The 288,358-nt window shown below is 40.3% G+C and overlaps 1 protein-coding gene across 1 annotated transcript; it reads right to left on the reverse strand.

Annotated features, from left to right (window-relative positions):
- Nucleotides 1–3,135: 3,135 nt before the first annotated feature.
- MYO3A (myosin IIIA) lies at nucleotides 3,136–214,277 on the reverse strand. The gene is made up of 33 exons (XM_008148896.3): nucleotides 214,110–214,277; nucleotides 210,743–210,877; nucleotides 186,943–187,047; nucleotides 186,056–186,155; nucleotides 167,085–167,161; nucleotides 162,244–162,389; nucleotides 159,635–159,700; nucleotides 155,952–156,107; nucleotides 122,885–122,984; nucleotides 120,344–120,460; nucleotides 118,688–118,792; nucleotides 118,500–118,583; nucleotides 114,134–114,336; nucleotides 111,730–111,828; nucleotides 111,528–111,642; nucleotides 102,904–103,030; nucleotides 92,608–92,818; nucleotides 89,038–89,185; nucleotides 76,785–76,938; nucleotides 74,981–75,069; nucleotides 72,706–72,835; nucleotides 60,412–60,491; nucleotides 59,849–59,926; nucleotides 56,575–56,780; nucleotides 52,802–52,913; nucleotides 50,179–50,341; nucleotides 48,485–48,608; nucleotides 45,559–46,444; nucleotides 43,683–43,827; nucleotides 17,318–17,424; nucleotides 12,422–12,462; nucleotides 10,985–11,128; nucleotides 3,136–3,776 (listed from the first exon to the last, which is right to left on the reverse strand). The coding sequence occupies exons 1-33, from the start codon at nucleotides 214,275–214,277 to the stop codon at nucleotides 3,647–3,649; spliced, it is 4,851 nt and encodes a 1,616-aa protein (XP_008147118.2). The 3' UTR covers nucleotides 3,136–3,646.
- Nucleotides 214,278–288,358: the final 74,081 nt, after the last annotated feature.

The following is a 288,358-nucleotide window of genomic DNA, read 5'->3' on the forward strand; positions in this document are numbered from 1 at the left end:
GGTGTCATGATGTGGTGGTTCCGCCTTCTGGGGCGAAGGGCGGCTTCGCGGTTCTCGCTTCAGCCGCTTCAGCCGCGCAGATCCGCGCCCGAGGCCCCGGTTCTTTGTTTAAATCCACACCAAACCCTGCAAATGTTTCCCTTCAAGCCAGCAGGCTGGGGTGGCAGAACTTTTCTACTATGGATGATTGGTCGAAAACAGAAAGTTCTTTAAAACGAGCATTTAACACACACACACACACACACACACACACACACACACACACACACACACACACACAAATCCCCGAAGGACGAAGAGGATTAAAACACGAGGAAGGTAGAAATCACACCTGGATTTCACGGATTTTTAGAACACGGTGGCTTGAAATTCTACTCCATTAAGTCCCGCAGCTCCGGAGTACTTTGAAGCCAAGGGTAGTATTTGCATGTTTAATGTAACACCCTACTTCAGAGGCACTCGGGATCTGATTTGTCCTTCCTTCACGCCGTCCCGCCTAGACGGCAATTTGCTTTCTACAGACGCATTTCACAAAACAGCCCACCCTCCACCCCCCTTGCTGGGCTGGGGGTTGGAGATAACAAAAGAGCTCTGGGAGGTAATAATTACAGTCATTAGTTCACAAAAGAGGCGGCCTCCAACTGGGACGGGGAGGCAGCCAGCTCCGATGGGGAGGGGGGGGGGGGGGGGGGAGGGCGGGGGGAAGCTTCCCAAGGGGAGAGAGAGACCCACACTCCCGCGCGGCTTGCAGGCCGGCTCCCTCGGCTGACCTATTTTTTTGTCCGTGGATTATCCAGAGATCGCGTCGCAGGCCCGTCAAGGAAGAGTGTGTGGGACAGGTTTTCCCTTTTGTCCTCCCTGTGCTTACTTGTCGAAGGGCAGAGAAAGAAGGGGGATGGAAAAAGATTCAAAACAAATAAATACAAAATAAAAAATAAAAACAAAAACATTGTATTTCACCATCAGTTCGCCATTCTCGTGGGGGTGGGGGGGTATGTTAGGCATATTCTCTACCTTTCCCCTGCGCTCAGTACTTTTCCATTACCCACTGCTTGGGGGTTTCGCGATGTTCCTATTATCATTTCAGATTTTGCAAGACGTGACGAATGGCTTCCAGTTCCCAGTAAACCGCCTCTCCCAGTTCGCAGTGGACTGCCTACACCCGGCCTCCTGCCCCTGCTCTGACCGGTTACTCTGACCTGCACGGGAAATAGAAATTCCCCGCTCTCCCTGCACTTGCTCGCTGACAGGACACACTGGTCTCAGCCGCTGTGAGAGAATGTAATACAAATTTTAAAACTCGCACAACGTCTTCTGGCCTGGATCCTGTCTGCACGGACCTAACAGAGGGGATTTAAGGGAAGGGTCATTGCCTCCCTTTCCAGCAACGGAAGCGCCAGGCTGCCGGGGCTCTGGTCTGCAGAGACCACTCGGGAAGCCTGGGTTGACGAAGGGGCCTGGCAGGAAGCTCGGCCTTTACCCCCAGACCCCTCTCGGCGGCCTGAGCGCTGGGTAGGGGCGGAGGGCCGGGCCACCTTCGGTTGTGGAGATCGCTTCCTCCCGAGACCCGCCAGTGAGCCGTGTCCTGCGGCGCAGGTTTCGTGGGTGTCTGGGCCCGGCCCGGCCGCGCCGCCCGCCGCAGCTGGGACGTGATCCGCACAGCCCGGGGGTTCCTCCTCTGGGTCACAACCCCGGCGGCGCGAACCCAGGGAAAGACAGGCCTAGACAGAGTGCACTTGGCCTTGGGTCTCAGCCCTGTCTCAGTATGAGGTTGCCCCTCGGGCGCGTCTCATTTGTAAAATTAAGAGTTTGCACGAGTCATCTCTGGGGGCCTGTGGGCGCCCATTCTTTGGGATGGAGAAAACCTTACATCCAGGTGACCAAGCGGTACAACAAACATAATCAGCCAGCGTAGGGCCCTCACCTTCTCCTCGAATATTTCCCCAAAGTCTCCTGTCTCTGGGCCTTGGGTGTAGGAGCCGGGACAAGGCAGAAGGGATAAGCCCCATCCTAGCCAGAACCCTCCCTCCAATCAGTCCTCGATGAAACCACGGCGCCACCCTTCCTACGCCCTCTCCAGGCCTCAAAGACACGGAGGATATCAGTTTCGTAGAAGAGCTCAACCGGACTTCAAAATAAAATGCATCGGCCAAGGAAGGCAAACCTCTGCCCACCCACTGCCCTCCCCTCCATCTTAAAAACGAAAAAAAAATATATATATAGCATAATGTGCTAATTAAACTGGAGGTCCTTCTGGACAGAGCCAAAGGGGGGAGGGGCGCCGCAGCAGAGGCCTCTGGTCCCGGGGAGTCGGTGGGCAGGGGGCGGGGCCAAGGTCCTTGCAAGAATTTCGGATTTCTAATATGTCTATTATTGACTTCAGAGAGGAAGGGAGAGGGCGAGATAGAAACATTAATGACGAGAAAGAATCATTGATTGGCTGCCTCCTGCACATCCCCTACTGGGGATCGAGCCTGCCACCCGGACCCTTCAATCCGCAGGCCAATGCTCTATCCACTAAGCCCCCTCCATCTTAAATTCACCAAAATTCAGAGCTGGGAGGTTGCTTCAAATCTGCAGACGGGGAGAACCTAAAACAGGCGTCCTCAAACTACGGCCGCGGGCCACATGCGGGTGTTTTTTGCCGTTTTGTTTTTTTTTACTTCAAAATAAGATATGTGCAGTGTGCATAGGAATTTGTTCATAGTTTTTTTTAAACTATAGTCCGGCCCTCCAGCGGTCTGAGGGACAGTGAACTGGCCCCCTGTTTAAAAAGTTTGAGGACCCCTGACCTAAAACATCTGACAGTTCATTCAGTAGTGAGCCAAAAATTTTATAGGTGGGGCCAAAGGAAGCCAGTGTTTGGGCAGGTTGTGTGTGTGTGTGTGTGTGTGTGTGTGTGTGTGTTGCGGGATTTGGAGATTTGGAGGCCACGTTTGTGTCACAAGTACAGGTTGTAATTTCGTATGAGCCTTTGGGGTGATGGTGGTGGGTTGTTCGCTAGTGGAGACAGAAGGCGAGGCGCCTCGCCCCCCTCCCTGGTCGTCCCAGCCTGCACAGCAGGACCACAGGAGCTAGACCTCCAAGGGGAAGACGCCCACCGGACCAGAAAGCCACGGACTCTCCAAGGCACTTCCTTTATTTAGTAACTTAATGACCATGGGAAGGGAAAGCACGAGTTTAAGTTCATCTTCAAAACTTCCCCACATCCTAGCGCTTCTCCTCCCACCCAGGCTTTATTCTGTTTTAAGAGACTCAACCCGCCCACGAGTGTTCCGCGGGCCTGGGAGAAGCGTTTCCACGAAATAGGAACTCTTTGAAGTCATCCTAAATGAGAGAGGAGGGGGGTCAACGAGAGCTCAGGCGCCTTCCAGTCATCAGCAGAAGTGAGTGGCAGCCAAGTGAACAAAGAGCTGCATTGGGGGCCAGCGACAGGGGCTGATGGGCTGATGGGCTGGTGGGAGTGGAGGGTGAGGGTGCGCAGCCAGTTGTCGTCCGAAGAGCTCCCAGGTCTCCGCCTCCCGAGCACCAAAGCTGGCCGGGGCCCTCCATGGAGAGCGCAGTGGGTAGCCCCTGCCAAGATCGGGGTCCAGACTTCAGCGCTTTGGATCCTGCAACCAGCGGTCTTGGGCACATTACGGCGGGGCTACACCTGCTGGACCAGGCGCCGGCGCTGGGAGGTTTTGCGCAGGAGCCTCCTGTAGTCGTAGGGATTGCTCGAGGGTCCATTCTCCGCCTCCTCCTCCTCCTTCTCGGGATCCTCCACCGCCCAGCACCTGCCAGCGAGATCCAGAGCCCAGCGTCAGTGGCGCCATCACGTGCAGCGCATCCCCGCCCACCCGGAGTTAGCGAGTCTTCTCCACACGTTCCACCATCTTCAGGCACTTGAAAAACGTACATGTAAGTAATCAGGGTAGTGGTCAAGCAGATCTGCGGTAATTTTTCTCAGCAGGTTTTCAAAGCTCCTCTAAGCTGAGGAGCAGAAGAGCTGGTGGAATCTGGTGACTTGGTGTTTGAATGACAGCTAAGGCTAAGTAAAGCACCAGGGAATGTGTAGTTCAGAAAGACTAGCTTCTTTGGGCTTGAAATAGCTCACAACCAATAAACAAGTACTTACTTTAGTTGCCCAATAGACAACCATTATTTTGCATTTTTACACTGCTCAAATGTTTCTTAAAAACTCTCCTGCCAAATCTAACACACCACTGGGTTAGCCACACAGTTGGTGTTAGCCCTGTAGGCATTTTCAATAGGGCTGTTGGGCCAAATTTCCCACTGCTGGGACACCCTGCCATTGATTACCTTTGGATTCGACAGCTTTCCCTGGGATGACCATGTACACCTAAAGGGCAGTCACGGAGATCCATCCATTTTACGGAGCACCCACTCAGTGTCAGCCACCAGTGCACATGATGAATGAGCAGAAGTCCCTGCTCTCATGGAGTTTATAGTCTAGTATGGGAAAGGACCATAGATAGCTTCTAACACCAGATGGTGAGCGGAGCTAGACAGACCAATTATGTAGCTCATGGGAAAGAGTGATGTGTGTGTGTGTGTGTGTGTGTGTGTGTGTGTGTACAAGCCATTTCCTAGTGATCAGGAAAGGTCTTTCTAATAAGTTGGCAAGTGAGGAGAAATCTGAAGGAAGGGGAGGAGTGGGCCAGACAGATTTCTGAGGGAATGACAGTCATTCCAGGATGACAGTCAAACAATGAAAGGGTTCCAAGACTAGTGTATATATTGTGCTCAAGGGATAGCAAGGAGGCCACTGAGGCTTAAATGGAGCAAGCCAGAGGAAGAATAGCAAGGGATAGAGAGAAGGATGAATGAGGGGATAGTATGGCAGATAATTTAGCGCTTTGAGACCATGGCAAGGACCTGAATATTATTTAGAGTGAGAGAAACATTGGAGAGTAATGAGCAGAGGAATGAATCCTAAAAGGACCTGACTGTCAGAGAGGAAGTAGGGAGGTCTGTTAAGGCTTATAGAGGAGGAGGGAAATTGATCAGATTCTGGTCATATTTGGTAGGTAGAACTGAAAGAGTTTGCTGATGGATTGGATATAGGATGTAAAGAAAAGGAATCGAGAATGTTCCTAAGGTTTCTGGCTTAATTAACTGGAAGAATGGGGCTGCCATTTGAGATGGGGAAGGCTGCAGAATAGTATTTTTTGGGGGGTGGGGTAAAGATTTTGATTTTGGTTATACTAAGTTTATTTATTAGATATCCAAGAGGGGGTATTGAATAGGCAGTTGGCTACATAAGTCCTGATTTAGGCTAGATATTTCAGTTCAGGAATTTTAAGTAAATAGATGATACTTAAGGTCTTGAGTGTATATGTTGACAAAGCAAAGGACTGGGACACTCGAATGGTTGAGAGATCAGTGAAATGGGGAAGACTCAGCAAAGGAGAATAATAAGGAGGAGTCAGAGAGGTAGGGGGCAAAGCAAGAGAAGTCCTATCCTGGGGGAAAATGGAAAGAAATGTTTAAAGAAAAAAAATGAGTAATTGTCAAAGAAAACATGTTAAATGTTGATAGGGTGAGATAAAGTTTGAGAATAGATAATGGCATATGGCAAAATAGAGGTCACTGGTGGCCTTGGCAGTGGAGTTGTTCAAGAGTGAAGTGGCTCAAGAGAGACTGGGAAGAGAGGACATGGAGGAGGTTGAGTCATTTTCATGTATTACCCTTGCTATCATGAAGAGCAGGAACATGGGTGGTTTGGCAGGGGATTAAGTCAAGGGTATTTTTTTATGATGCATCCAATTGCATCCTGTTCATAGGTTGTCAGAAATGATGTTGTAAAAAGAAAAAATGTTCAAGTTGTAGAGGAAAAAAAGGGACAATTGTGGGACAGTGTTCTTGAGTAGAGGGAGACACTGGATTCTGTGCTCAAAAGGAAGGTTTGGTCTTACCTGGAGGACAGTCATCCACGCTAAACTGAGGCAGGTATATGAATAAGTGATAGATATGGCAGTGGAAGCATGTGCCGTTCTCTACTATTGTTTTCTTAGGAAAAGAGGTTGTCTGACGAGAGTGAGGAGATTTTGAGGGTTTGAAGAGAGAAGAGGAAGTCTGAAAGAATGAACCGGGAAAGTTGCATAATGGATTTTTAGGGAAATGTAGTATTGCAAAATGACTCTTAAGTGCCCACCTAATGTGTGGTTGTAAGTTTTAAATGATAATAGACTGTTTTTTAAAGCTATATTCAGCTACATGGGTGCATGTATAGATTGGGTAGGAAGCTGGGTTTACCCAGCACTGAGATTTACCAGTTGAATATAACTGAAGGAGAAAGGGGAAAGGTCATTGAAGGCATATGCAAATGAGTGAAAGTACTGACAGGCTAGAAAGGAAAGACTAGAATTTCTGCAGATGGAATAGGCAGGCCTTTATTCTAGCCCACTCCGAATAGAGAATTTTAAAAAAGAAATCCTTTGGGTTTTTGCATAGCAAAGGAAATCATCAATAAAACAAAAAGACAACAGCTGAATGGGAAAACATATTCACCAATGATACACCTGATAATAGTTTCATAGCCAAAATTTATAAAGAACTCAAACAATTCAACATCAAAATCCCCAAACAATCCAATTAAAAGTAAATAGAGAACCTGAAAACACACTTCTCCAAAGAGGACATACAGATGGCCAATAGACATATGAAAAGATGCTCAATGTCACTAATCATTAGAGAAATACAAATGAAAACCAAAATGAGATATTACTTCACACCTGTCAGAATGGCTACCATCAATAAATCAATGAACAGCAAGTGTTAGTGAGGATGTGGAGAAAAGGGAATCCTTGTGCATTGTTGATGGGAATGCAGATTGGTGTAGCCACTATGGAAAACCGTATGGAGGGTCCTCAAAAAAATCACAAATAGACCTGCCTTATGACTCAGTGATTCCATTCTAGGACTATATCCCAAGAAACCAAAACACTGATTTGAAAGAATATATGCATCCCTATGTTCATGCAGCGTTATTTCCAATAGCAAAGATTTGGAAGCAGCCCAAGTGCCCATCAGTAGATGAGTAGAGATAAAAGCTGTGGTACATTTACACAATGGAATACTACTAAGCCATAAAAAAGAATAAAATCTTATCATTTGTGATAACATGCATGGACCAAGAGGGTATTAAGCTAAGTGAAACAAGCTAGTCAGAGAAAGACTAATATAATATGATCTCACTTAATGTGGAATATAATGAACAAAATAAACTGACAAATAGAATAGAAACAGACATCATAGATACAGAAAATAGACTGATGGTTGCCAGATGGAAGGGGGCTTGGGGCACTGGGTGAAAAAGGTGAAGGGATTAAAAAGTACAAATTGTCAGTTACAAAATAGTCACGGGGATGTATTGTAGAGCATAGGGGATATAGTCAATAATACTGTTATAACTATGTATGGTGTCAGGTGGGCACTAGAAACATCGGGGGGACCACTTGTAAAGTTTTATGATTATCTAAGCCTCATGCTGTATACCTGAAACTAATCTTCTATATAATAAAATCCTAAGCGGCCATTACAGTGGAACGACCAGAACGACCAGTCGCTACGATGGGCACTGACCACCAGGGGGCAGATGCTCAATGCAGGACCTGCCCCTGGTGGTCAGTGCGCTCCCACAGGGGGAGCGCTGCTCAGCCAGAAGTCAGGCTCATGGCTGGCGAGCGCAGCGGCGGTGGCGGGAGCTTCTCCTGCCTCCATGGTAGCACTAAGGAGAAGTGAGCCGAGCGGTAAGGAGCAAGCAGACGCGTGGTAAGGAGTGAGGGATCCTGGATTGTGAGAGGGTGCAGGCCAGGCTGAGGGTCCTCCCCTCCCCCAGTGCATGAGTTTTGTGCACTGGGCCTCTAGTATAAAACAACACTGAATATAAACTGTACTTGAAAATTGAAGAAGAAAAAAGAAATCTTTGGGAAGATCTTTTAGGGCATCATGAGCTCAGTGGATACTTGAGAGGGAGACTTTGGGTGGTACCTATGGGGATGATCTTGGGTAACTGACTTGAAATATCATGCCTGTTCATCTCATTTCTGGTCAAAGAATATTGAGGATCAACTATCTGCCAGGTACATGACATACATTATCTTTAATTCTAAAGACTGCATGACAAAGCCTTAGTTTTCTTGTCTTCAATCTATACATGAGAAAATTCTAGTTGATATGACTAGTGAGGAATGGAGTGGGGTTTCAAATTCAGGTCTAGAGCACTTAGATCTCATACATTCCCAATTGTATCCCTTTGCCTCTTTTCTGCTGACCCTTCTTTTATGATTCTCCTAACCCTAAAATGAGGAACTCTTGTTCCATTTTATGTACCCATCCTTTCCCTCCTATTCTCCCTATATCTTCTTATCCAAATTAAAACCCAGCTATGACTTAAATACCCTACATCACTCTCTATTGCTAACAGAGACCCCACTGCTTCCTGTCTTAGTATTAGATAAGGAGACATCAGTTCTCCTGTTGCCCTCTAATGCTGTATTCTAATCACTGACTACCTGCCACCATTTTTATTCATTATGAGACTCTTAACTTATCATTGCTGTTCCTGATTCCCAGACCTACTGACACCTTCCTGGGTTATATCAGTACTTGGTGTGTGTGTGTGTGCGCGCGCGCATGCACATAATACATATAACACTGTCAGAATAATATATAATACTTATTACAGATGATATAAATGTTATATTTATGTGCTATAAATATATAATATAAACTATATATATTCTATAATAATTTAATATATAATATGATATATATTCTTTCTGTAGTACTAACACCATCTGACTTTAGACTCAAGTTTCTCTAACTGTCCTAAGTGTCCTTTAGAGCTGTTTTTCTGCATTGTTTTTTATTTTAAATTCAGGATCCTATCAAGACTTACCTAATGTCTTTGGGTATTTTTTAAAATCCTCATCCAAGGATATGTTTTTCATTAATTTTAGAGATAGAAGAAGGAAGAGCGAGAGAGAAACATGGATTGGTTGCCTCCCATAGGTCCCTCAACCAGGGGTCAAACTTGAAATTGAGTATGTGCCCTGACCTGGAATCAAACCTCGGACCCTTGGGTGCATGGGATGATGCACCAAGGGACTGAGTCCCACTGGCCAGGGCCATTTGAATGTTTTGTCTTTTTAAGCTTCTTTAATTTAGAAAATCCCATCTCAGAGCCACCTTGGTCAGCTTTATTAGATCAATATACTTTCTCTCTAGAATCAAGTTCCTTCAATATAAGGGTCACATTTCATGCACCAATGTACTACAACCCCTTCCTCAAACACCCGGGGGGGTGGGGTGGGGTGGGGTGTTGCTTAGGGAGGCGATACAGAGCAGTGGTTAAGGTCCTTGACTCTAAACTCAAGAAGGCCCATGTTCAAATTCTGGCTCCATCAATTATTGTTTAGGTGAGTATTTACAGTCACTAAACTTGTAGACAGCCTTCTCATCTATAAAATGGGGCAATATTAGTAACTGCCTCAGAAGGTTGCTGTGAGGATCAAGTGAGATATTAGCATAGTGCTTAACACAAGGTAAGCACTCAACCAATACTAGCTTCTAGCATTCTTATTGTAATGAGCATTAACTACACATCTGTAGACTCTACTAGAATACCAGGCAGTACTTCAGGGATGTAATGTTTTTAGAGCATGTGTGTGTCTGCCAATGGAGGAGGGGGAAAATACACTGGAGAGGAGGCAGACTGGATTGTTAAAATGGGAAGCAGGTAAGTAGGTGAAAAGCAATTTGAGCAGGGAGTAGAAAACACTTGGATTTTGGATCACTAACTCAATGTGTGACTTTGGGCAAATCACTAAATCTTTCTGGCACTTGGTATTCCCCTTTATAGAACTCTGTGGTTAGATTGAAATATCTCTAAGCTCCAACATGTTACAGTTCTTGATCCCAAGATGAAAGAATGCATCCTCTTTGGGTACAAAGAGAAGAAATCATAGTTCAGGTAGATTCTGGAAAAGCAAATAGAGATGGTAACAGTCTTTAAGGACTGCCTCTCCTATGCCACATCTAATGTTAAGCACTTCATATACTTCATTTCATTAATTTTTATGACAACATGGTGAGGCAGTTATTAGTAAATCCCTTTGCAGATATGGAAATGGGAGCTTAAAGAGGTCCAGGAACATAAGCAATGTCACTCAACTACTAAGTAGCAGAGTCAGGATCCAAGTCTGAGATGGTCTGACTCTAAAACCTCTTCTCTCACACACCATCTCACACCATAGAAGAGACTGGTGTGGGGCGCTGAGTGGCCCAGGTTGCTAGGATGTTTGTTTAGGATTTTAGAAAAATAGCTTTTCATGGTTTGTCATTGCTCCCATTTCTCATACACCACGTTTCCATCTTATTATGTGCCCTCAATTTTACAACTTCATGAAGAATGTCTGGGGAAAGAAAAAAAAATTACCAAGGTAGTTAGTTAGTAAACTACAAATGGTTTGTTACTTGAAATGAAAGCCAGTGGCAAAGTGAGAGAATAAATCCAAAACACCAGGTACATATTTCCAAATGAATCTTTCTCCCAAATATTGGTTTGGTCTGGCATCACTGATTCTGAGAAATTACACAGCATAGCTGAGAAACTAGTGATTAAAATTACATTGGTTAGAGGTTAACTACATTTTGAATATGGTTTATTGCTTATGGTTTATATGACCATAAATTTATCATCCAAACTGAGAAACTTTTAAAGGCAGGGGGGTTGTAATTAATGATTACACCAAAAAAATAGGTATAAACTAGGATTGTGCTAGAAAAACTGGGATGTCTGATTACCCTACCATAATATTTACAGTTTTACTTTTAAACAACATATTAATCATAAGATTCAATATTCAGTAAATGCTTTGTCATTAAGTGATTTGTCATACATAAAATGAAAGTGCTTTAGAAATGGGATTGTGAGTATAAAATTGAAAATGCTATGCTTTGATGTGAAGTTTATTACCTTTCATCAGCCTTAAAACATTGATTCTGGAGTTCTCTCTGTTGTCTTCGTTCTTGTAAACTAGGGTTATATTCCTTTGGTCCAGAATGATTGGGCAAAAATTCCTTATAATAGAAATCTTCCAAATCTAATAGTTTTCCCTGACTGTAAATGAACACATAAACACACCAGAGTATCAAATGAATTTTCTATTAACTTACAGGACACTTGCTTTCTTTTTAAAAGTATTTACTGTAATTTAAGAGTAACACATACAAGTCAATAGAAATAGTAGTAATTTTGAAATGTGCAAAAATAGCATATACTGTAAATTAAAGAGAAAAACAAAACCTTTACCTCTTACCTTTAAGAGAACATTGGCTGCTGGAGGGAATTGTCCTGGTTCTGTCGCCTTCAACTTGACGCAGCATTAGTAGTTACTAATAGCCAGTGAGTACAATGTTCCAGCTTGGCTAGACTAAGTCAGGGTCCACCTTGAGCCACTTTATGTACTAACACATAGCATTTTCCAATTTTATCAATGATCAATACACTGATGTACACAAGGTGTCATGTTCTTACCTTATTCCTTTACAGCTAACCTTCTATCCGCCCCCTACCCATTGGTCTTTTGGGAATCATTTTTTGTGTGTGCTAGATTTTAGTTCCTGCCCAGGGGGTGAGCCCTCAACCATTTTAATTCTTGGATCTACTCTGACTGCAGTTCCGGTGCTTGTGGTGCTCAGCTTCTGTAGGACTCAAATGAGGTCACCAGGGACAGGTCTGGACAACTACCAGGTGCTACAGTGCTTCTGGGGACAAGTGCTTTTCAAGTTTCAGATGCCAAAGTATAAATTAACTTTCATAAATTAAGAACTTTGCGTCCACTGACACCTAATAAAAGAACCGGCAATTGTAATTAACACTGTCTGGACATTAGTTGATTGAAATAATGGCAAAATAGTAAAATAGTAAAGTTGTGGTCGGCTGAAATACTACAGGTAAAGGGGACCAGTGTGAATTTAAGTGTGCCACACCTGCAGGTGACACAAACCTTATCTTCCTAACAAGTCCGTAAAAGTGAGATTTAGCACGTCTTGTCTTCAAGAACAAAAAGCAAAAAGGAGTTTGGGGAAAGAAAGTTCATGGGCAGGGGCATGTTCAAACTGTCCAACCAAAACCATATCAATGGACCACGAAAAGCAAATTCTGTATTGTGACAGTACAATTCATTAAAAACTATTTGAGTTCTTAATGTATGCTTTGCACTGTGCTAGCTCAGTGTATTTCCAGTAGACAAGATCTTAGACCACATATAGGCATTTATAATATAAATGCATTGAGAGCACACTACTTTCCAAATCTATCCACATAAAACTGGTGATTATTAATTTAATTTGAACATACAGATTTATATTTTGGTTTGATAACTTATTGAAATCTAGAAAAAATAATTACCTATCTTTCCTTGGTCTTCGTTTTTCTTCTTGGATTGACTTCTAAAAGGAATAAAATAATTTGAAAAATCTCTATATATTAATGTCTTAATATAATATAATTTGTATATTACTATAATCTTAATAAATAAATACATTTGTTCCTATAAAGCTAACTTAGCAATAAATAAGTGGATACAATATTTTTAAGATCTGAAGAAATATAATTTACTCATATTTTACTAATTGTGAATTTGTAATTATTTTTACCAGCACTGGACTGAAATTAATCTTTGCATTCCATACAAAAAAAGAGTTCACCATAGTGACCACTATACACAAGACTACATAAGGTCTATCTACCTAACAATGGGGGGTGGGGGTCAGAATTTCCTGAAAATCTATCTCTTCACAAATGCAGTTGTGACTTAGGCAGATAGGCAGGCAGTGAGGGTAGCTGCAACAGTTCACAGGCCAATGAAACTGACTTCTCTAACCTATAGGAGTCTATTTATGGCATAAAAGTAGCAGCACAGCTGATACATATGTTCATTTGCAAAATGTTTTCAAGTTGAGAACTTTATGTATCGAGGCAAAAATGAGAATATTTAAATTATAGGTATGATCAGATATTTTTAAATCAATACTTTGATTTAAACTCTAGCAAAATGGTACTTTACCTTACTTACAAAGCAATATCCTCTTTGGTACTGTAACTGGGTTGCACTGTGTGCTAGCTCAATATATTTGAACATATATTTACATGCTGCAATAGCATATACATCTCTTAGGCTAAGGAAACAATACTAGAGTCACCTTGATCAAGCCAAAGATGTTATAATTGTGGAAACCCTAATGCAGACATCAACTTGGCTGGTAACATAAAAGTGCGAAATAATAAAAATGGCAATTAATAATGGTTTGTAAGGACTGAGGGTTTTCCCAGTATTTACAGACACACAATCATTTTTTTCTCATGATTTATCATTTGCAATAAACTAAAATGTTGCATGAGTCAAACAGTTCATAGTTTCATTCATTTTCATTGGTTGTAATTTTAGTGGGTGGATGAGGCAGAAGTAATGCTTAAATGCATCAAGTCTGGGAGTGGACCTTTCAGGAAATAACATTGTAAGGGGCAGGACACCAATTACATTCCTGTCCTCCTTCCCATTTCCTATTACTTCATATTCTTGACCCAATGCCCTAGGCTAGGAGGTGCTTAGAAATAATTGTATTACCAGCATAGGTACAATGGCCCCTAGTGGTCCAGTTAATGATCCCTGGGACCAGGGTGGTGTTTTCTGTGGTTGCTGTTGTTGTTTTAATATGACAGAGGTCCTGTCTCCTTGATCCATTGTCTGAAAAAATATCTGTTTTACTCTTAGTAACAATTTTCTATAATCCAAAATTATGCTGAAATGATAGCATGATGTTGTGTGGCAGAGATCCCTTTTATACAACCAAGAATGAATTCCCAAGCTGGCCAGAACCCCTTCTCCCCCTTTTTTAAACCTCACCTAAGGATATGTTTTTATTGATTTTTTTAGAGACAGAGGAAGGGAGATAGAGAGAAAGAGAAATTTTGATCAGTTGCCTCCTGTATGTGCCCCAACCGGGGATTGAACCTGAAACCTTTTGGTGTACTGGACATGTTCCAACCAACTGAGCCTCCAGTCCAGGGCAACCTCTCTTAATTCTGTGTCGCCTTTTCCCCTGGGAGGTAGTATGTGTGAGCTGGCTCTCAGTTACAGGAATTCTTAGAAGAGGAAGCACTGTCCAGGCTTTACTTCACTCTTGCCTGTGTTAGAATATTCTAACGAAATGTAATTCCATAATAAAAATTTCCAAAAATGATTTACGATGGTTTATAATAGGAGCAATTATACAACCAAGGTAATCAAACGTAAGTTGTAAATAAGAAAGGAGGATCAAAATGAAATGTGTTAAGATGGAGCCTTAGTGTTTGTCTCTTAGATTCCTAGAGGCTAAGTCCAAAAGGGAAGCATGAAACTACATTCTTTATCATAAAGAAGGAAAGCACATTGTCCCTCATGGGAGAGGATTTAATATAAATTTTAACCCATGGGACTTTATATTAGGGGCATTTATTGCTAAGACAAATAATGTTTTCAATTATAGGTTTGAAATTACAAATTACCAACTTGAAATCTTAAATGAAAATATAGAAGCAAATGTCCTATGGCAGTTTCTTATGGAACCACAGTAAAGAAGAGAGAAAGACAAGGAGATAACAAGGACTCAAGCAGATTTTCCCGTGAGGGTGTTTCTTAAAGGGCCTTTTGAAAGAGCAGAGGTCTTAGCTCAGAGGACTTGGAAGACTCAGCTGCATCACACTCCTTCCCTCTAACCTGAGGTAAAGAAATACGTTTTATAACGAAACTTTAAATTTCACGTCCATTATATCATGGTGGACACAGTTTTACATTCCTTCTTGAAATACACTATATATTTAGAAGTCTTCACAAAGATAAAGAAAGTAGACAAATCATAGGGGGAAAAAGATCTTGGAATGGCCAAATACCTACTGCTATAGTCAGGGAAGGTACTGGAGAAAATAATGAAACTGGAAGGCCTTTGGAATTATGTGGTCAGTTACTCTTCTTGAGGAAATTGTTGGCCCTGAGTCGTTTTTGCTGGCTGCCCAGCTTCTGCGCGTTACAGCAGCCCCACACGCCGTTACAGTGGGGTGTGCAATCCCAGCTAAGTTTCTCCCCTCCACAGACATGCTCCTCAGGCTCAGCCTACTCTTATTTTGGACACAACGCTAGCAACATTTCCCAGATGTAAGGGATGAGGAGCATCAAATCATAGAAGAGAGCTGGTATTGATGTTAGGGCAGTCAGAATGACCATAGTAAGAACTGACATTCAAGGAGAAACACAAGCTATAAAAATAGGTGAAACAACTGAAAGCACAGCTATCTATGATAAGCAGGTTTAGGGAAATAATTTTCACAGCTCAGCAGCTCCATAAATATTTATAAATGCTCTGAGAAAATGAAGCAGGGCCACGGGACACAGAGTGATGGGGTGCTGCCTTAGACATGGTGGATAGGGAGCCTCACTGATAAACATGGATCCGAATAAAGTACTAATATTGCTGCTTATTGCAGTGACCTTGGATCATCAAGAAAAGGTTAAAATGTGCATTATAATATCTTTTAGAAAGATTTTAATCAAAACCACTTAAAATTACAGTGTTTCGATGGGTAAAGGGAGTTTTTTTTTTTTTTAATGTTTTCATTGATTTTTAGAGAGAGAGGAAGGAAGAGGAAGAGAGAGAGAAACATCAATGTGAGAGAAACATAGGTAGGCTGCCTCCCAAACACAACCCAGGCATGTGCCCAGAGCCGGTGACCTCTTGTTGCATGAGACGATGCTCAACCAACTGAGCCACACCAGCTAGGGCAAGGGAATGTTTTGACAAGTAAAGGAAGTGGGGCCCCATCATTTCTGTCAATTTCACCTATATGTAGCACCCGAACTCAAGTAAGGGCCAATTGAATATGAATACATGGTGTGTTTTCACTTATAATAATAAAAAACTAGTTTTCTGTGTTTTATTTTTCACTGAAGCCACAGATTTAAAGACTCGGGGTTATATTAAGTATTCCAGTCACTATGGTAATAACTCAAGATGTATTAAAACACTGTACATTCATTAAAAAAAATCATTGTTCAATGACAATGTAAGCTTTTTGGGGGCAGGGACTCATTTGTGGAGGCTCAGAATCTGTTCCACTCTGGTTGGGAATTAGTCATAAACATTCCTCCTTATTTCAAAGTCTCTTATAATTTCTCATCTCGAGAATAGTATCTGTTGTTGAAGTCACTGTAGCCAATTGCCATTTCAGTGGCAATTAATAAATATTATTGAGCATCATGTTTGGTACTTTCTAATTTTGTGCTCTGCTATTCATCTTTGGAAGGAGTCTGGCCTTTTCATGCTGAGGGAGCTGCTGAGCTATAAAGGGACTATCAAGGGAGGAACACAACCAAATGGACCGCTTAGAGAAATTTGCTAATATGGGCTACAGAGGCTGAGATTAGAAGCCCTTAGGTGGGGCCTGAAGCACTGCAGGTGAGGAATGATGATGGTCTGAAATAGGGCTGTTGCTGTGAGAGTAGAGAAGGGGGATGAATGGGAGCGAGGCTTTGCTGGCAGAAGCCACACTTCAGATTGAAAGGTTAGATGTCATGTATGAGAGAGAGGGCCAGGTCCAGGATGACACCAGGTTCATGGCTTAGGTAACCAAGTAGATGATTGTGTCATTCACAGAGAACAGGAACATGAGAGGAAGAGGAGGCTGGCAGAGGGGATGCCAATGAGCTCACATGGTGCCCACGTTGAGTGAGAGGACTTCAGTACAATGAATGACCTTGACAGCTAAGAAGTGCCCTATCTGTGTCTCAGAGTCCTGATCTGTGAGATGGGAATGCCCCTGTAAAGGCTGTTTCTAGGATTAGATATCCCAATGCAAGTGAACATACCTCATTCCAGTCCTGGAATTTAAAGGGTGCCCAGTAAATGCCTCTTTTTCCTTCCTTTCTTCCATTTTCACCTAAACTCACCCATTCACATTCAGGTCCCTCTCAGGAGAGCTCCTGCTACGACACAGTTCTCTTTCTGGTTTAATGTTTGCGTATCAGCTCAGATAAAAGGACCAGCAGAGAACTGCTGGGAGGCCATGGGGTTACAGGACTGGGGGAGAGGCCTGGGTGGTGAGGATGGCCGGAGGATAGCCACGTGCCCAGGTCCTCAGCTAGGGATGGGGCAGGAAAGCAGAAACTGATGGGAGTCTCCCTTTTAGAGTCCTCCCTTTGGACAGGCCTAGTGTGGACACGGTTTTGTGGATGCTATGGCTCCCATCTGATAATAAGAGTGAGCCACTTACATGTAGCAGATAATAGTATGTGCAGTCTTCAGGGTTATTTAATGTTTTGGGTTTCCGGGGCCGTCTTGGGGGTCTCAATATTTTTGGCTCCTCTCCTTTAGAAATACCTACGAGAAAGGTGATCATGAACAAGTATTCAATTACAAAGACTATCATCAAGCAATGCCTTCCTTTTGGGATAAATAAAAAATAATATATGCACTATTGGGGCAAAGCTGGGAGAAAGAGGAAATACCTTTTGTTCCCCAACCACCGTCATCAGATTCCTCACCATGTGCTTCCTTCCAGTTGTCTGGTGGTCTATGACTTTGAGTGTTAAGGGGGAGAAGGGAAGGGGAAGAAAAGAAATGCATAGTCTGGTGATGTGGAATAATGTACTGCAGTTCAAAAGGTAGATGGGGAGAGGAGACAAAGCTGCTAAAAATCTTTTAAAATGGGGATTATGTTCATAGAATTTTGCTCCTCCCCTCTCCCCCGCTGCCAGATTCACATATCCACCTGTCCGTCTAAGACCTGCCTGATTTTCACTTTAAGGTACCGCCTCATGTTATGGCCCAAACAAGGACTCTTTCTATAAGACTAATCAACCCTTTTGCCAAAATTTAGAATTTTCAGACCTAACTTTAAAAACCATGACCAAGAAAGAATAAAGGTTGTCATTCTTTACTGCTCCTTCTGTCAATACTAGAGGCCCGGTGCACAAAATTTGTGCACGGGGGGGGGGGGGTTGTGTCCCTCATGCACCATCTCCAATCTGGGACCCCTCAAGGGATGCCCGACTGCCCGTTTAGGCCCGATCCAATAGGATCGGGCCTAAACTGGCTGTCGGAAATCCCTCTCACAATCTAGGACTGCTGGCTCCCAACTGCCTGCCTGCCTGCCTGCCTGGTCACCCCTAACTGCTTCTGCCTGCCAGCCTGGTCCCCCCAACAGCCCTCCCCTGCAGGTCTGATCCCCTCAACTGTCCTACCCTGGAGGCCTTGTCACCCCCAACTGCCCTCCCTTGCAGGCCTGGTCCCTCCCTACTGCCCTCCCCTACAGGCCTGGTCCCCCCCAACTGCCCTACCCTGCTGGTCTGGTCACCCCTAGCTGCCCTCCTCTGCATGCCTGGTCCCCCCCAACTGCCCTCCCCTGCTGGCTTGGTCACCCCCAACTGCCCTCCCCTGCAGGTCTGATCCCCCCAACTGTCCTCCCCTGGAGGCCTTGTCACCCCCAACTGCCCTCCCTTGCAGGCCTGGTCCCTCCCTACTGCCCTCCCCTACAGGCCTGGTCCCCCCCAACTGCCCTACCCTGCTGGTCTGGTCACCCCTAGCTGCCCTCTTCTGCATGCCTGGTCCCCCAAAACTGCCCTCCCCTGCTGGCTTGGTCATCCCCAACTGCCCTCCCCTGCAGGTCTGATCCCCCCAACTGTCCTCCCCTGGAGGCCTTGTCACCCCCAACTGCCCTCCCTTGAAGGCCTGGTCCCTCCCTACTGCCCTCCCTTACAGGCCTGGTCCCTCCCAGCTACCCTCCCCTGCTGGCCTGATCGCCCACAATTGCCCTCCCCTGCCGGCCATCTTGTGTCCACATGGGGGTGGCCACCTTTGACCACATGGGGGCAGCCATCATGTGTGTTGGAGTGACAGTCAATTTGCATATTACCCTTTTATTAGATAGAATAGCCACATTCTCAAATGGCTGCAACATCATCAGAGCATGCTTGGTTGTTAGTGATCATAGGTGGCTCTATATTTACAGAGATAATAGGCTTCTCATAAAGTATTCCTATTTTTCATGATTCTTGACACTCCATCCACTGACTGCAATTGTGCACGAATGTCTGCTTGATAGAATATAAGGATCGGGTGGAAAAGGGTCATGGGTGCTTATTAGAAAATACTACTTTAAATGGATACTTGAGCATACATTTCTTAGCTGAAATGTAAGGGTATTAAAAGATCATTTTTGTGTACAGGATGGGGACAGGAACTATCTCTAATTCTTATATAAGAATACACAGAGAAACTGAATTGCTCCAAACCAAAAGTAATCAAAGCAAGTCAAACAGAAACAAGTCAATGAATATTTAATAGTTACTATGTGTAAACAACTGTGGCTGGCAGTGTAAATCAGGTTCAACCAGATGTAGAAGCCACAGGGATGTCTGACTTTCTAGTCCCTTGTTCGACCCACTAGGTGAACATACTGATCACAGCAGCATTCACAGTCTAATGTCATCCAGCTCATTCATTTTAAAACGTATGGGAAATTGCTGGATGACAAAGATACATCAATAGTTGAGAGTACTTCCTAGAGATTTAACGCATAGAACAAGGCTAATCAGAGAAAACCATGACAACCTTACTGTACCATTTTTTAAATAAGACAAAGGAAAACGAGGTCTTTATTAATGAGACCACGTTAAATAGAGATTAGTAATAGACTAAGGAGTGACATACTTTTCCAACCAATCCCTGGAAGTTCATCTCCCATTCTCTCTCTCTCCCTTCTTCTCCACAGGAATAGACAGTGGAGAGAACTGAGATATCGAAGCCCTGCAGCATCCTGTCTTGCACTGTCACAGGCACAAGGAGAGATGGTAAAACCTGAATTCTTGCCACCACCATACACAGTATTTTTTTTAAATTTCCTTCTCTTTGCTTATCATCTGTCCCAGTGCTGATCAATAAACAGCTTCCATTGACTCTTACAAAGTGTTATTTAGAAATGTATTGGTCATATTCACTTATATTACTCATTTGAATCTGAACGGAAGGAAACATAAAAAGACAGTATGACATTATTATGGTTTCAGAAACATAAAAGTGACCTGTGACTAAATTTAAAAATTTTTGAATTTATTTTAGAGAGAGGAAGGGAAAGAGAGAGAAGGAGAGAGAGCGAGATATCAATGTGAGAGAGAAACACCATTGCATCATGATGGGTTGCCTCCCACACATATCCCAACTGGGGAGAATCAAACCCCCACAACCTCCATATATGCCCTGAGGGCGTCGAATACACCACCTTTCAGTGTATGGTGAATGGGATGATGCTCCAACCAACTGAGCCACAGTGGCCAGGGCGACCTGCGACTAAATTTTAACTTGACTGTTAATTTTATTTGAAGTCTGAATGAAAGTATCAGAACATTATTATTGAAATGAAAATTAATTAATTTGAAAATGACAAGTAATTTGAATAAATGCCAGAAGAGTGAAAAACAATCAAATTCTGGGAACAAAAGAAGTCTTGCTCTTGCCTCCATTTTCTCATCAAATTTTCCCCATTCAATCTGATTTCTATTATCAAGACTCTATTGAAGCTGCCCTCCAGACACCCAAGGGTGAACACTTTATTGACAAATCAAATGCCCTTTATCTGTCCTTATTATCTCTCAGTGTATCATTTTACTGGTACATTATTGACCACTCTTTGCCTTCATGACTGAGAATGAAGTTTCTGAGGGCAGACACTTTATCTTATTTGTATTCCTGGCACTTAAGGGAAAGCTGGACACATAGTAAATGCTTAATAAAAGTTTGCACGCCATACTGACCACTTCCTAATGAATACCTCAGGTTTGACCCTCTCAGCTCTCTAGACTTCCTGCCCTAATTTCTTTTTCTTTTTTTTTCTTTTTTATATTTTATTGATTTTTTACAGAGAGGAAGAGAGAGGGATAGAGAGTTAGAAACATCAATGATAGAGAAACATCTATCAGCTGCCTCTTGCACACCCCCTACTGGGGATGTGCCCGCAACCAAGGTACATGCCCTTGACCGGAATCGAACCCAGGACCTTTCAGTCCACAGGCCGACGCTCTATCCACTGAGCCAAACCGGTTTCGGCATGCCCTAATTTCTTATTGAGTACTTCCATCTCAAACTCTCAGACTATAAAGGCCAAGTGGCTGCCTTTCTCCTCCATCTAAAGTTCTGTATACCACAGCCTCAATGGTACTATTATTTCTGTCCTTCACTAGGTTCAAAATACTGATGTCATCTTGTCTTATCCCTCTTCTTCATTTCCTATAAACAGGTAATCATCAACTTCTGTCAATGCTGAAGTGATATTTCAGGAAGGAAAATCTGGTTTTCATTTGTGAGAAATTTCATTAAAAACATTTATGAAGCTTCTTTTTCTTACTTCCTTAAGCCTACACTTCTAAATACAGATTATTTCAATCAGCAGTTTGTACTTGATCTTCCACTTCCCCCCAAAATTATCTCCCCTGGTCAACCTAGTTACCTCATAGGAACCCTGACATGCCATGTTTATAGCTATGACTTCATTTATGCTCATCTTCTCACAGCAAGACTGAAATCTCCAGCCTCTTTAAGTGTCTACCTCCAGACCTCTTTCTTCCAGGATGCTCTCACTAACTGTCCAGTGACCTCCCTCTCATGTGAACACTATTGGTACTTACAGGCTGAACAAATCATTTGAAACATGTTACGAGCTGAATTATGTTTCCTCAAAATTCATATGTTGAATTTCTAAGCTCTAGTACCTCAGAATATGTCCATATTTAGAGAAAGGGTCTTTAAAGTGAGGTCATATGGGTGGGCACTAATCTAATAGGACTAGAGCCTTATAAAAGGAGATGAGAACACAGACACACGCAGAAGGATGATGATGGAAAGACACAAGGAGAAGATGCCGCCTGCAAGCCAAGGAGAGAGGCCTCAGAAGAAACAAACTTTGCCAGAGCCTTGAGTTTGAACTTCTAGCCTCCAGAACTATGAGGAAATAAACTTCTGTTGTTTAAGCCACCCAGTCTGTGGAACATAGTGATGGTAGACCTAGCAAAATGTATAAAACCTTACTATTTTTAACCTGTGATTTGTTTTTCTAAATAATGCGTCCCTATGTTTTGGGATGATGGGGATCATGACTGAGGTTTTCATGCCCTCCTGTCTTGCCGGTGGTGGTCTGCAGGTGCCAGGTGTTGGATGGATTCCGTCTTAGCCTAGAGACACAGTGCTAAGTGAAGAGTAGACACTCAATGTACTTTTGTTAACTGGATCTCTATTGTCACTATATATAAAATTAAATTTCTGATGCTTTAAAGAAAAATGTAAATTAAAAAACCAACAAAATTCTTGAAAGAGAACCCAGAGGCTTCATGAACAATCTAGGGGTACACATGTCTTAACCAAAACTCAGAAGTCATAAAATGGTAGATATATCTGCCTATTAAAAATATATATGATGTGGGATTACTGGGTCAAATGGGAGTTCCATTTTTAGTTTTTTGAGGAAACTCCATACTGTTCTCCACAGTGGCTGCACCGGTCTGCATTCCCACCAGCAGTACACGAGGGTTCCTTTTTCTCCACATCCTGGCCAGCACTTGTCGTTTGTTGATTTGTTGATGATTGCCATTCTGACAGGTTTGAGATGGTACCGCATTGTCATTTTGATTTGCATCTCTCGGATAATTAGTGACTTTGAGCATGTTTTCATATGTCTCTTGGCCTTCCTTCTGTCTTCTTTTGAAAAGTATCTATTTAGGTCCGTTGCCCTTTTTTTTTTTTTTTGGATCATTAATCCCACTTCTAGGAATATATTCCAAGAAACTAGAAACACCAATCAGAAAGGATATATGCACCCCTATGTTCATAGCAGCACAATTCACCATAGCTAAGAGTTGGAAACAGCCTAAATGCCCATCAGCAGATGAGTGGATTAGAAAACTATGGTACATCTACACAATGGAATACTACGCTGCTATAAAAAAGAAGGAATTCTTACCATTTGCAGCAGCATGGATGGAACTGGAGAGCATTATGCTAAGTGAAATAAGCCAGGCAATGAAAGAAAAATACTACATGATCTCACTCATTTATGGAAAATAAAGAACACTATAACCTGATGAACAAAAAGATAGATACAGAGGCAGTAAAGCATCGACCAGATGGTCAAATTACAGCGGGAAGGCTGGGGAGTGTTGGGGATGGGGGGAAAGAGATCAACCAAAGGACTTGTATGCATGCATATAAACACAACCAATGGATACAAGACACTGGGCGGGGTGGGATGAGGGCATGCGACGGTGGGTAGGGGAGGCTGGGGGAAAGTCAATGGGGGGAAAAAGGAGATATATGTACTACTATGTGTAATACTTTAAACAATAAAAATATATATATATATATGAAAGCCTTAACATGTCAATGAAATAAAAGGAGACAAGATAGATTTTGAAAACCACATGTATAGCACAAATGCCAAATAAAGGGGTGATATTTCTAATATAGAAGAGGAAAAGCAAATGATTACAAAATTAAAGACCAACAGAAAAATGGGTAAAAGATATAAACAGGAAAGTCAAGATGAGCAAATCCAAAAGGCCAATAAGGACGGAAGATACCTGAGCTTACTAGCAGATAAAAAATATATATAAATTAAAATAGCAATGAATTATCATTTTACTTCAGACGCATTAGCAAAGATTAAAAAGAAGGATAACACAGTTGGACAGGATGTCAGAAAAAGTGTATTCTCAGAAGTTGTTGAAGGAAATATCAATTTTAAGGGCCTTTTAATGAAGCAATCTATCAAAACCAAAATTACCTTTCAACTCAATAATTTCTGAGGACTTTTCTCAGAAAATTAAAATCCTAGGATACAAGGACATTTGCAAAGATGTTTACTGCAACATTTTTCATAGTGCCAAAAAATTTAAAAAGTGAATATCTGACAAAAGAAGAAAGGTTATACAAAGTATTGTGAACCACACATGGAATATTATACAACCAGAAAAAAGAATAAATTATAACAATTCCAGTTGATATTATGGGATTCCTGCTAAAGTACTGAGGGAGCAAAGCAAGATACTTTAGTGTTTATATTATGATTCTATTTATATAAAAGAATGACAAAAAACTCTGTCTATATGTATGTATAAGTACATGTATGCATATCTACAAAAATATTAATGCATATTTTATAATAAAGGTTCCATTAGGGGAGAATAATGTGGGTTGGGGAGGGAGAACAGAGGGGTAGGGGAGAAGAAAATAGGGGAAAAAAAGAGAAAATAAAACATACTGCATAAAAAGAATCCTGAAATGTATGGCATGGTCACATTTATTTATTTAAAGTTATAAATTTATATGCTAGTATGTAGATATTATAGAGATTTTAAAAATGTCAAAATGCATTGAATTTTCAGAATTTCTGTTTAATTCTTGTATTTTGCAGGATCTGCTTTAGTGTTAATTGACTTTTTTCCTTCAGCAGGACAATCTCGAGGATGCATATTCTTTTTTAAAAAAATACATTTTATTGATTTTTATAGAGAGGAAGGGAGAGGGACAGAGAGTTAGAAACATCGATGAGAGAGAAACATTGATCAGCTACCTCCTACATGCCCTTGACTGGAATCGAACCTGAGACCCTTCAGTCTGCAAGCCGATGCTCTATCCACTGAGCCAAACCAGTTAGGGCGAGGATGCAGAGTCTTAAAGGGTGTCTCATTTAAGATCCTGCCATGCAAAGTGGGCAGTCAGCAAGGGAAAATTATTGATGAATATAATAAACAGGGTCTGATTGTTCAGATTAAATTTACCCAGACTATTTTTTATTTTTGAAGAGCAAACTTCTCATGGGCTTATCAGCATACAAATGTTTCAGAAAAGTTCAAGTTTATTTTTGCTTTCTAAATTTTTGTTCCTTTGGGGGAGTACAAACACTGCCTGCTAACATCACTCTAACCCCTTAATTACAAAAGTGACATAAACATTTATAATCACAAATGATCAGTAGCATATCAATGTTGGCAGTAGTGAAATTAGGTTTGTGACTATTTTGTGTGATGTGCATGATAAATATTAGATGGTAAAGGTTATTGCTATATTAAATAGTCAGAGGGTAAAAGATTGATTTATATTACAGTTCTGGTAATTATCTTATTAAGTGTCTTAGTTTACTAGGAATGAGCATTTTAAAAACAGTGAATGGACAAACATCTCAACACTTTGCATCCTCCCCCCCAAAAAAGATAGATTTAAAACTGGTCAATATTTGCTTTAGGAAATTAAATTTCATTATTACTCTCATTTTAATAATTACACTATTTTATTTAAGAATACATGCAGAGTATAATTTGCATAAGTATCACATGCCTAAATTAGATGAGGACAGAAGTGCATTTATGTTATTGTAATTTCTTAAATCAATTTTTGTAAATTTCCATTTACTCCCGACAGTCTGTGCACGTTAAGCAACAACATAGTGACCTACAGGAAACCTTCGAAGGGAGGTATATTCGTTGCTGCATGTCCAGGGCAGGAGTCACCCTCGTCAAGGTTGCAGCCTGCCTTTGGGAAGCTGCTGATTCTGCCTTTCCCCTCCTCTGCCCTTCAGCCGGGCTAACCACTCTTGAAGAGAAATGGATACAGGTTCTGAGCTTGTGTGGGCCGTTCAGGTCTGCATGGCTCCTGTCTGCTTTCTGCTGAGCTCTTGGAGATCTTTTCATTGCTCATGCTGGGCCTAGATTTGACCACTAGCTTTACTCTACTACGTGGTCTTTGTTCTTTTGAGTCTATCTGAGGTGCAGAGTTATAAGGGTGGGATCTTCTCCTGCTTTGTGTGTCCTTAACACTTCTGTTTGCCTCACTGTTCTGTGGGTCTGACTTACCCCTTTCCTCTGACCTTCTCATTAGGCAGCTACCAGCCCCGCCCCATTCAGAGCTGCTCAAGCGATTCCTTCTGTCTTCTTTTCTACCACCTGAACACTGATGCCCTATAGCCAGTTTACACCTTTCCTCACCCTATAGGTCATGGGCTCTAAGCTTTTTGTCACTCTCTGATTTAGGTATGTTGCACTGATATCCAGAACCTTACTTAACACAGAACATTTCACTTTTTAATTACACTCTCAGATTTAGGTAAGTTGCTTCCCCCAGCCTGCCCTTTATGTCTCTTCTAGTTACATCACAGGAGAAACAGGGGAGAATCAAACAGCTCTGTTTGTGGCATGAGGCCTTTGGACTATCATTTGTCTCTTGGACATGATCACTATATACCTTCTGTCATCTTCGTTGGGCTGGGTCATGGATTAGAGTCTTCAAAGGCTAGTTAGTTTTTTCCTAGTCCTTGGGGTTAGGTTACACCCTTACTTCCAGCTATCTGCTATTCATGTGCAGTTATCAAAGGAGGGTGCCCTAGCAGAGGCGTATGAGAATGCACACAGTGATGCTGATGCTGTCTTGACAGTGCCATCTTTGATGGGGACAGTGAGCTGTCACACTGACCCATGAGCATGTATCCTGTGTGTACCCATCCACAGGACAGGATACAGTCACACAACAGAGCACAGACTTACTTGCCTGAAGAATGAGGAAACTCAGGAGTAGCATTTAAGGCTCCCTGATAACCTCATGGTTATAAATAGTTGGGTATATAGCCTGAGGTGAAAACCTGTTCATTTCTTTCCCAAAAGAGCCAAATTTTAGAAAAGTATTTATTCACTATTGCATAGTGATTTTCTCAGATTGGCCTTTTTAAAACACATTACCTGATTTTAAACAAGCAACATTTAGGTTTTTTCTTACCCTCTGCTCATGCTTGATAACACAAGGATAGATGGTTCCTCTCAAGGTAAGGTAAGACATACCAATACTTTAAAAAAGCCATATTCCATATTAGAGCATGTCTAGTCACAAGAATGGCCAGAGGAGATGCCAAGCAAGGTTTTAGTGGCTCAAGCCAGTCTGGCAGCAAAGATGACATACCTGGAGATGACACCCTAGTCTTATTACACATGGCTGTGCAAGCTCTGTGCCAGGCTGCAGTAACATGATTCAGATGATTAATTTTATACAGACATGGACTCTGAGGGCCCAAGTCAGCAAGGGATGGAAAGTGTCTGCTCTGTTGGTGAGTGAGCACCTAGTTCTTATTCAACCAGTCACCGGGCTTTTTTAAAGCTCTCTACACAGATGCTCTTGTTAATGAACCATCTCACATGAGGGAATATTAAGCTGATTTATTTACATTATCCAATTTCAATTCTGCAATATTTTATCCTGTAGCTAGCAGTTTGCCAAGGTTATTCTTTGAAAAATGAATTTAAGGGCTGTTAATATTCCATATATGAATGTGTCATTCCTTATTAATCATTTCTTTATTGTCTAATTTTTTATTTTGCCATGTACATAAATTTTTATTTTTCAGCTCTGATTATTCCTTTAGGCTATGTTTTCATAAGTGGGTTTACTGGGTCAATGATATAAATTATTTCAATGTTTGTTTCTTTTTTTTACATATTGTCAAGTCACTTTTTGAAATGTTGACTCTTTACAGTCTCACCATTACTATTTGAGAATAATAAAATTCATACATTATTCTCACAGTTAAATATTTTTTCCTTCTTGCCAGTTTGGTAAGTAAAAATAGCAACTTGTTTTAATTGTATTTTTAGGGTGATCATATATATATGTTTATTTGCCATTTGCATTTATTTTTCTATAAATAAATCCATTCTTGTGCCCATTTTTCCACTTGGGTATTGTTTTTCTTAATGATTTGTGAGAGCTCTTTCTACATTACATATGACAACCCTTTTTACATTTGTTTTAAATATTTTTTGTCCTTAACACTTTAACTTTTAATCTTGGCTTTCTAATCTCTAGAAGGTTTGTTTACGCAGTTCAAATTTATCACAATTTTTCTTTGTAATTCTTTTATTACTTCTGATGCTTTGTCCTGTCCAAAGTAGAGATTTTGCAGTACTCAGTTAATACCATCTGGTTTCTTTTGCTTTATTTCTTACTGTTGAATCATTAGTATAGCTGGGTAGTCAGCATAAGGTAGGATTCTTATTTCTTCTCCCCAAATAAGAAATATTTCAAGCATTATCTATCCATTTCTTATTGCTTTGCTGTGTATATTTTAGTGACAAGTTTTCAGAAATACTAAGGTCAATTTGGGGGCTATCTATTCTGTTCAAGTAATCTGTGGTTGATTATTATAATAGAGGCATATGGTTTTAATAGTTATAGCTTTAGATTATTTATTTTATTATTTAATAAGAAAAGTCCTTATTTATAATATTTTTTTCTGAAATTTACAAATAATCTTTAGGGTCATTTTCTTAAGTTCTAAAAAAATCTCAGAGATTGAATGCAACATTTTTGTAAATCTAGAAATTAATCTTAGAATAGTCATGTTTATAGTATTTTATCTTCCAATTCAGACACACTATGTAATGTCATTCCATTGTGCACCTCTTTTTTGGTCTCTTTTTGGTTTTCTTATTAGCTTTATTTCAATGTCTTTAATTTTGTTTGCTGTTATTTCCAGTGAGCTCTTTCTCCATTATACATTTTTATAAGAAAGAATATCTGTATACCTATATATCATTACTGAATTTTATTGCTAGTATCAATCATTATTTTTGGCTCATTCTTTGCATTTTTAAGGTCAAAATTCATGTTATATACAAATACTCTTACAATCCTGTCTTTTCCTTTTCAATAGTTATAAGTTTTAGAAATTTCTATTTGCTGTCTTATTGTGTCAGTTAGAAATTCTCCCAAAATATAAAAAAGTATTTTTGCTAGCAAGCTTATCGTAATGCTGCCTTCTAAATGGAACTGCTTTCAGTGTTTCATAGTTAATTATGATGTTGACAACATGTTTAAAAATACATTCTGCATATTGCTAAAAAGTCTCTTCTTCCTAATTTGGTGAGAATTTGGCTTCTCATCAGGACCACTAGTTGGATTTTATGAAGACTGTTTCAGCATTTATCATGATGACTGTATTCTTTTGACCTTCTGATATTGTTACATTAATGTGTTATTTGGAGAGTCTTTTAATGTAATATTGCATGCAATTGTCTAGTACTGTATTAGGAGTCATACCTCTAAATTTCTGAGATTGATCCCTAGCTTTCTTTCCTTGCTTCCTTCCTTCCCACCCCCCCTTCTCTTTCTTTCTTAAATGTTATTTGTCAGACTTGGGTTTGAGGATACATGACTGTCATAAAATATGTAACCTCCAGTTTTCTTTTTTCCCCCTCAGATTACATAGTATGGGAATTACCTGTTTCATGAACTTGGATTGCAACTGCCTATAACACTAAGTTCTTGGAACCTTTTTGTGAAAGTAATTCTTTTACAGACATAACGTCACATTGACTAATTTATTCTTGAAAATTTATGTCAGACCCAAATTGTCTTTGTAATATTGATTACACTTATTGAATGTGAGATTTTAATATTATTGTAATTGTTATAATCTTGTTCTATTTTCTATTCTTTTTTAAAGTAAGTAGCTATATATTTATTTTTATTTTCAAAAACATTATCTTAACTTCATTTAGATCTTTGATGTATTTCTTTTTAAATTTTTATTTAATTTATTGGGGTGACATTGGTCAATAAAATTATATAGGTTTGAAGTGTACAATTCAATAATACATCATCATATCTTGTATTGTATGTTCACTACCCCAAGTCTCCTTCCATCACCATTTATCCTCCCTTTACATTATTCCACTAGCCTTCAACCCCCTTTCCCTCCGGTAATCACCATGTTGTTATCTGTGTCTATGAGGTTTTTTTGTTTATTTTTTGCTTAATTCCTTCACCCATTTCACCTAGGTCCCAGCACCACTACCCTCTAACAGCTGTCACTCTGTTCTCTGTAACTATGACTTTCTTTTTCTTTTGTCTACTAATACTTTGTTCATTAGATTCCACATACAAGTGAAATCATATGGTATTTGTCTTTCTGTGACTCACTTATTTCATTTAGCATAATACTCTCCAGGTCCATCCATGCTGTCCCAAAAGGTAAGATTTCCTTTTTTTTATGGCTGAGTAATATTCCATTGTGTAAATGTACCAGAGGTTTTTATCCACTCATATACTGATGGGCACTTGGGCTGTTTCCAAATATTTACTATTGTAAATAGTGCCTCAATAAACTAGGGATGCATATATTATTTTCAATCAATGTTTTGGATTTCTTTGGATATATTCACAGAAATGGAATCACTGGGTCATAAGGCAGTTCCACTTTTAATTTTTTGAGGAAACTCCACACTGCTTTTCACAGTGGCTGCACCAATCCTCATTCTCACCAACAGTGCCTGAGCGTTCCCTTTTCTCCACATCCTCACCAACACTTGTGTTTGCTCATGTATTGATGGTAGCCATTCTGACAGGTGTAAGGTAATATCTCATTATGGTTTTAGTTTGCATTTCTCTGATGATTACTGATGTTGAGTATCTTTTCATACGTCTATTGGCCATCTGTATGTTCTCTTTGAAGAAGTGTCTATTTAGATCCTTTGTCCATTTTTAAATTGGATTGTTTATTTTTAAGGTGTTGAGTTGTAAAAATTCTTTATAAATTTTGGATATTAACCATTATTAACCAGTAGCGATTATGTTCTCCCATTCAGTTGGTTGTATTCTCATTTTGTTGATGGTTTCCCTTGCTGTGAAAAAACTTTTTAGTTTGATGTAGTTCCATTTGTTTATTTTTTCCTTTGTTTCCCTTGTCTAAGAAAATGTAGCAGAAAAAATATTGCTACAAGAAATGTCTGAGATTTTACTGCTGATGTTTTCATCTAAAATTTTTATGTTTTTAGTCTTACATTTAAGTCTTTAATCTATTTTGAATTTGTTCTTATATATGGTGTGAGAATGTGGTCTAGTTTCATATTTTTCATGTGTCTGTCCAAGAATTCCATCACTATGTACCAAATACTCCTTGTATGTTCTTGCCTCTTTGGCAAATATTAATTGACCATAAAGGCATGGGTTTATTTCTGGGTTCTCTATATTCTGTTTCATTAATATATCTCTCTGCTTTTATGACACTACCATGCTGTTTTGATTACTATAGCCTTGTAGTATAGTTTGATATCAGGTAGCATGATTCCTCCAACTTTGTTATTCATTCTCAAGATTCTGTGGCTATTCAGGGTAATTTCGTGGTTCCATATAATTTTTGAAACATTGACTGTATTTCTGTAAAAAACACTTTTGATAGGAATGCATTGATCTATGGATTGCTTCGGGTAGAATGCACATTTACAGATGTTAATTCTATCTATAAACATAGTATATACTTCCATTTATTTTTACCTTCTTCAATATCTTTCTTCAGTGTCTTACAATTTTCTGAGCACTGGCCTTTTCCTCCTGGGTTAAATCTATTCCTATATATTTAGTATTTTTTGATACACTTGTTAAGTGGGATTCTTTTCTTAGTTTCCCTTTCTGATAGTTCATTATTGGTGTATAAAATGCAACTGATTTCTGGGTGTTTATTATGTATCCTAATACCTTACTGAATTCATTTATCAGTTCTAATAGTTTTTTGGCGGAATATTCAGGATTCTCTATATTCAGTATCATGTCATTGGCAAATAATGACAGTTTTACTTCTTCCTTTCCAATTTGGATGCCACTTATTTCTTCTTGTTTGATTGCTGTGGCTACAATTTCCAGAACTATGTTGAATAATAGTGGTGAAGGTGGACAATCCTCTTTTGTTCCTAATCTTAAGAAAAAAGCTTTTAGTTTCTGCCCATAGAGTATGATGTTGGCCATGGGTTTGTGACCTTTTTTATGTTCTGTCCTCACTTAGCTGATTGTTTTTATAATAAATGGGTGCTAGATTTTATCAAATGCATTTTCTGCCTCTATTCATATGATCATATGATTTTCATCCTTCATTTTGTTTATGCAGTATATCACATTTATTGATGTATGAATATTGTACAAACCTTGAATCTCAGAATAATTTCACCTAATAGTGGTATATGATCTTTTTAATGTATTACTGGATCTGGTTTGCTAATATTTTGTTGAGAATTTTAGCATCTACATTCATCAGGGATTATTGGCCTATAATTTTTTTTTTCTTTGTAGTGTCTTTATTTGGTTTTAGAATTAGGATAAAGTTGGCCTCATAAAATGAGCTTGGGAGTCTTCCTTCCTCTTGCGTATTTTGGAATAGTTTGAGAAGGATGTTAGTTCTTTAAATGTTTGATAAAATTCACCTATGAAGTCATCTGGTCCATGACTTTTGTTTGTTGGGAGTTTTTGTTGTTGTTGTTGTTGCTGGTTTTTTTTTTTTTTTCTTAAATTACTGCTTCAATTTCACTAGTTGTAATCTGTCTATTAAGATCCTCTGATTCTTCCTGATTCAGTTTTGGATGATTATACATTTCTAGGAATTTAACCATTTCTTCCAGATTGTCCAATTTGTTGGCATATAGTTGTTCATAATATTTTCTTACAATCCTTTGTATTTCTTTGGTGTTGTTTCCTCTGGTTAAATGTTTATCAATCATGTTTATCTTTTCAAAGAAACAGCTCTCTCTTAGTTTCATTGATCTTTTTAATATATTGTATACGTATGTGTATTTATGTCTATCTATATATCTATATATCTATATCTATATATATACATGCATATATACATATGTATGTATACATACATACATATATATATATATGTATATATATATATATATATGTATGCATATATTGATTTTAGAGAGAGAGAAAGAGATACAAACATCAATGATGAGAGAGAACCATTGATTGGCTGCCTCCTGCACACCTCCAAATGGGACCGAGCTCGCAACTTAGGCATGTGCCCTGACCAGAAATAAAACCGTGAACTCCTGGTTCATAGATCAACGCTCAACCACTGAGCCATGTCAGCCCGGCTCATTGATCTTTTATATAGTTTTTATAGACTCTATTTTTTTTTATTTGTGCTTTGGTCTTTATTATTTCTTTCCTTCTTCACACTTTGGACTTTGTTTGTTGTTCTTCCAGTTGCTTTAAGTGTAAAATTAGATTGGTTGAGATTTTTCTTATTTCATGAGACAAGCATCTAGTGCTATGAATTTTCCACTAGGACTGCTTTCACTGTGTCCCATACATTTTCAGTTGTTGTATTCTCATTTTCATTTATTTCAAGGTATCTTTGATTTCTTCCTTGAACTCATTGTTAACCCATTCATTGTTATTTAGTCTCCACATCATTGTGTGTTTTTCAGTTTTTTTCTTGTATTTGATTTCTAGTTTAATACCATTTTGATAAAAGCAGACCCCTGCCCCAAGGCTACACAACTCAGTCAGTGATACTCTCTGAGTCTTCCCAGATCTCTACAACCCTGCCAAGGCATCTGACTCCGCAACAAGGTGTAAGATCATCATGGTGGGGCAAGAGTGAGTCCAGAGGGTAGGGCTATTGCATTTCCCCAGGCTGATGCTGCACAGAGAGGAATGCTTCACCCAAGAAAGGTAGCATGTATGATGTTGGAGAAGAACTCAGCTCAGGAATCCTGGTAGCTGTCGTTCAGCTTTCTCCCCAGAGTCACAAACCCAGACTCTACTCACATGACTTTAGCTTGGTCTGCCTTCTCTCTGCCAGAGCCCAGTGGTGCAAAGGAAATTTTGTGTGTTGGCCCTTTAAGAGGGTACTGGTGTCTCTCGTGGACTCCTGTCTCTCCTGATGTAAAGAATCTCTGCTGATTTACACAGCCAGATGTTATGTTGGCACCTTTTATTGGCTCTGTTGCTATGGGCTGTGGACCCAGCTTGGGGTTGAGACCCCAATTTCTCAGGGAGAATCCCGCACAGCTGAGATATTCCTCCAGAACCTCAGCCACTCCCTATAGGAACTGGGTGAGTCATTTTTGCATCGCTACCTTTCTTAACAGTCTTGATGTGGCTTCTTCTGTAAAACCTTGGTTATAACACTTCTCTGTAGCTAGTTTTCAGTTGGTTATTCAGGTTGATCTATAATTTAGTTATAATTCCAGTTTGGTCCTGGAAGGTGAGGGTAACTTCCTTCTATTGCACGCCATGTTGGATCTCCCAGTGTATTTCTGTCTTATCACAATTATTTCTCTTTTCTGTTTTTCCTGTGGTTGAATAGTATTTTTTTCTTTTTCTAAAAATATTTATTAGATTACAACCATTTTTAAATTACTTTCTTTCAATTAATATTTAAAACATTTAATGATTTACATTTTCCTATGAATACAGTTCTGGCTGCATCTCATTCACAGTTTTTATATGTAGCTATTTTCATTTTTATTATTTTGAAATAACTTATACCTAATTATAACTACTTCACTCCAGACTATCTTATTGATTTTTATTTTTTTTATTTATTTATTTATTTATTTTTTAAATCTTTATTGTTCAGATTATTACCGTTGTTACTCTTTTTCCCCCCTATAGCTCCCCTCCACCCAGTTCCCACCCCACCTTATGTCCTTACCCCCCCCCGCCACTGTCCTCATCCATAGATGTATGATGTTTGTCCAGTCTCTTCTCGCACCCCTCACACCCTTTTCCCCTTGAGGATTGTCAGTCCACTCCCTTTCTATGCCCCTGATTCTATTATATTCACCAGATTATTCTGTTCATCAGATTTTTTATTCACTTGATTTTTAGATTCACTTGTTGATAGATATGTATTTGTTGTTCATAATTTTTATCTTTACCTTTTTCTTCTTCTTCTTCCTCTTCTTAAAGAATACCTTTCAGCATTTCATATAATACTGGTTTGGCGGTGATGAACTCCTTTAGTTTTGTCTTATCTGTGAAGCTCTTTATCTGACCTTCAATTCTGAATGATAGCTTTGCTGGGTAGAGTAATCTTGGTTGTAGTTTCTTGCTATTCATCACTTTGAATATTTCTTTCCACTCCCTTCTGGCCTGCATAGTTTCTGTTGAGAAATCAGCTGACAATCGTACGGGTGCTCCCTTGTAGGTAACTAACTGTTATTCTCTTGCTGCTTTTAATATTCTTTGTCTTTTGCTCTTGGCATTCTAATTATGATGTGGCTTGGTGTGGTCTTTGGATTCCATTTGTTTGGGGTTCTCTGCACTTCCTGGACTTGTAAGTCTATTTCTCTCACCAGGTGGGGGAAGTTTTCAGACATTATTTCTTCAAATAGGTTTTCAGTATCTTGCTCTCTCTCTTCTTCTGGCACGCCCATAATTCGGATGTTGGCACACTTGAAGTTGTCCCAGAGGCTCCTTACACTATCTTCATATTTTTGGATTCTTTTTTCTTTTTGCTTTTCTGGTTGGGTGTTTTTTTTGCTTCTTTGTATTTAAAATCTTTGACTTGATTCTTGCGATCCTCTAGTCTACTGTTGGATCTCTGTATATTATTTTTAATTTTAGTCAGTGTATGCTTAATTTCTAGTTGGTCCTTTTTCATATCCTCGAGGGTCTCACTAAATTTATCAGCCTTTTCTAGAAAATTCTTGAAAAACCTTATAACTGTGGTTTTGAACTCTATATCCAGTAGTTTGCTTTCCTCCATTTCTTTCATTTGTGACCTGTTTCTTTGTCTCCGCATTTTGGCTGCTTCCCTGAGTTGATAGAGTGGTTTTGTGTGCTAGGTGTCCTATAGGGCACAGTGGCTCAGCCTCCCCAGTTACCTAAGGTGGACAGTCTTGGTGCACCCCTTTGTGGGCTGTGTGCACAGTCTTGTTGTAGTTAAGCCTTGATTGTTGTTGGTATCACTGAGAGGAATTGACCTCCAGGCCAATTGGTTGTGAGGATCAGCTGTGTCTACGATGGGAGAACTTCTGTGCTGGAGACACCCTTATGAGGCAAGATTTGCTTCAGTGGGGCTTTAGTGCTCACTGAGTCTTCCCCCTGAGTGTGTCCCTTATGGATCTGAGGAGTTGTAATCTGGATGGTCCTACTCTGACCCCTGGGTACACTGGCTCTTGGATCTCCAAGGAGGTGCTAATTTAGCCTCTGCCTGAGGCCACCCAGCAGGAGCTATGGAGAGATCTACAGATTCCTCTTCTTTGTTTGGGTTTTGGAGGTGCCCAGATGAGGCCCAGCTGTGAAGCAATGCAAGCTGCTGTGGGGCCTTGGGCCTTTTTTTGTATGTTCTGGGTCTTTCTGACTCAGCTGCAGTTTGTTAGGTAAGTTTAGTTTTCAAAGGACCAGGCCATTCATATGCAAAATCCTCTGTGCACAGCTTGGATGAGGCAGAGTCTCAGGGCAGAGCAAACAGTAATGGCTTCCCGTCAGCCCTTCCCTAAGAGGCCCCCAGGTCTCAGTGTCCCTTGGTAATCATTGCAAGCACCTCTGAGAGAAAGCCGCCCTCGAGTTCCGCCCACTGCCAGACAGTCCAGTTTCTCCCAGTATGAGTATGGGTCCTCAGAGTCTCACCCAGAACTGGAGTTCAGAGCAGTCTGGAGCTTGTGTCTCCCTGCAGATTGAAAAAGACAGCCGCGTACTCAGTTGCCAGCCCTCTCCGCGCGCGTGTCTCCATACCTCTGGACTTTACTTCCGCAGTTCCTCTGAGTCTCAGTGTGCTTTTCTCTTCCCTTCTAGTTGTAGAATTTCCACTTAGCCTGCCTTCCTGTGGTTCTGGATGATGTCCGTTTTGTCTTTTAGTTGTAGTTTTGAAGTGGTTGTGCATGGCAGCAAGTTCAGGTGTTTACCTATGCTGCCTTCTTGGTTTCTCCTTATTGATTTTTAATATGCAAATTTATTTTTCACATCTATCTCAATTACATCATGGTCAGGAAATATAATCTGGGTCAATTTATAATTTTCAGGGGTTTGTGAACTAGTCCAGTATGTCTAGTTATAAGAACAATTAAAAATATTAGGATTTAAAAAGAAGGCATTTTCTCTATTTGATATGAAATTATGAAAATACTAGAGGCCCAGTGCATGAAATTCGTGCATGGGGGTGGTGGGTCCCTCAGCCCGGCCTGCACCCTCTCCAATCCAGGACCCCTTGGGGGATGTCCGACTGCCAGTTTTGGACATCCCTCTCACAATCCAGGACAGCTGGCTCTTAACCGCTCACCTGCCTGCCTGCCCGATTGCCCCTAACCACTCTGCCTGCCTGCCTGCCTGATGCCCCAACTGCTCCCCTGCTGACCTGATTGACCCTAACTGCTCTCTCCTTCCAGCCTGATCACCCCTAACTGCCTCTGCCTGCCTGCCTGCCTGACTGCCCCTAATTGCCCTCCCCTGCTGGCCTGATCACCTCTAACTGCCCTCCCCTGCCGGCCTGATCTCCCCTAACCGCATCTGCCTCGGCCCCTGCCACCGTGGCTTTGTCTAGAAGGACAGAAGGACGACTGGAAGATGTCTGGTCTATCCGATCTAATTAGCATATTACCCTTTTATTAGTATAGATTATATGTGAATTTACCTTGTTGATTATACTATCTTATTAAATATGATATGCAATTTATCTTTGAACTGACCTCATGTAGTAAGTAATATGGTGTACAACATGTAAAGAAAAAACTTAGTTTACAGTACTGCTAATATTATTGGTCTTTTTTGGGTGCATTTTAATTTAAAAAAATAATGGGAAGATCGGGGGGGATATTTGTTCATAACATTTCTGTTTCCATGTTAGCTCCATGTCCTCTGTAGTTTAAAGTAGATTAAAAGTATAGAATAAGAAGAAATATTTTGGATGCAAAAAATTTAGCTCTTTCCATCTAAGGCGTCTAGGTCAAGTGGTTAGTCTGAATTAATTCAGTGAACTCATTAGAAATCCATACTTCAGAGTGCAAACTTATGTAAGGCAAACTGCTTTATATAATTAGTATTTAGTATTATTAAAATACTAGAAATAAATGATTCTCACTGAATTGTAAGTTTATAAATAAAAATAATTTCTTTTTGGATACTAAAGGTTGTTGTTGTTTTTAAGAGTTTTGGGGAATTAGTATTACTAGTTATGAAAAAAAATAGCAAATAGACTTAGGAAGATAAGTGTTCACCAGAGGTATGTTGGGTGGGAAGCAATATAACCTCTTTATTTTCTATTCTTAATGAAATAATAATCATATAAAATATATAATGCAACATTATTTGAGCTTCCTGGCTTTCACATAAATGTAAGTATATTTACAGATACATGTGGAGGTATCTTGTTGGATAGTTTGCAAAATACATTTCTAGATGCTAGCATTACAATGGTAAAATGATAGGCATATCTAAAAATATCAAATCTGCACCATTATAACTGAAAATTCTAGGGTTATTATATGAATCTAAATGACATAAATATTTAGAAGCAAATGGAAAATTGCTATTTTCCCTCCTTGACATTTACTCTGAAAGCAGCATAAAAGCATTTTCATTATACCTACTATACGTTTGCATGGCAAAGGACTGCTCTGATTTAGTGTTGAACTTACTGATGGTATTATGCAAATGAGACATAGAATTATAATAGCATCCTTATTTGTTAACCTTGCAACCATTTAAAAATTGTAGCTTGTTGGGTGGTATAGCTTCTTCATAAAAGGAGAGGAGAACATGCTTTTGTGTTACCAGGGTTTATTTGTTCTACAATTAATCTTTCTTCTCTTCACAATTGTCAACACAAATCGCCAGGTGTACCATAATTGAGAAGAAAACATCTCCCAAACTCTGCACACCATTCAGGGAGAAATAATGCAATGTCATTGTATACTTATGAATATAACAGCATTTATTAGAATTTGTAATCAAATGACCATGTTCTAGTTAAATACAACCTATTTATATATTTCTCCTGGTGAAAATGCAGGGGAAGTTAGCTCATATCAGTTTCAATTTATAAACATTATTAGCAAAACAAAGATATAAAATAAGCTGTTCAAGCACTTACCTTATTTTATTTTTAAATTTCATAATTAGCTCCTCAGTTTTCATATACATATTATTTTACTCTTGGCACTTTTGCCCTTTTAAACATGTCTTACAAAAAGAGAAACCTTATAAAATAAGGTTATAGCTTGTTAAAATTTGCAAAATTTAATTATCTTTATTATTCATGCTTTCTTTAGAGTAGGTAAAAAGCATTTCCAAGCCACTTTACATAATCTAGCTAAGGCTTATTGAGGTCTTACAACAGAGTTGGGTGCAGCAATTATTGGAAAATGCCTGTAGATTTTTGAGAAATACAAGATAATTAAAATTTCAGGTGCCTCTTAGGCTTATTTTAATGGCAGAATTACTTGTAAATAAGCTTGATTTTGGCTTCTGAAGTGAAAATTTTCATGGGGAAGTAGGGTTTGCCATGAAGGACAGTACTGCAGGGGTGGCCTGTTGATCCCAACTTAACAGGTCCCACAGCATATCAGCTAAATCTGCCTCTGCATGTGAGGGCAGCTGCTTGTACTTTGAGGTTCCAAATTCAGTTTAGCAATAGGTGATCTAAGGAGACAGGACTTCTATATAAGGACTTACTTATTTATTTTTTATCACAAGGTGTATTAGAGTAGACAACATATGAAAATAAATGAGTATTTAAAGAATGTAATGTTACATTTTTTTGTTTTAATAAAAAACAAACTTTCTAATCTTCACTCCACTGGTCACTATACTTCACTCCCCTATAAATTTTGGAGGAAATTAAATAGCTTTTCAGCCAATTAATAAGCAGTTATTGAATGTTTACTGTGTGATGAATAAATGTGTTATGGTAACAAAAAATTAATATATAATATATGATATGGTCTTGCTGGCAAAGGATTGAAAATCTGTTTGAGGAATACAGAACTAATTTACGTGAAATAACTTTGAGATAAGTGGTAGTGATAACCTAATCCCTTCAACAAGTATGCACCTGAATGCCTGTGTGAAGTGTGTGATGTCTATAGGTGTATAAAGATCACTGAGAAAACCACTAGAACTAGAGGAATAAGAAGTGGGTGGTGGGAATTCTTGGTTTAAATATGGTTGGCAAACCTAGGCTGTTCTATAAAGAAAACCAGCGTCTGAAAATTTAGGGTGGAGTTGTCCAGTTCTGAGGTAAAACAAGAACATCCAAAGATATAATAATGGGCCTGGTACCATTTCAGGGATTAAATATTGACCAAGCAATATCTGGCTCAAATTGTGACTTTAGTTTGAATTATTTCAACTACATTTTACCATAACATTTTATAAACTACTCAAGAAATAAAAAAGCATTTGCATAGATCATTAAATATATGAATATAGACTACATCCAATGATAAAGTCTAGCAAATATTGGGGATAAATTTCCACAAAAATAGCATAGTAATTATTTGTATCTATCCCTCTTTTCAATTCATATCTAATATTTTAAAAAACCTCAGGAATTTAGTAAGTAATTGTTAATACTTTGGCAAGTCAATGGATATGTTATAGTTCTCTTTGTCTTGCTCCATCAGCATCACTCTGTACAATATCTTAAGAGCCTCTTCCCATGGCTTCTGAGGTACCAGGCTCCCTGGTGTTCCTCCCTCCCCTCCTATTGCTCCTCTTTGCTGGTTCCTTTCTATCTGACCTGTACATGTCTCAACTCTTGCTCTGGGTTCTTTTCTCTTTTCATTGTATGCGGACTATCTGAATGATCTCATTTACTCTATGGCTTCAGTAACCACAGACATGTCCACCTGCCTACCTGCCAGGTCCTCTACTGACTAACAGTTACTTGAAACTGTTTACCTTCCAGCTATCACTTTGTCCAAACCACCATCATCTCTGTTGGCTTTCCATGTTTCTTTAAAAGTCATCAAATTCTATTCATACAGTGCAATCAGAAGGATCTTTCAGCAATGTAGTTGTTTATGGCAGGGTTAAATTTTCACAATGTGCAACAATTCAGATGTAACTTGATTTTCCTATAACTAGACTTAATTCCTACCTCTTAGTGCTCATTTCTATTTTCTAGCATTATGTTATTTTTAATGAATCCTAATTAAACTCAGTGACTTTCAATTTTCTTAGTGTCTTCTGAGTAAACTTAATCATTTTAGGTTTCTAATTTTCCTCTTTTTTCCCCTCTTTATTTTATCCTCCTTTATTCCACATCTAAGTTGGGGTTGGGGGTGGGGAATATTTGCAGCTTCATGGACTTAATGAAGATAGTCCATCTGCTCTGAAGCTATTCTTGGCTTTTCATCAGCATCTGTTGAGAGTAACTGTACTGTCTAGTCTTGTCACTGGCATCTTCTACATCTCCCAGTGTCCTTCCTTACTCCTTGGTTCTGGGTTTTCACTCACTCAGGCACTTCTTCTGCTCTCTCAGGGACATGGAATGATTCAGATATTTGCCAGTGTAGGCTCAAACAAGTGGAGTAGACTATGTAACCTTTCCACATGTGCATGGAGCAAAAAGTTCTCTCTCTACACCTGAAGTTAAAAAAAGTCACTGAGTTACAATTCTCTCCAGCTAAGCTAACAACTGGTTCTGATAGCCTTTTTAGGGTCATTAAAATATTGGCACACTGAAGAAGAAAGTGAAGTAACTGGACTTTCTAGAAAAATTTAGCTGTTATTAGGCCTATTCAAAGTCCCTGACAAAGAAATCTTGAGAGACAAGAACAAAGCTGGAGGCATAACACTTCCTGATTTCAAGCTATGTTATAATAATCAAAAACAATATGGTATTGGCATAAAAATAGACACACAGACCAATGGAACAAAACAGAGATAAACCTAAGCATAGCATGTCTGAGTAACTACTTTTCAACAAGGGCACCATGAATACGTAATGGGGAAAGGATAATCTCTTCAATAAATGGTGCTAGAAAAACGGAATAACCACATGCAAAAGAATGAAATTAAGCTCATATTACACTATATACAAAAGTTAACTCAAAATGGATTCAACACTTAAACATAAGACCTGAAACCATAACAATCCTAGAAGAAAACAGAGAAAATCTCCTTGACATTGAGATGGCAATGATTTTTTGGATATGACTCAAAAGTTCAGTCAACAAAAGAAAAATCAACAAGTAGGAATATATCAAACTAAAGAGCTTCTGCACACTAGAGAAAACCATCAACGACATTAAAAAGTAACCTATTGAATGGGAGAAAATGTTGTAAACCATATGTCAGATAAAGGTTAATATCCAAAATATATAAGGAACTTGAACAATTCAATAGCAGAAAACAAGCAACCTGATATAAAATTGTCAAATGACCTGACATTATATGAAAAGACTCAATATCACTTATCATTAGGGGAATTATATCAAAATCACAATGAATCACCTCACATCTGTTAGGATCTATTATCAAAAAGGTGATAAAAAATGCTGGTGGGATGTGGAGAAAAGGCAACTCTCGTGCACTGTTGGAGGGAATGTAAACTGGGGCAGCCACTGAACTCGTGGCGGTTTCTCAGGAAACAAAATCAGAACTCCCAGAAACCCCTCTTCTGGGTGTGTATCTAAAGGGAAGCAAAGCACACTTGTATTTCCGTTTTCACTGCAACGTTGTTTACAGTAGCCAAAATATGGAAACAACCTCAGTGTCCGTCAACAGATGAACACACACACACACACACACACACACACACACACACACACACTGAAATATTATTTAGCCATGAGAAAGAAGGATGAACCTGCAGGACATTATGGTAAGTGAAATAAGCCAGGCACAGAAAGAAAACAACTACATGATCTCACTTATATGTAGCATCTACAAAAGTCAAATACGGAGAAGCAGAGGAGAGTAGTGGCTACAAGGGACAGGCAGGTAGTGAGAGAGTGGAGGGCCTCCGGGAAAGGGAGGGAGAATGAGCGAATGAGCGAGGGAGGATAAATGTAGATTCTCTCAGGGCGAGGTCAGAGCCACAGGGGCTGCGCCTGGGGGAGGTGATAAGGCTGCAGAGAGTATTTGCAGCACATGTGGACCAGCTACGACTCCAGACTTGCCAGTTACCAGGTGCCCCTTGCAGGAATGGGGAAGTAGAGCCTCCCAGCTTGAAGGGATCATCAGGCCAGCTAGCAAATCGGAGTCCCAACAGTGACTGTGTGGGCAAAGGACTAGTCACCACCAGCTCAACCTGATCCTCACCCTGGGGAGAGGGGGCAGAGTATAAGGCTCAAAGGCCTTTGCACATCTTTGAGGAGCAGGCAGCCTGATAATCACTGATCTGAATTCCCATCCATTTTAGTAGAAAGGGAGCGGAATGTGATTTAGGTTGATCAGAAGAAAATTGAATAATGCATCTGGGTTTGTATATCTGCAGAGATTGGCACTTTCACACTCTCCTCAAAGTGGCAGATACTGGCAGGAGGAACAGATACATTTTACTTGTTGGCTCCCTCTTATCAAGCCTGTACGCTGCCCAGTCCCACCAACTCCATCCCCTTTTATTCCCTCTGGTGTCACCTGCCAACTTCTAGTTAAAGTGTATATAAAGGGGAAAATAAAACACAAGAAAGAGGAGGATAATGAAGCCAGAGAAAGAACATTCTGCTTATTAGAAACAGAATGAAAAGGTTCTCCCCAAGACTGGTCGAACACAGTCACCTCAAATCTGCCACCGAATAAATGTGGGAAACTCAGAAGCAAGCAAAGGACAGTATCTGGCATTGCCTTTCCTTCAGGGAGATCTAGCTACTGATTTTTACCTGAGAGGTACTGCTGAGGAGAGACTCGTCTATTAATTGGCTTATGAGGATAGACACCCAGATAAAGAGGCTTCAGTTGCTGTGACAAAATCATTTCATTCAGTTTTTTCTGCAGAATGAAATATTCTTCAGATAACTTTGATATCTAAAAAGAAGGCCATGTGTCAGATTAAATCAAGGAAAGAAATTCAGAGAGCTCACAGGTACACGGGGGTCTAATAAATTCCTGGTCAGCGGTCCCTGGGCCTGTCATGAACGTCTACCTAAGGACCCACCCTGACCCTGAACAAGGGCTGATGAAGACCTCACTTGACAGACCCCCACTCCCTGTGCTACCTGCCTATTTCACATTTCCCATTCAAAACTGCCAATCATGTCATGCCACACCAAGTGTTCTATGCTGGGGTTCCTAAGACCTGGCTTCTGTCCTTACCATTCTTTTGGGACTGCCTGTCTGCTATGAGCTGGAGGAAGCCCCCTGCTGACTGACAGACCTCCTTTCCTTTCCATCTCCTCAGCCTGACTTCAGGGTCATTGTCTCCTGACTCCTCTCCTCTCGCCCCAGCCCCTCTGTCTCTCCTGTGAACACGGCTGTCCTGCGAGGTTGAATGTGGGGTCCTGCTTTTCTGCCTCTAGCTCTGTCCCTATGGAGCACCCCAGGGCATACCAGCCTGCTCTTGGTATATGACTGGTCATTCTACATCTCCTCAATGTCTCGGTTGCATAGCAGGTGAGGGTTCTAACCCCGAGTCTGGTCTTTAGTGTGAACAAATTTATGCACCAAGGGAAAAGAGACTTAAAAAAATAGGCCAGGAAGGGGTAGGTAAATTAATCAATTGCATATCTCTACTACCAGCTACAAGTTGGAGATGTCTGGGCCACACCTCTAACCCTCAAGGGGGTGTCCAAGGGTTAGGGGTGTCCAAGGGCAGTTACTGTGCTTTCTCATGGGCTCAGCCACCGTCAGACAGAAAAAGCAGTTTTGGAACTCAGGAGTATTAGCTGATCCTTCTTTGAACTTAACTATTATGATACTTCTCCCATGATTTCATACACCAGTGACCAGCCTGGTAGTTCATATTAATTTATAATATGAATTTTGTAAGTCATCTAGTTAAAATCCTTCACCTCCCAGAAGAAAATAAAGGTGCTGATACACACCGTGATTTCTTAAGGTCAAACAGCTAGTGAGAGCAGGAGCTGGAAATGGCATTTACGGGAGCGAGTCCCTGTGGTCGCTCCATAGCACTGATTTTTCAGGGAGCCACCTGCTCCTCGGAGGAGCCCTACGGCGGATTGCTCCCCGCTGGAAACAGCTGACATGCCCACTAACGGCAGGGAGTTTTTCCTTAAGGTTCCTCATTGTCATGATGTAACATGTAGACTGACAGCTGCAGTGCATGTGTGCCCCGGTATGGCTGCACATCGAATTTTGATACCTGATTATGTCTTCTCAAAATCTGGGGCCAAAAAGCATAGGCTTTAAAAATTTTAGAAAACCTTTTTTTTTACTAAAAAAACCCCAAAAAACAAAAACAAAACAACAACAAAAAAACCCCTATACTGAAAGATCTCAGATACACAGAAACATGCATGGACAAATGCCAGATTTTTTAAGTTGTATAAACTAATGACTAAACTAGTCTTTCTACACAAGATTTCTATCATATTTTATACTATTTTATCATAGCAAATTGTTTCAAAATTTATGGCAATTTGAATAGCACAACCCTTGAGATATTTTATTAAAAGGGTTTGCAGTCTCATAAGAACAGATGAAACAATATGTCAGTTATTAATGAGCTATGTGTTTAATTCAGTTCTTGTGTAGTTCCCAGAGATGTGTACTAGTAAATAAATCTGCTTATTTACATACCTGTTTTGAAAACATTGCCAAATCACAAGCTTCTTTTTCTGACATTGCTTTTGAGTCTTTATCATTCCTCATGTTGATATTATAGGATTCCTCATGATTTGTGGAGTAGGAATACAAATTGTGAGTATTTCTTGCTGCTTCTGTCATTGTTGGAACAATGTTTTGATTTTTAAAAGAAGACCTCCTGTCCTTCCTTAACTGCTGCCTTCTCCTGTAACCCCGGTATTTGCTTTGAATGAACACTGCCGCTTTATCCTCTTCGTCCTGGGCTTGTGTTGGTGGTTCAGTTTGACTCTCCTTGGCCATCCCGTGCCTCAGGTGGCTTCTCTGTGGGCTGCATGTGGGTGCATTTTGGGTGACCACAGATGTCTTCTTTTCTTTTTCCGTACTGTCTGCATTTTGATAAACTGACCTCTGGCTAAGACTAGGTTGCAAAGGTTGTTTAAAAGAAGGCGGCTTAGTTTCATTCTCAGCTAGCCAAAGTCCTGGGTAGCTTGGCCTTTCTGATATGGCCTTCCTTTCTAGGTACCCTGCTTTTAAGTCTTCAGAATTTCTTTCCTCTGTGTAGCTCTGGTAGTAATTCTGGATCACAGTACCCTCCTTCTCCTCTTTGCTTATTTTATTGTTCTCTCCCAGGTCTTTCATATACTTCTGTCTGGGGCTTACTTCTGTCCAAGGGTCCCCCACCAGATACAATTCTTGCTTAGCCTCTTCCCCATACACATTATTCATTTTTTTCTGAGTATGATATCCTCTGTTGTTACTTTCGACAGCGTTAGTGGCTTCCTCTTCAGCTTTGAAAGTAGAAGTCTTGTTGTTTGGAGCTGGACTGATTCTTTCGTTAGTAGGGGCTGCATTTTCTGTCTGTTTCTTCACAAAAAGTTCCCTGTGGTTAAACATATTGCATCTGAATACATGATACTAAACTAGAGCTTATTACCGCTTTTGTCAATAGTTACATGCTACATAATGTTGGAAGATGAGCAGAAGGGACAAAAAAACCTCAAAATAAAAACTTTGTGAAGTCACATTAATCAAGTGGTTTCCAAAATGCTCACTTTAATGATAACTGTAATAGCTACTCAAACAATCGTAAAACCAGTTTAAACTTAGAGTGAGAAACATCCTAGCCTATTTTCACTGTATAAGGGTAGCATCAAAATCTTAGACAATTAATTACTTCAAATATGTCCTTTTCAAACAAAAATACCTGTAGTGAGGATATGTTGAGAAAAATGTATCTAGATTTGAGACTCGTAAGCAGGGCATGTATGTTCTCTACACTGATGTGCTGATTTTAAATAAGTTCTAAGTCTACTGATCACAGGAAACACCTTATGAAATGGAAGGAAAAGCAATGTCCCTGAGACAGCTCATCCTAGCTAATAAAGAGGAAATATGCTAATTGACCCTCATGCCATCGAAAAGATGGTGGCACCCACAGCCAATAAGGAGGAAATATGCTAATTGACTGCCCCGCCTTCAAAGATGGTGGCACCCACAGCCACAAGATGGCGGTGCCCAGTCCCCTCAGCCCCCCAGCTGCCCAGGGCCGGCCTGAGGCACAGGCAAGCCTCATATGGTGGCTGCCCAGCTGCCCAGGGCCGCCCGAGGCTCAGGTAACAGGGCCGGCTGAGGCTTGCGCTGCTGGCAGTGGCAGCAGCAGAGGTGTGATGGGGCGTTGCCTTCCCCTGATCGCCGGGTCACCTCCCACCCCTGAGGGCTCCCGGACTGTGAGAAGGGGCAGGCCAGGCTGAGGGACCCCCCCTCCAGTGTATGAATTTTCATGCACCAGGCCTCTAGTAAACATATAATATGGTGGCCAACGTTTTACACTTACTACTTTACCAATATCCTTCAAAAATCATTTCCCCTTAACTTGAATATATGATTGTCTCCACAACTCCTTTGTTCGTGTGTGTGTGTGATGGCAAAACCCTCACAAGATCAATTTGAGCATGAAAAAACAAACAAACAAAAAACCCTGGCTGGGTAGCTCAGTTTGTTGGAGCATCCTCTCATACACCAAAAGGGTGAAAAAGCTTCTGCACAGCAATGGCAAGGCAACCTGCCAAATGGGAGAAAATGTTTTCAAATTACATATATGATAAGGGGTTAATTCCCACAATATATAAAGAACTCATTACAACTCAATAGCAAAATAACCCCAAACAACATAATTAAAAATGGCCAAAAACCTGAATAGATATTTTTTCAAAGAAGACATACAAACGGTCAACAGGTATATGAAAAGGGGCTCAACTTCATTAAACAGGAAAATGCAAATCAAAACCACAATGAGATACCACCTCACACCAATTATAATGGCTTCTGTCAGACAGACAAGAGATTTCTTTTCCACAACTCTGCAAGCAATTTGAGGATAAGGATTTTGTGTCACTTATCTATGTGTCCCCACTGCTTAGCCTAAAGCTAACTGTATAAATGAATTCAGGTTGGTCTGTGAATATCCACTTAGAAATACAAGTATGAAGGTTCAGGCGGAAAAAGGGCTAAGGTGCTATGTGTTGTTGATTAGATTATGACCTAGAAGCCAATGGCCTGTGGTTATGAAGGCCATGGAAATGAATGAGAGGGCCCAGGGACAATTATTTAGAGGTGGAGAAGGACTGCTTTAAGTATGGGGAGAGGAGAAGAATTAGCAAAGGACACTCAGCATTAGGAGCAGAAACACGGAAAGCAGTGTGGCAGAAGCCCAGAAAGAAATAAAATTGAGAAAGAAAGTGTGATCATCACCATGAAATGCCAACAAACTCCCCGGAAGGATAAATATCTTGAAAGTGGGCACGAGTGTTCGCTGACATTTATGCATCAGTATTAGGACCTGCTGGGTACAAGAAAGACTGTGAACTTGACAGATTTGAAAACTCTATATCAAAGTGGTATATAAATGACATTATTATACCTTTTATTTTCAAAGTTCTTCTTGTAGTCAAATTCCTGATCATGAGTCTGAATGGTTGTTACTGCTGTGTTTTTGGTGTTAACGATTTCTTTTCTTTGCTTCCTGACTAGAAGTCCTCTTGCAGCTGAAACATATAAGGCCCAGAGTAGTGTTAGTGTTAATCCTAATAAATAAAAGACCATTATTTGAGTAGAACAAATACTTTTTTTGGCCATCGATGTCAAAGAGGAAAATGAAATTAAAGGTTCCAAATAGAACAGATTCATAAAAAAATATGGGACTCATTCATTAACAAGACTCTTCTAGATGACAAGCTATAGTATGAAAATGATTAAAGTACCTTTTGTATTAAGTAGAGAACTAAGATGAAAATGAAGTTATATAAATGAGCGAAATTAATAAAAAAGACAAAATGTACTCATTTGCTTAAAATTTGCTAATAATTACTTTCCTTTTACTAGTATTTATGCCATGTTAACCTGTTCACGAGAGAAAGCCCTATTACCTAAACATATGTTTTGGATCTTTTGGCCGATTATCCTTGAAGCCAGATATTTTTCAGACATCAGATTTAAACATGTCTTTTTTTTTTTTTTTTTAAAGAAAGGTAATTCAGAACAAATAACATATATTTTGTAACACTCCCCATATCAGGGCAGCATTCCATAACCCACACTATTTTTAAGTGGCCTGGGATGAATAAATGACTGTAAAAATTAGGTCATATTTTATTTCAAATGAATTATGAAAAACATTTTATAAATTTTGGAATTGTGGATAAAGAATTAGATCCCAAACTATTGGGTTTGCATTTTGGTGTCCCGGTGAGGAGTTAAGGGCTTAAAATTCCAAGAGATGACAAGGAGCCTTTGTGGTTGACAGCACTGAGTTGGAGCACGCATCTCCTGAAAGGGAGTTAGCTGTTCTGCCCATCAGGTCAGTGTTCTTCAGAACACAGGTTGCAAATCAATAATGGACCCTAAAACGGATTTAGTGGGCTATAAATTTAGCATCTAAATATGAAATAAAACAGAATAGAAAATGTCAGAGTGCACTGCTTGCAGTATGTGCATGCATCAGGTTACAGAGTAAAGTATATTTTTTACTATGGATGTCCAGTCAAAAATTTTGGAAAGATACTGTATTAAGCCATAATAGGTTCTAAGTTTAGTTTCTTATAGATGAATGGAAAGCAAAATCCAAAGTCTATAAATATATTTTTAAAAAATTGAAATATGGTTATAAATATTATTTTCCTACAGTTAATAAAAAGGAATGAATGCCATTTAAAATGAGATTTAATTAAGTTGTCAAAAATTATGGAAAGTGTAACCTTTGGAATAAAGTTGGAAAAATCTTATCATCTAATGGATTATAAGAATATGATACTTGAGATCTCTAATTAATCCAATCACTTGCTATGTCTTGCACAATAGGTCAATTGTGTTTCATTACTACTTGACAGAAAATTTGATGATTACATTATTTTATTTAAAACAAAACATTTATTCAAATATTAAAAGTGCCAATCACTAAAACAATCTGATTTAGATTCAATATAGAGAAAGTATCAGGGTAAGAGAGTCTGAAATTAAACATGAAAGCTACATAAGAATTGGAATTTTGTATATAAAATTTTGTTTTATGCCCATACCTAAATATAACATTCCATTTTGTGAGGTCTGAGTGATTACCTGACTGGATTATTATAGCGCTCTCTTTCCTTTTCTCTTGTAGTTTTTGGTACCTTCTTGAACCCAAGAATCCTCTGACACAGGCTTGAATCAAAATAAGCTTGTCAATGGCTTCCTTTCGCATTAAATTTAACTGTTCCACATGATAATATTTAAGGAACACCTTAAAAGAATTAAAATAAAATACAAATAAAACTCAGACACACAGATGTGAAACAGTCATGTGCTATGCTTTGAAGAACAGATTAAATTTTAAATCGTTTTAAGATTTTGGAGAGTACTACCTTATGCTTCTTTGGCCTTGCTCTAACACCAGGTATTTATATGCTAGAAGAAAACCTCTATTTGAGAAGAAATGCAGTTTGAAAATCATACTGTTTATTTGCAACAGGTAACTAATTCTTGTTGGGGGAGCCAATACAAGTGGAGGATGTTGAGCTCTTGTATCAAAAGTTTTAGCACCATACACTCTGAGCAAAGATGACTTTTATGCTTTTATTTTTTTTGGAAATAGGCAACTGTACTTCCCAGATGTAAAAATATTACAAATCTACAGAAAGCAATTATATTGTAGCTGCTTGTTTATCAAATGCTTATTGAGACCTATTTGTACTTATCTGCTGGGGATACAAAGGTCAATCAGGAGGTGCACTGTCCTTCAGGGGCTCTGATGTTGTCAGCGAAGGCAGGATTGACAACTTTCTCACTAGACCCAGTGGCCACCAGGGAGAAAGGAGAGCTGACTTTTGATCATTTTAAAATAAAAATGAATTCCAGCAACAGAGGAGTCTGAGGGCCTGGAGATGTTCTCACCTAAATGTTTTCAACTCCCCGCCCCCCCTCCAGGAAATAAGGTTGGTTTTTGTTTGTTTATTTTTTTACTTCTTTTAAAGGCAACAGTTTCTAATGAAATTCACCTCAAAGAGAGTTTACTGAATCCACTAGAAAAGTCACTTAATTTCTAATTAAACAGCTGACTCATGACACCTGGTAACCCTGACTCTAAAATTCCCTCAGCATTCCATTACTTGAAAGCCTGGCCCCACAGGCAAACAGTTGAACATTACACAATTTGATTGAAGTTAGTTTTAATTTATACAGGACTCTGGATGTTAACATATTTAGTCCATTCCACTGTTGACAATTCATTTAAAATTCAATCTGTTTAAAAAGGTCATCATTTTCTTTGAGCAGCATTAGAAGTGTTTTTATATTGAATACTTTTATCCATCTTAATGAGTTGGAAAAGGTGAAGTGGAAAAATATAAATAGCTTTAAAATGCTACTCAAATATCATGCACAACTGGAACTGCAAAGGTCCTTTTCACAAGTTAAAACTCCATTTGGAGTTAGGCATGTGTTTCAGACCATGAATCATGAGATTTCAGCCTGAAAAAACCTCATCTTTGTGAGCATCTGAAAGGGTGTGAATAAAATACACACTTTGTTAGCGCTCAGAAGTTTCCCTTACTAAATACTAAAGTAAATATAGATTATGAATATGTAGGACTCAGTCTAAGATAAATATTGAAACAAATTCCTTAAGTTGTTACTTCTCATCTAAACTTTATGAAAATTCTCTCCCACACCTCCCACAACTAATACAAATTTCCTTTGCAATGTGGAAGTTTGTTTCAGTTTGCATCTGTGGCGTGGCTAACAGTGGTTATTCTTCTGTTTTTAAAATTTATATTCTTTATTGCTGAAAGTATTACATATGTCTCCTTTTCCCCTCCCCCATTGACCTCTCCCTGGGAGCTCCCACCCCCCAGCACATGCCCTCACCCCTCTACTGTCTGTGTCCATTGGTTATGCTTATACGCATGCATACAAGTCATTTGGTATCCTCCCCACCTTCCCTCTGAGGTTTGACAATCTGTTCGATGTTTGTATGTCTCTGGAGTGGTCACTTTTTTCTTTAGCTTGACTCTTTTTCCACCCTCCCCCAGTGATACATTTAGCGTGCCCTTAAGACCTGCTACCCTGTTTATCTCCTTATTCCCGTCTAGTAATGCTCTGAGGATATCTGCAAAGCCCAAAGCATCCTTTCTCCAAGCAGCCACTTATCTTACTTCCATATTCAACACTGATTATGATTTTTTCACTTCATTCTTTAAGGGACTAAATAAGCTAAGACTTCACGGGCTCTCAAATCTAATACATGAGCATACATAGTAATATTGGTGAATATTTCCCTCTGGATAAATTTCAAATTTATAATAGAAGATTTGAGAATTAAGGAAAAAAGAAAAAAATGCTACTTAGAACATTATGATTCTTTACAGCTTCTTGACTATATTTGGTGGTGATAAAATAGAAAATATATGCATTTGTTTTCAACACTATTTGAAGTATACTCACTATAAATTTCATCCTCTTTTTAGCTATGTCTTCAAGGTGAATTTTTCTTGAATTTCTTAAAAGATAGCATTATGAGAGCAAAGTATTTAGTTTTCCTGAAGAAAACCTTTATAAATTTATCAGTTTACTTCTCCTATATTAAAGCTAAAATTGTGTAACATAAGAAAAGCTTAACATTTTCAATCAATGTAGAATGTTATAACTCTCAGTAGATCCAATATCATTATTAACTTTTGTCTTGAAAATTACATGAAAACCTTACTTTTGTTTTTCCAAGAGCCCAGTTATCAAGACCAGCTTTTTCCAAAATTGCTGCGCAGGTGTCAGGGCTCACGGGGGGCTCCTCGCTCCACTTGTAGCAGAGAACCTGGTACCTGGGGTGGGAGAGCAGGCAGGTTAGTGCTTCACAGAGGCCCAGCATCTCAGAGCCCGGTGGACACTGGACAGCTCTGCGCAGTGAGGGAAGAGAATCCCAATTTAATGCAGGGGGCCTAGGCATTCTCAGAACAGCTCTGGAGTAGACTGAATTCCAGGCTGACACAAATCTGGTCCAATCTATTTGTATAAATTTGAGCAATGTTTTTTCAGTTTAGTGATTGCTTTTCAATACTTAACACTGAAATCCCAACAAAAACTCCATTGGGACAAAATAAACAAACGAACAAAATAGAAACAGATTCATAGAAATGGAGAACAAAGACTGACAGCTGTCAGAGGGAAAGGGTGAAAAAGTGAAAGGATTAAGAAAAACAAACAAACTCACAAACACAGACAACAGTATGGTGATCACCAGAGGGAAAGAGGAGTGGGGGCAGGTAGAAGGTAAAGGGGGAATAAATGGTGATGGAAGGAGACTTGACTTGGGTGGTGAACACACAATACAATATACAGACGATGTATTATAGAATTGTACACTTGAAATCTGTATGCTTTTATGTCACCCCAATAAAGTCAATGACAATTAACGAAAATCAGACAGGCATTTTTTAAAAAAGTAACCTTTTTCTGGGCATTAAAAGTAGAAGGGCTACAGTAGCAGGAAGCAGAGGGAACGATTTTATTCTTTTTTTTCACATTCACAAAACATTGGAGGCTGATCTGAAAATTGATAAAGGGATTTAATTCTATGCAAACTTCCCACATGCCATCTATCTATCGCTGATCAAGCCTGCAACCCAGGCATGTGCCCTGTCTGGGAATCGAACCTGGAACCTTTTAGTGCACTGGACGACATGCAACCAACTGAGCCACCCAGGCCAGGGCTTTGGCTCTGATAATTTTACCTGGATTGTTAATTCTTGAAAATCAAGCCTGCACTTTAAAGTTTTAAAATTCAGTGTTTCCCACAGATTAGCATGGTGCCTTATACATTAAAAAGTCACTAAAATATAAGGATACTTATATTAATATTATTGTTATTTATATTAATACTTAAGCGAGTTAAAGATTTACTCTTCACCTAAAGATGAAAATAATGATAATAAAATCAAATTTTAGTTAAATTTGAAAGTCCTTTGCAATAAGTACTTTTGAGTTACCTGCTTTCATGTACAGAATGGAGACTTTGCCTAATGGCCAATAAAAAATTACAATATCTTTTATTTCTTAGTTTTGGATGTAAAATATGAGAAGTAAAGTCAGTGATTAGATAGATGCTGGCTGTACTTCTGAACTCTAAAACTTGAAGCTTTAAAGTCTGTCTTAAGCTATTATAAAGAACTAGAGGCCCGGTACACAAAATTTGTGCACGGCGGGGGGGGGGGGGGGTGTCCCTCAGCCCAGCCTGCACCCTCTCCAATCTGGAACCTCTTGAGGGATGTCCGACCGCCCACCGGGATTGGGCCTAAATGGTCAGTTGGACATCCCTCTCACAATCAAGGACTGCTGGCTCCCAACTGCTCACCTGCCTCTGCCTGATTGCACAACCGCTTCTGCCTGCCAGCATAATCACCCCCTAATCACTCCCCTGCCAGCCTGATTGATGCCTAACTGCTCCCTGGCCGGCCCGATTGCCCCTAACTGCCCTCCCCAGCCGGCCTTGTCACCCCTAACTGCCCTCCGCTACCAGTCTGGTTGCCCCTAACTGTCCTCCCCTCCAGGCCTGGTCTCCCCCAACTGCCCTCCTCTGTTGGCCCAGTCACCCCTAACTGCCCTTCCTGCTGGCCTGATTGCCCACAACTTCCCTCCCCTGCAGGCCTAGTCCCCCCGCAACTGTCCTCCCCTGCTGGCCTGGTCCCCTGTAACTGCCCTCCCCTGCTGACCTGGTCTCCCCCAACTGTCCTCCTCTGCTGGCTTGGTCACCTCTAACTGCCTTCTATGCTTGCCTGATTGCCCACAACTGCCCTCCCTGCTGGCCTGGTTCCCCACAACTGCCCTCCTCCCCTGCAGGCCTGGTCCCACCACAACTGCCCTCCCCTGCTAGCCCGGTCACCCCTAACTGCCCTCCCTGCAGGTCTGATCACCCACAACTGCCCTCCTCTGCAGACCTGGTTCTCCCCAACTGCCCTCCCCTGCCTGCCTGGGTCTGCCCCCCAACTGTCCTCCCCTACAGACCTGGTCCCCCCAAACTGCCCTCCTTTGCAGGCCTGTTCCCCCCAACTTCCCTCCCCTGCAGGCCTGTTACCCCCCAACTGCCCTCCCCTGCAGGCCTGGGTTCCCCCCAACTGCCCTCCCTTGATGGCCTGGTCTCCCCCAACTGCCCTCCTCTGCCAGCCTTGTCACCTCCAACTGCCCACAACTGCCCTTCCCTGCCGGCCATCTTGTGGTGGCCATCTTGTTGCCCACATGGGGGCAGCCATCTTTGACCACATGGGGTGGCCATCTTATGTCTTGGAGTGACGGTCAATTTGCATATTACTCTTTTATTAGATAGGATTTGCAAAATGAAAATACCATATTTATGTAATTTTGTGCTCCATCATAACAAAGTGGTAGGGTTTTCTTTATTTAAGGTGCTCTAATTGAATACCTTTGCTTTGAAAATTGAAATTTCAAGTTTAATGGCTAAAACAAATCATTGAATTGATACATATAAAAACATGAGCATTTAGCCCTGGCCTGGTGGCTCAGTTGGTTGAAGTGTGATCCCATACAACAAAAGGTTGCAGGTTTGATTCCAGGTAGGGCACATACATAGGTTGCAGGTTCCATCCCCAGGTGGGGCATATATGAGACCCAACCTATCACTTCGATGTCTCTCTAAAAAAAAAAATAAAAATAAATTAAAAATAAATGAAAACATATCCTTGGTGAGGATTTAATAAAATAAGTTTTTAAAATATTATATGTATATATATAAGATACTGAATCTATATCACCAGTAATGTGTTACTTAATAAAATATATTTAATCTAGTTTAGTTCATTTTACATAAATCTCCAATATCAGAAAGGACTCCTTATACCTTTTATGTGTCCTAAATCACCTTTAGAGATACTACGTCATTTGACTCTGATAACAATTCTATCAGGCAGTCATGGCAGATTTATTTAGATGAGGAATGTGAGGTTCCATATAGGCCAGGGTTTCTCAACCACTGCTTACATTGTAAGCTGGACACTTATTTGTTGTTGGGAGTTGTCCTATGTGTTTTCAGATGTTCAGCAGGATCCCTGGCCTCCACCCACTAGATGCCCGCAGCCATCCCCCCATCCCACCAGTTGTGACAACCCAAAATGTCTCCAGACATTAACAAATGTCCTTTGAGGACAAAATTTCTCCTCACTGAGAATCACTGGTCTAGGCCATGGTCACACAGCAAGGGGCATAGCTCGGACGACAACCGGATAGAAGCTCAGGCCTCTCACTCATGCTGCTGTGCCATGCACCCTGTGCTGCCATAGAGGACTCCCAGCTGACAAGAGAAACTTCCAGCTCCAGTTCAGAGTTACCTTCTTTTCAATACGTAATCCTTAGCATGAACAAATTGCTTCCTTCCTAGAATGCCTAAGTAATTGTTTCTTATCGTTTCCTGTATTTCTTCCATAGCATTTTGATATAAACTGCACAAGGAAACTTAAAAATAAATCCACATACCGCTTTATAAAGTTAGCAAAAAGTATCCGATGTGAATATCCTAGCCTTCGAATTCTTGCTGTTTCCAGAATTCCTGTGTAGCGGAGCTGTAGCAGAACTTTCTCTTTGTCGTATTTTCTTGCTTGACGTTCATTGTTTGGTTTGATGCAACGAACAAAATGAGGTTGGCCCACCACCATTTTAGATAACAAATCCATCAGGGAGTACTGTAATATGCAACAAAAATAAATTTCCAAGTGTACCATGCATAAACTTATAAGCTTGTAATTCTTATTATTCTAAGAAAAATATAAAAAACTGAACGTTACACATGCTTGTATTAATTCACAGTAAATGGAGGGAAAGCTGTATTAATGAGAATTTTATATATAGCATTTTAAAAAAGACAGATTTACTCATAAAAATGTAGAGGCAACAACTAGGAACTTAGCTATTACAAGGTTGCCTATAAATTCTAAAGGCAACTTTAATTAATATATAAATTTATTTTTGATAGTTTGTAAATAATTATGTCCTCTCAGGGAAACTTGCCAAATTACAATATTTAAGAACACAATCTAAATTCCTGCTAATGCTACCAAATTCCTTATCTTTCTTTATAGAAAGAATAAAAGTAAACACTTTAAGTCCTGTCAGAATCATCTCCTAATCTAAAATAAGGACTGAGAAGTTAATGCAGTTTAATATATAGGACATAGTTACATCTTTTTGTTGTTGTTAACCCTCACCTGGGGATTTTTTCTTCCATTGATTTTCAGAGAGAGGGGAAGGGAGGAGGAGAGACAGAGGGAGAGAGAGGCATCATGTGAGAGAGACACGATTGGTTGCCCCCCTCATGTGCTGCGACTGGGGCGTGGATCGCACCTGCTACTAAGGTACGTGCCCTTGACTGGATTTGAACCTGTGGCCCTTGAGTCCATGGGCTGATGTTCTAACCACTTAGCAAACTATCTGAGTAGGACGTAATTAATACACCAAGCAAATTCATTTAAGTACTCTAAAATGCTCCAGTTTGATAATTATCTTATTTTAGAATTTTAAAATCACACAGATCGAAAAACTGTGTTATGCAGCAATACCTAATTAAAACAGTAGTCAATACTTTTGCTAAGTATAATTAACTAGAAGCCAATTAACTAAGTATGTAACAACCTATATAATAAAAGCCTAATATGCTAAGTGTCAGGTCGGCCGGTTGGCCGGTCAGCCAATCAGCTGTTCAACCAATCAAGGTGTAATATGCTAATGAATGCTAAGGCCACTTAGCGGCTCGCTATGACGTGCACTGACCACCAGGGGGAAGATAGTCGACTGGTCAACCAGTCACTATTACGTGCACTGACCACCAGGGGACAGACGCTCCGACCGGTAAGTTAGCTTGCTGCTAGGATCTAACTGATTAGGACTGAGCGAGATGGGCTGGACATGCTCTAGAGCCCTCCCACAGTCCCTCCCTGGCTGCCCAACCTCCTATGTCCCTCCTGGCCCCGATCATGCACCGGTGGGGTCCTTCGGCCTGGCCTGCACCCTCTCGCAATCCGGGACCCCTCGGGGTATGTCGAAGAGCTGGTTTCACCCGATCCCGCAGGCCAGGCCAAGGGACCCCACTGGTGCATGAATTCGTGCACCAGGCCTCCAGTATTAGAATAATCATGGGTAAATTAAAAGTGGAATCCCAGAAAACTAGTATTTTAGAGACCAGGTTTACAATTTGTTGGCCAGATAATGAATATGTGGACATCCATAGCTGTTGACGGCTTGATCTCTCTTAGTGCTGGAAATGCAAAGGCCTACAGTTGCAAAGCCAGAGCAAACCGAATGCTGGAACTGGGGAACTGACACAGCACTGGATTCACATGGCTTCCTCCTGGGCACTGAGACTCAGATGTGATCTTCAAATAGCTGAGTGTGTTATGTTGGAGCCCTTTTTCATTACATTTATCAGTGAGTCATCTTCCTTTAGTCATGCAAACATCTGCCAGGGAGCAGAGATACTAAGGTGATACACGTGTCTGTTGGCAAGCTGAGCAAGAGCTCACCACCATTTAGGCATCAGTTTTCTTCAGGGAACGAGGCAGAATGTCACTCTAGATTCATTCTTCTCTGCAGAATGAAAAATAACTTCAAAAACACATTGCAGACTCCATGAAATTATCTTCTATCACTTTTCACTTCAGCCTGAAGAATAACATGATTTTATGATCTAATTGTGTAGGCATACACACAGTATTTGATGTTAACAATAGTGGTGTGGTAATGGTTTGGATAGGTCACTTAAAAAGAAAGAAAAGAATCTGGCTGTAAATATTCTCGGTGAGTTTGCTGTCCTGCAGTCTTGATGTAAGCTGCATGTATCAGCAGCAAATGTGAGATAGTAAGCATTTAAATGTAGTAGGTGCTACTCAAAGATGATTAAGCACACACGGGCTATTTTAAGTTGAGGACTGGAAACATATTTAATAAAACTACCCAGGTATTTTTAAGAAGTATTTTATGATTCTGTTAGGGAGCTGGGTTTATTTACTGAGCACTTACAGTAAATTTAACCCAATGTCCTCCTCCACATTAAATTATACTATTAAAAATTTTAGGTGGTATTTTCTTCCTTTTCACTGGCTGGTTAATATGATTTTATCAGAAGAGATAAACAAGAACTGGAACCAATAATGAGAGCAGGGTTATCTAGAGCTCTCCAGTGCTTCTTCCTCTCCCCCTGCCCCCCCCCCCCCCGTCTCCCCTACTGTCCAAAAAGGAAAAGTCACCTTGAACCTAAGCTGAGGACACAGTGAGTCACTCCCATGGCATGTCCCTCTGTTTCCCTCATGTCCCTTCTCCTTGCCCCATTCCTACACTAGTTCTATTTTTCTTTTGAGGTTTTCAGCTTTTCTGTGTGCAGCAAGATATGGAATGGGAAGGGATGCTCAACCATGTCCCACCTGTCTATTCAGGAGAAGGAAGGAGCATTGATAGTTATCACAGCATCAAATTAAAAGCCTTTTTAAGTTTTACTGGTATACTGGTGGAAATTCACTTGGTTCTACGGACAAATTTTAACCCAAGCATAGACCTCTGTTATGATTACAGATGTACATTAAGTTTACAGATTTTTTACAGTATACTCTACCATAGCTTATATCTAAAAAAGAATAATTAAAATACAGTAAAAATTCCTTTTTTGGCTAATAGCACTCTATGTTATTTGCTTTTGATATGTCACTATCATTTAAAATAAATGACACCCCTAATCACAACACATCATAATTTAATATCTTACTCTAAAATATGATGCAACCGTTTGTGTTCTCATGTTGGTCGTCTCTCTCGCATGACGTGTGGTTTCTCCAGTTTCACCCTAAGACCAAGGGAGACAGTGATGCATTAGTACTGATTGTGCTTTCGGATCTACAAGGAGCATGGGGAATTTTACTTCAGGTTGTCATAGTCTATGAATTCAAATACCTAAAACAACAAAATGTCATTGATCATTTTACTTTAAGGTAACTGTGTACCGGTAAGGTAATTGTTTAAAGTCTCATTGAAATTTACATTGGTCATGCATAGAATGTGAATATCTCTGACCTTAGCTAATAAACTTTTAATTGGCCTTAGTGTAACATTAAAACTAGCTGTAAATGAAGAATTAAGAACATATCAGAAATGCATGATTATTTTAGTGAATAGCGGAAATATGAACATCACATAAATATCTGTTTAAGCAGAAAAGAAGATCAAAGGAAGAAAACGAAGAAAAAGACTGTACTTACAGGAGCACACAAATGTTGCCCTTGTAAAAGTTAGATTCTTAGATTCACTGCCATGAAAAATACATTTTCTTACCTTTGTCAAGTTGATTGATTTTTCTGAAGTTCTCATTTGATAGTTTATTATATTTTTAGTTTTTGAATGTAGCAGATTACCTGTGTGAATTTAGATAAAATTAATATACCTTTTAGAATCCTTAAATGGATAGAAAATTTCCCTCATTTACTTGCATGTTAAAATAAGCATTGTTGATCCCACAATATTCAGGCTTACAAGCTTGGTTGACTATTTATTGAGAAACTTAGAGATAAAGTAATATTATGTGAAATTTTATGCCAAAATTTTAATTCAGAAATAAATAAACCCAGCTTGGAGAATAGAAAGATAGAGGTAACTATTGGATTGTCTTTTATTTATTTTTATTTTTAAAACATATTTTTATTGATTCAGAGAGGAAGTGAGAGGGAGAGCGAAATAGAAACATCAATGATAAGAGAGAATCATTGATCGGCTGCCTCCTGAACGCACCACACTGGGGATCGAGCCCGCCCCTGGGGCATGTGCCCCTGATTGGGAATTGAATCGTGACCTCCTGGTTCACAGATCGACACTCAACCATCCAGCCATGCTGGCCAGGCTGGATTGCCTTTTAATTGCTATAAAATATGGGGTGATTCTGATAAAGGAGGCAATGTGTGTGTGTGTGTGTGTATGTGTGTGTGGGTGTGTGTGTGTGTGTTAAGTGGCATCTGAGATTTTCTTTACCACAAAGATCAGTTTTACAATGGGCCTTAAAACTCATGTGGATCACCCTAGTTGGCTTGGCTCAGTGGATAGAGCATCAGCCTGCGGACTGAAGGTTCCCAGGTTCAATTCTGGCCAAGGCACATGCCTGGGTTGTGGGCTTGATTCCCAGTAGGAGGTGTGCAGGAGGCAGCCAATCAATGATTCTCTCTCATCATTGATGTTTCTATCTCTCTCTCCTTCTCCCTTCCTCTCTGAAATAAATAAAGAAATATATTTTTAAAAAGTTTTTTTTTTTAAAATCATGTGGATCATTAATTCATGCAAAGTGGTGTAGGTAAATCAAGTGTGGCTGATAGCACTGGACAATTTCAACTTAACATTCAGAAATGTGTGCCTAGTTCGAGGCCAATGTAAAGTTTCACAACACGAGGTCGTAGAAAAAATAGTGGTGCAGTAAAAAAAGTAATGACCTATGAAGCCAGGAAGACCTAGGTTTGATACCAGCTGTGGTACTTAAACTGTGTTACCTGTAGATTATTCACTTACTAGTAAGTCTCTGAGTTGTAGTTTGGATCTATAACATGGGGTTAATGATGGCTCCCTCACAGAATTTTGATGAAATGTGATAGTATGTCTGTCACATGGTACCGTAGATGCCTGAAAATGTTAGTTCACTCCTTTCCCACCCCCTACCAACCACAATAACTCAACCACCCACAATCCAAGAGTTTATCATCCTAATAGTAATGTTCAAAATATCTCCAGAATTGAGTATCGCTTTAGAAAGGTCATTTCTTGTCACTCTCATTCTCTTAGGTGAAAAGCAGAGGCTACATATTTCTGGCAAATCTTTCACATTCTTTGTGGTTGAAAAGGTGGCTCTGAGAGGAACTCTGCCTGGGGTGTGGCTGGCAGTGTCTCTGCTCTGTTCATGCTCCCCCACCCCCTTCCCTCTTTATTCCAGGAAAAGTGCTGAGAAGAGTGCAATGGCTTTCGTGCTGTGCTGACACTGCACATGGCACTGTCACTCTTCAAATGGGAAACTTACTGAACACAGCAAGGTGGACAGAGACCGCAACAGATGACCTCCAGACAAGCATGTCAGGAGTTTCAATCAGTGTCATCATCATTAAGACTACCAGGGAATTTTAGAAATAGATTACCAGACTTGGAGATTTTTCAGAAGTGTGACGAATATACAAAGTGCTAGTAGCACATTAATTAGAATAGACCCATCCTACATAATAAAAGGGTAATATGTAAATTACCATCACTCTGCTATGCCCACGATTGGGCCAGTGGGAAGCACAGGAGGTGGGACTCGGGGTGGCCGGGGTGGCCGATTCCGCCGGTGGAAGGCAAAGGGCGGGCGGCAGGAACAATCCATCCCCGCTGCCCGCCCTTTGCCTCTGCTGCTCAGCGTCCCTGCACCCCAGCCCTTGCCTCTGGCCGTGCCACTCAGCGGCGTAGGCAAAGGGTGGGCAGCAGGGACTGAGTGTCAGCAGTGCTGGGGCCGAATGGGGCCAACCAGAAGCAAAGGGTGGACGGCAGGGAAGGAGTATCCCCCCCCCCCCGCCCTTGCCTCCGGCTGGACGTGATCAGCCCCCATGCCGCTGAGCTCGCGTCGCCAGTGGGGCCAGCGGGACACTGAGCTTGCGTTGCCAGCGGCAGCACGAGCTCAGCGTCTGCACCATGGCTGTGCTGCGGCACAGAAGGGCCTCTGGGGTAGAGAGCCCATGTCCCCGCCCCAGCCGGCCTTGCGGCGGGAGTGAACGGGCCTGTGGGACCCGGAGCTCAGCATCCGCGCGACAGGGGAGGAACCAGAAAAATGGATCTTTCCAGTTCCTGATGCTGACAGCCCTATGGGTGCCGGGGTCCTCCACCTGCAGCCCCCAGTCGCAGCCCATCAGCCCCAGTCACAGACTGGAAGCCCCTGCCAGCAGTCCAGACGGGACCAGTGTGGTGCCGCGGTGGTGGGTGTCAGCGGGCATGCTACAGACATCAAATCACTGCCACCGAGGCCAACCCCCCCCCCCACACACACACACTCGCAAGTAGTATGGTCCAAGGGGGTGACTCCTAAGGCAAGGCTCCCATGGCAACTGATGCTCACCATGCCAGGTGAGGAAGCCAGACCTGAAAGCCCAAGCCCTGAGTACCCGAACTACAGGGCGTCGTGGGCCAGGGCCCTGAGGAGGCCCCAGGACAAGCATCTTCCCAGAGGCTGTGCAGAAGGAGGGGAGGAACCTCTAGCTAGAAGCCGAGGTGAGGGATGCTGGCGAATTGCAGACCAAGACAGGGCTGAGGGACCCCCCCCCCCCGCACCCCCATGCACGAATTTCGTGCACCGGGCCTCTAGTTACTTAATAGATACTATTACTTTGTATTACCTAAATGAAAATTAAAAATTGTAAGCTTATCTGAAACTAAAAAACTAGAAGAAATTTAGTAAAGGATTAATAATTTCACTTAAACAAAAGTTGTATGCTAGACATCAAATCATTTAACAAAATATAAATGAAAGCCTTTTAAAAATTCATCTATGCATATTGATAGGTACTAAAATTAGCATAAATCTTAAATTTAGAAACTATATCCAGTTTGCTTTTAGTTTATCTGATGACAAACCTATGATAAACCAAACTGGAGATGTGAGCTGCAAGGCTTTATGCTTCATTTCCCCTAATGAGGGCTGACCTCTTTAAAAAAAAAATTTTTTTTTATTGATTTCAGAAAGGAAGGGAGAGGAAGAGAGAGATAGCAACATCAATGATGAGAGAGAATCACTGATCGGTTGCCTCCTGCTTGCCCCACACTGGGGATAGAGACTGCAACCCAGTAATAGAACAGTGACCTCCTGATTCATAGGTCAATGCTCAACCATTGAACCACGCTGGCTGGGCAGGGCTGAACTCTTTCATATTTGAAGTCATAAATGCAAAGGGCCATGGTTATTTTAGAATCTTGGAGACAGCATAAATAGAGAATTGAAGAACCTGACTTTTCAAGCCTACTTCTCTGGGGTAACACTGAAAAAGCTGCTCAACACTTCTAAGCCTCAATGTCTCATTTGTAAAGGTAGTTCCTCCTCAGAGTGTGGTTATTAGGATAAATGAAAGAACTTGGCACAGTGCCTAGAATAGTGCAATTTTAAAGCAAATTTATCTATTATTGCTGTCACTGTTATTATTACATGTTTGCACAACTAAGTGAATATAAAGCCCATATGCTTTAGATAGTTTAGATAGTTTTGAGGTTCTGAGTTCCTGAAACACTTTTTGACTATGAAGTTCTCTTACACTAGAGAACTGTTCTACTGATAGTCAGGAGGCGTAACAGATTATTGAGAACCTGACTGCATGTTTTATAAGGATAAAAAGCATGAAGTTAGATGCCTACAGGTTATAGGTAGATACAGAAAGATATAACAATTGTTAAGATCAAAACTGAAGACTTGCTTCTAGGCAAGATAAAGTAACAGACTGGATTAAATGAAACAACTAAAAAACATACAAAATATATGGAACAGTTTTTTTTTTCCCTTTCTCTCTTTTTATTGTGGTAAAATACACATACCATAAAATTTAGCATTTTGAAGTGTATAGTTATGTGGTATTAAATACATTCATAATGTTGTGCAGCCACCACTGCCATCCATCTCCATAGCACTTTTCATTCCTTAAAATGGAAATGCTATACTTATTAAATACTAACTTCCCATTCTCACATCTCAACTCTGGATAACCATAATTCTGCTTTCTATTGCTATGAGTTTGACTAACTCATATAAATGACATCATACAGTATTTGTCTAGGAGAAACCCTTGCAATACATTGTTAATAAAGCAGTACAGGACAGTGATCCATGAGAGAGGGGAAATAAATGAAGAGAGTCCTATAATTCACCCAGATTTCTCTGTCTGCAGAGATTTTAGGCTGAAATGCAGAGAGGGGAACCCAGGCAAATACTGGGAAAAATAATAGATGGAACAAATATAAAACAAATAACATGATGTTAGAGTCATCCCAAACATATAATTAATCACATTAAATGTAAATAGTATGATCACCACAATTGAAAGGCAGAGATTGTCAGATTGGAATTTAAAAAGCAAGGCTCAACTATAGGCTGTCTAGAAAAAAACCACCCTATACAATAATGAGGTAATATGCAAATTGATCATCACTACAACATACAAGATGGACACCCCCATGTGGTCAAAGATGGCCGCCCCCATGTGGACACAAGATGGCCACCAGAAGATGGCCAGCAGGGGAGGACAGTTGTGGACAATCAGGCTAGCAGGGGTGGGCAGTTGTGAGAGACCAGGCCTGCAAGGGAGGGCAGTTGGGAGTGACCAGGCTTGCAGGGGAGGACAGTTGTGGGGGGGAGCCAGACCTGCAGGGGAGGACAGTTGAGGGGGACCAGGCTGGCAGGGGAGGGCAGTTAGGGGCAACCAGGCTGGCAAGGGAGGGAAGTTACGGATGACCGGGCCAGCAGGGGAGGGCAGATGGGGGCGACCAGGCCAGCATGGGAGGACAGTTAGGGGTGACCAGGCCAGCAGGGGAGGGCAGTTAGGGGCTACCAGGCTGGCAAGGGAGGGCAGTTAGGGGTGACCAGGCCAGCAGGGGAGGGCAGTTAGGGGCAATCGGGCTGGCAGGGGTGCAGTTAGACATTGATCAGGCTGGCAGGGAAGTGGTTAGGGGGTGATCAGGTTGGCAGGCAGAAGCAGTTAGGGGAAATCAGGCAGGCAGGCAGGCGAGCGGTTGGGAGCCAGCAGTTCTGGATTGTGAGAGGAATGTCTGACTGCCCGTTTAGGCTCGATCCCACTGGGACTACACAGGCAGTTGGACATCCTTTGCAGGGTACCAGATTGGAGAGAGTGCAGGCTGGGCTGAGGGACACCCCCCACCACATGCACAAATTTCATGCAACCGGGCCTCTAGTTTTAAATATAAACACAAAAATGAGTTGAAATTAAAAGTATGAAAAATGCCATTCAACCACTAATTATAAGAAAGTTGGAGTCTCCGTATCATTATCAGGCAAAGTAGACTTCAGAGTAAAGAATATTACCAGGGGTAAGAAGAGACATCTATACTAATAAGAGTAAAATAGAAATTGACCGTACCTTCGTGATGCCCACCAGCCAATCAGGAACGAGCATGCAAATTAACCCAACAAAGATGGCAGGTTAATTTGCATACACAGGTGCCGAGCGGCGAGGGTGGGGTAGGATGCTTGCGTGGTCGCCATGGCAATGATGCAGGCGTTCTGCACCATCCCAGCCACTCCAGGCCTCTAGGCAGTGTGGGAAGGCAGAAAGGCAGCTCCGGGGGAGCGAAGGCGGTGCTGGCAGCCAGGGGAAGGAAGGCCTATCCTTGCACAAATTTTTGTGCATTGGGCATCTAGTTTAATAATAATAAAAGGGGTCTATTCATCAAGAAAATGGAACAATTCTAAATTTTTTATGTCCCCACTAGTAGACCTTAAAAAACATGAAACAGTCCTGGCAGTGACTCAGTTGGAGCATCACTGAGAGGTCGCAGGTTGGATCTCCAGTCAGGGTGTGTAACAGGACACAACCAATAGATGTTTCTCTCTCTCTCCCTTCTTTTCTCTCTAAAATCAATAAAAACATATTTTCAGGTGAAAAAATATAAAAAATATAAAGCAAAAACTGATTTTAATGAAAGGAAAATGTGATAAATTGACAATTATAGTCACATATGTCTAAGCCCCTCTCTCAGTAATTGATAGAAGCAGGAGAAAACCAGTAAGAATATAGAAGATTTGACCAAAATTATCAAACAAATTGACCCATTGAACATTTATATAACACCCCACCTAACAACAGTAGAATACACATTATTTTCAAGTGCAAATGAAACATAAAACAAGGTAGAGCATATTATGGGCCATAAAAATGTTTAGTTAAAATTAAATGGAGTAAATCATACAAAATATACTTCCTAAGCACTACAGAATTAAATTAGAAATCCAGACAAAAAGATATCTGGAAAATCCCAACCTATTTAAAAATTAAATATAAGACTCATAAATAACCCATATAAGTGCTTATATTAGAAAAAAGAAACATTTTCTTAAACCACTGACCTAAGTTTTTAGCTTAGAACTTAGAAAAAGACAAAATACCCAAAGTAAACAGAAGAAAGGAGGCAATAAAGATAAAAAGAAAAAAAATTTACAAAATAGAAAGCAAAGGTAATAGTGAATAGCAATAAAACCATAAGCCAGTTCTTTGAGACTATCAATAAAATTGATGTCTCTACAAAAGATGTATCCTATCTAATAAAAGAGTAATATGCAAATTGACGTACCCCCACTACACACAAGCCACGCCCACCAGCCATGCCCACCAGCCAATCAGGAGTGAGTATGCAAATTAACTCAACCAAGATGGCTGCGGCCATGGAGAGAGGAGGGAGGCTTGGGTTTCCCCAGCGATGGAGGAAGCCAAGCTTTCTGCACACCCTGGCCAGCCCAAGCCTCCACTCCAGGCTACAAAGTTTCAATTATAGAAGATAAATAAATCCCAACAAAAATGGCTGTGGCAATGGAGCTGGAGAGAGTAGGAGGCTAGGGTTGCCCCCAGCGATGGAGGAAGCCAAGCTTTCTGCACACCCTGGCCTGCCTTGGCCTCCACTTAAGGCACAGTTGCAATTATAGAAGATAAATAAATCCCAACAGAAACGGCTGCTGCCACGGAACGAGCAGAAGGCTTGGCTCTGCTCCAGGCTACAAAGTTTCAATTGTAGAAGACAAAGAAATCTGATACCAGGGCCTCAGCTTGGGTGGTTGGGGGGCGTGGCCGGCCTGCAAACCACCACAGGCCCCTCGCCCAGGCCGCCCCACGCCCCAAGGGAACCCCCACCCTGATCCGGGACACCCTTCAGGGCAAACCAGCTGACCCCCACCCATGCACCAGGCCTCTATCCTATCTAATAAAAGAGTAATATGCAGATTGACCATCACTCCAACACACAAGATGGCTGCCCCCATGTGGTCAAAGATCCTGCCCCCACGTGGACACAAGATGGCCACCAAAAGATGGCCAGCAGGGGAGGGCAGTTGGGAGGGACCAGGCCTGCAAGGGAGGGCAGTTGTGGCTTATCAAGCCTGCAAGGGAGGGCAGTTAGGGGTGACCAGGCCAGCAGAGGAGGGAAGTTGGGGGTGACCGGGCCTGCATGGAAGGGCTGTTGTGGGGGACCCAGGCCTTCAGGGGAGAGCAGTTGGGGGGGACCAGACCTGCAGGGAAGGGCAGTTAGGGGTGACCAGGCCTTCAGGGGAGGGCAGTTAGGGGCGAACAGGCTGGCAGGGGAGCAGTTAGGCATCTATCAGGCTGGCAGGGGAGTGGTTAGGGGGTGATCAGACTGGCAGGCAGAAGTGGTTAGGGGCAATCAGGAAGGCAGGCAGGCAAGCAGTTGGGAGCCAGCAGTCCTGGATTGTGAGAGGGATGTCCGGCTGCCCGTTTAGAGGGTGTCCCTCAGCCCAGCCTGCACCCTCTCCAATCTGGGAACCCTCAAGGGATGTCCGACTGCCCACATGTGGTCAAAGATGGCTGCCCCCATGTGGACACAAGATGGCCGCCACAAGATGGCCAGCAGAAGAGGGCAATTGGAAGGGACCAGGCCTGCAAGGGAGGGCAGTTAGGAGCAATCAGGCCTGCAGGGGAGGGCAGTTAGGGGTGATCAGGCCAGCAGAGGAGGGCAGTTGCAGGGGACCCAGGCCTGCAGGGGAGGGCAGTTGGGAGAACCAGGCCTCCAGGGGAGGTCAATTGGGGGTGACCAGGCCTGCAGGAGAAGGCAGTTAGGGGGGACCAGGCCAGCAGAGAGGGCAGTTAGGGGTGACCAAGCCAGCAGGGGAGGGCAGTTGGGGATGACCAGGCCGGCAGAGGAGGGAAGATGGGGGCAACCAGGCCAGCATGGGAGGGCAGGTGGAGGGGACCAGGGCTGCAGGGGAGGGCAGTTGGGAGGGACAAGGCATGCAGGGAAGGGCAGTTGGGGGGAACAAGGACTGCAGGGAGGGCAGTTGGGTGGGACCAGGCCAGCTGGAGAGGGCAATTGGGAGCAACCAGGCCTGCATGGGAGGGCAGTGGTGGTACCAGGACTGCAGGGAGGGCAGTTTGGGGGGACCAGGCCTGCAGGAGAGGGTAGTTGGGGGGGACCAGGCCTGCAGCAGAGGGCAGTTCGGGGTGACCAGGCCTGCAGGAGAGGGCCGTTGGGAGCGACCAGGCCTGCATGGGAGGGCAGTTGGGAGGAACAAGGCCTGCAGGGGAGGGCAGTTAGAGGTGACCAGGTGTGCAGAGGAGGGCACTTTGGGGTGACCAGGCCTTCAGGGGAGGGCATTTGGGGGTGACCAGGCCAGCAGGGTAGGGCAGTTAGGGGCAATCGGGCTGGCAGGGGTGCAGTTAGGCGTCGATCAGGCTGGCAGGGGAGTGGTTAGGGGGTGATCAGGCTGGCAGGCAGAAGCAGTTTGGGGCAATCAGGCAGGCAGGCAGGCAGGTGAGCGGTTGGGAGCTAGCATTTCTGGATTGTGAGAGGGATGTCCGACTGCCAGTTTAGGCCTGATGCCCAGGTTGGGGCCTAAACTGGTACTTGGACATCCCCTGAGGGGTTCCGGAAAGGAGTGGGTGCAGGCTGGGCTGAGCGGAGCCCTCCCCCCACCCCCCATTCACGAATTTCATGCCCTGGGCCTCTAGTGAAGAAATAAAATGTAAACAGTTTGGAGTAGAAAGGGAAAACTCCTAAATCAAGAATGACATGACCATCTATGTAGAACATCCTATAGAAATTACAACAAGAAAAAAACCTACTCAAATAGTGGCTAGTCAGTGTGCTAATAACTCAATGTTTTATATCTGTAGTAGAGACAAGGTGAGTTTGCTGAACCCCAGTTATTGTTTACAGTGTCAGTCTCAACATTTTAGATACCTAATGCCACAGCATCTGTAATGTCTTGAATCTAAGTCCTTTCTAATTTATTACATCGCTAGAGGCCTGGTGCACAAAATTTGTGCGCTTGGTAAGGGGTGGTCCCTCAGTCCGGCCTGCACCCTCTCACAATCCAAGAGCCTCGGACATCCTTACGGCTACCGCAGAGGCGGGAGAGGCTCCCGCCACCACCGCTGCGCTTGCCAGCCGTAAGCCCGGCTTCTGGCTGAGTGGCGTTCCCCCTGTGGGATTGGGCCAAAACTGGCTCTCCAACATCCCCTGAGGGGTCCCAGATTGCGAGAGGTCACAGGCCAGGCCAAGGGACCCCACCAATGCACATTCGCGGCTAGGGAGGGATGCGGGAGGTTGGTCACCTGGGGAGGGGTCATGGGAGGGCTCCAGGGTGTGTCCGGCCCATCTCGCTCAGTCCAATCAGCTGGACCCCAGCAGCAAGCTAAACTACTTCTCAAAGCATCTGCCCCCTGGTAGTCAATGCACGTCATAGCAACGGGTCGACTGGTTGACTGCCCCATGGTAGTCAGTGCACATCATAGTGAGCGGTTGAGCAGCCTTAGCATATCATTAGCATGATGCTTTGATTGGTTGAACGGCCAACCAGATGACTGTTAGGCTTTTATTATATTGGACTAGAGACTCGGTGCTCGAAATCTGTGCACTTGGGGAGTGGGGGAGGAGTCCTTCAGCCTGGATTGTGAGAGGCTGCAGGCCAGGCCGAGGGACCCCGCCAGTACATATTCGGGGCCAGGGAGGAACACAGGAGGTTGGCCCACCAGGGAAGGACCGTGAGAGGGCTCCGGGGCATGTCCGGCCCATCTTTCTCAGTCCCGATTGGCCGGACCCCAGCAGCAAGCTAACCTACCAGTTGGAGCATCTGGCCCCTGGTGGTCAGTGCACATCATAGCAAATGGTTGAGCAGCCTTAGCATATCATTAGCATATTACACTTTGGTTGGTTGAATGGCCGACTGGACGATATTAGGCTTTTAGAATATAGGATTATTATTAGGCTTTTATTATATAGGATTATTATTCTTGTAATTTAACTTTTTAGGTTGAAACTATTCTTTGGGGAAATGAGTTCCATAAGCTCTTGCTTCAAAGCCTAATATAATATTTCCCCATTTTATCTATGCTATTAAAGCAAACTTTATGTATAATAAATGATACCCACCTACTCAAATAAATTAAGCAACATTGTATGGCAAAAATTAATACAGAAAGATTAATTGGGTTCCTATATAGTAGCAACACACAGAACTTGAATTAAAAATTACCACTTATAATAGCTTAAAATGTGATATACTAGCAGATAATTTGACAAAAGATGTATAAGACTTGCATGCTGAAAACTACATAATATTGTTGCAAGAAATTAAAGAAGACTTAAATAAATGAAGAGCTATATTTTGCCTCCTGATTGGAAGACTCAAGATAGTGAAGAACATTTGGTTAGGGGCAGGGAAGAGTGGGGGGAGGATTACAAAGTGTCACGAGGAAATATCATTTGGGGGTGATCAATAGGTTCATTATTGATTGTGGTGATGATTTTACAGGGATTTATGCATGTTAAAAACTCATCAAATTTTACTGTCTAAGTATGTGCATATGTATATGTCAGTTATACATCAATCCTATCTAATAAAGAGGGAATATGCTAATTGACCCTCATGCTGTTGCAAAGATGGTGGCATCCACAGCCAATAAGGAGGGAATATGCTAATTGACTGCCCCACCCTTAAAGATGGCAGTGCCCACAGCCAATAAGGAGGAAATATGGTAATTGACTGTTCTGTCCTAAAAAATGGTGGCGCCCACAGCCAATAAGGAGGAAATATGCTAATTGACTGCCCTGCCCTCAAAGATGGCGGCACCCATGGCCACAAGATGGCGGTGCCCAGTCCCCTCAGCCCCACCTGTATCTGGAGTCCCCCAGTCCCCTCAGCTCCCCAACCACCCAGGGCCGCCCGAGGCTCAGGTAACCAGGGCCAGCTGAGGCTTGTGCTGCTGGCAGTGGCAGCAGCAGAGGTGTGGGGCATCGCCTTCCCCTGATTGCCAGGTCACCTCCTGTCCCTGAGGGCTCCTGGACTGTGAGAGGGAGCAGGATGGGCTGAGGGCCCCCCTCCAGTGCATGAATTTTCATGCATCGGGCCTCTAGTAAAACTGTAAAAACGCAGAGGAAAATTTCAAACTCCAGTGAAGAAAAACAACCCAAACCACATTTTTTTCTACTTAAAAGCAGATTTAAGAATGTATATGGTTGAATGGAACAAGGTCGTGTGAATCTTTAGTCAGTAAGTCAGAGTTCACTAAACCTGTAGACCTCCAAGAACCATCCAGATGCTACCTGCTCGAAAATAGCAGGTAATTCTGAACTCTCTGGAGGTGAGCATATTCTTCTAGTGAGGCGCTAGGACACCACCATACCTTCTGGGAGGTGCTTCACTTTCTTTAATGAAAACCTGCCTTCTTTATGTTTTATTATTTTCTTCAGATGATCTAGGCAGGGGATATTAATAATTGCCTATTTAGTGAGCCAAAAACAAACCAATGTGAAAAACTGAGGATCATACTCATGAAAATTACAATCAGAAATTATTTGATCAGGCCTGAAAAACTTTTTCATTTAAAGGCAATTGTCTTATCTTACCTGTTTTTGTCAGAGGGTGGTTAACTAGTTCTCGAATTACATTGTTTTCTGATGACCTCAAGAGTAGCACAATATCAGTTGGAAGAGTGTCTCTATTTTTAGCTAAGAACCCACTTGCATTGTAGAGGACCTGTTGATAAAGTATATTATCATCATCATCACAATCAGTGTCATTGCCATCATCATCATCATCATCATCATCATCATCATCATCAATAGGTATCTATTGAGAGCTTACTCTATGCGGAGTGACAGGCAGGCATACAAAGATTTATAAAGGTAGTCCCTTACAATTTGGTTGGAAAAGCAAACTTCTCCAGGTTTACAATAAATCTTGTCAGAGAAGTATTTGTCTCACTGATATTTTGGGTGTTGAAATGATAAAAGAAGTTTGATTCCTCCCATGTTTTATGTTGGAAATTTGGTGTATTTCCGGAGGGTTGGGTGTGGCAGGAGGAAGGACACTGGGACCGCCCGGGTATTCTCATTTCTATTATAATTGATTCACTGCAGTGAATGAGCCATTACAGATTTTTGTCTCAGTAGTAAGAATGGTCTAAGTCCACTGTGAGGGTGAATAATTTTAAGGCTTTCGAAAAATCAAGGTAACCCAAGGATCTCTGTAGGCTGGTCCAATATGGTTGTTGTCATGGACTGAATTCGGTTCCTCTAAAATTATTATGTTGAATCCTCATCCTCAAATGTGACTGTATTTGGAGAGAGGGTATTTAAGCAGGTAACTAAGGTTATATGAGGTCATAGGTTGGGGTCCTAATCACATAAGACTGAAATGAGGAAGATACACCAGAGATCTGTCTTTCTCTACTCCAACCTGTACACAGAGAAAAAAAGATATAAGGACACAGCAAAAAGGCAGTTGTCTGCAAGCCAGGAAGAGAGGCCTTCACAGACACCAGCCCTGCTGGCACCTTGATCTTGGCCTTGTTGTCTCTAGAACTGTGAAAAAATAAATTTCTGTTGTTTTAAGCCACTCTGCCTGTGGTATTTTTGGTATGGCAATCCAAGAAGACTGATATAGTTATTAAAACCCGAATAAAATGATCATAGGCAATTCTTAATAGTTGTTTTAAAGGAGGCTTATTTGAAAAGTCAGATGCTAAAAATCATGAGAGGGGCTATAATTATAATATTTAAGGCAGATTTTTTTTTTTTCAGTGACAAGTCTGTGGAATATCGAAGTTTGTGGAATATAGTTCTAGTAAACTAGGGTGCTCAGGATTATGAATTATTTTATTTTGTTAATGTATTTTTAATCCATTGCATTCTTTCTTGATTTTAATACCTTCCTATTCCTCCAATATTTATAACATCATTGTGAGGGAATGGCCTGTTATTCTCTGCAGAAGGGAAGGAAAACGTCCTCTAGGTACTGAGGTTTGCTTTGGTGTGGGAGCAGGTATCTGTCAATGCTTAAACATTTCTTCCTCTAACTGTGCACCAGTCCATTAACCAATTCCATCTATCTAGGTTAGCTCAGTTATCTGACCATACCTCTAGCCCAGTGGTCGGCAAACTCATTAGTCAACAGAGCCAAATATCAACAGTACAACGATTGAAATTTCTTTTGAGAGCCAAATTTTTTAAACTTAAACTTCTTCTAACGCCACTTCTTCAAAATAGACTTGCCCAGGCCTTGGTATTTTGTGGAAGAGCCACACTCAAGGGGCCAAAGAGCCGCATGTGGCTCGCGAGCCGCAGTTTGCCGACCACAGCTCTAGCCTGACACCTTCTCCTGTTGGGAGGGAGAAGAGACAAAGTCGGCAGTGAAGAGAGAAGCACTAATGTTTGAAAAAGTCAGTTTATAATAAAGGTTCCAGCTCTCACTAAAAGAAGGAAAAAGTAAGTACTCATTGCCAGCCAATCTCACCCAAAACCAGATATCAGGATCAGAACGATGGACTGTTGAAGACTTGTCTCTTTCTTTTCTTTCTTGTTTTCCCTTAGTTTCTTAATAAAAATTTCTCTAGAAAAACTATTACCTTGTGCTGTTGCAGGATTTTTAATTTAATTTAATTTTTTTATCTTTTCAGGATAGATGCTAGAAGTGGAAGTGGTTGGAGCAAGAGTGGTTGGTAAAGAACAGGACAGACTGTAGGAAGTTGCAGAGCAGAGTAAGGACCAGATAGGGGCAGACACAGATGGCTATCTCATTATAACCATCTGTAAATATTTCAGGCCATAATTTTCATGTCTACCCTTATTATTCAACAAAAAACTAAAGAGAAATTCAGTCATAATTCCTTAAAGTTCTTACCTTTCCTGCAAAATGGTGAATTCCAAAACTAAGTTCTATTCTTTTGGGCCTCCAGAAGTACTGTGACTTCAGATTATCTTCAAATTTTTCTACAGAAAAAATGGAACACCAATATCAACTATGTAGGAGATCCTCAAAAAATGCATATTGACAGAATCACCCCTTTCTCCATAAAATGGACAGTGTGCAGTAAAAAAGAAAATTTTACATAGCTAATATGTGCAAATTTGGAATATAATTACAAATGGTATGGCAAAATTCAAGATAATGAATTTTACCATTCCGTTATGATTTACAGCAGGTAGTTCTCAAACCTTAGTAAGCAACAAAGTCCCCTAGAGGGCCCATTAAAAACTCAGATTGCTAGGTCTTACCCCCAGAGTTCCTGACTCAGTATATCTGGAATGGGATCCAAGAAGTCACAATTCTAGCACGATCCCAGGCGATGCTACTGTTCCTTGTCTGGGGACCGTATTGCGAGAACCGCTGGTACAGAGGAAGGGAACTACTGGAGTCTGACTGAACACAGGGGTTTGTGAAACACAGTTTAAGCAAATTCAGGCACCTAGAAATTGGGTGCTTGCTTTTCCTTTCTATTAGGTGGTATGTGCTAGTATTGATTGTGTGGAAACACACCAGGACCATAAAGACAGTTACTCTTCTATAACAATTTTGCCAACCGCAGAGAACTTTTTACTCCATGTTCTAGAAGGAACATTTCAGCATCAAAATAGAGTGACTGCTATACAATCATTTTCCCAAAATTTGGGTATTATTTTCTTTTCCATTAGTATTGTGCAATTAGAGGACAGAATAAACCAATCAGTAATAAAGAATTAGCACCACTGACTTTTAATGGTCAGAAACAGACCAATATATCACCAAAAGTAAGTGAGAGAATATCTGAGTTTTTTGCAAGTATTGAGTATACATAATGGTTATCTCTTACCATCAGGGAATATAGTGTTCCACATTAAAAATTATTTTTTCAGATAGCTGAAAAAGCTGATGTTTTTTTTTTTTTAAATTTAAGGAGTCGGACATTTATATTAACCATTTTTAGATGATAATCTTTTAAATAGAGTATACATCTCTGCCTTATGAAACAGAAAAAAAGTTTAATATTTTTGATGACTTGGGATTATTATAAACACTTAATGTACTGTAACTTAGAGACTATTAAGGTATTTGAGGTTAGTTGCATCCAGTAGATAAATGATTAGAACATCACAGATGAATTTATTTCATCCCCATTAGCTAACTCATTTCAAATTCTAGAACTATCCTTTTGCCTTGCCCTCCAATTTCTAATTTTGGGCTGGATAATTTCTAAGGTCATTTCTAACATAAGATCCTATGGTTGGGGCGCTACCATTAAAGTTAGGAGAAGTCCAATGTCTAAATTTGTTTAATTTTTCATCAAATATTTCACCCTATTATCAACATTCACTGGTCCAGGTATTAAATCCAAAGCCTCTTTAAAATCCAATATGCAGGCTTTGTGACAGCTGTTTTCTCCCAAATAATTAAAAATCTATTAAAATTGTTTTATTTCAATCCTCACCTGAGGATATGTTTAGAGAGAGGAAAGGAGAGAGAAGAAACATTGATAAGCTCCGCCCCATGCATCCCAACAGGGGATGGAACCTGCAACGCAGATATGTGCCCTGAATGGGAATCAAACCTGGAAACCTTTTGGTGTATGGGACACTCCAACCAACTGTGCCACCCAGCCAGGGCTAAAAATCTGTTTTTCAATCACTCAGAATTAGATGACTATATCAGAAAAGGTAGACATACTCACCTATAAGAGTCTGGTCAGTGGCCTTGGGAAATCTACTTTCTTCATCAAGTAGGGATAGTAAACCCATTGGCTTCTGCAGAAACATATCTAGGATGGGCCGGTTATCTTCATATTCAATAACTCTGGCATCAACATCCTCATTTACATATTCATTCTGTAATAGGACATGATACATATTGAAAAGTACACTTTAAAATTTATGAATAATATGTAGCTTTACAGTAATGACCTTCAGTGGTAGGCAAACTCATTAGTCAACAGAGCCAAATATCAACAGTACAAGAATTGAAATTTCTTTTGAGAGCCAAATTTTTTAAATTTAAACTTCTTCTAACGCCACTACTTCAAAATAGACTCGCCCAGGCCATGATATTTTGTGGAAGAGCCACACGCAAGGGGCCAAAGAGCCGCATATGGCTCGTGAGCCGCAGTTTGCCGACCACAGACCTAACATCCTACTTTACACATATTATAATAAATCACTCCCTCTGACCTTGCCCTTAAACTGAGGGTGTCACTGTATTTTTCTCTCCCCAGAAACACTAGATCATTAAAGTCAGCACTGATTCTTATTCAGGGTAGTTAATAAACAGTTTCTAGTCTCTAGACCAGAATTACAGACAACTTAAGATTTCAAAATGCAAGGGAATATCTTATTAATGGGCAGTAATAAAATTATGTTCAATAGTTTATAGAATATTAATTAGGTCTATTTTAGGATTACACTTCCCTCAATGGAAGCCTTTTATCTAGTTCCAGATGTGAATGTCTCACAAATATTTATATAATAACTAGAGGCCCGGTGCATGAAATCTGTACATGGAGCTGGGGTCCCCTCAGCCCAGCCTAAACCCTCTCCAATCCGGGACCCCTCAGGGGATGTCCGACTGCCAGTTTAGGCTCCATCCTCAGAATCAGGCCTAAACCAGCAGTCAGACATCCCTCTCACAATCAGGGACCACTGGCTCCTAACTGCTCACCTGCCTGCCTGCCTTATCGCCCCTAACTGCCCCCCCTTCTGGCCTGGTCACTCCCAACTGTGCCCTCTGCAGGCCTAGTTACCACCAACTGCCCTCCCCGCCCCCCGCTGGCCTGGTTGCCCCTAACTGGCCCCCCACTGGCCTGGTCGCCCCTTACTGCCCCCACAGCTGGCCTGGTCACCCCTCACTAACTCCCCTGGTGGCCTGGTCACCCCACACCGCCTGCTGCTCGGTCGTTTGGTCGCCCCTCACTAACCCCCCTGCCGGCCTAGTCGCCCCACGCAGCCTGTTTGGTCGTCCGTTCGGTTGCAATGGTCGTTTAGGCTTTTATATATATATAGATGTTTCAGTTATTGTTAGCAAAGTGGACAGCTGTGGGTCACAGGAACACCTGATAGATTCAGAGCCAAGCACAAACGGGTTCATGTCTGGGGTCTGCCACTTAAATAGCACGTAATCCTTTGGAGTTTTCATCCTCTGTAAGCTTCCACTTTTTCATGTACTCAGTGGAGCTCACAATCTTCATCTAACAAAAGTCAGAATATCTGACACATTAATAATAATTTGCTGTTGAGTATATAAGATTCATAAAATAAAGAACAAGGAACAATTACTGTACGATCATGGTTCCAGAACAACATAGTGATGATGATCTACTTTCCAAAAGGTCCCACGAAGAATTGTGCTACATATGTGTTTCTATGACTTTGAACTTCATGGAGGAATTTAGTCAATGGCAGGTGGGTCATTTGATAAGCAAAAGTTTTAATCACTACTTTTGGAGCCTCATGAAATTAAAATCTCAAAGGTGTCACCAGAAAAAAATATATATATATATTAAAATAAAATCTAATACAGAAAATGAGGCAGAACCCCTGATCTAAGAGCTAGACAACCTGAAAGACATTTCGTTTATCCAGTACAAAAAAACAAATGGAAACAATGTCTTGATGTTTCACAGCCTTTTCTCATCTCCTAAACTAATTCAGCAACTCGCTTTTTCATTTGAAGGTAACCTTGGAGAAGTATGCAGACCTAGATTTACTTTACTATTAGACACATTATGCTGACAGCATGTTATAGCTTAAATGACAACTGCAAAGTTCAAAGGCGGTTTTGTATGTTTTATATAGAAAGCACACAAGGTTAAGGTCTAAACCAATGCATTTGTCGTCTCTATTTGCCTGTGTCAAAATCCACTGAATGCTTCCATGGTAGACCATACAGAGCAGAGATGAGGAGCTTGGAAAACAATGGGCTCCCATTTAAGATACTTGTTAGTATTACAAACTCCAGGCAGACCAATGGAGGAAAAATGCTGTTACTCAGGATTCATAAAGCACTTTTAGTAAAATGATCATGACTAAAACATATATTATATATTGTTAGAGCAGTTATAAACTCAAAATGCTTAGTTTAGTTGTTTTTGAGCATATGCAGAGAATTGACGCTCACCTACCACTTCAGAAAGTCCTCTGCTTTGCCCTGTACATTAAAAATACATTTTCAGCACATCAGTGGGATTACTCAGGAAAAGCTGAGCTGTTTAGCATATGTAATTCCTACTCTGTTCAGACAGCCGGAATTCTCTTTTGAAAAAGGTTAGATTAATTACCTTTTAAAGTATATATCAAGGGGGCAAGGAAAATCATAAGACTTGGATGCTAGGAAATTTCATCCTGAGTTAAATTCTCCTTTGTTTTTCACTGAAATTTGAGTGTGGGTTGCAAAAGGACCCATTGGAAGAAAGCCTATGGAAGGTGCACCTCCATAGCTACAGTGCTTAGACAGCAAGCTTAAATATTGAGGGTCAATATGTCATCCCATGAGAGATCTGAGGTTACTAAAGTAAGTCCTCAGACTCACACAGCAGCGTGGAAGGGTGGACACCACAGGCTGAGAGAAGCTGCAAGCTTCCATGGCAGGAGAAAAAATAAGAGTAGGTTACTCAGCACAGATTAGTAACACAATAAAGGCTCGATTCTCAGGTGCTCAGAGAGACCTCTCATCTCCTAAAGTAATTCAGTAACCTGCTTCCTAAACTGGTCACGGTCTATTCCTCCTCCCCCAACCATGTGCATGTCTCTTATTTTAAAATTTTAGTCCACTTTTTTTCTTTCACAGTGAAAATTTTTTATATCTTGAATTAGCCAGCCCTAGCTGGTTTTGTTCAGTGGATAGCTTGCAGACTGAAGGGTTCCAGGTTCAATTACAGTCAAGGGCACATGCCCGGGTTGCAAGCTGGATCCCCAGTGTGGGGTGTGCAGGAAGCAGCCAATTAATGATTCTCTCTCATCATTGATGTTTCTCTCTCTCTCTCCCTCTCCCTTCCTCTCTGAAATCAATAAAATATATTAAAAAAAAGAATTAGCCAGCTGGACTTAGTTTAGATGATCCTAATTTTGTTGGCAACATCCAAAGCATCATAATCAGGAGCCAGTCAAACATATGCCTTCTTTTCGCCATCAGGCCTGATCAGGGTATTGATCTTGACCACGTCAATGTCATAGAGCTTCTTTATAGCCTGATTTGTTTTCCTTTTTATTGAATTTATTGGGGTGACACTGGTTAACAAAATAATACAAGTTCCAAGTGCACAACTCTAAAACACTTCATCTGTCCACTGTACTGTGTGTTCACCACCCAAGTCAGGTTTCCACCATTTACTCCCTCTATACCTTCCTCCACCTCTTTCCACCACCTTTGCCCTGTACATTGAAAACATATTCAGAGCACATCAGTGGAGTTAAGGAAATAATATCCATGTCCATGTCCACTGTTGTCCATGTCCATGAGTTTTTCCTCTTTCTTTTTGCTCAGTTCTTCTCCTTTCCTAGCAACTCCCTCCCCCCTCAGAGCTGTCAGCTTGCTCTCTAGCTATGAGTTCATCGCTACTTTGCTTGATAGTTAATTTTGTTCATTAGGTTCTACTTGAGTGAGATCATCTGATACTTGTCTTTCTCTGCTGGCTTACTTCCCTCAGCACAAAGCTCTCCAGGTCTATCCTTGCTTCATAGCCTGTTTGATCTGGTGCTTATTGGCCTTGATCTCCATAATGAACACAAGTGTGTTGCTGACTTCTATTTTCTTCATGGCTGACTGGTAGTCAGGGGAAACTTTGTGTGTGTGTGTGTGTGTGTGTGTGTGTGTGTGTGTGTGTGTGTGTGGCTGTGGATGTCTTTCAGCACCACTTTCTTTGCCTTCAATGCCTTTGCTTTAGCTTCGGCTTTGGGAGGGGAAGGTCTTCTTCACTTTTGGTGCGATCTTCGTGAAAAGGCTCCACATTCTAAAAAAAAAATGCTTCTACCCATTTCAAATCATGGGACAAAGAATGAATGAGATTTATATCAAGATATGGTATTTGGAATTCACTTAGGTGTGTAGCACTGTCTCTGTATAGACCATTGTGGAAAGTGCCACATACTAAAATTCTTCTAATATTTGAGGAGCACCTACTTTGTGTATGTTCAGGAGCAGGTGGGGTTAGAGAAGGTAGAACAAAGATGAAAAAGGTAGAGTCCCTGTCCTTTAGGGCACAGAAACAGTGCTCTATCTGCCTTGCCATTCCAACCCAGAAGAAACATCTTTGGATTTCTCTGTTTTTGATATACTCCCTTTAAGTTGTTCCACCTTATATCCTTTCTGCTAGGCGGTCTCTGCTCCCTCCACTGCCATTTGCTCAGTGTACTCTTCTGTCCACTTTCCTTCTTATGTTGACTCTCCCTGGATTTTCATGTGAAAAGATTTTATCTTTCTCTTTCGTTTTCTCCCTCCCTTCTTTTTTTCCTTCCTTTCTTTCACATAAAAGGAGCACCCTTTTCTTCTGCATCGGAGATTACTTTTCTTAGATCTCTGGCTCTTCTGAACTTGTTTGTTTGTTCATGGGAAGAACCTGCAGTAGGCACCAGAAGACCTAGATCCTGGTTCTGGCTTTGTTCAACCAGACTGTGACCTCGGGCAAGTCACCGGAAGTCCTTGTTATCTGTGAAATGTAAATCATCTATTTAGGTTTCTTCTGGTTCTAACATTTCAAAATGCCAAGACTGCCTCAATGTGTTGTGAAACTTAATGAATAAATATACATTCTGTTGACAGAACATTTGCAAGGGGAAAAAAGCCACATGAACACATTTATTCCTGAAGTCTATCTTTTAGTAAAAAAATTCCCACTCACCAGCTGCTCCTATGAGTGTACACACTTACAGAAACATTTCCCACACTGGACAGAAACCATTGAGAAGCTACTCATTCTAACCATTGACAAAAATCCTCATTCTAAGAGAAACATTTTAAAGGTTGAAAATCTAGGATTCAGAGTGCTATTAGTGCTCAAGGTAAATTGAGTATGTTTACTATAGTGAAAAAAAAACAAACAAACCTCTGCCACTTTTTATTTTGAAATAACTTCAAACTGAAAGACAAATTGCAAGAATAGTACCAAAAAACTCCCATGACCCCTTTAATCAAATTCCCCAATGGCTAATATTTTACCACATTTGCTTTCATTCTTTTTCTCTATATACATATTATTTTTAGTGATAACATTTCACTGAAGTAACTAAGTATTTTAAAAAGCTAAAAATGAAGAAAACGAAGTGACAATATGCATGTCTAAAAATCTGAACACTTGATGTAAAATAAAATGTATAATTTGAAGTTGATTTCTTCCTGTATTTTCTATTCAAAGTTGGTATTAATGATCCTACTGATTTTTATGTTAATACTAATGGCAAACCACAGGGAATGTTGTTCATCATTACCTTGAGATGACATAGGTCATTCATTCAGAATCTGACAAGTAACCTATGAGAAAGTATTTTGGATAATTCCTGATAAAATATACATTCTAGAGGCCTGGTGCACGAATTTGTCCACAGGTGGGGTCCCTTGGCCTGGCCATCTCACCCAGTCCCATTGGGCGGCCAGCTGGCTGTGTGCGTGTGTATGTGTGTGTGTGTGTGTGTGTGTGTGTGTGTGTGTGTGAAAGGGACCGTGGGAGGTTGGCTGGCAGCTCCTGCATTGAGCATCTGCCCCCTGGTGGTCAGTCTGTGTCATAGCTACCAGCCAGTTGTCTGGTCCTCTGGTTGTCTGGTTGTAATGGTCGCTTAGGATTTTATATATATAGATATTTAATGGACTTTGAAGGAAGGAATTTCAAGTGGTGCTCTTAGAGCATTTCCTTTTTTTCAGAAAAAGAGGCATATAATGCATGTTAAGATGAAAAGTCTTTTTGTGTATGAGACCTATTTTTGAAGGTCTTTAAAAGGTATAAAGAGTTTTGCAAGTTTATAGTCTATTGATGGGCATTGGCTTAAGATAAGGAGGCATTTTGATTGGAAATTCAGAAATGTAATTTTCTATATAAACCTTTCAACTTAAAAGTATTTCTCCTTTACTGTCATGTTTAAATCTTTACCAAACAATTTTATTTCAGTTTGGCAACAGTATGCTTTAACCTTACATATAGGAACTATTGCAAGTGTATGGATCTATGCTCCTAATTATATATCTCATTTAAAATTATCTTTTATCATAATTAAGAGCTCTTGTTTTGAAAAATGTTATCAAATTATCAAAATAAATCCCCACATTGCATTAGGGTGCTGACCCAACTTCATGGGTGCAAAGAGAAACGTGCAGCACAGTGTTGAGTGAGGGATGACGTGGGCACAAAACCCAAGAGGTTGCCTGTGAGAGTCAAGGGAGAGGAAGACACACCCCCTGCCAGGAGCTGCTGCTGGGCTGCTCCACGCATACCTTATCATTTGGATGTCAACTTCCACAGTCTCCTAGCATGTGAGAAGCCTAAGGAACATTTGCATGTGATCTCACACAGTAATCTAAGTCTTGGCTGAGCATTTAAAAAGGAAGATTTGTTGTATCAAGGGTTTCTTAAATGTCTGGCTATTTTAATGCCTAAAAAATGCCTATAAATGTCCTTTATCACTTGGAAAGTTAAAATAAGACAAATGCTACCACCACAGCACTCTTTAATAGGGAAGATTTGTTTAATAGGGAAGAAAGTTGGATATAAAATAAAAATTCTCATTTTGTAAGAAAAACAATTTGAAGACATTTATAAGGGGTTTATTTTGAATTACCCACACATTTTTTATCCGATGGCTGATTTTTACTTTACGATATTAATAAAGTTGAAAATGTAGGTATTATATAATTGAATTAATTTTTGTCCTTTGTTATTCCCACAAATTATGTTTTAGAGCCCACATTAAAAAATCTCAAAAGCTTTCATCTTCAGGATATGAGCAACTGGAGATGAAAGTCATACACATAATTTTCAGCAAGAAGCCAGAGCATTATTACAGTTATTGTTTCTATTATGTGCTGTAATAGTTTCCTGCACATAAAATGATTTTTGACTTTTAATTCTAAACCCACAGGTACTTATATAAGTGATACATGTAACAACTTATCCTCATACAGGAAATATATCAATAGCTCACTTTAGAAATGAGCTTTAGCTCAGTTACTAGCCAGAAAGCTGAGCTGCACTAATAGATAAGAAAGCTGGTCCTAGTATAAATAAGCATGTAAGGAAGTAGAGTGAATCTTCAGGGTTCTAGAACAATGCTTTGTAGTATCCTAACAGCCCTAAAGAGCAATGGCATCTGTTCCAATTCAAATCATGCCCAGGGGTGACTAACTAATGGTTTGTGTGCATTCCCCTTGATTTGAAACATAAACTTGTAGGGAATAAGGTTCATTTTTCTTTTGGTATGTTCATACTATAATGATTATACCATAGTGCAAAATTAAAACTAAGGACAAAACCGACCATTACAGCACTAACATGACTAACTTGAAGAGAATGTCAAGCTTGCTATCACACATTTTACTGTTGAGCTCTCTTTTACATGGAAGAAAACCTGAAAATGAAAAAAACAACCTTGGTTACATAATTACCATGGAGATTCAGTGTGAGGGCTGTTGTAGAAAGATGCCTCCTGCATGGAAAATGGGATAACGTGTTTCCTGTTCTTTGAGCTGCTAACTAAAGGCTTTAAAAAAATAATATGGAAGTAAACAGTGTGCATCAATAGAACCCTACACAGATGTAATAGGAAATATGAGTAATCTATTTGTGGAATGAACAAATTAAGAGAAAAACATACACTTTATGGTTGCCACTCATTTAGAAGAGTTTGAGTCAGGAATTTTAAAAGGTTATAACTATACTCTTCATCATCAGTTTGCAGGGATGGGGACCTAAGTTATCATCTAATATTCAAACTATTGTCTTCAGATGCAAATCATCCCTTTACATTTTATTAAATGCAATTTGTATAAAATTATTCTTCTAGTGCTAAAAAAGTGTGAAAATTTCAAATATTATGAAATATCAAACTCCAGAAATTTTTCAGGACCTATCAGTTTACACAGTAGGAAAATAATTCTACCATAGACCAGCTATCTTAGATATTCCAAATATCTAGATAATAAGAGGAAAAAAAGATACAAGTTCTGGATACTCTTGTTTGGGTGTTGAGATTCTAAGACATGCAATTTATGTCGACAGAAAAGCTGGTTATGAAAAGAAAGGAGGCATAGATGCCATCAAGCTAATAGTGGGGTGCCCAGATTTAAGACCTTCAAAAAGTAATACAAATGGTTAGTTGGAGGCAAGCATTCTAAGAAACATAAAACTATTCACCCAGCAAGCCATGGAATAATAGGTCACTGTCATAAACTCACTAAAAATGTTTTCCTGTCGTCTATTGATTATTGTTTTAATGGAAAGTAAAAGGAAAATGATACTCAAAATGCCTTTGTAACCAACTTTGTTGGAGTGTCCCAGTGTATATTGCAGGTAAATTGAGCCTGGGAGAAATAAGGAAATGTTTTCAGGAAACCTGTATTTGTGTTCTAATGTAGGACTGTCAACAAAGAGAACATTTGCTGGTTTAAGAAGACCAGAAGTTGCTTCATCTGGGAAGGTGCTGCCTGAGGGAGCCTTTTGCTCAGATTGGTCAAATTTTTTGCATGTGCATGAAATTGAGAACAGCATGTCCTACTGATAAGCAGCAATGACTTTATTAAACAAAGGAGTTCTGTGTTAGACTGAACGTGTGATTATATTCTACCAAAAAAAAAAATGTGACCATGACTTTAATTAATGACTTGGCTTACTACCTATTTCTCATTTATAGAAATTAGTGTAAGTGTGCTCTCTTTATCTGTGACAGCTAATCATACAGTTAACTACAGTTAACATTTCTCAGTTACTTTTTTTTGCCCTCACAGGAAGTGACAGTGAAAGAAAAAAAAAAAAAACTACACGTGAACCCACATATTAAAGTTAAGAGAATCCCTGATTAATCTTGTATGGAACAAATCACACATTCATCACAAACTCAGCTGCCTGGTCCTTAAGATTATGAATCAGGGGTTCTTGGGTCACTTCTCTAGGAAGTCACTTGAAAGAATTGGGAATGGCCTTAATTCCTCACTGGATCCTAGTTAAAATTTTAAATTGGGGACAATTTTGAGTTGTTTTGTCTAGAAAACTTCTCAGGTACATTTTTTTTGCAGGGTAGAGGAGGGTAAAGGGGGGTTAATGGTAATGAATGGAGACTTGACTTAGAGTGGTGAACACACAATACAGTGTACAGACTATGTGTTGTAGACTTGGTCACCTGAAACCTGTATAATTTGCTAACCAGTGTACCCCAATCCTATCTAATAAAGAGGGAATATGCTAACTGACCCTCATGCCATTGCAAAGATGGCGGCGCCCACAGCCAATAAGGAGGGAATATGCTAATTGACTGCCCCACCCTCAAAGATGGCGGTGCCCACAGCCAATAGGAGGGAATATGCTAACTGACTGCCACACTCAAAGATGGCGGCATCCAGTCCCCTCAGCCCCGCCTGGGCGGCAGGCACATGGCAAGACTGGGCCCGCCCCAGGCGCCTTCCTCTGGAGTCCCCCAGCGCTCTCAGCCCCCCAGCCACCCAAGGCCGGCCTGAGGCACAGGCAAGCCTCGGCTATCGGCTGCCCAGCCACCCAGGGCCGCCCAAGGCTCAGGTAACCAGAGCCGGCCGAGGCTGGTGCTGCTGGCAGTGGCAGCAGCAGAGATGTGATGGGGGCATTGACTTCCCCAGATTGCTGGGTCACCTCCTGCCCCTGAGAGCTCCTGAACTGTGAGAGGGGGCAGGTCAGGCTGAGGGACCCCCCACTCCAGTGCATGAATTTTCATGCACCAGGCCTCTAGTTAATTCTATAAAAAGGAAAAAAAGTTATCTTATAGAATAGTCTCATTTGTAGCATGCCCAAAGACAAAAAAAAAAAAATTAAGAGCATCAGAATCATGGATGGAATTCAAGACTATCAATAAAAGTGAATTATAAATTGTAACATTCTATAAAAGTGAAAAGCAAGTAATAATGATACATTGGTTTAAAGGCTAATTCCAATAAATCAGGCCCTAATCTTAACCTCCAAAAGAGAGTAACAAAAGTCTATCAACACAAGCTCTTAATAATCATATGGGAAATACATGGAGATAACTCTTGTCTCCTGAAGCAGGTAATCCCATTTTTTTTCTTTTTACTTATTTCAATCTCTGGTTAGAATGAATTCTGTGAACAGTGTGAAGCATTAAAGCAAGATGAACTTAATTTAATAAATATTTGTTGAGTACTTCCTATATGTCAGGGTCAAGGATAGAACTCTTTGGAAGATCTATCATTTAGGCCAGTAATTCTCAACATTGGAATACACTGGAAACCTTAAAAAACAGTGGTGCCTGGGTCTCAGCCCAAGAGATCTAATTTAATTGGTCTGGGACAGGGTCTGGTCCCTGGACTTTTACAAAATTCCCCAAGTGACTCTACTATGCAGCCAGGGTTTAGAACCATTGGTATAGAGGATGGTGCAGAAAGAGTAAAGGAAGGACCATTAAAGAGGAAAACAGAAAGATGGTATTAGTAATGCTAAAGGAGGGGTTTTCCAAAAATAGGAATCTGTCAATAGGGTGAAAATTACAGAAAGACTAATAATGTGCGGAGTAAAATGTTTCTGGTACTATTTTTTTTTTTTTTTTTTTACAGAGAGGAAGAGAGAGGGATAGAGAGTTAGAAACATCAATGAGAGAGAAACATCAATCAGCTGCCTCTTGCACACCCCCTACTGGGGATGTGCCCGCAACCAAGGTACACGCCCCTGACCGGAATCGAACCTGGAACCCTTGAGTCCGCAGGCCGACGCTCTATCCACTGAGCCAAACCAGTTTCGGCTGTTTCTGGTACTATTGACAGAGGAGATTAGGAAGGGCCATTCCGATTCAGTGGGGGTGGTCAAGCCAGATGCTATGGGTTCAATGTACCAGGTGGGGAAGAAATCGATACAATGCAGTAAGTATTGAATATGCTTTCAAAGAGCTCATCTGTGAAGGAAAGAGAGAGCGAGCCTGGAGATAAGAGCTGGGTAAACACAGATTAAAATGTATAAGTATGGTCCTTTTTTTTCTTTGCTTAAGAAATGTTAAGATCTAAATATTTTCTTTTGTGACCGCTGTTTTCAAAATGCAATTTCAAAGTTAATGCTCAATAAGCCTAAATATTTTAAATCAAAAGAGGTTCAAGTACTTCTAATTTATCTCAAATTAACTAAAAACTTCAGGTGTAATCAGTAAATACAACTTTCATATTATTTTAAAAGAGACAAATGACATACTGAATATGACTATTTCTTTTAGACTTGATAAAATATTTAAAATAGTCTTAATACTACAGTTTTGCCAAATGCAATTCAAGTAAGTCTCTGATTTTTCCCTAAGGAAGAATATTTTTGAAGCTGAATCATGAATTGCACATTGTACCCTGACAAAATTACTGTTTCATGGAATTTGCATCAAACCCATTATCTTGTGTTCTGTTGCCTAGTTACAGGAATTCTGAAGTTTAATGCATTTTAGATGGATAGTTAAATTTCAAACAGAATTTCATACAGAAAGAGAAACAGTTGGGTGCATCTATTTAAATTTCCAAAGGAAATGTCTTTGTTTGCAAGGGCTTAGGCTTGCTAAGTTTTGGAGAAGGGTGCACTCATTTTTGATGGAGGACATTCAACATCAAATATCATACTAGTTTTTTGGCTTCTATTTGTTTTTCCTATGGGAATGAAGTGAGAAAATATTTCCTTTGTCTTTATTAAATGTTGAAGGCTTTAAATCTATGATTTAGGTCATGGTTCATTAGTACAAGTCTGCATATAACACACATGCATGCATCTTTATAGTATATTGACTTACCTGTTCCCATGCAAACACGTGTTGATTAAAATAATACTGAATTTGTTCATTTGCAATGTTAATGCAAAGCTGCTCAAAGGAATTTTTTTTGAAATTTTCAAAGCCAAATATATCCAGTATTCCAATGCTCAGTTCATCACTATTCCCACTGAAAATTAGAGACATTATTTTGACTTCTTATTTACTTTCTTAAGAGGTACTATAAATCAGGTTATCTCAGAGTATGTTTTTGTGATTTATCTAAAAACTTACCAGCATACACACTTAAGGTGAAAATATTAATTGAAAAGGTTTCCCTCCATAGAACTATAAAAGATAAATTAGGTAGCATCAATTTTAATATGAAAATGGTCAATATTTTTCTTGTACTACAGAAACCACTGATATACTATCTTTATTTTTAAACAAAAGAAACAATACTCCTATGGGTTTATGAGCACAAGATCACAGCCCTGAGCGAGTCATCATTCATAGAGAAAATATGGCTAGCATTCAGAACATAGCAAAAATATGTTCAATAAAAACCATACCAAAAATAACACAAATTCTGTGAAAGAGCATACTTAGTCTTTAATTTTAGGGCAACAATGAAAACATCTTGCTAAAAATATTTCAATTATTTTAAAGAATTCTTCTGTATTGTAGGTTTATTCAATCTTAATTTTAAAATATGCAACAAATGATAACCCAAAGGTGTAAATATATATGGGCTTATTTTATAATTAAATGTTTCAAAATACAATTAAATACTATTTTACAATTACACATTACAAATGCATTTTTTCCTGCTCTTCCATAATGGCTATCTCTGCTCACTAAAGGTTAGATACTTGGTCAAAAGTCTGCTCCTCTCCCAAGAAATACATACATTTCCAAGTTATTTTCATGTGAATTTAAAAAGGAAAGAACAAACATTAGTCCTGTGTTCAACATTTACATAACCTAGGTTACTCTTAGTGTTGTGTGAGGCAGAGATTTGGAAATGCCAGCCAGCAACTGCATGCTGTGAACTGGGGGACAGACTCTATATATTGGGAGGAATAGACTGCATTTAGAATGTAGACTTACAGAACATTTTGAATATGTGATGGGATGGACAAAATGAAAACTACTGAATATTTCTGAAAGTTCCTAGAAGTACAGTGAGTATACTTTTATGTGGTTACTAGAGGCCCGGTGCATGAAATTCGTGCACTGAGTGGGGGGAGTGTCTCTCAGCCCAACCTGCACCCTCTCCAATCTAGGATATCTCTCTCATAATCCGGGACTGCTGGCTCCCAACCGCTCACCTGCCTGCCTGCCTGATTGCCCCTAACCACTTCTGCCTGCCAGCCTGATCACCCCTTAACCACTCCCCTGCCAGCTTGATTGATGTCTAACTGCTCCCCTGCTAGCCCGATTGCCCCCAACTGCCCTCCCCTGCCGGTCCGGTCGCCCCCAAATGCCCTCTCCAGCTGGCCTGGTCTCCCCCAACTGCCCTCCCCTGCAAGCCTGGTCACCCTAACTGCCCTCCTCTGCAGGCCTGGTTGCCCCCAAATGCCCTTCCTTATAGGCCTGGTCCCCCCCAACTGCCCTTCTCTGCCGGCCTGGTTGCCCCTAACTGCCCTACCCTGCTGGACTGATCACCCACAACTGCCCTCCCCTGCTGGCCATCTATGGTGGCCATATTGTGACCACATGGGGGTGGCCATCTTGTGCAATGGCATAACAGTCAATATGCATATTCCCTCTTTATTATATAGAATATGAGGCAAAATGTCTAGTTAAAATTTATACTGGTTTAGCCAAAATGATTATTCTTTTGCCATCTCTGTTCAACAGGATTTCACTTAGCTAAATAACTATCATGTATAATAATATATATTAGATCCAGTCAGATAGCACATGGTTTAGCAGGGAGGTAAAGAAGCAATATGAAGATAATTTTGACTGGATAATATTATGGTGCAATGTGTATTTCAATGGCAAAATAACAATAAATTGCACCCTGAAATGTATATAAAATGGTCTTTTATATTTAACTAGAGGCCCGATGCATGAAATTCGTGCAAGAGTAGGCCTTCTTTCCCCCGGGTGCCAGCCCAGGCATCCCTCTGGCACATGCCCGGGCTTCCCTCCAGCTGTCAGCAGGTACCTGGGACCTGGCTTCCCTCGCAGCCCTGGCTTCATCCGGAAGGTCATTCAGTCTAATTAAGCGTAATATGCTAATTAGACCAGGAGATCTCCCAGGTGATCTTCCAGACATCCTACTGGACAAAGCCATGGTGGCAGGGCCAAGGCAGAGGCAGTTAGGGGTGATCTAGCCAGGAGGGGAGGGCAGTTAGGGATGATCAGGCCGGCATGGGGGGCAATTGGGGGTGAGCAGGTTGGCGGGGAAAGTGCAGTTGGGGGTGTGCAGGCCGGCAGGCAGAGTGGTTAGGGGCGATCAGGCAGGCAGGCAGGTGAGCGGTTAGGAGGCAGCAGTCCCTGATTGCGAGAAGGATGTCCATCTGCCGGTTTGGGCAAGATCCTGTAGGATAGGGACTAAACTGGCAGTCAGACATCTCCCGAGGGGTCCCAGATTGGAGAGGGTGCAGGCCAGGCTGAGGGACACCCCCCTCCTGTGCACGAATTTTGTGCACCGAGCTACTAGATATAGATAAGCAAGTGTGAATGAAGTGATCTTAAGGCAGGTATCCATCTTCTTTATTCATTTTCAAATTTCTAAAGGTTGTACAATTTATGGCAGAACAAAACTTTAGATGTAAGTGAAAGATATCTATGCACAATCCCTGCACATAGAAAGCACACAATGATGGCTACGGTTACCTTTAGTTCTAAGATAAGGCACCAGGCAGGGTATAGATATGATCACATAACATTGTTTATATCCTGAATGTACCATTTACTAGTTATTTAGAGCATTTCTGAACCAAATTTCATTGACAGTCATAACACTGACCTCTCCAGGATTATAGTGAAAGTTAAAATATGAAAAAAAAGATTTTGTTTGCCTTCAAGATTTAATTCAGAACCTCAAAACAAAAACAAAAAACTGCTGAACTGACATTTTATACAAGTATAAAATGGCATGCACTTCACAGTATATGTGAAGTACACCTTCTAATTATACCTTCTAATTAAAAGATATAAATTAATAGTAAGATGTCATATTAAAAATTCACTTTCTGCCCTAGCTGGTTTGGCTCAGTGGATAGAGCGTCGGTCTGCAGTCAAGGGCACATGTCCAGATTATGGGCTCAATCCCCAGTGGAAGGCGTGTAGGAGGCAGCCAATCAATGATTCTCTCTCATCATTGATGTTTCTATCTCTCTCTCCCTCCCCTTTCATCTCTGAAATCAATAAAAATATATTTTAAAAAATTCACTCTCTATTACGTTTACTCATATTACTGGCACAATGAATTGGTACTAGTAGAAAATAAAGTATATCTATTGTAATATAATGTTAATAAATTAAATGATACTGACTAGAAACATTTCAAAAGGACTCTGATATAAATCAATAAATAACAACATAGACTTATATCACCTGACATTTTGGAAAAAATGTGTCCATAAAATTTTTTACCTTGGTGATGTATCATGCTTCAACAAGATGTTAATGCGATTAACTATCCAACTAAAGAGACGGCCATATAAAGTTTTAGCCATAGCATCTCTGACATCAGTAGCTTTTTCTACAGTGTTGGGTCGTATAATGGTTTCTCCTCTAGTGACCACACAGTGGGAGGTGAGGGCTTCTTGTAGCTCATCTGCCTGAATGCAAAGCAAAGAAGCAGCTAAAAAAATAAACAGATGTGTGGTTAGAAGAAATTATGGCAATGAAGAAACTTTCCAGAGAAAGAAAATGTCTTAATTCATCCTTTTGATTTGATATGAAATATGCAAAGATTTTATAATCCTATGTAATAAAAGGCTAATATGCAAATAGACCGAATGGTGGAACAATCAAACAACTGGTCACTATGACGTGTGCTGACCACCAGGGTGTGTGTGTGGAACATGGCAGGCATTGGCTGCGGTGGGATGGTGGAACAGGTGAGTGGGGGCACCAGACCAAAGTGGGGCGCCAGTCGCTGTCATCAGGACGAGCTTCTGATCATTACTGAAAATTCTTTGCTCCTGTGCGCCTCGGTCCCACCTGGCACTTGCAGCCGCAGCTGGTGCCCGGCGCCGGTCCTGATCACTCAGCGCCGTCAGCGTGTGGGAGCGGTGGTGGCAGGAGCGGGGCTGCCAGCAGACAGGGGACCAGGGACCCCAGAAGAAGGGGCTGGGTAGGGGCACAGAGGATGGACTGAGACCACCCCCCCCCCCCGTCCCCCGTGTCTACCGCAGCCTTGTGGACCACAGTTCCTTTCAAGGTGTGTGAATTCATGCACTCAGCCCGTACTGTAAAAATAAATTACTGTTCACGAATAATCCTATGTCTCTTCTTGATCATTTTTCTGTATTTCTTTTGACTGGTCAAATGTGAGTGGTTGTTTGTAAGATGTCAAACATAATTTCACTGAATTATGTTAAATAATTTTAAAACATTATTAATAGACTTGGTATAAATTTGAATACCACTATTATATAAAGATTTTCAAAAGGTAGAAATTAATTGGAAGGTTACCTAGACTCCAGGGCTATAACCAAACAAATGTATTTTATGTACCTTCTGCAATATACAACCCAAAGAACAAACACCTATCATGACATTCATACACCTTCTTTCATACTACCACTCAGTTACATATTTCAATTACTAAATATTTTTAAAACTTGGTGCCAGAACAAACATTTATTATCACAGGTAGTTTAAAATTAATAATACTTAACATCAGTGAACAAAACTCAGTTTTTAAAAATAAACATCTTGCCCTGGCCAGGTGGTTCAGTTGGTTGGGGTGTCATCTCATACACCAAAAGGTTGCGGGTTTGATTCCTACTCAGGGCACAAACCGAGGTTGCAGGTTCAATCTCAATTAGGAGGGGTGCACAAGAGGCAACAGGTGGGTGTTTCTGTCTCATATTTGTCTCTGGCTCTCTCTCTTTTTCTCTTTCTCTCTCCCTTCTTCTCTCTCTAAAATCAATAAATATATCCTCAAGTGAAGATATATCTAAATAAATAAATAAATAAATAAATAAATAAATAGAAAATAACTCAAACTATTTCATGATAGATAGGCTAAGTTTTCAAATCAGTTTTTCTTTTAAAATATTTTGAGCATAGTGAATTTACTTTGAGCATTTGGATCAAGGTATTCCTTCGTTTTGTGGCAAAAATTACTGGCCCTTATTTAAACAAAATATTTTTTTTCATATTAACATTCTACATTTCTTTCCTTCTAGGCATTTTATTGCCATTATTCTGCATGTACATTTTATCTTAATGTAATATCTTAAGCATTTTTTATTTTGTTGAATATTGCTTCTAATTATAATTTAGCCATCCTTGCATCCCCGGGATAAATCCTACTTGGTCATGGTGTATGATCTTTCTGATGTACTGCTGGATTTGATTTGCTAGAATTTTGTTGAGGATTTTGGCATCTATGTTCATGAGGGATATTGGCCTGTAATTCTCTTTCATTGTGTTATCTTTAACTGGTTTTGGTATTAGGGTGATGCTGGCTTCATAGAAGAAGCTTGGAAGTGTTCCTTCCTCTTGAATTTTCTGGAATAGTCTGAGGAGGATAGGTTTTAGTTCTTCCTTGAATGTTTGGTAAAGCTCCCCCGTGAAGCCGTCTGGCCCCGGGCTTTTGTTTGCTGGAAGCTTTTTGATGACTGCTTCAATTTCTTCCACAGTTATCAGCCTATTGAGATTTTTAGAATCTTCCTAAGTTTTGCAAGGTTGTATTTTTCTAGGAATGTGTCCATTTCCTCCAGGTTGTCTATTTTGTTAGAATAGAATTGTTCATAGTATTTTTTAATAATCCTTTGTATTTCTATGGGGTCTGTTGTTATTTCACCTTTTTCATTTCTGATTTTATTTGGGTCCTCTCTCTTTGCTTCTTGGTGAGCCTGGCTAGAGGTTCATCAATCTTGTTTATCCTTTGGAAGAACCAGCTCTTGGTTTTGTTGATCTTTTGTATTGTTTTTTTGGTCTCATTTCTGGTCTGATCTTTACTATTTCCTTCCTTCTGCTCACTGTGGGCTTTTCTTGTTGCTCTCTTTCTAATTCTTTGAGTTGTTGAATTAGATGATTTATTACCATTTTTTCTTGTTTTTTGAGGTAGGCTTGTAGAGCTATAAACTTCCCTCTTAGGACTGCTTTCATTGTGTCCCATATGATTTGCAATGTTGTGTTTTTTTTGTCATTAGTCTCCAGGATGTTTTTAATTTCTTCTTTGATCTCATTGATAACCCAATCATTGTTTAGTAGCATGCTATTCAGCTTCTAAGTGTTTGAATTTTTTGGAATGTTTTTATTGTAGTTTATTTCTAATATTATGCCATTGTGGTCTGAGAAAATGTTTGATATGATTTCAAACTTTTTGAATTTGGGGAGACTTTGCTTATGACCCAATATGTGGTCTATTTTTGAAAATGTCCCATGTGCACTTGAGAAGAACATATAGTCCGTGGCTTTGGGGTGAAATGCTCTGAAGATATCAATTAGGTCCATCTGATCTAGTGTGTCATTTACAATTGCTGTTTCTTTGCTGATTTTTTTGTGTAGAGGATTTATCCGGTGATGTAAGTGGTGTATTAAAGTCCCCTACTATGATTTTATTGATGTCAATCTCTCCCTTGATATCTTCCAGGAGATTTTTTTTATGTATTTGGGTGCTCCTGCATTGGGTGCATATATGTTTACCAGAGTTATATATTCTTGTTGAGTTGCTCCCTTTAGTATTATGTAGTGGCCTTCCTTATCTCTTATTATGGCCTTAACTTTGAGGTCTATTTTATCAGCAATAAGTGTCGCAACCCCAGCTTTTTTCTCATTTCCATTTGCCTGAAAAATGTTTTTCCATCCCTTCACTCTCAGTCTGTGCAAATCCTTTGCTCTGAGGTGGGTCTCTTGTAGACAGCAAATATATGGGTCATGTTTTCTTATCCATTAAGCTACACTATGTCTTTTGATTGGTGCATTTAATCCATTTACGTTTCATGTTATTATTGACAAGTACATGATTGTTGTCATATTTTTCCTTAGTGTTTGTGTTTCTTCTTGCCTTTCTCTTTCTTCTTTTTACAGCAGTCCCTTTAGCATTTCTTGCATTGCTGGCTTGGTAGTGATAAACTCTCTTAGCCCTTTTTTGTCTGTGAAGCTCCTGATTCCACCTTCAATTTTGAATGATAGCCTTGCTGGGTATAGTATTCTTGGATTCAGTCCCTTGCTTTGCATCACTTTGTGTATTTCATTCCATTCCCTTCTGGCCTCGTGTGTTTCTGTTGAGAAATCAGTTGATATTCTAATAGGAGATCCCTTGTAAGTAACTTTCTGTCTCTGGCAGCCTTTAAGATTCTTATTTTGTCGTTGGTGTTTGCTAATTTAATTATGATGTGTCTTGGTGTAGGTCTTTTGGGGTTCAACTTGTTTGGGACTCTATGTACTTCTTGGACTTGCATAGTTTTTTTCTTGCCAATATCAGGGAAGTTTTCTGTCATTATTTCTTCAAAGAGGGTTTCTAGTCCTTGCTTCTCTTCCTCTCCTTCTGGTATCCCTATTAAGCGAATGTTGTTTCGTATTGTGTTGTCTCGAAGCTCCCTTAGGCTCTCCTCTTGCTTTTTAAGTCTTCTTTCCAGTTGCTGTTGTGTTTGTGTATTTTTTCCTACCTTGTCTTCTAATTCGCTGATGCGGTCCTCAGGCTCTTCTAGTCTACTGTTTTAGCCTTCCATTGTGTTCTTTATTGCAGCTATGTCGTTCTTCATCTCCTCTTGGTTTCTTTTCATGTTGGTGACATTCTCATTCAGCTCCTTATAGTTCTCATTGAGTTGTATGTATTTGTCATTGAGTTGTGTGTATTTGTCATCCAGCCATTTAAACATCCTTATAAACATTACTCTGAATTCTATCTCTGATAAGCTGCTAGCCTCGAATTCATTTAACGCCCTTTCTGGTGATTCCTCTTTTTCTTTCCTTTGGGGATTGCTTTTTTGTCTTCCCATGTTTTCCTGTAATGTTTTAATTGTAGATCCAATTGCTTTGCTACCCAGGTTCTTTTGGGGATGGTGCTACTGGCGTAATCTCTCAGTTCTCCTGGGCTTGTTAATCTAGTGTAGCTCCCTACTTGAGCTATTTGGGTTCTCTTGATGTAGGCCTGCGAGCTTGAGAGGCACAACTGTGGTGTCTAGAAGTCAGCCACTGTGGAGGGATTTGTCCCAATTTTTGCTGTCTTGCACCCTTAATTGTAATCATGCGTGCCCAGCAGGGACTCACAGTGGCCCCCAGGAACTGTCTGTTGGGGTGATGGGGCTCAGGGGGCCTGCTCTTTGGAAAGGCGTGACTGTGGTGCCCAGAGTTCTGCAGTCGTGGGGTAGGCAGACCCAGATTTTGCTGTTGCACCTGTAGTGGATAGGCGGCAGCTCACAGGAGCACCTGCGGTACGTTTGTAAGTGAGGCACACTGAAGGACTCTGAAGGGCCCTGGCAGTGTAGCCGCACAATTGAGGTGCCCGTGGGCCAGTATCCAGGATGAGTGAATTCAAAACTTCTACTGCTGGAGGGGAGTGCGCCCCCTGCTTGTTCAAGATCGCACCCAAGGAGAGCTCACTGTGGCTCCCACTAGCGCTCCGTGGGTAGATGAGCTCAGGGTGCCTGACTGTTGGCACTTCGCATCTGTGGAGGAGCACTTGCTGGGCGCAGAGTTCTGATGCACTCTGAGGGGTCCTGGCACCACGGTTGAGCTGCTGGGGTGAATGTGGGCAATTATCCAGGAAGAGGGAATTCAGAATTTCTACTGCGAGGCCACACACCCTTGTATGTACAGAATCACACCCTCAGGGGCTCTCAGAGGCTCCCAAGCGCTGCCTAAGGAGTGGAGTACCCTGGCTGCCTGTGTGGCTGGAAACGTGCGAACCTGGCTGGAAATGTGCAAATCCGGAGTTATGCTGCTGGGGAGGGGGAGGTTGCACTTACTGCTGCCGAGCGGTGCACCTTTGGAGGTGGAGGTCCCAGGGTATGCGGGTCTGTAGCTGGGGTAGCAGGATTTTGGCTGGAGTGGCTGCTGGGTTGCAGGGCAGTTCCAAGGCCTGTCTTGTTGGTGGTGTTGATGAGTTGCTAAAAAAGGCCATTCTCCTCTTCAAGATGGCGTGGGCTCCGTGCTGGAGTCCCACTGTCCGGGGAGTGCCTGCATTGGTGGTAGTCTCTCCTTGTCAAGGAGAGCCTGTCTGCCAGGCCCTGCTGCTCCTGCAAGATTTAACTTTCCCTCACTCACGCACACACACACCACACACATCCACACACTCTCCTTTCATACCCTCACTCACTCACTTCCTCTCCTTCACCTCCGTCCTGCCAGCCACCATCTTTCAGCTCCGCTTCTAATTGTAATTTAAATTGTTGCACAATATTCTGGTATCATAATATAGCACTCATTTTTAAATTTTGGATTTTTATATTGCTTCCATGTGTTCATAATTGTGAAGAATGATGGGACAAATATTTTGGGGGTGAATCTGTGTTCTTGTTTTGTATTATTTTCTTAGCATAGATTTTCTAAATTCAGCATTTGGTTCAAAGTATATAAACATATTCAAACCTTTGATACTATTTAGCCACTCTTCACACACTCTGAACCAATTATACTCCTATCAGCCAAATAAAAACAAAAACACACAATTTCAACACAATTTAATGGACGCCAGAGATTATTTTAAACAATGGCCAGTTTGATAAAGAAAAAATTGTCTCTTTCAATTTGTTTTTGATTGATTCCTAGTAAAGCTGAATACTTTGTCCTTTTTCATATTTTTTTTAGTGATTTGTGGCTCTATTTTGTAAACTGCCTTTTTTCATTGATATGTTCATCTTTTCCTAATCAATATATGAGAGCACCTTATAGCATAAGGAGAATGTTTTGATACATATTGCAAATATTTTCTCTTTATTTTCATTGCAATTTCATTAGGTTTTTTTTAATATGAAAGTTTTAATTTTTTATGTAGTCAAATATTCATTTTAAAAAATATATATTTTTTTGCACATAAAGTCCTTCAAATATTTCCTTATCTCAGGATTATATAAATACATTTTGTCTTGTTTTTATACCTGTTTTTTGCATTTAAATTGATATACATTTGGCATTGATTTTGGAACATGGCTTATGAGAAGGATTCAAATCCCCTCTCACTCAAATGGTTAGTCAGTTGGTGGTCCCTGCAACATTATTAGTGATTTGTAATGCCATTTCTGGCAATTTTACTTGGATTTGTTTCTGAACAGTGTCTCCCATTGATTGGTGTATCTATTTACATCCCATGTTATTCATTGGATATATAGTCTTTGGATGTCCACTTCATGCCAGGCATTATACTGCTAAGTATAATACCTTGTAAAACAAAGTCCTAGTCTTGATGGTCTTCATACAGGAGATATGGTAAGCTAATCAAGAAACTTAAGAGAGAATATAGAGGGAGGAGGAAAGGAAAGGGGAGGAGGCGAGATAAGAGCAGGAGAAGTGGGGAAGGGCGAGGGGAGATCCAGGAACAGGGAGAGGAAGAGGGAGATTGAGAGAGCCCACCTATAGATTCATTAAGTAGTTTCAGAATGAGTTGTGGAAAATGGACTGGAAAAGTTAAAGAACTGATGTAGAATGAGCAATTGGAAGGTTACTAGGTAAGAGGTGATATTGTCTTGGATGACAAGGATGATGATAGAGATAAAGAGAAGTGGTCAGATTTGATAAATCTATACATATAAAAGCCTAGGTGACCATTACAACTGGTCAACTGAATGACTGGTCGCTATGATGCACACTGACCAAGGGGCAGATGCTCAATGCAGGAGCTGCCCACTGGTGGTCAGTGTGCTCCCACAGTCAACCTCCTGTGTCTGGCCAACCTCCCGGGGTCCCTCCCCCTTGGCTGGCCGGCCCTGATAGGCTCTGATTGGGACTAGGTGAGACAGCCCCAATCAGCCCAATCACCTGCCAGGCTGAGGAACCCCACTCATGCAAGAATTTGTGCACCAGGCCTCTAGTATTTAATGAAAAGAATGGATAGAACTGGTGCCTAATTGAAGCAATGCACTTGTAAAATCATCTGGAAACATGGCCTTGGTTTAAACATAATTCCTTGTAATTTTAATTATAAATAATTTTAATGTAAATTAGTAAAATTTCTACTTTCAATGAGTGGCTATTTCAAAAGTACTTTAATTAATTTTAACTATATTTGTACTAATTTTAACCTTTCAGACCTATATGACTCTCCTGCTATGCAGAAATAGGTTTTCAATCATCAATATAATTTTTTTAAGTTTGTTTCTAAGTATAATCATAGCCACAAAAACCTCTATTGTAACTCATTATGTTGGCTGCTGACAACTCTTCTAATTATGATCAGATAGTGAGATTTTAATCCTATTGTTGGAGTTTTCTGGTTGTTACACTTCTGATAATGTCTTAGGTGCCAATTATGTTTATCAGAACAACTTTTTAGTTTGATATAGTCTCATTTGTGTATTTTTTCTTTGTTTCTCGTATTCTAGAAGATGTTCTGTGAAAACTCTGCTGCGTGAGATGTCTAAGATTTTGCTGTCTGTTTTCATCTATCATTTTTATGGTTTCATGAAAGAAATCATCCTCAAAATGCAAAGGGAACCCACTATATGGGAGAACATATTTGCTGATAATACATTGGAAAAGAGTTAATTTTCAAAAAATATATGAAGAACTCATATAACACAACAAAAGGAAGACAAACAATCCAATTAAAAAATGGGCAGCCTTGGCTGTATCTCTCAGTGGTTAGGGCATCAGCCTACACACAGAAGGGTCACAGGTTTGATTCCCGGTTAAGGGCACGTACCTGGGTTTGACCCTCAGCCGGGTTGGGGGACATACAGGAGGCAACCAATCGATGTGTTTCTCTCACATAGATGTTTCTGTCTCTCTCTTCCTCTCTCTTCTCTCTCCCTCCCTTCCACTCTCCAAAAAAACAAAACAAAACAAACAAGCAAACAAAAAATCAATGGGGAAAAAATGGGCAAAGGACTTAAATAGACACTTCTCCAAAGATGACATACAGACATCCAAGAGACATACAAAAAAGTGCTCAAAGTCACTAATCATCTGAGAGATGCATATTAAAATGACAATGAGGTATCACCTCACACCTGCCAGACTGGCAACCATCAATCAATCAACAGACAGCAAATGCTTTGTCAAGGTTGTGGAAAAAAGGGAATGCCAGTACACTGCTGGTAGGAATGCTGACTGGTGCAGCTACTATGGAAAACAGTATGGAATTTTCTTAAAAAATAAAAAATCAAACTGCTATTTGACTCAGTGATTCCACTTCTAGAAATATAACTGAAGAACCCTGAAACACCAACCAGAAAGAATACTAGTACATGCACCCCTATGCTCACAGCAGCACAATTTACAATAGCTAAGATCTGGAAACAACCCAAGTGCCCATCAGTAGATGAGTGGATAAAAAAGCTGTGGGACATTTACACAATGGAATACTATGCAGCTGTAAAAAAGAAGGATCTCTTACCCTTTGAAACAGCATGGAGGGACCTGGAGAATATTATGGTAAGCAAAATAATCCAGTCAGAGAAAGACAAGTATCACATGATCTCACTTACATGTGGAATCTAATGAACAAAATAAACTGATGAACAAAATGGGCCCAAAGGCATGGAAGCATGGCACAGACTGACAGATCTCAGAGGGGCAGGCAGAGAATAACCAAAGAACTTACATGCATATATGCATAACCCATAGACACAGACAATAGTATGGTGAAGGTCTGGTATGGGGTAGGAACGAGTGGAGGGGGCAATGGGGGACATCGGTAATACCCTTCAACAGTAAAGATAAATTAAAAAAATATCATAACTGGTTCCTGGGTACATGTCAACCTCAGACATTTGTTCTGCTGTATTACCAACCTGGTTTCTGAGACACAATGGGATGGAGATGTAGGGACAGGTCCAGACCAGGATGGTTGGGCATTTGATCTCTCAAATTTCCCTAAAACATCTCATTCGGTTCATGAGTATATATAAGCCAGAAAAAATATAAATAAAATTTATATCATGATTTCCTATGTTATGAATGAAACTTATAACAAATCTGGTATTGTGGGGACATACACTGATATTAAAAAATAGGTGTAATCAAAATACTAGTAAAAAAGCTATGTCATTGGATGATATCAGTGGGGAGCCTTAAATTATTGGCATTAAACATCAAACTCTGCAAGTACGAGGAAAACTGATTTGAAGAAAATACCATGATGTATTTTTTTTTAATTTAAAAATAACTGCAAATTTAATCAACCCAGGATGAATATGTGAACAAAGTCTAAGCAGTATGAAAATAAATATACATCTTTATTACTTACAAAATGGTACAGATGCTAAATTTATAACAAAAAAGCTTTAATTCTTTTTAGCTCAGTTAACTAAATTTTAATTAAATTTTCTGTGTTTTTCTTTGAAATTAAATGGCTCCTAAAATAGTCATGAAAGCATAGTCTTTAGAAATGTTTTCTCCAGTAATCAGTGAATTTGGAGGCATGGAGATTTGTTTCAAATAATGGACTTCAAAAACTTCCCACTTCATACAAATGGAATCTAAGTATCATTTCTAAAGATTCCATAAAAGTACAATTGCTTGAAATTATCCTTATACGACATTTACAGTATGTCGTTAGATTTTTTTTTTAAGAGTCCAGTTTAGAATGAAGATAATAGAACTCACAGTTCTCCAGAGCAGCAAGATTGGAAATGTGGCTCTTGTCCACCTGGTGTTCAGTTGCCACTGAAGAAAATTCAATGTTCCCAACATTCAAGATGGCAGCAAGTATACTGTATACACTTCCAAGTTGCTGAAACACACCACACAAATGTTAGCATCACTATGTCCTTGAATATGGCAAGTGACTGTGGGTGGGGACAAACTGGGGAGAACCCTTAGGCTCCAGAATAAGAAGGTAATCCTGCAGACTACAATGTTAACCTAAGAGATCCAAGTGGCATGGACCCAAGGATGCCCTCCTCTTTCATTCATTTTAGAGGTGAGCATGGTATCTTTTTTTCAGTGAATGCTTAAAATACTTTATGAATGTAAATAGAAATGAGGAGCAAGTAGAAATAGCTAAATCATTAGGCCACAGAGAAGTCTATCCACGCAAAACTTAACTTTTGACATTAATATGGTCATTTCCATATATGTTCCTTTTCCTTGAGTCCATCTTAAAAGTGAGGTTGTATGTGTGGATATAGTTAAGGAAGAAAAATTCAAAAGAGCCCAGTACCAAAATCAAAGAGTATGTGTGGTTTAAGAATAGGTAGGAGTTCAACAATAAAGACTTTTTTAAAAAGTACAATAAAACAAATACCTGACAAGGTAAAAAAACAACAACATACGTTTCTTTCAAAAAATAAAAAAGAATAAGTAGGAGGCCATGGACGCATTTTGTCAAGGAGTCTATGGCAATTCTAGGTGTCATTCCAACTATGTTCATGGTGCAGTGAGGAACAGGAAAGAGAGAAAATCCTTTATTGCTTTCTTATTTTGCTGCCTTTTTTTAGCCCAGCTCCTACACTCAACAAAAAATAATTATTTCATCCACTCCAACATTCCAAGTCAAGATAAAAGCTGGATATGAAAAATAACTTCAGGAATATTTATTCATTCATATATAACATATATGTTCAATCTTAACTAATAATAGAAAAACATGTAAAAAAAAAAGAAAAAAAATATAGACAAACATGTAAATTGACCGTACCTCTGCTACGCCACCAGCCAATCAGGAGTGATATGCAAATTAACCCAACAAAGATGGCAGTTAATTTGCATACACAGGCGCTGAGTGACAGGGGTGGGATGCTTGCGTCATCGCCATGGCGACAATGCAGGTGTTCTGTCCCACACCCATCTCTCAGGGCCTCTGGGCAGCATGGGAAGGTGGGACCAGAGCAGAAAGAGGCAGCTCCCGGAGCGGAAAGAGGCGGCTCTGGGGCCTGAGCGGAAAGGGGCTGGGCCGAAGTAGAAAGGCGGTGCCGGCAGTCAGGGAAAGGAAAGCCCATTCTAGCACGAATCTTCATGCATTGGGCTTCTAGTGAATATATAAATATATTTGTTGAATGAATCCTCATCAGCATTTGGTGTCAGTGTTTTAGAGAGCAATGGCTCAGGGTTTGTGTAATCAAAGAGTAAGTGTGCTTCTTATGGTAGACTAGAGGCCCATTGGCCTGCGCCCTCTCGCAGTACTTAGCGCTAAGAAGCAGGGGACCCGGCTTCTGGCTGAGTAGCATCTGGCCCCTGGTCATCAGTGCACGTCATAGCGATCATTTGTTCTAGCATTTGGTCGATTTGCATATTAGGGTTTTATTATATAGGATAATCAATATAACTGTGGGGGGGGGGGGAAGCCAGGGAAAGTAGGATGAATATATCATCTTGTGGTTCTTTACAAAATATAGGATGCATATGATTTATAAAACATAATATTCCAAAAGTTCCTTTGTTAAGTGACTTTGAGACATGGAGCATAATGCTGTAAGACAAAGCACCTTCTTTCCTGATGGCTTTGTCAGCCTCAGTGTGTGACCTGCTCAGAAAGAGAAAGGAACATGGCCATAACAGAGTATACCACACTCACAATCTAACTGAAATAAAAGGTAGAAAATAACACTATCAAATTATATTAAAAATAAACTAAAAATATATTCTCGAATAAAATGATATAGCGTTCATGATTAATAATTATTTCTGAGCTTGACACTATCCAATCTGTCTTCTACACAGCTGTCACAGTGATTCTCCCATGCTAAGTGACTTATTTCACTTAGTATAATACCCTGTAGGTCCATCCATACTGTCACAAATGGTAATATTTCATTCTTTATTATGGCCAAGTGATACTCCACTGTATATATGTACTACATTTTCTTTATCCACTCATCTACTGATAGACTCTTAGGGTTCTTCCATATCTTGGCTATTGTAAATAATGCTGCAATGAACATAGGGGTCCATACTTTCTTTTAAATTAGTGTTTTGTGCTTCTTTGAATAAATTCCTAAAAGTGGAATCACTTGGTCAGGAGGCAGTTCCGTTTTTAATTTTTTGAGAAAGCTCCATACTGTTTTCTACAGTGGCTGCACCATTCTGCACTCCCACTAACAGTGTTTGAGGAGATCTCCATTTTCTCCACATCATCACAAACACTTGTCATTTGTGGATTCATTGATGATTGCCATTATGACAGGTGTGGGGTGCTATCTCATGGTGGTTTTAATTTGTATTTCTCTGACAATTAGTGACATTGAGCCTCTTTTTACATGTCTATTGGCCATCTATATGTCCTCTGGAGACGCGCTGATTCAGGTGCTTGGCCCATTTTTAAAATTTGTCCTCATTCTTTTTCTTTTTAATCCTCACCCAAGGATATGTTTTTATTGATTTTTAGATAGAGGAAGAGAGAGAGAAAGAAACATAGATCGGTAGCTTCTCTTATGCACCCTAACGAGGACTTGAACCCTTTACCTTTTGGTGCACAGGATGATGCTCTAACCAACTGGCCACCAGGCCAGGGCTTGTCCCCATTCTTTACACATACTTCCTTCTTACAACTTATTGACCAATACTTCATGTTTCTGTATTGTTTTAATCATGTAATTAACTATGTTTTATTGAAATTTTGCTTAGTGTATGTTTCTTCTATCAGATAATAAACTTGTTGAGAATAGAGACTGTGAGTAGTTCATATCTCTGATTCTAGCGCAGGGCTTGACACACAGTTGGCACTCAGACATGCTGGTCAAACTGTTTTCTTTTGCATCAGTCAAGTGACAGGAAAATTTCCTTCACTTTCAAAACAATTTCTCTCTTATTTACCTTTAATTCTTTCACTCTATGCTTCTCAGTTTTTGCTCCTCTTCCTAAGATTTTTTTAAAAAATTCTAGTGGTCTACCTTTTTGATCATAGGCTTTGCATCCTGAGTTAGTAGTCAGATTTTATGAGAATAACAAGACCATACTAAGCCAAGTTGTTTTCTCCAAAAGACAATTAAACTCCTCTAAGTGGTAGAGTCTTTTCCTTGGAAAATGCACGATCCCCTTTCTCTGATGTTGTTTTGGGAATGGAAGCTACACCCCAGCTGGATGGACTGAGTTTGGTACAGCATCCTTCTGGTGACAGGTACCATGTCTCTTCTTAAAGCCTCAACTCATACTTGTTGCTTAACTGAAATCCATTCGAGAGAGGAGTGAGAAAGATGACAACATATAGTCCTCAATGTAGGTGGGTGTCACCATGGATCGTGACATTAGCCCAGGCTGGGGGATGTGGCACTCCCCATTTCAGTCCTAGGAAAGCCAAGATGCTGATGCTACTATTAAGAAAGAACAGAAAAGGCAAGATGGGGAGGAGCAGGCTGGGGCCATTAGTACAGGACCAGATGCTATCAGAGACCATATACCAGGCAAATAGGAGTGGGTGGGCTCTGTAGTCAGCATTTGCAGCTGTTTAAAGGCATATTAATACTTCTATATGCTTAGGCTGATTTTTGCAGATACCTAAAGCAATAAAATGACATGAACAGTCTGCAAAAATTAGAATGAAATTAAATAGCCCTCGATTTGAGTTATAGATAACGACTCAGAAATAAACCACTTCTCTGCCCTCTTTTTACTGATACAGTTAGAGCAGAGAGGTTAGTTATTGATCTAAGATACACAGCCAGAGACAAGCAGTGCCAAAGACTTTAGCTCACAGATATGACTCATTAGTATAGAATTACTTTTATTTTAAATAACTGGCTTTCTCTGTCCTGTTGTTCCATTCAAGTAATCAATGCTGGTTGAATGATAAAACTATAGGATTATAATTTATTTTATGTGTTTGAATGAAGACAACTAGGCATCAAATGATTATTTTTAAATTATCAAATGAATACATGCACCTCCCACCCTGACCAAAACAATTTTTATAAATGAAGTATTTCACAAAAATTCAACACTTTGTGTCATGCTTTAAAATACTTAAACATTTTTTTCAAAAATATTATTTCATTATAACTAAAGTCATAACTGGTAATCCAAAGAAAATGTACCAGATTGTGATTTTAGACTATCATAAAAAGAGATAAGCAAAAATAAAGGAGAAAACACACACACACACACACACACACACACACACACACACACACACATCCTCAGCTTAAACATAAGACATATGACTTTCTACAAAGAAACAAAATTTCCTGTCATGACACAGCAAAAACTACCTAAAAATGAGTTGAATCATAAAACTATTAAAATTTATTTTAAAACTATGGCAGAAAAATGACATAGGAAATACATGGTTTGAAAAATTTTGGAGTTTTTACATTTTGTTATTTTTTGAGACTATCCCATTTTGATTTTCCTGAATTGTGCCGAATAACAAACGTATAAGGGACACAAACTGTGGGTGCTGTCAACACCAATCAGAGAAACATCAGGGTATAAAAACAGAGAAAGAGAGACTTTATATTGGAGAATCACCACAACTGTGCTACAGAAAACTGTGAAGGCAGCAAGCTGTGCTCAGAGGATGTGAGAATCAGGCCACTTCACTTGATACTGAAAGTTGTCTTTTCCCTAAATGGAACTGAAGCAGCTACAGACAAAGGACAAATCCAAGCAAGCCAGTGGGAAAACAAAACAAACAAACAAACAAACAACAAAAAACAGGAGTGGATTTCATTCTACTGCCTCCAAACTGTGTCAGTCTGCCTTGTGAAGTCAACCCCTGCTTTAGGCGGGAGACCCCACATCGCAGGAGAGTCATCTTGAACCAGGCTGCACCTTCACAAAAATATGAGCAGTGACTGTGCTTCAGCTTCAGAAACAGCTGTTATATTTCCCTTTATCATAAGCTGAATGTTCAGATGTTCAATAAACAGAGTATGTTGACATTTGGAATAAACAGTTTTAAATAAATTTGTCAGTGGATGCTAACTGCAAGACTGGTTTCATTTAATGCTACTAAACATTGTTCTACCAAGCAAGAGAAAGGAGTTGAACCAAATATAAATGAAACATTGCCTCTAATGAGTGGGGCTTAGAAGTAAACAGACCAATTAAAAATGATTCATTGCTTCTAAGATAGCAACCTTTGTGGGGAGGGACTTGGTAAGAAGGTCAGCTCTTCTGATGACAAAAAAGCAGGGAAAAGAAGTACAGAGGCCCAGAGCCTGGTCAGAGCATGAGCTGCTTGCTTGGTGTACAGGATGCTTCAGTTTGGAGGATGTACTGAGTTCCAATACCCTCTCCTGTTCTCTCCTCACCACGCAAACAAGAGTCAGACCACAGTCTAAAGGAGCATCTACCACTAGCAACATTCATCTTAAGACCAAGGATTGGAGAAAAGGTGAATGCTGCTTTTTTTTTTTTTTAAATTCACTTTACCCCTAAATAAACTGGATCCCCCTAGTGCTTACATCGACAGCCTCCACAGGTGTAAGGTGTGGGTGAGGACAGGGCTAGGTAGAGCTCTGGGTGGGAAAGGGACGCAGCAGAAGGGGAGGAAGCCAGATTTGAATTTGAATTTTGTCCGGGGGAAGTGAGGAAGATGCACCTGGAAGTGGCCACACCCAGGAAAGGATTGGTGTCCACACAAAGCTAGGATTAAACTAATTAGTATAACACACCAGGCTGTGGAGCAGCAAATGTTCTATTTTTACTCCGGATGAAGCTAACCTAAGGGTAATGTCATGCTGAAACACTCAGGGGAGGACAAGGTCTTGGTTCTTTGAACCAGAATGAGAGCAAAAGACCCAAATAGCCATTGACGATGCTTGGGACATCAGAATAGAACACAAGAATTAGACTATGTCGGGAACAGTTTGGCGTGTGGAACCTTCTGGAGTGTCTCCCATAACTTGTCTGAAATCTCTGGATGGTGATCACGTCACCTGGAATTTGGCTGAAACTCCTGTCTTTTGAGTCAATGACTTCCTCTCCCAGAGCTGAACCAATTACAAACACATTTAATTCATTAGTAATAAAAGTATCTATCTCATTAGGAAGTTTATTAGGGTTATCTCTGATTCCCAATGATACAGTTCAGACCTCCTTCCTAAAAGTAGTTAGGTAAGGTTAATAGCACAGTTTTCATCCTAACATGATGTCCACCATCTCATGGCATATGCACACCACTCTACTCTTTACATGAGAGATCCACAATGAGTTCTAGAAGTCGAGTAATCTCTCAATTGTCCAACTTCTATTCAGTCCCCATCATTTTTCCTCCCAACTCTCCAGCAAAGGCTACTACTGGTTGAGCAAATTCTTCTGTCCTCATACATCAATCTAGTCATCCTACCAACCCTGGTTGTTGCTTCTTTTTTTTAAAGATGGAGTAGGGGAATTAAATTCACAAACTGGCCACTTTAAAAACCAGGCTTCTCTTTTGCTAGGAAATTTTTTTTACAGTAACATATTACAGCTAAGAGCAGAGTATGAGATATTCCCCACAACCTTCAGAAATCTATGAAACAATGGATTCTTTGTTCCACTTGACAGCCTTAAAACTATTTAATGCAGCAATAGAGAGAAAGGTCCAATCATCTTTTTTTTTCTGTCTAGAGAGCACAGAACCAATGAGTTTCCTGATTTGAGTTATAGAGTGACAGCTTGAGTCATAAGCTGAAAGTTCAAGGTAGGGTCCATGAATCTATACAGAGAATGCATCATTCAGGGATTAGACTGGTCAGGTTGGAGCCTTTACTTCTAAACCAGAAGAGTTACCTTACTTTTCAGCTCAAGACTTCCTGTGAGTAGATTACTTGACTAAGGATGTATTCAACCTTGGCTTGCCATTGAGTCTACAATATTGCTTCCCACTTGTCTATATAATTCACAGTGTGCTGGCAAAAACTCTCTGGAGAAGTCATGGCAATAATTCCTCTCTGGTCTCAAGAGGAGTTATTTCTCCTTAGGTCCCCTCAACTTCTCACTCCCGTCTCTATACAACCAATTAATTCATCTAGAAATAGTAGCAATGTTTATTTACAACTCAAAGAGGGACTATAAAGCACTAAGTAGGGAGTCTCCCCATCAAATCTGAATTTCTCTTGGCTATGGACGAAGGCCACACTTGAAAAATTAACTCTAATAGGTGAAATGTTTCCTGATGGACAAAAATTATCCTGATTTACCTAAACACCCCTTTGTATGCAGGGCCCTAATTTTTAGTCAAGAAGATATACACATGATCAATCAGTACAGGAAAAGAAGATATACACATGATCAATCAGTACAGGAAAAGAAGTTCAGTATCATAAGCCATTAGGGAAATGCAAATCCAAACCACTTCACACCCATCAGGATGGCTATGATAAAAAAGATATAATAAATGTTGGGGAGGAGATGGAGAAATTGGAACCTTCATACACTGCTGGTTGAAATGTAAGACTGCACAGCTGCTTTGGAAAAGTCTGGAAGTTCCTCAAAAGGTTAAACTTTATGCCCCAGTAGTCCCACTTATAGTTATATACCAAAGAGAAATAAAAACTTACTTCCACATAAAAAATGTACACCAATGTTCACAGCAGTACTACTCATAATGGCCAAAACATAGAAGCAAACTAAATGTCCCTGAACTGATGAATGAATGAATAACACAAGGTATAGCCAAAAAATGAAATATTATTCAACAATAAAAAGAAATAATGATACATGCTACAAAATGAATGAAGCTTGAAAATATAGCAAATGAGAGAAACCACTCCCAAAGGATGAGATATGGCATCATTCTATTTATGTGAAATGTCCAGAATAAAGAGATCAATAGTGATGGAAAGCAGAGGTTAGATGGGAATGCAGAGGAACTGCTCATAGCATGTTTCTTTTGGGGTGAAAAATTTAAAACATGAAAATATTCTAAAAGTGATGATGGTGATAGATGCAGACATCTGTGAATATACTACAAGTTATTAAAATGTACTTTAATAAGGCTGACTTGTATGGCATATGAATTATGTTAATAAAGTTGTTCTAAAAAGACTACTAAAAACATGTAATATGATCACATTTATGAATTTATATAAAATTTAATATATGCAGTAGATGCAAATATAAGTAAAATAAAAGATTAAAATAAAACCAAATTCAATTATATCTTAAGGCCACTGTTTCCTTATCCATAAAGTAAATATCATAATTCTAGTCATTTCATAAGGTTATTTGAGTAATTAAAAGGATGACCCATGTAAAACCACTTAGCACCTTGCTTGGCATGCATTAATCACTCCATAAATGCTAAATCTTGCAATTAGTGATGATAAAAAGATATTTCCTAATGGGGTTCAAATGTTGTTCATACTCACCTCCATTGTAAAACCTATGACTTTGAAACATTGCTCAATTAATTCATATTGAGATTTATAGAAACTATTATTCATCATGTCCTGTACTGTTCTGAGGTGGTCATTTTGTAGGTATCTGAAAATATATGAAAGGATGGGTAAAATATAATATTAAGTGGAAAGGGAAAGTGTTATTTATGAAACATACAAGCTGCTGAATTACCTGGGAGGCTTGTTTTCAGGCAATTTGTAATGGGCTAGTTTCTTCTTTTCAGCTAAACCAGCATAGATGTAGTAAAAAACATGGAAGTTCTTTTCTCCACTTAAAAAATAAGACATTTTCAATAAGGTGGTTAGTAAGAATAGTTCTTTAGGGCAGCTAGAAAAAAGTTAATTCATAGCATGATTAACATATACTCCTAATTGCGCAATTTCCTAGCATTTATCCTATGATATTTTAGTAAGCATTCACAACAAAAATTAATTTTATGGTTACAAACCCAGGGTATCATTGCATAGCTCCAGAGTTTATTGGATGTGAATGATGCTTCACAGAACCCATTGTGACTGGTGCCCTCTGACATTGTGCAACATGGTGGCACCATCTAAATCTCAAAACTTTGCATCTTAGGTATACTTTACCCAAATGCTTAAAGGAGAGAGTTTTACATAGTTATGAGAGCAGTACAAATTGTTCCGAGAACGAGTTAAATCTCCACATTTGCATAAGACCCCGAAGTGCCTCTGGGTTTGGGTAGCAAAGGACGCCCATGCATGCCCATTAAGATCTGGGCACAGGGCACACATCAATAATAGTACTGTAGCTGCTATTTACTGAACATCTTTAATGTTCATGTCTGTGCTAGATGTTATTGTAATCTTCACACATCTATTAAGATTACTACTGCTAATAATGGCTTACAGTGATGGGATCTTACTATGTCTTTTCAATGTGCAAATACCTGACAGGCATTATCTTAATGGACAGGAAGGACCATTGCTATTTCCATTTTGAAGATGAAAAACTGAAGTGCAGAGTGATTAAATATTTCAAATCATACACACAGTAAGTTCCAGAACCAAGATCCTAGACGAATCTTTAAAATTTAAATATCTTATCCAGAGAGGACCAACATGTCACAGAGCCACAATTAAAAACCATATTTGTCTAATATTCTTTCCTTCCATATTTTGAATTGCAGACCAAAGGATAATTTTCCACACTAAGGACTGAGCTCAGGAGCTATACCCCAGGCAACTTATATTCACAATTTACTCACCTTTGAAGGTATTTATATTAAACTAGTGGCCCGGTCTACAAAATTCGTGCACAGAGCAGGGGTGGGGTTGTCCCTCAGCCAGCCTGCACCCTCTCCAATCGGACATCCCTCTTGCAATCTGGGACCGCTGGCTCCTAACCACTCACCTGCCTGCCTGCCTAATTGCCCCTAACTGCCTCTGCCAGCCTGATCGCCCCTAACTTCCCTCTCCTGCTGGCCTGATCTTGCCCCCAACTGCCCTCCCCTGCCAGTCTGGTTGCCCCCAAATACCCTTCCCTGCTGACCTGATCTCGCCCCCAACTGCTCTCCCCTGCTGACCTGATTGCCCCTAACTGCCTCTGCCTGCCTGATCACCCCTAACTGCTCTCTCCTGCTGGCCTGATTTCACCCCCAACTGCCCTCCCCTGTAGGCCTGATCTCGCCCCCAACTGCCCTCCCCTGCCGGCCAATTTGGTTCTGATTGGTCGGTTTCTATGCCAGTCAGCGTCAAAAGTTCCACCTCCTAGGCAGCCATTGACTCCTCACAGTTGACCCAGGTTTGGTTCTGATTGGTCAGTTTCTATGCCAGTCAGCATCTCTGGGCCTATCTTCAAGCCTGATCAGAGAGGCGGGGCTGATCAGCAGCCCCCACGGAGGCCCAGAGAGAAAAAGAGGCGCAGCTGCTTGCAAAGGCGAGAGAAAGAGAGAGGCAACGGCTGATCAACAGCTGCCACGGAAGCTGCGGATCAGACCCTGACTCTCTCTTCAGGCCTCTCTCTGGGCCTGATCCGCAGCCCCCTCGGCAATCAGTGCTGGGTCGCCACGTCAACCCAGTACTGACTGCAGGACTGACTTCTGGTGTTCAGTTGAGTCTTTGGTCGGTTGTTACGGACCCTGGGTTTTTATATATTAAGATAATAATGTGCTAATACATGGTAAGAGCTTATGTTCCCATGAAGTTAACATATGACAATTTACTACAATGTAGATATGTTTAGCATAAAACCTACAAAAATGAAAGACTCTAACTTGCCACACTTTAAAAATATATGTAACAGAGTGGACATCTGATGTTGTGACTACAGTTTCCTCTTAAAAAAAAAACAAAAATTTTTAAAAAATCATTAGGCCAGAACAGAAATTTTGTTACTCAGCTACAAACTGCCAAAAGAAACGCACATGCCGCTATGACTTGCACACCACTGAGGGCAGTTTTAGATCACAGGTGACAGATTCGTCACTAATGAAATATATATTGCTTATGACATGCCTGCCACCTACAACACATGTGCTGCTTGAGGCACATGTGTCACTTGTGACAGGTGTGTCTTTTATGACATGTATCTTTTCCTATTTCCCAGAACTTACAGGGCTTGGTGGATAACTCGGGATTTCTCCAGAAGGTATTCATAAATCTGTGCTCCCACTACAGCTCCAGAAGAGGTGAATTTCATTTCTAAATATTTTCCAAATCGGCTAGAATTGTCATTTATAATGGTGCAGGCATTGCCAAAGGCTTCCACCAAATTGTTCACTTGTAAAATCTTCTCTTGAAGGGTTATGTTATTAGCCTATGGAAAATGTCAAGATATATTTTAAAATGTATAAAATTAATTTTGTATATAATTTTCTTCTTTGATAAGCACTTTTTCCAGATATAAATGTACCTGAGCATATTCTTAGTGTACTGTCAGACATTATGATCTGCCCTATTTCTCCCCTCCCATATTTGTATTCACCCACTTGCTTCCTTAGAGGGGCTAAGAAACTTTCTGTACTTTTTTCTATTCAAATATAGTTCTATTCTGTACCTAATTTACTAACATAATTTATGCATTGTGAGGTATACTTCTTATTTTGTTATTCTCCTCTACCTGCTCAAGCCCCCATCCAAAGCATCCCCAAAGCCTGAAACATTATCTTGCTTCCATGGAAGCTGCTAAATCTGTAACTAAGGGAATTAAGATAATTTGTAAATTTGAAAGTAGAGGAAAGGAAGCAACTGTGAAAACCGAGGACACCTTAGAAGTGTAGATGCAGGGAGTGGAAGCCAGTGGAGGCCCACGTACCTGCTCCTGTATTTTTCCCTCCCCCACCTCACATTCTTCTCTCCTCAAACAAGTGTAACTTTTTTTGTTCTTTATCATTTTACTTGAAATATTATCAAGTAGACATTTATTTGGATTAAAAGTCAACCTCTTTTAGAAAAGCATCCTCTACTCTGTGTTTCAGTCATTCATACCTTGGTAGACATTTGGATCAAGTAGATTGTGTGCAGTGTAATACCTTGCTGAGCTTGGCTGTGTTAAAGGTATGGAAATTTTATGTTTTAGGGAGAGGAGCAGTAGGTATTTCTGGAGCATAGCCCACAGGGGAATGTAGGAGAGCTGGAGGGGACATTCACAGTGAGGTTTTAAGAGCATATTAGGACTTTGGGTATTTTCTAAAAGAGGAATAAAGGTTGAGAGCAGAGAGTAACAAGAATTGAAGCAAACGGGGCTGGCCTTGCATCCACGAAAATGGTGAGGAAACATCTTCATCCACCTCTAATAAATATCAGTGCTCTGGTAAGTAAGGTTTTGCATATTACAAATAAATACTCAATCCACCAAACATCCCATATTTGTATGTGATCAAGCTTTATCAAGGAAATAAGTAAAAGACATGATCAAGTCTGATAAAGTTACGGTTCTGAGGTGTGTGTGTTGTGTGTGTGACCATCCACAATTAATATTAGATAATATATTCAGATCTGGAACAAAATAAAGAGATTAGATGAAGTTTGCTTCCATCTATAAAAACAAAATATTCCATTATTGATAAGGACCTCTGTCGGCCCCACAAATCAAGAATGGGGCCCTGGCCGGTTTGGCTCAGGGGATAGAGGATAGGCCTACAGACTAAAGGGTCCCAGGTTTGATTCCGGTCAAGGGCACATACCTCGGTTGCAGGCTCCTCCCAGCCAAGGCCCTGGTCAGGGGTTATGCAGGAGGCAACCAATTGATGTGTTTCTCTCACATCGATGTTTCTCTCTGTCTTTCCATCTCTCTTCCACTCTCCCTAAAAATCAATGGAAAAATATTCTCAAGTGAAGATGAACAAGAAAGAATAAGAAAGGCCCTTTTATTACAAAGACTTGGATAAATTAATTCAGCTGTTCAACTCTTCTATGCCAGGATAGTATGCTGTGTTTCAGCACCCTTCTCCCTCAAAAATTACATCTAATTTCACTGCACTTAAAAACCTTTTAGAATGATACTTATCCTAGTTGTAAAGAGAGGGGAAGTGATGGGCTAGGGGATAGGAAAAGGGTTGAGATGACAGCCCTGACACAGTACCATCTGCCTGGTCTCTTCTGGCTCTTCCAGTCTTTCAGGGTTACAAGTCTGGTTAGTAGAAGTAATGGTAATCCACTGGGCAATGTATATTTCTGTTCCATACCAATACACATGATTAAAAATATTAAAACAAGTTAATTGATTTTTTAAAATCCTCACCTAAGGATATGTTTTCCATTGCCTTTCAGAGAGAGTGGAAGTGAGGGAAGAGGAAAGAGAAAGAGGGTGAGAGAGAGAGAGAGAGAGAGAGAGAGAGAGAGAGAGAGAGAGAGAGAGAGAAGCATCAAGGTGAGAGATACACATCGACTTGGGGTGGGGAGTGAACCCAAAACTGAGGTACATGCCCTTGACTGAGAATTGAACCTGTGACCTTTTGGTGCATGGGCTGACGCTCTAACCACTTAAGAACACCAGCCAGGGCTGATTTTCAATAGGAACATGAAATTTTTTCAACTCATTATGTTGAAAAGGAACTATACTCAATTAAGCAGTTGTTTTGACACTATGAGGGAGGTCTCACCTTTTAACAGAGGGGTTAGGTCTGATCTTATATACATAGTACTTTGTAACACAAAATTCTATAATCACAGTGATCACAATACTTTTACTATGACTCTAATTTTAACTATGTAAATCATAATAAAAATTTTCACAGTGATAAGCTGTGCACAATGATTTTTAAACTATTAAGACTAATAAGAACACATTATTCTTGACTATCTCATTTCAAGGGCTGTACCTAAAAAATCAAACCAAGTCTCTATCATCAACTTCCCTTTTTAAAAAATTAAGATAATTTACATAAGGTAACATTCACCCTTTATGGTGTAAAGTTCTGAAAAAATTTTAACATACTTAATCATATAACCCCCACTAAAATCCACACATAAAACAATTCCATCACTCTCCAAATTGCATCATTACCCTTTGTAGTCAGCACCTCTCACCATCTCTGGCCTGTGATAATCACTGATCTGTTTCTGTCCCTATAATTTTAAAAGTGCAAGAATGGCATATAATTTGAATCATACAATATGTACTATTCGGAACCCGGATTCTTTGAATTAGCATAATGCGCTTGAAATTTATCCAAATCTCATCTAATAAGATTCATACATTGCTTGTAACAGTGTTTGTTTTTTTTTTTTTTTTTTTGCTGTTTTCATTGATTTTAGAAAGAGAGAGGAAGGAGAGAGAGAGAGAGAGAGAGAGAGAGAGAGAGAGAGAGAGAGAGAGACTTGTTCCATTTATTTATAAGTTCATTGGCTGATTCTTGTATGTGCCCTAACCAGGAATTGAACCCGCAACCTTGAAATATAGGGACAATGCTCTAACCAACTGAGTTTCCTGGCTGGCCAGGAATGTAACAGTGTTCTTTCATTCATTTTTTAAAAATTATTTTATTTCTTATTATTGAGTCTTAAGAGTTTTTAAACATATACCTTAAGGATACAGTGTTGTATTAGATATATGACATGCAAATAGTTTCTTTGAGTCTGTAGCTTGTGGTTTCACTTTCATAACAATGTCATTCAGAGAACAGAAATGCTTAATTTTGGCGAAATCCAATTTTTCCCTTTCTGGGTTATGCTTTTTAATATATCTAACAACTATTGCAGCTTCATAGTAAATCTCAAAATCAGGTAATATTAACCCCCAATTTTGTTCTTTTTGGAAATTATTTGCTTACAATAGATCATCTGCCTTTCCATATAAATTTTTGTTTCAGCTTGCCAATTTCTACCAAAAAAATCCTGTTGAAATTTTTATTATAATTGACTTGAATATACAGATCAATTTGTGGAAAACTGACATGTCAATAACATTGAGACTTTTTATCCATGAACATGGTAAATCTCTCCATTTATTTAGGTCTTTTTTATTTCTTTTATCAACTTTTTCTAGTTTTTAGAATACAACTCTTGTATATGTTTTATAGGGGTTTTATATGAAATAGTTTATATGTTTTATATGAAATAGTTCATGTTTTTTGGTGCAATTGTAAATTTAAAATTTCAATTTCCAATCGATAATTGCTGGTATGTACTAGTATGTATGATATATAAATACAATTGGTTTTTATAATATTGACTCCTCTTTACCGTGCTAGTAAGAAAAGAAGAGAAAGTAAATAAAGCATTCAGTGAGTGTGTTGGGGCTAAAAAGAGAGAAAATTACATTTATAAAGCTTTGCAACTAAGAGAGAGATAAGTTAGAATATCTTCAACACAGAGCATATGATTTTTATATTGTTTGTTATATTTTAAATTCACAAAGGATAACAATTGTGTTTTATAATTTTATTATTAAACTGCTGAATATTAATCTAATCAGTTATATTACGCTCTGATATGTAACAAATATTTCTATTAGGACAGAGAAAAAATCAACTGTACCTTTCCGAGCACTGTCAGCTGCTGAACTAAAAGATGAGCACTTTCAGTCTTTCCAGCACCACTTTCCCCAGAAATAACAATGCACTGTACAGTGAGACAAGGAAACTGTAAGAAGGCGTTATCCTACAAAATTCAGCTGACACAAAAGAAGCTAAGAGGGGAGTTTCTAAGAATGTGAGACTCCTTACCTGATCTGAATTATATGTTACCATCGACTGGTAGCCTAAGTCAGCCACTGCAAAAATGTGAGGAGGGTTGGCAGTTCTCTTTGCTCCAATATAGAGTTTGGAATGCTAAGGATTTTTTTAAAAATCACATTTTATAAGGCTGTTATTTCTTTTGTTTCATCCCTAGATTATTTACAGGTACAGCTCCAATTTTTAAAGCACAACATAAGCAAAAATAAAGTTTCATACCACCAAAACATTATACACATGTTACACAGACAACACACACTTAGATATATGCAGAATTCACGCAAAATTATGTAGAATAAAATGTCTGACACCAAATAGCCCAGAAATATGATAGGACAATCCTATACAATAAAAGGATAATATGCAAATTGACTGAACAGCAGAACGACCAGTTGCTATGACACGCACTGACCACCAGGGGGCAGACACTCAATGCAGGAACTGCCCCCAGCTCACAGGCCTCTATCGGTCCCTTCCCCTGGGGGTAGGCTCTGATGGCCCGATGGTGAATGGGGAACTGGGGTGGGTGGCAGCTAGCACGGGGTGCAGGGCTGGCACACATTTTGTGCACTGGGCCTCTAGTATGCTATAACATCACTCTGGCAGTAGTATTTGAAAGAAGACTCTTGGAAGTGCATACCACTACAAAACAGAAGTTAAGGTTTAAAAATACTATTATTTCTTTAACACATTAAGTGCCAAGCCTGTTTTGTCTTCCTTTCCATTTCAGTTACTGGTGACTGACATGGCACTTAATGTGTTAAGAAAAAAAGAATTTATAAATAATACAATAGTTATAATTTTTTGACTATTCCTTGGATATAATAATGTCTGACATATGCTCACCACTTTTTTTTTCTTTCACATCATTTTACATACATTCTCTCACTTGATGTGTCCAAGATTATATAGTTAATTGATAGCAGAATTTGCACTAAAGCCCAAATTACCTGAAACTCACGTCAAAGTTCACAAATTTACCATTCTTCTTGTAAATTTTAAGGTGATAGAGGATGACAGAATTATGTACTTTTCACATATAAAAAATAACTCTTAGGCACAGTATTCAATAATTTTTTGGAGTACACAAATAGAAGAGAATGGGTCCAATTAAAAATGGCCTCATTTAATTACAGAATACTATTCTATATTTAAACCATTAGGGGTTGAAAAAATGGATAATTATATATTCATAGTCATACAACACACATGGTCTGATATTAAAAACGAGTCAATATGTCCAAAGAATTTGTAAACTCACAATGACAAGTTTTATAGCTGTTAAGTATATTACCTATATAAATAATGTAATTACATTTTTAATTCTCTGATGCTTGGGTCAGAGGTAGATATTGAGCACTTTTTTAGATACCTGTATAATGTTATGATACACAGTATAGACTAGTTCTCAATAACTGTAAGTAAGTAACATTCTGCCACATACTTTTGGGGAAAGAAAGACCACATATTTCATCCAGATTAATAATTCATCTTCTGGTTTTTCTTATCTCTATGTTGTACAATAATTATTTAACTGTTTATTCAAGCTACTGAATAAAATGTTCCTTGGCATAATGTAAATTAATTTCAATATCTGAATAGTATAATTATTAGTACAAATAAGAGAATGCAAGGCACACCACATACCTCTTTGGAATAAAGACCCAGACTCTGGAAAGGGTTAAGAGCAAGGAGTATGTCTCCCACATAGATATAAATCTGATCTCTGGAATAACACTTCTCAAGTTGCTCAGAGACTGTATGCTATAATAAAATAAGAACAATTTATTTTTCTTAAAAATCATTTATGGTCAATTACAACGTAAAAAACAAACAATCCTATATAATAATCCTATATAATAAAGAGGTAATATGCAAATTGACTGTCACACTCTTGTACAAGATGGCTGCCCCCATGTGGTCACAAGATGGCTGCCACAAGATTGCCGGCAGGGGAGGGCAGTTGGGGATGACCAGGCCAGCAGGGGAGGGCAGTTGGGGGTGACCAAGCCGGCAGGGTAGGGCAGTTGGGGGCGACCAGGCCTGCAGGAAAGGGCAGTTAGGGGGGACCAAGCCTGCAGGGGGGGGACCAGGCTTGCAGGGGAGGACAGTTGAGGGTGACCGGGCCGGCAGGGGAGGGCAGTTGGGGGCGATCGGGCAGGCAGGGGAGCAGTTAGGCATCGATCAGGCCAGCAGGGGAGTGGTTAGGGGGTGATCAGGCTGGCAGGCAGAAGCAGTTAGGGGCAATCAGGCAGGCAGGCATGTGAGCAGTTGGGAGCTAGCAGTCCCAGATTGTGAGAGGGATCCCAGATTGGAGAGGGTGCAGGCTGGGCCGAGGGACACCCCCGTCCCCGGGTCAGTGCACGAATTTCGTGCATCAGGCCTCTAGTAATAAATAAAACATTTGGAATCTGGGCCAAGGCTCTAGAAAGAAATCGGCAGATTGACAGTGAGATGTGTAACATTTGGTCAGCAACTACCCTTTCACTGGACAGGCATTTTCTTTGGTTCTGAGAGCCATAGAGGGATATCATTGTTACCTGTGTTTTCCAAAGGGAAAATCTGATATTTCAGAGATATTATATATACTAGTGGCCAGAAGCATGAATTCGTGCACTGGTGGAGGGGTGTGGCCTGCGAGGATCGGCCGCTGTGGGAGCGCACTGACCACCAGGGGGCAGCTTGCGCATTGAGCATCTGCCCCTTGGTGGTCAGTGTGTCATAGGGCTTTTATATATATAGATGATGCTCTCAAGGAAATAAATAAAGATGATAAAATAAAGAGAAAAAACACTAGAAAAGAAAAGGGAAGATACAGTGAACATAATGCCAAATTGAGATTTTTCAGTGACTCTGTGGAATGTTCTAGCCTTTTGCTTAGACATTTGGCTTTATAAGGCAGAATTGGAGGTAAGGAGAGTGGGTGAAGGTGGAAGAGGGCATAGAGGAAATAAATGGTGATGGAAAAAATAAAGTAAAATTAAAAAATATCAGAAAAGTAACTTTCATAAGTTATGAGTATATGGTAACAATTTTAATAATGTCATGAAAATAGTCCATGACACAAGAGAAGAACAAAAGTTCTTAGGTTAAAAAAAAAGACAAAAAGAAAGCACATACAACAAGAGCAAAAAAAACCCAAAACACACAAAACAACAACAACCACAAACCCAGTGTTTAACGTAAGTCAGCACTAGGATATCAAGGTCCTCCTTATAATCCACAAGCCTAGGAATTCACGTCATTAGAAAATCTGATACATGAGGATTCGTAAAGGTTTTGGCAATCTCTGACTTGCAAACACTGTCTGATTACATGATGTTTGATATTCGCAAGAGAGATTATTTTAAAGAAGTACTTGAGTTGTTTATGCAACCCTAAATTTACCAAATGACTACTTCTGTTGAGAAAATGTCTCCTGATTTGTTGCATTTCTGAGCCAAATGATCAGGCATGTATCAGAAGTATTTAAAAAACAAAAATCTGTTGATCAAGCATGATAGCGATCCCAACCTTTCACTAGAAAGGAACCATTCATTTCTCTAATGATCTGATTATCTGCAGTAAAGGGGGTTGAAAGGAAAGGAGGCTGAAACTGCAATTTACTGGCTTGGATTTGTACGTACACAGAGATGTTTGATCTATTTCTAACATCACTGAGATAACTAAGGAGTTTCAAGCAGAATTCAATGCCCTAAAAGGTTAGCTCTGTGAGAGCAGGGGCGCTGAGAACCCAAGAGGGGGACCGCTCATGGTAGTAACAGGCTCTTGAGGTAACGTGGAGACCTCGAGGCACTGCCACTGAGAGGGGAACAGGAGAGGAATAAGTGGAAGGAAGCCACACGAAGGTTGTAGGAGACGACTTTCTGACCTCAGTAAATCATCCCTTTGAAACTTACAGAAATAATTCAGGGAAAGAAGACTCTGTGTCCTATAAGCAATTCCTAGTGGAAACTCACACCTTTGCAAGTGGAATATCAAAAACAGGAAAAAAATCGACACCAGGCTGGAGCTATGCGGAAATGTGGCTTGCATGCATTCAAGCTAAAGACAGGAGAGAGAATCAGGAAGCTAAGAGGCACAGGAAGTATGAGAGGCACAGATATTATTCAAACAACCTCCTGATCACATCAACTCTATGAATTAAAAGAATCTAGAATATTTGTTTGATTAAACTGGGTTCCTTACCTCATCCAAAACTTCTAGAGTTGCTAAATCATCTACATCCTTCAGACTGGAAATTAAAGGTCTGCTGAAGTTACTTTTCTTGGTGTGAATACGTTCATGTCTGTGGAGCAATACAAAAAGAAAAACCCTTGCTGATCTGAGAACTTATTATTGATCATAGTGGAAGTAAGTTTTAGATTCAGATGAGACTGAAAAAATTCTACGAAGCTAATTTACTAAATTCAATGGTAGCAATTTATCAGAAAATAGCCTATTGTATTTCATCTGTTTGCTTTTGTTTTCCATTGGAAAAATGTTAACATGTCAAACCTCATGGATGATCAAGAGTTCACTATTCCTATCAAGAACTATCCTGCATATAATATGCTTTAATGTTTCCTCTAAATTCTGTGAGTGATTTAATCTGCTACAAAGTGGTGAGTCAGATAGATTTGAATTCATTAAATTTCTAATTTTGTCTGAAGTAGTACTAGGCCACTGGTGCTCAAGAAATAATAATTTCAGTTTACTTTTTTATTTAATTAAATGTATTGGGGTGACACTGGTTAATAGGATCATAAGGTTTCAATCATATATTTCTATGATATAAGATCTGTATATTGCACTGTGTGCCCAGCACCCATAGTCAAATCATCTTCCATCACCATATATTAGACACCCTTCACTCCCACTTAATCCCTTTCCTATGGCAACCACCACACTGCTGTGTCCAAGGGTTTCAGTTTTACATCCCACAAATGAATGAAATCATATGGTTCTTAGATTTCTGACTGACTTATTTCACTTAGCACAATATTCTCAAGGCCCATCCATGTTGTTGCAAATGTCGCTATTTTATCTTTTCTTATTTATGGCTGAGTAGCATTCCATTGTGTATGCGTATCACATCTTCTTTGTCCAGTCTTTTATCACAGGACACTTTGGTTGCTTCCATGTCTTGCCACTGTGAGTAATGTTGTAATGAACATAGGGGAATACATCTCTTTGTGAATATATGTTTTTAAGGTTTTGGGGTATATACCAAGAAGAGGGATTGTTGGATCATATGGTAACTCTATTCTTAAGATTTGAGGAATTGCCAGACTGTTTTCCATAGTGGTTGCATCAGTCTACATTCCCACCAGCAGTGAACGAGGGCTCCCTTTTCTCCCCATCCTCTCCAACACTTGTTATTACTTGTCTTGTTGATGATGGCCACTCTAACAGGTGTGAGGTGGTATATAATTGTCGTTTTGATTTGCATTTTCCTAATAGATAGTCAAGTTGGACATCTTTTCATATATCTGTTGGCCGTTCGTATGTCTTTTGGGGAGAGATGTCTGTTCAGGTCCTCTGCCCATTTTTAAATCGGCTTGTTTGTTTGTTTGGTGTTGAATTTTATGAGTTCTTTATAAATTTTGGATATTAAACCTTTGTCAAAGCTATTGTTTGCAAATATCATCTCCCATTCATTCAGCTGCCTCTTTGTTTTGTTGTTTTTTGTTTGTTTGTTTACTTTTTTACTGTGCAGAAGCATTTAAGTTTGATATACTCAAAAAATGGTAATTTTAAAAATTATTATGAGCATAATTTAAGAAGCGTACAAAAAAGAAACCACATGGTAGATTTTCAAAAGGTTCAATGTATGTAGAAAATTGATTTTAAACATTAGGAAGTTTATTTTCAAAGGAAAACATTTCAACAATTTTCACCCATGGCATAAGAATCTTGATTTGACATGAAGGCTGGAGAAAAAGTTGCTGAGATAAACATAATAATTTGTTTAAATTTTTTTGAACATAAAATTATCATTCATTTTATTTTGAGCAAAACTGTATTTTCAATGTTTATTTTTGGACATACTTTTAAGCATCTGAATTTTTCTATAGTAACAGGAAAAATAATAAATAGATTATGAGGATTAACAAGAATCATATCCCTCACTCATGAACTTTAATGCTTTCTCATTGCTCAGAGAATTAAGTGTCTACTGATAAACTGTTCCCCCTCCATCTGTGCCCAGCCTGGCTTCCGTGCACTAGATTCTGTCCCCTTTCACTTAAGGACATCACTTCTGCTGGTTCCCCTCTCACTCCTACTTCACTTACTTTCCCTCTCAGCTGTTAGAGCAAACAAAAACCTTTCCCTGATGCAGTTTCTTCCATCTACTATTCCATCTCCTTGTTTTATTGCAAAAAATACTCAAAAGAATTTTCTAAATTTAGTATCTTCAATTTCTCTCCACTCATTAAGAAAACCCATTTCAGTGAGGCTGTCCTCAATACCCTCCATGGAAACAGTTTCTGTTCAGGACATTAATGACCTTCACATTGCTAATCCAAGGGGTCCATTCCAATCCTTTCACTTAACCTACCAGCAGCATGTAACAGACTCCTTCCTGAATACATCCAGCTGGGCTTCCTGCACCCCGGCTTGACTCTCTTCCCTGATTCACTGGCATCTTCATCTGAGTGTCTTTTTTCTGGTTTCTTCTCATCTTTCTGTCATATTTTGGAGTCTCCCACATTTCAATCCTTGCAGCTATTTTCTTCTCTATCAACATTCGCACCCTGATTTCATAGATTTAAATACCACTCATGCACTGAAAAGCTTGCTAACCTCCAAATTTAAGCATCCAAATGCTTACTGGACACTTCAATTAAAAGTCTAACAGGCACAATCAACACCTTCTAAACCATGCTCCTCAGTACCCCAGCCCCATGCCTGCTCTTGCCCCATGATCCTCATCTCAGTAAATGGTGATCCCATTCTTCTTATTGTTTGGGCAAAAAACCCCGAGAGTGATCCCTGGCTCTTCTGTTTCTCTCATATGTCTCATGCAATCTATATGCAAATCCATCATATATATATATATTTTTTTCTTTGTTTTTGTTATTTCCTCTTTGACCCCATCTGCATGAGGAAACTTGATTCACTTTCCACAGTACTCTCAAATGCCACTTCTTTTGAACCCCTAAGCATAATTCTTACATCCTTCAGACAAATAGTTAAGTCATTTCAGTCAATCATTTGTGTACACATCTTATTCCCTTTATTAGCCTGTAAACTGCCTTATGATAAGGATATCTCTTCAAAATATGGTGCTTAAACAGCTAAACATACATGCAAAAAGGAAGAATCTGGACACTAACCTTACACCTTTCATAAAAATTAATTCAAAATTGATTATAAACCTAAATGTAAAATACAAAGCTACACAACTCCTAGAAAATAATATAAGAGAAAAATATAGATAACCTTGGGTTTGGAGATGAGTTTTTGGGAACAACACCAAAAGCACCACCCATAGAAGACAAAATGATAAGTTGGATTTCACTAAATTAAAAACTCTGCTCTATAAAAGACACCATTAAGAGAATAAAATGTGAGGCCATAGACTGAAAGCAAATATTTTCAAATCATGTAGCTGATATGATTTGTATCTAATAATAGGAACAGTTTCACTCCTGTTTGCAATTCTTAGATTCTTCTGTAACTTTTATAGATTTACAGAAATTTATAGTTAGGCACTTATTTGTATGGATAATTTAGTTAATATTTGAATCATTTACTACAATGTCAGCTCCAAGATGTACAAAACTATGTGTCTTTAGTTCCCATTTAGAACATAGTAGGTCCTCAATAAACATTTGCTGAATGAATGAATGAATGAATGAAGGCATATCATCCATGATTTTGGGCACAGGACTGGCACATAGTTGGTCTCCACATTTGCTGAACTCAACAAGTATCATCTTATTTATCTTCCTATTTCCAAAGGCTTCATATTATATATTTTTCAAAAACTAGAAAAAGAAATTCAATTATCCAACTGATTGAAGTGAAGAGCCCTGAATTTTTCATCAGTTTTTATGGGACCATTTGGCAGCTAAAGACTGTTCCTGGAAAATGAAAAGGAGAGGATGGCGAAGAATCAGGGTATCAATACTTAGCTGGCTGATACCCTCGTCTTCTGTGCCTGTGAATTTGTCTTCCATGATGCTTTTGGTATTAGCTTCCAAAAACGTAGCAAAGATTTTGATACTGTGATGAATAAAAACCTCAGATGGCTCCCCAGTTTCTACAGCATGACTCAAAATTCCTTGGCATGAAATCAATGAACCTTGACAAGCTTGCCTCAAACAACCTTTCCAGCACCATGACCTATCATCTCTGTACAGAACATTCCTCGATATGTCAAGTATTTTCAAGATTCTGTACTTTGCTCATTCTGCCTGGACTCACTTTCCTCCCATATCTGGCAAATTTCTACTTATCAGGCAAAATCAGACTCAAATATCACCCTCTTTGTGAAGCCGTCACAGAGAGAATACACCACTAGTAGAGATACTTTCACACTCAACTAGGTATACCAGGTATTCATGTTCACCGTTCCTGCCAGATGGGGAGAAATTGTGAGAGATACCAAGTGTTATTCATCTTTCTATGCCTGGAATCAAGGACATAAAGATGCAAAATACAACAGGTGGCTTGAATAGCAATACTTAGTCCTACCTAACCAGCTGGTGTGAAAAGAATAGTATCGCTTAGAGTGAGCAATCTTATGTTCTTCCCCTTTGGCTAAAGCCTAGTTAGGTGCTGGGGGAACGCAATGAAAAGGCCCATGGTTGTCCAGCACATCTTGGCTCCTGCAAACTTCCCTCCCAATCTCTCACCCCGTCAGGGTTGAAGTCAGTTTAACTAGTGAAGCACCCTGGCCACTGGAATTGCCCATTTGTATGAGGGTACCAGGCAGCCAAGTATTGATCCCCTGGTTCTTCACCATCCACTCCTTTTCATTCTCCAGGAACAGTCTTTAGCTGCCATTGGCAAAGGGCTGCTCTGGGAAACATGGTCAGCACTGCTATCACTTGCTTAGACCATAAACATTATGGAGAAAATGAGGCAAAAAAGAGAGACAGTAATAGCTGCCATGACAAAGTAGCACTAGTGATGACTCACATTTGCAATCTTTCAAGTGGCATGACTCAGTGAACCACGTGATTAATATGGCATTTCCATTTTTGTTCTCATTTGTTAGGCTTCTCCCCCACCACACACACACACACACACACACACACACACACACACACACATACACACACACGCAGAGGCCTGAATTATATGTTTCAACATCCACTACTGCATTCATTCATTCATTCAATAATTATTTAAATTTATGGAGCACACAATAAGCTGAGATAAAGCTATGAAGACAAATAGTACAGGTCCCTGCTCACCAGGAGCACACAATCTGATACAAGAGTTAACAAAAAAATCAACAAAAATGTTTGGATAATTTCAGCTATAATGTATATGTTTGAACACATCATTTTTTATGAAGAAGAATATGTTAAAATCAAGGAGGTACAACTAGCTACTGCTTCAAATACTACTCTGTTAATTGACATACCTATATCAGTTCACATGGCTTTTAAAAATACATGAATGATGCATAGTTAAGTTAGGTGCATGAATCCTATATAATAAAAGCCTAATATGCAAACTGACCATCACTCCAACACACAAGATGGCTGCCCCCATGTGGTCAAAGATGGCTGCCCCCATGTGGACACAAGATGGCCACCACAAGATGGCTGGCAGGGGAGGGCAGTTGTGGGCGATCAGGCCAGCAGGAGAGGGCAGTTGGGAGGGACCAGGCCTGCAGGGGAGGGCAGTTAGGGGTGATCAGGTCGGCAGGGGAGAGCAGTTAGGGGCAACCAGGCTGGCAAGGAAGGGCAGTTAGGGGTAACTGGGCCAGCAGGGGAGGGCAGTTGGGGGCAACCAGGCTGGCAGGGGAGGACAGTTAGGGGTGATCAGGCTGGCAGGGGAGGGCAGTTAGGGGCAATCGGGCTGGCAGGAGAGCAGTTAGGCATCGATCAGGCTGGCTGGGGAGTGGTTAGGGGGTGATCAGGCTGGCAGGCATAAGCGGTTAGGGGCAATCAGGCAGGCAGGCAGGAGAGTGGTTGGGAGCCAGCAGTCCTAGATTGTGAGAGTGATGTCCGACTGCCCGTTTAGGCCCGATCAGGCCTAAACGGTCAGTCGGACATCCCTCAAGGTGTCCCAGATTGAAGAGGGTGCTGGCTGGGCTGAGGTAAACTCCCCTCCCCCCTGTGCATGAATTTCATGTACCGGGCCTCTATTTAGTTTATAAAAGCTTTCTCTATGAGTTGAACACTTTAAAGTTATTAAAGTTGTAATCATAATGAAGAAACAAAAATAGAGTATATAAATGAAAATTAAAAAAAGAACCAGCAGTTGTGAAAATACTTTATACTTTCTTACATATCTTTTGGTCACTAGTGTATCTTAAGAACTTAAAAGAATAGCTGAGGCATAATAGATACTCAATAAACATGTATAGAATGACTAAATGCTTATTCATCAAAGGAACATGTCTAGTCCAATCTTCATCATAACATTAATCTGATATCCATATTTGCCTGAAAAAAAATTGAATTTTTTGGAGTCCCTTTGGGTAAATAATAGCTTTGAATGATTTTTCTTACTTATACTATTATATATTTATTAAAATGAATTAGTACATTTTTACAAGGACATCTAAATGTTTCTATAATTTTATACATTAGTGAATATCTTTTTAAAAAAATATATTTTATTGATTTTTTACAGAGAGGAAGGGAGAGAGATAGAGAGCCAGAAACATCGATGAGAGAGAAACATCGATCAGCTGCCTCCTGCACACCTCCTACTGGGGATGTGCCCGCAACCAAGGTACATGCCCTTGACTGGAATCGAACCCGGGACCTATCAGTCCGCAGGCTGATGCTCTATCCACTGAGCCAAACCGGTTTCGGCCATTAGTGAATATCTTATCAGTCATGGCTGATTTTGTTCTGGTTGACTTTCTTTTTTCCAATATCAAGTGATTTTGATTTGTTAGATGTACCTATATACCAAGTACCAGACACAATTATAATGCAAATAATTTTTGATACTTTAAAAAATAAACATTTATAGGAAGTGATTGCTACAGAATTTGGAAGGGCTTTTCTTTAGAATATTCTCATTTATCTGTCATTTTAATAAAAATCTTATTTATTTAGACCCTGCTATATGCAAGGCATTGTCCTAAGTGTTGAGGGGTTACTGTGTATGAAATAAGATCCTGACCATGCATTCAATGAATTTTAATCTAATGGGAGATAGAGACACAAATATTTAAAACAACACAAGGCATACAGCAAGTGCCACAAGTAAAGTAAAAATTAAATGTTATGGAAATAGCAAGGAGGAATAATTCCTTCTGGTGAACTGGGAATGGTTTTCAGTAGTTCAGCATTTAATCTTGGGTTTTAAGTAAGAGTAGCATCCCATGACCTAAGGGAAGGTATATGTATGAGGGACTGGTGGCTGGTGGGGGCTGGGGGTCAAATCTGAAAGAAGATCCTGTGTGAGTGGCAGTGCGTGTGCACCAGAACAGCGATGTTGTGCTTGCTGTAGCCAGAACTAAAGTGCATGAAGTTGGAGGCTGTGGAAACTCGTCGCGGGAGGGCACAGTCATCGAGAAACAGAGATGTCTTAAATGCATTCAAATTCCAGATGTCCAAAGAGCAAAGCATGACCTTCTGCAGCACAGTCTGAAACTCCCCCAGTGTTTCTTATCTCATTGACTGACACCACCATCTAATTCGTTGCACACACCAGAAATTTCCCTCTTCCTCACCTCCTGCATCCACATCATCACCAAATTATAGTGTTTATCTCCTTAAAATTTCTCAAATCTCAATTTCTCTCCATCTCCACTGAGGAGATGATGGTTGCATGGAATGAGATGGAGTTGTCTGAGACTAAAATCAGTGAAGCTGACAGGCTAAAAAACTCAGATGTTGTGAAAGCTATAAAATATTTGTAAGATCATTTAGACAATTTTCCTTGGACTTCTGGGTAAAGTGGGGGATTTCTTACAATTGAAAAATATTCTGATTTCCCTCTAAATCTTAGAAAGAGTATTTAATAAAACCTTAAATACTTCAGAGGCTCAGCCCCACTCTTCCTTCTGCCTGGAGAGACTAATGTATCTCCCTCCATCGTGAGGTCTGAGCTGATCACTCATTTTTAACATTGCAATTCCACCCCACCCCCCAAACCAGGATTCACAATCTAGTTTGCTCTGTTTTTTTTTTCTTTAGCATGTATCACCATCTAATATACTATATTATTTACTAATTTATTATATTTATTGTCTGGGTTTTCCCATTGGCATGTAAGCACGAGAACAGGATTGTTTTTTAAATTAAATCTGTTGACTGATATATCCCATACTCCTAGACCAGATTCTCACTAATGGTAGGTGCTTAAAATATATTTCTTGGGTAATGGAGTGAATATTTTCCTTTTACTAAATGTTCATCTACTATAGAACCAAAGAAAAGTTTTATTAATTTTAAATTCTGGTTTTAAACAATTGAAATACTAAAGTAAAAAGTATATGTGTATAATATATATTTCAAGATAATTTTATACTTCTAACATTTTCCCTTTGCCTTCATTCTACATAATTAATTTCCAATCTTATTACTTTATTCAATATTTAGTTTCTGTAAGACTTGGAGAAAGCAAAGCTAGAATCCTTCCATAAGATTTTTATCCTCTTGTGAAAAGTACAGCTTGTTAGCCAGATTATATATTTCATTTACACTGTAATACTGGAGAGAAATAGTTTCAGACTATAAACATTTTCTTTCTGTGTTGTCAAAGGTCACAGTTACCCTCAGGGATGGTTATTATAGTTTCACTTGTATTTCAGTTCTACACACTGAAAAAAGAAACAACAATTGCTGCTCTATGTTAAATTTTTATCTTTACTATTCAGTTGTTCTATTGCAATTCAACAGCTTTATTTGCTGTTATTTTGGTTAAATATACTTTTGTAAATATCAAGCTCTATCTTCTAAGACCATCCAGGAACCACTGGGGTAGTCTAGCAATCCATTGTTAAACATAATTCTAATCAATGGTTTTATTTTCATTTCCTTATCCATTGTTAAATTCTAGTAACAAAGTCACAACTGGTAGTATCAAAGGGAGTATGGGCTCTCACTGATGTGCCTTGGAAAAACAGTTTTTATTTTTCTGCAGTTTGACCCTTTTGGCCAACTGTGTAGTTCTGAAATGATGGTGGGAGAGAACACCAGGTCAGCAGACAACTCTGGCAATGGCTGGTGTGACAGATGTCACAGTCACCCCGCCCCCATTAAACTTTTAAATGTCCTTTTCATTCGCTAAATCCTTCCTCTTTCCCATATAATTCCTCAGAGATGTGCTTTCATCTGGACTGTACACATAAACACATGTTCATAAAACTTGTAGCAATGCTGGACGAGGTTGGAAAAGTAATACAGTTGACTCTTCAACAACACAATGGGGACATCACTGCCCCCTCCCCTGTAGTCAGAAATCCATGCAAACCTTTTGACTCTTCCAAAACTTTACTGTTGAGCAGAAGTCTCATCAATAATTAATACATATTTTATTTGTATTATAATTATATACAATGAAAGTAAGCTAGAGAAAAAAATGTTAATAAAACCATAAGGAAAATACCTTTACAGTAAGTACTACACATATTTATTAAAAAAAAAATCCATGTATTAGTGGACGCTTGTAGTTCCAACTCATGCTGTTCAAAGGTCAACTATATATGGAAGCAGATAAAAATCTTACCTATATCAGCATCTTCCTTAATTTATTCTATCTAAATCTCTGTATTAATAGTCTCCTAATCTTTTCTCCATGTGGGTATTAAAGCATCTGAAATAAATGAACATCAAGGGATTGTGTATGAAAGTAGCATGTTCCTACAGGATTCTCTGTACCATTACAACTTCGTTATTGCTGCATTCAAAACCACTTCCTGGTTTTTCTTTTTATTCTAATGCTTTTTGCCCATTCATTGCCATGACCAAAATTCTACACTCTAGGGTATAGATTGGCAAACTTCTCTATAAAGGGCCAGATAAATAAAACATTTTGAGTTTTGCAAGCCATATAACTAGTGTCACAACTACTAAACCTTGTTATTAGGGTGTGAAAGCAGCCTACACAATACATCAACGAACAGGCATGACTGTTTTCTAATGAAACTTGATTTATAAAAATGGGCAGCAGACCAGATTTGGCCTGTAAGCCAGCGGTTGTCAACCTTTCGGACCTCACGGACCACCAGTGGTCTGCGGAGTCTTAGCAACAGCTTGCTGACCCTCTGAGAGGCGCCAGATCTGGAGGGAGGGACAGCAGACATTATCAATGATTGCTGGTTCACCAGGTAGAGAGTACTTTTTAAGAAATAAGTGCATTAAAAATTAATGTATGTATGCTTTGTTTTTAAAAATTAAACCATGAAATGCTTAGTATTACATTAAAAACTTAAAAGATAGTTGCAGAATAAATGAGATATCCTATATAATAAAGAGGTAATATGCAAATTGACCCTCACACCCTCACAAAGATGGCTGCCTACGACCAGGCCAGCAGGGGCATTAGTGAGGGACGACCAAATGACTGAACAGCAGGCTGTGTGGGGCGACCAGGCCGGCGGGGGGTGGGGGGGGGCATGAGGGGCAACCAGGCCAGCAGGGGGTAGGGGGGTATTGGAGGGCAACCAGGCCAGCAGGGGGGGCAGTTGGGGGTGACCAGGCCAGCAGAGGGGGGCAGTTAGGGGTGACCAGGCCAGGCAGGGGGGGGGGGCAGTAAGAGGTGACCAGGCTGGTGGGGGGAGAGTTATGGGCAACCAGGCCGGCAGGGGGCGCAGTTAGGGGCAACCAGGCTAGCGGGGGGGGGGGGGCAGTTAGGGGCAATCAGTCTAGCATGCAGAGGCAGTGAGGGGCGATCAGCACGGCAGGGTCGGGCAGTTAGGGGTGACCAGGCAGGCAGGCAGGTGAGTGATTAGGAGTCAGCAGTCCAGGATTGTGAGAGGGATCAGGCCTAAACCAGCAGTTGGACATCCCCAGAGGGGTCCCAGATTGGAGAGGGTGAAGGCTGGGCTGAGGGGACCTGCCCCCCCCCCCCCGTGCACGATTTTCATGCACCAGGCCTCTAGTTTAAAATAATTGGTGTGTCAGTTAAAGAGGTATGGGAATCAACTTTAAAAAGCTGTCTTGCCCTAGCCAGTTTGGCTCAGTGGATAGAGCATAGGCTGCATGGACTGAAAGGTCCAGGTTTGATTCTGGTCAAGGGCACGTACCTTAGTTGTAGGCTCTATTCTGGGCCCCGGTCCGGGTGCATACAGGAGGCAACCAATCAATGCGTCTCTCACATTGATATTTCTTTCTCTCTCTGTCTCTTCCCCTCCCTTCCACTCTCTCTAAAAATCAATGCAAAAGTATTTTCAGGTGAGGATTAACAAAAAAAATTTTTAAAAGGTGAGTCTTCTCTCCTATCTCCAACACTTTTATTCAGAAAAATATTAAAGTTTCTCCAACTTCTAATTATCATTGGTTTTTAACATTATATGCCTCTCTGACCAACCTTGATGTTTCTGTTCAAGTAATGGAGTATTAAAAATTTAAATTAAGTATTAAAGGAGGCTTGTTAAATTTTCCTTTAACTCTCTAGTTATTTGCTTGTATATAACTCTAGCCTGACCAGTGTGGTTCAGTGGTTGAGTACTGACTAATCCACCAGGAGGTCAAGGTTCCATTCCCCATAGGGCACATGCCCAGGTTGTGGATTCGATCCCTGGAGGTATGCAGAAGGCAGGTGATCAATGATTCTCTCTCATCATTTGTGTTTCTATTTCTCTCTTCCTCTCTGAAATCAATAAAAATATTTTAAATAGAATAACTCTAGAAATATGAACAAGGAACTGCATTGGTTGCCCTTGGGAAGGGACATTGTGAGCAGACTATTTTTCACTGACTATGCTGGCACAATTTCAATATGTGTGGATCATCCATTCAAGAAACAGAATAAAAGAAATGTTGTTTTCTAGCAGAGATTTTGATGTATAATTAAGAAGCAGCCTGCTTCAAGAAAAAAGGATATGATCCTTTGTTTATGATTTGGACAATAGGCACACTCTCACTAATTAAAAAGAGTGATTTCATTAAGGCTATTAGCAAATTTTAAGCAACATATACCATCTGGTAATCATTTTTATGTGGTTCTGGGCAGGGTGAAAGTGTGCCTGTGGGCTCTTAAAAAAGAATCAGTTATCTGGAGACTGCAGAAAAATGTTCCCACTGGGAAGCCTGTCTGTTTCTGCTGTGAATGGGACTTTCCTGTTCTATTGTTTTAGATAGAGTGACCTGGTTTTCGATGTTGAAATAAAATGGACATCTGTGTTTGCAAGTATATTTGATGGCTTTTCTTCACCTGCCAAGAGTTCCTAACATCTTTCTTCTCCACTCTTAGCTTAGAGACAAGGAAGAGAGCAGAGAAGACACAGCTTCTGTGGGCAGACTTTTGTTGCAAAGAGGGAGTGGCACAGCTCCTTCAACAGGCAGAGCTGTGTTACCACAACCCCTGTAAGTATCTGTAGGATAAACAACACTACCGAAAATTTACCTGGCTAAGAATATGGCTGGGGGGTTTGGTGGAGTTTGTATTTTCAAGGAATGATGGCATTAAGGGTCACTGAAGATTGTGTGATTATCTTTATTACATTAACTTTATTCCAGGTTTAAAAAAAAATCTTCTTTGTTGAAAAATTGAAAAATGCCAAAAAATGTAAGACAAAAATCACATATAACCCCATTACCAACAGATAACCACTATTGACAGTTTGATGTTTCCTTGTTGTTAGACAGACTTGAGCAGAGCTAGAAACTCACCAGGTACAGAAAATCACCAGGGCAGAAAGCCCTGGATGCCTAGCAAGGGGGAAAACAAGAACCTTGCTGCCAGGACAACCTATCCTCCCTTGGCATATCAATGGCCATGCGGTTTACACCCCCTGACTTTTTCCTCCCTAAAAGTAACATCTAGACCTCAGTTGTATTTCAGCTCCAGGCCCAGAAAAGCAGGAAAACCAGACAAGTGGTGCCCTGGCTGCCTTAGGACCAGTTATACTGACCAATGACCCCAGCCTTGGCACCAACTAATCAGTAGAGACCAGGACCCTGAAAGAGCACTCAAAAAAGCTGATGAATATTCTATTGAGACACTCCCCTGGGTCCTCCCCTGAGATTTCTACCTGCGAGACAGAAATAAATACACTCAGGATGAAGGACCCAGAACATACTCTCCCCGAGGGGAGCATGCCAGCACAATTTCCTCCACCCTTCTTCCCTCTAAGGGACCCCACAAGACTTGCAACCAGGGGAGCAATGCGCAGCAGCAGCTCATCCCAGGCTAACCCCATGAAGCTGTTTCCAAAGTCCCCTTCTCTCTGACTTCCCAGTGAGCCAAAGCAGCCCACCCACCGAGGCTATCCTGTTATTTCTTCTCTGCACCTTCCTTATTTCACTGCTGACATCATTGACCCGATACCCTTTGGCTCAGTGCTGTGTAACCCTTCCCTTTGGATATCCCCATCCCCCATGCCCTTTTCTTTAAATAAATTCAGTTTTCCTTTATTCACCTTCTGACATTGCTACTTAGCCTACCCAGACACCACCAACTTTAACCTTTCAGTTGTATGTTTCTTTCTTTGCACATATGTTTTAAAACAAGTTGATAGAATTTCATTTTTATGTCACCTTATTCTCGCAGTCTCCTCTCTGGTTACATAAACAAACATCCCTACAGTGAACAAAGGCCAACCCTTCTACTTGTGCACCTGCTCTCTCAGGACTGCTGTGAGGATGCTCTTTCACATGCATTGTCAGCTTCTCCCTCCATCAGCATTCAAATGGGCTCTAGGATCTCCCATCTTTAACCATCTCTCCTTTGATCCTCCATTCCTTCACTACTATCTCATTTCTCTTTCTTTTACAGCTGAGCTTGTTGAAAGGGTACTTCACATTCCCTCTCTCTTCTTCCCGACCTCGCCCCTCTCCTTAACTTCTCCCAACTGGGGCTTCCTTCCAGCGAGCCTGCTGAGATGGCTCTTGTCAAGTTCACCAAAGTACTTCTTGCATCCAAATTCAGCATTACTCTATTTTTCCTAAATTTTCAGCACTGTTTGGCAGAGTTGACTATCCTCTCCTTCTTGAAACACCAGGTTCACGTGGCTTGCCACAGACTACATTCCCCTGCTCTTCTTCCATGGAGGGTCACACTCGCTTATTCTCTAGTTCTGATTCCTCTCCCTCTGCTGAGTTCCTCAATGTGGGTGCCTCCCAGAGCTCTGTCCTAGCCCCCCTTTACATCTCTTTCTAAATACACACATTAGTGATCGCATCCAGTGCCATGGCATTAAGAACCTCTATAAGCAAATGACTTATAAAGACGACCTGATCTCTAACATAGACTTCTCTCTCCTGAAATCTAGATTTCTATATCCAACTGTCTACTTGAAAACTCTACTTTCATGTTTAATTACATCAAATTTAACATCTTCCCCAAAGAATTCAAGACCTCCTTCCACTTTATTTGAATAAATATAGGAGAATTACACTATTGTCCATGGACAAGGAAAACACCCACATTTTAGGCTGGGCTGCCAAGGTAATATTTTTATACACACACACACACACACACACACACACACACACACACACATTATTTTTTCAGAGGAATTTGTGGTACAGTAAAATATATATGAGTCAATCATAAAACAATAGAATTCTATTTTAATTTCAATTCTCCAGACTAGAATAGCCATAGTTAGGTACTTATTTCCCTTTCTTTACTTTTTTTTAAATAAAACGTGGCATTTTGACTTCAGATTTTTTTTCTCTTAAAAAAAACCCCAGCAACTCCAGCTGTATTTATATAGAAATCTAACTTCAAAGTGAATCATAATCTTCCAAAACTAAAAATTCTCTTAAATACAGCACTTTTTTTGCAGAGATTACAAAACTAAATGGGGAAGCAAACAAGATTAGGGCAGCTGAGCAGTCAGAGATAAAGCTTTACGTGCCTTGCAGTAAGGAATGAGGAGCACATCATTTTGAATTCTACTCAAAGACTGAAATATTCTGCTCTAATTCTTTGCTACTATCCTTAAAAATATTTTTCACTCTTTCCCTGCAAAAAAGATGGTTAAAAGTTTTAGCTAATTTAAATCACAAAAATATTTTTCACTCTTTCCCTGCAAAAAAGATGGTTAAAAGTTTTAGCTAATTTAAATCACAGTGTTACTCTCAACAGACTTATTACTCAGCCCCTTAAACATGAAGACAAAATGCAGAGAACAAAACAGGGGAAGGTGCTCAGGGAGAATGGTTCCTCTGTCCTCCATTCAACCTACACATCTTGTGAATCTTGCTTTGCTGCAAAAAATTAGTATCAACCACATTCAGTGTCCTGCCTCCTGTGAGGTACTGCAGAATTCAACAGTAAATGTAATTTTATGCAAATGTGTCTTTTCTTATGGCAACAATACCAAAAATGGATACGGTCAAATTCTAGGCCATTTAATTTGGAAAAAAAACAAAAGTAAATAGGCAATATTGCAGTATTTTTTGCAACCTTTATAATGTAGGTTAATCCCTTAAGCTATTTTAATTCTAGAGAATAAAATTTGTGCCCGGCCAGTGTGGCTCAGTGCTTGAGTGTCAACTTATGAACCAAGAGGTCACAGTTCAATTCCTGGTCAGGGCACATGCTGGGTTGTAGGCTTGATCCCCAGTAGGAGGCATGCAGGAGGCAGCCAATCAATGACTCTCTCATCATTGATGTTTCTCTCATTCTCTCTTTCTCTTCCCTTCTGAAATCAATAAAAATATTTTTAAATGTGTTAAAGATGAATGTCTTTAAGAAGAAGGCCAAATAATGTACACAGATTTTTTTCAGAAAATTTTGGGTTCTTTTAGAAAATGGGTTATAATTTGTTCTATTTAACTACATATACTTGTTGGATTCAAAGCATTTTATCCCATGAATTCAAATGTGATTATTTTCAGAAACCTTTGTAAGTAAAATAATTACAGAATTACAAGAAAAAGTGCAAATATTTTTAAAATAAGAAGTTGAGTCAAATTAATATAGTTAAAATTGGATAATGCCATCTTTAAAATAATGACTTCTAGAACATTATTGGAAATGTGTATATTATAGATATTTGGAAATCTAATGTAATTCCAGAATTTATAAAGTGGTCCTAATATATAAAATTTAAATTTCCCTACAAATAATTAGCATATTTTAATACTAAATTCTAATGAAAAACAATCTTCTATTGAATGATGCTGAAAATACCAAGGAAGTGATAAATAAATTAGTCCACATGAACTTTAGGGAAACAGATTTCAACCTTGTATAGATTTGCTGAAAGCATTTTTACGTGAAGGCAATTTTATGTGAAAGTACTTTAGAATGCATAAATTTTCAAGCTAGTTAGGACCCAATAAGAAAGTAACAATCAGGGACAGCTCTTTATTCAATTGTCTAGTTGTGCTAAAATCATGTGTATATAGATAATATCACAGATGGTGATCAAGTTGGGTTATAAAACAAACTTATTCAGAATTTTCCCAGGGTCCTGATCCACAGTCCACACTGTACAACACCAAAGGGCACCAGTGATGCTGTATCTCTGTGCAACATTCATGTGGAATATGACATGAATGGTGCCTCCTGGAGGTGTACAACATGGGCCATCCCATACAACTTATGGGTGCGATAGGGTTCTTAAAAAATCATACTTTGCTGGCTCATTGTCCCCATAAGTATGTCTCAAAAGTGCTCGTGGACAAACCCACCTCAGCTAGACACTGTGCTACTCAGCTCTTGCTTATTGGGTATTGGTATCCTTCCCACTTACTGGGAAAATGGTGACTGACACACTGTTAGTCACTCTGGGTGCTCTGGCTGCTCCTCAGCACAGAGTCCTTCCTGACTAGGCTGGGCATTGCTCAGCATTGCTCAACCTGCAAGCAGTGCCTCCAGTTACTCTGCCAGGTAGCTTATCCCTCTGCTGAGGAGCCTCTGGGTTGATACACTATTGCTGTGTGGATATTTGGCCCCTCCTGCTGCTGCTTTCATCCAGGAGTCCTTTGGGAAATGGAAATGATGGACATTTCCCCTTTGTGTTATATGCTGATTGAGATGGGGCAATATTGTTGCTTGTATCGAATTTACAGATTGAGTGAAGCAGTTCTTTCAGTTTTCACTTATAACCTCACCTTTCCTTAGGACACAGACATGTACCCAGGTCATTGGGCTGGGTTCGGGATGGCTCTGATTAATAGCCAATACTTGTATCCAGATTTCCAACTCCTTCCATTACTCGGTTTGTTTTTTTTTACAGGTGCTCTTTCCCTTAGTAGCAGTCATCACCCAAAGGATTACATGACCTTAGACAAAAAGACTCCTATTGGGCCAACCCACTGCCCATCAGAAATTCCTGGCTCCCTGTTGTGGCCACAACTCCAGTTCCTTTCCTAGGAGGCTCCTCGGTACCCTCCATCTATGTGAACACACTCATCTCACTGGTAGCCCAGACATAGCTAATCTCTCTTAGACTCAAGGTGGGACACTTGTTATATAAGCTACCTAAGGTTTTAAGTCACAACGATACAATGAATATTGGTGACTTCATTCATATTAATATTTTCTTGTTTTGGTTATTCATTGCTATGTAACTAATTATCCTAAAATTTTGCAGCTTATAAAAAATATCTATATATATAAAAGGCTAATATGCTAAGTGTCCCTCCACCTGTCTAACCAGTTGCTAGGACAGGCACTGACCATCAGGGGCCAGATGCTCAACACAGGAGCTGCCAAGCTGCAGTGACTTGGCAGCAGCGCTTCTCGGGTGATGCACCCTGAAACCAGACAGGAGGGAGCCCGATTCTTCGCGAGGTTGTGAGATTACACCTTTAGCCATGGGTTATGTTGTTGCTGGGGCACTGTTGGCCCCGAATCTGATTTACTGCACACTTGCATTTACATTCCACACTCTGTACCACAGCAACTTTGCAGAGTGCCCTCTCGCATCCCAGGACCCCTGGAGAGATGTCGGAAAGCCGGTTTCGGCCCAATCCCCGCAGGCCAGGCCGAGGGACCCCACCTACCAGAGGGACCCCACTCACTCCATAGACGCCCTTCAAGCCACGGCGCCACCCCAGGTATGGCTGGTCGGGAAGGGACTGCAGGAGGTTGGCTCTAGGACGTGTCTGGCCCATCTCACCCAGTCCCGCCCCACCGGCCACCTTCTAATTAATTTCCTTTCAATGTGCATGAATCCATGCACTGGGTCACTAGTTTTATTATATTTCATGATTTTGTGGGCCACATATTCAGCCAGGACTCACAGGTAGGCAATTCCTTTGCTCCATGTTGTGTTAACTAAGGTCACATGGTGACATTCAGCTGGTGAGTAGGCTGGTCTGAGGGGGCCAAGATAGCTTCAGTCATATAGCTAGCATTTTTTAGGGACAGCTGTGAGGCTAGGCCCAAGCAGGTTTGTTAACCAGAGTGCCCACATGTGGTCTCCCCAGCATAGTGGTCTCATGGTTCATCTCACTTACTTTGTGGCAGTTCAGGGTTCTCAGAGACAGTGCCCCAAGAGACCTGAAGTAGTCACTGACAGCTTCTTAAGGCCTGGGCTCAGAAACGTCATACATTACTTTGCTATCTTCTATCAACTAAGGAGGTCACAGAAAATGCCAGCGCTCAAGGGCAGGCAGGAAAGACTCCAGCTCTTAATAAAAGAAGCATCAAAAAATTGTGACCATCTATCATCCATTGCACCCTGTCCTATTCTATCAAGAAGCTGGATGAGAGTTAGTCCAAGTTAAAGGCCACAGAATAAAGTAATTTTTCCCTTCCCTTAAAACTCATTGAACAGCAAAAAGAATGGAAAGGAGAGAAAAGTCTCTTTCTTTCATGAAAAACAAAAATGACCATAGTCCCACAATCTATAAAGCAAATTGTCAAACACTGTGAAATCTGTTTATCTGAGAACCAACACATAACTCTTTATGTGTTCCTGGTTCCACCTGAGAAGAGATTCATCGCCACACATACTTTTCTCAAAAGAGGAAAAGAAAAGGAGGAGGGGGAGTTAAGGGTTATAAACAAAAGGCAGATGAAGAACATATAACACAGGAAAGAATCATGGAAAAGCTTCAGACAAAAGTTCTCCATCCCTCAAAGGCACTTCTTACATGATCTCTCCTTAAAGAGAAAACTCCTCAAGAGAAGGTACACAGTTTTAATGAAGAGACAAGAAAAAACAGAAATAGATAAACACTGAGACAGTTGAACTGAGAGAAGAAACGGAAGAAAATCATGACAGAAAAGCAACAAGCTGCAGAATAAATATGACTGAAGTCATGGGTAGGGTAAGGTGCATGGTTTAAGCGCGCAAAATGAAAAAGAAGAGAACAAAGATTCACTTGGCTCTCACGAGCCAGTGTGAGCTGGCTATAACACATTATAAGGTACAAACAAAATAGATATGGAAGGACTGACACTAACACACAGCTTGGCAAAATTACTGAAAGCCTCTGGGCACCCTGCAGACAAAGTCAGTCATGAATAAAAGGAGGCATCTCATTGCCTTGGTTCTCTCAACAGCCAGACACACTGCCAAGGGCAGGTGGAACAATGCTCGTAACATCTTGAGGAGAAGAAACATTAACTTAAGTATATTTTACCTAATGAACACCGAGCTTCAAATTCAAGCAGGAAAGAATTCAGGGATGAGGCTTCCTGTAAATAACCATGTAGCCCTGACCGGTTTGGCTCAGTGGATAGAGTGTCAGCCTGCGAACTGAAGGGTCCCAGGTTTGATTCTGGTCAAGGGCATGTACCTTGGTTGTGGGCACATCCCCAGTGAGGGGGTGTGCAGGAGGCAGCTGATCGATGTTTCTCTCTCATCGATGTTTCTAACTCTCTATCCCTTTCCCTTCCTCTCTGTAAAAAAAATCAATAAAATACATTATAAAATAAAATACTTAAAAAAAATAACCATGCAAAGACACAATTTAACCACCCAAGAGAATGATGAAAGGACTCAGAAAACAAGAGGGTATAGTAAAAAACAAACAAACAAAACTTGTCATGAACAATGAATAAAGATTATGCAACCCTACAAATTATGGTTATAGACAGACTATAAATGTTAAACTCGGACAATGTAAAATAATAGTGTAACAATACCAGAAAGTGAAAACAAAGGAGATGGGAGGACATGTAACTGCTAACTGCATCCATCAGATCCAGGAGACAGGAGATATTGTCTATAACTGAATCAAAATGAATCTAGCTTTTTAAAATCCAGCAAAAGCCCAAAACTCTTGACATGAAGTAAGATAAACATATGTCTTAACTCCAGCAATGTATTCATTTTCTCTCTAGTCTCTTTTTCTTCTGTTAAGTTTGAGTAAAACATTCATTTAAAATAGCATTTACTGTACCCGCCCCCTCCATCCTCAATTTTGCTTTCTGCAGTTCCAGTTACCTAGTCAACCACAGTCCAAATTCCAGAAGTAAACAATTCAAAACTTTTAAATTGTGCACCATTCTGAGTATCAAGATGAAATCTCACACCGACCTGCCCGGACCTGAATCATCCCCTGGTCCAGTGTGTCACACTGTTTATGCTCCCTGCTGGTGAGTCACTCAGCAGCCCTGAGTTATCAGATCAATGGTCACAGTCTTATGGTAACCCTTATTTTACTTAATAATGTCATGTTCACATAACTTTTATTATACTATATTTTATAATTATTATATTTTACTATTAGTTATTGCTGTTCATCTCTTACTGTGCCTAATTTATAAATGACACTTTATCATAGGTATGTATGTGTAGGAAAAAGCATAGTACATATAGGGTTCAATACTAGCCAAGGTTTCAGGCATCTATTGGGGGGGTCTTGGAATGTATCCCCTGTAGATAAGGGGAAACTACTGTATACAGTCTTGCAAAATGTAACCACTGAAGAAAATTGACTGGAGAGTATATGAGGTTTTCTGTATTATTTTTATACAAATACATGTGAAATTTTAATTATATTATTAAAAATTCTAATTAAAGTAGTATGTATAAAATAAACCTATATTAGTGAAAACTTTCTCTCTCTCTTGCTATCCAGAGAGAGACAGAGAGAGAAAGAGAAAGAATGCAAGAATGTATCTGGAATTGTGTTCATCAAATGTTTATGCTGTGTGTTTTTCCCCGTGGTGCAGGGTTTTTGGGTAATTTTCTAAAGCTTCTTGTTTATGTAGTGATTGGATTTTTAAATAACAAGTAAGGGTTACTTTTATAAATAAGTTAATATTCATTATTCCTTCAAAAGAATTAAGAAGCAAAGAGAATCAATGCATGTTTCAAAGCTCAATCTGCTACTATCTGAGAAAAGTGATGGACTGAAGAAGGCAAAGATAATGTTGAAGTGGGAGCATATGAATGATTGTGTTAGCTCAATGGCAAAACTAGAATGATAATGAGAGTTTGAGCCCCAAAGAGGGGGCTTCAAACAGAAAAGACAATATTCTCATGCAAGAACCAGCCTTGCTATCTAAGTTGTAGAACTACATGTGTTGGTTATAAGGGGTGTGAGATAACGGCATGACCAAATCCCTTTAAACTGTAATTTCTACTAGTAAAACACCTCTAGAACCTATGATTACCCCAGGGTATTAGTTGGTTATCTTGTTGAATGAATAATTAAATTCCAATAAACACCACAGAGATGAAATTGAGAGACTGGCCAGTCTTGGTTCTGCAATAACACCCTGCACCTCAGTGGAGCTATCCTAAAAGAAGGACCAGGGTGCACATCATGTGACTTCACAGAGATGGTTTTAGGAACAAATGAGAAATCAATGTAAATGTTATCATCTTCCCCCCACCACCCAAGTCCTCTTGCTTCTGCCACTAACTCAGCAGAAGAATTTTAAAAAGAGAAACTGTTAAAATAGAAGTTTTCTCTACAACAGACATTTAAATCCTTCTCTAAAAAACAAAAATTCATGTTAGTTGCTTCTCCAATTATTCTCAGTTAAGTAATAGTCAAATGTGCTCTTAATTGTACCTATTGAATATAAAAAGCCAGATGAGGGTTTTCTATTCCTGATCGCAATCCAGACTCTTCAATTCAAGATAATGTATATTTATTGAGAATTTCCTACAGGCAAGCTACTGGACTCAATATATGGGATTTACAAAGATGACTAAGATTCACAAAATATAGATGCATGTAACTATCCAGAAAGTGATGGTGTATCTAACTCTGTACTAGTTTCTGAGCTTTCTGCTTTTTAGGGCATTTCATTTATCCTAAGAACTGTATGGGGTAAGTTTCAGTAGTGTTCCCTTTTCATAGACAAGACTTAACCAGGTCTCAGAGAGATTTAGTCACTTGCCCCAAATCACAAAACTAGTGCATGGCAGGACTACTACACAGAAGGATGAGGAGTCCATTGCAGGTCTGTCTGACTTTGAAGTATGAACAAAGTGCTGTAAGACCCTAGAGGGAAAATATGCAAATGTAAACTCGGGTTTGGGAGAAAGGCTTCTCAAGGGTGCTGACATTTGGAGATATGGTTCTGAAGTTTATGTTCAAGAAGATAATGGAGAGGGGAGATTACAATGACAGAATACTGCGTGAGCCAAAAATAAAGAGGGATGACAACGCATGGTAGGTTCAGCCACCAGCAAGTGGCCTGCTGGCTCGAGTGTGGGTACCTGAGGACAAGTCGCTCATCACAGGCTCACTTATTGTCCTCAGGGACACATACTGGCAGTCACTGAAGACTTACCAATTTAGACTCAAGTGAAATTAAGAATGGAAGACTAAATACCACAGAGTACACAAAGTAGCATGCTAAATAGAGTCTCGCAGTACGATATAACTTCAAGGAGTAATTAGCAGAGAAAACAGAACACCTTTTTGATTAATTAAATTTTATTGGTCCCTGCTGATAATTTGGTTACTAATAACAAATGAAAATCCTTAAACTCAAAGCAGAGATGAGGGATCTTAACAAAAGAAATGAAAAGATCACAGTGTTGATAATCATCAACTCATATTAAGTAGTCACTAAAATCTAGTTCCTAGAGGATTATTTCCCAAACATTTCAAGGATACTGTAAATTAGATTGCTATTTTATCCTCTTCATTTAAAAAAAAATCTTTGGGGAAACATAAACAAAGATTTCTTTAACCCTTGAATATACTACTCGCTAATACAAATCCCAATTGCAAAGAAATTGGTTAACTTTTAAGTTTAAATGCCCATTATGGGTAAGTCATACAAAGCAGCCCCAAAAAGGCCAACAAAAACTTTATATCATCAGTTTTGTGAACACAAACTTCCATGACTAGTGACGACACAGAAACTAGAGAAAGTGCTGGTCTGAACATTAGGCTGTTTGAGTTATGGCCCAGGGCTGACCATTAACTGATTTTAAAATTATGGGTTTAAGTTTCTGATCTCTAAAATAAGGAACCAGAAGAAAAGTTCCCTTCCATCAATGACAGTCTATAATTTTATGATTAATTTTTGGAGAAAAAAGGAAGACAGCATGGTACCGACAGGAACTGGACTAGGTACTAGGACCAATGAGGTCTGTCCCCTACATTCTATACAGCATGACCCGACTCTGCACAAGTCTTGGTTTCCCTTGGTCTCAGTTTCCTCTAGTCATGTGAGTCAACATCCATGGCAAATTGTCTGAATGTAATGGTTCTTTACTCTGCTTTTAGTGTTTTAAGTATCAATGTAACTTACTCCCAGGAATCATTTACAACTTATTAGCACATTTGAGCAACTGCCTCTTCCTGTTTATTTGAATCCCTTTACTTATTGTACTGAGGAGCACCAGATGCTCATTAATGGTCTTCCCCAGAGAGTGCTTATTCAATCGCTTACTCCTTATAAAACTGCTCCAAAACAGGAGATCATGTTTGAAAGCGATTTAGCTCTTATTTGGGAGCTTTTCCAGAAGGGGAAGTAGAGAAGAAAGACATAAGGCAATATTTCAGATGGGCAAAAATAAGTCATCATTTCTTAATGTTCTGGTCCTTGATGGGCCCCTACTCTAATCCCCTAGCTTCATCTGTCTCTTTTTGAGTTCTCTGTCCAAGATAGACACTGCCACTAACTCATGCCTTGATGAGATCTCTCTCCTAGATTTCTGATGGACAATTACTTTACTCCCTTGTTTTGGTCAAGATAAGATTGGAATTTTCCAAAATAAAATTTACTTAGAATATAAGCACACACACACACACACACACACACACACACACACACACACCAAACAATAAAAACATCCCATAAAAACATAAGACATAAAAATATATCAATAGATTTATCATCTCAAAATATTTAAAAACTAGCCATTAACTGGCTTTATAATTAAACATGGGGTCCAACTTCCCCTACTAACTTGAAAATATTATATTTAAAAATATACAATAGCTTAAAAAGTTAGGAAGAAATACTGGCAACAAGCAAAGAGCATCCAAAATTATTGCTATAATGTGTCCTGGTGTATCCACAGCTTACCTGCTAGAAACCAGGAAAGGATGGTGCACAATAGGACACAGGTGTCTCGGGGGTCCTCTCTAATGTGGGTTTGTCAAGAACATAGGTCAAATATCTCAGCCAGATTTTTAATGTTCTCTGAGGTCTGTTCTCTCTAATCCTATTTCTGAGTTTCCCCTTGCAACTTTGATTAAATGCTTGCCTGTCTGTGAGCATATCTCCTTGCTTTCATGACTTTACTCAAGCTGTTCTTTCCAGCAATAATGTTCATCTAGTGGTAACTCTGTCTCATGTGATTAAGTCCTGTTTATCTCTTGCTGTGCTGATTCAAAGGCTACTTCCCTGTACCTGCTAGCAGAAATCCTCTCCGCTTCTTCTGAAATTTCACAGGACATTGTTCGTATTCTTTTTATGCAATTGAAATGTGTTACTTGTGTAATGGTTATTTACATGCTTGTCTTATACCTTTCACTAAAAAGTAAACTCTCAGAGCAGACTTAATAGCTGCTTAAGCTGGCAGATCCCTGCTGCAACTCATCCAGAGCTCTACACAATGGCCTCCATCAATATTGAGACAACATGGATGTGTTGTCTCAGCCCATGATTTCTATGATAGCAAGTATTATACCACAGTTGGTACTGGGTTGAGTGGGGGTAAAAAAATGTAGTCTTGCTATGGAGTAACAACAGAAAGTAGGAGAGAAGAACATGTCAAGATAATGCCTAGATTTCTGGCTGGCATTCTGGCTGGCATACTGGGATGAGTAGTGGTACCATTAATAAGACAGGAAACAAAGAATTAATTTTGGGTGGAACAGCATCAGTTCAATTTAGGAAATGTTGAGTTTGAAGTATCTTTGAAATATTTGAAATTGAAATGGAGACAGGAATCAAAAGGCTGTTTATTGTAAGAGCAGCTAGAATAGCATTTTAGAAATCCCATGTATTAAGGGAAAGGAGGAACAAATCCTCTAAAGGGTGAATAATTCTCACCAGAACATGGTCACAGCCATTAAGAGAAAAATTATCTTGCTCAGAAAATAGAAAGTAAAATGGAACCATGCATTGAATTGCACTGAAAGAACTTTATTATTGCTTATTATTGATTTTTCTTTCTCCCTTCATTTTTTAAGAAAACTCCCATTCAAGCGAATTTCCATTACATAAAGTCTTACACCTAACTAAAGAATTGACAGCTCTTTTAGCATTTAATGGTTAGACAGTTTTCTAGTTTGTCTTTCATTTGTAAATCCTTTGAGAATGGCGGAACCGAATAACCAGTTGCTATGACGTGCGCTGACCACCAGTGAGCGCGCGCGGAACATGGCGGGCATTGGCCACGGCAGGATGGAGAAGCAGGTGAGTAGGGGTGAGGCACTGCGCACCAGACCAAGGCGGGGTGCCAGTCGCTGGCATCAGGGTTGCCTCTGGTGGTTACTGAAAATTCTTTGTTCACATGTGCCGTGATCCCGCCTGGCACTCGCACCTGCTGCCACTCGCACCTGCTGCCAGCGCCTGCCCCAATTGTTCCACACCATCAGTGGGTGCCAGTGGGGCCGGCGCCAGCAGCCCATGGGAGCAGCGGAGGCCGGCAGACAGGGGACTGGGGGCTGTGGTGGGAGGGGCTGGGCGGGGACGCTGAGGATAGACCGTGACCCATCCCTGTGCCCAATGCAGCCTCGTGGCCCACAGTTCCTTTCAAGGTGCACGAATTCATGCACTGGACCCCTAATTAATACTATAACTACCACAGAAAGAAATTTTAATGTGGAATTTGTCATCATCAAGTAGATAATGGGCTAGGTTTTCTTTTATTTATAGGGAATGCAAATCACAGCTTAAATAATATTTTTAGGTAAATGTTCAAGGTATATATAAAAGCATTTTAGGAACCTGTTTGCATATTCTACATAATGGATATTCACTGTTTCAGCAGCTCAGAATACTTTTCTTCTCCAGGGGCTGGGGTTTGAGGGCCTGGAGGAGGGGGATGGTTCCCAGATGGTTGAGAGACAGGACTCTGCCTCCCAAATAGAAACCAGAAGTGAGGGAGGACCAAGAGTTTCTCCCTGTACTTTTCACCTACAGCACAGGCCTGTGACCTAAGCATGGGGAATCAGATGGTCCTGTAATAACCTTAGAAGATCAAGGGAGTGACACAGAGCTCAAGGTCAGTTTACCGACAGTTTGAGGTGGCTGTGGCATTCACGAAACCAGTGTGGCTGCAAGAAATGTTGTGGTGTGGAGGGTGGGTTTCACTGGCAGTTATTGAGGAAGGATATTTGAGGACCCCCGCTTCCTTTGCTGCATGCCCAGACCTGGCTCTCTGCTTCCCAGTTCTCTCAGACATTCATTATTTTTCACTAAATTGCTTTTCTTAAATTGACTTATATTGTTGTTTTTAGTCAAGAATGTTTTCATTACAAATGACATTTATCCATTCCCATTAAATCTTTGATTATTTTAAAATACTGAACAGAGGAATTAAGCTTTTCTTTTAAAACATTATATAATTTGAATTTCTCGCTGATTTAACCTGTACTCTAACATTGTCACCCATAACTCCCATGAGGAGTATGTCTTGGAAGCAGTTGCTGCATGCCCATACATCTCCATTTCTCAAATTAGCTAAGGAAGTTATAAGTGACTTATTATACTCAGACCTTGATTTAAAATAGAAAGTTCTTGTATCCATTCAACAGTGCCTTCTAACACCACTCCCTCCCCATCATGTAGAAATTTAAAGTACTCAGTTTACATAAAATGTATAGTAGAATGGTCTTCTTTAAAAATGAATGTGATTTCTTATTTTTTAAAAGTATCCTCTCAAGCACATATATCAATCCAATTTCAAAAGTTAGTAGCAGGTACAATAAAATATCAGTTTTGAGTTAGCTATGTTGATTGAGCACAGTCAGATTTTAGATCAACTCATCAATTTGGGAACTGTGACAAATCAAATGATTTAGTGTGATCTTGAAGAGGACTATTTTTGCCCAGGTGTTGCCTGTGGCATACTAGAGCCTCATTTCTTCTCCTGATTATGTTTCATAATTTGGAACTAGTACAAAAATGCTGAGAGCAGTAAAATCTTCCCTCCTCATATGACTTGGGACTAAGATCTGTAATCAAAAAGCACTGTAGGTTAATGATTCAAGATCCACTTCCACCTCCTTCAAACATATAGTTGTGAAAAATAAAAGATTAATATAACAGTGGACCTAAGAGATCATATACACAGAGGGCAGAAACTATAGGCTGACTCAAAGCCCAGAACTAGAAATAGGCAGAAGAGGCCTGAAAGGTAAAGGAACTATGTCACCCAACTCTCATAAGAAGGTCCCGATCTAGACTCTGTGGAAAGCATGTGTGTGTGTGGCGGGGAGGAGGGGGAGGGTGTAAGGGTTTCACTTGCCTGGAAGAGAAGATTGAAAAAATTCTGCACCTTCTCCCTTTCGTGCAGCCAGCTACTCAAGATTGCAGAATGGAGCAGAGACAAGAGACACGGGGTCTACTTCATACTGGCTTGGTGACTAGATTTGCGATATCCTCAAGTCATGCTAGGCAGCAAGGCTTTGGAGCTAGGGGGCTCCTAAAGCCACATTATAGCAAAGAAAAAAAAACCTTCAAAACAGGAGAAGAGAATGTCAAAAGAAAGAAAAGCAAAACACAAAACACCCCATCTAAGATGAGAGAGTAAACTAAAATTCTAAACCACAGAAGAAAACAAAATATTAAGGAAACAAATGAACTCACTAACCAGGGCAATTCACCATTATTGAAATGCAAATCAAAAAATTGACTGCTAAATAGTGTAAGATAAAAAAGAAAAGGAAAGAATTAAATTCTCACACACACACAAATACAAATTTGCCATATATGAATAGCCATTTATAAGAAACTAGCTTTCCTGTTGCAGGAAAAATCCTGCAATAGGATTTCCTGCTGCACTCTACCCCGCCTCCGTTCCTCCCTTGTCCCCCGCCTCACCTTCTCCTCCAGCCCGCCCGCGTTTCCCTTCTGCCCCGGCCCCACCTCCGCCCCGCCCTTCTCCCCCCGCCCCCCCCCAGCTTGCTTGCTTCTTCGAAGCTTTACTCCCTTCTGCAGCTCTTGGCTTCTTTGGACGCTGTCTTGATATGCAAATTAGTCGCCATCTTTGTTGGGGTAATTTGCATACTCGTCCTGATTGGTTGGCGGGCGTGGCTTGGCTAGTGGGCGTGGCTTAGGTGTAGCGAAGGTGTGGTCAATTTGCATATTTGTCTATTATTAGATTAGATCATATATGAATAAGAATAAATGGTGGAAAATAAAACAGTGAGAAAGTCTAGAAATGAAAAATACAGATGTTAATAAAAACATTAGCATGAAAAAAATCACTATATAGAATCTATACTAATAATAGAGGAATATGCAAATTATCTGGGATGCCATCACATCATGACTGTCCAGCAGGGTGGGTGGGGCTGTGGGGCCATGGGGCGGAACTCCGGGACTCCTGTAATTTCATCCCGCCCAGGCAGACTCCTCCGCGGCCCCTCAGCCAAATCCCAATGCGGACCCGAGGTTTACTAAACTTTACTGGAGCTGCTCCCCACACCCCCACCCCCTTCCCCAAGACCACACTGCCCGCAGCAGGGCACCCTGGCAGCCTACTGACAGGTGGGTGTCCGGGGAGAGCCGAGTGGGGCAGGGGCAACAGGGAGCCACAGAGGGGCAGGGAGGTCAAATCCAAGTTCCCGGGGGTCTGAGGGGAGTGCCTGACAGGAGCCCAGACTTCAGAGAAGGAAGAGGAAGTGGCCACGGGGAGTTCTTCCAATACCCCTGCACAGACACACTACCCCAGCCCCCATACCCATGGGGGGATGGGGAGGCTGACCAGACGGGGAGAAGACCCAGCCTCGGGGGTAGCTGCAGCCAGCACCTCCAATTCCTGATCTCTTCCCCTGCCACCCCCGCCAGGGACGCCCACAACAATAGCACACCGGTGACCACCCGTCAGCACCCCCAAGGCACCCAGGGCCTGGGGACGCCTCTCCTTCCTACAACTCCAGACCTGGGTGGAGGCAGGCCTGAGCGGCCCCCCAGGGTCAGACCCTTCCCACCCCCCCCCCCCACCCCCGAGACAGCAGCAGCACCATCTCTTCAGCGAAAGCGTGCTGAACATTTCTTGGGGCAGACTAAACCCGCCCTCCTAGCCCGCCTGGCTCCGCCCTGGCCCAGGCCCCCACCCCACTCCAGGAGATTGGAGCCCCACCCTGAGCACGTACAGCTGCGAAACAGCCAGGTACAATTTAAAGAATGCCCCTTCAGCCTCGCCACCACCCTAGCGACCCCCTCCACCCCCTCCCCTTGGCCAGCACCTCCAGGGATCACCACCGCTACAGGGCTGCTGCCAGAGCCCACCCCTCCGAGGCCTGCGGAACCCTCTGCAAAGCTTTCATAGCTACAGTCCCAGGAAACAATCATGCCTCCTCCCCTCATCAGCACCTGCTACCTGTGAGGGTACCTGTGGGCTTAAAAATAACAATCCCTTCCCGTTTATATATCACTTACTTGATGAAACATTTCTAGGTTTATTAGCTCAGAACCTCCTCATGACAACCCAGTGAGGCAGGTGGAGAAGATATTACAATTCCCTTGGTATATGCATATGTATTCAAAAATGAAGCTCAGAGAGGAAAAGTGTCAAGCCCAGTGGTTCCCAAGGTGCAGCACATGCTCCACAGGGAGGCAACTTAATTTTAAGTGGGGGCAATTCGAGAATGAGTTAACAGTGAATATTTTGCATTTCTTATGGTTCTAGGGGCTTCATCTACAGTGTATCCTACATAATAAAAGGCTAATATGCAAATGACCAAATGGTGGAATGACCGGTCACTATGATGTGCATTGATCACCAGGGGGCAGACACTCAATGCAGGAGCTGCCCCCTGGTGGTCGGTGTGCTCCCACAGGGGGAGTGCTGCTCAGCCAGAAGCTGGGCTCACGGCTGGCGAGCACAGCGAGCACAGCGACAGTGGTGGGAGCCTCTCCCGCCTCCATGGCAATGCTAAGGATTTCCCATAATTGTGTAAGACATGAGTTCTCATATTGAAAGCATATTCTGAGTTCTCAGTTGTATAAACAAGACTAAATTTTGTGATTCAGTGGGCCTAAGCCATCAGTCAGACATCACCCCAGGGCTCCTGACTGTATGAGGGCGCAGGCCAGGCTGAGGGGCCCCCTGCCCCGCCCACCCCACCACCAAGTGCATGATTTTCGTGTACCAGGCCTCTAGTAAATTTAAACTAGGCTTAGTCTAAGAGAAAATTAGTGAATTGGGATACAATTCTGAAGAAATCATCCATAATGCAGCAGAGATTAATAAATGGATGACAACATGAAAAAGAAATTATAAAATATGTAAAGTAGGACATTCCAATATTTATCTCTTTTAAATAAAAAAAATAAAAAAGATCAATATTTAAAGAAATGACTAAAAATTTCCCATAATTGTGTAAGACATGTGTTCTCATATTGAAAGCATATTCTGAGTTCTCAGTTGTTGTATAAACAAGACTAAATTTTGTGATTCAGAAACAGAAGTATTGGGTCTAACACAGTGCCCAAAATATAGCAGTTTTCAAAATTTTTTATCACTAGAATTCAGAGCACCAGGATTACGATCCAAAGACATATCTCCCTCCAGAACAGATGGAAGTTTAGATAATGTTTGCTCCAGGGATAAGCTTGGACTGGTTTGCAGGCAGACTCCTTAAAAGATTAGTTTCTCATGCTTAGGGTGCTCAACAGTGAGGCAAACCCACTGTGTATACAGTACCTACTTAGGCCAACACCCTGTGACTTGTTGGGCAAGGACAACAAACATGAACATAAAACCCATGCTGCTGACTTAACTGTGAGTGATCAAGTCCTTTGTCTCTGATCCAGGAGTCTCATATCTTCTTCTAGCCTTCATGAAACTGGCAAGTCAACTTATTAGCTTTCAAGTAGGGTAAAATCTCAGATCCCTCAGAGTTCTTGACATTGAACACCCTGTACAATGCTGGTATACTTCAGCTCCTGTTTGATTGCGTGTTGTCTGTTTGTTTTGAGAAGGATGGGGCTGTGGCAGACTATAAAACTGTACTCACACAAGGATAAAAATGTGAGCATGTATGAGCCAAAGACCACCTCTTTGCTATAAACTTCATGCCTGCTTCTTTCTTTTTGGCACTCTATTCCACTCACAACTTTAATTTTTTCTCATTACAGGTGTATTAGTTCTGTCTCTCCAGCAAAGTTGTAAGCTCACATAGGCAAGGATAATATCTCCCCAGATCTTCCACAATTGTTAGGCCATTTACTCTGATGTGAATAAAGCTTGGGCTTTGGGATCAGGATTTGAAATCCTGCTAAGTCATTCATTATTTCTACAGCCTCATACAACTTAATGAGTCCCTTCAAACCTCAGTTCTTCTCAGCTGTGAAAATGGAGTATCAAACACATTCCTCTCAGGGTTGTTGTAAAAGCCCATGGGGTAATATAAATAAAGTCCTCATACAATGTCCTGCATACTGTAGGCATTAAGAAAACAGGAATTAAATATGTAAAACTGCAAAAGGAATTCAAATATAATTGTCTTTTAAGTCATGTCCCAACTCCCTAAATAGTGATAGGCTCCCGAGATGAAACTAATAGGATTCTCAAAGAATGAATTTAAATGACAAATGACTACTCTTTGACTTAACAGTACTATTCTATAGTAATTTATCTTAAGGAAATAATAAGAGATTCAGGTATAGCTCTTTTCAGTATGGTGTTACTTACTAGAATAAAAACAACTAGTAACAACTTAAATGTCTAATAATAGAGGATTATTTATATCAGTTGTGCAAGAGAATGTTGTGCAGGCATTCAAATTTTTTGGTAGAAGGATATTTAATGACATGGATATTCACTATTCAGTAAAAGAAGGCAGTCTCCAAAACACAAAAATATTACTCAACTTTTTAAAAATACATTTCTGTTCATAAGATACTATAAGGTTATAGATTGATTTTATGTTCTACATTTCTTCTTATCTTCTAAATTTCCTAAAATAAACACATATACTATCTATAAAAAATAAAAAAACATGGCAATATTATAAATACATAGATTTTTAAAAATTCAAATAAGAAGTATAAATAAATATATTAATTATTTTTTAATATAATTCAACCAAGGAAAATGATACCAACAAATAATAGTATGAAAAAATCAAATTTTATGTTCCTTCTTAAATCTCAATTCTAAGATATCTTACTTTACAGAGGAGCAGAAAATACATGAAAATTTACACTAATACTAGTCACCTATTGAAGTTTACATTCTTTGTTTTGATGAAGGTTTTATAAAAATGCTGCCAGTAATTTTACCAATTTCGGATGCAACTCAACTTTTGACAATCACTTTTCATGTAAATGCCCCTGAGCTCTAAACCACAACCATGGCATTTAACTACTTTTCTCACCTTAACTATTTCCTTATAAAATCGTTCAGTCTTTAGATAATCCTTGGGCTTTTAAAGTTAAGATGTTATTTGATTACCTGGCCTTTTCTGTGCCTCCCATGCACTGATAAATGTCAATGAATTCCATGAGTTGTTTTTGCAACATCACATCTTTGCCCTCAATTTGAGTAATGAATTTATGCTGCAGAAGATCTGACACTGTTGGACGCTTTTCATAATCTTTAGTCAAGCACCTGCACTGGCAAAAAAGAACATGCAATTATTAGATAAGTTATATAAAGTATGATTCATATTCCTAAAACTACTCGAACATAAGAGAATAATGTTCCTCATAATTGCTCAGAACAGGTCTCAAAAACATCTAAAAAACTGTTAAAGCGCCATGGGACAAAATGAATATTTGTGAAAGTGCACACATCTGTGATTACGCTACTAAATACTACTTCCCTAGTCTCCCCGCAAGCATTACTGCATAGTGAGAATTAAACTCGGTCTCCACCGTGAAGTCTCCTTTACATGTTACTAGCTAAAAATAAATAACAAATGAAGTCATTACAGTTTTAATGCTTATCTGAAATTAAAACAAACTTTTCAGTTTCCCTCACTAATGCTTCTAAAGGCTTCTCATTGATGTAATTCTTTCTAGGTGATAAAACTGTGAACCCATTTGAGAAGGCTAATGTACGGAGGATGTTTAAACTCCATGTCAGTAGATGTTTTCTGAGGTTATACAGTAGATGTACATGTAGGTCACACTTCTTCTTGAGAGGTTCGCCCAGAGCAGAGTCATAAGAGAGGAGGTGGGGAGTGAGAGCACCTACGCAACATCACAGGAGGAACATTGGAACAAACTTAGGATGTTCAATCAGCTGTGATGCTGTCTTCATATGTTTGGAAGAGAGATTAGACAGTTCTCGGTGATTACAGGGGACAAAAAAACCACAGATGGATTGGTAGAATTAAGAGAGAAACAGATTTCAGGTTAATATAAGAAAGAACTTTCTTTGGCTTATCTCTTCTTGTCCCCCCAACCCCACCTCGAAGTATGCCTGTTCCACGCCTCCCTGCTTCGGGTCTTATTTTGTTGGTCAATTCATTTTGTTTGTTAGATTCCACAAATAAGTGAGATCATGTGATATTTGTCTTTCACATGATCTCACTAAGTTTGGCTTATTTCACTTCACATAATATTTTCCAGGCCCATCCATGCTGTCCCCAAAGGGTAAGAGATCCCTGTTATATACTTATATGCATAGCCCATGGACAAGGGCAATATGGTAGTGAAGATCTGGGGAGGGGTAGATAGGGGCTGAGAGGAGGGGGAAAGGGGAGGAAATGGGAGATATCTATAATATTGTCAACAATAAAAATATATTTAAAAATGAAGAAATATATATAAGGAAGAACTTTCAACAGTGAGGTTTCCCAAAGATAGAATGGGCAGCATTGGGGAAGTATGATTATTTCTATTAGGGGTGTCTACTGATTGGATGACTGCTCAGTGGACATGTTTGAAAAGGATTTACTCTACTAGTATAAGAATGGGCTATATAAATTTACAATACTCTTTCAACCCTGAGATTCTGAGGATCTATGATTATGAGAAAACTGGTCAGAGTTGGGCTGTCATCTGGGGATATAGAAAAAGAAAAAAAGAAATAATCTATGCCTTGATTTCAACAGTGCCATTTCTAATCTGTATTGTTGATCTTCCTGAAATGATAATTTGGCAATTTATTTTACTGGACTTAACCAAAAAGATATTTCCCAGGTATGCTAAATAAAATATGCTAAGGAATAAGAATTATGACATCTAAAAAATACAAACAAGAGTTTTCATTTAGTTTAGCAGACTGATGATTTCTGACATCTGCAGCACTTGTATTGCACTTAGTCACATATAAAATTATTTTATTCAAGTAAAACTTCATAAAATATCTGATGTGTAGCAAGCACTTTGCTAAGACACTGGAGTTACAGTGGCAGGTAAGGCACATTCAGTGCCCTGGAGTTACTTTCTGTCTAGGTAGCGAGAAAGACCTCTAAGAAGGTAGCTAAATGAAAGTGGCAATATTACAAACACACTACAATGAGAGCATACAGAACAGAAAATTAACTGCCTGGAGGAAATCAGTAAATGATTCCCAGAGGTGAACTTGTGTGAAATATGTCAGTCACCAGGTTCCATTCAGGATTTGCGTGGAAGGATCTGCAAACATGGGCATAATTATGAATTGCGGGGAGCCCTTCAGAGTTACCAATGGTTCTCCTGAGATTTATGAAATTCTATTGCAGTTTATTAAATATTCTCTAGTGCATAATACATACTCAGTAATGACTGGTTAAGTGAAAACTAAGAAAAAAACTATTATCAATTCTTTTTAGGTTTCCACAACACTTAAATCTATGCACCTGACTTTGTAATAATAAACAGATATTCTTGGTAGGAAAACCAGTGATAGCAGTTATGGATGGGTATGACTGGTTCCTCTACTTTCTTTGCCCTTTCTAAATTTTTGGAGTGGAGTCTGACACCAAATCTTAATGACCCTTCTCTTCCATTTACAACCTGGGGTCATCTCTTACCCTTATTTTCTAAGGTGAAGTCATAATAAAAATTGTGAAAACAGAGTCTGTGGGACAGATATTTAGAAATGTCTGAACTCATGGTGTCTGGTCAACTGTCTGAAGGCATTGCACTTGAGCCAAGTATCCATCAAATTAAAAATGTTCTCTGAATTTCAAATGTATAAGCATTTTATCTATATGAATATGAGATTCACCAACTACAATAAATATTCCCTGATTATGATGAGAATTAATGATAAAGATAAGTGAAGGGTTAAATAACAGGCTAAATAGATGGCGAGTGAGCAGGTGGGAGAAGCTGAGGGTATAGCTACTAAAGGCAGGTGGACAGAAGAATGTGTTACTGGATGATGGAAAGTCTGCAAAACTTATTACCAATAAGTGAATCAACAGGGCCCTGAGGTCATTGTTTGGGCAACAATGAATTCCCTGAATATTCACAAGACACAAGAAATGCTTATTTTGAAGAAGATAGTGGAAACCTCTGGGGCTATCTATATATATAAAAAGCCAGTGTCATGATGCCCAGAAAGACCAAATGACCCATCATCATGAGGTGCATTGAGCACCTCTCAGTCCCTCCCCACAGCTTGCGAGCAGCAGCTCTTGTGGTGCAGTGGGACTGCTCACGCGGTGCAGCAGGGCACAGTGGCTCTTGCGGCTGCAAGACCCGGGGCTCAGGCAGCCCTGAGCCATGGCGGCTGCGAGGCCCAGGACTCAGGCAACACTGAGCCATGGCAGATGCGAGGCTCGGGGCTCAGGCAGCCGTGGGCTCCAGTAGCTGTGAGGCCCAGGGCTCAGGCAGCCTTGAGCCCCAGCAGCTGGGAGGCCCGGGGCTCAGGCCGCCGTGGGCTCTTGCAGCCGTGAGCCCCAGCGAATGCAAGGCCCAGGGCTCAGGCAGCCGTGGGCCCCGGAAGCTGCGAGGCCCATGAGGAATGGGCCTAAGCCATCAGTAGGACATCCCCTGAGGGCTCCCAGACTGTGAGATAGGGCAGGCCGGGCTGAGGGACCCCCTGCTCAGTGCATGAATTTTCGTGCACTGGGCCTCTAGTTTAATAGATAAAATGTAAGGAGGAAGTATGAAGGAATTGTTCTAAAAGGCACATTTCAAAGTTAGCAAGATGATGTTTCTTTGATTAAAAAAAAAAAAAAAGACTATCTTGTTACTCACTTGCTAATGAAATCATTGAATTCTGCTGACCATATCTCAGGCTGCCTTAGTTTGGGGGGTGGATTCCTAGAAAAATAATAATCAAGGTTGAATTAGACACACCTGTCAGTCAGTGCAACCTGAGGGGCAGAACCGGACTAATCCAGTACTGCCCTCACAGGTCCTGCTGGGTAAAATCAAGTATTATACACATCATTTTCCAATTCAAAGGCAGATAAATGAGTTATTAATCATTCTTTATATAAAATGACAGGTTTCTTGTTTCTCTGAAAGCATTTAATAGATGACCCAATTTTTCTAACTGATAATTTTCTTTTCTTTTAAAGAACCTTCTTGCTTTTAGCTAACAGCCGCAGGGGAAAACATCAATACTGAGCAGAATAGAAACAAGAAATACTAAGAAAAAAATTTTTGCTTTGAGTCTTGCAGAAGTCTCTCAGGGCTGTCCGGAGTACACAGAGGTGACCTGAGAGGAGTTGCTCAGAAGATGGAGGAAACTTCAGCAGAGAGGCACACAGGACAATGTCTCCACGAGTTCTACTGGTAGTGAATATGTGGCCAGGTATAGTGCCACAAGAGTAAGGCACTGAGAAATACGATTAGCTATAAAGCTCTGAATGCCACTTAAAAGGTTTTGTTATTAATTCTTTTAATTTTTAAGCTGAACAAATCTTTTCTTCTTCAACATGTTCATGAATACAAAAGAATTTCACTTGAACATGAGGCTGAGCTAACTCTGTAATCAAGCAACATTGATCAACCACGAGGGTTGCACTGACTGAAGTACCACTTTATGTTAATTCTAACAGCTCTTTGTTTTCACTAGTGGGATGGAAACATCTTGTCTTCAGTCCTGCATTACTCCTTGAATAGCTTATAATGAAATGAATGTACAGTCTGATTAAAGAAAAGTGCAGCTACTTATCTACCCTGGCTCACCCCTAAAGCTCATTTTACAATCCTGTGGACTATTTGGAGATTGCTGATTTCACATTAAAGGAAGTAATTCTTTCCTCCAACAATCTTGCTTTGTTTCTTGTCCTCCTGAAAAATTCCTTTGTAAGTGATCTATTGGCTTGCTCAGGATAAGAGTTTTGGTGATTTTAGAGCACTAAGAAGTGGGTACCTTTTCAGATCCCATTTTTATAATTGTTTCTAGAGTCAGTAGGAATTCTTAGAGGTCCATTTTGGAGATATACTGGTGGTGACAGCAGTAAGAAATAACTAAGATGAGGTAGTCTCCATAAGTGCCTTGCTCATGGGTACATGTATCAACGATGTCATCACTCCTCCACGCAGCAACACCACCAAGAGTAATAACACTGGGCTAACTATGGTCATTGAAACCATGATTAAAATGGTCAGAAAATACAGTGCTTCATGTTACATAGTAGGAGTTAGGAAATATAGATTTTTATTTTCTGTTTTCCTCAAATTTAATGACATATCTTAGACATGGTGTAGAGCAGGTTTTCTGTTCTTTTCTGTAATCTTGTTTCTCCACTTACCAAATAAGTGATATATTTTATAAACAATCAGGCCTAAAAATATATTGACATTGTTATGTGTTATCATTCCGAACCTATAGATAGGACAGGAAATTCAAAAGTAACATCACAAAGTCAAATGGTTGGTGTTATACTAATTTAATTACATGCCAAATATTCCAAAAGGATCCATTTGGAAATGAATATGAAATATTGGCATGAATTCTTAGGACTGGAAACCGACCCCCAAGACTTTGTATATATGATTATATGTTCTGTAGGTGTTGGGACCAGAGAATTTAACAGAAAATGTGCTAACAAACTATAACATACCACCTACCACTCTGCCCTGGACCCCTGTCATTCCATTAGAATTAAGGTACTAGGCAAAATCCTTAAGAAAGTCTTCAGAAGATATTATATCTACACTAAATATAAGCAGTCTTTTCATATCAGCTTTCTGAACTATCTAGGAACTAACCAAATATATAAAACAGTGTTTAATTAGTAATAGGAGAAGCAACAGAAAGTTTGTCAATATACACACTGAAGGGGAGGGGTCTACAGAGATATAGGAATGTGCTTTCATGGCTCCAACGAAATTATTCTTCTAGGTCTACTGTTTAATGTTAATATATTCAAAACATCAACATATTTTAAATAATTATTATTTTATCAATAAATTTTTTTATAATTTTCTTAATATTATTTTAAAATCCTAAACAAAAAGAAGTCTTAGCAAGTAGTGAAATAACTAGATTGAGAGAGTGAAGAGAAGCAAAGCACTGTTGCATTGACTGTGGACTAGGGTGCCTCACTAACTTGGGAGTGGATAAAGACTGGGAGGAACTGCTTTTTCTGATATCAAATCCTTACAAGAAAAAAAAGCATACCAAGTATCAAGAGAAAACTCTTCTACTTAAACATACCAATAAAATGAAACTATTAAACAAACACACTATCTCGAAGAAGCAGAATGATATTCCAGGCCAATTTGCCCCCAACTTGCTAAAATATATCTGAGTATTTCCATGATGAGCATGATGAGCATGATGAGCACTCAGTAGCTCGAGGAAGAAAATTGGGCTGCAGACAATGGGCGGAGTGTTAGAATCCACTGACCTTGGTATTTTGAAGAGTGCTCGCATGGGATGCAGGTCGGCCAGTGGAGGGTCTCCATCCCCTAGCTCAATGGCCGTGATCCCCAGGGACCACGTGTCACACCTGGCATCATAAGTGGTATCCAATTGCTGTTCACATGCAATCACCTAGTAGAAAATGAAAGAAAAAAAAAAAGTGAAGTTTGTGACTTTAACAAGCATGTAGCAAGATGTTTAGAATAATGTGTAAGTGTTCAAGCTGATGAAGTCTGATAGCTACAAGTAAAGCCAGTAACTTGGGAGAGTAAAAGCTTAAACTGTTATTATTAGTAGTATTTTCATTCTGAGAACAGAGAATACTTTAGCAAACACAGGTTTGCAAACATAAGGGAAGAAGCCTATGAAAAGAAATATTTTTGAAAATGTCAAACAGAAAGGGCAAAGAAACAGTGTCCCAAATGGAAAGAGATGGGATTCTAAAGACTGTGCAATCCCTATCGCTCAGTGAACATCTGATTAGTGAATGAAGTCATTCGTTGTGGCAAGATAAAGAATATATCTTAGTGAATTAAAAATAAGCTTGAGAGCCGTCTATTTAAATGGCCTTGATCTTTTCTGATAACTGGAAGGCAAGGGAGGAATGAGACAAGTTTGAAAGAATGCAATAAGGTTTACACCATTAATAAAAGAAAAATATACTACATAAAAATAAACATTGGTAAAGATTTATCAATACTTACCTGGGAGCATTCTAAACTGTAAAACCACAGCCAGGTTTTTAAAATTTTCACTAATCAAAAGATGTAATAGAGAAATAAGAAAAAAAATAAGATTTTTTGCAATATTATAAAATAGTATTATAGAGAATAATTACTAAATAATTACTTCAGAATTTATTTCTAAATATGCAAATATAAACACAGATGGACTGCAAATAATGACTCAGAACATCAATGATCACAGAAAGAAAATTCAACTTTACGTTTAAAAAACTATTGTTTAAATTTTTAAAAATTTTACGTTTTGTGAATTCCAACTTATAAGACAAGTAAAAATGATTTGGGGATGATGGCAGATTAGAGTTTATAATTTAACTACAGTACTTTGAAATGATACATCGAGCAAAAGAAATCTAAGGCCCTGCCTGGAACAATATTTCATCTGTCTGACTCCATTTAACATCAGGCTTAACACATTAAAATATCCCCGTGTTGGCACAGTGCAGTTTACTTGGTAGCATTTACACATATTCCATCCAGGAAGTGTGACTCCTTCATAAATATATCTTTACTAATACCTGATACTAACAGTAAGAACAGAAAAGAGTTTAAATATAAACATATGAGTGTGATTAAAAAGTAAAAGGAAGGAAATGATAAATACAACATCTAGGATGAAAGTTCCTCCAGGAAGGAGTCAAGAAGATGGGATACAGGAAGAATATAGGAGCAAATGAATGCTATTGGGTTGGGTAAATAGACGAGAAGGCCATAATCAATTGTATTCTTAGCACCTGTATGTGTGCACAAATTATATGTATATGTATATGTGTGTGTGTGTGTGTGTGTGTGTGTGTGTGTGTGTGTGTGTGTGTGTATATATATATATATATATATATATATATATATATCACACTGAGTGGCCAGAATATTATGATCTCTGAACTCATAATAATCTGGCCACTCAGTGTGTGTGTGTGTGTGTGTGCACATACATTAGAGGCCCTGTGCATGAATTCGTGCATGGGTGGGGTCCAGCCAGCCTGGCCAGGGGGAGGGGACATGGGCGGTTGGCCAGCCTGCCTGCTGGTCGAACTCCTGGTTGAGGGGACAATTTTCATATTAGCCTTTTATTATATAGGATATACACTGAGTGGCCAGATTATTATGCATTCAGAGATCATAATAATCTGGCCACTCAGTGTATATACTAGTGGCCCGGTGCATGAAATTCGTGCACGGGGTAGGGGGAGTGTCCCTCAGCCCGGCCTGCACCCTCTCCAATCTGGGACCCCTCAGAGGATGTCCGACTGCCGGTTTAGGCCTGATCCCACAACTGGCAGTCAGGACATCCCTCTCACAATCTGGGACTGCTGGCTACTAACTGCTCGCCTGCCTGCCTGCCTGATTGCCCCTAACCACTCTGCCTGCCGGCCTGCTTGCACCCAACTGCCCCCCCAACCAGCCTTCTTGCCCCCAACTGCTTCCCCTTTCCAGCCTGATTGCTCCCAACTGCCCCTTCCCCCCCGCTGGCCTGCTCACCCCCAACTATCCCCCTGCTGGCCTGATTGCCCCCAACTGCCCCCTCCACTAGCCTGATCACCCCCAACTGCCCTCCCCTCCTGGCCTGATCACCCCTAACCACCTCTGCCTCAGCCCAGCCACCATGGCTTTGTCTGGAAGGACGTCCAGTAGGTCTCCTAGAAGGTCTCCCGGAAGGTCTCCCAGTCCAATTAGCATATTACCCTTTTATTAGTATATATACTATGTGTATGTGTGTGTGTATATATATATATATATATATATATATATATATATGCGCAGATATATAGATAGCTATATATCTCTCTATCTCTATCTCTTTCTCTATCTCTATCTTTATCTATATATATAGAGAGAATATATAGCTTCCCAACTTAGAGTCAGTATGGTGATGGGGACAACATCTTACACAGAACTTCCCAACTTGTCCTACCAATGTATTTTTAATATCACAGGAGAGTGAAATGCTAAAATCAGAAAGCATAGCCTAAAGTACCGGAAAAAAAGCATGAGTCCCAAGTTTTGTATTAAAAATTCATGTGCAGCCCTAGCTGGTTTGCTCAGTGGTTAGAGCACCGGTCCATGGTTTGAATGGTCCTGGGTTTGATTCCAGTCAAGGGCATGTACCTCAGTTGCAGCTTGATCCCTGGCCCTGGTCAGGGCATGTGCAGAAGGCAACTAATCAATGTATCTCTCTGTGTCTCTCCTCCTCCCTTCCACTCTCTCTCTCTAAAAGTCAATGGAAAAAAATATCCTCAGGTGAGGATTAATAATAACAACAAAAAATTCATGTTCAATGTAAAATGGAATATTACTCAGCCATAAAAAGAATGAAATATTACCATTAGTGACAGCGTGGATGGACCTAGACGGTATTATGCTAAGTGAAATATTTCAGTCCAAGAAAGACAAATACCATATGATTTCACTTATATGTGGAATCTAAAGAACAATATAAACAAATAAAACAGAAAGACTCATAGATACAGAGAACAGACTGAATAAACTTGTCTGACTGTCTAGTAATTGCACATTAAGAAGTGTAAATTTTAGCCTGGCTTCTTAACTCAGTGATTGAGTTTAGTCCTTTGAACCAGGAGGGCGTGGTTTAATTCTTGATCAGGGCACATACCTGGGTTGCAGACTTGATCCCCAGTGGGGGGCATGCAGGAGGCATCCGCTCAATGATTCTCTATCATCATTGATGTTTCTATCTCTCTCTCTCCCTTCCTCTCTAAAATCAATAAAAACATTGTTTAAAGTATAAATTTTAATTATTAACTCATAGTACTTCAGTAATTAAATTTTAGATAGGTCAAAATATTTCCTGTTATGCAGAGTGGTTTCAAGACGCATTAATCAAATTGTTTTTTACTAAGTGACAAACTTAAACATATAATAATGGCTTTGTTACTATAAATTAACATTAAAAATATAAAGATAGATCATTAGTTATTTAATATTAATTATATGATAATATAATGATTATATATTATAGTATTTATTATATTAATAATTAAATTTGTGAATAAAATCAATGCTTGGTATTATAGCTATATTTTATTAATTTCTCAGTTTTAAAATTTTTTTCATAAGCTGCTAAAACTAGCAATATATCAGAACAAACTCTAAAAAAACTCTCATTTGAGATTTTCTTATTCAATTTTGTTTTTGTTTATATGATTATAGTTTTTATTTTTATTCTAAGATGTAATCACTGCTACAAAGTTTTTTAATCCACTGGAGTCTTTAAAAGTTTCTTAAGATAAAAAAAGAAGTTTCTTAAGATAATTTAATCTTTCTCCATATTTTACTATTACATTTACAATTTAACTTTTTTGCAAGTAATAATTGAAATAGTATTCAAATAGAAAAAGTACAGCAGGATTTAATCCTCAAACAAATTTAATTCTAAGATTTTGCTATATTAATGTAGTGTTTTAATTACTTTTCCTCCCTTTACTCCTTAGGAAATTGTAGATAAATAGCAGAGCTTTTCCCAAAGGGTGCAGAGAGAGTGTTGTTTTCTGATAAACATAATTAAAAAGACCCGGCATTAACAGTGACTGTGGAGAGAAGATGCGACTCTAGGATACTTTTCCTTAACTATTTCGGCCATTTTCTACAACCTCCCAACACTAATAATGAAAAGGATCTGCCAAAACTGAGCACAGTCCCCGAGGAGAATGACTCCATAGAGAAGTCTGTTGTCTAGGTTAACAGACCTGAGTCTGATTTCAATAAGGCTAGTGGTTTTCATTATATTTCTGTTACAATTTAAAAACAGAATCTAAACATCATTTATATAGAAACATGCTAAACAATGAAAAGTAAATTTAATGAAAAATTAAGGCTTCAAGCAATTTCTCCTTATCTCCTCTGATTCACTCATTCACGCAATGCTTCATCTGCTCACATATTCATTCACAGCACCTCCCATGTTCCTCCTCACACATGCAAAAACCTCACATAAAAGCAACACCACTGACATTTTCTTCTAGAGTTATTCCAAAACATGTATGGAGAGAGAGAGAATACTCATGAAAAGGAAAGCCAGAAAGGATCAAATATGACATTTGTCTCCCTCAAAATTCTATCTGACCTCAGGAGCCATCCAGAATGGTGTTCCTACAGATGTGTTCCGACGGTGCCAGGTGCTGGTGAGCTGTGCGGACACACCTGGAAGGAAGAGACAAGACTTACTTCTTGTATTAATGTTTCACATAAACAGATTCTAACTGCAGTAAATTTTCTTACAAAGTAATATTAAAATTCTGTTCCCTTAAGCTGCCACTGGACTTGAACTTTACATTAAAGTTTCCCAAGTCCGGATTTTTGCACAGCCAAAATACAGAATGGTCCCCTGATTTTCATTTCTCATCTCCAAACATACATCCTTAAAGCCCCATTTCAAGTTTTAAGTCCTCCATGCTGACTTTTAATCTGCTTTTGATCTTACTAACCTCTATTTCTTTTGACCTTCTACATTTTTTACTTTATAATACATATTTTGGCATGTAATTGTTATTTGAATGGTATGCTTCCTACCTCCTTCCTCCCTCTGCCCATTATCAATTTCTGGTGTATATGAAAATATTTTATGGTGGTATTCACCTAGGGGGTGACTGGAAGTTTCAAATTAATAGCATCTATTTAAACCAGCACCATTAGTAGAATCTGTTCTTTTCTTGGAGAGAGAATATAAACCAAAGGACTACAATGAAGAGGTACAACCAATTATTTCAATCATATCATCCCATTAATTCCAACTGGTTAGACATAATCATAACTGACCCTTAAGAAAATTAGGAGGGAAGTCTCTCTCCTGGCATTTTACACTCCTGCTCTTCACACGGGGCCTGGTTACTTGCTTCTGACTGTTCAGTGCTGCTTCCCTTGACCTCCTCTGGATTTGATGGGTTATATCCAAATCCCGGGCTCCCACTCCCTGGATTCCCTGTTTTGAAAAGTACCTCCCAGGTGTCACATTTGCTTTAGGCTCTGGATGTTTATCTTACGAGCCAAATAGAACAAAGGCACTAACAGAAATTAAAAATTGGATATATTTGATTCTTTTAAGATGACATTTGACATTTATCATGAAATTCAGCCAAATGAGCATTTCACTGGTGGAAATGAACTTGAGCAAAGGGGCAGGTAGTATGTTTTGGTTCTACATTAATTGCATCCCTTAATGACCTACTCCATCTACATGTAAATCCTGTCCTAAAAAGACTCTTCATCTCTGGCCTTCATATTTTGCCTATAAAAAAATTTAGTTGACAGAAAAAAATCCTCACTAAATCATTTTTCAAATTCAAAGGAGATTTTCTAACCTGTGCTTGAAGGTTCTCCCTTAAATATTTTCTAGCAGACTATCTGAAGAAAGGGAATCAGCACTTATTGAATCACATTTCTCCAAAAGACATCCTCTACTTCTACTCCAGGCGTTCTACTTTCAGAAAAATTAAATTTAATTCTAAACATTTTAACTTGTCTTTATCTATGAATTAAAGGCAGAAGTGAATAAGCTTGAATTTCACAGTAATATCGATATACAATTAATTATGTAAGTGAAGAAAAGGATCTAAAAAGCAATTTAATTTAAAATTGATTCTAAATTTACCAAAATATAATTTAAGGGTTTCTAATTATTTATAAAAAATTTTAAATTATATTTGACTCTTTATATTTTTGTTTCAAATTCATAAAAATTGTTTAAGAATTCAAACATCATACAATTGAAATGGAAGGGGAAAGAATAAAACCACAACCAAGTAAAAAATCAGAAGTATTACTTCTGGCAGAAAAATAACATTTTAGCTAATCACGTGATACATTTTTTCTCTTTCTGGTTGTGAGTTATATCATCATAATTGGCATTTTTCAGCAAGCATTCATGTCTCAGCATCTGAATTTATAGACACAGGTGGCAGAAAATATTTCACAGAAGATATTTATGAAAGGATGCTGACAAAAGGTAGACCATTCAGGCTCTCTGTCTTACAAGTGTGAATTTTTAGTGGGGACTCTCAGGGAAGGAGATAACTGGAGCTGAGTCAGCCAATGGCAGGGTTCTAAGGATAAGTCCAGGTGAGGCTGCATGTGAGGTCCACGGCTGCCATGGCTCTCTTCTTAGGAGGTCGGTGGTCCCTTGACTTTGCAAGCCAGCCAGTGTTGTTTCAGTTCTTGCCACAGTTGGTCAGTTAGCTTCTGTTGCTTACAGCCAAGGAACCCTGACTAATACAAGACCCTAATGATTTTACATATGAAGGAGCAAATGTTTTTACTTCCAATGTCTTTAATCACACATCCTAAACAGTAAAAACCTTTTGAGCAAGTACACTGTACATAGATATAAAGACAATTCTCTAAATATCTACTGACATATTAATTAGACATTATGAAATATAAAATGAAGATAATTATAAAAGATATTAAAATAACTGTAATAAGGTATGAATATTTCTTTCTGCACTCCGATAATATTTTGCAAACATCCTGGTATTGATTGACATTCCCTTCAAAGACAACAGATCTAAGGAGTGCTGAGGTAATGAATTACAATGCTCTTGGAGTCTCATACTACATGGAAACAAAAATTCAACTCAGATTATAAAGAAAAAAAAAAAAAGTAAAAAAAAGGACAAAGTAGCCTTAGCCGGTTTTGCTCAGTGGATAAATCGTTGGCCTGCGGACCAAGGGCCCCAGGTTCAATTCTGGTCAAGGACACGTGCCTTGATTGCAGTCTCCACCTTGGCCCGGGCCCTGGTCAGGGCTCATGCAGGAGGCAACCAATCGATGTGTTTCTCTTACGTTGCTGTTTCTCTGTCTTTCCCTCTCTCTTCCCTAAAAATCAATGGAAAAATATCATTGGATGAGGATTAACAACAACAACAAAAAGTAGAACAAGAAACCTATGCCTTGGCCAGTTTGGCTCAGTGGATAGAGCATCAGCCTGTGGACCAAAGGGTCCTGGGTTTGATTCTGATTCCGGTCAAGGGCATGTGCCTTGATTGCAGGCTCCTCCCCATCCAGGGCCCTGGCCTGGGCTCATGCAGGAGGCAACCAATCGATGTGTTTCTCTCACATAGATATTTCTCTCTGTCTTTCCCTCTTTCTTCCATTCTCTCTAGAGGCAATGGAAAAATATCCTCGGGTGAGGATAAAAAACAAAAGAGAAAGAAAGAAACCTGTGAGTTGGAGAATACTGAATGATTGTCACATAGAAACAGGACAGACACCAACTGTGAAAGTGACAGAGGAAGTCATTTACCAAATTTCATGTTTGCTGACTGCGTCTGCAATGACTGTTAAACCTCAATATCATTTACTAACACAGCCAAAGAGCTTCCGAGCTAGAAGGCAACTTAATGGTCAGGAATGTTCATTTTCAGAGTAGTAAACTTCAACTGGAGAGAAAAATGAGTTTCCTGAGGACACGTGGCATTTTGATTCAGTATAAATTCTCACAAGGAAAGCAGTTAATAGGTAGAAAAATATAAATTCTATTAAGAAATGATGGACACAAAGGACTTTAAGAGGCAACAGGAATCCAAATTATGAATTCAGGAGCCCTGGGAAGGGAGATTAGGGAAATCATCTTGTCCAGAGAGGAACTAATGGAATAAGTCACCAAAGTAAAGTTACATAAGCATCTCAAGAGAGAAAACGCCAAAGGGTGGAAAATTCCAGGCAGAAAGTTGGGGTAGTGAAAGGATATCGAAAGAACAGGAGGCCAAAAAGAGGTCAGGGCTGAACAGAAAAAAGACTGGAGGAGAAGTCAGTAGTCCGTTTAAAGCCACAGGAACATGAAGGGGGTTTATGTTAATGGTTCTTCAGCCCTTTGCTCGACGACACTGCTGGAGAATTGTCACGCTATTTTAAGCCCCTTCCATAAGGCATCCTGGGTTGTTTGGTGGCTGTACAGCAGATCTGGTCCCTTTTGCATTAGTCCCATTTCTAGGGAGATAAATGTCCAGGCTTCATACACGCGGTCAGAAGATCTCTTGAGGGTCTTAGGAACTCAAAACAAACATCACATGTGTGTGTTTCCAACATGATTCAAACAGACCAGAAAATTTCAGGGAACTTGATTTTCTATAACCATCCAGTAAAACCCTTGACATCTCAAGAGACCAAAGGTAAGACCATGGGTTTGTTTGTTAAAAAACAAAATACTGTGGGAATAAGAATTGAAGTTATGAAAATATAAAATTTTTCCAACCAGAGGAGCCCTAAAATTTATTACACTATCTAATATCCTCATTTTGTTGAGGAAGTTAAGATGGTGTGATGATTAATTTTATGCATAGACTTGGCTGAGCCACGGGGCCCAGATATTTGCTCAAACATGATTCTGGGTGTAGTCTGTAAAGATGTTTTTAAAAATATATTTTTATTGTTTTCAGAGAGAGGAAAGAAGGGGGGAGAGAGAGATAGAAACATCAATGATAAGAGAGAATCAGGATCAGCTGCCTCCAGCATGCCCCCTACTAAGGATCCAGCCTGCAACCAGGACATGTGCCCTGACCAAACCGTGACCCTCTGGTTCATAGATCAACGCTCAACCACGTAACCACACTGGCCAGGCTCTGTGAAGGTGTTTCTTGAATAAGGTTAACATTTAAATCAGTGGACTTGAGTGAGGCAGATTATTCTGCATAATTCGGAGAGCTACATTAAATAAGTGAAAGGCCTTCATAGGACAAAGACTGACCTCCACTGGGCAAGTTCTTCTAGCAGATTGCCTTTGGATGCACTGCAACTCTCCTCTGGGTCTTCAGCTGCCAGCCTACCATCAGATTTTGGAGTTGCCACACCTCCACAGTTACATGAGTCTCTCTCATAAGGGAGACTTAGTCTCTATATTTATACATATACACATTCATATCCTGTTGATTCTATCTCTCTGGAGAACCCTAATACTGATTTTGATACTGAGAGTGGTTCTAGAGACACAGAATCTTAAAGATGAGTTTTCTGAACTAGTTCTCAGGCTTCTGGAATTGGCTTTCTAATCTGATTAGATTTAAAGACACTAATCACTATTTCCAGTAGGAAAGAGCACTGATAGTCCATGAATGATGTGGTGATAGAGATATGCAAAATATCATCACTGGATACCTGTAACCAAACACCTACAGGAGGTACAATTCAGGGTGACCATCTATATGACCTCTTTAAACGTTTTTGTCAAACTAATGAGTATAATGAGATTGGCTGTTTGCTTCTAATGTCACTGGACAAAGTGAGGAAAGAAAAGGATGAGCTCAGGGATTCAAATTCCCAGCTCAAGTGCTGCATAAATGACCTGAAAGCTACCATGTCTGCCCTGAGAGAGACCCTTCTCTCATGTAGCTGCAGAGCTGAGATTGCTGAAAGCCAAGCCCAGAATCTCATCTTGCAAGTGGCTGAATTGCAAATTAAATTTCCCAACCTCACAGGGTGTCTACTGTTAAAGTGAGGGCCTTGATTGGAAAGGAATGGGATCCTGAACATTAGAATGTGGACCTGGTGAAGCTGGAGACTTTGAGCCACTAAATTATGATACATTTCTTTGCTGGTACAATTGGTAACCGCTCTAACCCCATCAAAAGAGATTAGCTTCGCACCTGACTAAGGAAACTGTAATGCTTCCTCTGATGTGGTTGCCTCAGAAGACATTTATTCTCTTAGGACCCTCCCTAACCATCTCCCTGCTTCTAAACCAACACTAGACTCAAGTCCCAGCAGGACCCTAAAGATGAGATACAAAAGTACGAAGAATGACTTCACTTTTCAGATTTATACAGAAATTCAGGGAATATGTATGGGAATGTTCATCAAAGGTATAGGATAAGGGTGGAAGGGACATAAATTTGGATCAGACTCAATTTACTGATACCGGGCCTCTAAGCAGAGACATTGCAATTAATATTGTAGCTTGGGGAGTTAAAAAGGCTCTCTACCAGTTTGTTTGTTTGGTTGATTCAGACATGGACCAAAAAGTGGTTCCCAGTACATGAATTTGAAATACCAGGACTACATTGGTTTACTCTAGAGCAGTGATGGCGAACCTATGACACGTGTGTCAGCACTGACACGCGTAGCCATTTCTGATGACACGCGGCTGCTGAGGTGGCCGCATTTGCTGCTCCTGAGGATGAAACATTTGTGAAATAATGTTTTTTTCCTCAAAGTGACATACTACCCGAGTTATGCTCAGTTTTTTGGCGAAGTTTGATGCACCAAGCTCAAAAGGTTGCCCATCACTGCTCTAGAGGAAAGGATTCAAAGGCTTAGGAAGAGTGGAATGGTAGAGTGGATTTATCATCCAACATGGGAGGGTTCATAGGCCATATCTTTCAACAGAACTGTGAGAAATAACTTTTTGAGGAGAGCCTCATAGTCCTTGAAGAGTTCTGTTATCACTCATCTCTGTAGGCTAGAACTTATAATTGGAACTATTTCAACTAAAGAGGAAAAGCTCAATGCAATGGGAATAATTGATCACAGAGTGGTGGGGGCCAAGTGGTGACCCTCATTTGCCAAAGTCAAGGTGGACATGATTCCCATAATGAGCAGCAGAGTCAAAGCAGTAATCAGAAGAGTGTGACTTGCAGAGACCAATAGTGTTGCCTATGGGATCTCGATGTTCCTAAAAGTGGTAGATGGGAAGCCTACTAAATTCTTACTTGATTTGTGTAAGTAAAATACTCCTAAGTTAAGTGAACAAAAGTCTAACTGGATCATAAAAACAGACAGTCATGGCCCCTCCATCAAGTCCAAGACTTCTTGTCCTTTATAGACCCAGAAATACTTGCATGAAGGGGAGGTCAAACCCTTAAGGAAGAACCCCAGCACACTGCCAAAAAGTTATATATTAATCTTTCTTCAACCTTCCCCAAAGGGACCTATGGCCTTTTCCCAGGGTGACCGTACAGTAGGAAAAAGGAAATAATCATACTTTTTCTGGGATTACTGAGCACTAACTCTGAATTGACACTAATTTCAGGAGATGCCTCAGGTTGCCCTGTTCCCCCAGAGTAGGGACTTAACGGAGGTTAGGTGAGCATTGGAGTTATAGTTCACATCCCTCTCACAGTGGGACCAGGCTTTTCTCATTGTTGATTTAGGAGATTGGAATAAATTAATGGTTCTTTATTAGTTTTGGGTTATAATCTACTTAGTGATTTTCATAAAAGTTGTATACTTTCTCTTTAGAAAATTCATATTCACACAACATTTTGCATATAAGGGATATAAAAAATCTTCTGACATTCCTGTACTTACTATACAGTTCACCTGGCACTAGATCTCTCCCTTTCTTTAATACTCAGCTCATATTTTATAATGGACATGGTGTAGTGTTGTCTCTAAAGGCATCAAGATTACCGCTCACTGCACTCTCCTTGGCTTTGAACATACGAACTATGCACCTAGAGCTGCCTGTGCCATTTATTCTGTATGACTTTGTATACATGTGTGCATATATACATAGTATTGAACCTCAGTTACAGAGAGTTGAGTATATATAATACTCCTCACTTAGGGTACACTATCATCACTGATCTTATCTAATTTTTTCTCATTTTCTTTCTTCCCCATTCACCTCCCCCATTGTCCTGTCTCCTGTCTCACCATAAAAATCTACTCGCTTGAAGCTCTTTGGGAATTAAAATTTTAAGCTGCAGACTAAGATCATTTAGTTCTAGTCCAAACACTTATTTTACAATGAGAAAAACTGAGGAGGCAAAGAGGTGATTCTTAAAAAGTATAAGGAAAGTGGCTCTGGCTGGGTGGCTCACTTGGTTACAGCGTCAACCCGATATGCCAAGGTTGTGAGTTCGATCCTTAGTTGGGGCACATACAAGAATCAACCAATGAATGCAAAAATAAGTGGAACAACAAATTGACATCTCTCTCTCTCTCTCTCTCTCTCTCTCTCTCCCTATCGCCCTCTCTAAATATCAATCAATTTAATCATTTTTTTTTTTAAAAAAGGAAAGTCCTTTTTGGTTCACCTAAAGATATCACACCATGGAAAGGAATACTTGGTAGTTGTTATTAAAATTTCTACAGTTTGTTTTTTTGTTAGGTAAATCCCTAGATGTAAAATTTCCTTTTATCTGTTACTAAATAAAAACTTTGAAATGTCTGAAATCCATTCTTAATATAATTTTTGGTGTGCTTTAAGTATATAATTTACTTTCAACAATTAAAAACTAAAATTTTGAACATCTTCAGAATATAAGGCAATGCACATCAATAAGAAAAAATATTTTCTAGAATATTTAGAAAATATCTTTTTCGCTCTCTTTCCCTATCCTCTTTTTAAAAGTCGTTATTCACAGTTATCTGCAGAATAGGCAGGCCCAAGGAGGCTTGACTGTACCATATCAGCCCATTCCCCAGTCATGGCTCGTTGGATTAAAAGGGGATATCTGGCCCAGCTGGTTCTACTGAGTTCCTTCTCCCACCCCAAATACCTTCTGACTTGGGATGCTGAAAATCTGGGTCAGTTAGCTGTTGGCAATGAACCAATAAGATTATTCATACAGACTTGGAAGGTTGAGGCTGTATTTTTTATTAGGCTGGATGGGCAACATGAAACTCCAGAGACTGGTCTGTAGACTCGCAAAGAGAAGCAGGGAGAGAGATTTGGTTTCTCCAGTGAGAGAGAGAGAACTAAAGGCAACAAGCAGGCCCTGGCCGGTTTTTCAGTGGTTAGAGTGTCGACCCAGCAGACTGAAGGGTCTCAGGTTTGATTCCTAGTCATTGTCAAGTTCCTCAGTTGCAGGTTTGATCCCTGAGAGAGGGCAGCCAGTTGATGTGTCTCTCTCATATCAATGTTTCTTTCTCTCTCCCCCCCTCCCACCCTCCCTCTCCCCTCCCTTCCACTCTAAAAAATCTGTGTAAATCTGGTGAGGATTGACAACAACAAAAAAAGGCAAAAAGCAGTCGAGATTCTTGCCTTCCATTCTCCTGTCTCTGTTTCAGTCCCCTTTGTCCTGTTCTTCTTATCTGAGATGGCCTCTGGAGCTAGTCTGGGTTTCTTGTCCTTACAACTAAAATACCCCCTTGACTAAGCCTTACAACATTATCTATAAGGTTGATTGGCTTAATTCAACTTAATGTTCAGCTCAAGGAATACTTGAGTCCACAAGTTCAGCTGGAACTACAAAACTCTAAAAGAGATTCCATTTATGGTTTTGCTTTATATAAAAAAAAATTATAAATGTCTTTTCTTTCAAGTAAAAGTCACTTCCCCAAAGTAAAAAATTCAAATTCTAGCTGAATAAAATATTAATTGTATAGGGATGAAAATTATAAATCTCTGCCTGCCCTGCATGGCTCAGTGGTTGAGCGTCGACCTATGAACCAGGAGATCATGGTTCCATTCCATGTCAGGGCATATGCCCAGGTTGCAGGCTTGATCCCCGGTGGTGAGGGATGTGTAGAAGGCAGTCGATCAATGATTCTCTCTCATCATTGATATTTCTAGCTCTTTCTCCCTCTCCCTTCCTCTCTAAAATCAATAAAAAAATTTTTTTTAAAAGTTCTAAAGCTCTGCCATATTTTAAATGTTGTTGACCCCCCAAGTCCCCCCGCCAACACATTATTTCTATAAAGCACTAGCTCTCAAATTTTTAAGATTTATTCAACAATCAAATATATATACAATCTTTAGACACACACACACACACACACACACACACACACAAATATCTTTAGACCTGTGTTAAGTCTCCAACTCTACTCCATAACTTTAAAAAAATGTTGACATAATTTCAACCTTAGAGAAAAGTTGGCAAAAGAAGTACAAATAACTTTTATCTGAACCATTTATGAGTAAGTGGGCTACATGATGTCTCTTCCCCCCAAATACTTTGGTGTGTAATTGCTACAAACACGGGCATTCCATTAAATACCCACAGCACAACTATTTAGGTCAGGAAATATAACAGTTACATTCCTACCATCTAATCTACAGACACCATTCAAATTTCACCAAGTGTCCCAAATATGCTCTTACAATGAAAGGATCCAACCCAGGAGCATGTGCTGCATTCAGTTGTTAGGTCTCTTTAGTCTCCTTCAATCTGGAAGAGTTCCTTCATCTTTCCTTGAATTTTACAACCTTGACATTAAGATTTCAGGACAGTTATTTTGTAGAATGTTCCTGATTGTGTATTTGTCAGATATTCCTTCGTGGTTATATTTTTGACAGGAATATAACGGCAACAATACTGAAGTCTTCTCACTGCATCCTATCAGGAATTATGTGATTTTCGTTTTTTCCAAATACTATTTGTGTTCACTTTGATCACTTGATGAAGTTTGGGTCTGCCAGGACTCTTCCCTATAAAGTTTCTCTTCTTCTTTTGTAATTAAGTATTTTGTGCAGAGGTCCTTTGAAACAATGTAAATATCCTATTTCGGATCAAAACTTAACCAGGCAGTTTATCATCCATTTGCATTTTGGGATGAATTAATTCTTACTAAAATAGTTGCCAAATGAACAATTTTATTATTTCTTCAATATTTATTAGTTGGCATTCTTCTGTAAGAAAAGGCTTTTGCTTCTTTTCATTCACTTATTCATGTATGTAAGTATGCAAAAGTACAGATTAATGGATTTCTGTTTCATTCAATGGGTTACCACTGTTACCACCATTATTATCATTATTTTGAAGCTCCCAGATTTGATCAATGAGAATAGCTTCAATTTGGCTTCTGTGTCCTTCAGACATGCCTCTAACATTTTTTGAGCATTGCCTTACTTTTTGGCACACTAAGGCCTAGGTTCATCTTGTACAGCCCTAAAAATCAGCTCTTCTCCAAAAATCCCCACTTCTTCCTAGTTGAGAATTATATTTAAAAAGCAAGTGTTTAGGTGCTTGATGTGCTTGACTTTGGGGTATCGATGCTTGCAAGCCCTCTTAGTAGAAATATCTAGATAATACACACACACACACACACACACACACACACACACACACACCATACATGTATTCCTAATTTTTTATGAAACATTTTTTTTCATTTTTGTTTTAAATTTTATTGGGGTGACATTAGTCTACATGAACATATAGGTTACATGTGTGGGTTACTAATTTACAAAATCTGTATATAGGACCATGTGCCCACCATCCAAAGGCAAATCTTCTCCTGTCACCTCATATTAGGACCCCTTTCTTCCTCCAGCCCCCTCCTTTGGCAACCACCACACTGCTGTTTGTATACATAAGTTTCAGTTTTATATTCCACATATGAGTTAAATCACATAGTTCTTAGCTTTCTCTGTTTGACTTTCACTTCGCATAATGTTCTCAAGGTCCACCCATGTTGTTGTAAACTTGAATGTTGACATATTTATTTTTATATCCCTCTATACATATTAAAAATCAGGAGTTCACATTGAAACCTCCAATTCCAATCCAATAGCATTGGGTTCATTTTTCTCCCTTTCCATAGTTGTCATTCTTTTCTCTAACAGTAAGAAACCTGGCTTCCACTGTCATTATTCTTCCTGATTGTGTTAAGCCCTCTTTATGTAAATAATCTCTTTTCTCCATCTTGACTGCAACACAGGTGCCCTTGTTACCTAATTCAACTGACAACCTGACTGGGATCCTCCTCTTCCTCTTAGGTGAATGCTCTTCTTGTCCCACTCAGAGACTCAACAAGACACTACCACACACCCTCCCAGCATGAATGCCTTCCTCACCCATTTCGGGCCTGAACCACATGCTATACCACCCCGCACTTCCACGCTTGCTCTTCCCCACCTAAAGGCTATGGTTCTGAATTACTGAGGAAGAAAGAAAGGAATAAAAGGAACTTCCAAGTTTTTGGGTTTTTTTTTTAAATATTTTATTGATTTTTTACAGAGAGGAAGGGAGAGGGACAGAAAGCTAGAAACATCGATGAGAGAGAAACATCAACCAGCTGCCTCCTGCACGCCCCCCACCGGGGATGTGCCCGCAACCAATGTACATGCCCTTGACCAGAATCGAACCCGGGACCCCCCAGTCCGCAGACGGATGCTCTATCCACAGAGCCAAACCGGTTTCGGCGGAACTTCCAAGTTTTAAAGTTCAGATGCAATTGCCTCACTTGATGCTAAAAAGTGGGTTTTAATAAAAGAAAAGTCATAACTTCTCTTCCACCTACATTACTCATTGGGGATTTAGTCTAAATTTGGGCTTGTCAGTAATAAGAGACTAAAAGCCATAAAATATTCTGTCATAAGAACAATGTATAAATAAATTACAAGAAGTACATTCTGTACTTTTGTATTGAAATGTTAACTCTCCTATTAGAAATGAAATTCCCCAGAGAGAAATCCACAGAAATGAGAACTGAGAACCACCCTTCAAGTATAGTCTCTCTTTCATTTTTCTATTCCAGATAGGGACTGATTTTTCTGACATTAATTGACTTGCCTAAAGGGGTTTACCTCCTGGGAGGTCATATTATTTTTTGATTGATCATACACCAGTGACTGCTAATGGATTTCATTAATAACATTTCCAAGCTCACTTGACTTTCTGGTCTCCGAAGTGTCTGGTGGTTTTCTGTAAAAGCATATCCACTTAGCAAAAAATCAAAAGATTTTCTTAACTAGTATTACCAAACTGAATCTCACTTTTAGTGTAATTAAATAGTAGTTTGCTATTTAAAGTAATACTGACCTTACTTTAGCAAAGGTCATATATATTGAAACAGAAAGAGGCACGACTTTTAGGTACTCAGACTTTCATTATTTAGCAACTATTTAATAAAGTATGTATTTACTACTTATTGAGTACCTACTCTGTGTACAACACTGAGCTAGAGGCTACATGAGATTATAATTCTATAACAAGAGTAATAGCTCAGATATTTTAAAATTGTAAAATGTCAGTAATTTTATCTGTATCATCCTGTTTACTCTTTATAGTAATCAGTTGTGAGGTCTACCTTTTTTATAATTGTAGATGAGCAGGATAATGTCCTTGGAGTTTTTAAATGGCTTTGTCAAGACTACAAAATTGTATAGAAAACCCTACCTCTCATTCATTCATTAATTCATGAGTGTTTATTGAGCCCTTTCAATGTGCCAGTATCATGCTTGGTTCTAGGGACAAAGTGATAGATCAGAGGGAGAACCCAGTCATCATGAGGCTTATAGTTTAGCAGGGAAGGTGGTCAAATTAAGCACATGATTACAATCAAGTATGACCATTGGATGGCTACATAATGTATAGGGTGCCGGGGAGGCACTCAGCCGGCAAAAAGAAGTTAGCCGTGTGCAGGGCTGAGGAGAGATTTCTATGCAGGGAAAGCATCGTGCTTGTAACTGGTCACAAAATTTAATGACACTACACTTACATATACAGAGAAACTGTAATTTCTTCATAGGTATAGGGTCTATCCCTATGCCTCTACCCACTGGCTGGGAGGGAAGTAAAGCTTAGTCCTTTCAGATAGAGTTCAATCTCTGTTGGATAAAAGTGTGCTTGCTCTATCTCTCAGATGACATCCCTACTCCTTCTTCTCTCCAGAAGATGGGACTGTCCATATAGGATGAGGGATGGCTTATAACTCCTTGTGGGCAGGGAGAAGAGAGTGGTGGGTCTCTACTCTCTAGAGCCACGTGACTTCGTCTGCCTGGCTTTTGGGGTACTGCTGGCCTCCGATGCTAGTATCTGCATCTGGTGAACTTTGGGTCTGTTCTCCTTGTGCAAGCAGGGCTTTCTTCCCAGCAGATGAAGGCTGGGGTTGGCTTCAGCTAGAGCTCAGAGCACTCTGAGGTCTGGCTCGGACACCTATGCAGACCTGGCCCAGGGGATCTGCTCTGTGCCACACTTCCCTTCCTGAGAACCCTCTTTAGAAGCTCCGCAGCCAGATCCTCAGGTACTTTTGGGTTCTGGAAACTAAGGGTAAGGGTTTGGGGAAGCTCAACTTGAGCACTTCCTCTAGTTAATCTCTACACCTCAGGTAACAACAATGTGGCTCACGCCAGCCTGGACTGCGGCACACTGGGCAGCGGCCTCCTCTGGAACACTGAAAGGCAGCGGTGGGCACGGTGTGAGGTGAGAGCTCCTTTCTGCCTCATTGTCATCTTCACTTTTAAAAAGCTCAACTCACTCTCCTGTCTCTTCCTCTGTTTCATCTTTCCACAACTACCCCAGAATTGGAAAGGGTTTCCCTCGTTTCTATTCTCTCTTATGTGAAACTCAACAGTGTGTCCCTGGAAATTCTCTCTCCATATGCTTAAAAAAAGTTAGAGCAATTCATATAGAATTTTCTCAAGAGATAGCCTGAGTCTTGCTACGAATTCCCATTTATGAATGTTAAAAATTGAATATTACTACAGTTACTTTCTTGCATTCCTTCTGGAACAAACCTTGATCTCACCCCAGAGAGAGGTGCCTCAAGCAGACTGGGTTGAGACATATTTTTAGATAGGCAAAGGAGGAAAGCATGTTGATAAAATTTTAAGTACTTCCAAAAGTACTTGGAAGTACTCAATTACATGTGCCAAGAGCCCTGACTGAGAAAGAGTTGGGCACATTTAAGGAACTGGAAGAAGCTGACCTTGCTCTCTGGAGAGAGCACTGAGGGGTATAAAAAAGGTATCTATCATTCAGCACTTACTCTGTGCCAGCACAGAAGACCAGAAGGAAAGCCCTTCCCAAGGGCTAGAGCAGTGGTTCTCAACCTTTCTGATGCCGCGACCCTTTAATACAGTTCCTCATGTTGTGGTGACCCCCAACCATAAAATTATTTTCATTCTACTTCATAACTGTAATTTTGTTACTGTTATGAATCGTAATGTAAATATCTGTGTTTTCTGATGGTCTTAGGCGGCTCTGCTAATGATTCATTACATTATGATTCATAACAGTAGCAAAATTACAGTTATGAAGTAGCAACGAAAATAATTTTATGGTTGGGGGTCACCACAACATGAGGAACTGTATTAAAGGGTCGCGGCATTAGAAAGGTTGAGAACCACTGGGCTAGAGGAAGCCATTGAACAGAATACTGAGCAAGAGGGTGGCAGGACCAGATGAGCTTTTTGAAAGGGCCCCTCTGGTTGCAGTGAGGACAATGGACCATAAGGAAGAGAATAAGACCAGAAGCAGGAAGTACAGCAAAGTGTAACTACAGGAGCCCAGGTCAGAGATGACAGCTAAAACTGGGAAGAAGCAATTGAGATGGAATATGAGGATATCTATACTAATAAAAGGGTAATATGCTAATTAGACCGGGTCGACCAGACATCTTCCGGTCTTCCAGTCCTCCTTCTGGACAAAGCCACGGTGGCGGGGGCTGAGGCAGAGGCAGTTAGAGGCGATTAGGCTGGCAGGGGAGCAGTTAGGGGCAAGCAGGCGAGCAGGGGAGAGTGGTTAGGGGTGATTAGGCAGCAGGGAAGGGTGTTTAGGGGCGATCGGGCCGGCAAGCAGAAAGGTTACGGGCTATCAGGCAGGCAGGCAGAGGCGGTTAGGGGTGATCAGGCTGGCAGGTAGGTGAGCTGTTAGGAGCCAGCAGTCCCAGATTTCAACAGGGATGTTTGACTGCCGGTTTAGGCCAATCCCTGTGGGCTAAACTGGCAGTCGGACATCCCCTGAAGGGTCTCAGATTGGAGAGGGTGCAGGCCGGGCTGAAGAGACCCCCCCTCATGCATGAATTTTGTGCATCGGGCCTCTAGTACTGTATATTAGAGAGAGAGCTTTCTGACTAATTATAGGTGTGAGAGGGGGAGACGAGGAAAGTCTCAATGATGAGCCTAAGATTTCTGGCTTGAACAGCAAAATAGATGCTGGTGACTTTCTAAGACAATAAACTCTTAATAGAAAGCAGACTTATGGGGATGGATGAGGTGGTGGAGTTCCATTTTGGATATTTTGAGGACTAGCAGCCATCCCATTATAAGTCTTCAGTACCCAATAATGAGCTTACTGTATATTTTATGAGGTGAGAAATTAAAATAATATGTATTCTAAAACCTTTACATTCAGCTATAACCTTCTCTGAAAATGTTATTTAAACATAAAATGAGGACATTGATTTTCAGTTTGATTCGGCAATTTGTGGCTTACCATATCTTATTCCTTCTACCCTTGAGAAGTTTCATTATGCATGCACCTCCATCCTCAGGTTTTTATTCATATGAAAACCTACACATCATTTTAGGTGAATGAAATCCATGTCCTCTTACCATGGAGATTAGAAATATACGCATTATCTTGTGTATGAAAAATATAGTATCAGATCTAGGACACATTTAATAGGCAGGGGCCTTCTTTTCTAATTATTGCTAAAAGTTAAGTCTTTAAGTCAATTAATCAAAAACAGAAGCTCTCATTTTGTCATCTTCCAAACTTATGACTACTTTATAAAGATACTAGAGGCCCATTGCACGAATTTGTGCACCAGTGGGGTCCCTCAGCCTGGCCTGCGGGATCGGGCCGAAACCGGCTCTTCGACATCCCTCAAGGGGTCCCGGATTGCACGAGGGTACAGGCCATGCTGAGGGACCCAACCGGTGCACAGTCAGGGCTGGGAAGGGATGTGGGAGGTACATTTTGATTGGTTGAACAGCCAACCAGATGACCGGACACTTAGCATATTCGGCTTTTATTATGTAGGATCACATAAAAAGTCACCTTATTAATTATCTACAAATATGTTTATAATCTAGGTTATTTCAGAGGGTATCCCAGGAAGCTGCATTTCTCAAAGCTACTGGTTTACCAACTTTTTCTTTCATGCCTGAGAAGCTGTTTACTTACACTTGTTTTAACCATCTCCATCTAGGTTTTAACCATTTTTTAGAGCAAGAGAATTTATGAAGTCTCCAATTAAATATTAAGTTCTCTTTTTGGGTCTATTAGAGTGAAGTCAGGGCCCTGCCTATGGAATAACGAAGAGCATTTTGATGTGTGTGTGTGTGTGTGTGTGTGTGTGTGTGTGTGTGTGTGTTTCAATTTCAGGCACAAATTCATATTAGTATCATGACCCAGCCAGATTGTCAAACACACAGCTTTGAACACAACTAGAACACATACTAGCTGTATCCAACTTATTAATCAGGAATTAACTGTCAAACTCACAGCTGCTGGTAGTTTTCAAAAGCTCAGCTGAGGGAAAAAAAAGGAACACACATGGTTGTCTGAAGGATATGCTATCCATCCATTCCTTTCTAGAGATAGTATGAAATTCATTTCTGGGTTCAGCCAGAGAGTTACATACGTGGATATTAAAACAATTAATTTCTAAAGTTAATCAATGGACTTCCCTAAGCTTCAGTTTCCAAAATGCAAAACAAAGGAAGCTTCATTCATTCAATGATCACTCATTGAACTACTAATATCCAAAGCATTAGAATAAGACATAGTCCTACCCATCATAGATCCATCTAACTATCTTTCTAAGTATCTTTTCCTATGACCCAAGAGATAATTATAATTCTACTAGAGGCCCAGTGCATGAAATTTGTGCACGGGTGGGGGCGGGTGTCCCTCAGCCCAGCCTGCACCCTCTCCAATCTGGGACCCCCTTGAGGGATATCTGACTGCCAGTTTAGGCACTGGGATTGGGCCTAAACGGGCAGTTGGACATCTCTCTCACAATCCAGGACTGCTGGCTCCCAATCACTCGCCTGCCTGCCTGCCTGATTGCCTTTAACCGCTTCTGCCTGCCAGCCTGATCACCCCCTAACCACTCCCCTGCCAGCTTGATCGAGGCCTAACTGCTCCCCTGACAGCCTGATTGCCCCTTACTGCCCTCCCCTGCCAGCCCGATTACCCCTAACTGCCCTCCCCTGCCAGTCTGGTCACCCCTAACTGCCCTCCCCTGCCAGCTTGGTTGCCCCTAACTGCCCTCCCCTGCCGGCCTGGTTGCCCCCAACTGCCCTCCCCTGCAGGCCTGGTCCCCCCGAACTGTCCTCCCATGTAGACCTAGTCATCCCAACTGCCTTCCTCTGCTGGCCCGGTTACCCCTAACTGCCCTCCCCTGCAGGCCTGGTCCTCCCCAACTGGCCTCCCCTGCTGGCCATCTTGTGGCGGCAATCTTGTGTTCACATGGGGGCAGCCATCTTTGACTACATGGGGGCGGCAATCTTGTGTGTTGGGGTAACAGTCAATTTGCATATTACCCTTTTATTATATAGGATTATTATATAGGATGTGATCAACATAAAAATGGAGAAGTATGCTGGATACAGAAGCACAAGCAAGGACACCTTACCCAGCCAGAGTGCAGGGGAAGGAAAAGGGAAGAATGCTGGGAGGATATTGAGATATCTTAGAATAATTATGCTCACCCTCACAGGATTAGGGTATGAGTAGGGATCAAATGAGAGAGGTATGGGAGAGTACACTCAAAACTGGTAAATAAATGCCCAGATGTTGAATAGAGGTATCAGCTAGGATGCCCTTGGCTATGAAACAGAAACTCCAAATTGGCTTATTTGTAAATAGAAAATTTATTATCTCACGTGAAAAAAGGTCCAAAGTAGGGCAGGCTCCAAAGTTGGTTGATTTAGGGGCTGGATTACATCATCAAAGACCCTTGTTCTTCCCTTCCTCAGCTCTGCCTTTCTCAGTGTTGGCTTTCCACTTGGAATGAAGCACTTTAGGACCAAAAAAGGTGCCTGTAGCAGTATAGGTATCACAACAGACACAGAGAGTCCAGAGGACAAAGGAGACCATCTTCGCCTGTGCTTCCTTCTTAGGACGGAAGAAAATTTCCCAGAGACCTTTGAAGATTTCCCCTCACATTTCAACATCCTGGATTTGGGCACATGCAATTACTAGTATTTACAGGCCTGTGGGATTAGGTTTAGGATAATCAATGAGGTGCTATCCATTTTAGAGAAGCAGCCACACACACAGCTACAGTGGTGTTAAGGACATAAGCTAGCTAACTTAAAATCTCTCTTCAAGGAATCTCTCATCTGCCAAATTTTTAAAAATCTGCACTTTCTAACCTCAAGGAGATACAGCTTTTTTTTCTACTTTCAATGCCTAGAAAGCAAGGCTAATGGTAAATGATCAAATTGTATCACACTATTCATGAATTTCAAATAAAACTTACCAAAATCTACAAGTTTAACTCCGCCTTCTGTGGTCAACAGGATGTTATTTCCTTTTACATCACGATGGATAGTTTTGTTGTTATGCAAATGTTGAAGTCCCTAGAAGGTAAAAAATATTTCCTTTTAAAGAAAGCACCAGGCTGTGGTGTGGCTCAGTGGGTGAGTGTCAACCTATGAACCAGGTTCATCCCTGGTCAGGGCACATGCCCAGGTTTCAGGGCTCAATCCCCCATGAGGGGTGTTCAGGAGCCAGCAGGTCAACGATTGCCTCTCATCATTGATATTTCTATCTCTCTCTACCTCTCCCTTCCTCTCTGAAATCAATACAAATATATTAAAAGAAAAGAAAGCACCAAACAAAAACATTTTCAGATGATTGCATTTGTACAAAACCTATAAGAAACACAGTGAAAATTAAGATTCAAGCATTTTTAAATGTTTAATATTGAATTAGTCATATCAAATTACATCACTTCCACTTTGGGCTATCTAAAAATTCCAAAAAAGCAGAGCGTGCCCTTAACTCTCATCAAATATTTTATTGAAAATGTGTTGATCTCAATAAAAGAAAATGTTTATATACTTATTTTAAATAATGGCAAATAAAAACCTAACTCTTGGTAAAAAGTACACATGATCTACCTCATCATAATCACAATCTCAGAAATATACTTTGATCAGAACTCAAGGTTCTGTTGACACAAGGAGGGTAGATTTCCAGTGGAAAAAAGAAATTAGTTGTGCTAAACATTTCAGATTTTGCATATGTACTCTTGCATCAATAAATTCTAATGTAGTAATATTTTTCTAAAAATAGGATCCACATTTTTTATTTAATGAGAAACGCCTCAAATAATTAATGCACCAACAATTTAAACTGCCTTACCATTAGTGCTTCGCGTAAAATATAGGCAATTATGGGCTCATTCATTCTTTTCCCCTTTTTCAGAAATCCTTTCACAAGATCAGTCACTGATCCTCCATTGCATAGCTATAAAAGAATATTTCAAGATTGATATTAAAATGAATATGACATTTTAAGGACTTGCTATAAAAGGTTTCTACAAAACATTTTTTAAATTATCCAATTTTTGTTTCAAATTATTATTTTCATCATCCTGTTAGTTTCATAAATAAATGAACATATAAACATAACTACTTTACAATTACTTATTGGAACACAGTTTTCATATGTGTTATTTTTTAGAAGAGAATCTAAAGCACTGGGCTTGATTTTTAAATTCAAGGATAAGAATTATGATTCTACATATTAGTCCCCCCTTTCAGTATCTAGGGCTTAAAAGGATTCTTGATTTCTGATAGCTTAATTAATAGTGCAGTAGGTTCCATGACTTCAATACATGGCTATATACTATTTTACATGTGCATTAATTTAAAAACATGACTTCTTTCTAGAAAATTGCAGAATGCTTTGAAGGATTACAAATAATATTTTATAGGAAACTGCTTTAAATATCATGTTTCCCATGCTCTTTAGCCTCTGCCCCCCATACTCCCCCCACCTGCAAAGTAGAGGACTCTAAATGGAAAAGCAAAAAGGAAGAGCTTGGTAGGAGAATTTTTCACATCCCAGTTCTCCAAAGTTAGGAAACATGAAACCCCACAGAAAATTCTCAAAGGAGCTGCATATTTGCAGGACATAGAAACACTGATATTAGCAGTGGAATATGAGATAGGAGATACCTAAGCAAATGACCTCAGAACCAACAAAGCTTTGATACATGAACACTGGATCCCCTCATCTCTGGCCCTTTAGCCTTTGTCTTCAACCTGCCTCTTCTCTGAGGGCACTCGTCCATGTTCTCCTTACCCTGATCCATGAGGCCTCCACTCCTATCTGCCTTGGTACCCACAAACTCCTGGAAACTGAAAGAGCCACAATTTCTACTAACCTAAATGGAGGCAGAGGAAGGAGGTGAGAGGAAGTATATTCCTAGCAGGAGGTGAGAGGAAGTATATTCCTAGTTTGAAACACTGAACACATTTTCTCACAAACCTTTCTCTATCACGATAATTAGGTTTGACTGGATGCCTGAACACTTGGAACACATTATGAATTAAGTAAGTGATAACAGTTAAGGGGTATTGAGCACATTCTTTGTACCAAGCATATTTCAAATCCATTTACAGTATTATCTCTATGACGCACCACGCTCTAAAATAGGCATTATTATCATGTCCATATTAAAGATTGGAAAACGGAGACACAAAATAGTAAAGTAACTTGCAAAAGGTCACACAGTAGTGACAGACTAGTTTGTGGACTCAGACAGTCTAATTACAGAGTTGAGCTTCACACTTACCCATGATCCCCCAAGAGGTTTTATGGGCTGGCTGGTTGATCTAACCATCATGTATACATTGTTTCTATAAGAGGATGTTTTAAAATCTAAACATGAACTTATAAATGAACATTAAGATGGAACCCCATTTATAACCAGTGTCTTTCTACGTTCAGAGAAATTTTTTTCTGCTTATGCAGTAGGTACAGTCCCAACATTCCAACACCTGCATTTTCTTCTGTATCCAGTCCTCTAACTGGATAGACGAAAAGTGTTCTGCCCTGGCAGCAGAAAACAGTGTTACAGTGCCTCCATCGTGGCCCAGCATAATCCTACCTAATAAAAGAGAAAAATGCAAATTGACTGTACCTTCGCTACGCCCACAGCCAATCAGAGCGAACAAGATGGTGGTTAATTTGCATATGCGGGCGCAGAGCGGCCTGGGTCCCGGAAACATCCTCTGGACCCAGGCCGCTCCTAGCCTGTAGGCCCGCGCTTAGGTCCTGAGCGGCGGGGGTCCCAGAACCCCCACTGGCCACTCAAAGCCTATGGGTGCAGGCACCAAGCCGCCTGGTGGGCGGGAACATACCCGCGTCACTATAGCGACACGGGGATGTTCCCGCCCCGCCCCCAGTGGCTTGCAAAGGCTCGCGCATGAAGCGGCGGTTTGGGGCCACACCCCCAGCCAGGCGCCCAGGACCAGGGGCTGGCTGCTGGCCTCTGGGGTGTGCCGAGACCCTGGTGGCCACTGCTGCGTGCTGCCCAGGGGCCCTGCAAGCCCCCAGCCTGGGGCCCATGGTGGGGCTGGCTGCTGGCCTCCCCCAGCCGCTTGCAAAGGCTCCGGCAGGAAGCAGCAGTTTGGGGTCACACCCCCAGCCAGGCACCCAGGACTGGGGGCTGGCTGCTGGCCTCTGGGGTGTGCCGAGACCCTGGCGGCCACTGCTGTGTGCTGCCCAGAGTCCCTGCAAGCCTCGAGCCTGGGGCCCATGGTGGGGCTGGCTGCTGGCCTCCATGCGTTTGGAGACGGGGATATTCCCGCCCCACCCCAGAGACTTTCCAAGCTCCAGCACCAAGTGGCGGTTCGTGTCCATGCCCCCAGCCCAGTGCCCTCCACAGGGGGATGGCTGCTGGCCTCTGGGGTGTGCGGAGACGCCGGCAGCCACCACCAGGTGGCAGGGACACCCCCCTAGCCCAGTGGACACAACCCAGGGGCTGCATGAGCTGCAGAGGATACACCTTTTTTTAAAAAAATGTTATTGATTTTTTTTTTACAGAGAAGAGGGGAGAGGGATAGACAGTCAGAAATATCAATGAGAGAGAAACATCAATTATCTGCCTCCTGTACACTCCCCACTGGGGATGTGCCTCCAACCAAGGTACAGGCCCTTAACAGGAATCAAACCTGGGACCCTTCAGTCTGCAGGCCCACGGTCTATCCACTGAGCCAAACCAGATTGAGAGTAAATACCTTTTCTGACAACTCATTGGCTAAGCTCCCTGTAGGCCGCCACTTGCAGTGTTCTTGGTAATTTGGGTTATAAGAATCCAAGAAGGTGATTTAGGGTTTTTCCACCACACTCCTGGAGGAAAAAATGAAGGTCCCTTGAGGGGTTCCAGATTGGAGAGACTGAAGGCTGGGCTGAGGGACAATACCGCCCCCCGCCCCCCGTGCACGAATTTCATGCACCGGGCCTCTAGTTAGTTCATAAAATGACTCACAAATTACCCTAGCTGGTTTGGTCCAGTGGATAGAGTGTTGGCTCTCAGACTGCAGGGTCCCCGGTTCGATTCTGGACAAGAGCACGTACCTTGGTCGCAGTCTCAATCCCTGGCCCCTAAGGCAACCAATCAATGTGTCTCTCACACATCGCTATTTCTGTCCCTTTCTCTGTCTCTCTGCCTCCCTTCCATTCTCTCTTAAAAAAAAAAAAAAAAAGCAATGGAAAAAATATCCTCAAGTGAGGATTAACTAAAATGGATCAAAATTGACTGAAAAGAAATTAGAGCCCTTTAAATTGCAAGGAACTTATTTAAAAGAACCAAGTCTCAGGACCAGTTTGAAATTTTCTAAAAATAACTGCAGAGAGACTAAAAGATTATCCTCTTTCTCCAAAGTGTGTCTCTCTTTGGATGTACCTTCTGTGCTTGACTATTATGTTAATGCAAGAGTAAACAGCTAGAATGTGCCTGGGGGAATAAAGGAACCCAAGGAATGTGCAGTAAACAAAATTTTAAAATGCAATCATACAATTAGCACTAAGCAGTTCATATTTTACTTTCTGGTACCAATTTTTAATTAAAACAGGTCTTTTTCCCATCTATTATAGGTTAGAATACAGAATTCCATGTATTGTATATATACTATATATAATATATACACTGAGTGGCCAGATTATTATGATCTCTGAACGCATAATAATCTGGCCACTCAGTGTATATCCTATATAATAAAAGGCTAATATGCAAATTGTCCCCTCGACCAGGAGTTCAACCAGCAGGCAGGCCAGCCAACCACCTATGTCCCCTCCCCCTGGCCAGGCTGGTCAGTCCCACCCATGCACAAATTCATGCAGTGGGCCTCCAACACACACACACACACACACACACACACACACACACACACACACACACTGAGTGGCCAGATTATTATGTGTTCAGAGATCATAATAATCTGGCCACTCAGTGTATACTTTTTAAAATGTAAGGTATATTGAAGAATAAGTTTCATATAATAAAATTCACCCAATTTAGTGCACGATTCTGAATGTTGACAAATATATTAGTCACATAATCACTACCACAATGGAACAAATCCATCACACAAAAATCTCCCTTTATGTCTCTTTGTAGTCAAGTTCCTTTCCTAGCTCCTGGCAACTGCTAACCCATTTTCTGTCCATACAGATTTTGTCATAGAAATTGAATATTAAGGTATGTAGCCCATTAAATCTGGCTTCTTTGACCTAGCATAATAAATCTGAGATTCATCTATGTTGTTGCACATTACTTTTTAATTGTTGTTTTAATAATGTTGTTTATGCCCTTTTTTGATGTTGAGTATTCTATTGAATAAAGGACTGTTTAATCATTCACAATTGAAAGACATTTGAGTTGTTTCCAGTTTGGGGAAATTATAACTATTAAACATTCACATATAGGTTTCTATAAGAATAGTAGAGGCCCAATGCACGAAATTTGTACAACAGTAGGCCTTCCTTCCCCCGGCTGCCAGCACCAGCTTCCCTTTGGCACCCAGGATCCGGGCTTCCCTCCAGCCGCCAGCAGGCACCTGGGACCCGGGCTTCCCTCACGGCCCCCGCTTCGTCCGGAAGGTCGTCCGGTTTAATTAACATATTGTTTTTTATTATTATAGATGGTTTTTATTTATCTTAAGTAAATACCTAAGAGAGGGAACGGCTGGGTTCTATGGGTCATATATTTGACCTTCTAAGCAACTGCCAAACTATTTCCAAAAGTGGCTATCCCATTCTGCATTCCCACAAGCATTATATAAAATTTTTCTCCTATATTTTCTTGAGGAAGTTTTATATGTTTAGATTTTAAATGTAGATAGTTCTATGATACATTTTGAGTTAATTTGTGTATAAAGTGTGAGGTATGGGTTATATATGAATGTCCAATTGTTACAGCACACTTTTCTATCAGTCCAAAGTGTCCAAGAAACAGAAGATACAACTCTGAGTTGAGTTTAAAATCTAGCTGCCAACATCAAGAGAAGGGGAACTTTAAGTATATATTATTAAGTGAAAAAGGCAATCTGAAGGCTACAACAATTCCAGCTATTTGACATTCTAGAATGTTCTTTAATCAAACAAAATTAAAGTATAATTTTCTTAAGCTAGAGTTATAATACAGCAGCACTTAAAATGAACTGTACTCAAACTGTAGTCAAACATTAAAAAAGAAATCCTAAATTAAAACATTCTATAAACAGATCATTATAACTAGCTTCCAAAGACAGCCTTTATAATTTTTCTAAATGTAGTCTATCTTTACCATGTTAGAAGAGGATATGAGATTTTCATTCAAATTTCTGATAAAAGACTACTTATTTCTGCAGTTGGCAATTCTGGCTTGTGCTATTTTTCAATTGTGTTTTGTTTAAGAATGCTCAAAGGTCATTTGGTTAGTCTGACAATATTCTATGAAAGGCCAGTAAAGCAGAAACTATCATTTTCTTCTTTTTTTAATAAAGGAAGGGAGGTTTTTATTTATTTTTTAAATTTTATTTTATTGATTTCAGAGAGGAAGGGAGAGGAGAGGGAAAGATAGAAACTTTAATGATAAGAAAAAATCATTGCTTGGCTGCCTCCTGCATGCCCCTTACTGGGGATCGAATCCACAACCTGGAAATCGAACCATGACCTCTTGGTTCATAGGTCAACACTCAACCACTGAGCCACACCAGCTGGGCAGAAACTCTTATTTTCTAACATTCATTCTAGTTTTTACTTTGCTCATTTTATAAAAGTGCTCTCAATGCTCACATTTAAGTACTTTTGTAGAAACTAATCTTTAACAAATGCCCACTAGTAAAAATGTTGTATCGTATGGTAAGTGTATGTGAAATGTTAGAAGACACTGCTGTACTGTTTCTAAAGTGTGTATTACACTGCCTAGGCAATGCGTAAAAGTTTAATTTGCTCTACAACTTCACAAATATTTGGTATTAATAATCTTTTTTAATTTTAGCCATTTTAGTTTTGGTGAACTAGTAGCCTAAGTTGGTTTTAATTTGAACTTCACTAAAGATATTGAACACATTTTATATACATGCTTTTGTGAAGAGCCCAAAATTTTGCTCAATTTTAAAAAAATTGGGTAGATACCCTTATTAGGTGAAATTTCTTTCTATTCCTAGTGTTTATCACAAATGAATGTTGAATTTTGGCACTTTTTTATGATTTTCTTCTCTTTCTCTTAACACAGTGAATTATGATGCAGTGAATTTTAATGTGCAAACAACTTATTGTAATAAACTGGCATTCCTGGGATTAATACTACTCAATTATGATGTATTAACATTTTTATATTTTACTGGATGTGATATGTTAACATTTTGTGAAGGATTTTTGCATCTATGTTCATGTGGAATGGTAGAATATAGTTCTCTTTTCTTGCAATGTCTTTATATTCTTTTGTCAGCATAATGTTGGCCTCATAAATTAGTAAAAGGACTCATTATCTCTTTACTAAATATTTCATATGATTTTTTCCCCCCAGAATGGTGATGTGAAGAACTCGTAGACCCATTCTCTAGTGAAACAACCATAACTGATAAAAAAATCATAAAAATGAACAACCATTTAAAATCTTTGGAGCCCTAGCCAGTGTGGCTCAGTTGTTTGGATATCATCCTGTGCACTGAACGGTGGCTGGTTCAACTCCAGGTCTGGGTTGTGGGCTTGATCCCAGGTAAGGGGAGTGCAGGAGTCAGCTGATTGGCTCTCACATCAATGTTTCTCTTTCTTTCACTCTCTCCCTCTCTCCTACTCTTTGTCTAAAAGTCAATTTAAAACATCTTTTGTGAAAAATAACATCTTTGGAAATTTTATAAGGGCATATGTCAAGTGAAGAAACATTCAAGAACAGAACTAAATCTCAGTAAGAACAGCAAGAGTCTGAGAAACTTGAACCACCCTACTTTCCTCACATCTGTACAGCACATTGACAAAAGTTCTACTCTGGTGAAGTGTTTCCAAGAAGACGGGTTCTCTCTCCCCAAGGTCTATAGAATCTTCCCAAGAAGGGCAGACCACCATCATTTTTCACCCTTCTCCCCAACTCTGAGTTACAGATACTAAAATCCAGGTATGTGGGAGAGGCTCTATTCTTCTATCCAGCTCCCATTCATAAGATGGAGTTCTAACTCAAGAGTAGGAAGTCAAGCCCTGGAGTGTTTCTCAGTGGTTAGAGCATCAGCCAATACACTGAAGAGTTGTGGGTTCGATTCCCAGTCAAGGGCATGTACCTGGGTTGCAGGTTTGATCCCCAGCCCTGCAGGAGGCAAACAATTAATGTGTCTCTCTCACATTGATGTTTCTCTCTTTCTCTTTCTCTCTCAAACCCCTCCCTCCCTTCCACGCTCTCTAAAAAAAAAAAAATCAGTGGAAAAAATATCCTTGGGTGAAGATTAAGAAAATAATAATAAAAAAAAAGAGTTGCAAACCAAGAATAGGGGTCCCCATTATCCTCACACCATGCCATCTGACACAATTTGAGAAAACCAGAATCTACCTCTCTGGTCCTCAACCCTGATTATAAAGTAGGTTGTCACTTCAAGAGATGGGGGGGACCACTGCCCAACTGCTAACTCCAGAACAGTAGCTCAGATATTTTGCCCAGGGAGAGAAGCAGGACATAAAAACAGAGAGCTCCCAAACTCTCCCCAATGGACTTGACTTTATTTGAGAGATCAGATGAGGTAGTTCAAGCCTAAGGGTACTTTTGAAAATAGTGGAAACCTCAGTAATTACAAGGAGGGTGGTAGATAGCTGCATGAGAGCAAGAAGCTAACCATAGATGGTTTAGAAGAGCGATTCAGGAAAGAAACAGCTAGAAATGTTTCCTGGGGTCGGAACCAGCTTCAAAGACCTCAAAGACCAGCCTCAAAAAATACCCATTTAGAGAGGCCTGAACTTAATTAGATCAGACAGTGAATCAATTTATACCCCACAACATATAATGTGGAAGACAATAGAGGAATTAGCTAACAATTAGTGGAACCAATAGCTGGGTGTTATATCAACAGAGGCAGACAGCCTAATATAAGGATGGGGAAAAACACAAAGGAAGCACTGTTAAAGCCATTGTTGCCCCAGGGTGACTGTGAACATGCCCAAGGCTTTGACCTCTGAGGAGCAACATCAGAGGCTTCCTACTGTGGGGGATATAGCGTATTTTCTGGCGTATAAGACTACTGGGTGTATAGAAGATTTTCCTGGGTTAAAAAGTCGTCTTATATGCCGGAAAATACGGTATTTCACTAAAGCAATCCAGCCAAGTCACTAAACAAATAAAAAAGCAAAGATAACATAAATGCCCCCAGGAGATTAATATCCAGAATTCCTACAATAAAATGTCCAGTTATAAATGCAAAAGTTATGAAATATGCAAAGAAACAAGAAAATGTTGTGCATACAAATGAAGGTGACAGAAACTGCCTGTGAGAGGGCCCAGATATTGAACTTAGCAAGCAGGATATATAAAATGTTAAAAAAAAAAAACTGAAGAAAACCATCTTTAAGAAGTGAAGAAAGGTATGATGGCAATGTCTCATCAAATAGAGAATATCAATAAAAAGATATAATGCACACACACACACACACACACAAATAAAAATAAAAATTCTGGAGTTTAAAAGTAGAATAATGTAAATGAAAATTCACTAAGGAAACTGAAAAGTGGATTTGAACTGACAGAAGAAGGGGTCTACAACTTTAAGAGAGATCATCAGAGATTATGAAACATGAAAAGAGAGAGGAAAGAATACCTTCATCATAGGAACAGTCTCAGAGAAAGGTATGCACACCAAAATATATGTAATGGGAATACAAGAACAGAAGAGAGAATATGGAGCAGAAAAAAAAACAAAACAAAAAAAACACCTTGGAAGAAATAACAGCTGACACTTGCCAAATTTAAAGAAAATATTAATCGATACATCCAAGTAACATAAACACAAAGAAATTATAGTCAGTCACATAAAATAACAATGTTGAAAGCCTAAGATAAAAAGAAAGTTTTGAAAGTAGCAGTGAAAAAAATGAATTCTCATGTACAAGGGACCCTAATAAGGCTGACTTCTCATCAAAAGCAGTGGAGGCAGTAGGAAGGATGACATATTCAAGTTGCTAGAGCAAAAACTGTCCATAAGAATCTTATCTAGCAAAACTATCTTTCAAAAATGAAAAGGAAATACATTCCTACATAAACAAAACTGAGAGAATTTGTTGCTACCGGATCCACCTTATAAGAAATACTAAAGGAAGTTCTTCAGGATAAAAGCAAGTGATCACAGACAGTGCTAATATTATATATAGGACAGTAAAAAAGCTAGGAAAATTCCAGGACGAGTGGAACAGGGAAACTAAAACAGGAAAATTAAACAAAGCCAAAAAGCTTTGCAAGCTGCTTATAGCAGGACCTTATCTTGAGAACAAAGGGTTAAAACCTCTCCTGCTCACAAAAGAATGCAGGAGAGGAGGGAGAAGAGAAAGGGGAATGGAGGAGGAGGAATCCTAATTGAACTTCTCACAAACCAGAGACTACCTAGTGCAAATCAACCTGGAGTTGTTAAGGCAGCAGGGAGGAGGGGGAAGGAAAGTGCAGTCTTATCTCATCCCACTGTGTAAACAGAAAAGCCAGCAGTCTGGGGATTTAATTGCCAGGTGCTTCTCACAAATTGTGAAAAAGCCATAACAAGGAAAAGGGGTGACCTTCAGAGTTCATCTATACCAGGATAATTAGCAGAGGAATTAAAAACAAACAAAAAAAACTTAGATAGGAGGGTATATAATGCCTGGAACCCCCACCCAACGGAGCTCTTCAGATTAGCTAGAGTCCATCTGTGATTCATAAGGCAGATGTATAGATTTGCTTGTATTGCTTCTTTAATAAATATGCATGCTTTTAATTTTTTTATACATATATTTATATTTATTGATTTCAGAGAGGAAGGAAGAGGGAGAGAGATAGAAACATCAATGATGAGAGAGAATCATTGATCAGCTTGCCTCCTGCACGCCACCCACTGGGGATCGAGCCCGCAACCCGGGCATGTGCCCTCAACTGGAATCGAACCTGGGACCCTTTAGTCCACAGGCCGATGCTCTATCCACCGAGCCAAACCAGCTAAGGCTTTAATTTTTTAATAAATTCATTTTAACACAATCTAATCAGGGTCACTCCTTTAAATTCATTTATACGAGAAGACCAGAATGAGGTGGAGAGAGCCCTCTCCCTCTGACGCAGGGATGTCCAATAACACACTTCTGCACCAACTTGCAGTCCTACCAACAGTGCACAAATGCTCTCTTCTCCACATACTTCCCAGCATATGTTCATTTAGTTTTAATGGTCTTTCTCCACCATTCGACTGTAAGCTCCATGATCACAGAGTTTGTCTTACTCTCTACTGAAAGCCCAAAGTCTACCAAAATGCCTGGGCCAAAGTCACAGATGATATTTATGGAATAAATGACTGGTTGGATAAACTTAAGTTCTGTACACTTACATGTGCACACAAACGCATACAAAATGACAGAATGACATCTTTTCACATGGTATATAAGGTACCTCTTCAAAGTGTGACATTTTTTACTTATTAGTAATTTCAATAAAATATATTAATGTAGTAAATTCTGTACTTCAATAAAACACTGATAAGATATGAATGAGAGCTGTCATCTTCACCTAATAGATGGTTCCTAATGTGTACTTTCATTATAGGTAAAATTTTCACATTACTTTTCAAATGTGTAAACTAGAAGCAGTTCTTTTAATGTATTATCCTATATAATAAAAGGCTAATATGCAAATAGACCGAATAGTGGAACAACTGAACAACCGGTCACTATGACGTGTGCTGACCCACCAGGGAGCACGTGGACCATGGTAGGTGTTGGCCGCGGTGGGATGGTGGAGCAGGTGAGAGTGGGGTGCCAGACCAAGGCGGGGTGCCGGTCGTTGTAATTGTGTTAAGCCTCTGGTGGTTACTGAACATTCTTTTCTCCTGCGAACTGCAGTCCCGCCCAGCGCTAGCACCTGCTGCTGGCACAGCCCCGCTCCCGTTTGCACCCTCTGCTGGCGCCGGAGCCGCCGCTCACACCTGCTGCCTGCGCCCGGTTCCAGTCCCAATTGCTCGGCGCCGTCAGCGGTGTGAGTGGTGGCTGCAGGTCGCCCCTGAGGGCTTCTCCATCTCCCCCTGCTCCTGAGGGACAGAGGGGTGATCGGGGTAGCAGCTGCCGCTCACACCTGCTGACAACACCGGCCTCGCTTGCACCCGCTGCTGGCCCTGGCCCCAATTGCTCCACGCCGTCAGCTAGTGCGACCCGACCGGGGCGGCACCATCAGCACGTGGGAGTGGTGGCGGCAGGAGCAGGGCTGCCGGCAGACAGGAGACCGGGGCTGTGGTGGGAGGGACCAGGTGGGGGCACAGAGGATGGGCCAAGATCTGCCCCTATGCCCACCACAGCCTCGCAGCCCTCAGTTCCTTTCAAGGTGCACAAATTCGTGCACTAGGCCCCTAGTTGAAATATAATTAGCTCATTTAAGAATGCAGTTGGATGTATTTTGGTAATTGTTTACAATCATGTAACCAGTAAATCAAGATATAAAACAGGCCCTGGCCAGTTTGGCTCACTGGTTGGAATGTAGGCCTGCAGACTGAAGGGTCTCAGGCTCCATTCTGGTCAAGGGCATGTACCTCGGTTACAGGCTCGTCCCTGGCCCTGGTCGGGGTCCATGTGGGAGGCAAACAATAGAAGTGTTTCTCTCACATTGGTGCTTCTCTCTCTCTGTCTCTTCCCTCCCTTCCACTCTCTAAAAAAATCAATGGAGAAAATGTCCTTGGGTGAGGATTAGCAAACAAACAAAAAAGATATAAAACAGTTTCCTTATCCTAAACTGTTTTGAAATTCTTAGGAAAACACCATTAAACATTGGTAATGCTAGCAATAAGAAATCTATGATAAAATCTAGGATAAATTAATCTATGATTAAAAAAGAACTCAGAAATGTTTCATTTGCATGGTAGGAATATGTTGATTTAACAAATGGCAACACATCTTAGGCCACACCATAGTTTCCCTCTGAGGTAATACTATAAACTTGCACTCCTGTTCAAAGAGTGGATACTTCTGCAAGCACTGAATTACTATTAGGGAAGAAATATATAGAAGCCACATATATGGGTTTCCAGTGTTACAATTAGATTTTTTTTTCCATCTTGCCCTTTAAACAAAAATAAAATAAAATGACTAGGTAACTGGCTGTCTGTTCTATTGCAAGTACACTCAATAACAGCATTTTACATGAAAACTTGGAATGGTGGTTCCAGCCCTAAGAACATGAAAAGAGTCATCCTGACCTTTATGTTCCTCCACGGCAATTGTACACAGCCAAAGGCAGGAAGGAGCAATGCTGTGCTATCAGAGCAACTCAGAAGCCCAGCTTCCCACTCCTGCCCTCCATCCCCTGGCCCCTCCCATACATGCAAGTCTGAAGTGGCTTCATGTCTCCTGTGTACATGCTCTCTGGAAAAAAAAAAAGAAAAGAAAAAGAAACCATTCCTTCATTTTACTTTCTATCATCCTATGTTTACTTTCCTCATGACAGGATTGCTAGATGCAAGTATAAAGACAGAATAACTACTAATGCATGTCATATGAAAGTAGTACTTGTCTACAAAAACCACATCGATTACCTGAAATACGTATTTGAGAGGCTTTATGATTATTTACTGAATTTTTGTGCTTTCAAATACCACCTGTAATTTTTAGTCTTTGATGCCTTGAAAGGGATATAATTTCAAAGAGAAAAACGGCTATAATTGGAAAGCAATGAGAGAAAGCAATGTCACTGTTAAGAATGAACAAATCAGGACCAATTCAGATAAATAACAGAATGCAGTGTGCAGCACCACTGCAAAAGGAGTAATTATACCTCAGACTGAATTATGAGGGAGAGGGTCTTTTAACACAAAGATGTCCTAACTCTGAATGCTTGGCTCCATTCTGGCTGAGGGAACACTAGGAAAATAGCATCTGAGAGAGAAGACTGGATTGCTTATGGATTTAAAATGTAGCTGTTCATCCAACCCAGAAGGGGAAAATTAGTTACATCTCAGTTTTTCCATTTGTCATCATCAGTAGCAAATGCTTAATGACTCAATTTTGACTCTGTCAGTCTCCAGGTTCAGTGATAATCATATGCAGAAACCTAACCAACTCTCATGTCCCCCTCGGTCCTTGCCACTGACCTTCAACTGGAGACATTAGGAGTTAAAGAAAGTACAAAACCAAAAGAGGCACAGTAGTTCCCCTCTTATCGGCAGTCTTTTTTTTCCCAGGGTTTCAGTTAACCAAGATCAACCACAGTCTAAAAATATTAAATGGAAAAATCCAGAAATAAACAATCTATAAGTTTTCTATTGCATGCCATTCTGAGTAGTTTCAATGATGAACTCTACTGCTGTCTGCTCCATCCGGCCAGGACATGAATCACCCCTCTATCCAGCATATCTACACTGTTCATAGAGTACATAAGGTATTTTGAGACACAGAGAGTAGAGACCACATTCACATAACTTTTATTACAGTATATTGTTATACTTGTTCTATTTTATTTTCAGTCATTGTTATTAATCTCTTCCTGTGCCTAATTTACGCATAAATAAACTTTATCATAGGTGTATATGTATAGGAAAAAAAATCCTATCTAATCTAATCTAATAATAGACAAATATGCAAATTGACCACACCTTCGCTACACCTAAGCCACGCCCACCAGCCAAGCCACACCCACCAACCAATCAGGACGAGTATGCAAATTGCCCCAACAAAGATGGTGGCTAATTTGCATATCAAGACAGTGTCGAAAGAAGCCAAGAGCTGCAAAGGGGAGTAAAGCTTCGAAGAAGCAAGCAAGCCAGGGGGGCGGGGGGAGGAGAAGGGAGGAGCGAAGTCAGGGCCGTAGGCGAAGGGAAACGAAGGCGGGCTGGAGGAGAAGGCGGGGCCGGCGGCAGGGGCGGAGCGGAGGCGGGTCCGGGGCCGAAGGGAAACACGGGCAGGCTGGAGGAGAAGGCGGGGCTGGTGACAAGGGTGGGGCGGAGGCGGGGCCAGGGGTGAAGGGAAACGCGGGCGGGCTGGAGGAGAAGGCAGGGCCGGCGGCAAGGGCCGAGCGGAGGCGGGGCCGGGGGTGAAGGGAAATGTGGGCGGGCTGGAGGAGAAGGCGGGGCCGGTGACAAGGGTGGGGCGGAGGCGGGGCCGGGGGTGAAGGGAAACGCGGGCGGGCTGGAGGAGAAGGCGGGGCCGGTGACAAGGGCGGGGCGGAGGCGGGGCCAGGGGTGAAGGGAAACGCGGGCGGGCTGGAGGAGAAGGCAGGGCCGGCGGCAAGGGCCAAGCGGAGGCGGGGCCGGGGGTGAAGGGAAACGCGGGCGGGCTGGAGGAGAAGGCGAGGCGGGCAGCAAGGGCGGGGCGGAGGCGGGGCCGGGGGCGAAGGGAAACGCGGGCAGGCCGGAGGAGAAGGCGAGGCGGGCGGCAAGGGAGGAACGGAGGCGGGGTAGAGTGCAGCAGGAAATCCCATTGCAGGAATTTTCCTGCAACGGGAAAGCTAGTAAAAGAATAATACACAAATTGACCATAATGGCGGAACGGAAATGACAGGTCACTATGATGTGCACTGACCACCAAGGGGCAGACACTCAATGCAGGAGCTGCCCTCTGGTGGTCAGTGCGCTTCCACAGGGGGAGTGCTCCTCAGCCACAAGCCGGGCTGATGGCAGCGAGCGCAGCTGCCAAGGCAGAGCCTCGCCCGCCTCCATGGCAGTGCTAAGAATGTCCGACTGCGGCTTAGGCTCACTCCCAGCTGGTAGGTGGACATCCCTCAAGGGGTCCTGGACTGCAAGAGGGCTCAGGTCAGGCTGAGGGACCCCACCGAGTGCAAAAATTTTTGTACACCGGGCCTCTAGTAGTACATATAAAGCTCAGTACTATCCATGGCTTTAGGCATCCACTGGAGGTCTGGGAACACATCTATCCCCCATGAATAAGGGGGACTACCGTATCTGTATTTTACTACGCAGGTCAGCCAAGGGATGAGGTAGCAATAGGCAAAAATTAACATAAGTATGGTACTTTAAAATGAGGCATAGATAAAAAAATAATTAGTTCTCCCTTTATGTCTTCATGATTAGGAAAACCTAAAATGTTAAATGACAGTAAAAATCTCCATAGACCTTCCTGTAAAAGAAAAACTAATCACATCCCATAGCAAAAAATGTTCTACCTCTTCTCTTAGTAGGTCATTTCATTTCAACTGCATAACTGGAATTTCAGAAGGCTAGCAACTAGTACTCTTTTACTAAATCAGGGCAACATTTATAGTCTGAAGATAAATACACAGAAAATTTAGAAGGAAAGAATTCCCAAACAGAACCTTGTATATTATTCATGCTCAAAAACTTATAGTATGCCCTGGCCAGTGTGGATCTGTTGGTTGAACGCTGTCTCATGCACAAAAAGGACTCCAGTCGATTCCTGGTCAGGGCACACACCCAGGTTGTGGGTTTGAAACCCGGTCGGAGTGCTATGGGAGGCAACTGATCAATGCTTCTCTCTTATATGGATGTTTCTCTCTCTCTCAATTCAATGAAACATACTAAAAATCCTATCTAATGAAAGAGTAATATGCAAATTAACCATCACTGCTACACCCACAAGCCACACCCACCAGCCAATCAGAGCGAGTATGCAAATTAACCCCAACCAAGATGGCTGTGGCCACAGAGAGCAGGAGGGAGGCTTGGGTTTCCCTGGCAATGGAGCCAAGTTTTCCACACACCCTGGCAGGCCCAGGCCTCCACTCAAGGGTACAAAGTTTCAATTATAGAAGGTAAATAAATTCCAACAGAAATGGTGGCAGCCACTGAGCTGGAAGAGCAGGAGGCTAAGGTTGCCCCGGGTGATGGAGGAAGCCAAGCTTCTGCAGCCCTGGCTGGCTCAGGCCTTCACTCCAGGCTACAAAGTTTCAATTATAGAAGATACATAAATTCCAACAGAAATGGCTGCCACCACAGAGCAAGCAGGAGGCTTGGCTCCGCTCCAGGCTACAAAGTTTCAGTTGTAGAAGATAAATAAATTCCAGATGCCAGGGCCTCCACTTGGGTCGCTGGGGGGTCGTGGCTGGCCTGCAAACCACCACAGGCCCCCTTGCCCAGGCTGCCCCACGTCCCAAGGGAACCCCCACCCTGATCCAGGACACCCTTCAGGGCAAACCAGCTGGCCTCCACCCATGCACCAGGCCTCTATCCTATCTAATAAAAGAGTAATATGCAGATTGACCATCACTCCAACACACAAGATGGCTGATCCCATGTGGTCAAAGATCCTGCCCCCATGTGGACACAAGATGGCCACCACAATATGGCCAGCAGGGGAGGGCAGTGGGGAGGGACCAGGCCTGCAAGGAAGGGCAGTTGTGGGCGATCAGGCAAGCAGGGGAGGGCAGTTGGGAGGCACCAGGCCTGCAAGGGAGGGCAGTTGAGAGGGACCAGGCCTGCAAAGGAGGGCAGTTGGGTCAATCAACCCTGCAGGGGAGGGCAGTTAGGGGTGACCAGGCTGGCAGAGGAGGGAAGTTGGGGGCAAACAGGCTAGCAGGAGAGCAGTTAGGCATCAATCAGGCTGGCAGGGGAGTGGTTAGGGGGTGATCAGGCTGGCAGGCAGAAGCGGTTAGGGGCAATCAGGAAGGCAGGCAGGTGAGCAGTTGGGAGCCAGCAGTCCTGGATTGTGAGAGGGATGTCCGACTGCCCATTTAGACCCGATCCCTTGAGGGGTCCCAGATTGGAGAGGGTGTAGGCCTGGCTTAGGGACCCCCTTGCGTCCCCCCTGCATGAATTTCGTGCACTGGGCCTCTAGTTATCCTACCTAATAAAACAGTAATATGCAAATTGACTGTACCTTCGCTACACCCATAAGCCACGCCCACCGGCCAATCAGGAGCAAATATACACATTAAACCAGCAAAGATGGCGGGGGGAGGGGGCAGCACCCACTGCCGGTGGGATCCAAGCCATGATGGTGGACTGGGGGTTAGCACTGGCAGCCGGCTGACCAGGTCCCGGATAGGGGCTTCGAGTCAGCCGCCACCAGCAGCGGCTGACTCGAAGCCCCTATCAGGGATCACGGACCAGGGCAGGTGGCGTGGGTTAGTGCCCGCAGCCGCCTGCCCAAGTCCAGCATCACGGATCACGGACCAGGGCAGACGTCGTGGGTTAGCGCCCGTAGCAGCCTGCCCAGGTCCGCCATCACGGATCACGGTCCAGGGCAGGTGGCGTGGGTTAGCGCCCTCAGCCACCTGCCCAGGTCCGTCATCATGGATCGCGGACCTGGGCAGGCGGCGTGATCATGGATCACGGACCAGGGCAGGCGGCATGGGTTAGCGCCTGCAGCCGCCTGACCAGGTCCCCGATAGGGACTTGGAGTCTAGTATAACAAAAAGAATATTCAGCAAAAGCAGGAGACAAGGTTTCATAAGTTCTCCCCCAGGTCACCACTGTTCTCTTATACATTTTAATTATCCCAGACTTTGCCTGATGGGATTTGATTTGAATTATGCCTGATAGAGATTACATGGCATGAATTGTAGGCTCATTCTTTTTGTGGTTGCCTGACTGAGAAAGACCTTGGAATGAGAGAAGGCACTTTTATTTTCCTTTTTCATTCTATAGAGACTGAGGAATAACAGTTATATGAAGTTAGTGAGAGAATGAAAGTCTCATGCTGTATTTTTCTGTAAGTTTTATCATGTGGACTATCAAAAACTTGGTGGGATCCTTTTCAAGAGATGTTACAAAAATTATGTTGGAATTAACATTCAAGAGTAAAAGGAGAGAAGAGAGTGGTGGGTAAAGGAAAGAACTTTGTCCTAGAAACCAAATAAAAGCCACATAAACCTTCAGATTCTTACTCATTGTGCTTTGGAGGTATTAAAGGATAATTTTTTAAAAAGGTAAAATCATGACTCATAATCTGTATAGATAAAAGGCTAAGTGATCGACATTTGTCCATCCGTCCGACCAACCGGTACATATGACGCACACTGGAAATTTAAAAATAAACTTTGACTCGCACACTTGCCATACATATAAAGCTCTCGCTGGTGCTAATTTGAATGTTGCATTTGGTGGGAAAGTTCTTTTCAGAGGGGATTTTTGTGTTGCCATGCTATACGATTGGCCATAGTACAAATAAGTTTAAAGTACTGTAGTGTTTGGGGATGTTTCAGACAGTTGTCTCTTAAAACAAATATGAGATCAGAGGATTCTGCTTATAGTGAATGGTTAGTAAAACTTGGAGATGGCAAACTTGATAGCAGTTTTCATTTAGGAACGGATATTATTGAAATTCCCCATGAAATGATTTTTAATGGATCTATTATTAAAGCCACCTTTGGAAATAGTATATCTACAGATAATATTAAAAATATATCTAAACGTGCAATTCTTTGTTGAAAAAATGAGCATGTTCAAAAATTAAATGAAGAAATTTTGATATACTTGATGGAGATTTTCACACCTATTTGAGTGATTATTCCATTGATTCAACAGATGATGCTGAAAAGGAAAATTTTCCTATTGAATTTCTTAATAGTATTACTCCTTCTGGAATGCTGTGTCATAAATTAAAATTGAAAGTGGGTGCAATCATCATGCTATAGAGAAATCTTAATAGTAAATGGGGTCTTTGTAATTGTACCAGATTTATTATCAAAAGATTGTGACCTAACATTATCAAAGCTGAAATATTAACAGGATCTGCAGAGGGAGAGATTGTTCTGATTCCAAGAATTGATTTGTCCCCTTCTGACACTGGCCACCCATTTAAATTAATTCGAAGATAGTTTCCCATTATGCCAGCATTTGTGATGACTATTAATAAATCACAAGGACAAACTCTAGACAGAGTAGGAATATTCCTACCTGAACCCGTTTTTGAACATGGTCAGTTATATGTTGCTTTCTCTCTCTCTCTTTTTTTTTTAAATTATTTTTTAAAACAATATAATATTGATTTATCCTATATAAAGGATAAATCAATATTATATTGATTTTTTTACAGAGAAGAAGGGAGAGGGATAGAGAGTTAGAAACATCGATGAGAGAGAAACTTCGATCAGCTGCCTTCTGCACACCTCGTACAGGGGATGTGCCCGCAACCAAGGTACATGCCCTTGACCGGAATCGAACCTGGGACCTTTCAGTCCACAGGGCGACGCTCTATCCACTGAGCCAAACCAGTTATGGCTGTTGCTTTCTCTTGAGTTCAAAGAGCATGTTACGTTAAAGTTAAAGTTGTAAATACTTTATCTCAAGGGAAATTAGTCAAGCACTCTGAAAGTGTTTTTACTCTTAATGTGGTATACAGGGAGATATTAGAATAAGTTTAATCACTTTATCAGTCATTATTTGCATCAATGTTGTTTTTATATTTCGAGTTTGTTGTTATATCATTTGTTATTGTTTAGTTATTAATAAAATTATGTATTATTTTCATATACATTGTACTCATTTCCTTTTATCTCTCACACTTTTACTATAGAGAAAGGGCAAATAGCAATATTAAAATATTTCATCTAATTAATTCCCTTTCAATGTGCATGAATTTCGTGCACTGGGCTACTAGTAGTATAATAAAATGAAGAAAAGATACAAGAAAGAAAAAAAAAACTATATCAAAGTGAAAGAAATAATTTAAATCACAACTAAATAATAGATAAAACAGACTGCCCGGAAGGATCTACATACACATTATTCTTAGGATTTCAATTCTATTTTGAAATATAAATAAAATGATTTTTCCTGGTAAAAAGTCACTGGGCAGCAGTTGGTCTAAGCTGGCATAGCGCTTACCCACATGCCAGACTGATAATGAGGTGTGTGATGGTGGCTCAGCCCCTCTGGGACACATCTTCCTTATGTAGATTCACATTAGAAACCAAGCATTGTTAGCATGGCTTGGTAGGTAACATCACAGCCTCTTTTGTGCCACTCTTTTGGTATCCTCATGCAAAATAATTAATTTGGGCTTTATTACAATAATAGGTATAATTAGCAGTCATTTTGTAGAATAAAGTATTGATGCCACAAGCCAATTTTCTGAAAGTTCCTCTAAAGCAGCATTTGCACCATTCATGTTTATAAATCAGGTAATTATACATCTGGCCACTTATGTGTATATGTAATGTGTAATTGATTTACATATGCAATTCAATTATCTTATATCAGTTAGCTTCTTGCTATCTTTACCCCCTTCCCTTCACTTTGTAAGTTCAGATAGATTAGATCTCTGAAATCCCATTATAATAAACTACCATTTATTCTTTTTTTCTCAAGCTATTTAGAGATATTTCCAATACCACACCTGATAATAAAATATAAGGACAAACCTCAAAGAAGCTGTTAAGTCTCTACTGATTCATTATATCAGGAAGCTGCTTCACTTTACTGGATGTTCCAAAACCATTTTAATCAATCTTTTCTGTCCTCTGAAAAGAACATCTAACTATGATCAGGAGTCTCAACTCTTACCTAATTCCACGTGATAATGAATGTCAGTATAGGATTTGATCATCATAGAAGACAATGACTGATCTCATTCAATATTTTTAAAGGCAAAGATTTATATCTTGTGTCCTTGCCCATGTAGGCCTACATTACAATGTCTAATCATCTGCCGATGATTCTACATGGAAAATAGTAAAGATGCAATAATTGAAAATGTTTTGAAGGATACAAAGACATGAAATTTTATTCAAGACTACACTAAGGATTTGCACCGCATTACATCTCAAATATACAAACACAAACATGAAGTAAGTCCTTTAAAATTCTCCATTAATTTAAGGCAAAATGGCTTAAACTCATAATTTACATTGCATTATTAGGTAACTAAGTTTTGCTTTGTTTTCATGTGTGATTTAACTAAAAACATAAAGCTATTTAAAAGTTAATTGAGAAGTACAAAATAATTCTGAAATCCTAATAATTTGCCTATTTCTAAAAAACACAGCTGGTTATTTAAAATTTTTAAACTTCTATATAATAATATAATACACAGTTTCAAATTTTGGAAAGGCTCTTGAAAATATTATTTTACAGTTTTGAAAGCCTCTATGGTTCAATTGAAGGTGGCAGATTAAACATATAAATTTATTTCCTCTCACTCATGAATCTCCGTTAAAATGCTAGTAAAGGAATAAAAAAGTATAAATCACAAGAAAATAGAGAACAGAAAAAGAGAGAGCAGCGGACAAGAGGTTCAATAAAATTTTTCAATGTGGAAATCAGATAACGAGTGGTAACTGATGTAGCAATGCAAAGGACGCCACAAACTAAAGTACTCGGTGAGCAGATTAGCCCAGACAGGACTGAGTCGCAGTGAAAGTGGAGGTGGAGTAGGAAGGAGCGATGCAGAACACAAGGAGTTCTTTGGAAGTCTCTAATCAAAACACTTGACCCCTCTTAACCCACATACAAGCTATCCACATCCAGAGCCTGCCTGGTACTCCTCACACACTCACCCAGCAAGAGACCGGAGGTTTTGTTCCCTACAGAGGGCCGGACTGAAGAGACTCAAGATGTGATGACATCACTACAGCAGATTATGAGAGTAAGGCGCATACCATTCATTACATGATGTACAAAACAGAGAAATCAAGTTGGAACATGGAGGTGAAGAGACCCAGAAAACAATGGATTCTACCCAGGTGAGCAGCAGAGAGATATATCAGAGGTGAGATGCATGACAGACCTCCAGAATGGAGCAGGAAACCGGTTCCAGAAGTGCAAATAATAACCTTGCTAAAATGCAGAACATGGATTACTACATAAAAGAGCAGAGATGCTCAGTCATACATTTCCAGGTACATCAACCAACACATCAAAAGCACAGACCTGCTCAGGAGAAGGTGGCACCACTAAATGGGCAATACATTATTATTGCTTTACATTTTAGGCCTTTTGGTTCTACTTGCTTTTTCCTGTGTATTTATTTTGAAAAGGTAAAAAGTAATTAAGAAATTACAGTAAGTGAAAAATAGGATAATTTGATATGTGATATTTTTAATCATTTAAATATACAGAAAAAGGTAAAGGATATAATGTTAAGAATGGTTGTTAAGAATGGTTCTGATAGTTTCAAGTATTTTCTACAATTATCATCCATTATTTCTATAATCCTTTATAATTCATAATAAAAATATGATGTTGAGTAAGGAAACAATGTAATTTATAAAAGATTATTGTGCCACTGCAGGAAAACAAACAGAACATTCTGAAAGAAGAATAATCACATGCTAATAAAATCATAATGAACACAATAAACATATGATATTACAGTGGTCAATAAGGGTTTTACTAGCCATGATAACAACTTTAAAAAATTCTTAAATCACTTGAATAATGATATTCCATGAAAATTAGTAAGACCACATTCTCCTAGGACAGTTACCTGAGCAGGCACCTTCTAGAGCTCGGCATTAGAGAGAACTGTCCAAACTATTCTCAGGACATTAAAGGCAGAATCTACAGCTTTCCTTTGGCAACTAAGTCAGTATTCTACATCATTTCTGTTGTTGTTTTCCGCCCCCCCCCCCCCCCCCCGCCCGCAAATGTAAATACCTGGTTTTGTAATTTATGTCATTAGTATTCAACAAGGAGAAAAAAAAAAAAAAAAGAACCACAGCAGCTCACCATTTTTGCATAATGAAGCCTCACTTAAATTAATTTTCTCTTCTATCCTAGCACCTGGCACAGAGCCTCAATCATGTATTAGCTGAATAAAATATGGATGAATAAATAAATATTATAATGAAGTCCCCTTTAAGCTTGTTCTTCTGCCAGGAAAATAATCCTAGTTTATTTTAGGCTTTTATTGTGGAGATGTTCCTTTAATTTTTAAAAAAATATATATTTTATTGATTTTTTTACAGAGAAGAAGGGAGAGGGACAGAGAGTTAGAAACATCAATGAGAGAGAAACATCGATCACCTCCTTCTGGGGATGTGACCGGAATCGAACCTGGGACCTTTCAGTCCACAGGCTGACGCTCTATCCACTGAGCCAAACCGGTTAGGGCTGTTCCTTTAATTTTTAATAATCTTTGTGGCTTTTAATTTCCAATGTGTCTTAAGATGACAGGGCCTGCCCTAGCCAGTTTGACTCAGTAGACAGAGCATTGGCCCACAGACTGAAAGGTCCAGGTTTGATTCCGGGAAAGGGAACAGTTGCAGGCTGGCTCCCCAGCACTGGTCGGGATGCATGCGGGAGGCAACCAAGTGATGTGCCGCTCTCACATCGATGTTTCTCTTCTCTCTCTCTCTCTCTCTCTCTCTCTCTCTCTCTCTCTCTCTCTCCCTCTCTCTCTCTCTCTCCCTCCCTTCCACTCTCTCTAAAAATCAATAGAAAAATCCTTGGGTGAGGATTTAAAAAAAGATGAGCCAAAACTGGGCACAACATTCCACTGTGGATGTAACCAGTCAGGAACACAATAGAACTGCTTTGTGATATCGATGTTGCATAAACATGACGTCATTCCAAGACCACACTGCAAATTTCTACCCATAAAATAATGTTGAAACACTTACCTCAAGAACCAACCAAAGTTTATCTCCATTTATTTTGTCCTTCTTGAAGTACATCCCATAGAATTTGACCACATTAGGATGGTCAGAAAGAGTTTTTAAGATATTATACTCTGCTTCAATCTCTTCATCAATATCCTAGTTTCAAAAAATCATAGGAAGAGAACTGTGAGAAAAGCATGAATAACATCAAAGAAACATATTACAGAAACTGAACAGAGAATTTAATTTTGTCAAAGCAAAGTCATAATAGATTTATTGTGCTCAGCACTGTCCATTGAACTTTCTCGTTACATTGTTTAAAGAGAGAGTTTGGGATTTTCCCTTCTAATCAAATACATCTCCAATTATGTTAATTAAATTGAATTAAAAAGGGATTTAAAAAGGCTATTTTGGTATGCAATTAAAGAGAAGCATACATGGAGAACTATTGCAGATGATTTCCTTTACTTTGTAGTGTTAACTACATTTCAATGGCAAGGCCACTAATTTAAAATAAAAATTTTAGCTAGTTCATTTTATTTATTTGAAATACAGGATATTTATAAGCTATAAAACCCAGTCATACAATAAATTCCCACCTTTCCTAAAAAGTAAGATACAATAAATTCTTATCTTTCCAAAAAATTAAAATGCAGTTAAATTATATAAAATGGTGTATAGCCTTTAGTTAGCTAAAGACCCATTAAGAATAAGGAGAATTGGTTGCTATCCTGTCAATAAAAATTCAAAAGAGCCATTTACTAGTAGTCATGTTTCTAGAAAACCACATATACATAAAACAACTCATAGAGGAATAAATAAAAGAAAGCGTTCTAATACCGTTTTACAGTAATATTTAATGTCCACATTGTTTTAAGACAGATGATGGAATCACAGAACTGAAAAGAATTTTAAACCATAGCTCTAATATGAGAGGAAGACACTGAAGCTCAGAGAAGTTAGTCACAGAGCTGGTTAGTACAAGATCCAGGACTAGCCTGCAAGACCACTGCCTGCTACCTTCTGATCCTACTCATTCCATCCTTATTTTTGGAGAAAAATTTACTAGTTCAAAATCCATAATAATGAGACCCTTTTAATAAAAAAAGCCACCCTGTGAAATGCCTGGATGCATTTAAATTTATTTTATTTAGATTATAATCTCTTGGTTATAAATCTTTTTTATTTGACTTGTGACATGATGGATGAAGAGTAAATAATTCTTAGAAAATCACATAGGTACTATGACAAGAATAAAAGCAGCAAAATTTCATACTAGAGCTATGCAATCAATATGTTCCATTAAAGCAATACAACAAAGCATGATTTATTAGGTTAGTAGTATACCAAACATGACTATATTATGAAAGCCATCTGTTCTTCTCCATAAAGAAGTAGGGAATGGGAGACACTGATTATAGAATCAGACCATTGGATCTGTCTGGAATATTTTCTCTTGTCACCATGAACCCCGATCCCTAATTGCAAAGACTAGAGGAGAGAGGTACAGTCACTTTGGTACAGCTTAATTTGGGTCTCTCTTCCCTTAGTTTAAATGGTAAGAACTTTCCAATAGGGAAATGAGAAGACCTTCCACATCAGTTAAGACTAAGCATAGTGCTGCTCATTATTTTTCCTCATTATTACCTAGTTACTGGGGGTGGGGGGCGGGGCACAACCCACACTCTTCTTTACTCAAAATAATACGAAACACTATAGTCAGCATGAGTTTAGTAGAAATAAACTATCCCCCCCCCCCAAAAAAAAAAATCAATCTTAAGATGAACAGTGGCCCAGAGACCTTTTGTAGTGACCTCCAGTTTTGTTAGTGGGAGAGCTGGGAGGAGGACTGGGACTCTGATGTCCCCCACCACAAATCACATCATTTATATCAGGCTACATTCCCATCACATGTGCAAGAGTGATATAAATGGAGAAGCGGCTTTCAAGAGGAGTTTGGGGATTATGTGACCACTGAGCTCATTCCCACTCATCCATGTGCTATGGGAGAGCTACATATCTCCCAGTAGCTGAAAATGTTCCAAAAGAGCCAGCTCACATTCCCAGAAAACAGAATCTTGTCAATCTCCTCATGCTCTTCAGAGCAAAGAAAGACTTAGTAGGTTCCCTTATCACTACTGCTAATCCAGAAAAAGTAAAGGGAGATCCCATTTGGGCATTGCTTAAACAGACAGAACATGAAATTCAGTTCTTCACAAGGAACCTCAACCTGATTATAAATGAACACTGTTGAAACCATTTAAGCAAACCTGAAAATTAATTTCCCTTCTCTGAATGAAATTTAATGTTTTTCAATCCTCACCTGAGGATATGTGTTTTTATTGATTTGAGAGAGAGAGAGAGAGAGAGAGAGAGAGAGAGAGAGAGAGGAAGAAAAAAGGAAGGAAGGAAGGAAGGAAGGAAGGAAGGAAGGAAGGAAGGAAGGAAGGAAGGAAGGAAGGAAGGAAAGAAAGAAAGAAAGAAAGAAAGAAAGAAAGAAAGAAAGAAAGAAAGAAAGAAAGAAAGAAAGAAAGAAAGAAAGAGAGAAAGAGACAAAGAAAGAAAGAAAGATCCCTATAAGAGAGAAACATTGATCATTTGTCTCCTGCACACGAGAGAGAGAGAGAGAGAGAGAGAGAGAGAGAGAGAGAGAGAGAGAGAGAGAGGAAGAAAGAAAGGAAGGAAGGAAGGAAGGAAGGAAGGAAGGAAGGAAGGAAGGAAGGAAGGAAGGAAGGAAGAAAGAAGAAAGAAAGAAAGAAAGAAAGAAAGAAAGAAAGAAAGAAAGAAAGAAAGAAAGAAAGAAAGAAAGAAAGAAAGAAAGAAAGATCCCTATAAGAGAGAAGCATTGATCATTTGTCTCCTGCACACACCTGGACCAGAAATTAAACCTGCTACCTGGGTATATGCCCCACCAGGAATCAAACCCACGACCTTTCAGTGTACGGGAAGATGCTCCAAGAAACTGAGACACACTGGCCAGGACCGAAATTAAATTAAAAAAAAAATATATCCTGGCTTGGCTTAAGAAAAATTCCTCCTGCAGCCTAAATAAATGCAAGAAGAAAAGGAGATCTGGTCCTGATGACATGTGAGGACTACTTCTAAACCCATGGGTCTATTACTACAACTTTTTGAAATCTAAAGTAATATAAAATGAACTATTGAGCTGTTGTGAGCTGTATTTATTTGTATTATATATTTATTAATTTATCAAATATTTCTTCAGCCTTATCTTATATGTTAAGCATACAAACAAGGAAAATCTAACAATCAGACCTTTTTCCCCACATTTTCTTCAAATTGCAATAAATAAATCAAGATAAGGTTCTTACAGACTTTTTACAGACAAAAACAATGTTAATTACATGATAAAAACAATGTGACTTACATGAATCGGATCCAGAATTTTGACTGCTGCTTTTTGGCCGTTTTTCTTATTCAACACTTTAAAAACTTTCCCATAAGTTCCTTTGCCAATTGTTTCGGTGATTTCCCATGTATCAGAAGGATCAGGAAAGTTATCAAAGATGATTGTTTTTCCAATTAATGGCAGCATCTCAAAAGTTTAAATCACTGGAAAGAAAAAGTACAGAGTTTCATCTCCATTTGATTGGGATATTAAATAGCACACATAAACTCATGGGAAATTATCTAATATTTTCACTGATATGATGGAAAATATACATCAGTAACCAAATGTACTTAGAGTCAAGGAAAATTTTAATTTCAATTCTTTTTGCAAACAGATTCATATGAATTTAATAATGCTTTGTAAGCAAGGCTTGATTTCTATGTTTAATATAGTCCCATATTAATTACTGTTCATTCTTTTCAGGTTAAAATAAGAGGTCTATATTTAAATCATTTTATTTACTACTTTATACACAGGTGTGAAAAATTTTAGCATGCTTAGCGATGATAAAATTCAACTTCTTCATAAAGGCAAATCCTCACTTTAAACTTATCTTTTAACACTTCTCTATATAAAACCCAATAAGGGGTTCTTCCACATTGCTTTTAGGAATAAATTTCTTTAACATAACCTACCAGTTCCTTTAAAATATGGCTCTTGCTTAATTTTCTAACCTTGGGTATCTACACTTCTCTCATCTACACTAATAAAAGAGAAAGATGCAAATTGACCGTACCTCCGCTACGCCCACCAGCCAATCAGGAGTATGCAAATTAACCCGACAAAGATGGTGGGTTAATTTGCATATGCAGGCATCCAGCATCCTGGGTCCTGGGAACATCTTCGGGACCCAGGCTGCTCTGAGCCTGTAGGCCTGCGTGTGGCCCTGAGCTGCTGGGGTCCCAGAAGCCCCTGGCCACTCCTAGCCTACCAACCTTGGCGCAGATTGGCTGGGGCGGGGCAGCAGAGGCTTGAGCAGGTCCTGAGCAGAGGGGTGTTGGCTGTGCCCAAGCTGTGACACAGGCTTGATTGGAGCCGGGGGGCCCTGCCCAAGCTATGGCGGAGGCTTGAGCGGGGCCTGAGCGGAGCCTTGGGGGCCCTGCCCAAGCCACGGCAGAGGCTTGATCGGAGCTGGGGGGCCCTGCCAAAGCCGCAGCAGAGGCTTGAGCAGGCGGCGGGGGGGCAGGGGAGGGTGCCAGCCGGCTTGCCAGCAGTCCTGCCTCTGCGCATGAGCTGCAGAAGAAACACCTTCTCTGACTGCTCATTGGCTAAGCTCCCTGTATGCCAATGGTAATGTTCTTGGTAACTTGGGTAATAAGAATCCAAAAAGGTGATCTAGGGTTTTTCCACCACACTTCTGGAGGAAAAAACAAAGGTCCGCTACTGGAGGGCTAAGAAATGTCACATCCTGCCCTAGCGGGTTTGGCTCAGTGGATAATGCCTTGGCCTGCTGACCACAGGGTCCGGGTTCAATTTTGATCAAGGGCATGTACCTAGGTTGCAGGCTCCTCCCTGGCTGGGGCCCAGGTCAGGGCTCATGCAGGAGGCAACCAATCAAAGTGTCCCTCTCACACTGATGTTTCTCTCTGTCTTTCGCTCTCCCACACACTCTAAAAATCAGTGGAAACATACCCTCAGGTGAGGATAAAAAAAAGAAAGAAATGTCATATCCTATGAAAGACATCTTGAAAATGCCTAAAGAAAGTTGTCATTTTTTCTTGGTGAAGGGACTGGAGTCTGTGTTGATGAAAACACCTTGGGGGCTGCAGTGGCTGGCAGTGGCTGCAGCAGCAGGGTGATGTGGCTGGTGCTTTCCCCTGATCAGCCCGGTCGCCTCCTGCAGAGGGAAGCCAGACTGGGGCTTACGCACACTCCCCCCGGGGAGCAGGCCTAAGCCATCAGTAGGACATCCCCTGAGGGCTCCCAGTCTGTGAGAGGGGCCAGGCTGGGCTGAGGGGACAGCCCCCCTCCCAGTGCATGAATTTCGTGCACCAGACCCCTAGTCTATATTATAAAAGGCCAGTGGCCATAACGCCATAACAACCAAATGACCGGTCACCAGAAGGTGCATTGATGGGTCTTGCTGCACAGCAGGTTTCTGGGTCCTGCCGGCGGGGTGGGTTTCTGGGTCTTATGCGATTTCACATGCTGGACCTCTAGTATACCATAATACAGCCACCAAGGATCCTTCAGGTCATTTCTTTCTCGCTTGAGAATCTTAATATACACTATTTCCTCCCACATTCCCCCATCGTTTCTTCGCTAAATTCAAACTCCTATTTATCTTTCAGCTCTTGGCTTATATGTCACTTCCTCAAAATGTGACCACTCTCCATCCTATTTGGGTTGCATGACCCACCTCTGTACTCCAACAGCATGCTGCACCTACCTTTATCTGATAACTAGAGGCCTGGTGCACGAAAATTTGTGCACTCAGGGGGGTCCCTCAGCCCAGCCTGTGCCCTCTCGCAGTCTGGGACCTCTTGGTGTATGTCCGACTGACGGCTTAGGCCTGCTCTCTGGGGGGTCGGGCCTAAGCTGGCAGTCTGACAGTCCTCTGGCAACCCAGGAGCCCTTGGGGGATGTCCACCTGGCTTAGGCCCGCTCCACAGGGAGCAAGCCTAAGCTGTTAGTCGGGCATCCTTAGTGCTGCCGTGGAGGTGGGAGAGGCTCCCGCCACTGCCGCTGCACTGGTCAGCCACGACCAGCTTCTGTCTGAGCGGCGCTCCCTATGTGAAAGTGCACTGAGCACCAGGGGGCAGCTCCTGCATTGAGCGTCTGCCCCCTTGGTGGTCAGTGCACATCATAGCGACTGGTCATTCTGCCATTAGGGCCAATTTGCATATTATCCTTTTATTATATAGGATACTATATGCCCAGCATCTGGCACAGGGCTGGAATAATTAGGAAAATGTAGCCAATGCGGTCAAGGCTTTAAAAAGGAGATTTTATATATAACTTGAGATAAGATCCCCAAGTTTCTGACTTCTAAGTAGATATTTTTTACCTTCCACTTTCTCCCTATATTACATTCAACCATTTTCATTAAATTAAAAAAAGAAAGAAATAGAAAGAGCTCTGGCATTCAGGCCACGAAATTCACTTGTCTGACCAAAACTTTCAACCCCATCCACACTACTAATACATTCCTCACTATCAAACCTCTTCAGTCTTCATTCCCTCTTTATTTTCTTCTTCTCCAGCATAAATTCTACAGCTTGAATGACGGTGACTTTCTTGAAAACATGTTCAACACTTGTTCCTCTCTTTCTTCACCATAATCTCCTGGGATAAACTCAACTCTTGTTAACACTGTACCTTCTTGTCACCTGTCCCTGTATCTGGAGAAAACCACACAACTAGCTTCACTTTAAATTCAGGATAAAAAAAGCTCTAAGTAGACCCTCAACAAACTGCAATTTCTTGGTCTGCCTTTTCCCTTATTTTTGGAGTGACTATTTTACAGTGATCTCATTAACTTTTTACCTCCTCAACTTGTTCCCTCTTTACTATCCACCTGCTCCTACAAAACTTCCCAACTGATGCCCCCATTAATTGAAAAATGGAACCAATGAGATATTCCTTAATTTTCTCATCTCAAAAACTACAAATCAATGTACATCAAACACAGTGAGTTCATTCAGATCATCAGCAACTGCTGTTTGGCCTCAATTAATCTTTTCCTTTGGTTCCTTGTCAGCTCAGACAACGCTTTCTTAGAACAAATCTTTCCTGGCCAACCTATGTAAAGGTAGCTTTCCCCATGACAAGAACATCTAGACTGTTATTTTTACTGCTGTATCTACAATTCCCAGAACAATGTCTAACACATAGTAGGCAATCAGTGAATACTGGCTAAATGGGAAAATGTTTGTTCATTTGTTAATTCTGCCAGCAGAGATCTTATCTACCTTGTTCAGTTCCAAATCTAATAATGCCTAACTCTTTGCCTGGCACAAAATAGAAGTTAAATATAGCTGTTGAATAAATGAATCAATATGGTTCTTCAAACAAGTGTTTTTGAAAAAGAGGAGAGAAATTAGGATTATGGAGAGTTGAAAAAAAATTTTAAATCTAAACAAAAGTGGTTCTTATTCTGATGCATTATCTGTAAGAGCACATCATCAATTAAATGGCTATGAATACCTGCTAAAACTTATATCACCACATAAAAACATATTTATGAATAGTTCTTAGAACACTTAATTTTTATGAAATGTGTGCCTTTAATCTGAAATGCAAAAAAAAAAAAAAAAACCACAACAAAGTAGGAAATAATCAGTAATAATCATCCACTTGAGTGATTTCATAATCAATGGCAGGATAACTACTTATATCTATCTACTTGAGTCATGCAAATAGCATTTATGCCATCCATCTAATGTAAAAGTTAGACCAAAAGACTGGCTTAAATCTTGTTAAATGCCTGAAATGGGAGTTTTCAACCATTAGAAACATTCTTTATATGGAATACTTGCTTTTAAGCAGTAATATTATGGAACACAATTTTAATTTCTGTTATATTAACTATTAGTCTTTAAATATACAGGTGTAAAAATTTAATTAAAAAGTGATGAACACCAAATTAATGTAAAGTATTTTAGAGATAGACAACTCATGGATAGATAAATTTAAAACTATAATATTGTATGAATAGCGATAAATAGTAGAAATATGCATAAAGTACTATAGTAGCTTAGGTCAAGAAGCAATTAATTCTGAAGTGATAATGAAAAGATACAGAAAATAAGCAGTATTAGAACTGGACATTAACCATGAGCAGGAGTTTATTTAAAATACAATTTCCTTTTTAAAAGTCCTCAACCAGACAAATATTTAAAGCCGTGCACTGCTTTATTATAAAATAATCATCACAGGAATGACAAAAGCACAGGCATTTTGGAGTCAGAATATATATAGTCAAATACCATTAAAAACAAACAAACAAAACTCCCAGCAAGTGAGTAAAATAAAGCCTAAAATGACTTTCTAAAAGTCAAACATTGAAGAATTTTAAGAATTAAAATAGAAGCAAGTTTTCTGACACCTAAACCATACTTTCCCCACTCTACACAGTTGTTTATTCTCTAAGACTAAAATAAACCATCACAGTTAGTAAACAACTAATTATTTCATGACTACAGTAAATTGCATTCTACATAGCAATAAACATTCATATTTTTCTAGTCCTTTAGCATTCACAAACTAAAATATAATTCTCTAGCTCATAAAACTAAAACATAATTAAGTTCTTAATTATATAATCATGTGAGCTAAGGAATTATTTCTGTCATATATATTTGCAGTATTTTGATATATGTATTTGCCATAATTCTGAAAAGTTACTTACAAAGCTACATATAAAAAAACTAAAAATCATCTTTTTAAATTGATTTATTATATGTTCAGCTGTTGGGTTCTTTTTCACAATAGAAAAAAAAGACCATAATATAATGAAAAGTATCTTACTTCAGGATCTTGACATTCATCTCAACAATTATTCTGACTGCTTTTGTAAACCTGCACTGTTTTCTAAAATAAACAAACTGCCTTCACGCTCATTCTAAAACATAGCAGGAATGATCTCCCATTAAACGCTCTCTTCCATCTGCCTGGAATGCTCTTTCTCCAGATATCCACATGACCTTCAAGTCTTACATCAGCATCAGCAATCTTCTCAATAAATACTATCTTGACCATCCTATTTAAAATCTCTTCCTGGCCTCCTCCACCTCCTCCTGCCTCCCAACTCCTGGTCCCCCTTAACCAGCTCTATTTTCATAGCACTTATTATCTCCTAATACACTGCATCACCTCATTTATTATGTTTTATTCATTGTTTTTCTACACTACGAGAATGCAAGCTCTGTGAGGACTGAATGTAAGCTCCATGTGAACAGAAAATGCTATCTAGGTTGTTTGTTCACTAATGTATTCAAATTCAGGCACAGAGGAGGTACTCTACAAGAATTTGTTGAATATTTGATACAAATGAATAGAATAGTACATAAAAAATTTCAGATGGTTTTACCAGTGAATTCTATCAAACACTTAAGAGACTAGAGATAGAGAAAACAATTGAGAGTATTTATGAAGATATAAAAATTATAAAAAAGAACCAAAAAGAAACCAGATGATTTCACAAAATAACCGAATTGAAAAATTTCCTAGAGTGGCTCAATATCAGACTTGGATAGACAGAAGAAAATCAGCGAACTTGAGAAAAAAGAAGAAAGAATGAAGAAAAGTGAACTGAGCCTGAGGGACTTCTGCAATAAATCAGGCATTATAATTCATAAGCATTATAAGAGTCCTAGAAGAAGAAGAGAGTTATCAAAAGACCAAGACAAAGGAGGAATCCTGAAAGTAGCAAGAGAAAAGTCTCCTGTCATTCATAGGAAATCCTCAATAAGATTTCTCAACAGAAACATTGTAAGTCAGAAGGCAGTGGGATAATATACAGGGTGTCCACAAAATATGTATACACACTTTGAATGATTATAAAGTCAGTGTTTATTAATATACAATTCATTTTCAACATTTTAAAGAATCTAAAGAAATGAATCATTTGTTTTGTCAATGCCTGTTTTCAACTGATGACCATTTGGTTCCAGGCACTGCTGATAACACGAAGCAATGGAATTAAGAATCATTTTGTTCAGTATTTGTGTGCCCTCAATTCATTGACTGTTGTCAGATTTGTACTATAAACTTTATCTTTTATGTAACCTCATAGAATAAGTCTAGTAGTACTTTAGGATAAATTTTCTTTGTTCAAAGCTTAGTCTGGCTTCCCCCATTATTTCAAATGAGTTAAACCTGAAAAGAAGTGCAAATTAAGTTAGTGATTATCAGCTGTTAAAGTGTGTATACATTTTTTAGGACACCCTATATTTTAATGTGCTGGGGGGAACACACTTTGTCATCTGAAAATTTTATATCAGGAAAAACTGTCCTTCAAAAATGAGAAGGAAATGAACACTTTACCAAATAAACCAAAGATGAGGGAGTTCACTACACTAGATCTGTCCTACAAGAAATGCTAAAGAGAGTCCTTCAGATTGAAATGAAAGGCTGTTAGACATTATATAATGATCAAAGGATCAATTCACCAGGACAATAAAACACTTACAATTATATGCACAAAACATCAGAGCTCTAAAATACATGAAGCAAACCCTGAGAGACTTGAAGGGAGAAATAGACAGTTCTACAATAATAGTACAAGACTTCAATACCCCACCTTAAATAATGGATAGAGCATTGAAACAGAGATCAGTATGGAAATAAAAGATTTGAACACCACTATAGAGCAATTTTATCTAATACAAATATACAGAACACTCCCCCCAACAAAAGCAGAATACACATTTTTCTCAAGTGTACATGAAAACTTCTCTAGGATAGACCATATGTTAGGCCACAAAACAAATCTTAATAAATTTAAAAAGACTAAAAACTTACAAAGTATCGTTTCCAATTAAAAAAATGGAATTAAACTAGAAATCAAGAACAAAAAGAAAATGGGATCGGACCTCCATTACCACCATTTGTCCACCATCCAGAGCTGAGGGGTCAGTGCTGACATGTACACATAAGGAACTACTGGACATCGAAATTGGGTCTCAAAAGAACTGTTGGTCCAGGGGGAAGCTCGCTACAGATTGATTCATTTGCCTGTCAGCATAAATATTATTGCTCGTCTCACATTCAGTTCTTATTAGTATATATCTAGTGACATTTGATCTCATTCATCTAGAGGAAATGATGAACAACATAGACTGAGGAACAAGAACAGAACCAGAATCAAGGAGGCATCGATCGGACTATCGGGCCTCAGAGGGAGGATAGGGGAGGGTAGGGAGAGGGTGGGGGGAGGGGGAGAGTTCAACCAAAGGACCTGTATGCATGCATATAAGCCTATCCAACGGTTAAGTTCAACAGGGGATTGGGGCATGCGTGGGGAGAGGGGTGGGATGGGAATGGGGGGATGAGGACAAATATGTGACACCTTAATCAATAAAGAAATTTAAAAAAAAAAAAAAATGAGAAAATGGGAAAATCCACAAATATGTGGAAATTAAAACACATACGGTTAATCAATGAGTCATACCAAAAATTATAAGAATAATTAGAAAATATCTTAAAGCAAATGATAATATAAATACAACCTAGAGCTCTGGCCAGTTTTCTCAGTGGTTAGAGTGTTGGCCCATTGACTGAAAAGTTATGAGTTTTATTCCAATTGTGGTCAAGAGTACATACATTAGTTACAGGCTTGATCCCCAGTGCCGGTCAGGTTGGGTGCAGGAGGTAACCAATCAATGTGTCTCTCACCTCAGTGTTTTTCTCTCTCTTTGAAAATCAATAGAAAATACATCCTCAGGTGAGGATTAACAACAACAACAAAATACAACCTAGAAAAACCTATGGGATGTAGCAAAAGCAGGGCTCAGAGGCAAATTGATAGCTATAAAAACATGTTAAAAAAATTCAAATCAATGACTTTACACCTTAACTGTAATTAGAATAAGGGGAACAAATTAAACTTAAAGGTAATAAAATGAAGGATATAATAAATACTAGAGGAGAGATAAATAAAGAAGAAAACAGAAAAAAAAAGAGAGAAAATCAACAAAATCAAGAATTGGTTCTTCATAAACAAAATTGAAAAACCTTTAGGTATATTGACTAAGAAAAAGACAAAGAAGACACAAATAACTTAAACTAGAAATGAAAAGGGGACATTATTACTGATTTCACAAAAATAAAAAAGATTATAAGATAATACTATGAGCAATTGAATGCCAACATAATAAATAAATTAGACAAAATAGACAAATTCCTAGAAACACACAACCTATCAGAACTGAATCATGAAGAAATAAAAAATCTAAATAGACCTATAACTAGTAAGGAAATTGAATCAGTAATCAAATCCCCCCCAAATCTCTCAACAAAAATAAAAGCAGCCCAGGACTAGATTGCTTCACTGTTGAAGCTACCACCCATTTAATAAAAAATTAACACCAATCCTTCTCAAACTATTCTAAAATGTTCAAACAGGGAATACTTCTTAACTCACTACATGAGGCCAACATTACCCTCATAGCAGAGCCGGACAAAGACACTACAAGAAAATAAAACTGCAGACTAATATCCCCATAAACACTGATACAGAAATCCATAAAAAGAAATACCAGCTCACTTAATTCAATAGCATATTAAAAGAACCATATACAATGAACAAATGGGATTTTCCTCGAATGCAAGAATGGTTCTAAGTATGAAAATCAATGTAATACACCATAATAACAAAATGAAGGCGAAAAACAAATAATTTAAATTGATGCAGAAGAAAACATTTGATAAAATTCAACACCCTTTCAAGATAAAAAAACAACAACAAACATTCAAATTAAGAATAGAAGGGAACTACCTGATTATACCTGGTAAGGAAGGCCATATACTGAAAAACTACAGCTAACATCACACACAGTGGTGACAACTGAAAGCCTTTCCTTTAAGATCAGAACCAGTCAAGAATACCTACTTTAGCAATTTCTATCCCAGACAGTACTGGCAGTCATATAAATAAATAAAAGGTATCCAAATTGGAAAAGAGTAATAATTATCTTTATTCACAGGTGACTTAATCATATATGTAAAAAAACCTAAAGCACCCACAAAAAAAAAAATACTGTGAGAACTAATAAATGAATTTGGGAAAGTTGTGGGATGCAAAATCAATGTGCAAAAATCAGTTGCACTTCTATACACTAACAATAAATCTAAAAAGGAAATTAGGAAAACAATTTTATTTACAACAGCACCAGAAAGAATAAAACACTTGGGAATAAATTTAACCAAGAAAGCAAAATATTTATACAGTGAAAACTGAAAGATATTGTTTAAATAAATGTAAAAAGACACAAATAAATGAAAAAACATCCCATGTTCATGTATTAGAAGACTTGATATTGTTAAGATGTCAATAATACCCAAAGTGATCTATAGATTTAGTTCATTCCCCCATCAAAATTTTAATGAGATTTTTTGCAGAAATATAAAAAAAACAATCACCCTAAATTACAAAGGACCTCCAATTACCCAATTAATCCCCAAAAGAAGAATAAAGTTGGAGGTCTCATATTTCTTAATTTCAAAACTTATTACAAAGCTACAATAATGAAAACAGTGTGGTACTGGCATAAAGACAGACATATAGACAAATAGAATAAAACAGAAAGCCCATAAATACAACTTATTATATGAGGTCAAATGATTTCTGCCAAGGCTGTCAAGACAATTCAGTAGGGAAAGAATGGTCTTTTCAATAAATGGTGCTAAGAACACTGAATATCCACGTGTGAAAGAAAGAAGTTGAATCTCTCTGTTACATCACTTAACAAAACTTAACCCCAAATGGGCCAAAGTCCTAAAAGTAAGAGCCAAAACTATAACACTTAGAAGAAAAAAGGGGAAGAGCTTCACAACATTGGATTTGGCAAAGATATCTTGGATGTGGAACCAACACACAGGTAATAGAAATAAATAGATAAATTGTACTTCATAAAACTAAAAACTCTTGTACATCAAAGGGCACTAGCTACAAAGTGAAAAGATAACCCACAGAATAGGAGAAAATATTTGCAAGTCATATATCTGATAATGGGTTAAAATCCAGAATATTTAAAGAACTCCTACAACACAACAATAAAATAATAAATTTTTTAAATGGGCAATGATTTAAATAGATATTTGTCCAAAGGATATATACAAACTAGAGGCATGGTGCACAAAATTCGTGCATGGGGGGGCATTAATGAGGGATGACCAAAGGACTGAACAAGCAGGCTGCATGGGGCGACCAGGCCAGTAGGGGCGTTAGTGAGGGACAACCAAACGACTGAACAAGCAAGCTGCATGGGGCGATCAGGTGGGCAGAGGGGGCAGCTGGGGGCAATTAGGCTGGCAGGGAGGGCAGTGAGAGGTGACTAGGCCGACTGGGGTACAGTTGGGGGCGACCAGGCCAGCAGAGGCGGCAGTTAGGGGCGATCAGATTGATCTCTTTAGTTTCCACTGCCCTAGGAGCTGTGTCTGTAAAGATATTGCTACAACATATGTCTGCAATTTTGCTGCAACATATGTCTGCAATTTTGCTGCCTCTGGAATCTTGTAGGATTTTTATAGTTTCTCATCTTACATTCAAGTCATTTAGCCATTTTGAGTTTGTTTTTGTGAATGGTGTAAGTTGGTGATCTAGTTCCATTTTTTTGCATGTATCTGACCAAATTTCCCAGCCCAGCCTGCACTCTCTCCCATCTGGGATCCCTCTCACAATCTTGGACTGCTGGCTCCTAATTGCTCACCTGCCTGCCTGCCTGGTCACTCCTAAATGCCCCCTCTGCCAGCCTGATCGCCCCTCACTGCCTCTGCATGCCAGCCTAACTGCCTCCCCAGCCAGTCTGATCGCCCCTAACTGCCCCCTCTGCTGGCCTGGTCACCCCTAACTGCCCCCCCTGCTGGCCAGGTCTCCCCCAACTGCCCCCTCCTTGACAGCCTGGTCGCCCCCAACTGCACCCCACCAGCCTAGTCACCTCTCACTGCCCTCCCTGATAGCCTAATTGTCCCCAACTGCCCCCCCTGCCAACCTGACCGCCCCATGCAGCCTGCTTGTTCAGTCGTTTGGTTGTCCCTCACTAACCCCCCTACTGGCCTGGTCACCCCACGCAGCCTGTTTATTCAGTCACTTGGTTATCCCTCACTAACCCCCCTGCCGGCCTGGTGGTAGGCAGCCATCTTGTTGGTCATTATATCACACATATGAATGAAATCATGTGATATTTATCTTTCTCCGACTGGCTTATTTTGCTTATCATAATGCTCTCTAGTTCCATCCATGCTGTTGCAAATGGTAAGAGTTCCTTCTTTTTTATACTGGCATAATATTCCATTGTGTGGATGTACCACAGTTTTTTAATCCACTCATCTACTGATGGGCACTTAGGCTGTTTCCTAATCATAGCTATTGTAAATTGTGCTGCTATGAACATAGGGGTGTATATACCCTTTCTGATTGGTGTTTCTGGTTTCTTGGGATATAGTCCTAGAAGTGGGATCACTGGGTCAAATGGGAGTTCCATTTTTAACTTTTTGAGGAAACTCCATATGGTCTTCCACAGTGGCTGCACCAGTCTGCATTCTCACCAGCAGTGAAGGAGGGTTCCTTTTTCTCCACATCCTCACCAGCACTTGTCATTTGTTGATTTGTTGATGATAGCCATTCTGACAGGTGTGAGATGGTATCTCATTGTTGTTTTGTTTTGCATCTCTCGAATGATTAATGACTTTGAGCATGTTTTCATATGTCTCTTGGCCTTCTTCATGTCCTCTTTCGAAAAGTGTCTATTTAGGTCGTTTGCCCATTTTTTGATTGGATCGTTTATCTTCCTTTTGTTAAGTTCTATGAGTTCTCTATAAATTTTGGAGATTAAACCCGTATCTGAAATATCATTGGCAAATATGTTCTCCAATGCAGTGGGCTTTCTTGTTTTGTTGATGGTTTATTTTGCTGTGCAGAAGCTTTTTATTTTGATGCAGTCCCATTTGTTTATTTTATCTTTAGTTTCCATTGCCTTAGGAGCTGTGTCTGTAAAGATATTGCTATAACATATGTCTGCAATTTTGCTGCCTATGGAGTCTTGTAGGATTTTTATAGTTTCTTATCTTATATTCAAGTCATTTAGCCATTTTGAGTTTGTTTTTGTGAATGGTGTAAGTTGGTGATCTAGTTTCATTTTTTTGCATGTATCTGACCAAATTTCCCAGCACCATTTAATGAAGAGACTGTCTTGATCCCATTGTATGCTCTGGCCTCCTTTGTCAAATATTAATTGAGCATAATGGCTTGGGTCAATTTCTGGGTTCTCTGTTCTGTTCCATTGGTCTATATTTCTGTTCTTGTGCCAGTACCAGGCAGTTTTGAAAACCGTGGCTTTGTAATATAGCTTGATATGTGGTATTGTGATCACTCCAAATTTGTTCTTCTTTCTCAGGATTGCTGTGGCTATTCGGGGTCTTTTTTTATTCCAGATGAATTTTTTGCAGTTTGTTCTAGATCTTTGAAATATGCCATTGGCATTTTAATGGGGCTGTATTGAATCTGTAAATTGTTTTGGGTAGTATGGACATTTTAATGTTGATTCCACAAATCCATGAACATGGTATGTTTTCCCATTTGTTTATATCTTCCTCTATCTCTTTTTTCAATGTCCTGAAGTTTTCCGAGTACAGGTCTTTTATGTCCTTAATTAAGTTTACTCCTATGTATCATCCGAATGCAAAAGGTTAAGATTCTTACTTTGTCATTGGGTGTTTGCCAATTTAACTATAATGTATCTTGGTGTCAGTCTTTTGGGGTTCATCTTGTTTGGGACTCTGTGAGCTTCTTGGACTTATGTGAGCTTTTTCTTTCCTGTATCAGGGCAGTTTTCTGTCATTATTTCTTCAAACAGGTTTTCTATTCCTTGCTCAGTTTCCTCTCCTACTGGAACCCCTATTATATGGATGTTGTTTCATTTCATGGTGTCCCAAAGTTCCCTTAGGCTCTCCTCCTGTTTTTTTAAGTTGTTTTTTTTTTTTCCTAGATGCTGCTCTGCTTGGGTATTTTTTCCTACCTTGTCTTCTAGCTCACTGATTCAGACCTCCGCTTCTTCTAGTCTACTGTTGATGCTTTCTATTGAGTTCTTTATAGTAGCAATGTCATTTTTCATTTCTTCTTGATTCTTCTTCATTTCCTCTTGGTTCTTACACATGTTGAATTTGTCTTCCATCCTTTACAGTGACCTTATAACCATTGCTCTGAATTCTTTCTCTGACATATTGCTTGCCTCTATTTCAGTTATTTCCTTTTCTGTTGATTCCTCCTTTTCTTTCATATGCAGGCTGTTTCTTTGTCTCCCCATGATCACTCCTCTCTGGATGTCTGGTTTGTAGCTCTCTCTGTCCTGCATTGACTTAAAGGCACAAAATACAACACAACAAGACACAACACACAGGGCACCAAACACAAACATATTCACGATACTAATAACCCCAAATAAAGGTGACCACCAGAGTTAAGAGAGTTGAGTGACAGAAGAGTGCAAAAATGATATTGAGAAAAGGAAAATATTTAAGAGAGAAAAGAAAGAGAAGAAAAAAGAAGGGGGAAAATATATGTATATGGGGGGGGGGGAATCTCCAATAAAATAACAACAATCCAAAAAAATGCAAACACCCAGAGCTAAATGCAAACTATAAACAACAACTAATATAAAATATGTAAACTACAAACCCCCAAACAACAAACACCCAGATGAATTTGAGGAAGCAGAGCTTATTTCCAGAAGGTAAGGTCTAGGAATTCAATGAATAGGGGAATAGCCACAATTTAGTATAGAGGAGGTAGAAAGAGAATGAGTGTATAAGAAAAGAAGTTAAAAAACTAAATACAAAAAAAAAGAAAAAATATATATATATTAAAGTATCTATACACAAGAAAATTAAAAACTTTTCCCCTTCTTTATTATATCTATGTATTCATTTACTATTAGAAAAGTAGAATAGAGAATATATAGGCCTGAGTTTGTGATTAGAATTAGTTAAACTATTAGTAGACGAAGAGAACCAGCAAGGAGAGAAAAAACAGTAGTAAAAAAAGAAAAAAGAAAAAAAAACAATAAAAACAAACAAGCAATAAAAACCAAACTAATCAACAATGAAAGAAACAACACCAAGACAGATAGAAAGAAAAAGACAAAAGAAGAAAATAAAAGGAAGAAAAAGAAAATTTATATAGTGAAGAAAGAGAAGAGAGAAGTGTGTATGAACTTGGAGCAGGGGAGCAGAAATTAGATATATGAGTAAGATCAATTTTTAACAGGGAGTAAATAGAAAGGATAGAGAAAACCTAAAGCAGGAATAGGGTAAGAGAAACAGGACAAAAGGGGCAAGTGAGGAAGAGAGTATTAGCATAAAGAAAAAGTTGAGATAGAGTAAAATAATGCTAATGGAAAAACAAAAATAGAATGTAGAACACTAATCCCAAAATAAAATAAAGAAAAAATAAAATAAAACCTTAAAAATGTAAAATAATAGTAATAATAATAATTAAAAATAAAAATATAATAAAAGAGGTAAAATCAAGTGAGAAAAAATTTAGTTTCTCAAGTAAAAGATAAAAAATAAAAATGTGAAGTAGTGAAGGTCGTTTACTTCCTCTACTGTTCTGCTTGGCAGGTCGGTTTCCTGTCAGGTAGACAGCACAGTATTGAAGTTCCCTGTGCTCCACTGCTCCTATGTGTCATAAGCCACAATCCTGTTTGCAAGCACTTGGGGTCTCTTTGTTTCTCAGCCTACCTTTAGTTGTATTTACACAAGAGTTAATTTCTGATACAGCCCTTAGGTGGCAGTGTTTCTATATTGATATCCTGTGCTAAAAGGCTCCTCCCCTACCCAGTGGTTAGATTGCTTTCCCTGCAGCACTCAACACTGGGTTGGGGGTATAGACTGCCCTAGAGCTGGTTTTCTGCTCATCTCTCCCCACTCTGAACCCCAGGTTCCACAAAAACAGCTTTCCCCTGCAGTCTTGGTGAGTGTTTTTTACTTGGAAAATCCTATGTAGTAGACTTAGCAGTCAAAAGCAAACATTTAAAAAGAAAAAAAAAAAAAAGCCACAGGATGCACTCAGACTCACGTTTTCTTCTCCTTGGCACTCCGCAGCTGGTATTCTGGTAGAACTTCAGGCTGCCTTTCTGGGCCCAGTCCTGCTGTGGGTTAATTTCTATAGTCCCCTTCTGTCAGCAACCCTGTGGACCCCCTTCCACATTCGAGGGCTACACTGACCCCAACAGCCGCGGATTTCGTGGGGCACAGTCTTCCTCTGAAACTCTATTTCCCGCTGCACGTGTTTCACACATGTTTTGCGCTTGTTTCTCCCTCCAGCCTGAATCCCAGATCTCACCTTTCCCTAGGTGATATCTGACCTTTCTGTCCATGGATTTCCTCACCAGCTGTATTTAATTCACCAATTCCGGGTGGATGTAATCGATGTAATTGATTCAGTTGTTCCTTCTATCTGCTCTGTGAGAAGGCACAGGGCTCGCCCGCATATTTGCACCACTTTGTCTCTTCCTGGACAGACTTCTAGGTGCCCACAATCCAAGAGGCTGGAGTCTTGGTGTTCCTGGTTTCGCAGCTGAGGCAGCTTGTCCCTGGGGGTTGTGGTTGTAGGGTCCCGGGAGGTACCTGAGGTTTTCCCGGTTGAAGTTAAAGCTGGGCTTCAGATCACTGCCACTGTCCCCTTCAAGATGTCACAGTCTCTATGGCAGAGCCGGCCGTTCTGGGAGAGATTTCAGCAGCAGTAGAGGCTGCCCGGCCAGGGGAGCCCCATCCGGCAGTCCCCAACAATTCCTTGGAATATAGCTGTTCCTCACTCACAAATATAGACACTCCCCTCACTTCCATGCACTCTCCTTTCGTTCTCTCATTCACACACTATCTTGCAGCCTGCTGTCCCGTCAGCAGCCATCTTGGATCACCCTGAATCTTGGTGGCTGACATTTCAAAACTTTATTTCCCAAACTCCTTATCCAATGGCTTCCTCCCCTGCTAGACTCTGTCAGTGAGAGTCCCAGGCAGGAGACTAAATGGTAGGAGGAAGAGAGAGACCAGGATATTTTTTCTCTGCTTTCTCTGAGTTTTATGGTGTCTCCATCAGTAGCTATGCCTCTTCCAGGGGCCCTGTCCCTATAGAACAGAACCTGCCCTCACATTAGATGGCCTCAGCTTCCAGGTTCTGGTAGGACTATCTCCTTACTGTATTCCTACAGCCCAAGAAAGGATAACCGTTTTTTGCTATTGCTAACTTTTAGATCACCCCACTAACCACTGTTTGGCTTTCAGATATCCTAAAACATTTGCAATTGATTTCCCATAATGTCTTAGTCTATTTCAGCTGCTATAATAAAAATGTCATAAACTGGGTGGCTTATAAACAACAAACATTAATTTCTCATAGTTCTGGAAGCTGAAAAATATAAAATTATGGTGCTGGCAGAATTGGTATCTGGTAAGGGCCCTCTTTTTAGATGATCATCTTTTTGCTGTAACTTCACATGATGGAAGGGAGTCACCTCTCTGAGGTCTCTGAAGATATGAACCGTCATGATCTAATCACTGTTATCATGATAGAGTCCTCATAACCTAATCACTTCCCAAAGGCCCCAGCTTGCAATACTATCACCCTGGGGGTTAGGATTTCAATATAAAAATTTGGGGGGACACAAACCTTCAGACCATACCACCATATTAAATTTCCTCTGTTGAATTGCATGGCATTAACTCTGTTTCCTGATTAATTCAGTATAACAGACACCTAATCAGAGTTTAAGAAGGAGAGAATAAAGAAAAGGCAATAGATAATGACTCAGAGTTTTCCCAAATAGGCAAGAAATATGAACACTCAAATTTAGGAAGCTCAAGTAGAGTAAATAAAAATAAATTCATGCTTAGATATAATACAATGAAACTATAGAAGACCAAGTATAATGAGAAGCTCTTAAAACCATCCAGGTAGAAAATATATATTACATCAGAGGAAAACAATTAAAATGAGCATTGGTATTTCAATTGAAAGCAGTAATATTAATATATTCAAAATGCTGAATGAAAAATCACTATTAAACTAGAATTAACAAAAGTATTTTTCAAAAATCAAAGGCAAAATAAAGATATTATTCAGCCCCAAAAAGCGAGTGTAACAACAATGACCCCTGAGAAAGAACTCTTCTAAAGGTTATCTTTAGAGAATGATAATGATCCCACAAGGAAGGCCTAAATTGTGAAAAACAGCAAAAAAATTGTTTAAGCATAGATGTAAATCTAAACTAACAATGACTGTAAGAAACAATATAGCCAATAATGAACAATAATAATCAAAAGTAGAGTAACATGATTTAAAATGTTCTTAACTTCCTCATATAAACAGGCAATCAGAGATAACTTCAGACTTTAAGATAATTATACATGTCAAAACTTACATTAAACATGAGAATCTCAAAATATCATGCTTATCTTCCAAAATATTAGAGAAAAACTGACATTAAAAAACTCATTCAACCAAAAAACTCAGGAAAGGAAAATAAAAGAAGCATAGAAAAAAAAAAAAAAAAAAAAACAGGAGAAACAGGAAGCATAAAAAAACAACCTTGTAGAAATAATTAGAAATATACCAGTAATCATAACACTTATAAATGGATAAAACTCACCAATGAAAACTGAGAAATTGTTAGCCACAGGTTATCAATTTGAAAGATAATCACATAAACTATAGATAGAGATAGACTGAAAGTAAGATAATAGTACCATATAAATACTCAACAAAAGAAAGCAATATGGCTAGATTAATGTCAAACAAAATATACTTTTTTTAAAAATATATTTTATTGATTTTTCACAGAGAGGAAGGGAGAGGGATAGAGAGTTAGAAACATTGATGAGAAACATCGATCAGCTGCCTCTGCACACCCCCTACTGGGGATGTGCCCGAAACCAAGGTACATGCCCCCGATCGGAATCGAACCTGGGACCCTTCAGTCAGCAGGCTGACACTCTATCCACTGAGCCAAACCGGTTAGGGCAGACAAAATATACTTAAAGACAATAATAATTATTAGAAGTAAAGAGGGTCACTAAGTAATAATTAAAGACTTAATTCACTAAGATAAATATAAAAGCCCTAACTAAATCCCAAAATATATAAAATAAGAACTAAAAAAAAATATAGGAAAAAAATGGAGAAATTCACAATTTTAGTGGCTGATTTTAACATATCTCAGTGATTTCTGGATCACATGGACAAAAGAGTTTGTAAGAATAAATAACATTTAAATAACATAATTAACAAGGAAAATTTAATGGATATAATGGAATATACATGAAATCCTATAACCAAAAATCTGTAATAATAAAAGCATAATATGCTAATTAGACCGGATGTCCTCCGGACATCCTTCTGGACTACCTTCCAGTTGAAGCCAGGGCTGCGAGGGAAGTCTGGGTCCTTGGTGCCTACTGGCAGCCGGAGGGAAGCCTGGGTCCCAGATGCCAGACAGAAGTCGGTAAGATCATAATAATCTGGCCACTCAGTGTATAACTCCAACACAGTTAAATAGACAGCATGGAGGGACCTGGACAGCATTATACTGAGCAAAATAAGCCAGTCAGAGAAAGACAAGAATCACATGATCTCACTCATATGTGGAATTGCCGGGACTGACCAGCAGACCCTGAGCAACAGATGAATACTCTGACACACATTTCTGTGAAAGAGAGGCTAAGGGGCTGGTTGGGAGGAAACACCAAAACAGCCTTAATTACCTGCCTCGTTAGGCTTTTATTGTAACAACAGCTTGAACTAAAATTAACCTCTAGATACAATCAGCAGGGTAAGTAGAAGCATATGCTTCTACAAGGTTGGGTCTTAAAGACTAAACAGAGAGAGTCTAGCAAAACACCCGGGGGCTCAGACTTGTTTGGAAAAGTCAAGGCAGGGGCTGTGGCCTTTGGCAAGGTCCCCCTAAAAGGCCCCCAACCTTTTGGAGACTCCTTCTTATAGACTTTCCAACCAAGTCCCATGCTTCCCCACAAGGAATCTAAAGAACAAAATAAACTGATGAACAAAACAGATCCAGAGACATAGAAGCATAGAACAGAATGTTGAATTTCAGAGGGAAGGTGGTGGTGGATGGGAGAGTGGGTGGGTAGGAAGAGATCAACCAAAAAACTTATATGCATACTAGAGGCCCAATGCATGAAATTCATGCACTCACAGGGATCCCTCAGCCCAGCCTGCACCCTCTCACAGTCTGGGAGCCCTCGGGGGATGTGCAACTGACAGCTTAAGCCTGCTCCCCGTCAGTCGGACATCCTTAGCACTGCTGCAGAGGTTGGAGAGGCCACTGCGCTTGCCAGCCATGAGCCTGGCTCAGGGATTCTGGCTGAGCAACACTCTCCCTGCCGGGCATCTGCCCACTGGTGGTCAGTTCGCATCATAGCAACTGGTCATTCTGCCATTCAGTTGATTTGCATATTAGCCTTTTATTATATAGGACTAGAGGACCGGTGCACAAAATTCGTGCATGGAGGGGGGTTGTCCCTCAGCCCAGCCTGTACTCTATCCAATCTGGGACCCCTGGAGGGCAGTCGGACATCCCTCCCACAATCCAGGACTGCTAGCTCCCAACTGCTTTCCTGCCTGCCTTCCTGATTGCTCCTAACCACTTCTGCCTACCAGCCTGATCACCCCCTAACCACTCTGCTGCCAGCCTGTTTGCCCCCAACTTCCCTCCTCTGCCGGCCTGGTCACCCCTAACTGCCCTCTCCTGCAGGGTTGATCACCTCCAACTGCCCTCCCTTGCAGGCTTGGTCCCTCTCAACTGCCCTCCCTTGCAGGCAGGGTACTTTCCAACTGCCCTCTCCTGCTGGCCATCTTGTGGTAGCCATCTTGTGTCCACATGGGGACAGGATCTTTGACCACATGGGGGCAGCTATATTGTGTGTTGCAGTGATGATCAATCTGCATATTACTCTTTTATTAGATAGAATAGAGGCCTGGTACAGGGGTGGGGGCCAGCTGGTTTGCCCTGAAGGGTGTCCCTAATCAAGGTGGGGTTCCCTTGGGGCGTGGGGCGGCCTAAGCGAGGGGCCAGTGGTGGTTTGCAGGCCAGCCACGCCCCCTGGCAACCCAATCGGAGGCCCTGGTATCTGGAATTTATTTTCTTTCTACAATTGAAACTGTAGCCTTAAGCGGAGGCCTGGGCCCAGCCAGGGTGTGCGGAAAGCTTTGCTTCCCCTGTTGCCGGGGGCAACCTTGGCCTGCTCTCTCAAGCTCCATTCTGCTGCCATTTCTGTTTGAATTTGTTTACCTTCTATAATTGAAACTTTGTAGCTTGAGTGGAGGCTTAGGCCTGGCAAGGGCAGGGGGAAAGCTTGGCTTCCTCTGTTACCTAGGAAACCTTGCTCTCTGTGGCTGTAGCCATCTTGGTTGGGTTAATTTGCATACTCGTTCTGATTGGATGGTGGGCGTGGCTTGTGGGCGTGGCTTGTGGGTGTCAGAGGTATGGTCAATTTGCATATTTTTCTATTATTAGGTAGGATATGCATAACCCATGGACACAGACAATAGTGTGGTGAAGGCTTGGGTTGGGGGAGGGGCACAGGTTCTAGCTATAAGGGGTCAATGCGGGGGGAGGGACATCTGAAATACTTTCAACAATAAAGATAAATTTAAAAAGCAAGAAAAAATAAAAAATGAAAGATAAATTTTAAGAACCTATACAATGGAGTATTTTTAAAAGCCCTCCTAAACAATGCAAGAGTCAAAGAGGAATCATAATGACAATTTTAAAATAAACTTAAAACGATAATAATTTCAACATCCACAAATCAATTAATGTGATACACCACACTAGCAAATGAAAAATAAAAAACATATGATCATCTCAATTGATGCTGAAGCATTTGATAAAACTCAACCTCCATTTATGACAAAAACTCTCAACAAAATGGGTATAGAAGCAACATACCTCAACATAATAAAGGCCATGTATGACAAGTCCACAGCTAACATCATGTTCAACAGTAAAAAGCTAAAAGTTTTTCCTCAGAAATCAGGAACAAGACAGGGATGCCCACTTTCTGCACTTTTATTCAACATAGTACTGGAAGTCCTAGACATAGCAATTATGCAAGAAAGAGAAATAAAAGGCATCCAAATTGAAAAGGAAGAAGTAAAACTATAGCTATTTGCAGATGATATAATATATATAGAAAACTTTTAAAAGTCCACCAAAAAACTATTAGAATTTATAAATGAATTCAGTAAAGTTGAAGAATACAAAATCAATATAAAAAACAATTTGCATTTCTATTCACTAATAACAGACTATCAAAAATAGATATTAAGAAAATAATCTACTTACAATTGCATCAAAAAATACCTAAGAATAAATTTAACAGAAAAAGGTGAAAGAACTATACACTGAAAACTATAAGACACGATGAAAGGAATTGAAGACACAAATAAACTGAAAGATATTCTATACTCATGGATTAAAAGAATTAATATTGTTAAAATGCCTATCCTACTCAAAACAATTTACAGATTCAATGTAATCCTTATTAAAATTCCAATGACAGTTTTCATAGAAATAAAACAAACAATCCTAAAATTTGTATAGAACAAAAAATCCTAAAATAACTCCATAAAATACCCAGAATAAGCAAAAAACAATCTTGAGAAAGAAAAACAAAGTTGGAAGCACCATGCTCCCTATTTCCAACTATATTACAAAGCTATAGTAATCAAAACAGTGTAGTAGTGGCATAAGAGGATACAGAGATCAAAGTTAAACCTATAAATCATGGTCAATTAATTCATGACAAAGGAGCCAAGAATACACAATGGGAAATGGACAGGCTCTTTAATAAACGGTGTTGGGAAATTGGACAGTCACATGCAAAAGAATAAAACTGGACACAAAAATTAACTCAAAATATAAAGACTTGAATATAGGACCTGAAACCATAAAACTCCTAGTAGAGAATATAGGCAGTAAGCTCCTTTACATTGGTCTTGACAATGATTTTTTTTTAAAGATATGACATCAAAAGCACTGACAACAAAAGCAAAAATAAACAAGTTATCATCAAATTAAAATCCTTATGCACAGCTAGGAAACTATAAATAAAATGAAAAGGCACCTACTAAATGGGAGAAAATATTTGCAAATCATATAGCTGATATATTTGCAAATCATATGTATAACCATTCAGTAGGTTAATATCCAAAATATATAAAGAACTCCTCACACAACTCAATAGCAAAAACACACACAAGCAAACAAATAAAAAACAGACCCCAAAACAAATAATTGGATTTAAAAATAGGCAGAGGATCTAAAGACATTTCTCCAAAGGAGACATACAGATGGCCAACAAGTACATGAAAAGATGCTCAACATAACTAATCATCAGAGCAATGCAAATCAAAATCACAATGAGATATTACCTCATACCTATTAGAATGACTATCAAAAAGATAAGAAATAACAAGTGTTAGAGAGAATGTGGAGAAAAGAAAAACTTTGTGAACCATTGGTTGAAATGTAAATTGCAGCCACTATAGAAAACAGTAGAAGGTTGCTCAAAACATTAAAAATCAAACTTCCATATGATCTAACAATTCCATTTCTGAGTACTTATAAAAAACACATACACACACAAAATCACCAACATGAATAGATAAATGCACCTCATATTCACTGCAGCATTATTTATAATAGCCAAAATATGGAAACAACCTAAGTGGCTATCAAAGGATGAATGGATAAAGAAAATGTGAGGTATATATGAATATTATTCAGCCATAAAAAAAGAATGAAACCTTGCCATTTGTGACTATATAGATGGACCTTGACAGCATCGTGCCAAGTGAAGTAAGTCAGACAGAGAAAGGCAAATACAATACTATTTCAATTATATATGGAATCTAGAACAAAACAACACAGAAAAAAACAAACAAACAAAACAAACAAAACAAAACAAAAACAAGCTCATAGATACAGAGAACAGATTAGAGGTGAGGGAACAAAATGGGTGAAGGAAGTCAAAAGGTACAAACTGCCAGTTAGCAGATAAGTAAGTCATGAGGATGCAATGTACAGCATGGCAACTGAAGTTAATAATACTGTATTACATATTTAAAAGTTGCTAAGAGAATAGATCTTAAAAATTCTCATCACAAGGCAAAGAAATTCTGTAACTGTGTATGCTGACGAGTGTCAATTAGACATATTTTGGTGATCATGTCACAATATATACAAATATGGGATCATTATGTTGCATACCTGAAACTAATATAATATATGTCAATGCCTCAATTTAAAAATTAATAATAATGAAAATACTAGTCATCAAAATTTGTGGGGTACAGCTAAAGTGGTAGAGAGAGGAAAACATATAGCCTCAAATTATATATTGGAAAGGAAAGAAGGCTAAAAATTATGTAGCAAAGAATTTGGAGAAAAAGAAAGAGCAGAAATTAAAGAATGACATTATAAGATATAAGATTGATTAGAGGATTTATAAAGATAACAGTTCTTCAAAGAGAATTTTTAAAAAATTGACAAACTGCTGTCAAGACTGATCAAGAAAAAAGAAAACAAGAAAGAAGATACAGGTGAGCAACATTAAGGATGAAGAGACTAACAAATTACAGCAAAAACTAAAATGATTATTAAGGGATATAATTTTATATCAATAAACTTAAAAAACTAATTAAATGGACAATTTTCTAGAAATAATATCCAAAAGGAAAAAACAGAAAAAGAAAAGTGATATTTTTTTTGGTATGTTTGCATTAATTGGTCCTCACACTTCTAACATTTAATCCTTAACTCATATAATCTCTGAGGAGGGTAGATAAATTAATGCCAGAAAAGAATCACTCTTTCCAAGTAATTCATAATACTTTAGAGGTAATGACCAAATTTATCAGTAGAAGGGGCTAGAAACCCTATTTAGGGATCACCACTTCATAAATGAACATGAACACATTTTCCTTTCTAATATAATACAATCTTTAATCAGCTCAATTGTTAACTTTCCCAGAACACATTCAGACAACACCATTTCTCAATGAAATGCAATTTCCCATGATATCCATGATATAAAACACACTACGAAAGTAGCAGATGGCTTTAGTCAAAACCAAACAATATTTGAATACTGAGATTCTTATTTTTAAAAACATTCTATATATATTTACTGTAGAATATAATTAAAAGATCCTTCTCCTTTGCCAAGCTGCTTAAACTGCATTAAATAAAGTTTATGTTAGATTCAGAAGGAGCTCTTGCCTACCATGGAAGAACATCAGCAAGTCGGCTAAAGAACTTGTGTCTCTCCACATAGAGCAGCCAGAACGATCTCAACACAGAAATCAGATCACATTATTTTCCTGACAAAAATCCTTCAAAATCCACATTCTTACCATGTCCTCCAGACCCAGAATGATTTGGCCCTTTCTGATCTCCCTTAATTCATCCTATGTTCTTCTTCACCATTCAAAGTGACTTTAGCCTCAACTGCCTTCTAATTGTTCTTAGAACATTGTAAACGCTTTTCTGCTTCAGTACCTCCTGATGTCTTTGATGTTTCCCCCAATCCTCTCCTTGGCAGTCTTGAACTTCTCTCATACATAGTCACATATAGTTGCTACATTCACAAATAAACTACCTCTGATTAATTTATTCTATAGATCATTCTCTTGGTATGATTATGAAAGTAATAAAATAAAGCCTACAAAATGTGAGTTTGCCATATAAAACAAGCTTCCAGAGACAACGGGCCGAATCACCAAACAAGGGTATCTCCTTTTTCAGAGAACTTTAAAACTTGGACTCACAAAAATCTCTGGTCTAGCTTTAACTACAGACTAGATGAAATGGACACATATCCCTTTCAGCTTTTCAATGATACAAAGTATGGTTTAAAACAGATGTTGTCCATTTATATGTATGGCCTTTCTGAATAAGGAATAACCAATGTTTTGTTTCCTTTAATTTACTTTAAAATGTTTTGTGAAGAGGGGGGAAAGTCTTCTTATGTACTTTATACATGTATTCTTCTTTCTACCACTCATTTTATCATTTTGTAATTATAGGGATAAAAGTGCTTGCTAAAAATAAATGCTGGAACCAAAAGAAATGCTATCATTTCCTAGAAAATTTCTCCATATTTAAAAACTGGCATTAGTGAAAACCTTAAGAACACTATAAGTTTCATTGTCTACCACTATAAAATGGAATAATGATGTATGTCTGAACTAACTCTCAGAATTGATATAAGTATCAAATGAGTTTTAGGAGGAAAATAATTTTAAAGTATTCAATGAAAGTACTGAGCTGACCCAAATAAACATATCTGAAGGCGAAATTCAGCCTTTATGCTATCAGCCTATGACGTCAACCTGGGGTTTTGTGTTCTTTGGCTGGAAATGGCCACAAACATAAACCTATCCACAGGCTGTAATCTTCCTCAGAGAGAAGGGAAAATGGATAATAACAGTGGCTAGCGTTTTTCTGGCTGCTGCTATATGCCAGGAACCTACTGTGCTTATGCTTTTACATGCTTTGTGTCATCTAATACTCATAAGAAACCTTTCAGAAAGGCATTACTGTAACCCCCAATTTCAGAAAAGAAAACTGAGGATTAGAGAGAGTTCTTAAGGCCATGATGCTGGTAAAGGGAAAAGTCAAGAAACAAACCAGGTCAAAGTCCATGGTCGGAATGTGGTGTTCAATGATCCTGATTTCAGTTCAAAAGAGTAATACTTCCCAGCTTGAGGTTCCTGACCCCCTCTGTGCCCCCAAAGTGGTAAGGGGCCTTCTGTGAATTAGTTTGAAAGCCCCATGGAAATCTCCTATTAACCCTGTAATGGATAACTGAGTTTGTTTCCTATTACCCAGGGAAGAGAGTTTGTTTGTTAGATACAATCTCTCATATTATCGATTCAGGGGGAAAACAAACCAAGGGATCCTTGTTTTGTTTTGTTTTGTTTTTTAAAGAAGTGGAAATGACTAGGTTAGGAGCACTGATATCACAGAAATTATTAAAATGCTAAAGCATTTTTACATCAAAACTTTATATAATTTACACTTATATAATCTAAAGTATATTTTTACTTTCAAATCTTTATTTATCAAACTATTAGTAACAACTAATGGATTTTCAAATATTTTGAATTTGACAGATAAAAGTTACTTTTCTAAGAATATTTGCACAAAAATTTAGGCTAGTAAAAAAACAGTTGAAAAGGGAAGTGCAGGATGATGCCATTCTATTAGGTGATATGACCAAAATCTCTGCTCGTAGCTCTACTAAGTTGGTATTAGAGATCACCAAATTGAATCATTTACTTTGCACTTTTTTTGTTCCCAACAATAATAATAAAAAAGGACTGAGATGAATGAGAGTAATTTTTCACATGCCAGACATCACATCAATATATTCATAAAGAGCAGGTTATCTTTGAAAGCTAATACATCTCTCAATTTTCCCATTTAAAAACAATTATCTTTGATAATGTAATGAAAATCAATATGGCACGAATAACTGGCACCCTCATTTATCTGTCAAAACTTGACACTTAGGCTCTAGCAAATCCTGAAAATCTGTCGACATTATTACCCACCTTTAGCAAAGCTTGAACGTAATGCATAATAATGCTCAGGTATCAAGACAGCAAGTGTCCAGGCAGCAGCTGTGGTCCTGGGCCTGTAACACAGAACAAAAAAGTCGTGGTGTTACAAGGATAAGCATTCCGGCTCTGGGGAAAGTAATTAGAAGTTGAACTTAGAACCATGTAGGCAGTATGGCAAGACTATAATTTATTCCTCGGTTTTAGCATTTTTACAAAACATGGAACACGAAGCACCTCATCTTCTGGGCCTGCCTAGAAGAACTCTGAGGTTGTTCTAGTTATACTGGAGCGGGGTGAATCATAAATATGTTTAGGAGGCTTTGAAAACACCCATGCCATCACCAAGAAACTGGAGACATTAAAATCCATGAGGATTTGGCGGGTTTTCAAAAAAATCTTAAAAAAAACAACAACAACAACACAATCCACAATTTCAATACCATTACAAAGGCTACTTCAAGGCTATGTCCAATTACCATCCTAAAAATAATAACATTTTAAAAGCAATTTATTTGTTTGTTTATTTATTTTTCACATTTCTCGTAGGAAGATTTTATCAAGGGGTACAGAAGCTGCTGGGGTCCAGAGCCAGGCTGCTCCGGAGCAAGTTGAAGGGCTTGCTGTCGTTTCAGGTAGGATTTCTCTCTTCCCCAGTAACCATCACCATGATTTTATCGGCGCTTCCTCCTTAAAGAGAAAACCTGGCAGATGCCCTTTGGGTAGCAGGGACCCCAGCTCCACCAAACTGCCCCGGAGTCAACCCTGTTCCCTCGCGTGGACGCCGCGACGCGGCCGCCAGCAGGTGGGTTCTCCCCTCGGGTCCCCCCCGTGGGTGCTCGCGTGCCCCGCACGCTCTCCCTCGCGTCCAACCTCGCGTTCTCCGCGTTTCCCCTCCAGGTCACCCTGTGGTCCGGCCGCCCGGGCAGGCGCGGCGGCTTCCTGCTCTCAGAACCCCGCGCGCGCCCCGCACGCCTCCGTGGCCACGAGGGCGCGGCCGCCTCCCACAGGCCCGTCCCCGCCCCCGGCGTGGCCAGACCTCTACCTGCGCCTGCAGGGGTGCTCCCGACTCCCTCCCGGGCGCAGGTGGCTGCCGCTCCCCGCGGGGAGGGCGGAGGTCTCCCGGGAGTGGGACGGCGCCTCCAGCCGGGGGCGGGCCCAAGGTCGGGGAGGAGTTGACCCGGGCGACCGGTCCCCGCAGAGGGAATCGTCTCCCACCCGCCCCGCGAGCCGCCGCCCCGGAGACTCAGAGGAGGCAGCGCCCTTGGCGCGGGCGGTGGGCTGGCGGCCAGGGCTGCGCGGGCTTTCCGGACTCGGGGCGCTTCCCTGGCCCGGCTCCGGGGAAGAGGAGCACGGCGCCCCGGATCCCTGTACCCTCTCGGACAGGCCAGGGTCCTAGAGCAAATGAACCTCTTAACGCGCAGTGCCTTCCCGCCAGGAACGTCCCTAAACTACCTGGACCACCTTCCAGGAGGACAGCTCTTGCGTGGCAGGCTCCTTCGCTGAAAACAAGCATCGGTTTTGATCATGAGGTCACCCCCAGACACCACGGTTGGTTCACTGTTGGTTTAAGGAGGTTGAGCTCAGGATGAAGGCAAGGCAGTAACTTTGCCCTCCTGGACACCTGTTAATTACCAACCCTCTAACTGGTTCCTTGTGGTGGGTTCGAGTCCTGTCGAGCAGGACTCATTGGTCCAGGCTGACCAGTTTCCCCTGAACAGCCTCAAGGAACACTTTGGGCATAGTTATGCCTTGCCCCTCAAAAGGTGAAACCACAATCAAAATGTCCTTTGAGTCTCTTAACAATCTAAAAGGGTCTGTCATTCATGATGTCTTCTAAATGAGACCAAACAGAGGTCATCCAGCTCTAATCGGTGCATCTATCTTAAGAAAAAACATGATCACTTGAATAGATGCTCAAAGGCATTCAGCACATTCAAGATCCTCATAACAAATCTCTGAAATATAGAAATTGGACAGTGGATTTTTCTCAGAATACTGTATATCTCATCTGATGATATCTCAGAATATTGAGAATATCATATCCATACTGATGTTATATAACCAGATTCAAATTGCAAGGGGTTTCTTTTAAAGACATTGTACCAAATATATTATTTAACAGAAGAATTAATAAAGATAACAAGTGGCTCCATATAAAATAAAATAGGCCAACAATAACCAATTAAAATACATTGGAAAAAGTGGAGTCCATTCACAATAGAACAAACCACAAAATAATTAGTACTAATAAAAACAAGAAATGTGGGGAGGTTTAAAAAAGAAGAATGTAGCCGAAACCGGTTTGGCTCAATGGATAGAGCATCGGTCTGAGGACTGAAGGGTCCCAGGTTCGATTCCAGTCAAGGGCATGTACATTGGCTGTGGGCACATTCCTGGTAGGGGGTGTGCAGGAGGCAGCTGGTCGATGATTCTCTCTCATCGATGTTTCTAGCTCTCTATCCCTCTCCCTTCCTCTCTGTAAAAAATCAATAAAAAAAAAAAAAGAAGAATGTAGAAATACTGAAAGATTATTTATAAAATATTTTATTAATTTGAGAGACATAGGATGTCCTTAAGTGAGAAGACAACATTTTAAATACATAATTACTACCTCTCAAATTAAGAGGCAAAAAGATTCTAGAATTCATCTGAGAAACTACACAGCCAAACTAGCTTAGATCAGTGGTTCTCTGTGTGTGGTCTGAGAGCATGTGAGGTTCCCAGAAACCCCTTCAAGGGGGTCACAGGCTCAAAATTGTTTTCATAATAATATTGACTTTTAAAAACTCCCCACTCACTCCCATTCTTTCACAAGTACACAGGGAAGTTTTCCGGTGATAGCACAACACGTTGAATGTAGAAGAAGGTAGGTCTTCTGTTACTCAAGACATTCAGGAAATTTGCAAGAATGTACTAATAAAACATGCCATTTCTACCACTGAATTATTTTTATTTGGTAAACTATAGTTATTTTTCATAAAAATATTATTTATGTTAACATGTAATGGATTTACTAGTGTTTTAAATTTAATTTTATAATAAATATATTTTTAATTTCTCAGTTTTAATTTCTGATATGGTAAACATCAATAGCTAGAACACATAAACAAAAGTTCTTTGGTGTCCTCAATTATTTTTAAGACTGTAAACCTGAAGACCAAAACATTTGAGAACCTTTTAATAACAATGAAAAACTACACACATTTATTAAACTCTAATAATTATGAGCATGGCACGAACACAGGAATAGAACAATGTGTCCAAACCAATCAGCCTAAGACTGTCAAAGGTGAAACCTCTAGTCCCACAGTCAGATTTACTGACACATTGCAACCAAGGACACTGGCTACCAGAGTAACCGGAGGTGGAGTTTTAATGGGCTCAAAGCAGATCAGGTCTGGGAATAGAAGCGTTAACACGAGGCTTGTACAACGAAATAGGCACAGGCGTCCTGTTTCCTTGTGTAAATGTAGAATGTTGTATGCAGAAACGCCTTATCTGAAGCTCTGCACCTGAGCTGTAAATCAAGACCACGTCTATGTGTCACAGCGAGTTAGAACCTCCATGCAAGAACAGGATGTTTCCTTCTTTAATTTCAAAAATCAAACCCTCTGATAGTCTACTAGAGGCCTGGTGCATGAAATTTGTGCACAGGGGGAGGGGTGTCCCTCAGCCCAGCCTGCACCCTCTCCAATCTGGGATCCCTCTCACAATCTAGGACTGCTGGCTTCCAACTGCTCGCCTGCCTGCCTTCCTGATTGCCCCTAACTGCTTTTGCCTGCCAGCCTGATTGATGTCTAACTGCTCCCCTGCCAGCCTGTTTGCCCCCAACTTCTCTCCTCTGCTGGCCTGGTCACCCCTAACTGCCCTCCCCTGCAGGCTTGATCGCCCCCAACTGCCCTCCCTTGCAGGCCTGGTCCCTCTGAACTGCCCTCCCTTGCAGGCCTGGTCCCTCCCAACTGCCCTCCCCTGCTTGCCTCATCGCCCACAACTGCCCTCCCTTGCACACCTGGTCCCTCCCAACTGCCCTCCCCTGCTGGCCATCTTGTAGTGACCATCTTGTGTCCACATGGGGGCAGGATCTTTGACCACATGGGGTCAGCCATCTTGTGTGTTGGAGTGATGGTCTATCTGCATATTACTCTTTTATTAGATAGGATAGAGGCCTGGTGCATGGGTGGAGGCCAGCTGATTTGCCCTGAAGGGTGTCCCGGATCAGGGTGGGGGTTCCCTTGGGACATGGGGCGGCCTGGGCGAGGGGCCTGTGGTGGTTTGCAGGCCAGCCACGCCCCCCGGTGACCCAAGCAGAGGCCCTGGTATCTGGAATTTATTTATCTTCTGCAATTGAAACTTTGTAGCCTAGAGCGGAGCTAAGCCTCCTGCTCACTCCGTGGCGGCAGCCATTTCTGTTGGAATTTATGTATCTTCTATAATTAAAACTTTGTAGCCTGGAGTGAAGGCCTGAGCTGGCCAGGGCTGCAGAAGCTTGGCTTCCTCCATCGCCCGGGGCAACCCTAGCCTCCTGCTCTTCCAGCTCCGTGGCTGCCACCATTTCTGTTGGAATTTATTTACCTTCTATAATTGAAACTTTGTACCCTTGAGTGGAGGCCTGGGCCCGACAGGGTGTGTGGAAAGCTTGGCTTCCTCCATTGCCAGGGAAACCCAAGCCTCCCTCCTGCTCTCTGTGGCCGCAGCCATCTTGGTTGGGGTTAATTTGCATACTCGCTCTGATTGCCTGGTGGGCATGGCTGGTGGGCCTGGCTTGTGGGTGTAGCGGAGTGATGGTTAATTTGCATATTACTCTTTTATTAGATAGGATGATACTAGAGAACAAGATTTTCTGTGAAGTAAGAAAGCTGTAGTCACTCAAAGAAAATGGTTGTGATGGCTGCACAGCGGCGGAGTGCCCTGGGAAGAAACAAGTCCTGCTGGCCCTCCTAGCCTGGTGACTACTGGGAAGATTTTACTTTTGCCATCGGACCTATTTTTTCTTTCTCAAAATTGATTAATTAAACAATCCCAAAGCACTTGCTATAAGATATAAGAACTTCACATATAACACAAAGCCATAAAAAGCAATATAGGAGAAAAAGTTTATCCAGGAAATAATTTTAGGACTAGTGGTTAGCTTTTAGGAAATACTGTATGTCATTAGGTCCTTGTCACATCATGCACAAGATAAATACCATAAGGATCAAAAAGCTAACTTTAGAATATCAAACCAAAAGACTAGAAAAAAATTAAAATTAATGTTTATCAAATATCTGGATGAAAAAAATATTTTATGTTTAAAAGCAATTATATAGGAAAATAATTGGTAAATTTAATTCAAAAATTTGGTATGTCCCCCCAAAATATCAACCAAAACCAACAAACATGCACAGGGAGACAAAACTCTGGAGGAAACAAGTGCAACGGATCGAATAGGGTTCATATCTTTAACCCATAAAAAAGTGTACTGAGATGGATAAGCAAAACACCAGGACTTCCAAGAACACTGTATAGAAATGGTAAGTGCTACAAAAGAGGAATGGGCAGTCCTCACCAGTGAGTTCAGTGGTTACAGTGTCGGCCCTCTCACAGAAGGGTCTCCTGTTCAATTCCGGTCACGGGCATGTACCTGGGCTGTAGGTTCGTTCCCCAGCCTCAGTGAGGGTGCAGGCAGAAGGCAACCAATAGCCGTACCTCACATCAATGTTTCCCTCTCTCTCCCTAGCCCTTTCTCCCTTCCAATCTATTTAAAAGCAGTGGGAAAATATTCTCTGGTGAAGATTAACAAAAAAAACAAACAACAAAAAAAGAGAGATGGGCAGTTGGTTGTGGGAGCAGAAAGGAGAAGGAGCTAATTCTATGTGGGCCTGGTCTGAGGGGTTGAATAAGGGCAAGAAGAGGGTGGTAGTCAGGGAAAGGAAGCTCAGAGAGATGTTTGGTTTGAGATATAAGAATGCACAGAGGCTCACTAGGTAGATGGGAGAAGAAGGTCATATCAGACAAACAGAGCCCTATGTGCAGAAATGGAGACCTGGAGGAAACAAGATACTTGAATATGGCTAGACAGGCATGGGAGATGAAGCCACAAAACGGGTGAGCTTGACAAAACCCCCCACATGCCAGACCAAACCGTATACATCATGGGGAGTTATTAAAGAAGATTCAATTTGGTGACTGAATGTGGAAGAGAGACAAAGTAGCTAAGAATGACAGTGATTTTTGCCGTGACACAGAAAGCAAGCTCATCTTTGTTAGAGGTAGACTCCCCTTTCTCCTGCCTCCTCAAGAGATCTGTTTTCCATGAAAGAGCACCTTGATAAGCATGCTTGGACACACAAGCATACACTATTAGTATCCCCTCCTCCTCCTCCTCCTCCTCCTCCTCCTCCTCCTCCTCCTCCTCCTCCTCCTCCTCCTCCTCTTCCTCCTCCTCCTCCTCCACCTCACCCTCCACCACCACCACCCCCAACACCACCACCACCCCCCCAAGGAGAGTAATTAATGGTTGCAGAATTGTTTCCTAGAAAAAGCTGGATTTGTCCAATGCGGGGCATTACTTTGCTGAAATGATTGGGCAAGTTTGGGGAAAGACTCTGGGAAAAGGATTGATAGGCCCAGAAGTCATTTGATTATGTTTTGCTAGAGGGTGAGGGCGTGGAACCATCTCCCCTGTCCCTCCATGAAGCTGTCAGTAAAATCTACAGGAGAGATGGTGTGGGATGGAGACTCAATGAAGTGCCACGTGCTGGCCTCAAGGTGACTCATTTAGACACAACCCTATTCTGGTTACATAAACTAGTTGGTAAACTGTGGTCCCAGAAACGGAACAGAAATATAGTAGGGGATGCGGGGTTTGGGTGGAAACAATGAATTTTAAATGTTACATATTGAGATTGAAGTGTGAATTATTACTAGATATGAGATACAGCTGTTTTAGTGTTCACAGAACATTTCTAATAGGTTCATATTTGTTCATAGCTTCAGAAAGGGCAGTGTTTGCTTTTCCCTTGTCTTCTATGTCACTTCGTTCTGCTCATACTAGTAAGCTCTTCATATTGGTTTAGTTCTCTGCCTTTTCACAGTACGTTTTCCCCTGTGTTCCCCCCCATCTTATCAAGATATGCTCACCATCTCTGTCAGAGGTTTAGGGGAGTTAATCACATACACACATCTTCATTCACTTCGACAAAAATTGGAAATGAGACACAAGGAGCTGAGACTCAGAGTAGAATGGGATCTTTATTACTGTCCAAATGAAATGGAAAGATAAGCTCAAGCCTCTTAACCTCTCATTCTGGTTTAACCTGCCCATCAAGTGCTGGGCAAAGAAAGCAGAGAACTGAATGGACCTGCCTTGTGAGCTGACAGCCCCTTGTAAGGGAGCCCAGCACAGCTGGTGCAGAGACCCAGGAGAGCGAGCAAGGGAAGGAACCACCAAGCAATAGTTGTATGTGAACTGCAGCCCCATGAAATTACTTCTCAAATGTATCCTTATCTTTATTCCACTGGTATTGCCTTAGTTTAGACTTTCACAACTCTAGAATGTTCCAACATTTTCCTGATTCCCTCTGCTTGCCCTCTCAGCTTTATAATAGACTAAAGCATTGGATGTGTCACTCCAGGCCTTTGTAGGAAGACTCCTGGCATTGATAGTACACGTGTGGTGACTCAGGAAGGAAATATAAATATAATCAATAGAAAACGTAATCAATAACAAAATTTAGTAAATGCACTTCCAATGTATTCTTGTTTCATTTGCACAACATTCCTTTCTAATGGAAATATCTATAATGCCGGTGCCTTTATTTACTAATAAGAAAACTGAGGCCGGGCCAACATGACTCAGTGGTTGAGCATCGACCTATAAACCAGAAGGTCACAGTTTGATTCCTGGTCAGGACACATGCCTGGGTTGTAGGCTCTTTCCCCCATGCAGAAGGCAGCCAATCAATGATTCTCTCTCATCATTGATGTTTCTATCTCTCCCTCTCCCTTCCTCTCTGAAATCAATAAAAATATAAAGAAAACTGAAGCACAGACTCATTAATGACTTCTCAAAGGCCATATCTTATTAAAGTGATCACCTTTTTAAGATAATAAATTCCAAAAGCTACCACCCCTGTAAATGCTCAAATTAGAGTTTGATCCTCACAGGTATCAATATTGAAATCATGCTGTTTCAAACCACCTAAATACCATTTACTAGCTTCCCAGTGATGGGCCTGGGTGGGCTTAATTAGAGCTAGTATGGTGAGACTTTCTTGGGACATGTCACTTGCTCCTCTACCTAAACTGAACACACACTCTCTTCTATTCTTACTGAACCATCAAAATCTCAGTTGTGATACACTTGATTGTTCCTTTCCTAGGGAAGAGCATTTACCAGAATCAGTAGGATGGATACAGTAGGCACCATTTAAGAATTCCATTCCTGCCGAAACCGGTTTGGCTCAGTGGATGGAGCGTCGGCCTGTGGACTCAAGGGTCCCAGGTTCGATTCCGGTCAAGGGCATGTACCTTGGTTGCGGGCACATCCCCAGTGGGGGGTGTGCAGGAGGCAGCTGATCGATGTTTCTCTCTCTTTGATGTTTCTAGCTCTCTATCCCTCTCTCTCTTCCTCTCTGTAAAAAATCAATAAAATATATTTAAAAAAAACAAAAAACAACAAAAAACAAACAAACAAACAAAAAAAGAATTCCATTCCTCCATAATTTATTCATCACTCAATAAATATTTACCGAGGGCTTCTACATGCTAGAACTGCTCCAGATACTGAGATTGAAACACATATGAAACATATATGTCTGCAAAATGTTTGCAGTATTTGAGCTGACACTCCCAAACAAGGTAGAAGATTACTAATATAAATTATACTCAGATAGTTAAGACAAACACATTATTTTACCACTAACCCTATCTAAATCATTTAATTTATTATTTAGATTCTTGATTTATTAGAAAAGGTAGCCCTGGTGTTTTTGTTCGCATTGTTTTGGGCACTTTGGCTGGCTTCCCTCTTCATCATCTGATTTCCAGTTCTAAGGACCCCTAAACATGTACATAGACATACTACTAGCTCAAGTACATCAGAACTATCTTTTTAATTACATCTATTTGGCAAAGGAGGTCCAATATTTGACTTAGGTGGTTGTTCATAAAATATTCCACATTTTAAGATTTCATTGGTGTTACCTACTTTACTTTTCTCTATGTATTTTGCACTTCCTTCATTGTTTTGCATTATGGTATGTGGGAGGGAGGAGATATATAATATCACTTTGTAAAAAAATAGGTATAAATGATCATAGTCTTTACTGTTAGGTTTATTCTCATTGACCCCGATCTCAGTGTCTACAGGAAATGGAATTAGACACCCTTATGCCAACGTTATGAAATCCAACTTGTAAGGGATCAGTAAATAGAATTAAGAAAATAAGCTATTATTTCATTCATTCAGAAATATGGATCAAAAGCTTCATGTATTTTAAGTATGGGGTACATGACAACTTAAAAAATGGTTGAAAATCACTGCCCTTATTGCGAGTGCATTCTAGTTGTGGAAACTAAGTAGATCAATAAGTAAAATATATTTCATTACAGCAAGGAAGGTGGATAAAAAGTGTGTATGTATGGGGGGTGGTACAGAATGTAATTTTAAGTAATTTGGGGAGGGCAGGGCCAACTGAGAAGGTGGCACTCTGCCCTGTGAGTGAGACCCCGAGACTGAAGATCGTGCTGAGGCACCTGGAGTTTTTTGGACACCATTGAACGTGTGTCCTCCCAGCGGGAAGGGCTGCTCCTCTGAGGCCCCTTCATTTCCAGAGGATCCATCCTTACTCCCTCTTCACTCTTGTCAGTGGAGGTATGGCCAGTGTGAGTTTATCTTCTGCCTATGACTACCCTAGACATCTAGTCATTTAAAGTATTGTGAGCCCTGGTAATAAATGGGAAAGGCGCGGAAGAAAGAGCTATGAGCTGGCAGCTCAATGACAGCGATTCTGAGATTGTGCGAAACACTTAACATCACTGTCAAGCCTGCTGCCTTTCATGTCCCCCTCCCACCATATCTTCTGTGACTTTTTCAGGCTGATATTTGCTCTGAGGACTACTTCTATTCAGAAGCTGGGATTCATAGTGTTCGTTTCTCGAGTTCCACAGATCAAAGTTTTTCTTAATGTTCATTTTAACCAGTTTTCATTCATATACACTGAGACATGAAGGTGAAGAGGAGATGTAAAACACAGTGTAGCTTCCTCTGGTGGTCTATTGGCGTGACCTGCCCCCTCTTAGCCAAAAATTTTAAGAAGTCATTTGAGAATGAGCACTGTAGATGAAGTCCTTTCTTTCCTGGAGTTGGCTGAGAAGGAAGAGAGACTATCAACCAGCAGCTGGACTCTGCTCTGATACAATAGTAAATCTGATATACACACTAATATGTGTGTGTGTGTGTGTGTATATATATATATATATTAAAATGTATATAACTTTAAAATAGTGTATTTATACTATATATTATATTTCATAAATATTGCACTTTTGGGGATTTTTAGTATTAGAGACAAGAGGGGAAGAGAAGAAATTAAAGAGGGATACAGAAATGAGCAGAAAAATATTTTTGCATATCCCACTCAAAGCAAGCCTCCTTCAACACAATGGGGAGGGGGTGGAGGGTGATTTCATTTAAAGACCATGAAATAGAGTTATAGGCAAACATGACTCAAAGTGAACTTCTAATTAATGATATAATTAGACTTCCCTATGATCACAGTAGCTAATTAATAGGCGAAGAGTTCAGAGCATGTACATCTGCAGAAGAATTTTGTTTTCTTTGATTTGAGAAAAACCCATAGAAGTCCCAATATGCATTCTTTTTTTGAAAATTCATGAAGGTGAATGAAGGCATAGTCTTGTCTTCTGTATGACAAACTAATTTCTGATTTCAAAACTGCAAAATTCCTTTTGATGTAATTAATTCAAGGTGGAGAAGCATCAAATGATGGGGTGATACAAGTTAGGTTGGTGGTGTTAAATTATACATTTGCCTAAAGATGAGGTAAAGTAATCCAGTGGAGTTTGTTAAAATATTTACACTGCCAATTAGTGTAATGGGGGCAGTAGATGCTGTACAAGATATCTTTAAAAAGCAGGAAAACCACCAAAGTAAATGTAAAACAAAAATGGAAATGAAGAACAAAATCCACCTTTGGAAATAACTTTTTAAATGTTTTCAGAACCACCACCATATTCTCCCCCCCACCCTCAAGTCCCCAAGTATGTGGTTTTTGCAACTTCAAGTGTTCAGTCTCTGAAGTTTAAAAACACATGCAGGGACACTTTTCTGGTAAAGCAACTTAGAGCAAATAATTTTAGTCCCTTGCTAGTGGGGAAAGCCCAACATTGGTGGAAGCAGATTGCAGGCTAGGTGGGTGGCTAGTCAGGAGGGATGAGCACTGAGAACTATTGCTTCTTGTGGTGCCAAAAATAAGTTGATGGCTACCTGTATGTACACCTTATGCTGCAAAGCCACAAGGTCCTCGTTATCTTCAAGAAAAAGAGTGGGCTCACCCTACTCCCTTCCATGCATATCTGCTCTTCTCATCTTTTTTCACTGTGACCCTCATGGTACAATTAATTGTCATTTCAATGTGTTTACCCATGAAAGGAAACACACATTGACCACTGACTGGGCCATATGCCTACTAGGCCCTTTGCATAACACCATTTTATTTAATCCTAGCAAGAAACTGAGTAGAAAGAAATTAGCTTTTCCATTTTACTAATGAGTAAACTAAGGCTAAGAGAAGTTAAGTAGCTAGCCTTGGTAGTACTGTTTGTTAAGTGGTGAAGCCAGGTAGAGAGAACCTATTTTATATGCATCTGAGCTTCATAAAGCATGGGATGTGGAGCAGACTTGCCTTGTTTTAAAAGATGCCTAAGATAACAAATTCTAATGGCATTTCTTTGTTGTTGTGTTTTTAGATGCCTTATTTACAGACAATTGTACAGATAAGAAAAGAGGGATTTTGATGTGCTGTATTGGCTGATTGCTTTTATACAAAAATGTAGTAAAATAGACATAAAATTTACCATCATAACTATTTTTAAGTGTACAGTTCAGTGGTATTAAGTACATTTACATTGTTGTGCTACCATCACCAGCATCCATCCACAGAATTATTTTCATCCTGTAAAACTGAAACTCTCTATTCATTAAACAGTAACTACAATTTCCCACTCCTCCAGCCCCAGGCATCCACCATTCTATTTTTTGTCCATATGAATTAAACACTCTAAGTACCTAATATAAGTGGTATCATACAGTAGTTATTTTTATGTAACTGGCTTATTTCACTTAGTATAATGTCCTCAAGGTTTATCTATGTTGTAGCATGTGTCAGAATTTATTTTTAATGCTGAATTATATTCATTGTATTTTGTATTCATTCAATTGTATAAATATATTCACATCTGGTCTAATTAGCATATTATGCTTTTATTATTATAGATATACTAGAGGACTGGTGCATGAAATTCGTGCATGGGGGGTGGGGTCCCTCAGCCTGGCCTGCACCCTCTTGCTATCTGAGACCCCTCAGGGGATGCAGGATAGAGCCTAAACTGGCAGTCGGACATCTCTCTCACAATCCAGGACCACTGGCTCCTAACTGCTCACCTGCCTGCCTGCCTGATCACCCATAACCACTCTGCATGCCTGCCTGATTGCCCCTAACTACTTGCCTGCCTGCCTGATCAACCCCTAACCACTCTGCCTGCCTGCCTGATTGCTCCTAACTGTTCACCTGCCTGCCTCATCGCCCCTAACTGCCTCTGCCTCAGCCCCCAAAGCTGCGGCTTTGTCAGGAAGGTCATCCAGAAGGATGCCCGGAATGACATCTGGAAGGTAATTCAGCTGTCTGGTCTAATTAGCATATTACACTTTTATTATTATAGATATGGCACATGTTGTTTTTCTATTCATCCATCAATAGACACTTGGGCTACTTCCACCTTTAGTCCATTTGGCTAAAGATGCTATAAATATGGGTGCATAGACATCTCTTCAAGTCTCTGCTTTCATTTCTTCTGGGTATATACCCAAGATTTAATTTCTGGATCAAATGGTAATTCTATTTTTACTTTTTTTGAGGAACCACCATACTGTTTTCCACAGAGAATGTACTATTTTACATTGCCACCAACAGTGCACAAAAGTTCCAATTTTTCCATATCCTCTCCAACATTTCTTATGTTCTGTTTTTAATAGTAGCCATCCTCAAAAATGGGATGTGAGGTTGATTATCACTTAATGCATAGGCTTGTTTCTGCACATAAAGGTATGAAACTTCAGAAGTATTCCAAAATATCTTCCTCATTATGACTGAATCTAAAATTCTCTGCAATGTGTGCCATTCAAGGCTCTCAGTAGAAAACATATTAGTTGTTAACAATAAAAAGCATTTGTGTGATTTATTTCATATATGGTTAATCATTACAAGGTTTGCGAGAGGTCAGTGTTATCCCCATGTTACATATTAGGACACTGAGGTCTGGATTGTTCAAGAGCTAGGAGGTTCAAACCCAGCTACTCTGGCTCTGAAGCACAGATAGTTCCACACTGCTGGAGGCCAGAGGCAGTTAAAAGGTGGGCGGGTGTTAAAAGAGGAAGTTATTACCACTGATATAAAAATTATTGGTCTGATTAGCAGAGAGCAGGACCTGAGGGAGTGTGGAACGTGGCAGTGCTTAGTTTTGACAATGGTTTGTAGTAAAAAAGGGTTGAGAATGTGGATGTGTGCAGTGATACCAAATTCAGATCCTAGGGTCTGAAAGTGAGGAAGCATTCAAAAGAGAAGAATGTTGAAATGGCAATTGAGAAAACCTGAATACTGTACAATAGCATTTTGCTGGGAAGGGGGGGGGGGGAGTTTTGCCTTCTTGGGTTTTGGCTACTGACACATCTAGAATACTGGGCAAGATTGTATTCTCCCTCTCAATTTTATGCCTGTAATATAGAGATCACTATCTTTATAGGATAAAGCAAAGTATTTGAACCTGTAATCTTTCTTAAGCTTCTCAAAGAAAAATGCTTACAGCATTTTATTTACTCTGTTTAACTGAAAAGGACAAAGCTAATCAAACATTATTTCTGTGTTCAACATAGAACTTGAATATTTCAAATGAAACACTGTAGAATTATTACACTTCCTTATTATAGACACCATTTACTTAAAAAATAAACCTTTAATAATGTTTGACATTAGTATAATGCAATTTAAAATATCAATTCAAGACCTGTGTTTTGAGAAAAGCTAGACAGTAAGAAAAGAAAAAAATCAGACATTATGACCCCATTCATTTGTTCATGATATGACCAATTGAAACTAAGAACTTTTAAATCTGGACAACTATTTAGTAATTCACTGCTTTTATTAAATAATTTGGAAAAATGGAACAACATGTATTGAATTCAGAAATGAGACAAAATTAAAAACATTAATAAACACAAAAAATATAAGAAAGGATGTGGAAATAAGCTTGAGAATGATTTAAAATCATCAAGAATTCCTAATAAAAATGGTTTCATAATATACCTTTTCCATTTCAAAGTATTTCTTAATTTATTTCAAACTGTTCAAGTGGTGATTATAATTCACACATCCACCATGACTACTAAATATAAGCTTAAAACTAAACTAACTAGCAGTCATGTTCTACCAACAGGGATAGCACATCACCAATGAGATTATACACATTTGTTCCAAAAAAGATAGTGAATTAGGTGATATAAAATATCAAGAATGGTACCTAACTTAAAAGTGCTTAAATAAAAAATGAGATAGTATATCTTTTGGCAAGTGGGATATGAAAGATTATTTCCAAGGCTCATTATACTCACCTGGATAAGTGCCTCAGCCAATGTTACTCGACTCTCTGGCTCATGGAGGGTGATCCAATTCTAGACCTGTCCTGGAAATTAATATATAAACTTTAATCATCCCCAAGGGATTGACTCTGGTTATTAGCGACTGTGGAGAGTGTGAAGTCTCTAAAAATTATCTTTGAGGAGGAAGGTCCTCAAAGGACCAGGGTTGATTAAAGTACTTCTGCAAAGCAGGTCAGGAAAAGCGCAGAATACCAGGACAGGAATGTTTCACCACTGTGCTCATGTATCTCTAACATCACACACACACACACACACACACACACACATACACACATACACACACATACAGGTAATCCAAAGTATTTTGTTTATAAAATGAATTTCATAGTGTATACTAGTATGTATGTGTACATATGCACATATACTGGGGTGATTCCTGTTTCACTCAAGGTCACATATATTTTTAGAATGAATGGGTAGTGAAGAAGAAAATTTACCCAGGGGAGACTCTTTTAAGAAATTTTATGATAAAGGACAGAAAAAGAGGCAGCAATGTAGAAAAGGCTTTTATTTGTTTATTTACTTTTAGATTAGTGGATATCAGAGAGAGAGAGAGAGAGAGAGAGAGAGAGAGAGAGAGAGAGAGAGAGAGAGAGAGAGAGAGAGAGAGAGAGAGAGAGAGAGAGAGAAAGGAGCCAATAGGAGAGGAATAACTGAAGGTCACGTGTCAATATAATCTATCTTGAAAAAATATATATTGTACATGTTAAGCACATATGTCATGCCTGAGCTTTCCATAAGTTTTCTCATAACAACTCTGAATGTCTCCTCGAAGGTAGAGATCATCATTTATTCATTTTTGTGTCCTCCAGGCCTTTCACAGAATGTGTGTGGCCAGGAGCTACCTACATCATCAAATTTTTGTTACATTGTTCTTATGATTGATCTGGGATCCCCAGATTTCCCTGTGTGAGTTGGGAAAAGCCTACAGTGAGGGAATTTCTAGTCTCCCCTAGGAGGGTGAATTACACAGAGAAATATAGCAAACATTAAAGTTTAAATAATACCTCTCAGCTAAACCTACTATTGTTCCCAGAAGAGAATGTCAACTGCCCATTTACCTCATCGATTCACCCACAGTGAGGGCATTGCAGCCCATGACAATCCAACAAGACGATCCACTGTATTAACATTAATATGTGATATATGTATATCTGGGTGACATTATTTTTTCCTCTGTGATTTTTAAACTAGCTTTCTGATTCTTAAACACTTTACACATTTAGTATCTGATTGTCTGAGTCTCTTGCCACTTTGATCCGGCATACCACAACCCACGTTTTTCAAAATCAATTTTGCGCCAGCAGCTGTCTGACTCCAAGATGCTTGATTCCAGGACTAGTAGTGAATGAGCATCTGAGAAAAAGCAAAATGAATCTGATCTGAACCAGGCATTTTCCATTAGCAATCTACTGCATTGGCCTGAGTCTCATCTCTTTTTTCCTCTTTAAATTTTTAATCATATTTTTCTTTAAAATGTTTCAGCATCTTATTAATGCCACGATAGTTCTTAATGAGCAAGTATTTATTCCCTATTAACATTACGGATGTGTGTTTAGCACTGTTATGTTACCTTATGAACAGAGAAGTAGATTAAATGGCTCCTGCCTTAAAGTACTTATCTGTCACATTGAACAGCATGACAGGAGAACTTAATAGCTGCTGTTTATGGTGATTTATAGTTAACTGCTTTCTCACAGTCTCATTCCTTTCTAACAAGTCTATGGGGTCTCTTAATGGGACCAGGATTCATATGCAGTTATTTGCGTTCTAAATCACTTTAACCTCTTTAGTACGCCATAAGTCTTTCTATCTCTCTGTGTGTATGCATATATATATTTATATATAAACATTTCTTAATATATATTACCTACATGGATATATCCTATCTAATAAAGAGGGAATATGCTAATTGACTGCCATGCCCACAGCCACAAGATGGCAGGCACCCAGTCCCCTCAGCCCCCCAGCCACCCAGGGCCGCCTGAGGCTCAGGTAACCAGGGCTGACAGAGGCTTGCACTGCCGGTAGTGGCAGCAGCAGAGGTGTGATGGGGGCGTCGCCTTCCCATGATCTAGTATATATATTAGAGAGAGAGAGAGTGTGTGTGTGTGTGTATATATATATATACACACACACACACCTGGTATACCTTTAATTTACATATATATGTATGTACACACACACACACACACACACACACACACACACACACATATACCAGTATATATGTACATATATATTTAAATTGATGCAATTTCAAGACCCAGGTTCCCAGGTTCTCCTCTAGATTTATCACTTACTGGCTGCTGAACATGGACACACAGATCAGGTTTCTTTATCTGTAAAATGAGTCATAACATTTTTTTGCATGAGATTTGTGAAGAGCCAACAAAACAGCATTTATGAAAGCATTCTTAAAGTCACATTAAAAATGTGAAACAGCCCTGGTCAGTGTTGCTAAGTGTTTAGACTGCAAACCTTCTAACTGAAGGGTCATGGTTTCAATTCCTGGTCAAAGGCATGTACCTGGGTTGCAGATTCAATCTCCAGTTGGGTGCATGCCAGGAGGCAACCAATTGATGTGTTTTTTTCAAATGATGTTCCTCTCTCTCTCTCTCTCTCGCTCTCTCTCTCTCTTCCTCTTTTCTATCTAAAATCAATTTGAAAATACATACCATGGTTTTTCTGTTTTATAAAGAGGGAAAACTGAAGATTTCTCTAGAACCATGAAATTAAATGGAAAGTTGACAAATTCGCTCACCAGGAGACATCCATACCATTTTTTCCATCTTTGATCCTGGAATAGGAGGGGATCAAATGTTCTTCTCTGAGACCTCATACTTATAACAGAAATAGGAGGCTTGCTTGTTAGCAAGTGGCTGCTTCCTGCTAAAATGGCAATGACACAAAACACATTGCATAATACACACACATCCCTGATATACCAGGGCACAGGAATGAACAGGAAAAGAGAGATATTTAAGTGTTGCATTCTAATTATTCAATCAAGAATAGACTTTTAGCTCAATTCTAAATTTTTGTCAGTAATAGATTTCAAAGTCAAAAACTTACTAACCTGAAAAAAAAGAGAGATTTTAAAAGAATAACATTAGGATGTCCTGAAGTGGCTAAAGAGCTCTCTAATTCTTGCTAAATATTTCATTTTTAATTTTGTGTCAATAGGCTATATTTTCTTAAAATGTAATTGCCCCTAAGCAACTTGTTTCTGTGAAGAGTCTATTTTTAAAACAAATATCTACTTTCATCTACAGTGTGGATAACTCTAATATTTCTTATTGTGATTGTTATTTCATTTTGTTTATACTAATATGTGATGGCCTTTTCTCACTCAATTTTTCACAGTGAAATAGAAATCATATTTTTATAGGGAATGTCCTAAGCCTTGGAATGATGGATTCTGCCACAGATGTGACATTGTGAAGAAACAGCAGATAGCTAAATAAAATAAAAGGCACACAATTATTTCAGAGAAATCATAAAACACAAAATATTAGTTAATATGAGAAAAATAGTCTATTCTAAACATATATTCTTCTCTGAATATATACTAAGAAGGCAAATCAGCTTAGATTAAATCTGATACATATAGCATATACTAAAAAATGTCATTACTTTACTCCTATATGAGTGAATTCACGCCAGTAGTGAATTTTTTTAAAGCCATTTCAGACATTGGAAATTTTCTAAGTTGCATTTAAGCAATGCTTACATAGCTGTTGTTATTTTAGTCTTTCCAATGCATTGGCTCAAAAATCTGTCTGGGTAATAGCTTTCATGTCTGTGTTATTTTACAAGGAATTTAGAAGTAAGTGAGTTGTTTCAGCTGTAAGTAGGTGTCTAACTTTGCGGTGAAATAGGTTAGAATAAGAGCTGCTTATTCAGATTTTTATGTTTCATAGAACTGTCCATTTATCCTTTCTTTCCTTTATTTTTCTTTTCCTTTGAATGAGACATATACTGTGTTTGATATACATACCTACTGGTATAAATGAACACTTACACTTCGAGTTTAAAAGTACATTAGAAATACCTTGAGACCTTATGGTATCCCGATTTCAGTCCCTTCTCTGATCCACCTCAAATCTGGATAACCATCACTATCCTGATTGGGGGATTTATCAAGGCCTTATTAGTTAACTGGATGTGTATGAAGCCCAATTTTCCAAGTTTTTAAAAAGTTTTCTTTAACTTGGTAAAGAGTCTTATAGAATGTATTTTGAGATTATGTTTCACAACATTATTTTTGTGAAATTCATCAGCATTGCTACATGCAGCTGAAGTTCAATTTTCACTATTTTGTTTTATCGTTGTGCCATATTGCAAACATTCCTGGTGCATACAGACCTCAAAATAGTATTTCTGGGTCTTTAATTATGTTTCTGTAATGTTACAAGAAAATGCCAAATTGTTTTCCAAAATGGTTGTGCCAATTCACAATCTAGCAGCAGGGCGAAATAATTCTCTTATGTTTCTCTCTGTCTCTGTCTCTGTCTCTCTCTCACTTTCTCTATATATACTAGAGGCCCATTGCATGAAGATTTGTGCAATAGGCCTTCCTTCCCCTGGCTGCTGGCACCAGTTTTCCTCTGGCACCCGGGATCCAGGCCTTCACTCTGGCTGCAGCAGAGAAGCCAAGCCTCTTCAGTCTTCAGTCTTCAGTCTTCAGTCTTCAGTATTCGCTCCACGCCTGTGTATGCAAATTAACCCCCCATCTTTGTTAGGTTAATTTTCATGCTCACTCCTGATTGGCTGATGCGTGTTGAGGAGGTATGGTTAATTTGCATATTTCTATTTTATTAGTGTAGCCATCTCCCCCCCTTATATCATTACAAATACCTCATATCATCAGATTAAACATCTTTGGCCAAATTGATATAAAATATGTTATTGTAGTCTTAATATGCATTGCTATTATTGATAGTAAGGTTGAATATATTTTCATAAATCATTATGCAATTCTGTCAAATGTCTATTCATTTCTTTTGTGCATTTTCCCCATATGATTTTTGGTTATTTTCCTTCTTGATTTTCAGCAATATTTCATATGTTTTGGATAGAATACACATTGCGACACAATTCTATCAAAATTCTGTTCGTGTCCTTTCCCATTTTTCTGTGTTTCCTTGTCATCTTACTGATTTATCACAACTTTTTATGTTTTTAGATATAATTTTTATGACATTTACATGTGTTGAAATATGTTCTTTCAGATTGTGCATTTTTTCTGCTACACTTAGAATGCCTTTATGTAAATTGGAAATTATAATTTAAATTTTGACAATAATAGGTTATTATCTTTGTACCTGTTTACGAAGTCCTTCCTTGTATCAGTCATAAAGATAATCTTATACATGTTCTAAAAGTTTTATCCTATATAATAAAAGCCTAATATGCTAAGTGTCCGGCCATCCAGTCATCCCTTCAACCAATCAAAGCTTAATCTGCTAATGATATGCTAAGGCCACTCAACTGCTCACTATGACATGCACTGACCACCAGGGGGCAGATGCTCTGACTGGTAGTTTAGCTTGCTGCTGGGGTCTGGCCAATTGGGACTGAGAGAGATGGGCTGGACATGCCCTCGGGCCCTCCTGTGTCTCTCCCTGGCTGGCCAACCTCCCATGTCCCTCCCTGGCCCTGATCGTGCACGAGTGGGGTCCCTCAGCCTGGACTGTACCCTCTAGCAGTCCGGGACCCCTCAGGGAATGTCGGAGAGCCGCTTTCAGCCGATCCCCAAGGCCAGGCCAAGGGAATCCCACTGGTGCACAAATTCGTGCACTGGGCCTCTAATCCTACCTAATAATAGACAAATATGCAAATTGACCATACCCCTAACACACCCACAAGCCACGCCCACAAGCCATGCACACCATCCAATCAGAGCGAGTATGCAAATTAACCCAACCAAGATGGCTACAGCCACAGAGAGCAAGGTTTCCTAGGTAACCGAGGAAGCCAAGCTTTCCACCTGCCCTTGCCAGGCCTAAGCCTCCACTCAAGCTACAAAGTTTCAATTATAGAAGGTAAACAAATTCAAACAGAAATGGCAGCAGAATGGAGCTTGAGAGAGCAGGCCAGGGTTGCCACTGGCAACAGGGAAGCAAAGCTTTCCGCACAGCCTGGCCGGGCCCAGGCCTCCGCTTAAGGCTACAAAGTTTCAATTATAACCCCAACAGAAGTGGCTGCTGGCCACGGAGGGAGCTCCAGGCTTGGCTCCGCTCCAGGCTACAAAATTTCAATTGTAGAAGGAAAATAAATTCCAGATACCAGGGCCTCCACTTGGGTCGCCAGTGGGCGTGGCTGGCCTGCAAACCACCACAGGCCCCTCGCTCAGGCCGCCCCACACCCCAAGGGAACCCCACCCTGATCTGGGACACCCTTCAGGGCAAACCAGCTGGCCTCCACCCCTGTACCAGGCCTCTATCCTATCTAATAAAAGAGTACTATGCAGATTGATCATCACTGCAACACACAATATAGCTGCCCCCATGTGGTCAAAGATCCTGCCCCCATGTGGACACAAGATGGCCACCACAAGATGGCCAGCAGGAGAGGGCAGTTGGGAGGCACCCTGCCTGCAAGGGAGGGCAGTTGAGAGGGACCAGGCCTGTAAGGGAGGGCAGTTGGAGGTGATCAACCCTGCAGGAGAGGACAGTTAGGGGTGACCAGGCCGGCAGAGGAGGGAAGTTGGGGGCAAACAGGCTGGCAGCAGAATGGTTAGGGGGTGATCAGGCTGGCAGGCAGAAGCGGTTAGGGGCAATCAGGAAGGCAGGCAGGCAAGCAGTTGGGAGCCAGCAGTCCTGGATTGTGAGAGGGATGTCTGACTGCCCGTTTAGGCCCGATCAGTCGGACATCTCTCCAGGGGTCCCAGATTGGAGAGGGTACAGGCTGGGCTGAGGGACAACCCCCCTCCGTGCACAAATTTCATGCACCAGGCCTCTAGTAATTTTATAATTCACATTTGGAATTGATTATTATGTGTGATTTGGAAAGGGTCCAATTTCATTTTTTTCCTATTGATGGAATGTAAAATTGTCCATTCTTTTCCTATTGATTTGAAATGTCATAAATAAAGTTTCTAAATATATAAACTATGATTATCTACTCTGTTCTGCTGGTTTATTCTTTACTCATGGACCACTGGTATTGTATAACTTTGAAGGAACCAAATGGGCATAAATCCTAGCTCCCCTATTTATAGTTTATATGGTCTTGACTACTTAACCTCAGTTTATGCTTTAGTTTGTTCATCTATATTTATAACAACACCCCACTTCACCTGACAATCATTGCTGAATTGTTCCCTATTTCTACCTTTAAGGTTTCAGGTCTTTCTTCTTTGAACTAACTCCTGTGCCCCTCTTGGGTTCATTTTCATTTTGCTGCCTCTCCTGACCCTAGCATGGGATAATTCTGAGAAGTTGTCAAGTAGCCACTGCTATTCTAAACCCACTGCCTTCTCAGTCTCTATCCAGGATAGAGATACAAGTCTGCCTGAGTCATCAAATCTATGTGGGATTTCTGTTATCCACCTTCATCTGACTGGGCCCCTCATTTTTCTTTTCATTTGTCACTGAGCACTGAATACATTAACCAATGCCTTAGTCAGGTAAAATAAATATATTCTAGGAATAAATATATTTTCAAATATAATTTAGAATATATGATGCTGCTAAATTATTAATAACACATATTCAGAAAGATACTATTAACATTTCAAAATGATTATTCTGCCACATCAGTGAACATTTATGTATGAATAGCCATGATTTATTTTCCAACTATTCTGAAGAAATAGGAATCTGCATATTTCTCAATGTGGCTATCATTGAAAACAGTTTCCAACATCCTATCTAATAATAGGGTAATATGCAAATTAACCGTACCTCCACAACAAAAATGGCGGCCCCCATAGCCACAAGATGGCAGCGACCAGTACGCTCAGCCCTGCCGGAGTCCCCCAGTCACAGGGAGGGCTGCCACTGAGAGCCGGGCAGCCTGGGTGTCCGGCTGGGAGGTGTCGGGGACCCTACGCCACCATGCCCTCCCAGAGGCAGCCTGGGGTGTCAGGCTGGGAGGCGTCTGTCCCCCACGCCACCAACCCCTCCCAGAGGCAGCCCGGGGTGTCTGGATGGGAGGCTCCCACGCCCCCACGCCGCCATCCCCTCCCAGAGGCAGCCCGGGGTGTCTGGATGGGAGGCTCCCATGCCGCCATCCCCTCCCAGAGGCAGCCCGGGGTATCTGGATGGGAGGCTCCCAGGACCCCACGCCACCATCCCCTCCCAGAGGCAGCCCTGGGTGTCTGGCTGGGAGGCTCCCGGGCCCCCACGCCGCCATCCCCTCCCAGAGGCAGCCCCGAGTGTACATCTGGGAGGCGCCTGCGACCCCACGCCGCCATCCCCTTTCAGAGGCAGCACGGGGTGTCTGGATAGGAGGCGCCTGCGACCCCACTCCGCCATCCCCTCCCAGAGGCAGCCCTGAGTGTACATCTGGGAGGCGCCTGCGACCCCATGCCGCCAACCCCTCCCAGAGGCAGGCCCGGGAATCTGGATGGGAGGCGACTGCGCCCCCATGCCGCCATCCCCTCCCAGAGGCAGCACGGAGTGTCTGGATGGGAGGCGCCCGCGACCCCACGCCCAACCCCTCCCAGAGGCAGTCCAGGGTGTCTGGATGGGAGGTGCCCGCGACCCCACACCGCCATCTCCTCCCAGAGGCAGCACAGGGTGTCCAGCTGGGAGGCTTCTGCAACCCCACGCCGCCATCCCATCCCAGAGGCAGCATGGGGTGTCTGGCTGGGAGGCGCCCGCGACCTCATGCCGCCAACCCCTCCCAGAGGCAGCCCCGAGTGTCCAGCTGGGAGGCGTCTGTGACCCCACACCGCCATCCCCTCCCAGAGGCAGCCCAGGGTGTCCGGCTGGGAGGCGTCCATGCCCCCATGCCGCCATCCCCTCCCAGAGGCAGCCCAGGGTGTCTGGATGGGAGGTGCCCACGACCCCATGCCACCATCCCCTCCCAGAGGCAGCATGGGGTGTCTGGATAGGTGGCGCCCAGGACCCCACACTGCCATCCCCTCCCAGTGGCAGCCCTAGGTGTCTGGCTGGGAGGCACCCGTACCCCCAGGGAGCGATTCAAGTACTGATGATTCTACCAAAGGAAAAGATTAGAGAAAGAGAGGACAGAAAAGGAATACAAGGAGAAAAGTAAGAAAGGACAAAAGATGAAACATCAAGAAAAAGAAAGAGAAGAAAAAAAGGAAGAAACAACCACAGGATATCACCTTTCCAAGTCTCATGAAATTCCTGTTTAAGGAGTTTATTTTATGACACTTTTAGTTTGGGTTTACATTTTTACTGTTTTGTCAAGACCACAGCAGGTACACTGTCCAATATGGTTTTTTTAAATACATTTTATTGATTTTTTACAGAGAGGAAGGGAAAAGGATAGAGGCTAGAAACATCTATGAGAGAGAAACATCGATCAGCTGCCTCCTGCAGTATGTGCCCCCAACCAAGGTACATTCCCTTGACCGGAATCAAACCCGGGACCCTTGAGTCTGCAGGCCGACACTCCATCCACTGAGCCAAACCAGTTAGAGCTGTCCAATATGTTAAAGAAAAAACACTATCTAATAAAGAGGGAATATACAGGGGAGGGCATTTGGGGGTGACCGGGCTGTCAGGGGAGAACAGTTGGAGATGATCTGGCTGGCAGGGGAGCAGTTAGGCATCAATCAGGCTGGCAGGGGAGTGGTTAGGGGGTGATCAGGCTGGCAGGCAGAAGTGGTTAGGGGCAATCAGGCAGGCAGGCGAGCAGTTGGGAGCCAGCAGTCCCGGATTGTGAAAGGGATGTCTGACTGCCTCTTTAGGCCCGATCCCTGTCGGGCCTAAAGAGGCAGTCAGACATCCCCCGAGGGGTCCCAGATTGGAGACTGTGCAGGTTGGGCTGAGGGGCACCCTCCCCCAGTGCACGAATTTCGTGCACGGGGCCTCTAGTATCCTATAAAAGTGCTGTCCACATATTAGCTTCCCAAACATTAACTTGAACTTTTAAATGAGGAGAGCAGTTATTATTAGTCAAAAGTCCTCTATCTGATAAGACAAGTCCTGATTAATTATTCTGTCTAAATTATTCATTGTTATAGCTAGTTAATGAGGTGGTAGAACACTTAGATATTTTCTTAGGTAGAGATTATAATTTAATTTAATATACACTAATTCCTGAGGAGGAGTTCTTAACCATTAAGGCTTATTAAATTATATATAACAGAAGATATATTCTGAGAACAGAGGAATCTGTATCTCTTCCCTAACTATAACAAAATACTGTCTTTTCTGCCCCTCTAGTTCCTGTGCCACCTTTTAGTTCTGAGATATAACAGATATTTATTTATACCCTTTGATTGAGGATTTTTTGAAATTTTTGGTAGTAACTTTCAAGTTGATTTTACATAGTAGACCCTTCTTTTGCTAACTGTAAAGCAATTGTATAATAATTTAATGCTTAGAAACTTGACGAATTCTTTTCAAGAACCTCAGCTTTTTGGTAAGTACCCAGTTACCTATTAACCAGTCTTAACTGTAGTCAGAACACACCCCTGAGGGCAACAGATCTTTCTAGGTAGTTTTAATCACTGTAATTTTAATATTGTTGACCACAACAATAATTGAAGTGTACCTGTTCATGGTATTACTGTAGTTTGGTCAGACCATAAGTTCTGTCTCTCATTTTCTGGACAGTGAGCCCATGCCTGTTACAGGTCATTATTGAAGTTTTACCTGCATCCCCAAAAAGTTGGCCTACTCCACCTAGGCTGACACCAGAAGTTTAGGATCTTTACAAACACATGTGGGAATTAAAAAATTGAGAAGGAGATTGAGCCAAGACTCAGCTGTGTGCACTCAGCACAGCTGCCCTGGTTATACGGCTCCTTCTCAATGCTAATTATATTAAAACTAGAGGCCCGGTGCATGAAATTCATGCACGGAGGGAGGTTGTACCCCAGCCTGTACCCTCTCAGCCCAGCCTGTACCCTCTCCAATCTGGGACCCCTCAAGGGATGTCCAACTGCCCATTTAGGCCCAATCCTGGTGGCCTGGTGGGATCGGGCCTAAACGGGCAGTCGGACATCCCTCTCACAATCCAGGACTGCTGGCTCCCAACTGCTTGCCTGCCTGCCTTCCTGATTGCCCCTAACTGCTTCTGCCTGCCAGCCTGATCACCCCCTAACCACTCTGCTGCCAGCCTGTTTGCCCTCAACTTCCCTCCTCTGCCGGCCTGGTCACCCCTAACTGCCTGCCCTCTCCTGCAGGGTTGATCACCTCCAACTGCCCTCCCTTGCAGGCCTGGTCCCTCTCAACTGCCCTCCCTTGCAGGCCAGGTGCCTCCCAACTGCCCTCTCCTGCTGGCCATCTTGTGGTGGCGATCCTGTGTCCACATGGGGGCAGGATATTTGACCACATGGGGGCAGCTATATTGTGTGTTGCAGTGATGATCAATCTTCATAGTAGTCTTTTATTAGATAGGATAGAGGCCTGGTACAGGGGTGGGGGCCAGCTGGTTTGCCCTGAAGGGTGTCCCTGATCAGGGTGGGGTACCCTTGGGGCGTGGGGTGGCCTGAGTGAGGGGCCTGTGGTGGTTTGCAGGCCGGCCACGCCCCCTGGTAACCCAAGTGGAGGCCCTGGTATCTGGAATTTATTTTCCTTCTACAATTGAAACTTTGTAGCCTGGAGCAGAGCCAAGCCTGGGGCTCCCTCCGAGGCCCAAAGCCATTTGTGTTGGGGTTATAATTGAAACTTTGTTGCCTTAAGCGGGTGGGCCCGGCCAGGGTGTGTGTAAAGCTTTGCTTCCCCTGTTGCCGACGGCAACCCTGGCCTGTTCTCTCAAGCTCCATTCTGCCGCCATTTGTTTGAATTTGTTTACCTTCTATAATTGAAACTTTGTAGCTTGAGTGGAGGCTTAGGCCTGCAACGGCTGGCAGAAAGCTTGGCTTCCTCTGTTACCTAGGAAACCTTGCTCTCTGTGGCTGTAGCCATCTTGGTTTGGGTTAATTTGCATGCTCGCTCTGATTGGATGGTGGGCGTGGCTTGTGGGTGTGTCGGAGGTATGGTCAATTTGCATATTTGTCTATTATTATATAGGATTGAAAAGTCACATAAAAGGAAATAAGTAACCGGAGGCAGAGCTGTGTGTAGTCTGTTCAGTTCCATTTTATGGGGAGATTTGAAGATGAATTTGGGACAGATTTGTGTCATAAACAAAGATTGAGTTTATGGGGGAAAGCATTGGAGGGAGCTTCTAGGAACCACTTGAGTGCTGCTTGTCTCACTGGCCTGTGGATCATGTCATTGTTAGTAACAAATCCGGGTATACATGTGTCCGCAGTGCTGCTAGAGGGAACGCTGGACTGGGAAAAAGTGGGCGGCCCCCTCTGCTGCCCTGGGTGAGCTTGTCTTGGACACAAGTCCCAGGTGAAGTGCTGCTTACACACCCTCCCGCTTCCAAGAGGAGCCATGCACAGAGGGGATGGGAATAGAAATTGGCTAGCCGTTATAGTCTAAGTCTGATTATAAAATAAGATTACTTTAAAATTTTTATTTTTATATTCAAGATACAGTCCTAATTACAGTTCTATTTGTTTATTGATTGATACCTTGTTTTTATCATTTACCATGAAGTTTTGGTCCTAATTTTATTTAGGATTGTGCCCAAAACCCAGGCATGTGCCTTGACCTGGAATTGAACTGTGACCTCCTGATTCATAGTTTGCTGCTCATCCACTGAGCCACACCGGCTGGGCTAGTCCTAATTTTAAGTAAATTAAAGCTGAAAGTTTTTGTGTTTTTTTTTTGAACACTCGCTATCCTCAATAGGATCTTTGATAATTACCATATATCAAGCTCCATCCTAGGCATTTTCCTTAGATTATCTCCTTTATATCTCAAATGGTATTTAAAGCTCAGAGAGGTTATGCAATTTGCAAACAGCTGAGCTGAGATTCCAACCCAGAACTATTTGTTTAACCATTGTTTCAGGCCTACTCTCAATGTCATGGACAATAAATAGACCATTGTTCTCTTGTACTTATGTGTCCTTTAAAACCACTAGTGTCTAAACACATTTACATCTTATTATAACTTTTGTCATATAAAGACAATTGAGCAACCAGTTTTGGAAACGTTCTGCCATTGTTTGGAATGTCTGGAACCTTGGCCACACTGCCAGACTGAAATCCCTTTAGTGTGCATGAGGATTTGCTTTATAAAGCTGCTGCCACCAATCCCTGTCATTTATCAAAAGGTCACCATGACCTTTGACTACTAGCTGATAGCCTGGGCATCTAGCTCATAACCAGGTTGGATATCTAGCTCAGCCTGGCCGTGCAGCCTCTCCAGAAAAGGGGAGTGGGTCCCCTCGCCCGCAGTGGCCAGCTCCTCTCCTGGGAAAAATCTCATGGAGGCTACCACAGCATTGACCCCTCTTTGGAACTTGCACAGCGGCCTGTAATGGGAAGACATGGTAGTTGAAATGATGTAACCTTTGCTGCATCTAAAATGGGAGGGGAAATTATGTGGACAATGATATAGGACATATTAAATCTAAATGAAGCAATAATTGACAGGCTACTGAAAGTCCAATGTATTTGCACAATTTATTTTTTTAGGAATCTGTGCAAATTGCACTTGCACACACTCTCACAGAGCAATTTCTTTTTAAAAAGCCCTAGCAATCCTACCTAATAATAGAGTAATATGCAAATTGACCGCACCTTCGCTACGCCTAAGCCACGCCCACCAGCCAAACCACGCCCACCAGCCAATCAGGAGCAAATATGCAAATAACCCAACCAAGATGGCTACAGCCACTGAGAGCGGGAGGGTTTCCGCAGTAACAAAAGAAGCCAAGCTTTTCTCGCCTCCTGTTGCCAGCCTAAGCCTCCACTCAAGGCTACAAAGTTTCAATTATAGAAGGTGAATTAACTCCAACAGAAATCGCTGCTGGCCATGAAAGGGAGCAGCAGGCTTGGCTTTGCTCCAGGCTACAAAGTTTCAATTGTAGAAGGTAAATAAATTCCAGATACCAGGGCCTCCTCTTGGGTCACCAGTGGGCGTGGCCAGCCTGCAAACCACCACAAGCCCCTCACTCAGGCCGCCCCACACCCCAAGGGAACCCCCACCCTTCAGGGCAAACCAGTCAGCCCCCACCAATGCACCAGGCCTCTATCCTATCTAATAAAAGAGTAATGTGCAGATTGACCATCACTGCAACACACAATATAGCTGCCCCCATGTGGTCAAAGATCCTGCCCCCATGTGGACACAAGATGGTCACCACAAGATGGCCAGCAGGGGAGGGCAGTTGGGCGGCACCAAGCCTGCAAGGGAGGGCAGTTGGAGGCGATCAACCCTGTAGGGGAGGGCAGTTAGGGGTGACCAGGCCGGCAGAGGAGGGAAGTTGGGGGCAAACAGGCTGGCTGGGGAGCAGTTAGGCATCAATCAGGCTGGCAGCGGAGTGGTTAGGGGGTGATCAGGCTGGCAGGCAGAAGCAGTTAGGGGCAATCAGGAAGGCAGGCAGGTGATCAGTTGGGAGCCAGCAGTCCTGGATTGTGAGAGGGATGTCTGACTGCCAGGATCGGGCCTAAATGGGCAGTCGGACATCCCTCGAGGGGTCCCAGATTGGAGAGGATGCAGGCTGGGCTGAGGGACACCCCCCCCCTCCGTGCACGAATTTCATGCACCGGGCCTCTAGTAAGCAGTATAAATGTGTAAAGGAGGATTAAAAGCAAGGGAGGTAAGAAGACCTATTGGTGATATTTCTTGGGTGTACATTTTAAAACCACGAAGTGCAAGTTCTGCAGGATGTGGAAAAAGCAGCTTCCCCTCCCAGTGCTTTCTCAGGTTGGCGTTCCTCCAGGTCCTCTGGCTCCGGTGTTTAACTTTAATCTCGAACAGAGGGCAAGACTCATGGGTATTAATACACAGCAGAGCAAATAGCCCCCAAAGAAACCCAGATCATAACATGCCTTGGGCAGCTGGCCCTGGGTCGGTCCCCTGAGCAATCCCCTGCAGCTGGTGGCATGTTCCTCTCAGTGGGATGAAGGCACAGTGAAGATGTCAAGCACCATTGCTCCCACATCAATAAAAGAATGGACTCTTTTCTACCTATCCTCTTGCTTTCCACTTTTCCTAAGTCTTGATGGAAGGAAGCTGAATACACATTTCCTTTTCCAGATGGAAAAAATAGCCAGCCAACAAACTAAACATCCTACTACACCTTAGCTTTAACCTCTTGTCTTAATAGCAGCAGCACTTCAAATTTATATAAAAGTTAAAAGAGAAAATATCATTTATTTTCAGGAAGATTTTACTTAACAGAGTCATTTCTGGCCTCCAGATGACCCAAGTAACATATCTGAAGCACTCCATAATGGCAAACTCTTAACCCTACACAAGGTTATTCTCTCTCTAATCCAAAATGTAAGGTCATTTTACATATTGTAATTTTATTCGATTGATTTCCATGTCAAATCAAACATGAAGTCGTTAAGCTAAAACATCCAGGAATGTTCACATTTCATTTGAGAGCTAGGCAGGAGGGACTGTTGTCACTGAGAAAGCTCTCAAACCTCTCACGTGGTCACAGTGCACTGAGCGGATTCAGGGACAGAACAGAACAACACTGATTTTTAAGGCTGGGCTGACAGGAAATCTGCAGACACGGACACCTAGGTGACAGAACTAGGAAGTGTCATGGCCATTCTCTCTAAACAAGAGGAGACACTAGACTCATCAATAATAATAATAATGATGATGATGATGATGATGCAATAGTTGGGTGTCCTATCTCAGATCAGACAACAGGGACAAGAATAACATCCAGAGAGCATACAGCCAGCTTTCCAGCTGTTTCCTAAAGAAACAACTGCGTTTCTTTACTATGTACTCACTCTGTATAGACACGGGAGGGGGCTGTGGGTAGCGGTGCTGGAGACAAGAAGCCTGTCGTGTGTCCTGAAGCTGGCATTCATTCTCTCAGGCAAGTTCTGAGAGCTAGCCCGACAGCCTGTCAGAAGTCTTTTTGCACGAGGGACTGAGGAGAGAGCTTTCCCTGAAGGGAGAAAGGAGTCGTGACAAGCTTGACCCAGAAACAAAGCCTTAGTCATCAGAGGGGAGCACAGAGCAGAAGCTGTCACTCAACTACATTCCCAGACCTTGACTGAGTCAAGGCAAGGATGGAAACTGTAAGTGAAGCAACTAATAGCTGTCACACAGAAGCTGAGAGTTTCCATGCAGGTGGCAGAGAGTTGATGCTCTTTAAGTATGATTCCAACAAGGAGACTGAGGTGTCTCTTCTGCCCTAGACCACCACACAGTCCAAGCCCCTCAGGGGCCCCTAAGCATTGGTGGTGGTCCAGGAGTGAGACAGCAGGAGCACAATAATGCCAGGAAGCTGTCATCTGAGATGATTTGATCGTCAGAATGCCTAGAGAAGACTGGATGGAGGCCCTGAAGTGTCACATGAAGGGCTCTCTGGGACAATAGAAATTGCCACTTACAATGATGTTCTCTTCTGGAATATATTTTTATTATTTTTTTTATTTCTTAATTGAATACTTTTTATATATTACAGTCAAATTCCTTATATCTAAAAAGCACCAGGCTGCCCACAGATTATTTCCTACATTTCTAGATGGGGAATCAGGATAAAATCAATGTGATCACCCCCCCAAGTGTTAACTCAAACCCCCCCAAGCTATGAACAACTCTTTTAGGAAAGCCTAGATTAGTGGGACACTGGCCAAAATAGCTTCCTGGGGCCTGGGGTTCGGGGTACAGGATAAAGAATCAGTCAAACAACAGCATCAAAACAAAAGAGGGTATATACAGAAGATTGGGGCTGAGGAAATACTCTAAAATCACATGGTTAATATGAGGTACCCACAGGAAGCAGAAATAGAGATATGGAAACAAAAATGGGGCAGAGAAACAAAAATAGGGCAGGGCAAGGAATGAGGAATGCACACAGCCTGGAGACATTCTGGAGCCCTCCTGTAGATGCCTTCTCTGGCCTTCTTAGGAGTACCCAATGCATTTAATGGGCATGGAACAAAATCCACAGGTTTTACAATGACATGTTGTATTAATTTGCTAGGGCTACCATAACAAAGCACCCCATACTGGGTTTACACAACGGAAATTTATTTTCTCACAATTCTGGAGGTTAGAAGTTTGAGATCAAGATGTCAATTGGGCTTGTTTTCTTCTGGGACCTCTTTCCTTGGCTTTCAATAGATATATTCTCCCTGTTTTTTCACATGGTCTTCCACTGTACATGCCTGTGTCCTAATCTCTTCTCATATAGGCACAGCCATATTGTATTAAGGTCCATCTGGGTGGTCTCGTTTAACCTTAATTGTCTCATTAAAGGTCCTATCTCCAAATACCTCCTGAGATACTGGGGGAGGGGGAGGTTTAGGACTTTAACATATGATTGCGGGTGGGGAGCACAATTCAGCCTATAATACATTTTTGTAGGATAATTATATCAGAGTACGTATTCATGATTAGTTCCTTGCTAATTAATTAGTAAGGAAGTAGTCGCATTACATTTTTCTCTGCACTGAAAAAACACCATGGAGTAGGGAAAGGAGATAGGTGGTGGTTTAAGCTTGGGGATGGTAAACAACAGATTGTGTTATCATTACCAATCCTGCCACCAGATACTACCTGTTGTTGAGAGAGAGCTGGGCAGGGAAGTTTTGTCATGACAAGGAAATAGGGAAAAGTGAAATCAAATGGGGAAAAGTGAAATCAAATTAACTTGGTCAGTGTCTTAAGAAGGAGACACCATCTCCATGTTGAGGTGGAGATTTGGGTGCAGAAAGTTTACTGGGGAGTGCTCTCAGGACCAGCACCTGTGGGAAAGTAAAGAGAGTAGACTTGGGCTTAAGGAAAAGCCAGACTCAATGCAGTCAGTGCAATTGCAACAGAGGTCTCAGCTGAGCCTGCAGAGCTTTGGAACGGGAATGGTCCCTCTGAGTCGGGGATCCTCAAACTTTTTAAACAGGGGGCCAGTTCACTGTCCCTCAGACCATTGGAGGGCCGGACTATAGTTTAAAAAAAAACTATGAACAAATTCCTATGCACAATGCACACATATCTTATTTTGAAGTAAAAAAACAAAATGGCAAAAACACCAGCATGTGGCCCGTGGGCCGTAGTTTGAGGATGCCTGCTCTGAGTTGTGCCCCTACAAGAGGACTAAATCTGAATCTTCCCCCTGCACACACACACACACACACACACACGCACACACACACTCACACATCCAGGGCCAGTTATTAAATGAGGATCCCAATAGCCAGAGGAGGAGGCCCTGAATCCCACAGGGTGGATCCAAGTGACATACCACATACCCACTGCAATCAACTTTACTTACGTTGGCTAAATTATTCTGAAAATAATCAGTTGGGGGCCTATGAGAAGGTGACAAGCCCCCAAAGGACAAACACCCACTTGAAAAGAAACTAATCTTTGATCACCCCTAGTAAAAAAGGGGTGAATTCTATGAAATGTGCTTGTAATGTTGGTTTCAAACTGAGGTCTCCTCTGGAATTAGAGATTTTAGAAAATGGACTCATGGGATCCAGTGGCCCTGAAAATGTTAATTAAGTAAACGCAATGAGCAAAATTCCTGAATTTACATTTGCCTCTTCAACATGACCTCTTTCCAGGCTACAGATAATTCTCAAGCAATTGCTCCATATAGAGTGAGTTATTTCTAACCTTTGAAGGGTACATGTACGTGTATAACTGGCCTTCATTAAAGAGAGAAAATAAATTATTATACATCTAAGGTGTTTTCACCATGGAAATTTACAAGATTGAATTATTCAATTCATCATGTTTTTCAGCAAACATTTACTAAACATCTTTTCTGTGCCAAGCACAACATCTAAGCTGAGTTTTAAAAATAAAAATGACAGATATGACCCCAGCCTTCAAGTTATTTATAGTCTTTGGGAGACACAGACAAGGAAAAAGTGAAAAACAAAATAATTACAAATCATTTTATGGGCTACTAAGAAGACAGCCTGCCAGTCAAGAGAAAACTGAGGTGAAGAGGTCGGCTGCTTTAGTTGCGGTATTGGGCAGTCCTCTCTGAGGAGATGACCTTGAATCTCTGGCTTGAAGGTGAGGAAGGGACCTGATAGGCATTCCTGTAAAAACGAAAGGGTCCCAGGCAGAGAGAACAAAATGTGCGAAGGCTGTGAGGTGCGAAGGAGGAAGGAGCATGGCTTGTCACTTGACAGAAGTGTTGAGAGTGAGGGGAGCTGGCATTTAGGGGTTATTAGGATGCAGATCATGCAGGATCCCGGAAGTGTTTTGATGTTACTGGAAGTACAGTGAGAAGTCATTGAAGGGTTTCCAGATGGAAAAAGAGATCTAATTTGTATTTTAAGAAGATGGCTCTGGTATTATGTGGAGAATGGACTAGAGGGGTCTGTGGGTAAAAGCAAGGAGAAGAGTTAGGAAGCCTACTCTTTCTACAAAGCAGGGAGAGATGATGATGGGATGAGAATGCTGGGATTGTGTGGAAGGTGGGCGGGGCCAGGCAGCAAGGGAAAGGGGCACATTAAGGCTGATTCCAAAACACTTGGGTTGAGTAACTGGGCAGATGATAATTCCATTTGCTGAGACTGGAATGATTATGAACAGAAAAAGCATTTGAATGTTAGGGGTTGGAGAGTAACTTAGCATTTATTTTCTGCTTTTGTCTCTTCCTTCTTTCTCTGACCTTCCCCATCTGCATGCCTACATATACCTTCACAGCATGTAGATATTAATTACATGTAGTACAATAAATGTATTAATTATATAAAAACAAAAATGAGGATAACAATAACTTTTACCATGTTTTCCATATAGATAAGGGACTATGCTAGGTGCTATATATACATATTTTATTTAATCCTCACTGAAATCACAAGAGGCCATGCCTATTGATCATATGAGGAAATTGAAGCTTATAAAGTTTATTTTATTTTTTAATGATTTTTTATTGAATTTTTTAACAGGTTTCAGGTGCACAATTCCACAACACATCATCTGTACACTATGCTGTGTGTTCACCACCACAAGTCAAGTCTCCTTCCATCACCATTTATCTCTGTAGATTATAGAATTTAAATCGCTTCCAGCAAAGTCACATTTTGTATTTATCTGGCTATTACCTACCTATTGGGATCTGAGCCCAAACAGCCTGACTCAAAAGCTTATGCAGTTTTCCTACAAACTAAATTGAAGCCTTCTGAGATGTTGAATACTTACTGTTTTTTGAAAAATTCAAATATTTCTCTGCACAGAAACTTCTTTCCTTCATATTGTCATGTGGTAGTTTCAGTTAATACTTTGTCACCATCTGTCATATGACCAGTTTAGCATCTGAAGTCTGCAAATATTGTGTATCAACAGAAGCCTCCTATTTGAATTCAAATATGCTAAACTGAGCCCAGAATAGAGAGCATGATCAATTGTCAAATCCGAAATGTATATTGTTTTTCTAAGGATTTCTATTAATGTTAAAGGCAGCGAGAAGCCTTCATTTTCTCTGATAGTGAACAGGTCCTTTTGATTTGAGAATGATTCTAAGACAGGAGACTGGATATTTAGAATTTGTAAATCACCAACATTTATTCCACACAAAAAGAAAAACTAAGCTCGCTCAGTTGTAATATTATTCAACAACATTCTGTTATATTGTAAATCAGAAGATGCCTTAATCAATAAGCCAAATTTATTTGGAGTCCTTTTCATTTCGCTAATGCTAGCAGGCACAGAGGAAATATTGCTTCTCAAATTCTGGAGCTCAATATGGTGGAAATCTTTTCTATTTATATGTTTTTCAGCCCTTTGTTTTCCAAATTTGGAACGAGACTTCCGGACCTTCTGAGAAAAAGTCCTGTGTGCTGGGACAGGGCCGTGAGACCATATCTCAAAGCCTGGCCTTGCGCCAGCACTGACAACTCTGTCTGGGGCATAGTTTATGGCCTCTCTGGAATGGGAGTAGTCTTATTTTCCTTATTATTTAAGCAAGCAAATGTTTACAGAAGCCAGAATAGCAGGGTTAAATTTTAAACAGCAGTTTTTACCCCAGATGGAGATTACTATGCTTCAATTCTACCACCCCCCTTTTTTTAAAAAAAAGGTTTTTATTGATTTTAGAGAGAGGATGGGAGAGGGAGAGAGAGAAATATGGATGTGAGAGAGAAACATGAATCAACTGCCTCCTATACCCCCTACTGGGGATTGAGCCAGCAACCCAGGCATGTGCCCTGACTGGGAATCAACCTTTGGTGCATGGGAGGACACTCAACCACTGAGCCTCACAGGCCAGGGCTACCCCGCTCTTTTGTTTCCTACTTTTTCAGTATCATTTGGGCAGAAGAATATGCACTTCAAAGCAAACCTAGGGAGTAACCACAGGTAGCATGGAAGTTAAAATCTAAATTCACCTAAGATTAAAACAAAAACATGAAAACCAAGCATTCAAAGCAGGTCTTTATTTTTGTACTTTAAAATCCAGGAAATGTATTTCATCATGTCCTAATCTGATTATTACTGTGCCTCATTTATTCCTCCGTGTGATTACGATAATGATGCTTATTTGGAGGAGCGTGTTTTTAATTGGATGTACAGTGGGCAGCAGCAAGGCAGCAAGGCGACTCTATACCTTTATTGTTATTGGCATCCCACAGGCAGGGCTGCCAGTGTGTCCTTAATTTCTTGCTCTGCTGATTTACAAATGGTAACTGTATAGCTGGGAATCAACACAGTGGTGAACCAAGAAAAAAAAAAAAAAGCCCCTAATTTGTTAAATGGCCAGCAGGCAAGTGTCCAGAAAGCATTGTTATCTGAAACAGCAGAGTGACAATGGAAACATTGATGTTGGAAGATAACAAGTCACATAGCTAGATGAGAATACTAGCTTAAATGTTTCATATTGTTTTCCAAGATGCAACTTTTATTATTCAGTTCCACAATGGTTCATCTGCATAGAAAATACCAAGTGGCTTTTAGATAATATTATGGTAAGCATGACAAATAAGACCCTTAAAAAGAAAGAGTAATATCAATAGTTCAGCTTGAAATGGATATTCGCAGATGGCTACATATTCCCAATGCACTACTGAGTCAATGTTCTCTTCTCTGTATCCAATAAAGAGTCACCTTTCTCACATGAGGGGAAGCAGACAGAGACACCGACCTGGGGCAGACCAGAAAGCTGAGGCGGGGCTGGGTCAGCAACGAGATTCCAGTGTAGAGGTGGATTCAGTCATGGATGTGGTCAACCACCTCAGTCAAGTTGGTGGGATTATTTTCTATTGAAAAAACGTGTGCTCAGAAAACAAACAAACAAACAAATAAATAAGAACCACCTTTGTATAGTGCTTTGGGCTAATAAAGTGCTTTCATATGTATTACCTCTCTCTCTCTCTCTCTCTCTCTCTCTCTTTCTCTCTCTCTCTCTCTCTCTCTTTAAGGCAAGTATTTATTAAGGACTTGTTCAGCCTCATCCCCTGTGTGGAGGGCATGGCATCGTCTCATTCAATCCTCACAAGGGCAGCACATGGTGACTTTCAGATTAGCCCTATTAAATAGATGAGGGAACAGAGGTTAAAGAGGTCAGGGAATTTGCCCATGGTACGCTCCATTTCTAGCAAGTGCTTAGAAAAGCATCATTCTTCTTTCCGTATTTGGCCATCCTGGCCCAACTTCCCATAGACTTCAGAGGCTACTCTGCAAGTTTCTTGATAAGCCTATTTTTCCAGTATTTGATATCCTGTGATGTCTGGTTTGGCCTCCTAACCTCTTTCCTCCCCATCTTCAAAGCGTCTCTAGAAACAGCCACAAAGGGGATCTTAGTATGAACCCGTGGATGGAGCAGCAGTAAAACTGATCAGTTGGAAGTATCAGGTCTGAGTAAATAAGACAAATTCAGAATAAGAGGATCTGACAAAATGTATTTAAAATACTTGGGACTCAGAGGTGCAGGCTAACATCAGTTTCCCTCTAAGAGCACTGGCGTGTGAAGTTCCATCTTGTGTCTTCGCAAGATAAAATAAGGAACTTCATTCTCTTCCATTTATATCGGGATTTGAAGGAAAAAAGAATCATTTTGTTCATTCTCCCCTTGATCTGTAGTTGTGGGTAAAGCCTGGCCCGAGTTTGAATCTTGGAAACAGCCTTCATAATGATGGAAGCTACTCTCCCCGGGCCTCAGTTTTCTTGGTATTTACACCAGAGGGTAATAATAATAGTGCTTTGTTCATGGTGTTGTTAGGACTAAACTAGGTGGCATCCAGGCTAGAATAAGCACAAAGTAGTGTCAGCTATTATTATTTTTAAAAGGAACTGTGCCTTTTAAAAGGAGTCCTTAAAAAGTTTCAGATACCTGCTGCAAATAAGTATCTTTATTTGTTTACCCCTTAAGGGCCCCATCACACTCCCACACCACAGGGGCTGCTGTAGACAAGGATATGAATTGAAGATCATGCCTTGGAGAGCCCTTGGCCCCTTCCCTCACGTCCAGCTTGGTTGTGTGTGAAGTGTTTCTCTGGGGCTCCTAACGGGTCTCTTTCCCTTGCTTCTGGCACCTGACCTTATCTTCAGTTGTTTAGTGGACAATTTTTCTTGGATGTGTTAGACTCACCCTAAATTCAACACATGGCCATCCCATCTCAGCATGTTTTCCTTCACAAAACTGCTCTTATTCCTGATTTCCCTATCTCTATTCTCTCTCACCTTCAGAATAGTTTATCATCCCCTCCTTTTGCTTAAAATGAGTTATCAAAACAGACCTGGAGAGCATTATGCTAAGTGACATAAGACAGTCAGAGAAGGACAAGTACCATATGATTTCACTCACATGTGGAATCTAATGCACAAAATAAACAAAATAGAAACAAACTCATAAATAGAGGCAGGAGGCATGGAGGAATTGAGTTTAAAAGAAAAAAGAGAACTCATGGGGAAAAGAAACAACAAAAACCTAAAACAAACAAACAAAACCAGGAGTGTCAGTTCTGTTGATGGCAGCCACCCCTGGTATCTCTACTAGTATTTTCAACTCTTTGTAATGTTAATACGTATTTACAGTTATTTTCCATCACTGGTTGAATGTCTTTTCCCTGCCAGACTAGAAACTCCATGGAGTCTGGTCTGGTTTCTTATGTCAGTATCCTTAATACCTGGCATAATCTCCGATCATGGTTGGCACTAACAAATAGCAGTTAACTATTCATTTTCTTTCTCTGATATGTTTTTTTTTTTTTTTGCCCCATTCCCATCCCACCATTTCCAATGCCACCTTCCCTAGTGAAACTATTTAATGCTTTTCACTTGGACTTTGAATGACCCTCCTGTAGGAATATTTGGAGGAGTATAAATCATACATAGAGGAGTATAAATCCAGGTTCTTCAGCTTATTGTCTATGTAATCTTGGGGAATTTTCTGAGCATCTGTGTTTCTAAAATGGAATAGATAAAACTTGCCCATGGGGTTGTAAGATTAAATGAAATAATATATTTAAAGGCCCTTGGAAGTACCTGACTTAGAGGGATTCTCAATTCATGTTGCCTGGGGAGTGGGAGGGGGGTGGAAAATGAGGGGCATAAAAGAACACCACCCCCCCCCCCCAATTTGTAATATGTGTAAGATTATCCACCCTAGAACTTGATTTTCTTCAATTATCCTTTAAATCTAATGTCTGAATTGTATTCCCTTGGGACACTATTCCCATGTTTGAAACTAACACTTGTCTCTCAGGGTTTAAAGTGATTCCTCTCTGGCAATATTTTTTAATCTTAACAGATCTTCTAAAAGACCTCCAGAATACGATTCTGAAGATGAGACATTTACACACATGGCAGGCGGGATGGTGATTTCAGGCCTGCCAGAACTTTCCCCAGTGTTGTTTTCCCCCATGGCTCTGCCTCTTCACTCCTTCCATCTGGCTCAGCTGCAAAAAAAGCTGTAAAGATCAACCTACATACAGGATCAGGTGCAAGACATTTGATCCTGTCCAAAATTTCCTGCCCTGGCCTTGTCCTAGTACCATTTTCCTTCTAGAAATAAGGCCTACATTTGTCTTTCTAGTCTTACTCCAGGTGACTAGCACCATTGCCCCAATTCCTAGATTTTCTGCTGGGTGCCTGCTATATCTGATAGACTTTTGTCAATACTAATTCTCTATGCCAGCCTGATTCTAAATTCCATCTGCTTTGGAATCACCTGTGCTTCTTTTCTACTTGTTTGTGTAGAAACCCCCTCCCCTGATACCTTGTCAACTGCACAGAGTGCCTAGCTTCTGGCCCAATAGGCTCTGGACACTACACTCTTTCTATCTGACTGGCCTCCCTTCTAGAACTGTATTTTTTTTCTTTATTGATTAAGGTATTACATATGTGTCCATATCCCCCATTGTCCCCCCCACCCCCACCCCACACCCGTTCATGCCCTCCCCCTCCCCCCCTCCATGTCTGTGTCCATTGGTTAGGCTTATATGCATGCATACAAGTCCTTTGGTTGCTCTCTCCCCCTTACCCCCACCATCCTCTACCTTCCCTCTGAGGTTTGTGCAACTGATCGATGCTTCTCTGTCTCTGGGTCTGTTTTTGTTCATTAGTTTATGTTGTTCATTACAGTGCTTGGCCAATCCAAGAAACCATATCTAGAAACAGCATCTTCCAATCTACCTTCACCAAGTGGAGTTAATTGGAGCTTTCTTAGCTATAATCCCAAGATAAGAGAAATGGAGGAGTGACAGACCTTTTTGCTATCCATCTAATCATCCTATGCAGGAAGTTATTTATTCTACAGAGAGCTAACATCTTTAATTCTTTGAGCTAGGCATAACCAGAAAGATAATTAAAGCACTTGGAGTATTAAACAAAACAAAACAAAAACACACCAAAAACTCCACTTGGTTTATAATTAACCCTAAATTCCCATATGTATATTATTACTGAAGTTTATCTGGCATGAAATAGTTTTGCTTAAGACAGATTTGTGAATCTTAGTCACATGACATCCACCATAAAGCCCATTATAAAATTATCTGTTAATTTCTCAACAATGGTAACCTAAATTTTCCTTAATGTTGAAAACAAATATACAATAGCATAATTTGCATGAGATGTGACTGATTTATGTAATTATAACTGCAAAGTGATAAGTAATGATGATTTCCAAAATATTTGTAACGATTGAGGTCTGCTGAGGAAGCATGGCCTCTGTTATACCAGGGGATTAATGGCACATAGATCATCTGTCACATTTGGGAGTTGTTTGGAATTCTGCAGGCATTTTTCTACCAACTCAATAATATAAACTGTGATTAAAATTTTAGTCTGTGGAATACACATCTTTGGTAAATTTGCAAATGTTTAATGAGCTCCCATGAGAAATGCATTTAATTTTCCAAGCAACTGATTAATAAAAGAAAATTTATATACAACTCAGAAGAGAACAATTGCTTATTTGTGGTGTCATATAGCATGATCTAAACAAGGACAAGCAGAGAGGACTCCTGCTTCCTCTGTGATGATGCAACGGCACTAGACCTTCCCTGTCTTGAAAACAATTGGAAAACTGAGTCAAGTGTTTCTAGATATTGTTGACAGATGGCACTGGGCTGTGTTACCTGAGAGGAGCAAAGTATATGAAAAAAAAAAAAGTCTCTTTAGGGTAAAACTCCCTGAAGCAGAGCAAAAAGCTACCAGGAGCTGTAAACTGACCATTTCCAAATAGTTGAGTCCTGACTAGCCGGAATGATAAAGCTCATTGTACACCGGGTCTACTAAGGGCATACTAAACTAAATCTTAGTGTGAGGGCTAACACAGCTCAACATCACTTCTTTACTATCAGAATCATGATTTTGATCATGGTGGCAATATGTCCAGTCAAACTTACTTTTAAAAAAATGTTAAATCAGCTTTCCTTGCAGCTAGATTTGGTCATGGGATAGATCTAGGTAATTGTAATATAGGTGAAAATCAGTGTGAGAGGTTTCTGAAAGAGCTCTTTTAAGGGGGCCAACTCATCTGGCTTATGTCTCTTTTGTCTTGCTCATCCCTTTCTTGTTCGCTGAAATCCAACAGTAATTGGGATGGAAAGCAGCCACCTGCAACCAGGAAGGAACAAGCTTGAGAGTAAGTCACTCACTGAGCCTGGCTATGGGGAGCCTACAGGGAGCTTGTTTTCTCTGGAAGGTATTGTGGAGACACCAGAGGTCCTCGAGGTTTCTGATGAAGAAAATGGTTGAGAAAAAGAAAATCCATAATTTTTAAAACTACTTTTTAAACTAGTTTCTGTTGTGTGTTTTTAATATATAAATATCTGGCAAATTCTTCTTGTTGGAGACTTTTCATAGCTACTCTCAGATGCTTTGTTTCTTCAGATAAAAATCTACATTAAAAATTCTGAAGGAATCATCTTATTTGGATTTTGATTGTAATCTTCTTAATTTAGAGAGCTGGAGGCAGTCTCACTTGGATTGTGGAAGCAGACTGCCTGGGTTTGAGTTCTGATTATTGTGCCACTTAGTCGTTGTATAACCCTGGGCAAGTTACTAATCTCTCTGGGTATCAGGTTCTCATTGGTAGAACGGGGGATATTGACTTCTTAGGGTTGCTGTGAGGATTAAATGAGTTAATATGTCTAAAGTATTTAGAACAGAATGAGTCACATAAGAAGTGCTCAGTGTTAGCTAATATTATTTTAAATATATATATTCGTAAAGTATGTGTTCTATGATATTGAGTCTAATTATCCAGAAACAACTATGATCTTTACTATATTCAAATATCCTTTTGCAAGATTCTAGAGTTTTTAAGTATTTAAATATTTTATTAAAGATGTAAGCTTTTCTTTTTTAGACAATCTCTAATTTAGATGCAAATGATTCTACAATAAAAATATATTTGTTCTTTTTATCCTCAAATCATATACTTTCTGGATATATTAAAGATAGCATGATGACAAATTGAATAATTCTGTTATCCCATGTCAATAAAAACTCAAGATTTAATTATATTTTGAGGAAAAAGAGAACATTATAAAATAATTAATAATCAAGAGTTTTAGTCTGTGGAATACACATCTTTGGTAAATTTGCAAATGTTTAATGAGCTCCTATGAGAAATGCATTTAATTTTCCAAGCAACTGATTAATAAAATAAAATTTATATACAACTCAGTGTTATCAAATGAATGTAGCTGGTATACAGGTGTGAAAGGGGACGCAGTTTGTTAGTTCGAGATATAGTTAGTGATCTCAGTGATTTATATTTTACAACAATTATCTTACAGTCTTTTAAAGCACAAAGTATTATTTTCTGGAAAAAAATATAATGAAGAAAAAAATGAATTTCATAAAATTGGTTACATTGGTTGCTTTTATTCCAATAAACAAATATAATTCCAAATTGAAAAAAATATATGTACACCAAGGGAAAATACTATTAATAAAGAGTGTTTCCAAATGTCAAAACCATGCAGAATGTGTAGTTTTGGAAATAAACTCTAAAATCCAAATGTCATAAACACTCAAGTGACCTTTGTGTTCCAAACAGAGACCAAATGGCCAGTCTGGCTTGTGTTACCATGGTGACATACTTTGATGGAAGGACCTCTGATGAGGTTGAGCAGCGTGAATGATTAGGGGCAGTGCTGTGATAAATAATAATATGTGTCAGTGTAGCACCCTCTGCAAGAGATTAAGGGTGTGTGTGCTGAGTAGATAGCATTGTTTAAGAAAATATAATATCAGCTAATGTTTATAATTAGCGAGCAAATAAAAAGTAGTTTTAATATCTCTTTGGGGTTCTAAATATGTAAACATAGCATGAGAGAAAGATAGCAATTAAATTTTAAGGACAAAAGTTAATCACCAGCATAATTTATTTTATTGTACTTCTCAACAAATATCATTTGATATTTAGCCCAGGCACAGTATAAAGATAAATTTTCTCTTATTGATGGGAAATGGCCACAATTTCAAATTAATTCAACTTCAGTCACAGATGTTTGTCCCTACTATGTGGAAGGTATTGTTACATTCAGTGGGAATACTAAAATAAGAAAGATTGGTTGTGAATGAGCAATTAGTTCACAAATAATAAATTCTGCTTTGTTATAATTTAGTTTTAACAGATTCAAATTAAGGACCAGAAGAATTTACTGGAGGAGAATACTAACATTCAGACATGGGAATCAGGGAAATCTTTAAGGAATAGAAAGTCCTTGAGATAGGTAAAAAAAAAATATCTAGGAGAGTCTCACTGGAAGATGCAAGATTTTAAGGAAGAGAAGCAAAAGATATGTACCCGTAAGTGTTATCAGATAAATGTAGCTGGTATACAGGTGTGAAAAGGGACGCAATTAGAGAGAAATGAGATTGGTTCAAAATGCAGACTGAGCACATTCCTCATTCCCCATAATTATCCTACGAAAACATGTTTAAAAGGAAAAAAAATCCATAATAGCATGGGAAAACAAGAATTATTTACTAAATACACCAGAAACTTTGAAGAATCTTTGATATAAATCAGTCAGGATCGTGTATTTGGTAGGATAGGTGCAGAGGGGCTCCAAGCATACAGGGGAAAAGCCAAGGAACAGGAGTGGGCTCAGGGAAATCTTCAGGGTAATTATTGGAGAAATAAACCTTGAGCTGTAAGACAAATGGATCTTCTCTCCTCCTATAAAATCATGGACAACAGAGCCATCTACCCCCAGCTGAAAGCATCAGGGTGGGTGCTGAGCTCAAGGTATAGGCAGGACCTCAAAAAGATACCAACGTATGGGAGTGACTGGGAACCTTCACTCTCAGAAAAACAAGTTACACCTGTTGGAGAGGATAAAAGTACACAAATGCTCTTGCCATGTACACGGAGATGACAAGAATATTCTAAATTGAGAAAATAAAATGATTGCTAGAAAAACATGTATGTAAGAAATGAAAAGATTTAGGATGCACAACTATCCAACAAAAGGGGTGAAAAATGGAACAAATAATGACTCATCAATCTAACAAAAACACTGATATAACCCACATAAGAAAGACAACAGTTTAGACCTTCCTTTAAAACAACCTTTCTCTAGAGTTCTTACTCAACAATGAGAGAGAATCATTGATTGGCTGCCTCCTGCACTCCCCCTACTGGGGATTGAGCCTGCAACCCAGGCATGTGCCCTGACCTGGAATTGAACTGTGACCTCCTGGTCCATAGGTTGACACTCAACCACTGAGCCACACCAGCAGGGCATTCCTTGTATTGTATAGCTTATTTATTTCCTTTGCTCAAAGTAACTAAGATTTTCACACAATTTCTGCTAATCTTGAGGGTTAAATAAACAAAGGAACAAAATATCCAGGAGGTGTGGGGATAGAAGATGGAGAGGGGAAAGAGAGTGAACTGAGTACTCAGAACAAGGACCAAGGAGTCTGCCTGTAGAGTAGGGGTGATTCAGTCTTGTAGTTCCTCAGCCAAGTTAAGAAGGTTGGCAAACCAGAAAAAGAATAATTGTCCTCTGAAAGAGCCCTTATTTAATGTACATATATGATGCAAAGTTATACAAATTTGTAAAAAATAAAGACTTGGAAAATTTAGCTATAAAAATTTAACTAACTAAATTTGATATACATGAAATTATATTTTACAGTGAAACCCAAGAGAGTGCACATTAATTGTTGTATTTTAATCAGTTTTGACTACTATCCCTGGTTCAAACAGAGTGTCATAATATGATGGTCATGGGAATTAATACTTTGACCAGAGCTGTTTGTTTCTCTAGAGAAAGGATGATGACAGTTATTCTTCTTCCCTCAGAATGATATGGAGATTCAGGACAAAAACTACAAAAAGTATATATCACCCCATTGCCCAATATAATCAGTGCAGGCTCCAGAAATTAATGAAAATATAAAATATTTGTAGCAAAGGGTCAAGCCATGACAATAAACATTAGATGTCGATAATCTGGAATTTCATATTTCCCTTTGTATTCACTTTGCAGATAAGAGTGGCCTAGATTGTTATTAGAGTTGCTGATGTTTCAGTAATCATTTTCTAGAATAATAACTTTTTTTAAAAAAAGGTACATCTTATAGCAGGCACTTATAATAGAAACTTTTCATCCTACATATGTATTGTTTTTTATTGGTTCTGACTGCATATTCTAATTGGGTAAAAAAAGCATCTTGAACTTAAGAAGTTATTTTGAAAACAACAGTTTGTAATTCAATTTAATCAGGCACATAGATTTTTTTGGCAGAGACTAAAATAATATATGACCTGAAAAATGACCTAACACTAAAATTGAACATTTCTTTAGTTTGTTATTCTGTTGAAAAGACTAATTTATGAAAAAATAAACCTTAGGTAATATCTAAGCCACACAAGTATTTAACTATATCGTCTACTCTGGTCTAAATTTTTGTTTACTTTAGAAGGGCTCAGATTATTATTAAAACAACAACAACAAACAGAGTCTAGAGCCGTTTCTACACAGGCTCCTCTCACAAACTGCACTTCAGAAAGAAGCCTGCACTGATCTACCTGCCTGCACTGTGTTTCTGCCACCTGAGTCAGTCCCTATGAAGAATCCTATTTCAGCCAATACTATTGAGGCTTTCCCCATCCAGTCAGAGCTGCATAGCTCTAACCAACCACAGCAGCTCTATTCTGACCAATCAGGATAGTGCCTGTGAGGATTTGGAGTCATTTACATGAGGACAAACCAATCAGGGGTCAGGGGTGGGGTCTTCTGTCTATATAAGCCAGCTCCTCTCTGGCCCTGGGAGTGCACTTTCCCTTTCTATAGAAGACTGAAGACTGCATTTCCCTGGCTGAGCTGAAAGACCAAAGATGTCTAGTGGGAGCAGAAAGGAATACACC

The sequence above is a fragment of the Eptesicus fuscus genome, chromosome 2 (genome assembly GCF_027574615.1).
Source record: "Eptesicus fuscus isolate TK198812 chromosome 2, DD_ASM_mEF_20220401, whole genome shotgun sequence".
Classification (NCBI taxonomy): domain Eukaryota; kingdom Metazoa; phylum Chordata; class Mammalia; order Chiroptera; family Vespertilionidae; genus Eptesicus; species Eptesicus fuscus.

Bases quoted from the DNA above. Each gene is read 5' to 3' on its own strand.
- MYO3A (XM_008148896.3), bottom strand. From the start codon at position 214,277: ATGCTGCCATTAATTGGAAAAACAATCATCTTTGATAACTTTCCTGAT. The intron at 159,701-162,243 runs GTCAGTGGATTC...TTATTTTTCTAG, and splicing joins GCACTCTTCAAAATACCAAG to GAATCCACCCCCCAAACTAA. The intron at 122,985-155,951 runs GTAATCAAATAA...ATTGCTCCACAG, and splicing joins GGAGGCACAGAAAAGGCCAG to ACATGAACGTATTCACACCA.